The 288,358-nt window shown below is 38.0% G+C and overlaps 5 protein-coding genes and 1 pseudogene across 10 annotated transcripts; 3 read left to right on the top strand and 3 right to left on the bottom strand.

The window, feature by feature from the left end:
• Positions 1-54,132: 54,132 nt before the first annotated feature.
• Positions 54,133-146,254, bottom strand: CDC73 (cell division cycle 73). The gene is made up of 17 exons (XM_059998512.1): positions 145,960-146,254; positions 143,410-143,515; positions 140,398-140,467; positions 138,540-138,602; positions 138,404-138,456; positions 135,181-135,269; positions 131,394-131,610; positions 127,492-127,590; positions 125,646-125,724; positions 123,944-124,008; positions 81,124-81,181; positions 74,813-74,848; positions 74,418-74,505; positions 69,299-69,460; positions 66,680-66,780; positions 60,209-60,350; positions 54,133-59,290 (listed from the first exon to the last, which is right to left on the bottom strand). Exons 1-17 carry the CDS (start codon positions 146,088-146,090, stop codon positions 59,254-59,256), a joined length of 1,596 nt encoding a protein of 531 aa, XP_059854495.1. The 5' UTR covers positions 146,091-146,254; the 3' UTR covers positions 54,133-59,253.
• Positions 96,367-105,214, top strand: B3GALT2 (beta-1,3-galactosyltransferase 2). The gene is made up of 2 exons (XM_059998498.1): positions 96,367-97,168; positions 101,058-105,214. The coding sequence occupies exon 2, from the start codon at positions 101,776-101,778 to the stop codon at positions 103,042-103,044; it is 1,269 nt and encodes a 422-aa protein (XP_059854481.1). The 5' UTR covers positions 96,367-97,168; positions 101,058-101,775; the 3' UTR covers positions 103,045-105,214.
• Positions 146,255-156,685: 10,431 nt separating the features above from the next.
• GLRX2 (glutaredoxin 2) lies at positions 156,686-175,059 on the top strand. Of its 5 annotated transcripts, none has more exons than XR_009517113.1 (6): positions 156,686-156,847; positions 158,316-158,379; positions 161,367-161,543; positions 162,603-162,714; positions 163,086-163,156; positions 174,654-175,059. XR_009517113.1 is itself a non-coding variant. In XM_059998456.1 (6 exons), exons 1-5 carry the CDS (start codon positions 156,747-156,749, stop codon positions 168,879-168,881), a joined length of 513 nt encoding a protein of 170 aa, XP_059854439.1. In that variant the 5' UTR covers positions 156,686-156,746; the 3' UTR covers positions 168,882-168,897; positions 174,654-174,783. The 5 variants fall into 5 exon arrangements, 4 of the variants coding, with proteins under 4 accessions (XP_059854439.1, XP_059854464.1, XP_059854448.1 ...); XM_059998456.1 differs by lacking the exon at positions 163,086-163,156 and adding an exon at positions 168,823-168,897 and having other exon boundaries at positions 174,654-174,783; XM_059998481.1 differs by lacking the exon at positions 163,086-163,156 and having other exon boundaries at positions 162,603-162,738.
• On the bottom strand, positions 166,070-190,646 carry RO60 (Ro60, Y RNA binding protein). Its single transcript, XM_059998444.1, has 9 exons — positions 190,495-190,646; positions 182,122-182,720; positions 177,803-178,023; positions 177,037-177,183; positions 176,646-176,783; positions 175,864-175,980; positions 175,066-175,179; positions 174,636-174,782; positions 166,070-173,125 (listed from the first exon to the last, which is right to left on the bottom strand). The coding sequence occupies exons 2-9, from the start codon at positions 182,699-182,701 to the stop codon at positions 172,973-172,975; spliced, it is 1,617 nt and encodes a 538-aa protein (XP_059854427.1). The 5' UTR covers positions 182,702-182,720; positions 190,495-190,646; the 3' UTR covers positions 166,070-172,972.
• Positions 190,647-190,861: 215 nt separating this feature from the next.
• On the top strand, positions 190,862-237,918 carry UCHL5 (ubiquitin C-terminal hydrolase L5). Of its 2 annotated transcripts, none has more exons than XM_059998432.1 (11): positions 190,862-191,069; positions 197,585-197,648; positions 199,352-199,457; positions 211,854-211,979; positions 212,062-212,123; positions 212,196-212,326; positions 213,707-213,770; positions 221,479-221,581; positions 222,433-222,543; positions 232,360-232,458; positions 236,963-237,918. In XM_059998432.1, exons 1-11 carry the CDS (start codon positions 190,994-190,996, stop codon positions 237,005-237,007), a joined length of 987 nt encoding a protein of 328 aa, XP_059854415.1. In that variant the 5' UTR covers positions 190,862-190,993; the 3' UTR covers positions 237,008-237,918. The 2 variants fall into 2 exon arrangements, with proteins under 2 accessions (XP_059854415.1, XP_059854408.1); XM_059998425.1 differs by having other exon boundaries at positions 222,430-222,543.
• Positions 237,919-238,622: 704 nt separating this feature from the next.
• On the bottom strand, positions 238,623-287,850 carry LOC138414180 (ferritin light chain pseudogene; annotated as a pseudogene).
• Positions 287,851-288,358: the final 508 nt, after the last annotated feature.

Here is a 288,358-nt window from a genome sequence, read left to right as displayed (position 1 = left end):
CCAACATTCGCATTATAGGGTCCCAGAGGAGAAGAGAGAGAGAAAGGACCTGAGAAAATATTTGGAGAGATTATAGTAGAAACTTCCCTAACATGGGAAAGGAAATATTCACCCAAGTCCAGGAAGCACAGAGAGTACCATACAGGATAAACCCAAGGAGAAACATGCCAAGACACATAGTAATCAAACAGACAAAAATTAAAAGCAAAGAAAAATTATTAAAGCAACAAGGGAAAACCAACAAATAACATACAAAGGAACTCCCATAAGGTTAACGGCTGATTTCTCAGCGGAAACTCTACAAGCCAGAAGGGAGTGACACGACATATCTATCATGACAGGGAAGAACCTACAACCAAGATTACTCTACCCAGCAAGGATCTCATTCAGATTCAATGGAGAAATTAAAGCCTTTACAGACAAGGAAAAGCTAAGACAATTCACCACCACCAAACCAGCTCTACAGCAAATGCTAAAGACTTCTCTAAGTGGGAAACACAAGAGAAGAAAAGAACCTACAGAAACAAACGCAAAACTAAGAAAATGGAAATAGCAACATACATATGATAATTACCTTAAATGTGAATGGATTAAGTGCTTCAACCAAAAGACACAGGTTTGCTTAATGGATACAAAAACAAGACTCATATATATGCTGTCTACAAGAAACCCACTTCAGACCTAGGGACACATACAGACTGAAAGTGAGGGGATGGAAAAAGATATTCCATGCAAATGGAAATCAAAAGAAAGCTGGAGTAGCAATACTCCAATCAGATAACATAGACTTTAAAATGAAGAATTTTACAAGATACAAGGAAGGATACTACATAATGATCAAGGGATCAATCCTAGAAGAAGATATAACAATTATAAATATATATACACCCAACATAGGAGCACCACAATACTTAAGGCAAATGCTAACAGCTATAAAAGATGAAATCGACAGTAACACAATAATAGTGGGGGATTTTAACACCTCACTTACACCAATGGACAGACCATCCAAAATGAAAATAAATAAGGAAATACAAGCTTTAAATGACACATTAAACAAGATGGACTTAATTGATACTTATAGGACATTCCATCCAAAAACAACAGAATACACTTTCTTCTCAAGTGCTCATAGAACATTCTCCAGGATAGATCATATCTTGGGTCACAAATCAAACCTTGGTAAATTTAAGAAAATTGAAATTGTATCAATTATCTTTTCCAACCACAATGCTATGAGACTAGATATCAATTACAGGAAAAAACCTGTAAAAAATACAAATACACAGAGGCTAAACAATATGCTACTAAATAACCAAGAAATCACTGAAGAAGTCAGAGAGGAAATCAAAAAATATTTAGAAATAAATGACAATGAAAACATGATGACCCAAAACCTATGGGATGCAGCAAAAGCAGTTCTAAGAGGGAAGTTTAGTGCAATACAATCCTACAACAAGAAACAAGAAACACCTCAAATAAACAACCTAAACTTACACCTAAAGCAATTAGAGAAAGAAGAACAACAACAACAAAAAAAAAAATCCCAAAGTTAGTAGAAGGAAAGAAATCATAAAGACCAGATCAAAAATAAATGAAAAAGAAATGAAGGAAACAATAGCAGAGATCAATAAAATTAAAAGCTGGTTCTTTGAGAAGATAAACAAAATTGATAAACCATAAGTCAGACTCATCAAGAAAAACAAGGAAAAGACTCAAATCAACAGAATCAGAAATAAAAAGGGAGAAGTAACAACTGACACTACAGAAATACAAAGGATCATGAGAGATTACAAGGAACTATATGCCAATAAAATGGACAACTTGGAAGAAATGGACAAATTCTTAGAAAAGCACAACCTTCTGAGACTGAACCAGGAAGAAATAGAAAATATAAACAGACCAATCACAAACACTGAAATTGAAACTGTGATTTAAAAATCTTCCAACAAACAAAAGCCCAGGACCAGATGGCTTCACAGGCAAATTCTATCACACATTTAGAGAAGAGCTAACACCTATCCTTCTCAAACTCTTCTAAAATATAGCAGACGGAGGAACACTCCCAAACTCATTCTACGAGACCACCATCACCCTGATACCTAAACCACAAAAAGACGTCACAAAAAAAGAAAACTACAGGTCAATATCACTGATGAGCATAGATGCAAAAATCCTCAACAAAATACTAGCAAACAGAAAAAACAGCACAATTAAGGATCATAAACCGTGCTCAAGTGGGGTTTATCCCAGGAATTCAAGGATTCTTCAGTATACGCAAATCAATCAATGTGATACACCATATTAACAAATTGAAGGAGAAAAACCACATGATGATCTCAATAGATGCAAAAAAAAGTCTTTGACACATTTCAACAGCCATTTATGATAAAAACTCTGCAGAAAGTAGGCATAGAGGGAACCTACCACAACATAATAAAGGCCATATATGACAAACCCACTGCCAACCTCATTCTCACTGGTGAAAAACTGAAACCATTTCCTCTAAGATCAGGAACAAGACAAAGATGTCCATTCTCACCACTATTATTCAACATAGTCTTGGAAGTTTTAGCAAGCAGAGAAAAATGAATCCAAATTGGAAGAGAAGAAGTAAAACTGTCACTGTTTGCAGATGGCATGGTACTATACATAGAGAATCCTGAAGATGCTACCAGAAAACTATTGGAGCTAATCAATGAATTTGGTAAAGTAGCAGGATACAAAATTAATGCACAGAAATCTCTTACATCCCTATACACTAATGATGAAAAATCTAAAAGAGAAATTAAGGAAACACTCCCATTTACCATTGCAACAAAAAGAATAAAATACCTAGGAATAAACCTACCTAAGGAGACAAAAGACCTGTATGCAGAAAAGTATAAGACACTGATGAAAGAAATTAAAGATGACACAAACAGATGCAGAGACAGACTATATTCTTGGATTCGAAGAATCAACATTGCAAAAATGACTATACTACCCAAATCAATCTACAGATTCAATGCAATCCCTACCAAACTACCAATGGCATTTTTCACCGAAGTAGGACAAAAAGTTTCACAATTTGTATGGAAACACAAAAGACCCCAAATCACCAAAGCAATCTTGAGAAAGAAAAACGGAGCTGGAGGAATCAGACTCCCTGACTTCAGACTATACTACAAAGCTACAGTAATCAAGACAGTATGGTACTGGCACAAAAACAGAAATATAGATCACAGTGGAACAGGATAGAAAGCCCAGAGATAAACCCATGCACATATGGTCACCTTATCTTTGATAAAGGAGGCAAAAATATACAATGGAGAAAAGACAGTCCCTTAAATATGTGGTGCTGGGAAAACTGGACAGCTACATGTAAAAGAATGAAATTAGAACACTCCCTAACACCATACACAAAAATAAACTCAAAATAGATTAAAGGGGCTTCCCTGGTGGCACAGTGGTTGGGAATCCACCTGCCAATGCAGGGGACATGGGTTCTATCCCTGCTCTGGGATGATCCCACATGCCGCAGAGCAACTAAGCCCGGGCACCACAGCTACTGAGCCTGTGCTCTAGAGCCCGTGAGCCACAACTACTGGAACCCGCACGCCTGGAGCCCGTGCTCTGTAGTGGGAGAGGCCGTCACAATGAGAAGCCCATGCACCACAATGAAGACCCAACGCAGCCAAATATAAACAAATAAATTTAAAGTTCAAGACCTTCTACAAGGCGCCAATAATATATTTTTTTAATGGATTAAAGACCTAAATGTAAGACCAGACACTATAAAATTCTTAGAGGAAAACATAGGAAGAACACTCTTTGACATAAATCACACCACGATCTTTTTTGACCCACCTCCCAGAGTAATGGAAAGAAAAATAAACAAATGGGACCTCATGAAACTTAGAAGCTTTGGCACAGCAAAGGAAACTATAAATAAGACAAAAAGGCAACCCTCAAAATGGGAGAAAATATTTGCAAACGAATGAATGGACAAAGGATTAATCTCCAAAATATATAAAGAGCTCATGCAGTTCAATATTAAAAAACAAACAACCCAATTAAAAAATGGGCAGAAGACCTAAATAGAGATTTCTCCAAAGAAGACATACAGATGGCCAAGAGGCACATGAAAAGCTGCTCAACATCACTAATTATTAGAGAAATGCAAATCAGAGTTACAATGAGGTATCAGCTCACACCAGTCAGAATGGCCATCATCAGAAAATCTACAAACAACAAATGTCGGAGAGGGTGTGGAGAAAAGGGAATACTCTTGCACTGTTGGTGGGAATGTAGATTGATACAGCCACTATGGAGAACAGTATGGAGTTTCCTTAAAAAACTAAAAATAGAACTACCATAAGACCCAGCAATCCCACTACTGGGCATATACCCTGAGAAAACCATAATTCAAAAAGAGACTTGTACCCCAGTGTTCATTGTAGCACTATTTACAATAGCCAGGTTATGGAAGCAACCTAAATGCCCATCAACAGACAAATGGATGAAGAAGATGTGGTGCGTATATACAATGGAATATTACTCAGCCATAAAAAGGAACGAAATTGGGTCATTTGTAGAGACATGGATGGACCTAGAGACTGTCATACTAAGTGAAGTAAGTCAGAAAGAGAAAGACAAATATCATATATTAATGCATATATATGTGGGATCTAGAAAAATGGTACAGATGAACCAGTTTGCAAGGCAGAAATAGAGACACAGATGTAGAGAACAAACATATGGACACCAAGGGGGGAAAGCAGCTGGGGGGGCGATGGGATGAATTGGGAGATTGGGATTGACATATATACACTAATATATATAAAACAAAACTAATAAGAACCTGCTGCATAAAAAATTTATATTAAATTAAATTGTTTTAAAAAAAGGTATAACCCCAGACTAACCATGAGAAGGACATCAGACAACTACCAGTTGAGACTCACTCTACAAAAAATTTGACCAGTACTCAGCAAACTGTCAAGATCATCAAGTATAAGGAACATCTGACAAACTTCCACAGCCGCGAGAGGCCAAAGAGACATGACTCCCGAAATGTAGTGTGGGGTGCTGGATGGGATCCTGGAACAGGAAAAGGACACTGGGTAAAAACTGAAAAGATGGGAATCAGGTATGAACTTACAATAATGTATCCATATTGATTCACTAATTGTAATAAACATACCATGGTAATGTAAAGTGTCTGGGTGTGGGTATATGAGAACTCTTTGTACTATCGTCACTTTTTTTCTGTAAGTGTAAAGTTTTTAAAAGATAAAGTTTATTTAAAAAAAAAAAAAAGAAGAAAAAAAAAAGAAACCTCCATACTGCTCTCCATAGTGGTTGCACCAATTTATATTCCCACCAACAGTGTAGGAGGGTTCTTTGGTTCTTTTTTTCTCCACACCCTCTCCAGCATTTATTATTTGTAGAGTTTTTTGATGATGCCTATTCTGACCTGTGCGAGGTGATACCTCATTGTAGTTTCAATTTGCACTTCTCTAATAATTAGCAATGTTGAGCATCTTTTCATGTGGTTTTTGACCGTCTGTGTGTATTCTTTAGAGAAATGTCTATTTAGATCTTCTGCCCAATATAATACACTATGATTATTATTATTATTTTTTTTTGCTGTACGCGGGCCTCTCACTGTTGCAGCCTCTCCCGTTGCGGAGCACAGGCTCCGGACGCGCAGGCTCAGCGGCCACGGCTCACAGGCCCAGCTGCTCCGAGCGGCATGTGGGATCTTCCCGGACCGGGGCACAAACCCGTGTCCCCTGCATCGACAGGCAGACTCTCAACCACTGTGCCACCAGGGAAGCCCTATTATTATTTTTTTAATTAACAGACTTTATTTTTTAAGAGTACTTTTAGATTTACACAGGAATTAAACAGATAATAGAGTTCCCACATCCCCTCTCCCCTCACCCCCAGTTTTCCCTATTAACATCCCACATAGAAAAGGCACATCTGTTACAATCAATGAATGTATCTTGATACACTATCATCAACTATAATCCATATGACTCAAACTTCCCTACTTTTCACCTGATGTCTTTTTCCTTTTTTTTTTTTTTTTGGCCGCTCTGCGTGGCATGGTGGATCTTGGTTCCCAGACCAGGGATTGAACCCACGTCCTCTGCATTGGAAGCGTGGAGTCTTAACCACTGGACCGCCAGGGAAGTCTCCCTAATGTCCTTTAACCACTGGACCGCCAGGGAAGTCTCCCTAATGTCCTTTAACCACTGGACCGCCAGAGAAGTCTCCCTAATGTCCTTTTTCTGTTCCAGGATCTTCTCCAGAAACCCCACACCACATTCAGCAGTCATGTTTCTTCTTGGCTATGACAGTTTCCCAGACCCATCCTGCTTGTTTGGTTTTGTTTTTTTCTTTAAGATTTATTGAGATAGGACTTATCTTGTTTTCAATGACCTTGACAGTTTCGAGGAGTGCTGGTCAGGCACCTTGGAGGATGTCCCTCCATTGAAATTCCTCTCATGACTAGACTGGAATTTTAAGTTTGGGGGAGGATGATCACAGGTGTAAAGTGCCAGTTCCATCACATCACATCAAGGGGACATACTATCAGCAGTGAGTTATCACTTTTTTTTTAATACGTCTTTATTGGAGTATAATTGCTTCACAATACTGTGTTAGTTTCTGCTGCACAACAAAACTAATCAGCCATATGCATATGCATGTCCCCATATCCCCTCCCTCTTGTCACTATGTTGTACATTAGATTTCTAGGACTTATTCAACTTGCATAACTGAAGCTTTGAACCTTTTGAGCAACACCTCCCCATTGCCCTCATCCTCCAACTCCTGGCAATCAGCATTCTTCTCTCTGGTTCTGTGAGTTTGACTTTTTTCTTTTTCTATTCCACATATGAGATCACATAGTAATCGTCTTTCTGTATCTAGCCTAGTTCACTTAGTGTAAATGTCCTCTACATCTATCCATGTTGCTGCAAATGGTGAAATTTCCTTCTTTTTATGGTGGAATATTAATATTCTATTTATGTGTGTATCACATTTTAAAAATCTATTTATCCTTAGATGAACACCTAGAACACTTAGGGTATTTCCATATCTTAGCTATGAACTATGAGCTATGTTGCAGATGAACATGGGGTGCATATATCTCTTTGAGATACTGATTTTATTTCCTTTGGATATATTCCCAGAAATGGGATTGCTGGATCATATGGTTCTATTTTTAATTTTTCGAGGAGTATCCATACTGCTTTCCATAATGCTTATACAAATTAATGTTCCTTTTAACAGTATACAAGGGTTCTGTTTTCTTTACACAGTTGCAATCCTTGTTATCTCGTCTTTTTGATAATACCCATTCTATCAGGTATAAAGGGATATCTCATCATGGTTTTGATTTGCATTTCCCTGATAAGTAGCAATGTTGAGCATCTTTTCATGTACCCATTGGCTGTTTGTATGTAATCTTTGCAAAAATATGTAATGAGGGCATTTGCCCGTTTTAAAATCAGGTTATTCATTGATTGATTGCTGTTGAGTTGTATGAGTTGCTTATATATTTTAGATATTAAATCCTTATCAAATATATAGTTTTCAAATATTTTCTCGCATTATGTAGGTTGCATTTTATTTAGCTGATTGTTTCCTTTGCTATGTGGAAGTTCTTTAGTTTGATGTAGTCCCACTTCTAGATTTTTGCTTTTTTGTGTGTACTTTTGGTGTCATATATATTAATTGATTTTTGAATGTTGAACTGGCTTTGCATGCGTGGCATAAATACCATTTGGTGATGGGGTATTATGACTTTTTTTTCAATTATAATTATCGGTTTCTAGTTGTTGTTAGTATATAGAAATACATTTGATGCTTGTACGTTGATCTTGTATATTGATCCTGTAACCTTGCTAAACTTATCTATTAGTTCTAGTAACTTTTTATAGAACCGATTGTATTTTCTATGTTGATAAATAATGTCAGCATTGGTGAGTATGCGGCTGAAGATTTGAGTGGGACTCTCTGCAATCTTCAGAGCTCTGTTTCTGTGCAGCTCTCTACTTTATGGTACCCTACCCTACAAACCAAAGCCTCTTTGGCCTCACAGGCCCCCAGATCCGTCTTCTTATTTCAGAGGAACTAGTGGGCTCCATCTGGGTTCCCGCACCCTACAGCATGGCCTGGAAATGTTCTGCAGTAAGGTCATAGGACTTGTTACCTGTCCCTCAGGGACCACTGTCCTGTCCTTCACTGCTTGATGTTCATTGTGTTAAAAACCATAGTGTCATATGTTTTGTCTATTTTTTGACTTGTTTTCTTTTGGGGATAGGGGGAAGTGCAACATGAATCTGGTTTCTGCTACTCCATCTTGTCCAGAAGCTAAAACTTTCAGGTACCTTTCCATATAAGTATACATTAATGTATCTCATTTTTTTTAATGAAAGGAAGCACTACATTTTGTATTTATCTGCCAATAATTTATTTAACTATTCTCCTATTGAAGGGTATTCGGGTTGTTTCATTTTTTTTCTTTAGAAGTGAGTAATAATGCATGTATTATCTTTTTTTTTTTTTTTTTTTCTTGCGGTATACGGGCCTCTCACTGTTGTGGCCTCTCCCATTGCAGAGCGCAGGCTCTGGACGCGCAGGCTCAGTGGCCATGGCTCACGGGCCCAGCCGCTCCGCGGCATGTGGGATTTTCCCAGACCGGGGCACGAACCCATGTCCCCTGCATCGGCAGGCGGACTCTCAACCACTGCGCCACCAGGGAAGCCCTGTATTATCTTTTTTTTAAAAGGTATATTTTATTTATTTTTTAAAATTTTTATTTATTCATTTTTGGCTGCGATGGGTCTTCCTTGCTGCACACGGGCTTTCTCTAGTTGCGGCGAGCGGGGGCTACTCTTTGATGCAGTGCATGGGCTTCTCACTGCGGTGGCTTCTCTTGTGGCAAAGCACAGGCTCTAGGCACGCAGGCTTCAGTAGTTGTGGTACACAGGCTCAGCAGTTGTGTCTCGCAGGCTCTAGAGCGCAGACTCCATAGTTGTGGCACACAGGCTTCATTGCTCCACAGCATGTGGAATCTTCCCAGACCAGGGCTCGAACCTGTGTCCCCTGCATTGGCAGGCGGATTCTTCTTCTTCTTCTTTTTTTTTTTTTTAACATCTTTATTGGAGTATAATTGCTTTAGAATGGTATGTTAGTTTCTGCTGTATAACAAAGTGAATCAGCTATACATCTACATACATCCCTATATCTCTTCTGTCTTGCATCTTCCTCACTCCCACACTTCCTATCCCACCCCCTAGGTGTTCACAAAGCACCAAGATGATCTCTCTCTGCTATGCAGCTGCTTCCCGCTAGCTATCAATTTTATATATATGTATATATATATACATATGTATATAGGCCCATGCCACTCTCTCATTTTGTCCCATCTTACCCTTCCCCTCCCCATGTCCTCAACTCCATTCTCTACATCTGCGTCTTTATTCCCATCCTGCCCCTACGTGCTTCATAATGATTTTTTTTTTTAGATTCCATATATACGTGTTAGCATACAGTATTTGTTTTTCTCTTTCTGACTTACTTCACTCTGTATGACAGACTGTAAGTCCATCCACCTCACTACAAATAACTCAATTTCATTTCTTTTTATGGCTGAGTAATATTCCATTGTATATATGTGCCACATCTTCTTTATCCATTCATCTGTCAATGGACACTTAGGTTGCTTCCATGTCCTGGCTGTTGTAAATAGAGCTGCAATGAATATTGTGGTACATGACTCTTTCTTAAAGGATTCTTTTTTTTTTTTTTTTTTGTGGTACACGGGCCTCTCACTGTTGTGGCCTCTCCCATTGCGGAGCACAGGCTCTGGACGCACAGGTTCAGCAGCCATGGCTCACAGGCCCAGCCGCTCCACGGCACGTGGGATCTTCCTGGACCGCGGCACAAATCCGTGTCCCCTGCATTGGCAGGCAGACTCTCAACCACTGCGCCACCAGGGAAGCCCCATGACTCTTTTTGAATTATGGTTTTCTCAGGGTATATGCCCAGTAGTGGGATTGCTGGGTCGTATGGTAGTTCTATTTTTAGTTTTTTAAGGAACCTCCATACTGTCTTCTATAGTGGCTGTATCAATTTACATTCCCACCAGCAGTGCAAGGGGGTTCCCTTTTCTCCACACCCTCTCCAGCTTTTATGGTTTCTAGATTTTTTGATGATGGCCATTCTGACTGGTATCTACAATGAGATGATACCTCATTGTAGTTTTGATTTGCATTTCTGTAATGATTAGTGATGTTGAGCATCCTTTCATGTGTTTGTTGGCAATCTGTATATCTTCTTTGGAGAAATGTCTATTTAGGTCTTCTGCCCATTTTTGGAATGAGTTATTTGTTTTTTTGATATTGAGCTGCATGAGCTGCTTGTAAATTTTGGAGATTAATCCTTTGTCAGCTGCTTCATTTGCAAATATTTTCTCCCATTCTGAGGGTTATCTTTTCATCTTGTTTATGGTTTCTTTTGCTGTGCAAAGGCTTTTAAGTTTCATTAGGTCCCATTTGTTTATTTTTGTTTTTATTTCCATTTCTCTAGGAGGTGGGTCAAAAAGGATCTTGCTGTGATTTATGTCATAGAGTGTTCTGCCTACATTTTCCTCTAAGAGTTTTATAGTGTCTGGCCTTACATTTAGGTCTTTAATCCATTTTGAGTTGTATTTTCTTGTTGATATTATCTGACTGAATTTTGCACAATGAAGACTTTTTTTTTTTTTTTTTTTTTTTTTGCGGTACGTGCGCGGGCCTCTCACTGTTGTGGCCTCTCCCGTTGCGGAGCACAGGCTCCGGATGTGCAGGCTCAGCGGCCATGGCTCACGGTCCCAGCCGCTCCGCAGCATGTGGGATCTTCCCGGACCGGGGCACAAACCCCTGTCCCCTGCATCGGCAGATGGACTCTCAACCACTGCGCCACCAGGGAAGCCCTGAATACTTATTGAGATATGTAAAACTGGATGCATATCAGCAAAATTGAATGCTTCTTATGTGGCTAGAACTGCATTAGGCAATGTATATAATCCTATTGAGAATCCTTACTTAAAGATATAATGTTTAAAAGAATTAAATTATAAAGTGAAAGAATAGGAACACACAGCCACATTCAGCTATTCCAGAGTCCTTGGGAATTAGGTATTCTGGATAAATGACATTTCTGGACATTTGAAAGGTAGAAGTTGAGCTAAAAAATGATTTGCTCTCCAATGAATTATATTGAGATCTTGAAAACTGTATTATATACTTTCCAACTTTAGTCTAAATAATAAAATTAAATAATTTAACCACATATTGTTGATTCAAAATCATCCTTATAAACATTTATGAACATTTATATTCTGATGCAGAAGATGTGGGACATTGAGGTGAATCAGTACTGGCAACTGCCCTCAGATTATAGAAGTAGAATGGCCATGCATTTTAGCTGACTTCCTGGTAGAATGACTCTTTTCTTTGAGGTACTCTCATAGACCTATTTTATCAGTTATCAGTCTGTCTCTTCAGAGTGATTTAGGTTCATATGTCTTAAATCTACTGGATTTTTACTTCCTGGAGGGCAGATACAGCCTGTCATTCATGCTTTCAGACCCCCCCAAAGTACCTGGTCAGTTTTGGATTCAGTTAATTAAATCAGGTAGACAAAGGATTTAGGGGAGTAAGAAATTTCAAACCCTTTTTGGATGAATTGAGTTATAAGTAAATACAGAACTTTAAACAACAATATTGAAAAGGCTAACAGACCAATATAACAGCACAAAAAATAGTCTAATCTTAGTCTAAAATTTATCTCTGTACATACTGAGAGTTTAGTAATGTGTATGTGCACCATCAAGAACACTAAAGATGAGTGAAATGGAAACGGAATCTCACCAGTAACTCTAAGGGTGAAGAAGTTTTACCTTTTGCTGCTCAGAAGGTAAAGGAATAAAGGTTAGGCTGAGTGTTTTGTGTCTCTTTCCCATCCAATGTACTGTCATGAAGACAATGAGAGGATATCCCTTAAGAGTCCAATGTACTATGAAAGGATGCTCAACATCATTCATCATTAGAGAAATGCAAATCAAAACTACAGTGAGATATCATCTCACACTGGTCAGAATGGCCATCATCAAAAAATCTAGAAACAATAAATGCTGGAGAGGGTGTGGAGAAAAGGGAACCCTCTTGCACTGTTGGTGGGAATGTAAATTGATACAGCCACTATGGAGAACAGTATGGAGGTTCCTTAAAAAACTAAAATTAGAACTACCATATGACCCAGGAATCCCACTACTGGGCATATACCCTGAGAAAACTATAATTCAAAAACAGTCATGTACCAAAATGTTCATTGCAGCTCTACTTACAATAGCCAGGACATGGAAGCAACCTAAGTGTCCATCGACAGATGAATGGGTAAAGATGTGGCACATATATACAATGGAATATTACTCAGCCATAAAAAGAAACGAAATTGAGTTATTTGTAGTGAGGTGGGTGGACCTGGAGTCTGTCATACAGAGTGAAGTAAGTCAGAAAGAGAAAAACAAATACCATATGCTAACACATATATATAGAATCTAAAAAAAAAGGTCATGAAGAACCTAGGGGCAGGACAGGAATAAAGACGCAGACCTATTAGAGAATGGACTTGAGGATACGGGGAGGGGGGAAGGGTAAGCTGGGATAAAGTGAAAGAGTGGCATGGACGTATATACACTACCAAATGTAAAACAGATAGCTAGTGGGAAGCAGCCACACAGCACAGGGAGATCAGCTCGGTGCTTTGTGAACCTAGAGGGGTGGGATAGGGAAGGTGGGAGGGAGGGAGATGCAAGACGGAAGAGATATGGGGACATATGTATATGTATAGCTGATTCACTTTGTTATAAAGCAGAAAGTAACACACCACTGTAAAGCAATTATACTCCAATAAAGATGTTAAAAAAAACATGAAAAAAAGAGTCCAATGTACTAATTAGTTAATTGAACAAATGTGTGTATTGAGCACTAATTATTCAAATACAACTTTGCTAGTGCAATTCAGGATCCACTTTTCGGTTTTTACTAACTAGCCATAGTCCATTTCCTCTGAAATGGAATTTTTCTTTGGAGTCAAGAAGATAAAACCCAAAAAAGGATGAATTGAAAATTAAAGTATAAGGCACTTCTCAAAGATTTTCCATCACACTATGAGTAATTCTTGCTTTTCCCATTCAAAAAGTGAATATGGAAAAAGGATAGTTAGCCCCTAGTTTGAGAGACAGAACCTTCAGGAAGATTTGGATAGACCTTGACAGAATTACCATCAGCATTTTAAAGTTTATTCATAATTTACGAGTGGTACCCCTGCCCATTTTCCAAGCAAGGTTTAAAATAAGGGGAAAATATTTTTCTTCCTATTTTCTCTTATTGTATGTGGATTGAAACAGTTGCCTTATAAAATTGAAAAGTACAGAGCATAGCTGGATCTTTATTTTCTATGGGGACTGCTTATACATCGAAGGGAATGTTGTAAAGTAGGCTATAGGAAAGATGTACTGCAGAAGAAAAATCATACTGATATTTTTTCCAAATTTTTGACTGTATAGTTTGGCGAAAAAAAATAATCTAGAAAAATAATGAAGACTATTGAACTCAATACTGCTTTTCTAATCTGCTGATTTCTGAATGCAAGAGATTTTATCTTAGAACAAACCCTTCTCTGACAAATTTTCTTTCCTAATACATTTTGGTGTGTGGTTAATTTTATAAATTCCTTAAAATATAACATCCTTCTGTTTTGGTAACTCATTGAATCAATTTCATAACAACTGAATCAAGGCCTTTAGTAAAAGTATAATAAAGATAGGGTAGATTAAGAATAAGTACCTCACGGGCTTCCCTGGTGGCTCAGTGGTTGAGAGTCCACCTGCCGATGCAGGGGACACGGGTTCGTGCCCCGGTCCATAAGGATCCCACATGCCGCGGAGCGGCTGGGCCCATGAGCCATGGCCACTGAGCCTGCGCGTCCGGAGCCTGTGTTCCGCAACGGGAGAGGCCACAACAGTGAAAGGCCCGTGTACTGCAAAAAAAAAAAAAAAAAAAAAAAAGGATAAGTACCTCAATCAATGGAAATGGGTTATTTCAACATGTTCTTTTCCTGCCCCAACACACTCAAATGGGCATATCCGGATGGTGACCCTCTGAAAGAGTTATAGCGAAATAAAGGAACAAGTACTGTACACAATTATACCACTGTGCCTTTGACCAGCATCTCCCCATTTCCTCCTCCAGCCCCCTGCTGCTGCAACCACCCTCCACTCTCTGCTTTTAGGAGTTTGACGTTTTTAGATTCCTCATGAGATTGTGCAGTATTTGTCTTTCTTTGTCTGGCTTATTTCCCTTAGCATAATGTCTTCTAGGAACATGCATGTTGTTCCATATGGCAGATGTCCTTCTTTTTAAAGGCTTTTCCATTGTGTATATATATATATATATATATATATATATATATCCTTTTTAAAGGCTTTTTCATTGTGTGTATATATATATATCTCACATTGTATATATATCACATTGTGTATATATATATATCACAATGTGAGTATATATATAATTTTCTTTATTCATTCACCTGTTGATGGGCATTAAAGTGCTTTCAGTATTAAGCTACTGTGGATAATGCTGCAATAAATATGGGAGTACAGATATCTCTTTAAGAAGGTGCTATGATTTTGATTTTGATTTTTTGGCCATGCCATGTCGCATGTGGTATCTTAGTTCCCCGACCAGGGATCAAATCCGTGCTCCCTACAATGGAAGCATAGAGTGTTAACCACTGGACAGCCAGTGAAGTCCCAAGAAGGTGCTATTATTATATAATTCTTCTTGCCAATTAAAAATATTTATGGATTTTTAACACATCACATGAAGCATATCATGGCTAATATCACCAGATTATTATTGGTCTTCATTTGATTTGGTAATTTGGACTGTCAATCAATGTCAATGGTATCATTGGGCTCATGTATCAGGTCAATGGCGATCACTGGCTTTCAGAAGATGGTCAGTGGAATCTTGGGGTTCTGTGGATGTGCCTCAGATGTCACCCAAGGCAGGCAGGTAGATGCTAAGTGGGCAGGCTGGTCTCCTTCCCATGTCTGAACCAGAGCAATTCCACATTTATTTGTTTTGTATATTGGGGTTCTACATAAGTCTTCCTTTGAAAAAAGCTTTTCTTTTTCCTTTACAAAGAAGATATTTGAAAACCCATGATATAGATGCACTGCTAAGCCCTATTTATCTCTCCTTTCTTAATAAAAATTCATCTATGGGTAAAACTAAGATGAAAATGGAAGCAAATACAAAATCAGCACCAAAGCACTATAATGACTCATAACTGCTATAGTTATTAATGGCATATCACTAATGACGGCTCACTAAAGGATGTGGCAGAGGAGAAATAAATTGCAGGTTATGTCTAATTCTTTCTGCCTGCAACTTCAACTATTTCTTCTAATTTTAGAAAGCAAATAGGAAAGCAAGTGAGTGAGAGTGGTACCATTCAGGGAATAACCTTGAATCTATTCTAATTTGTAGGAGAAAGTAAATCATTTGTATGATTGACATTCTAGTTATTACTATTAAAATTATTTCAATACACCTCATTACTAATGACATCTCACTGGTTACGGATTTTCTAGGGTATGGAGCTGAGAGCTGGAAGTCACTGCACTGATTTTAAATATGAAATTTGGGGGTTGCAAGGATACAGTCTGTTGAAAACACCTGGATTTTTGAGGTATAATGGCTCTTATTTTGTTTTTTGTTTTTTAACTCATAATCCCAACAGGAGACAACTTACATAGCGAGAGAGAACATATCCTTGGAGGATGCCTAGTGATTCTGCCTCACAGGCTTGGGGTAAGACTCACATGAGGTCCCCTGGGTCTACTGCCCTCAAGGAAGCTACAGCGAACTGGAGGAGGCTTAGCTCAGAGGACTACTCTGGCCAGAAAGGGAGGGAGGGAGCGAGGCCTGTTAATAAATTAATTGAGGTGAAACCAAACAGCTTGTTTGTAGTAACAAACCTCCAAGTAGAGTTCTGTGGGAGATTTAGATCTGCAGAAAATCAGGATGTATGATGGAAATATAATCAAGACAAAGACAAGGGGAAGATGGCGGAAGTGTAATACGTGGAGATCACCTTCCTCTCCACAGATACACCAGCAATACATCTACACGTGAACACCTACTGAACGCTGGCAGAAGACCTCAGACCTCCCTAAAGGCAAAAAACTCCCCACGTACCTGGGTAGGGCAAAAGAACAAAGAAAGAACGGAGACAAAAGAATAGGGACGGGCCCTGCACCTGTGGGAGGGAGCTGTGAAGGAGGAAAGCTTTCCACACACTAGGAGCCCCTTCGCGGGCGGAGACTGCGGGTGGCGGAGGGGGAAAGCTTCGGATCCGCGGAGGAGAGCGCAGCCACAGGGGTGCGGAGGGCAACAAAGCAGAGAGATTCCCGCACAGAGGATCAGGGCCGACCGGCACTCACCAGTCCGAGAGGCTTCTCTGCTCACCGGCGGAGCGGGCGGGGCTGGGAGCTGAGGCTCGGGCTTCAGTCGGAGCGCCGGGAGGACTGGGGTTGGCGGCGTGAACACAGCCTGAAGGGGTAGTGCGCCACGGCTGGCCGGGAGGGAGTCCGGGGAAAAGTCTGGACCTGCCGAAGAGGCAAAAGACTTTTTCTTCCCTCTTTGTTTCCTGGTGCGCGAGGAGAGGGGATTAAGAGCGCTGCTTAAAGGAGCTCCAGAGACAGGCGCGAGCCGCGGCTAACAACGCGGACCACAGAGACGGGCGTGAGATGCTAAGACTGCTGCTGCCGCCACCAAGAAGCCTGTGTGCGAGCACAGGTCACTCTCCACACCCCACTTCCGTGGAGCCTGGGCAGCCCGCCACTGCCAGGGTCCCGGGATCCAGGGACAACTTCCCCGGAAGAACGCACAGCGCGCCTCAGGCTGCTGCAACGTCACGCCGGCCTCTGCCGCCGCAGGCCCGCCCCGCACTCCGTGCCCTGCCCTCTCCCCCGCCTGAATGAGCCAGAGGCCCCGAAGCAGCGGCTCCTTTAACCCCGTCCTGTCTGAATGAAAAACAGACGCTCTCCGATGACCTACACGCAGAGGCGGGGCCAAATCCAAAGCTGAGCCCCAGGAGCTGTGAGAACAAAGAAGAGAAAGGGAAATCTCTCCCAGCAGCCTCAGAAGCAGCAGATTAAATCTCCACAATCAACTTGATGTACCTGCATCTGTGGAATACATGAATACACAACAAATCATCCCAAATTAAGGAGGTGGACTTTGAGAGCAAGATTTATGATTTTTTCCCCTTTTCCTCTTTTTGTGAGTGTGTATGTGTACGCTTCTGTGTGAGATTTTGTCTGTATAGCTCTGCTTCCACCATTTGTCCTAGGGTTCTATCCGTCCGTTTTTTTTGTTTTGTTTTGTTTTTTGTGTTTTTTTTAAAATTTTTCTTCTTAATAATTTTTTATGTTAATAACTTTATTATATTTTATCTTACTTTATTTTACTTTATCTTCTTTCTTTCTTTCTTTTTTCCTTCCTTCCCTCCTTCCTCCCTCCCTCCCTCCGTCCCTTCCTTCTTTCTTTCTTTCTTTCTTTCTTTCTTTCTACTTCTACTAATTATTTCTTTCTACTTTTTCTCCCTTTTATTCTGAGCCGTGTAGATGAAAGGCTCTTGGTGCTGCAGCCAGGAGTCAGTGCTGTGCCTCTGAGGTGGCACAGCCAAATGCAGGACACTGGTCCACAAGAGACCTCCCAGCTCCACATAATATCAAAAGGCGAAAATCTCCCAGAGATCTCCATCTCAACACCAGCACCCAGCTTCACTCAACAACCAGCAAGCTACAGTGCTGGACACCCTATGCCAAACAACTAGCAAGACAGGAACACAGCCCCACCCATTAGCAGAGAGGCTGCCTAAAATCATTATAAGTCCACAGACACCCCAAAACACACCACCAGACGTGGAACTGCACACCAGAAAGACAAGATCCAGCCTCATCCACCAGAACACAGGCACTAGTCCCCTCCACCAGGAAGCCTACACAACCCACTGAACAAACCTTAGCCACTGGGGACAGACACCAAAAACAACGGGAACTACGAACCCGCAGCCTGCAAAAAGGAGACCCCAAACACAGTAAGATAAGCAAAATGAGAAGACAGAAAAACACACAGCAGATGAAGGAGCAAGATAAAAACCCACCAGACCTAACAAATGAAGAGGAAATAGAGAATCTACCTGAAAAAGAATTCAGAGTAATGATAGTAAAGATGATCCAAAATCTTGGAAATAAAATAGACAAAATGCAAGAAAAATTTAACAAGGACCTAGAAGAACTAAAGATGAAACAAACAACAATGAACAACATAATAAATGAAATGAAAAATACTCTAGATGGGATCAATAGAAGAATAACTGAGGCAGAAGAACGGATAAGTGACCGGCAAGATAAAATAGTGGAAATAACTACTGCAGAGCAGAATAAAGAAAAAAGAATGAAAAGAACTGAGGACAGTCTCAGAGACCTCTGGGACAACATTAAACGCACCAACATTCGAATTATAGGGGTTCCAGAAGAAGAAGAGAAAAAGAAAGGGACTGAGAAAATATTTGAAGAGAATATAGTTGAAAACTTCCCTAATATGGGAAAGGAAATAGTTAATCAAGTCCAGGAAGCACAGAGAGTCCCATACAGGATAAATCCAAGGAGAAACACACCAAGACACACATTAATCAAACTGTCAAAAATTAAATACAAAGAAAACATATTAAAAGCAGCAAGGGAAAAACAACAAATAACACACAAGGGAATCCCCATAAGGTTAACAGCTGATCTTTCAGCAGAAACTCTGCAAGCCAGAAGGGACTGGCAGGACATATTTAAAGTGATGAAGGAGAAAAACCTGCAACCAGGAGTACTCTACCCAGCAAGGATCTCATTCAGATTTGATGGAGAAATTAAAACCTTTACAGACAAGCAAAAGCTGAGAGAGTTCAGCACCACCAAACCAGCCTTACAACAAATGCTAAAGGAACTTCTCTAGGCAAGAAACACAAGAGAAGGAAAAGACCTACAATAACAAACCCAAAACAATTAAGAAAATGGGAACAGGAATATACATATCAATAATTACCTTGAATGTAAATGGATTAAATGCTCCCACCAAAAGACACAGACTGGCTGAATGGATACAAAAACAAGACCCATATATATGCTGTCTACAAGAGACCCAGACTGCCAACAAACACATGAAAGGATGCTCAACATCATTAATCATTAGAGAAATGCAAATCAAAACTACAATGAGATATCATCTCACACCAGTCAGAATGGCCATCATCAAAAAATCTAGAAACAATAAATGCTGGAGAGGGTGTGGAGAGAAGGGAACCCTCTTGCACTGTTGGTGGGAATGTAAATTGGTACAGCCACTATGGAGAACAGTATGGAGGTTCCTTAAAAAACTACATATAGAACTACCATATGACCCAGCAATCCCACTACTGGGCATATACCCTGAGAAAACTATAATTCAAAAAGAGTCATGTACCAAAATGTTCATTGCAGCTCTATTTACAACAGCCAGGACACGGAAGCAACCTAAGTGTCCATCGACAGATGAATGGATAAAGAAGATGTGGCACATATATACAATGGAATATTACTCAGCCATAAAAAGAAACGAAATTGAGCTATTTGTAATGTGGTGGATAGACCTAGAGTCTGTCATACAGAGTGAAGTAACTCAGAAAGAGAAAGACAAATACCGTATGCTAACACATATATATGGAATTTAGAAAAAAAAAGTCATGAAGTACCTAGGGGTAAGACAGGAATAAAGACACAGACCTACTAGAGAATGGATTTGAGGATATGGGAAGGGGGAAGGGTAAGCTGTGACAAAGCGAGAGAGAGGCATGGACATATATACACTACCAAACGTAAAATAGATAGCTAGTGGGAAGCAGCCGCATAGCACAGGGAGATCAGCTCGGTGCTTTGTGACCTCCTGGAGGGGTGGGATAGGGAGGGTGGGAGGGAGGGAGACGCAAGAGGGAAGAGATATGGGAACATATGTGTATGTATAACTGAATCACTTTGTTACAAAGCAGAAACTAACACACCATTGTAAAGCAATTATACTCCAATAAAGATGTAAAAATAAATAAATTAATTAATTAATAAATAAAGAAGAAGACAAGAGCCTGTACTATTGCTAGAACTTGGTAGGCCAAGGCTGTTCATCTTCTCTTCAGGCATAATTCCTGGAGTCATGACTGACTTAAACTAAAACTGTCGGGAATTCCCTGGTGGCCCAATGGTTAGGACTCCATGATTCCACTGCAGGGGCACAGGTTCCATCCCTGGTCAGGGAACTATGATCCTTCTGGTATGCAGTGAGGCCAAAAGTAAAATATTTCTGCAATGAAATTCACCCACAGGATCTTGGAAAGCTATTTATTTTCTCTTAATTCTACATTCTCTACAAACATCTTTACCTTCTCTGGAGAATCATTTCTCTTCATTCTCTGAGATGTTCTTTTCTGTTTTTGTCCTTTAAGGTGGAAGCCTCTCTTCAAAGTCATAGAAGCAGTCACATCTGTTACATTGTAGCTCCAAGTATTTCAATGAGAGGAGCAGGAAAACACTAAGATTATTCCCTCACTGAAGAAGAATTTATAATTTCTGTAATTTGGAAACTACTGGAAATGTTGAATACAGTAATATATATTTTTTTATTTTTGCAAAAGAAAGCAGAGGTAGAAATTATGTTCTGTATAAACATAGATGGTGTTCAGAGTAAAATGGTTCCATTTATGAAGAAAAAGACATATGCACAATACAATCAATTATGAATGGCAGGAGAAAAAGTGATGCTATGATTGGGTAACAAATCTCTAGCCAGCTAATCTTTAAGGCAAGTGGTAAGACAATGCCTTTTTAAGCTTCCCTATTAGAAGACTCAGTAATCTACAAGAGGCTAACTTTTGTTTTTCTTATAGTACTGCTATTTTAAAAAATCAACACATGAACTTATCAGTATTAAACTTTTCAACCGTGTACAACTTTTAAAAACAGAAAAATTTGGGCTTCCCTGGTGGCGCAGTGGTTGAGAGTCCGCCTACCGATGCAGGGGACACGGGTTCGTGCCCCGGTCCGGGAAGATCCCACATGCCGCGGAGCGGCTGGGCCCGTGAGCCATGGCCGCTGAGCCTGCGCGTCCGGAGCCTGTTGCTCCGCAACGGGAGAGGCCACAACAGTGAGAGGCCCGCGTACCGCAAAAAAAAAAAAATTAAAATATAAATTAATTAATTTAAAAAATAATAAAAATAGAAAAATTTAAAGCGTATTTTAGCATTAGTAGACCACCTTAAATGTAGTAGGCATCCAATTAACATTTAGAACTAATGATTATAGCATTTATCTTACTTTTTTTAAGTTTTTAAAAAATATTATACTACACATTAGTGTATATGTTATATCATATCAATATACATTTTGTACCAGAAAAAGTAAATGAAAAAACATTCACACATTCTACAAGAATGCATCTATGGGGCTTCCCTGGTGCTCAGGGGTTAAGAATCCACCTGCCAATACAGAGGACATGGGTTCGAGTCTTGGTCCGGGAAGATCCCACACGCCAAGGAGGAACGAAGCCCGTGCGCCACAACTACTGAGCCTGCACTCTAGAGCCTGAGAGCCACAACTACTGAGCCCGCGTGCCACAACTACTGAAGCCCACACGCCTAGAGCCCGTGCTCCACAACAAGAGAAGCCACCGCAATAAGAAGCCTGCGCACTGCAACGAAGAATAGCCCCTGCTTGCCGAAGCTAGAGAGAGCCCGTGCGCAGCAACAAAGACCCAACGCAGCCAAAAAAGAAAATAAATAAATATATTAAGAAAAAAGAATGCATCTATGTATTGATAGGAGGACAGAAACAAATAACCTCAGACTTAAAAAAAACAATTCTGGGAATTTAAAAATAATTTCCTTTAGCAGAAATAAAATAACCAACACTCTAGGCATGCTGTTTTTTTCTCTTCAAAGAAGCAAATTCACAATATGTGTAAACCAGTCTAGTTGAGTACAAGGTAGGCAGAGTCACTTTATACTTAACTATAATTCTTTTTGACATCTTTTATCACTTAGTGGGTCTCAGTGCTGATTGAAGAGGAATGATAGAAATTGTAGGCTTTGAGAAAGCTGAGTAATTTTAATCTAATTGCACTAAAAATACACTATAAATACGTCAATAATGTTAATCAATTAATGTGGTTTCTTGAGTTTACATGTGGATATCCATACATTAGTATGTATGTAGATACATGTGTTAAGTAGTTAAGTGATTTAGAACAGTGTTTGGCTCATAGTAAGGACTCAATATTAATTGGTTATTATTATATGGACATATTGGTGTTTTATCTGTATATTATTTAACTGTACATTTATTAAATAAGTAGAGGAAAACCCAGCTCTATTAGTTATACATGGAAGTAGCTGGTTGTCAATCTGAGCTTTTGACTCTGGTACTGCACATGCATGTGAATGACAACGATCAAATGCTGAAAGGTCACCCATTCTTTCAGCACTGAATGTTAATTTTGACATCATCTTGCCAGGGAAAGGAAGAAAAGTGACATAAATGATTGAGGTAAAAGAAACCGAAAGAATGACCTTTGAGAGTGGTATCTATTTTATGTTACCGGCTGCTAACTTTACTTTCTCCCTTAACATGAGTTCAGACTCTTTGCTGATTACATCAGCTGGACTTATTGTAAAACAAATCATTTTCCTTTTAAATGTGACTGTCTAGCGAGGGGTCATGATTTAATACGTGTTAATTACAGGGATAGAAAATATGCTGGCCTATTCATTTTTATAACCAAGGTGTGAGTGAATGTGTTGGGCAGCTTCTGACATGACCTCAGTGAACCCGACCTTCTGGGAGTCACACAACTGTGTAAGGCCCTCCCCTGGGGTATGAGTCACTTCTATGTTTATGTTGCTAGCTTTCTCTTTCTTGCCCTCTATTCTGCTTACTGCCGCGTGGTGAGATGCTCTGAAGCTTGGGTCTAACAGCCTGCTGAGGTCTGAGTCCTGCCAACAAGCGCATAAGTGAGCCTGGAAGTGAATCCTTTCCAAGTGGGCCTTAAGCTGACCAAAGCCTCAAGTGTACTTGAGCCAGAGCCAGAGTACTCAGCTAAGCGGTGCCTGGATTCCTGATCCAGAGAAACTATGAGATAATAAATGTTCTAAGCCAACATTTTGGAGTAATTTGTTACGCAGAAATAGGTAACTGAAACAATGGATAAATTAAAGAGCTAAATATTAGCTTGATAAATTTGGGTTGTGGGTACATACAATTAGGTTAATTGACTCCAATTATCTGAGATATATAAAATGTCTCTGAAGAGTTAAAAAAACTATACAATATTTTTCTAATAATTCTCCCTCTCCCAACCCCACGCCCAGCCTGAGCTTCATGATCTACTTATTCTGCACACAGTGCTAGAAATATGATGTTAGAATATTTCTTTATACATAATTACTCACTAGCAAAAAGACAAAAGTAAAATAATTTGACAAAAATGATTTGCATGTCATAGCTCTAGGCTATACCATGTCAAGGAACATGAAATATAACATGTATTTCTAGTACTTTCATTACCCATGAAAAAGTTACTTCCCATGGGGTGTTCTCCTTTGAGATGATTTGCCTGGATTACACCAGTCATAGGGCATTACATCACACAAGAGAATGCTGATGGCCACTGTCAAATGCAACGTGCCAGATGGAAATTGTCACAGAAAATTGTCTTTGAACTTACATGATATAAAATTTGCACTGCTTCCCCTCACCCTAAGCAATTTGTAATTCAAAAGGCATATTGTGGGCAGGTAGAATTCTGGAGAAGTGATTAAAGTTGTATTGGTTACATGCGTATGGTTAGGAGTTTGCCATTTTTTCTTTCTACAACTCTGGGCTCATGTATTCAAGTGAGAAATTGTGTAAGGAAAGTAAGGCTGAAGTTTATTGAGTTAACTCACTTTGCCAGAGAAAGGAAATGAAATTTAGCGGTGTTTCTGGCCTCAAGTTTATTCCAGGTCTAATAATGGTTTTGTGCAAGTTGGATAGTTTTGGTTTGAAGTTATCCTGTTAACGTGTTGTGGTTTTCATCTTCTGATGAATATAGCAGGTTCTAAATAATTTAGCTGTTAGCTTAAGGGCAGGTTTTGTATGGTACAGCTTCTCTTCTGCGTCTGTATTTAGGGCACACCAATTAAGCACTTCAACCAGCTGCGGGAGGCAAGTGCAGGTTATTCTGGGTTTGGCTTATTGCCTGTTCTGATAAAGAGGGTCAGTGGAGGAGGGAGTTGGATTTAAGAGAAAACAGCTAATTTCAATGATCCATGTTAGTTTGGCTCCTATTAACAAAGGAATCAAGTGGCAACTGGTTTTAAATTTCAGCTCATGCTGGATCAATACAACTGGTCAAGATACAACAGTGAAAAGAAATTAATTTATGGGGGCCAGAATTGGACCTAATAATAACTGGTTTGTATTTCTACAGCTGAATGTTATAAATACTCTTGACATTATTGCTATAAACAATGGGCTAAACACAGCCTATTAAACCATGAGTCAAATTTACTTACTTTCTTGTCTGTTTAGAGAAACATTGGTCCTGATCATCTGTTACTTGCTCAGATTACTTATAATCGGTCAGTTGCAGCAAGTTTTTCTGCATCCAGACACATGTAATCCTGACAAAGTCTGCTTTTCTCACAGAGGCTTCTGCTGGTTGCTGCTTTCAGGTACCTTCAAGAAACCATTCTTTCCAACATTACATAAAAAATGAAACACATGTTCTAAGTAATTTGACAGTGGTGGAAAAAAAATGGTCAATTATTCTGGTGTATTTAAATTTAGACTTATTACTCTATTATAAAATCACCTAGATAAGAACCTTTATTCTTTCAAGAATAAAAAAATAAATCTCTGACATGCTTTCTTGTTTTGGTAAATTAAGGTGCACTTGAAAAATAAAGCTCTAAGAAAAAAACGTGTGTACGGGATACTGCTTTGTCTTTCAACTTACCAGAGAAAGAAAAAATATGTCAGTGAGTCAGAAAGATTGTCCTGAGATATTTGCATAGTCTGTTATAGACAAAATTGGTTGGATAAGGAAAAAAAAATTTAGTAACTTCTGTGTGAAGTTGGCTATAATCTCATGGATCAATATCTCTTTATGTAAAATTTTATTAAAATGTATTCATTATTACAAAGCATACTTATTTATTATAGAATAAAGTAGAAAATTAATTCAGTTAAGAAATCTATAATTTCACCACCCAAAGGTTAACCTCTAATCCTTTGATTATTTATTACATACCTTCCACGTAATTTTTAAGCCAAGATAGTATCAAGAGTTATACTATTTTACCCTGATTTTAACTTTTTAATTCAACAGTATTTTGCTAACACATTTCTTTTCGATAAATGTGTCGTCATTATTATTCTTGATGGCTGCACTAGTATTTCACTCCATGGATGTGCCGTACTTTGTTTAACCACTAGGGATTGTTGGCCATTATACTCTGTGGTTAAGCAATCCTGAAATAAACATCCCTATTTGTAACATTTTTGAGTCCTTGCCAAATTCTTTCTTTAGGATACATTCCTAAAATTAGAATTTCAGGATTAATGGTATACATTTTAAGTGTTTTGACACACTCTAAATTTATCAAGTGAGAATTTCTTTCACCTTAAAGGACATTTTCAGGATCCTTCTTGTTATTTGATCATTTTGTACTTTGTAATATAGACAGCTCTCATTTCCCATGCCAATGCGTGTCTTGGATGACCACTAGAGGTCATCTAGGAAATTAAATACCCTACCTGCGACTCAAATTTTTCAGTCAGAGGTTGACCTTTATGGAAATCAAAGAGAAAAATAGTCTTAATGCTTGCTAACTAGAGTAATATTATTAAAGTCAAATCTCTTTCCTTCCGCCATACCACCACCTGCTTTAAAAAAAAAAATGACTATGTCTGTGGAAGACTCAGCAGCGTCAGATTGTATTTTCTTTGTGGTTGAGAGGTAGTTTACGGCCTTATGCTTAGCACGTTTATTTTTCACAGATTTCCCTGTTCCTTTCACGTATTTTGCTCTTTTATACTTATTTGAATTAGTTTATGTCAAATAGTGAATCTAAGAAATCTTGGAATCAAAATGCCTGGTATAAGGTATTCTGATCCTGTTTTCTTAAGGTGGCAGATATTTTTGCTACTGTATTCTTCCTACCCCTCTGCCATGATGTAGATTATGCATGGATGTGCCAGAGTTTGCTCAGCAATTGGTATTGTTCTGTTAATATACTTTCATCTTGATGGTTATGTCATCATCATTTTCATTCTTGAAGGCTGTGTTAATTATACTTTTTAAACCATTTAGCATACAAATAAAAAAACTGAAAACAAATTTTGTTCTAATAACCTTCTATGGTTACTTTGAAGATAGACTAGAGATAGCAAACTCCACTTAAATATACATGTTCTATACAGGGTATTAGTCTGTATTCTGAACATTTATGTAGCTACTTATGTATCAAGAACGTTGCTACACTGATCAAGTGAACCTCTTAATTTTTCTTCTCTGTCAGACTTAACTTTATTAGATTTATATACTATCTATATCTATCTCTATCTCATAGTATGTAACACATCCTGATATAATATAAATTACATAAAGATTTCATCATGGTTACATTTTTATTATACACATACACGTACAATTTTTTTTAAGTTAAAGGCTATCACAGTTTGTGGTAAGCTAAGTGCTTCATCCTCTTTCAGGGCACTCTGTGGAAGGGATTTTTTGACAATCTTTTACAATATGGACTCATTAAAACACATGCAATAGAACGTGATAAAAGCATTCAGCTTCTCACATTCTAATTCATACTTCACTCCAACACAATTAAAAAAAAAATCACACGGTATCACCTGAGAATAATCCCTTGGAAGGTCCTTCTTCATGGAAAAGTGGCTTCAGTTTGGGTGGATGCAGGGATGAAAATGACACTGAATTTCAGGGTACCCAGAGAACAGTCAGGCTAAATTAGGTGCTCATTGAAAACCACTGTGGCAACATGGATGGACCTGGTGATTGTCGGCCTGAGTTAAGTGGTTCAGACACAGAAAGACAGGTGGCATGTGATGTTGCTTATATGTGGAATCTTAAAAAAAAAAAAAGGGTACGGATGAACTTATTTGTAAAACAGAGGTAGTCACGGATATAGAGAACAGACTTGTGGTGGCCAGGGGCTGGTGGTGGGAGTATAAACTGGGAGATTGGGATTGACATATGTATACTACTTTATATAAAATAGATAACTAATAAGAACCTGTGTATAGCATAGGGAACTCTAATCAATGGTCTGTGGTGGCCTATATGGGAAAAGAATCTAAAAAAAAAGGGGACATGTCTACGTGTGTAGGTGATTCACTTTGCTGTGCACCTGAGGTTAGTACAGCATTGTAAATCAAGTATACTCCATAAAAATTAAAAACAAAACACACACTTCTTGTGTGATCTTGTTTTCTCCCCTATGCTCTTCTACTGACAGTGGCATAATAGTATGAATGTTCTTCAAAGTTCTCAAAATTTTTTTCTTAGGATCTCCCTAGACTCTTAAAAATTATTGAGGCCCCCCAAAAGCTTTTGTTTATGTGTATATTATATCTAGAGATTTTTAGTGTATTCACTTATATCTGAGAAAATTTTTAAATATAAGGATAATTTATTTAAAATAACAAACCCATTACATGTTAACATAAATGACATTTTAACGAAAAATAATTTTGGGAATATTCTGGCGGTCCAGCGGTTAGGACTCTGAGCTCTCACTGCTGAGGTCCCAGGTTCAATCCCTGCTTGGTCGGGAACTAAAATCCCACAAGCCGCACAGTGCAGAAAAAAAAAAAAAAAAATCTTATTTTCTAAAACTAAAAAGTAACTTTAGTGAGAAGAGTAACTTTTTTTTTTTTGCAAGTTTCTTTAATGTCTGACTTAATAGAAGACAGCTGGATTCTTATATCTGCTTCTGTATTCAGTCTGTTGTGACATCACAGGTCACACAGCCTCTGGAAAACTTTACTGTGGGCTCATGAGGGAATGGGAATAAGACGACAAGGAATGTCTTTTTGTTATTATGAAAATAGTTTTGACCTCGTGGTCTCCCCGAAAAGATCTTGAGCACCCCCAGGAGTTCCCAGATCACACTTTGTGAACCACTGTGCCAAATTATAAAAATACGGGTATCCTTATATGTACATCTTTCTTGTGGAAAAATAACATTTATGGGAACTGTTATTGCAGGGCGGTATTGGAAAGTCACAGACTAGGGTTTGAAGAGCAGCTCTGCCATTCAGTTGCTTTGTTGTCATAGGAGAGTCACACTTCTAAACCTTAGTTTCCTCATGTGAAAAATGAATATCATAATATTTACTTCATGGAGTTGCTTTCAAGGACAGGCATCTAAGCTACCTACTATCGCCTATGTTTTTTGCTATTACTGAGAACCTGGTGGGCTCTGGGTTCATTGATAAAGACCCCTTTCTGGTTCTGCAAAGTAGAAAACCTGGTCTGTATTGTAGTAAATTCAGAGAACAATTGATTGGCTGGATGTGTGACATTGGGACATGCGCAGATAAAGCGAGCGCTGCTGCTACGTTATCCCCGTGCTGGCGGGAAGACGCCCAGGGGTCACGTCCCTGGGGCACGGCCAGAGGCAGCAGAGGTGGGATGAGAATCTGCAGCTCACCCCCAGATTGTGCATCCCTACCCTGTACCATGCATAGCTTCTCTAGCTAGCATTTTGATGTCATACTTCAAATTATGGAATCTGAATCTACAGTTTGATTCTTGTCATTTTCTGAGTACATTTTACATTATGGAAAAATTATTAAAATTTTCATCAATCACTACTTTGTGTACTCATGGATATTGCTGTATTTACTTTCACTGTAATTGCTTTTTTTTTGCATCTGGTTTGATTTTGTCAGAATTTTATGTTACTGATTGTGTAGCTATCTTCTCAAGATGTCCTTTCTATAGAGTGTCTCACCCTCAATTGTGTAAGGAATAATTTTCAGCATGATTATTGTCCAACCAAGATGCGGGTTTCTTAATTTTTAAAAATTTATTTTATTTTTCTTCCATTTTTATTAAGATATAATTGACATACAACACTCTATAAGTTTAAGGTGTACAGCATAATGATTTGATTTATATACATCAGGGAACGATTACCATTTTAAAAAGTTTTTTTAATTAATTTTTATTGGAGTATAGCTGCTTTACAATGTTGTATTAGTTTCTACTGTACAGCAAAATGAATCAGCTATGCATATACATACATCTCCTCTTTTTTGGATTTCCTGCTCATTTAGGTCACCATGAGCATTACGTAGAGTTCCCTGTGCTATACAGTATGTTCTCATCAGTTATCTATTTTATACATAGCATTAATAGTGTTTATGTGTCAATCCCAAATGACTTTATTACTTTAAATAAAGAGAATTTTTTTCATTTGTTGGATTTCACGAATGAAATACCTCAAACATGTTTTCATTCATTTAAATTAATTTTTAACTGTACTGGACCACCCTATGGTATCAGTGACATCATTCTCCAAAGCAATTGACATTAGGGCAATAGATTTAGTTTGGTTACCTCCAACATATATTCGATACAAAATTGTATTTTTACATTTATGTAGCAATTACACGGCTAATTCAGATCTCAGTGTTTAAGAGTCAGATTAATATTTTTTGATGAGTTTTCTTTTATCAGAGAAGAAACTTCTGTGTACAGCTGGACTGTTAATAGTCATTGTTTTTCTTAGATAAAACTATGTGGCACCATTTAGGTGATAGGTGCGATTTAATTTGCGTTAATAAGGGTCAGCATTGCCATCTGGACCATAAGGAAAGGCCACCTCTTGAGGAAAGAAATGATCTAGTTTCTAAGCTCATTTTAAGAGTTTCCTTTTAACCACATTTATTTAATTATGATATTGAAGGGGAATTTCATTCTTCGAGAGGCAGTTTTAAAAATACTTCATAGTTAAAGTTGGCACAGACGCTATGAAATCACATCGCTTCAGCAGTTTTAAGAAAGCACTGCACAAAGTGTGAGAAGTTAGAGATTGATCGTGGTTCCTGTGCTCGCCGGCTCCCATGACTGAGAGAATTTCTGGCTCTCTTTGTCACCCCATCTCCTCTAAGCATTTTGCTTTTAATTTCTTTTTAACCCTGAACTTTCTAAGTCTCACCTCTTCAAGGTTTCTCATTGATCAAAGGCATCAACTTCTTTCTTCCTCTTTTACTAATCCTCTCTAAAACAGACAGACCCCTACCAGGCTGAGTCCAGAAGGTTTCCGGATCATTTGTTGCATGTTTCCGTTTCTCAATGCCACGCCCTCTCCTTCACTGCTCCCAGTCAATCTCCATCCATATCTGCTATAAGGAAGCATTCCCTTTTTGTGTTAAAATTAAAACCCCATTTTATAATGTAGTTTTTTTTAAAAATTGCAGTTTGAAGTATAATTCTTTGTTGTTGTAAACAGGAATCCTGATGGCCCCCCAGTGAGGTGACATAAAATCTTATCTATCAGCCTCCATAACTGGTAGAATAATTACATATCATTTGTATATTTCTGGGGATTAACAAATCAAACGTGATTTTAAACAATTTCAAATATAAGTGATTTTGAATAGGGCAGTTCTAAACATTCAGCTTAAAGAAATATTGAAAAATCTCCCTCTGATGATTTGGTTTACATATTGGTGATTGGTTTTAATTGTAATAAATTATTTCAGCCCCAGACTAGACAGTAAGAAAGACAACACAGATGGCAGGAGACAGGAGACTGTGCAGATGAACAATATTTTTGATGTCCTGAAAGGATTACTCATTTTACACCTGGGAAAATGACTAAGGATTTTAAAGATCTCTTTTCCCAGGAATAGCAAGAAGAATTGCCTTTAGAAGAGCCATGCGGAAGGCAGGGATTTTAGGATTTCTCCACTGAAATCCCAAGGGGAAAAAGGACACTAGGCACAGTCTTCTAAAAGCTATAATGCAGGCACAAAAATCACGTCTTAGATTAACACAGCCTCCCATGAGTGGGAGTCAATGTCTTTAGTGATTACAATTGCAAACAGTTTATTCTGTCAGATAAATGCGTTTTGACAGGGTGAGGTGTACAACGAATTTTTCCTTTGGGTGGCTCCTTAACTTGTCCTGATAGGTCTGAAATAGGAAGGAAATGAGAATTGTCACATAAAGACTGAATGGCTCAAATGGAGTCAGTATGTTTCCTCCTAAAATACTTCCAGATTCATAAACTCTTTTGAAGTATGAGAATATTCCAAAGGGTCCTTTCTTCATGTCCAATCCAGACTGAATTGAGAACATCCTAGAAGGAAACACTGATTCTTTTTTGGGAGGAAAAAGACATCTATTGTTGATTCATCAGTTAATCTATTCTTTCAATCAACAGCTATCTAGTGAGAACTTACTATCTACCAGCCATTTTTCTAGTGCTGGAAGATACAGTAGTGGGTAATAGACAATACCTCTGCCTTCTTTTGGCTTAGTTGAGGTGACTGGATGCTTGATGGGAGAAAGACAACTGGGTTGTTGCCAGTTTCTGACTTCAATAAATTGTGTTGCTATAAAAATTCTTGTATGCAGCTTTTGGTTAACATATATATACATCTCTTTGGGGATTATAATTAGGAGGAAATGTTCAGGATTGTGGAGAAGATGTATGTTTTTAGCTCTAGTCAAAGGAAAGATGTTCAGAAATTTCCTCTTCAGTGATGTCACATTGGTAGCTTGAAATTGGCTATCAGGGGAGTATTTACATCACAGGCAATACTACAAACCAGCAGACCCCCAGCCCCGCCCAACACTCCCCTGAGAATCAGGTGTTCAGTATTTACTGGCATTCCACTAGCTTTAGTAGCTATTTTCTTACAGTTTTCCAAATTTGTATTTACCAGTTTTCCAATTTATACTCCCATAAACAATACAGAATTCATGTTGTTCTACATTCTCACCAACATATATGCTCTCAATTTTAGTTTTAGCCATCCTGGTGGGTATGTAGTAGAATGTCAGTTTGAGTTTAATGACACTTGGAAAAGTTTTGAGTTATTTAAATTAGCCTGCTATCTGGATTTGTGAACCTAGACGTAACTTTTGTGGGCAGACGCTTCTCAATGAAAAAAGGAAAAGTTGAACAAATCATTGAACAAACAAAATTACCTGAAACTCATGCTAGAGGAGAAATGCTTTTCTTCTACAGAAGGTTAGAAATGCTCCTTAAGCTTAGATGTTGTCATTCATTTAGTGAGATTTAAAACTTCATTTTAAACTTTCTCACTACTTCTTTTGCTTAGAAACTTCTGGATTTTGATATCAAATGAAAGCTACAAATGCCCATTTTAAAAAAAGACATGGTGTGATGTCAGTATAAAAGACGAATTTCTTCTTTACTCCTACTTGTGCGGTCCAGCGGGATGACAGATGACCTGAACAACAGTGAGCTACTGGCAACCGCATTACATTGCGGTTGCCAAACCACGGGACATCAACTTTTTCATGGGTTTTTCTGGGGGAGAGGGGACTTTTCAGCCTGTGTTACTGCTGCAAGCAGCCTTCTAACTGGTGATTTGTGGTGATTGCTCCAGCTGCTTTAGCTTTAGCTAAGTTATATGTTCTTCCACACGAAGCAACTGACTGATGGTAGCAGAACTTAAAATAACTCAGTGCATTTCGAGTTGAACAGTTAAAAACTCTTTTAAACTGAAACAGCATTTGCTACTATATTTGAAAATGATCTGTCTATCCAGTCAGACAAACACAGCATATGCTTTGTGTTACATCTCCTATTATTTCTTTCTTAATTTAGTAATGGAAAGTAAGTGAGGGGATATAGGAATATATAAATATACACATTTTCAAAGAAGGGACACATTCGACAAAGCACTGGGGATATTATATCCAAGAAGGAATTTGAATGCCACACTGATATGAAAAGTGGAAGTGGCATGGATGGAAAAATAAGTTCCAAGACCCTGGTAATATAATAAAAAGATACTGAGGAAAAACGTATGGAAAACTATATGTAGCGATTCTGGATCTTGCCACTTTCGGTGGGGGGCACCTTTAATTTATCTTTTGTCCTAAAACGTTTTGCTTATAACATTATGTTGTATAAATAAAATTGCAGGACAACTCTGTTAAAAAAAAACACAAAACCTCTATTGACTTGGCTGTGCCGTCTTTGCAAACACTTGTGTATTTAGGAAAGTAAATTATTTACATGGAATTCTTAGGGATTTTAAAGCAGATGGGATGTGTCAATGGTATGAATCTAGAAACAGATTCAGGAGCTAAAGTGTTAATGAACATGAAGGCATAGCTCAGAGATTCTGAGGTTAAGGGGAGGTGAGGGTGGTAGAGGACAGTGTTTTCGAAGCTTCTACCAGTAACTGCACACCTTGACCTGTGTCCACACAATCTTTTTTCCTATCTTGTCTCTCAATCTTTCACTTGTGCTCTGGGCCCCATCCATGCTTCTCATCAATAACTCCTCTCCCCTGGACCAATCCCTATCAGAATACAAACATGCTCTGATCTTTCCTGTCTTTGGGAAAGAAAACCCAAACCTTCTAGGTTTCCTCCACCAATCTCCCCCTCTTAGCTGAATTTGAGCGAGACAGAGATGTGTCTTTTTCCCTGCTGGCTGTCTCTCCTACTCATCCTAGCGGGAGTCGATATTGACTCTTCTGTACTATTTTCCTGAAATTAGCTATAGCGAGCGACACCCATTACATTGTGGTTGCCAAACCACAGGACATCTTCTGCCCTTATTTTCCTCTGCTTTCTCCACAAGATAGCACAAAAGGCCCTCATGGTCTGACCCCTATGTCTTTCTCCAGCTCATCTTTGTTCTCTCCTCTTTGATCACCAGGCTCCAGCCACACTTGTTTTGTCTTAGATCTTTGAACAAGTCTGGCTCTTTCCCTCCTCAGAGCCTATACGCTGCTTTCGTCTTGGCAGGAGAGAGCTTCTTTCCACTCTGTGCATGATAATTTCTCACTCTTAGGTCTGAGCTTTAATGCCGTCTTCTTAGAGATGCTCCCCTGACCATTTTATTTAAACTCATCCCCCTAACTCTTCTCTCTCTTAGCTACTTGTTTCTAGGTGGCACTTACAATTTACTTTATATACTGTGTATTTATAGTCATGTGCTTACTTCTCATTTTCACTATCTTCCTTACTAGAATATAAACTCCATAAAGACAGGAACCATATCTATGCATTGTTCACCGTGGTATCTTTGTTACCTAGAACTGTGCTAGGGATTATCTATGAATGAGTAAAACTGGAACGAAATTAATTACAGTTTATATTATTACCATGCTATCATTCCAACAAATAGGTCTTGTTTTGAATTCAAATAGTTAAATGAAAGATGGTATTCTCAACCATTTTTTTAAAGTTTCATTTTTCTGGGCTTCCCTGGTGGCGCAGTGGTTGAGAGTCCACCTGCCGATGCAGGGGACACGGGTTCGTGCCCCGGTCCGGGAAGATCCCACATGCCGTGGAGCGCCTGGGCCCGTGAGCCATGGCCGCAGAGCCCGCGCGTCCGAAGCCTGTGCTCCGCAACGGGAGAGGCCGCAACAGTGAGAGGCCCACGTACCGCAAAAAAAAAAAGTTTCATTTTTCTTATATATGATACTTCTATAAATAAATTGTCTTTTCATTGAATTTTCATCCAAAAAATTGGGGTAACATTTAAAAAGCTTTGGATTTCATCGTAACACCCCACTTAACTGAATCTGAGTGCATTCAATTTAAATTAAGTAAAAGTGTGCACATTTATACACTATGAAAGATGCTAAAATCCCCTCACTCTCAAATCCACTCCTCTCCACTTGGTGACTTTGAGTTCTGCCTTCCTTCCGAGCTTTAATGTCACATGATTTGGGTCACTCCCCTAAGTCTTCTTAGCTTGCAATTCCCGGTGTAATTGCAGCCAGAAGTTCAGGGTAATTTGAATGCTTTTGACAGGAATAGCTTTGGATAATCTTTTATTAATGTAATTAGCTTGGCTTAATTAAGGGTCAAATCTGAGGGGCTTTTCCAACCATTGCTATTCTATATTCTGCTTTAAATGCTTTTAGTCTTTCCCAGGGTAGTTCCATTCCAGGACGGATAAATCCCGGCAGGACGTTCTGATCTGGTTCTGCCCCCAGAACACACAAACAGATAAATTCAACTTCAGCTCCACAGTCCTGGTGTTTTTGACTTAACCTTTTCCAAGCCTGCATTGTAGAGACGTTGCTTCTGCCCTGTTTTCATTTTATTCTCTCAGCCCCTTATTTTCTCTCTCTCTCTTTTTAAGCGCTAAAATCAAAACATTATCTTCAAAAGCTATTGATAACTACATAATATGTCCAGGAAGAGAGGAAGACTCTGACTGGGACACAGGGATTTTCCATTACTCCTCTCCTTCGGCACAGAAATTCTTAGAAAAGAGCTTCTTATCAATTAGAACTTTTAGTAAGCGTAGACAGTTACAGGATAGGAAACACATGAAAGAGTCTTCATAGATAGGGGAAGAACCTGGGCTGCTGAGAAAAGGAGGGCAGGTTGAAAGACCATTGAGAACAAGAGTTTGAGAGCGGCAAATTAATAGGAACACTTGGAATAGAAGAGAAGGTGAATTGCTGTGTTGACGTAAATAATGAACATGTAATATACTCATTCTTAGAGTTTCTTTGTCTTCATTTTAGTCCTACCATATACCTATGACACTGCGGACCATGTCCAGATTTGGTGGAGGACTTTCTTATTCACGGGGAGAAAAAAATGTATGATCCTGATGAAATACTCCTTGCCTTCATGTCTTTTCCCCTCCAATTCATATTGTACCACGATTACTAAAACATGCCTTTCATCACGTCACTTTACTATTTGAGAATCTATAATGGTTCCTGTTGTTTCCTGTATAAAGTTTAGCCATATCATCCCATACTTTAATCACATCTAGCATTATTTCCCACTGCTTTCCAAATATACTCTTTGCTATCTCCCTTACTCCGGACTACTTCTTGGCTTTGTATTTCTTTCACACACACGTATGTTTAATAGCAACAATAAGATCACTGGTAACCTACAGTGGATGACACAAATATAAATAAGCTATGTTTAATAATTTAGTGGGGGGTAAAAGTCCTAAAACTACACAAATAACTATTTTCATGTAGTTCTTTGCCTGGAAGATCTTTCTTTTCTATTTATTATCATTATAATGTGAATTCATAGTGTTCACAGTTTTTAATCCTTTATGTTGTATGGTCTGTGATGATGCTTCTCAAGCTTCCATATGGGTAAGAATCATCTGGAGAACCTAAAAAAGAAGAAATTTCTGGACCTTACTTCTGAGGATTCTGGGTCAACATGTGTGGGTTGGGAACCTAGAATCTGGATTTCTAACAGGTTCCCAGGTGATGCTGATGCTAAGGGTGCAGGGGCCATACTTTGAGTCACTCTAGTTTATCCAAGGACACTAAGAGGTAGATGGTGTTATCTCCAATATTCAAGTGGGAGAAAGATGCTCAAAGAAGCACAGTTGACTAATCAATGATCCTATGACTGATAAATGACAACATGGGGACACAGGTACCCTGAGCTGTGATCAAGTGTTACATTCCAACAATTTTGAACTATTTCTACTGCATCCTACTGCCTAGGCACAGTTTACACAGCTTGGAAAACTTAACTCTTATTCAGCTAGGCAAAAAAGTAAAGACTTTTGTTTGTGATCATTTTATCATTTATGATACTTACTGCCTACATCAGTAGTTCTCAGAGGGCAATTCACAGAACCTGTAGGCTATGGAAATCCTTTCTGGGTGTCTTAAAGGGCAAAGCTCTAATAATAATACTAAATAATACATAATAGTACTAAAATATTATTTGACTTTTTCATAAGGCTGACACTTGCAAGCATGGTGGAAAAAAATGGTGAGTAAAACTACTGGCACCTAAGCATGAATACAGGCAGGGGTACCAAACTGTACTAGTAGTCGTTGTCTTTTTAATTGCCTACACTGTGGTTAAAAAATGCCGGGTATGCCTAAGAATATCTTTATAAAGCAGTAAAGATTATTAATTTTATTAAATCTTGACCCTTGAGTGCATGTCATTTTAACATTCTGTGTGTCAAAATGGGAAATGGGCATAAAATAATTTGTGCTCCACTCATAGAAAGAGACAGTAGATTGGTAGATGCCAAGGATGGGGGGGATGGATGGGGGAAATGGGTGAAGGTGGTCAAAAGGTACATGCTTCCAGTTATAAGATGAATAAATTGTGGGGAGGTAATGTACAGCGTGATGATAACGATAGTAGTTAACGACACTGTATTCTATATGAATAATTTGTGGGGGGGTAACGTACAGCCTGGTGACTGTAGTTGACGACACTGTATTCTATATGAATAAGTTGCTAAGAGAGTAGATCTTAAAAGTTCTCATCACACACACACACATTTTGTAAGTATGTGAGGTGATGGATGTGTTAACTAACCTTATTTTGGTAATCATTTTACAATACATACATGTATTAAATTATTACACTGTACACCTTAAACTTATACAATGTTATATGTCAGTTTGTTTCAGTGAAGCTGGAAAAACATAAAATACTTTGGTTGCATACTGAAGTATGATGGTTGTCTCGAAGAAAAGTACTTATGTGTGTTTGAGTTACCAGCAGAACTAGCTGCTTTTTTCATGGAGCATCCTTTTCACTTGCAGGAACAACTGTCAGGCAAACTAGAGCTATTCTGATTTATTAGGCAGGCATATTCTTGAAAATATATGAAATGAGTATCATTTTAAGAAGCAATTGACATTGTTCACAATGAAAAAATTTGAGGTTTCACACAAAAATTAGAAATTTAGAAAATTTGTATTCATGATCATTAGCTATAGTTTGCCAATACCTAAAGATTTTTCTAATGAGACTGGTAGTGATATTAATGAATGTCATCTTTTGAAACTGAGTAATGAAATGAGTCAGCATTTGGAAGATCTGCATAGCTCAGTGAACCAGTACTTTTCAAGTGACTAATGCATTATGTTACCAAATCATGCACAGTTCTTGAAAAGGTCCATTCAAAGTACAAGATAGACCAATGACTTCTAGTGTAACAGAACAGAAAAAGTTCATGGATATGATTTCCAATTTCACATTTTGGTGTTGTGTCAAAGAAGAATAACCACAATTATCTGAAAAGGCTATTAAAATACTTCTTCCTTTTCTAACAATGTATCTGTGTGAGGGCACATTTTTACCCCTACATTTCCAAACAACATATCACAACAAACTGCATATAGAAGAAGATATAAGGAATGAACTGAATTCTATTAAAGCCAGAAGTTAAAGAGAATTGAAAAAGTGTTCAACAATGACACTCTTCTCGCTGATGTATTTTGTTTTGGAAAATGTAGTTGTTTTAAAATACAAATATGTTATTTATCACATACAGTTGGTTTATTATTGTTATTTTAAGTCAGTCAGTAAACAAATATTTTAAGCTCTTAATTGTTTTTTAATTTGACAAATATCATTAACTGAAACCTAACAGTATAATGAGGTTTTTAGACGAAAACATTTGAGAATTGCTAGCCAATTCTATGAATTTTGGTCATTAATTACACCCAATATGTTAGTAACAGGAAAGTAGAAATATCCTAACTTAAAAAAAAATCACTTAGATTTAGTCTTTGTGAAAATTAAAAGGAATTTTTGGTTGTAATGATAATTGCCTAGAATAAATCTATTATGTAAAATACTTTTAATCATTTTTAAATTTGTCTTTTTAAATTAATAATACAAACACATAAATTTAAAAAATAAAATTATAATTTGAGTCCTGTCCTAATCTTTACTACTCCCAACTGCATTTTTAAAGAAATTTAGTTAATTTTATTATGATATATACTTGCAATAAAATCCTATGCAGCCATTAATGTTTTTCCTATAGGAAAAAAAAAAAAAAGGCAATTAGGTAACAAGTATTTTGCCTATGTTTTCCTCTAAGAGTTTTATAGTGTCCAGTCTTACATTTAGGTCTTTAATCCATTTGGAGTTTATTTTCGTGCATGGTGTTAGGGAGTGTTCTAATTTCATTCTTTTACATGTAGCTGTCCAGTTTTCCCAGCACCACTTTTTGAAGAGGCTGTCTTTTCTCAATTGTACATTCTTGCCTCCTTTGTCATAGATTAGCTGACCATAGGTGCGTGGGTTTATCTCTGGACTTTCTATCCTGTTCTATTGATCTTTCTGTTTTTGTGCCAGTACCATACTGTTTTGATCACTGTAGCTTTGCAGTATAGTCTGAAGTCAGGGAGCCTGATTCCTCCAGCTCTGTTTATCTTTCTCAAAAATCTTCAACAGAATACTGGCAAACTGAATCCAAAAACATATTAAAAGGATCATACACCAAGATCAAGTGGGATTTACCCCAGGGATGCAAGTGTTCTTCAAAATATGTAGATCAGTGTGATACACCACATTAACAAACTGAAGAATAAAAACCATATGATCATCTCAATAGATACAGAAAAAGCTTTTCACAAAGTTTCACAACACCCATTTATGATAAAAACTCTACAGAAGTGGGCATAGAGGGAACATATCTCAACATAATAAAGGCCATATATGACAAACCCACAGCAAACATCCGTCTCAACTGTGAAAAACTGAAAACATTTCCAATGAGATCAAGAACAAGACAAGGATGTCCACTCTCTCCCCTTTTATTCAACATAGTTTTGGAAGCCCTAGCCACAACAATCAGAGAAGAAAAAGAAATGAAAGGAATCCAAATTGGAAGAGAAGAAGTAAAACTGTCACTGTTTGCAGATGACATGATACTACACATAGAAAATCATAAAGATGCTACCAGAAAACTGCTAGAGCTCATCAATGAATCTGGTAAAGTTGCAGGTAAAGTTGTAATTTTATACAAAATTAATACACAGATATCTCTTGCATTCCTATACACTAACAACAAAAGATCAGAAAGAAAAATTAAGGAAACAATCCCATTTATCGTCACATCAAAAAGAATAAAATACCTAGGAATAAACCTACCTGAGGAGGCAAAAGACCTGTACTCAGAAAACTATAAGATACTGATGTAAGAAATCAAAGATGACACAAACAGATGGAGAGATATAACACATTCTTGGATTGGAAGAATTAATATTGTCAAAGTGACTCAATTTTGACTCAGATTGACTCAAAATGACTCAGATTCAATGCAATCCCTATCAAATTACCAATGGCATTTTTCACAGAATTAGACCAAATAACCAACCCCTCAGGGAAAAACACATGAAAGGGTCTGCTTTCTGAGGAACCCAGGTTAAGACTCTCTGTATTTCTAAATAACTTGTTCAAACTTATATCTCCTGATTTTTCACTTTAAGACATTATGAATTGACTTTTTCATGAAAGATGAGGACCTAGTGGTTTTACATTTTCATTCACCACCCAATATATTTTCCCCCACTATCCCCTCTATATGTTCCATATGAATATCAGTGTTTATATTATTATAATTACCAAAATATAATTCATAGATGAGTCATATAGTATATTAGAATATATTTCTTTTCTTTTAAGTTACTTAATTTTTATGTACCTATAACTAATTAAACCCCACATTCTCTGATAGAACATTAAAACTAATTTCAATAGAGTCAAACACACCAAGGAATCTATTAGCTCAATTTGTGTGTGTGTGTGTGTGTGTGTGTGTGTGTGTGTGTGTAGGCTCATCCTTTCTGGAAACCTTCATATCCTCTTGCTCAAGTCAGAACTTGCTCTCTAGGTTTGCTGCTGAGCTGTCAGACTGGAGTATATTTTCACCATCATTATTAGAACTCATTTCACCCTTGTTTCTTAGATACTCTGTTTTCTGAATTTTATGTTGTCATCTTTCTTGGATTCTTCTCTTGCTTTTGTAGAACATATATCCAGTAACTTCCTGAGAAAGTATCTGGGAGGTAAATCTTTTGAGATTGCACAAGTCTGCATAAGTCTATCTACATTTACATGTTGATGGTCTGGCTAGGTATAGACTCCTAGGTTGACCATGCAGAATTACGTAGGCTTTCCTCCATCATCTTTCTATATTCCTCTTGAGAAATTTGATGGCATTCTGACTACTGGTTCTTTGTAAGTGACTATTTTTCTCTCTCTGCAAGCTTTTAGAATCTGCTCTTTACCTCAGGTGATTTGAAATATGAGGGTATGCCTTAGTGTGTGACTAGCTGTCTACCAAAATCCGTTCTTCCCTCCCATGTATAGAGTTGAAGCTGCAAAGAGGCTGATAGACGAGAAACCTCACTTTCCAGTTCTTTGTGAAACTAAGTGTGGCCATATGACTAATTCTCACTAATGTGTATGTTAGCAGAAGTGATGTGTGCTGTTTGGGGGCCAAGGCTTTTATGAAATAGGTGTGCTTTCCCTCTGATATTTCTTTCCTTTCCCATAGGCTGGATGCAGATGGCAGTGGTGAACTAGGGGATGGCAGAGCCACCAAATGGAATGACCATGGATGCCTGAATCATCCCATGGAGTAGACCTCCTCCCCCTCCTTGGCCTCCTATGCGACTGCGATATAAACGTCTATGTGTTTGAGCCATTATATACAAGGCTCAGAAACATACACAGATGGTCCTTGACTTACGGTTCAATTTGTGATTTTTTGACTTTACAATGCTGTGAAAGCGATACGCATTCATTAGAAACTGTACTTCGAATTTTGAATTTTGATCTTTCTCCGGGTTAGTGATATGTGGTACAATCCTCTCTCGTGATGCTGGGCAGTGGCAGCCATGGGTCCCAGTCAGACATGCAGTCACGAGGGTGATTAGCCAATACACTTACAGCCATTCTGCTCTTCACTTTCAGTACAGTATTCAATCAACTACATGAGGTACTCAACACTTCATTAAAAATAGGCTTTGTGTTAGATGATTTTGTCCAACTGTAAGCTAACGTAAGTGTTCTGAGCCCTTTAAGGTAGGCAAGGCTAAGTTGTGATGTTTGGTAGGTTAAGTGTATTAAATGCATTTTAGACTTACAATATTTTCACCTTAGGATGGGTTTATCGTGAGCCTAACCTCATCGTTAAGTCAAGGAAGATCTGTATGTATATTCAGTCCAAAGCTCTTCCTGGGCTACTCATTCTTCATGAAAAAACTTTCTGTTAATTTCCCTGGAAAGTAACATTAAACTTTAAGATACTAAATTCTTCACTTAATCTATAGAATGTATTGCTCATATAAGTTGGAAACAAACTATGTGAATCAGATCCATCACTAAATTAATTGCTTAAGCTCTCCTGCCAGTTGGAAAAACCTCACTCCTGGACCTAGTTTTCCTCCTACCTGACCTAGTTTTCCTCCTAATTCAAATTAAAGAAGAAAAATGTTGGCTGTAGTGGATTAGAACCCAAAACACAACTTGTCTTTGTATTGTTCCACACAAATGTCTTTTCATTAATTCACATTAAGTTACTTGAGGCAGAAGCTATGTTACATACTTCTTTTGCGTACCCTATCACCCCTCCAGGAGTAGTTTTTGAAGTTTTTTTCTAACCCATCAGTAACAGAATCTCCTGTCAAATATGCACACTTATTGAATCAGAATATCTGTGGAAGGGCCTTGGAATCAGACTTTTAAGGGTCATCCAAGGTGATTCTCATTGCTATAAAATTTGAAACCCACTGCCTTACGGGGTGCTAGGTAGTTTAGATACTTTTGAATCTTTGTTTAATTAAGTTAACATTAATCCTAAAATATATATCACTGAAATTTATTTATGTAAAAAGAATTATGACAATTAATAATCATTAGGCTTTGATAAGCAGAGTCTCCCATGATGCCTAAGTAATGATTTATATAGCTTCAGAGAAAATTCTTCAAAAATTGGGGCAGGAGGCTTCCGGGAAGATGGCAGAAGAGTAAGACGCGGAGATAACCTCCCTACCCACAGATACACCAGAAATACATCTACACGTGGAACAACTCCTACAGAACACCTACTGAACGCTGGCAGAAGACCTCAGACCTCCCTAAAGGCAAGAAACTCCCCACGTACCTGGGTAGGGCAAAAGAAAAAACAGAGACAAAAGAATAGGGACGGTACCTGCAACAGTGGGAGGAAGCCGTGAAGGAGGAACGGTTTCCACACACTAGGAGCCCCTTCGCCGCCGGAGACTGTGGGTGGCGGAGGGGGAAAGCTTCGGTGCCATGGATGAGAGCACAGCCACAGGGGTGCGGAGGGCACAGCGGAGAGATTCCCACACAGAGGGTCAGGCCCGACCGGCACTCACCAGCCCGAGAGGCTTGTCTGCTCCCCCGCCTGGGCGGGCGGGGCTGGGAGCTGAGGCTCGGGCTTTGCGCCGGGAGAGGACTGGGGTTGGCGGCGTGAACACAGCCTGCAGGGGGTTAGTGCGCCACGGCTGGCCGGGAGGGAGTCCGGGGAAAAGTCTGGACCTGCCGAAGAGGCAAAAGACTTTTTCTTCCCTCTTTGTTTCCTGGTGCGCGAGGAGAGGGGATTCAGAGCGCTGCTTAAAGGAGCTCCAGAGACAGGCGCGAGCCGCGGCTAAAACCGTGGACCCCAGAGACGGGCATGAGACGCTAAGGCTGCTGCTGCCGCCACCAAGAACCCTGTGTGTGAGCACAGATCACTCTCCACACCCCGCTTCCGGGAGCCTGTGCAGCCCGCCACTGCCAGGGTCCCGGGATCCAGGGACAACTTCCCCGGAAGAACGCACGGTGCGCCTCAGGCTGCTGCAACGTCACGCCGGCCTCTGCCGCCACAGGCCCGCCCCGCACGCCGTGCCCCTCCCTCCCCCTGGCGTGAGTGAGCCAGAGCCCCAGAAGCAGCTGCTACTTTAACCCCGTCCTGTCTGAGAGAAGAACAGACGCCCCCCGACGACCTACATGCAGAGGCAGGGCCAAATCCAAAGCTGAGCCCCTGGGAGCTGTGAGAACAAAGAAGAGAAAGGGAAATCTCTCCCAGCAGCCTCAGAAGCAGCAGATTAAAGCTCCACAATCAACTTGATGTACCCTGCATCTGTGGAATACATGAATAGACAAGGAATCATCCCAAATTAAGGAAATGGACTTTGAGAACAAGATATATGATTTTTTCCCCTTTTCCTCTTTTTGTGTGTATGTGTATGCTTCTGTGTGAGATTTTGTATAGCTTTGCTTCCACCATTTGTCCTAGGGATCTATCCGCCCGTTTTTTTTTTTTCTCTTAATAATTCTTTTTATTTTAATAACTTTATTATATTTTATCTTACTTTATTTTATTTTACTTTATCTTCTTTCTTTTTTTCCTTCCTTTCTCCTTCCTTCCTTCCTTCCTACCTCCCTCCCTCCCTCCTTTCTTTCTTTCTTTCTACTTCTACTAATTCTTTCTTTCTACTTTTTCTCCCTTTTATCCTGAGCCGTGTGGATGAAAGGCTCTTGGTGCTACAGCCAGGAGTCAGTGCTGTGCCTCTGAGGTGGGAGAGCCAACTTCAGGACATTGGTCCACAAGAGACCTCCCAGCTCCACATAATAACAAATGGCGAAAATCTCCTAGAGATCTCCATCTCAACACCAGCACCCAGCTTCACTCAACGACCAGCAAGCTACAGTGCTGGACATCCTATGCCAAACAACTAGCAAGACAGAAACACAGCCCCACCCATTAGCAGAGAGGCTGCCTAAAATCATAATAAGTCCACAGACACCCCAAAACACACCACCAGACGTGGACCTGCGATCAGAAAGACAAGATCCAGCCTCATCCACCAGAACACAGGCACTAGTCCCCTCCACCAGGAAGCCTACACAACCCACTGAACAAACCTTAGCCACTGGGGACAGACATCAAAAACAACGGGAACTACGAACCCGCAGCCTGCGAAAAGGAGACCCCAAACACAGTAAGATAAGCAAAATGAGAAGACAGAAAAATACCACAGATGAAGGAGCAAGATAAAAATCCACCAGACCTAACAAATGAAGAGGAAATAGGCAATCTACCTGGAAAAGACTTCAGAATAATGATAGCAAAGATGATCCAAAATCTTGGAAATAGAATAGACAAAATGCAAGAAACATTTAACAAGGACCTACAAGAACTAAAGATGAAACAAAAAACGATGAACAACACAATAAATGAAATGAAAAATACTCTAGATGGGATCAATAGAAGAATAACTGAGGCAGAAGAACAGATAAGTGACCTGGAAGATAAAATAGTGGAAATAACTACTGCAGAGCAGAATAAAGAAAAAAGAACAAAAAGAACTGAGGACAGTCTCAGAGACCTCTGGGACAACATTAAACGCACCAACATTCAAATTATAGGGGTTCCAGAAGAAGAAGAGAAAAAGAAAGGGACTGAGAAAATATTTGAAGAGATTATAGTTGAAAACTTCCCTAATATGGGAAAGGAAATAGTTAATCAAGTCCAGGAAGCACAGAGAGTCCCATACAGGATAAATCCAAGGAGAAACACGCCAAAACACATATTAATCAAACTGTCAAAAATTAAATACAAAGAAAACATATTAAAAGCAGCAAGGGAAAAACAACAAATAACACACAAGGGAATCCCCATAAGGTTAACAGCTGATCTTTCAGCAGAAACTCTGCAAGACAGAAGGGACTGGCAGGACATATTTAAAGTGATGAAGGAGAAAAACCTGCAACCAAGAGTACTCTACCCAGCAAGGATCTCATTCAGATCTGATGGAGAAATTAAAACCTTTGCAGGCAAGCAAAAGCTGAGAGAGTTCAGCACCACAAAACCAGCTCTACAACAACTGCTAAAGGAACTTCTCTAGGCAAGAAACACAAGAGAAGGAAAAGACCTACAATAACGAACCCAAAACAATTAAGAAAATGGGAATAGGAACATACATATCGAAAATTACCTTACATGTAAATGGACTAAATGCTCCCACCAAAAGACACAGATTGGCTGAATGGATACAAAAACAAGATCCATATATTTGCTGTCTACAGGAGACCCACTTCATACCTAGAGACACATACAGACTGAAAGTAAGGGGATGGAAAAAGATATTTCATGCAAATGGATACCAAAAGAAAGCTGGAGTAGCAATTCTCATATCAGACAAAATAGACTTTAAAATAAAGACTATTAGAAGAGACAAAGGACACTACATAATGATCAAGGGATCGATCCAAGAAGAAGATATAACAATTGTAAATACTTATGCACCCAGCATAGGAGCACCTCAATACATAAGGCAAATACTAACAGCCATAAAAGGGGAAATCGATAGTAACACATTCATACTAGGGGACTTTAACACCCCACTTTCACCGATGGACAGATCATCCAAAATGAAAATAAATAAGGAAACACAGCTTTAAATGATACATTAAACAAGATAGATTTAATTGATATTTATAGGACATTCCATCCAAAAACAACAGAATACACATTTTTCTCTAGTGCTCATGGAACATTCTCCAGGATAGATCATATCTTGGGTCACAAATCAAGCCTTGGTAAATTTAAGAAAATTGAAATTGTATCAAGTATCTTTTCCGACCACAACGCTATGAGACTAGATATCAATTACAGGAAAAGATCTGTAAAAAATACAAACACATGGAGGCTAAACAATACACTACTTAATAATGAAGTGATCACTGAAGAAATCAAAGAGGAAATTAAAAAATACCTAGAAACAAATCAGAATGGAGACACGATGACCCAAAACCTATGGGATGCAGCAAAAGCAGTTCTAAGAGGGAAGTTTATAGCAATACAATCCTACCTTAAGAAACAGGAAACATCTCGAATAAACAACCTAACCTTGCACCTAAAGCAATTAGAGAAAGAAGAAAAAAAAAACCCCAAAGTTAGCAGAAGGAAAGAAATCATAAAATCAGATTAGAAATAAATGAAAAAGAAATGAAGGAAACGATAGCAAAGATCAATAAAACTAAAAGCTGGTTCTTTGAGAAGATAAACAAAATTGATAAACCATTAGCCAGACTCATCAAGAAAAAAGGGAGAAGACTCAAATCAATAGAATTAGAAATGAAAAAGGAGAAGTAACAACTGACACTGCAGAAATGCAAAAGATCATGAGAGATTACTACAAGCAACTCTATGCCAATAAAATGGACAACCTGGAAGAAATGCACAAATTCTTAGAAATGCACAACTGGCCAAGACTGAATCAGGAAGAAACAGAAAATATGAACAGACCAATCACAAGCACTGAAATTGAAACTGTGATTAAAAACCTTCCAACAAACAAAAGCCCAGGACCAGATGGCTTCACAGGCGAATTCTATCAAACATTTAGAGAAGAGCTAACACCTATCTTTCTCAAACTCTTCCAAAATTTAGCAGAGGGAGGAACACTCCGAAACTCATTCTACGAGGCCACCATCACCCTGATACCAAAACCAGACAAGGATGTCACAAAGAAAGAAAACTACAGGCCAATATCACTGATGAACATAGATGCAAAAATCCTCAACAAAATACTAGCAAACAGAATCCAACAGCACATTAAATGGATCATACACCATGATCAAGTGGGGTTTGTTCCCGGAATACAAGGCTTCTTCAATATGCACAAATCAATCAACGTGATACACCATATTAACAAATTGAAGGAGAAAAACCATATGATCATCTCAATAGATGCAGAGAAAGCTTTTGACAAAATTCAACACCCATTTATGATAAACAGCCTCCAGAAAGTAGGCATAGAGGGAACTTTCCTCAACATGATAAAGGGCATATATGACAAACCCACAGCCAACATCGTCCTGAATGGTGAAAAACTGAAAGCATTTCCACTAAGATCAGAAACAAGACAAGGTTGCCCACTCTTGCCACTCTTATTCAACATAATTTTGGAAGTTTTAGCCACAGCAATCAGAGAAGAAAAGGAAATAAAAGGAATCCAAATCAGAAAAGAAGAAGTAAAGCTGTCACTGTTTGCAGATGACATGATACTATACCTAGAGAACCCTAAAGATACTACCAGAAAACTACTAGAGCTAATGAGTGATTTTGGTAAAGTAGCAGGATACAAAATTAATGCACAGAAATCTCTGGCATTCCTATACACTAATGATGAAAAATCTGAAAGTGAAATCAAGAAAACACTCCCATTTACCATTGCAACAAAAAGAATAAAATACCTAGGAATAAACCTACCTAAGGAGACAAAAGACCTGTATGCAGAAAATTATAAGACACTGATGAAATAAATTAAAGATGATACAAATAGATGGAGAGATATACCATGTTCTTGGATTGGAAGAATCAACATTGTGAAAATGACTCTACTACCCAAAGCAATCTACAGATTCAATGCAATCCCTATGAAACTACCAATGGCATTTTTCACAGAACTAGAACAAAAAATTTCACAATTTGTATGGAAACACAAAAGACCCCGAATAGCTAAAGCAATTTTGAGAACGAAAAACGGAGCTGGAGGAATCAGGCTCCCTGACTTCAGACTATACTACAAAGCTACAGTAATCAGACAGTATGGTGCTGGCACAAAAACAGAAAGATAGATCAATGGAACAGGATAGAAAGCCCAGAGATAAACCCATGCACATATGGTCACCTTATCTTTGATAAGGGAGGCAGGAATGTACAGTGGAGAAAGGACAGCCTCTTCAATAAGTGGTGCTGGGAAAACTGGACAGGTACATGTAAAAGTATGAGATTAGATCACTCCCTAACACCATACACAAAAATAAGCTCAAAATGGATTAAAGACCTAAATGTAAGGCCAGAAACTATCAAACGCTTAGAGGAAAACATAGGCAGGACAATCTATGACATAAATCACAGCAAGATCCTTTTTGACCCACCTCCTAGAGAAATGGAAATATAAAGAAAAATAAACAAATGGGACCTAATGAAACTTCAAAGCTTTTGCACAGCAAAGGAAACCATAAACAAGACCAAAAGACAACCCTCATAAAGATGTAAAAAAAAAAAAAAAAGAAAAGAAAAGCGAAGACGCGCCAGCTCGCACCTCCTCTTCTCCAAGGCCTGCTTGATAGTTGATGGAGGAGAGGTGGGTGTTCACTCTGCTATGATTTGCCTACAATTCACAGACATGAGAACAGCCAAGTCCTAAGGAGTTTGGAAGTAAGAAAACCAGGCAAAACTCAAACTCATTCTAAAATTTCTTCTTAGATTTCTGTCTTTCTGTGGAGAGAAGATATCCTACTAATTCCATCCTTAAGGATACGGGAGCATCTCTTCTTGACATTAGGATTTTCCCAAACCCAGGAGTTATATGTTTACTTACTTTCCACTTCCCATATGTTGCTTAAATTTGCAGAATCAAATGATAGATAATTATTAGCTAAACTTCACTCTCATTATAAGAAATCTAAATAAGTATTACAAAGCTTCAAGTCAACCCATAATGTTTATTTAGCATTTATTTGACTAACTGCTGTACTGTACTTACTTCACACGTTACAAATTCTCTATCACAGAACACAGGTCTTTGTTTAAAGTTCTTGGTGCATTTTCCTCAACCCAGGTCACTGGGGAGAAACATTCTGCGGATCCTCAAGATAAACAATCTTATTTGGGAAAGGGATTCTTAGCTGTAGTCATTCTCTAAAGCCTGGAGATGTGATTTCCCTTCTCCCTCTCTTTTTTTCCTTTATAAATTCCTCTCTTTACCCTGGAATTCAAGAATTTGAGTACCTTCTCCAGCCTGTCTGACCAGCATCCCAAAGTCAACATCCCAGTTAAGCCCGATTCCCTATGGCTTAACTGCTGCCGCCCCCCAACGGGACCCTCACACAATCTGTCCTGTTAACAGGAAGCAGGAGCTCCGTGCTTTCCAGCTACGCAGGCAGAACCAAACAAGCAAGCGAACTTGTTGCCTCTATAACTATCACACACCATACCCAACCATCTACTTTCAAAATATTCCCAGAATTTGACCGCTTGTCGCTCCTCCACTGATACCACACTGCTCGAAGCCCTTGTCATTTCTTATCTCAATTCCCGCAATATCCAGTGATCTGGTCTCCCCGCCTCTGCTTCTACTGCGTACAGCCTATTCTCCAAGAGCAGAGAGACGCTCTTAACACGTAATTCACCTGGTGTCCCTCCTCTGCCCCAAAACGCTCCAGGTCTCCCGTGTGTGTCAAAGGCCTCACACCTGCCTCCAGCGCCCTCTCAGCCCTGCCTGTTGCTGCGGGCCCCCTCATCTCTGACTGTGCTCGATGCCTCGTCTCCCCTTGAAAGAGCACGCAGGACACTACTGCAGGGTTTTCTTGTTTCCTGTATGGAGTGTTTCTCCCCAGATATTAACAAGGCCAACTCCCTTGTTTCCTTCAGGTTGCTGCTCCCATGTTACCTTGCCTGAGACGTCTCTGACCACTTGCATAAAATAGCAAATCCTGCCTCTACAGGATTATCCCAACACAGCCTAGTCACTCTACTTTGCTTCATTTTTTTTTTTTTTTCCTGTATCACTTTTTCCCGTCCATCTCATCCCATTCACTGAGGGATGGCCCAATGCTTTGCTCACCCTGTATTCCCTGTGACTAAAACCATGCTTGTCACTGGCACGAAGTAGATAATAAATATTTGACCAAAACGTCTGCCAAGTGTCTTTTACCCCCCGATGTTGCCTGGAACCTACATAGTAAGAGCCCTTTCAAACTAGTGAAATTTTTCCCTAGTATTTAGTGAGTGTGCCTTCCTGAGTCTGTTTCCATTTTTTCCCCTATGGTTCTTCACATTAAATATCCTAAACTTGTCTTCGAGGTGCTTTCATTTTTGCTACCATCTCCATATCTTTTGGTTTTGCTTTTCTAAAGATAAATAAGACTATGACACATATTCCAGGCCACTAATCTGGTCCTCGAGAGGGGCCATTTCCCTCTTTCCTACCACACTTCAGTGCGTCAGGTTTTTAATTTCTGGAAAGTTTATCTTACACCAATTTCCTCACGTGCTTTTTCAAAATTAAAGTTGTCCTTGATCTCTACAGCAATTCTTTTTTTACCACTACCCATTTCTGAGGGTTCTTTCTCTCTAGATACCGGCTACTTAAGTTTTATGTAGACTATTTTCCTTTGTCAACTCATTCACCCTTCGGCATAAGTCAAACTGGGATACTCTGAGTGCCGTAAATCTGTGAGCAATAGAAGCCAGTGACCTGGGCTTCCGCGGGCGGATGGGGGGTTAGCCAGCAAACTGTCAGCCCCCAGCAGAGGCAGGAGGTCAGTCTCCTCCAACTCATTTCCTCCGTCTACAAGAACCTCCTCCTCCCAGCCTCGCAGGAAGACACGGAAGTGAGTCCGCCACGCAGCAGCCCAGCAGGGGCTTGGGAGTGGAGTCTGCCTGGTGCCATCCGTGTGGACTACACCACTTTCCAAGTCCAGGGAACTCTGAGAGCGAGGCTCTCACATCTTCAAGCCATACCCCTAGAACCGCATTCACGTTGAAGATGAAAGGTGCAACCAAGTTTAAACGTGGGTGGCAAGGGGTAAGTACAAGGTGACAGGATGAAGATGCAAGCTAGGGAGTAAACAGTAAGAACGCAAAACTCACGACACTGGGGGAGGTTGTAGGAGAACGCGTATGAATGGGCAGTTTCCCTGATGGGGGGCAGGACGTTTAAACCATCGTTGACAGGAGGGAAGAAAAACAAAGAATGCTTATTATTGTGCACACTTGTTTGTTAGATACAGTTCCGGAAGTTCATGGCTTCTGCTTCCTCTATCAAGAAGAGGTAGGGTCACTTCTGGGTAGAGACAATCAAGTAAAGCAGGATCACAGCTGGATCATACTTAACTAAAGATTTGGTGGGAGACTGAGGAAGGAGGAAAAACTTGCAATAATATCAAGAGAAGGCATAAAACCTCATGCTAACAAAGAAACCGAGGAAAGAAACAGATTCAGGCAAGATTTAGATTAGGCTCAAATGAGCATCGAACCCACTTCATTGTAGGAAAAGAAAGCTGACATCATTCGAAGAACCCTCATCCAAAATCCATAACAAAGCAAACTGAGGAAATAAAGAGGCTCCCATAGAATAAAAACAATGAAAACCCCTCAGGAATGAAAAACCCCTTCCAACCACGAGTATCCCCAGGGGTTCCTTCTCCCAGCACCCTGCATACAGTCTGGGAACTGATCCCTGTGCTCTCCCTTAGTAGGGAGCTGCGAGTACCACCGCAGGGGGTGGGGGTGGGGGTGACCTCGGAAGAGGGCAGAGCTCAGGTCTTCCAACAAAGATTTTACCATCCTCAGGATTGCTGGGCTCCAGAAACTGGGAGAACTAGCCTCACAGGGGAGCAAAGAGGGACAAGTCTCAGAGTAGGCAGGAAGCCCACAGGCAGAATTTGCACTTAGGAACATCAAAGCTCTCATAATCTGTGCTAATGGGACAAATACATAACATTTTTAAAGCAACTTGGAGGGGGTGTTGAAATGATCTATACCTTTTTATTTTAAATCTCAAAAAAATACCTAAATGTACATTCACTGATCTCTTGATATAATGCCAAGGTTTTTGTTTGCAGCGTGGATTCTTTAAAGCTTGTGCACGATCTTCTTGCCATCAACGTGAGTCCCTAGCCTGTGGCTGTCCTCCCTGTCACCCCAGTTCTTGTCATTCTAGATTAGTTCAACACTCACATTAATAACCATTGCCTCACAGATCCTTGACTCTTTATCTCAAAGATCTCCTCCTATCCCGGCTTCTTCCAAGGTCTTAACTTTTTCTCATCAATATTCTATCACCTCTGAAATCTTGATTTCACACATCCCATCCTCTGGCCTTCTCATCTTTCAGGCTCACTTTTAGCTTCATTTCACTAAAGGTTTCAGTTCACGGTCGGTGCCACTTTCCCCAATCCACTACCTCCTTTCCATCATTTATTCCTTGAAGGGCTTACTTAGATCCCGTGTTCTGGTCCAATAATCATCACCTTGCGAGCATCTTTAACTCCCTGGCCTGCTTCTACTTCCATCAAAAGTTAAAAATCTAACTATTTGCTTTCTCTACACCTGCAGGTAAATGCTGCTGGAGGGGTGGGGGGAAATATATATCTCTCTCTCTCACCTTACAGGTCTTTGCCTAGTTTCACTTAAATTTATGACTGAAACCCCAAAAGGATACATCACTGCCCAAATTCTGCTATATTTGGAGTTCCCAAATAATTTCTTCTTTCTCCTCAAATTCCTACATCAACTTGCTTTAAACTACATTAATGCTCCTCAATTTATTTTATTTCATCATCAGTAACTCTTATTCTTCCTTTTTGTACTCAGTGGTGCATTATGGAATAAAAATACATAACTAAGAATACAAATTCTTTAAAATCAAGAACACCATAAACATTAGCGATGCCCAACTGTGCTAAAATAACTGAACGAGCACGAACAAGCTCATCTGATCTCCCCCAACCATCAACACTGACTTGACAAACCTTCACATTATTCCATTTTAAAGAGAAACATGTTCATATTATTTAACAAATTTAAAAAGGAAAATCGATGCCATTACCACATTTACATCTTTAACACTGTGAACTGCAGGATGGCAGCTCTTCTGTGAGTATACATTACCATATTTTATCACAGTGAATGTTGTATGACCAAATGTGTTTCCATTTGGATTTTTTGTAGCAAATGAAGCACAGCCCAATAAAACATCCAAATGTGATAAACAGAATCTCTCAGATGCCTTCTGTTTCATATGGCCTCAGCCCTACTGACATCAGTTACGTGATATAATTCAACATTCTATAGATGAGGGTGAATTATAAACTATTAATAATTCTATGCCAAAGGATCTACAAATAATGATGAGACAGACTCAACAACACAGCCTTCTCCAGAGCTATTTTTAATGTTTTTTATGGTCATTTAAGAAAATTGAGAGGAAAAGTCTTCTAACCCACCATAAATGCTGATCATTATACAATCAAATAGGAAAAGTGTTTTAGAAAATGACAGAAAAAAAGCTTATTTGGCAATGTGCTGTTATTTATATACTAGTACCTTTAAGCCCTAAAAAAGTTCAACATTTACAACTCAGGCTATATCTATTTTAGTTATGTGAAAGCTCACCCAAGAGCAGATGATCAAAGGAACAGAGAGCAGAATAAAATACATATTTAGTGGGCACTTATGAATTGGATGGAAATTAAGTTCGAATATGGCCCATTAAACTCTTCATTAAAGAAATTTTGCTGCAGAAGATTCACATATTATTACTGGCACCGCCACTATGCTGCTGCTGCTGCTGATTTGATTATGTGGGAGTACAGTTTGTTTTGAATCTATTAAATGTTAAAATCAGGATGCTCAAACTGTAAAGATAATGTCATTTACCAGGATACACTCTTAATTCTATTACAAGGATATAGGAAATGTGACCATAACCAAGCTATAAGTTCAGCCGAGCACATAGCTTATCTTTATGAAGAACTACGAGTCTCTGTATTATTTAACTCATTAACAGAAAAGGTGACTATAAATGTACTTAACTCAGTAGTTTTCAAAGTGAAAACTTACTGTATTTATTTCCGAAACAGAGGAATACTATGCCTGAAAAATCCGATGAATCATTTTATGTAAAAACTTTCATCATCTACATCCTACCCCGCAGTACAGTTTCTGTCTTCTTGGCTGAATGTGATTCTTCTGGTGGGGCATGGGGGCACGGGGAGGGTAGTATTAAAGTACCACAAAATGTTTTATTCACAATTAAACAAGAGACTTAAAAATCCACTGATGTTAAATCAGAATGAGTACAACACTTTACCAGGTTACACCGCCCAAATTTAAACTCTACTCAAGAACCACTTTGCTTGAGAAATAATAAAATCGGTGGCTAGACAATCACTTCTAGTGCCTACACCATGTACATGAACCACATTACATATTAAAGCACTTTAATCAAACTTGGAGGTTAAGTAGTTTTTAGTAAATGTAAAGTGGATAGAAATGGAATTCAATGGCAAACAAAATTCTCAGAGATAGGTCATTTACTTAAATTTGACATAGTATCACCCCACTTTTTGAATTTTGGCAATAAAACTGGTTTTATTTCATTAGCTTTACTCATTTAAATGGCACGCATTTATAACTCCCAAGATACTCGTATAAACACTACCTAAAATAATACATAAAAAACCAAACAGATCAATAACCTGAAAGTGTTATTACCTATTATGCATTTACTAAATATAATTCTTTATACATCTATTATACATTTTTAATTTTTCCTTAGTTATTATTCCAACATATGAATATAGAAACCATGCTGGGGTCAATATATATCCAAATGTGGCAATGAGTTGGCCAGAACATATAGGACATGGCATTTCAAAATTTCTAATGCAATTCTTATGTCAAATTCAGTCATTTCTCCCCTTTTTATTTCTAAAGTTAATATACCATGGTTAGAGTAATCAGTTGAATATCAAATCCAAGTGAATCATAAAAGTTCAGTCACGTAATATTAAGGCTAATGTGATTAAATTTATTTTTCATGTTTCCTTTAATTTTGACCAGCTTTTGTAATGGCTGCATTTGTAATATTATAAAATAAACTGTTGGTCTCAAAAAATTTTATAAACGAATTAGTTTGACAACTAAGACTCATATAATAGTTATCTGGCAAAGTGGCACTTTATTCCTGGCCACATATGTATATCTTATCATCACTGTTCCTACTGTTGACACCAATAAAATGAAATTGTTATGTAGTAAGAAATATGGCAACTAAATACCCCTCCCCACCCTCCAAAAAAGAACAATGTCATCACTTTAATTTTATTAGGAGTCACAAAATTTTTTATTTAGGAAAAATATTTCCTTCAATGTTTATTAGATAATGAATCTTATTTAAATGAATAATTTACTTTTACTTTTCTGTGTAGACCAATTAAAAAGTATGCCTCTTTCCTTTCATAAGCAAATTCTATTTGTCTAATTCTGCATGGCAGATAAGAAATTAATACTTTATTTCCTTCTACCTTAAAAATTAATTATGAATTTTCCTCATTATGAATTAGTTATTTCTGTATGGACTGTTGTCACGCTGCTGTTAAAAAAAAAAGTTAGTAAAGGATATGAACACATGGGAAACAAACCATAAACTATAATACTAGTTTATAAGGAAATATATTAAACATTGTTTAAATATTAAACAGCAAAATATTCGTATATTAAATAAATAAGACTTGAATTTGTCTTGTGGAACTATAGGCCAATACCACCAATAATGGGGATGGTCTAGTGCAAAAGGTGGCCACAAAAGAAAAAAAACACAAAAAACAAAAATAGGAGGAGACGACACAACATTTAATACTGGCATTGTTTTCGTAACAAATTGAGCCAGTGATTTTCGATCCTTTCTCAACATAAAATACCTGAAGAACAACTTTTTAAAAATACTGATGAACAGGTCTCATCCCATACAAATTAAATCAGAAACAGGATTCAGGCAACGGAATTTTTTAAAGGCCCCCTAATGATTCTAACGTACAGTCAGGGTTGAGAGCTGCTGACTGAAACCCACAAGCTTCTTACTGTTGCCTGACTCAGAAAAGGTGTCCTACGAATGAAGAAAAGGCGCTTTCTTTTACTGGTGAGACAAGACAAGGGTGTCTCCAGTTACTTATGGGTAAGTCAAACTTACTAATGCATACTTCCTTTCCATTAAAATATCTGCATAGGACTCTTCATTCCCTACAGGGAATTACAATTACAATTCTGTATTTTTAAACTCCAAGACCAAGTAGAGTCAAAGTACTTTTTTGTAATAAATCAGTTACACTGAGAATCCATCACTCATTCGTGCACATAAATATGTACTGAATGCCTACTGTGTGCAAGGCACTGTGACAGGTGCCGCTACAGGACCTGGAGCCATGAGAGGATGAAGAGTGATGGGCTGGAAGCTTTTTTCCTTAGAATTAACGGCTATAAAATGAATTACATGGACCTAATTAAGGGAATGAAGGTCAAAAAAAAAAAAAAAAAAGGAAAAGACAAAAAGTACATACTAAGGGTTTGATTTTCAAATACATGAAACAGCATATTTGTACTTTTCCTAATGTTATTTCCAGAGCCTCTGAATACACGTAAGGCAAATTCAAGATAGAAAAATAAACCCTGTTTAAAGTAGATGTTCCCAATTTTAACCACACTCTATAAATTTCATACATAAGTATAAATACTAAAAATCTTTATAGAAAGGTAGTTCATGTCCACTTGTAGTAGTCTTAACAAGTAATCTTACATTAAAATATTACAGATTTTAGTCCTTGACTATTTCATCACGGAGAAAGTTTATACAACACAATTTATTTTGAAAACAGATTTATATGCTGAGAAATTCTAATGTGAACAAATTTGAGTTTTCTTTTCAAGAAGAGAGGATGCAGAGAAGGGAAGAAAGGGGTGGGGGGCAGAGTCTGTTCAAACCTTATAAATATCCTAAAATCTAATAATTTAAAATGCTGACTGCTTTCTTCCTCAGGAACCTAGTGAATTCCATATGAATAAATACTTTTGCTGTTCATTATTGGCATGGACTTTTTTGGTTACTTAAAAAATAAATATTAAGTGCTTCTCATTTTTACGATAGCATTAAATTTCAAAATGAGGCTAGGTAATGTCAGCTTAACATAAGAAAGAGCTAAATGTATACATAAAATATGTTAACCTATGAGAGATTCCTGGGGTGGGAAATGGCATAAGATGAATGATCAGCAACAATTCTAGTGGCAAAAACTCTTTAGGGGAGTAAAGGTTCCAAAAGCTGCTTTTAAGTAATAAAAGGTGGATCAAGACTCAAGAAAAACGCTCATTCGTTTTACCTTGGATGCAACACTCTGTCTAACGTACAGAAGTAGTAAAATATTTTACTAAGTTAAAATATAGGTTTTATATTTTATACGATATTGAATACGCACATAAAAATACCAGTGTTTTTATCTTGTTTCTGTTCAGACACTTAATTAAGCAAATATGTTCTTTGGTGTCTGGGAGAGTTTATCAATATTTAAAGATAATGGAAGATAAGAACATGCCTAGAAACAGAAGACTCAAAATCCTATACCATACAAAGAATCAAAGGTGGACTTATGAGAAAAGACAGAGTTACACTGCAGTAGGACTAATACATTTCTTTCCCCCAAATCATACTCTGGCTCCCAAAATAAAAAGTACTATAGCCTATAAGGTTTTTAATCTGTGTTTTGAGATTTTTTCAAGTGGAAAGATATCACAGATAGAAATATATCATTCTAAGTTTTAAAATTACCAAAGTCAGTGAGAAGAATGTACATTCATTAAATGTATTCATTTTAAGTAAAGAAGTCTTGAAAAGCCGAACAGTTCAACCAAAGGTGATGAATTGTTCTTGATTTTTCATTATTCCTTTTTAAATAGAGAAAGTACAGATATAGTACATATACAGGCTGACATTTTGATTCATTCAAAATAGTCACATCCCTTTGCTTGGTTTTGGAAGTTCCAGAGATTAAAATTAATACCATTCATAACACAGTATTCTCAATAAAAGGAATTATAGAGCAATGAAAAATCAGAAGATGGCTTAGAGAGCCTTATAACCTCTACATATACACACTTTTGTAACCTGTATTTATTTTCTAAAGAAACAAATTTTAAGTAATGCTATTTTAACCAATGGAGAAAAAAATTCTATCAAAATATACAATTTCCATTACAGACTAGAAGGCTAATATTAAAAAAATAGTTGTAAGCCAAAAAGTTTGCTTATATGACAGGCATCATCCCTTTGAAGCATAAATCATCAAATAAGGTTTTATAAAAGATCGATCTGTGACCTTCTTCATTGATAAATTCATAAAGCTTGAGTCCCAGTCTCTAGATCACGGTGTATCCATGCTTCTTAATCCAGATTTCCAGAAAAGCGGGAAAACAAGTAATTCAGAATCTCAAGTGGGATTTGTGCTTTACCATGTACCTGAAAAATAATATTATAATAGGTTATAATGATTATAAGAATTCTAGAAGTTTTAGAATATTACATGTAAAAATAAGTTGACATTTTTTAAAACTTAAAATCAACACTGGAATAGGATGTTTTGCTTTCTAAAAAATGGATACTGTAACCTTTGGGAATATAAGGATTTCTGAAGTAAGCCAGAAAAAACATTCCTCTTAATAATTTCTATAATCTAAGAGCTTCTGGCTAGAATAATAAATGATTCTCTTTAATATATTATCAATTATAACCACTGGGTTAACTCAATCACCTATGACTTCGAGGAAACCCATAATATTCGGTGAGAGACCAAGAAAGTTACAGATTTTACAGAGCACCTGAAATGAGAACCACAGATTCAGTGGTATTGTGATCACATGCTGTTGTTAAATTTCCAATTATAAAACTGATATTATTGCAAAGGTCTTTAAGAACTCAATTTATACTAGTAATTAAGATATATTCAAAAACTGAACTCCTTTCATGAGCAGCCAGCTACCCATAACTCAAGTCCAGAGTCAGAGACCTTTTGGTGCTGGCAAAATACGAAGGGATCACTTACTTAGTCCAAGTTCCCTGGACAGACAGAAAACAAGGTTCAGAAAAGTCACATGGTTCATTCAAGCCGAATCACAAAATCAAGACTAAAATCTAGGTCTTCTGACTCAGATTTAGTGCTCTTTCTACCAAACTATAAGCCCTTTCTCCCTTTGTTCAAGTCAGTATAACCAAGATATTGGTTAATTATCTATTTTAGATCAACAACAAATTAGGCAATGTCTTAAAGGGGCTTTGGGGGATACGGTTCACAACTTTAAGGAACTTAAAATCCAATAAGGAGGCAGGAAAATTACTAAAATAAGGCAGAAGTTAAGTGCATTTTAGGATCAGGATTACCTATCCAGGGTTTCCCAGAATCGTAAGAAAACTGGTCTATCCAGATGACGTTTGTGATAGCTGAGTTCTAATACTGTTACATCCCATTTCTGAACATTTGGATCCAGACGAACTTCATCATATTTGAGATGGAAGGCTTTAACTACAGGGGGGGAGAAATAATACTCTTTATTCAAACTGCAACCAAAATTATAAAAATATTTTATAAAAGAATAAAAATACCCAAACACAGACATTAATCAAAAAAACTTAAAAAAAAAAAAGTCAACCTTTCTTCCACCAACCAAAACTGTATTATAACCAAAGTGATCTTTGAAATAAGAGGCTGAGCACTGTAGTATCTCCCAAAACATTCAATTCAACAAAAATTTACTGAGGCTTATACATGCCAACCACTGGGGACTGAAATAAAAAATGAGGTAAAATAAAATGCATATGATCCAGTGAAGGATAAGAAGAAGAAAAAGACTACTCACATACAGTATGATAAAGGTAGTAGAATATCATAGGAACACAAGAGAATAGTACCTTTCCCACATCCTGGGATTCAGAAAAGGCTTAGATAGGCAGGGTGGAGTAAGAATTACACATAGGCAGGGTGGAGTAAGAATTACACAGAAAAGTGATCCAGTTAACAAAAAGAACATGCTCAAAGAGAAAAAGGTTTAGTCTAGGAACTAAAGAAATTTAACAAAATTGCATCATGCAAAGTAAGGTAGGGAGAAAAAAAAATAACACAGGGAATGAATAAAAGCTAAGACCATAGAAGTTCAGAGCAATGCTGGCCTTGTAGGCCATATTCAGGAGTTTGGACTTTTACCTAAGAGATGTAGGGATTCACTGCAGAGTGTATAGCAGAGACTGATGATACAGCATAGTAATCTAGAGGAGAAAGAGATTTGCTCTACTGGGAAGAAGATACACACATGACAAGAAAGATTCAAGAGATAATTAGCAAGTGAGAACTAATGGAACTTGGTGAGAAATGAAAAAGGAAGAAGAAACAACTGGAAGGTCTCTGGAGAAGGTTATCTGGAAGCAGATATTTGCATGATATAAAAAGAGAGTCTAGCAAAGATCTAGAAGAGGAGGATTTCAGGCAGAAGGAACAGCTGATACAAAGGCCCTTAGAAGCAAGCTTGGAATGCCCTACAAACAAGAACAACTTTTGTAGGCAACGTCCTATATGCAGAACCTATTCAGCTATGATAAGAAATCTGAATTTTATTCCAAATGTGATAGTAAACCACTAGATAGTTTGGAGCAAGGAGGTGAAATTATCTGATTTTCGTTTTCAAACGCTATCTCTGGTTGCTGGGGAGATTAAAGACTCTAGAACTAAACTTCCCAACAAGTGTCTGCTGCCAAACGTTAAAAGGTGACCATAAACACTGACTTTGAATCTTCTTCCTTGATCGTCCCGCTGGACCATCCTCACCAGTTTATTATTGTATTTGCAATCAGTTTATCATCAGTGGAGTGTTAGTTTTACTTGTGTACATGGAAGATGTTTACCTTTTCTTTCCATTTTTTACTTTTTTTCTAACATATAAGATATGATCATTACTATCACCATTATCATCTACTATTAGGAGTTTCTAAAGAGAATATGATTGTTAATTTTTTTAAGTAGTTGATTTACAGATTGCTTGTTCCATACTGCTTGCAGACTTACTGGCTTTTGATGTTAACTACTCAAGGTCTAATTCCTTGATGGAAATACAAAATAAACCATTTGTGCCCCCAAAAAACACATAAATATTACTTCTAAATTATTTGCTTTCATAAATAAAGGTGTCCTCATTGAGCACATTTATTTTGAATTTAATTCAAATTAATCAATTTAAACCAATTCATTTAAAGGGACTATCCGTTATGGATTCAGAAAACTCACTTTCAAAAAAATTATTATTTATATGTGTAAAAAATATTTTTTAAGTTTCTTTAAACTTTTAAATTAAATGAAGTCAATATTTGAATACTCTCTATTGTGCTTACTACATGTTTCTCTTTTCTAATGTTCTCAGTATGATTTGCTTTAAAAATCATTCTTAAAAATACATGAGTTATAAGTTTTAAAATGACTTACCTAAAGCCTTATATAGGGCTTCCCTGGTGGTACAGTGGTTAAGAATCCACCTGACAATGCAGGGGACATGGGTTCAAGCCCTGGTGCGGAAAGATCCCACGTGCTGCGGAGCAACTAAGCCTGTGTGCCACAACTACTGAGCCTGCGCTCTAGAGCCCATGACTCACAACTACTGAGCCCACGTGCCACAACTACTGAACTGAAGTCTGTGCACCTACAGCCTGTGCTCCGCAACAAGAGAAGCCACCTCAATGAGAAGCCCACGCACCGCAATGAAGACCCAATGCAGCCAAAATTAATTAATTAATTTAAAATAAATAATAAAGCCTTATATAAAGGCCTATAATCCCCTTTACTAATTTCAGTAGATTTAGTTTACACAGTATTTATTTTTCCAATAGAATACACAACTTTTTAAATTAAAACAATATCAGAGTCCAAAAAGGTTAAGTCACAAATGAGGAAACATATGGTTTCTCTCATCATACAAAGTATGTTATTAGCATGAAGCAATGGTGGCAAGCAAACTTACACCAAGACACCATAAAACATCTTTTTTTTTTTAATTTTAAGGTTTTATTTAAGCTAGTTTATCTAAAATGTATTTTACCATGTAATCAATATAAAATTATTGATGAGATATTTTATTTTTGTCCTGTATAAGTCTCTGAGATCTGGTGTATATTTTACACTGACAGAACATTTCAATTTGGACCACCCAAATGTGGCTGGTGGCTTCTGTTTTGGGCAGTGCAGGTGTAACCAACCCCAGCAAGAACTCAGCTGCCAGTCTAGGGAATTCCCTGGAGGAATTCCAGTAAGTCCAGTCATAAAAGACATAATTTTTAAGCCTCAGCAAAAATAGAGGAAACAAAGTTCTTCTTATAAGAAGCCAGTTATCTGGGGAAACAATGAACACTAAAGCAAAATACTTCACACAATTCAGAATTGTTCATTTTTTGCAAACTGCATGAATGTTGTCAACGCTTTTTTGCAGGAACAAAGAAAGAAAAGAAATAGAAAGGTGCTCTTAAGTAGTATTTCGGTAGATAAATGATGGCATGTCAAATGACAAAGGGACAACATAATACAGAAGATTAAATGAAAAAGTTTTCACAATGATTAACTCAAAAATTTGAAGAAATCATCATTTAAAAATCTTGATCAACAAATGTATGTAACCATTTCAAGCATAAGAAATAATATTTTGGGGAATTCCCTGGTGGTGCAGTGGTTAAGAATCCGCCTGCCAGTGCAGGGGACACGGGTTCAAGCTCTGGTCCGGAAAGATCCTGCATGCCGCGGAGAGCTAAGCCCGTGCGCCACAACTACTGAGCCTGTGCTCTAGAGCCCGCATGCCGCAACTACTGAGCCCGCATGCCTAGAGCCGGTGCTCCACAACAAAAGAAGCCACCACAATGAGAAGCCTGCGCACCGCAATGAAGAGCAGCCCCCGCTCGTCACAACAAGAGAAAGCCCACGTGCAGCAATGAAGACTCCATGCAACCAAAAATAAATAAGTAAATAAATTTTTAAAAAATAATAATATTTTTTAAAAGCTATATCTGGTTACAAGCTCAAATCTCTCATAATTTTGAAAAGATTTTATTTGGAAATCTTATACAATCCAATATTTAAAATCTTTTCTAAACCTTTGTATTTTTTTACTGTGCAATATGAAGAAAATATAATTTTTTTTTACCAAGTACCCTCAGTTTACTCCTATGCTATATAGAGATTATCATTTTCTATGTGGGTTATGGGGAAAAGGTGAGGAGCTAGAAGAGTCAAGAGTTAAATGCAAGGAGACCAGCTAAAAGCTAAGAGATAACATATTTCTAAATTTCTGGCTTAGGCAAATTACTAAAAAAAAATTGACTCAGGCAAAGAACAGCTTGGGGATTACAGAGGGTATAAGACAATAGATTCCACTTGGAACAGGTTGAGTCCTGATACACCGATGGGACTTCACAAGGAGTCACCTGGTCATCAGCGAGATAGGCAGACCCAGAATATCAAGCCAGAGACATAACTTTTATTAACAGAGGATACAGATGGTAGCTGAAAGCTATCAGATCTCCTTGAGAGAGTATGTGTAATTATAGGAGAAGAGAAGCGGGAACACAAATATGTCACTGAAAGCCAGAGGAAGAGCAGCTAGTGTCTGAGAAAATGTAACAAGCCCTCAGAAAAGAACATTTAGAAAGGAGGAAATGGATCGAGAGTAAAATTCTGATAAGGAGATCAAAAGTATCCAATATTTGGGTCACTGGTGAGTCTGGCGGGAACAGTTTAGTGGGCAAGCAAGAGAGCACAACTACAGTAGCCTGAGAATCAAACAGAAAGTGAGTGAGTAGAGACAATTCTTTCAAAGGCTTGGCTGTAAAAGGAAAGGAGAGCCAGCTAGAAGAAAAGGTGAGGTAAGAGGAAAGGGTTTTGTTTCATTTTATGATGCAAGGGGCAAGAGTACTTTCATTGTAAATGCTGATAAGTAAAGAAGGAAGGCTGAAGAGAAAGAAAACTTCTTGGAAGAAAATTATTAGTGTTAACTTTTTAAAAAATCTCTAAGTTCTTATCTAAATTTCTGAAGACTAACAATCTGAACAAAACAACAATGAATTTAGAGAGCATTTATATCTTGAAGACATTCTAATCATTTTTTATTACAGTATTATTCAACAAGGCAAGCAAGTAGGTAAAACACAACAAAATTAGTGTTCACTGACATTTTGCTTTCATTAAAACTCCCATTCTCTCTACATCTTTGACTTCTATTTATCAAACCTGTGCATTACTCAGGTTTCTGAAATAACATAAAAAGCTACCATCATATTAGAATTCATTTTTAAAACTGAATGAAGGCAGGAGAATAAGTGATTAAAAGTTTTCAAGCCTGGGCAGTTTCCAGCCTGGAAGAATGGTGGTACCACTAACAAAAACTAAAATTGATTTAAAAAAAAAAAAAAAAAAAAGCTGGGTTTCACAGTAGCATAATCTACATTCATAATAAGTAAAGTTGTTATTTCTAACAAACATACCTGTTTCATGAGGATGCTTTTTAAAAAGTAATTTTACTAATGTTACTAACTTAAATGGGTACTCAAATTAAATGATAATCAGACTATCCCTACCAATAAAAAGACAAGCTTAGGGCTTCCCTGGTGGCGCAGTGGTTGAGAGTCCGGCTGCCAATGCAGGGGACACAGGTTCGTGCCCTGGTCCGGGAAGATCCCACATGCCGCGGAGCGGCTGGGCCCTGTGAGCCATGGCTGCTGAGCCTGCGCGTCCGGAGCCTGTGCTCCGCAACGGGAGAGGCTGCAACAGTGAGAGGCCCGCGTACCGGAAAACAAAAAAAAAAAGACAAGCTTAAATTCATCTACTTTTGGTATATCAATACATACCAAAATATGGTCAATAAAAGACATAAGACACATGAAATCTATCCATTTAACAGGTATCTACTGAATGCTTCCCAACGCCATGCTCTCTTCTGTGCTGATGATACAACAGTGAACGAGGCAGATAAGGCTGCTCCCATCCTGGAACTGGCATTCTAGCCAGGGAAGACTACAATACAGATATGAAAATAAGATAATGTCAAGCAACAGTGAGTGTTACCACTGCAGTAACTGGGAGGAAGTAACGGCTACTTCCAGGGTGGTCAGAGAAGGGCTCCCTAAAGGACAGAGTACTTACTTGGCTGAGACCTAAATGAACAGAAAAAGGCCAGTCGTGCAGCAACCACTCCAGATAGTGGGAGTAGCAGGCGAAAGTCAACCCATTTAAAAACTGGCTAACAAAGTGAATAAAAGTGTAGGAACACGCAACAATATTAATGATTTATTAATGTTATGGGATAGGCAATATCACTGTTAGATATAAGTACACAGAAAATATTAATGTTCCAAAAAGGCTTTAAAATATTTCACAGGGGCTTCCCTGGTGGCGCAGTGGTTGAGAGTCTGCCTGCCGATGCAGAGGACACGGGTTCGTGCCCCGGTCCGGGAAGATCCCACATGCCGCGGAGTGGCTGGGCCCGTGAGCCATGGCCGCTGAGCCTGCACGTCCGGAGCCTGTGCTCCACAACGGGAGAGGCCACAACAGTGAAAGATCCGCATACCGCAAAAAAAAAAAAAAAAAAAAAAATTTCACAGGTGCTTAAAAATTAAAATATGTGGTACTTAACAGGAATCTTCTGGTATACACATCACATGTGCATAGCCGGGAGGGAGGGAGGGAGGAAGGGAGGGAAGGAGGGAGGGAGGGAGGGAGGGAGGGAGGGAGGGAGGAAGGAAGGAAGGAAGGAAGGAAGGAAGGAAGGAAGGAAGGAAAGCAAAAGCATTTCTGTATTAGATAAGCAGTAAAAATAAAGAGACTCTTACTTTTAGCAAATATGTCGACTGGTGATCCATCAGGCAAAAGCCACGGCCAACCTTTGAACTGCCATGCAGGACCTTGCACAAAAACTGCTACAACCCGGTCCCTATAAATAGAAAAGAGGGAAGGGAAGAGTGGAGGCTGAGTATCTCAAATATTCTTGGTTACTATAATCCTTATGGAAAGAGTCTCATCATTATTCCTGCAATAGTCTCCTGTCAATACTTCTGTGAGGCAAACACAGTACTGCATTACCATAACTTTTCATTATAATGTTACCATTAGGGTACATAATGATTGCTACATTTCCCATGTGTTGTTTTTTACACCTAAGTCATTTAAACATAATTACATGCACAGTCCTATACGTGACCCTTTTAGCCTTTTATCTCTGCCCCTTCTATTAATTAAAGGGCCCATTTTGCTTATGCAACAGGGAACAGTAGTATATCTGTTAATTGAAAAAGTTAGTTTTAAAAGAAAATCATTTAAAATTCAAATGCATCTTAAATATTTCACTTTAATTAAAAATGTTATAAATTATAATAATTTGCTAACCATTTTATAAAGCTCAAAGGCCTTATTTTGAGTTCTGATTATCTGGAAAATAATCTGAGTACAGAAATTACCTAAACTTTTAAACGTTTTCAATTGTTTTATAGCTGTTTCACTCACCCTAAATTCTCTAAGTTTTTTCTAAAGCAACTTGTTTTTCCCAGCCATTCAACTTCATTTTCCTAAAAAGCACAAATCTCTTTCTAGGCCCTCATATTTCATTAGCTTCCAGAAAATTTAATTAAACTGAGAAATTGTAATAAGTACAAAAGCCATACACAGTATAAGCCTACAACTAAAGAGGTGGGAACAAAATCATAACATCAACAATAATAACTAACACTCATTAGATTTACTACGAGCATTTACTATGTGCCAGTGATGGTCTAAGCAGTTTACTTATGTTAACACATTTAACCTTCAAAACAACCCTGTGAGGTAAACTATTATTACCCCTATTTTACAGAAATGCACAAGCATACTAGAGAACAGTCCACTAGCCAGAAGAGAGAAGGAGGGAGGGGAGGAGTGTGGAGAAGAGAGCAGAGTGGGAGAGAGGGAGGGAAATCAGTGATTGATCTTGTGCACTGGTTATGCTATTGTCCTGTATGGGGGCTAAGAAATCACATGAATAGCCAACTCAGTGTTACAATGGAAAGAGTTCTGACCTTACAACTCCCTGAAAGGGTCCTGGGAATGCTCAGAGGTCCACAGACTACACTTTGGTAATCACTGCATTAGATGGAGACTCTGTACATCCAACAGAATATTAAGGCAAAGTTACCTTCTATTCAAGTTAAAGACTTACAGCAGTGATCAAAGTTACTATGAAAAACCACAGCTTAAAATTCTTAACCTGCTCAAAATCTCTAAGGCTAAAATTCAACCTTAAATTAAAAAGTTCCTCCTTCATGGGATATATGCTCCATACTGCCTAAACCATCTTTGGAAATGGAGCACACTATTAAATGGCCTCTTAATTTTATGATGTAACTTGCACCATACAATAGTTGAAGGTCCAAGGTACCTGCCAAAGTAAAGAGGATTTGCTAGACAGAGGTCCCCTAGATCCTAGTGTGTCTCATAGGGTTAGCAGGTGAGCTGGATAATAAAAATACTATTCCCAGTGAACTCCTGAGAGGACAATTAACAGAGAACAGAAGAAAGGTAAGGAAAATGTTATCCCTGGGTTATGACACCAATGGCTAGGACCTCATATATAACTCAAAGTATTTCTGTTAGGTACTAAAGGAGAATTCTAATACAAGAACCCTTGATTCTTTAGTAAATTTTTAACATACTAATATTCTCAATGGCTTGACTTCCTAACATCTGAAGACTAATAAGTACTTCAAAGGTAAATTTCAGCTAATGCATCAATGTGTTACACTCTCTATATCAGAGAGATGCACACTTAGACTTTGTATTTTTACTCTGGCTTAGATTAATTAAACAATTTAAGGTAATTCATGTATCTGAATTTATACGCACTTTATATTACAAAGATTGGGTTGGCCAAAAAGTTCGTTTGGGTTTTCCGTAACATCTTACAGGAAAACATGAACGAACTTTTTGGCCAAACCAATAGCTTAATATTTTATTAAAGGACATTTTAATGCAATAAAAGAGCTGAACCGGGGTGATGTTATTATTTTTGTTAAATTATTTCCTTACAATAAAAGTAACAATGCTTTCACTTATCACTTCTTACTAAAAAATTTGAATTCTCCAAATCAAAAATCTAAAACATAGGCCCTCTAAAACAACATTAGTCTATTTGAAAATTTTGTTCTAAAAGCTGATCCAGAATAAATGGACAAGTGGAAAGAATTTTTACTCTCCAAGTTTTCCAGAAGTTTGTGTTTCTTATAAGTAAAATAAAGTTTAGACATCCAAAATATATTACTTAGGTATTACTAGAATGTTAACATTACTGATGACCAAATTAGACATTAACACAGGTTTCAAGGATAGGTTCTATCTAGAACTCATGATAAAATCTGATACTTGTTCATTACACAAAAAATTAATGACTTTAATGACTATGTGAAAAATACAGATTAATTTACCAGTCTTGAGGCATTAGTTTAAGGGGCTGGTCTACTACTCTGTAAGGAACTGTGACACTAATTGCAGTGCCCCCTGGTTGCATCTGGTCTTTTCTTCTCTGTATTAGAGTTTCATTTTCTCGTTGGCAGCCTTGTTTCTTCTTTTCATCTGATGGGACAAACCTTTCAAAAAACAGAAATGATTCCACAGGAATTGTTAAAAAGAAAAGATCGTATTTTGAAATGATTTTTTAAATAATGATAGTTTTAAACCAAAAACATTATTTTTTGATATAAACCCACTCCACATGTACAGATCATAATGCTTGAAGAGTATGGGTTTTTACTTCCCATGCCAAGTAGAACTCAAGCTCACTTAGGCCAGAAGTCAGTATGTGTGTGTGTCAGTCTCACACACAGACACCCAATTTATATTCCTTCATCTAGCATTTAGTATTCCTCAAGATTAAACAACCACACTAACCCTTGATTTCTCAAATGCTAGTAAGAGGCAAATTTTACTATAACTCAAAGGTCACTTGAAATGGAGTTGACGTGGCTAGCTAGGTGACTCAGTCTACCCAGGAGCATCAGCAAACACCCCTTTCCACATGGTAGCCACCACTCCCATCAGGATACAGAACATGTGCAACAGACCAGAAAAGTTTCCTCTTGTACCTTTCAGTAAATCCCCATCCTCCTCCCCCAACAGGAAACCATACAATTCTGCTTTCCATCACCACAGATGAGTTTTGCCTGTCCTACGAATTCATATATGCGGAATCGTACAGAATTGTACTCTTCTTTGCCCAGCTTCTTTCATTCAATTTAATGTTTCTGATATTCATCCATGCTGAGGGGTATATTGGTAGTGAACTAGCAATGAATTCTTTTTTACTGCTGAATAAGATTCTATTGTATGAATATGCCACAATTTGTTTATACATTCTCCTGTGGTACATTTGGGTGGTTCCAAAATTGCGGTTATTACAAATAAAACTACTATAAATACTCTGGTATAAGTCTTTTTGTGGACGTATGTTTTCACTTCTCTTATATAAATACCTATGAGTGGAACTGTTGGATCATTGGGTATGTTTAACTTTAAAAGAAACTGTCAGAAAGTTTTCCAAAGTGGGATAAAGTATGAAGAACATTCTAAAGGCATCTCTGAGCTAGCTAGCAAGAAGTAAAGAACTCTTGGGCCAAAGACTGAGTAAAGTAGGGAACTCAAAGAGGTTAGAATAACACTGCAGACTTCTTTCCATCCACGGAAGGCACTGGCAAACTAATTAAACTTAAGCTTTGTCTTTTATTGACACTATATTTCACTAGACTCCTGGAAGAGGAAACAAGGCCCATATTCTGCTGAAGGTAGAGAATCTAACAGAAGTTCCTTCTTACATAAAGCTAGGACTCTGGGGGTTAAGTTCAGTATAATATAAATAATGTAAGCTAGAAATAAACCCACTGCCCACCCGTTTTCCTGCCCCCCATGTCCACCCCAGCCCTAACCAACACCCTGACAAGTGCAAGAATAATCAAATCTCGGAATTGCAAATTGGACCTCACTTGGAGTTAAAGCAAGAGTTAACAACCCTGACCACAGTGACTGGTTCAGAAATAAATGTGTTATACAAGCCAGGCAGATAAGACTTAATCCTGGCATTTTTGGTAACCTGGAGTTTCTGATGGTCATCTTTGCCCCTGAAGCAGGAGAACCTGCTTAAGAGACAGAGAGACTAACTCCTGATCACTTCATTTAGCACTGAGTCCAGCTGTGTCAGAAGCTAGGACTAGTTATATTGAGCTAATAAATTATTTTTTGATAAGGCTACTTTGAGTTGGTTTTTAATACTTACAACAAAAAGTGCTCTAATGAATACAACCAGCAATGATACACAACTGATTGGATGGATATTTGTGATCTGGAGAAATATTTTTATATCCACTGACTCATCCAATATTTGCAATTTATTTATTCCACTTTGCATTCTATGAGGGTGAAGGAGTATGGGTGATATGATTAAAGTCATTACTGTTTAAACAAGAACAGTTCTAGTAAAATAATTTTCTTAGTATAAAATGCAAATGAGTTGATATACTGAGGTTAAGTTCCAGATTTTAAGTTTACGTTATTTTGAAAAACAGAGCAATTTTATGGATATGTCACAGATTAAAAATATAGTTTTCAGGAATTCCCTGGTGGTCCAGTGGTGGTTAAGACTTCACCTTCCAATGCAGGGGTTGCAGGTTTGATCCCTGGTTGGACAGCTAAGATCCCACATGCCTCAGGGCCAAAAAACCAAAACATAAAACAGAAGCAATACTGTAACAAATTCAATAAAGACTTTAAAAATGGTCCACATCAAAAAAAAAAATCTTAAAAAAAAATATATAGTTCCTTTCTCCTAAATAAAAGAAGCTGAAATCGGGGTGGGGGTGGGGGGGAATTAACAATAATTTCTGAATGTTAAACCTCAAACTGAGAATTTAACTTAAAGCAATGTTAGATTGGCTATGCTCCCAGGTGCTTAGCAGACACAAACACAAATCTTCATTCTGGAACTCAAAGAATTTCCACAAGAAAAAAATTCCAAGGAAAATGAACAGAAATTACTAAATGAAAACCATTAAATGAATATTAAAAAAAACCAAAACTAAACACACAAGGAAATGAGGTATAATGAATGAAACAATAATCAAAAGAAAATGATTAGTAAGGACTTCCAGTGATGCAGCTATCAAAGACCAAACCTGTAAAACAAGCCTACAAATACGTACAGGGAAAAAGAAATTATTTTTAAAAAAGAGAGAGAGACCAAAGATTTGAAAAAGAACTAAACAGGACCACTAAAATAGAAAAAATAAGATATCTGAATTTTAAAATGGAATGACTAGACTAGGGGATGGTCAAAGAAACAAACTACAAGTTATACCTACAGAAATGATCAAGAATGCAGGTGACAGAGCAACAGATGGAAAGTAGAACTGTTTAAGAGACATGGATGATGAAATGAGAAAGTCTTAAAGTATGTCTCATTTAAATCCCAGAAAGAAAGAAAAAAGGGGAGATGAAGGGAGAACACACAGGTAATATCTAAAGAGATAAGAGCCAAGACTTCCCAAACTGATGAAAAACACAAATCCATAGATTCAATTCTGAATCCCAAGGTGGGATATATAAGAAATCTACACCTAGGTACACCAGATAAACAAATTTAAAATGATCTTTAAAATAATAAGATAAAGCAGATTTCTTTAAAAGGACTGATTACCACAGCTGACCTCTTCATCATCAACAAAGGAAGCTAGAAGGTAGTGCAATAATACCTTCAATGTAATAAGAAAAAAATTAACTCCTCTATGGTTTTCCAGAGTGGTTGAATCATTCTGCACTGCATGCGGCAGCAGGGAACACGAACTATTTATGGTCCAGTGTAAGCTCCAGTAAGCGTTCTGCCTGCTCTTCCCCAGGCCTTAAGTGGTTCCCTCACATGTGTGTGCTGAACAGTATTTGACTAATGCAAGGGGAACCCTCTGCCTATCTCTGGAGCACTCTCTCCGTGCAATCTTTCCTCTTTGGAACTCTGCCCTGTGAGAGGACCATCGTGGCCAGAGTCACAAGTGCCATCCAATCAGTTTATTTTAAATAAACTTATGGTCCCAGTGAAACTTCTCTCAAGATCATGTTTTAAAATGTAAAATGTGCTTTTTCATATTTCCATGATACAACCTTAATTTTGTTATTTAAAATGTTAAAGGTGAAGGCAGGTTTTATTTTATTTCGTTTCATTTACTTAATTGAAGGGCTAGAAAACTGAAGAATCCTCAATTTTACATGAAACCAAACAGAATCTATGCCAACATGAGCTATGGGTTACAGCCAGTACTATAATTGTGTGGAGGAGGTTTCAATTATGCATTAATTACATAGCAAAGCCTCCAGCTGACTCAAGCTGCAGGGGAGATGTCAGCTGCAATGAGGTGTTAAACAATGAAGGGAGTGTTTTAAACTGAGGAGAAAAATTAGGCATGATCTATCCAAAGAAGGTAGTCTTGTTAAATTGTTTGGCTTCTCTGTAGTAAGGCTAAAGAGAAAGATGCTAAAATTTAGTTTGTGATTTCCATGCACTACTTGCTATCTTTATTATAAAATAATATTTTATATTATCAGATCTATTTAAAGAGATGGGCCAAAATAATTATATTTCATATTCATCCAACTGTAGATTACTTGAGGACCTGCAGACTGTAGATTATCTGAGTAATCCACAACACTGTCGGAATACTAAACTTCACAAAAAAAGCCTAATAAAATATAAAAATATAAAACCTAAAAATTCCTTCTTTCCACATTGTTATTAGGGAAAGGTTCACTGAAAATTTCACTCAAAAGTACTAAAGAAAAAACACTATATGAATACACTTGTATGTGCCAGTTACTTAGGTTTTTATACAGCTATTTAAGTCACAGGCACTCAAAATTCAATTCTGCATTTGGTAAAACCTGGAATCAGCAAGTATTACAACTTATTTTGTTACTCATTTTTAATTAGTCATAAGTTATTTAGAAGCAGCATGATTTTCTTTTTGGAGGTGAGGTTGTTTTGTTTCTTTTTTAAGAATCGTCATCGTTATTTTACTGAGAAAGTTAAGCATCTGGAAATTTTAACACAGGATACAGATTTCCTCTTCACTTCTTCAACTATCTTTTACTGATGTCTAGGTTAAAAAAGTATGGTCCCTCCTCCTCCCTCTAGGAGGTATATACATCTAATTATTTAACGTTCATATTACTTTTTTGGTTCTTTAACCAGAATTTGGAAGTGAGGAGAAGACAACCTGAATTTGTTTTAGAACCTCTTCAAGCTCTTCAGCTGGAGCAAAATAATTCACGTTAAAAATTAATACAATAATACCTTCTTCGTTAAAACTTTAGTCAGAGTTTCTATAATTTTCCCCACAGTATTGATATAAAAGAATATACTGTTTTGAAATTTATATTTGAGACTATCTGTAAAGCCTATAGCACTGAAACTGAATTTTTGCTTTCTCAAAATAAATACTGCATTAGTAACACTAATTCTCAACAATAGTTCCATGTCCTATGAAAAGAACAGTTTAAGAAATTACTTACTTCAGGTCCTGTAGAAGGTCCTTTGCATTAAGCATGGTTATTAAAGAGGTGGTAGCTGCAGGAATTATGATAATGGGTGTTCGAGATCCTATAAGGACAAAATTTTAAAGGAGCAAATATGTTATTCAAAGGAATTATAGTTACTTTCCTAATTATAAGTTAAAAGTTTGTAAATTTGTAATTTTAACTCTTTTGAGCTAAAAAATATTTTAGTCAGCAGTGATACTCAGAATATTTAATGATCAGGATGACTTGAGCACTGACTACTCAGAACAGACACCAAACACAAACATTTGGTATAAATGCACAAGCATGCAATCAGCCCTGATTTTGTAAGCTAGCTTACTCACGTTTACTTTTTTAAAGTAAGTTTAGAGTCACAGGCACAACCTTACCTTTCTTCTGATTTGGGGGAGGTCTGGCTTGAGAAACTGTAAGAAAGAAAAAAATTCAAAATGTTGTTATGAAAATCACATTCTTATTTTCAAACCTACAAAGTAAATAAGGCCTAAAATATCTGTATTTATATATGACTAGTTGTAGAATTTTTAAATGTATTGCAATCTTCTTAAATAATATTAAGTTATTTCTCTGCTTCACAAAACCATTACAGTGCCTTAGCACTTCAACAATCAGTGGTCACAAGGAAAGGGGATACATGGGCATTGGTAGGCACTGAGTATCTACATTCATGGATGCTTGGATCTAGAAAAGGAAGCAAATAAATAACTTCTGAATTAACTGATTATACTGTAATAAATGCAAAAACAGAGTACTACAAGAGCATCTAACTCTGGGGGAAGGGCTGGGAGAGGGAAATGTACTTAACTGCTGTGGAGGAAAAACAAAGACATTACTGGGGACTAAGACCTAAAATATTTACCTTTTTCTCTCTTTTTAAAATTTTTTGGGTTTTTATTAGCAGAAGAAAACATTATAGGCAATGAGTCATGTAAAGGTCTTTATTCTGGAATTGCCCGTATTATCAATAATTTTGAATACATGTTATAAAAACATGAATATTTGTATCTTTTCATTATTTGTATATACAATGGACTTTATAATACACAAAAATATTTGTTGGCATAATAATGGCAATATCAGCCTAGTTCAAGATTAACATATTTTACAATAAAAAGTGAGGTATGTTCAATTTTCAGTATTTATTCATACAATAAATTTTTATTGACTGCCTTCTACATGCCATGTGCTGTGCTACAATTAATTTTTTTAAATCACACACAAAAAAATTCAACAATTTAAAATTCTAATTCAACATTAGTTCTTAGAGATACCACTTTTAAAGGAAAGCACACACATCTTTGGAATATGTTCCATTTTAAAAGCAGTAAAATGCTAAATTTTAACTAATACTTTGTACTCCTTTATATAGCTATTTCATTGTGAGAAAATATTACGTAGTCCACAAGTATGATTCTTCTAGCCACAGAAAGCAGAGAAGGATATATACAAATACAAGTTCACACACATATTTATTATGGTGTTCTCATCTTTCTTCTTCCTGAGAAAAAAATACTAAAACTTTCTTAAATTATTTTTAGAAATAGTACTCATGGATACATCTGACATGTATACATGGATACAGCTAGATAATGTCATCTGGAATGTAATACAATCTCAATAAATACTTTGAGTTTGCTGGCGGGATACAGGAATGATGGGATGGACAGAGAGATGGATAAACTGTAGACGGGAGCTGCTGAATGACTAAGGAGAACAAAGAAATCTTCAACTGAAGTACCACTGATTTGCTAAGGGAACCCACAATGGACCCTGGAATATAGGAAAAGATTCTCTCAGATCAAGGCTGAGAAGACTTAATGTAGCAAAAACACAAAGTATAAAAGCTCACATATTAAAAATAAACTTTAGGTGTTTAGTAAAAAAACAAATACAATTAAGGACCAAGACAGGGACATGAAGATGAACATGCTAAGGATAAGCTTGATTTAAAGGATGGGGGAGCAAAGAGCAGAATAATACGAGTCCACAAGGAGAGTGATGGAGAGCAAGAGCCTGTACTCGGATGATCTCGATTCTATCCCCACTGTGCCGCTTCACAGGCAAATTACCCCAGCACGCTAAGATGAATGCCGCTCAGCTTCAGTTGTCCCCAGCCATAAATCAGAGATAACAATTTCTACATCTTGATTCTGTTTTAAGAGTCTTAAAAACATCAAGGCAAGTTGTCCAGGTCCTGGGCCCTGGGCATATTTACCATTCACTGAACCTCGTGGCCCCCGCTGACGTAAACTGCTACTGCTGCTTGTGCCTCTACCACTACCACTGCCTTCCACAAACGCAATGACCAATTGTTTACAAGCTGAGAAGAGGCAACTACTGTTACTATGTTTGATTTCAAATATAATTAATATTCTTTACTTAAATATTTATTCACAGCCTATGTACAAGGCACTCTGCTAGGTTCTTATTTTTATGATGATAAATAAAACAGAAATAATCCCTGCCCTCAAAGACTTTTCAGTAAAATAGGGGAACCAGACCATAACAAATAGGCAAACAAACACATATAAACAAATTTGAATACATAATATTAAGGAGCAAAGAGAATATACACTGATATTAAAGTGTCCTTTAGACAAAATGCTTAGAAAAAGCCTCTCAAAGGAAATGGCATTTAAGCTGAGGTTTGAAGGACAAAAAAGAGCCAACTTGCAAAGAACAAGTGAAAGAACAGTCTTGGTAAGAGGTAGGAATGTGGGCAAATGCCAAAGGCAGGAAGAAACTGTCATGCTTATGGAACTGCAAATGTGCAGACAGACCATGGGGACAAAAGGAAGAGTGGCAGGAGATGAGGTTAAAAATACACATAGGAGCCACTTTATGTATGGCTTTCTAGGCAACGTTAAGTTTGTTATTTAAGTGCCACTGGAAAACCCTGTAACTTTTAAGCCAGAAAGTGACATAATTTGATTTTCACATCACACCTTCTGTAAGGGAAAAACAATAAATTTAGATAAGGGATCAAAAGGGGGACAACCATGGGGCTTCCCTGGTGGCACAGTGGTTGAGAGTCCGCTTGCTGATGCAGGGGACACGGGTTTGTGCCCCGGTCCGGAAGGATCCCGCGTGCCGCAGAGCAGCTGGGCCTGTGAGCCATGGCCGCTGAGCCTGCGTGTCCCGAGCCTGTGCTCCGCAACGCGAGAGGCCACAACAGTGAGAGGCCCGCGGACCGCAAAAAAAATAAAAATGAGAGGGACAACCGTGAAAGCAGGAAGCTCAGTTAGGACTATCACCGATATTCTATAGTGGTGCTACCCAAATTATGTGCGGTTAAGCATAAGGTTTTTCTGTAAACTTTCCAAGGTCAACTAAATAAAATACAGTAACAATGAACAGGTAGAAAACTGGCCATGCACCTGGATGTTGTGCCAGTACTGTACCCTCAATTCCTATCTGTATCTTGTTAGGGACAAGAACTAAACAGGTAATGGACTAATAACAATACTTTAAGATGCACTAGTCTACAGAAATGCTGGTGGCTTAGACTTAAGTTGTGGCAGTGGAGATACAGAGAATAGATAAATCTGAAATACAGAAAAGGTAAATTTGACAGAACTCACTGACATATTAGATGAGAGGAATAAGCAAATGTGAAAAATAAAGAGTAACTCCTAAGTCTTGGACTTAAGAAACAGAGTTGATAGCAGTGTCATTTATTCATGAAGAAGCAGAAGAATGTGAAGTAAGACATCTTGGGAAAAATATCAAAGAGCAAAGGTTTTAAGGTTTAATCAGTTTTAAGATGCCTACAGCACATCCAAATGTTAAACAGTTAACAGATGATACCAGAGGTAGGAAGAATTAGGGACAGAAGTTTGAAAATCATCAGCACATAGATTTAAAACTATGCAATGGGGTAATCCAACCAACACCTAGGTTACAAAGTGGATCACTGAACAGGGCTAACTCTCTCTCTCAATCTCACATGAGCAGTAAGCAGATAAACTAGAGTTACAGAGTCATGGGTACTCACCTACCCATTTCAGAAGACCTATGAAACAGAAGTAAAGAATGAAAGATGGAGAAGTGAAGTATGTGATGTACACGCATTAGAAAGAGGCAGCAAGAGCAGGGATATGTGCAAGAGATTCATGTGGCTATAAAAGGAAACAACATTAAGTTCCAGGACTGTAGCTTATCAAAGGCTTGTGTTTCTTAATTCACTGGAAGGCATGTGCCTCTTGTTAGTTATATTCCCTAAATGAATGTTTAGAAGTTGGGAATAATTGTAAACACTTTAAAATATTAAATTGACCCAGGGACTTGCCTGGCACAATTAGTGCTAAATAAATATTTGATGAAAGAATAAATAAGAAAAAATGATCAAAAATGGAACACCATGGGACTTCCCTGGTGGTCCAGTGGTTAAGAATCCGCCTTCCAATACAGGGGGTGCGGGTTCAATCCCTGGTCAGGGAACTAAAATCCCACATGCCTTGCAGCACAGCCAAAAAAAAAAAAAAACAAAGGAACACCATCCTTGAGTTCCTTCACTGAAGGAAAAAAGAATAGGTAGTTCAGTCCCCTATTTCCAAATAATTCAAACTCTACCTAACAAATAACAGTATAGATCTATGCTGTCTCATGTATAACGTTACATTGCCAGAAATGTTTTGTGTGGTTTTCTTTTATTTTTCAATTTAAAAAAGATAATCCAGGTGAACATGCCATATATTGCACAATATGCCTTCAAAATTGGGCATCAGCAAATACATTTAACAATCTGCAAAACAAAAATTCACTGATCAAGACAAAGATGACAAACTGCTAACACCCACTCAAGTCAGGTCTTACTGACAAATGAGCATTAAAAACTTATAAAATAATAAATCACTGCTTTTGGAATGGTGGGTAGGGATTGTGGACCTATGGGAATCAATCAGTGAGTAAAAGAAGAGGAGACCTCACATGGATGGGCGTCAGAGTATTTGTTATGAGACATTAGATAAGATTAATTTCAACCATTTTAATCACCATGGCAGAACAATCGAAAAAGAAAGATGGAATATTAGGAGCTGAAAAGACCCACAGCTCCTTACCTCACATGTGACCTTCCCCAGGACCACATAACTAACTAGCTGGTAGAACCCACCTCCCTTTGCTTTATTACATGGCACATTTGAACAAACGGGTTTACTCAGGTATTAGTGCCACCCCTACCCCTTTCCTTTGTCTGCCTAATGATTTTGAGAAAATGTGAAATGGAGACAGTTATTTATCACACTGCACAAAACAGAGTTAGAATCCTCAGGTGGTGATTTCTTCCTTTTTATACCATTTCTGAATTTCTCATGTGATCTTCTTTAGACTGACCAACTACAGCCTGCCATCCCCCCCTTCCAAGGGAAAACAAATAATTCTGTATCTATCATTCAACTGCCTTCACAATATTCCTCTACTTTGCAGGCTATATTCCTTGGGTCCAACTCAGTCTGCCCATTCTTATTTCCTTGAATTTTTTCTTCATTCCTGAAAAGAGCTCCTTTAGCTTCTCCTAGTTTCTGGCACTGAGTACATGGAAGGCACTCAAATAATATTTATTAAATTTAATTGCTCTTCCTTATATTCTCATTAACAGCTTTTGGTATGGTCTTCTCTACTGAAAAATAGTGCCATGGTCCTGTCATCTGAAAGAAATTACATCCAATGTGCTCCAAATTTAACAAAGATTTCAAACAAACCCGTCATTTAAAAAAAAAGTAAATACTAGTCATGTCAAGACCCAGGTTTATGGATCCAAGACACAGTGAAAGAGCCTACAAAACCATCCCAATATAAACCTCTTAACATCATGCTTTTAAAGTGCTTCCAGAAATTTGAATACCTGTAATCTACATAATTTTAGAATTAGCCTATGTGCGAATGTACTATGAATAAAAAGATATACAAATCTGCACTACTGACACTAACAAACTGAAAAGGAAGATCACCCAGTCAAATTCCTGACTGTGCCTTTCAATTCTTTTCATTTTCTTCATAGCCACTTTTAACAGCACTGATACTATGCTAAATGTAAAAATAAAACAAATGAACACTAAAATCAAACCCAAAACACCTAAAATGAATATAGCGTTCATATCTACATGCATTTATAAAGGTCAATCTTTTTAGGTACTAGGAAGAGGAAAAGAAAATACTGCTAACATACTGGGTTGCCAAAAAGTTCGTTCAGTTTCTTCCATAAGATGTTACAAAAACCCGAACAAACTTTTTGGCCAACCCAGTAACTTCAATACTACCCTTGCTTATTAACATACATATTTTAAAAAATGATTATGGAACCTAATATGCTCAATAACACAGATATCTGAAAATCTAAACATCAAAGCTGCTTATCAGTCTATTAAAATTATGGTTCTATGCTTCTGTAGGAAAAAACAAAAATCACATCCACCATACTATCATGGAATTCAAACAAGGAATTTGATGGGGGAATGGGTACATAATAAATAGCTTTTCAAAACATGTTTTTAAAATCTTAAAAACCTTTTCTTGAAAATTTTCTTTAACTCTTCAACTATACCTATTTACTCAAGTAAATGTTCTTATACTAGTTTTGAAGTATTTTACATAAAATTTCAATTCCTTCAAAGCATTATACATTATCAAAATTTTTCACTGTCATGATTATAGAAAAAACCAAAAAGTTTTATATTTTTACCTGGTCTTGGTACCGGCTGTGCTGCAGGAGTCTGCGTCTTACGGGCCGAGGCACCCTCCTTTAAAAGAATAAAAATGGGTATGTTAAAGTTCCTTTGCATGATAAACACTTTCATTTAATTACTGCAAAGAAATTCCATATCTCTCTCAGTCACTCCACTAAAAAAAAAAAAAAAAAAAAAAAGGAAAAACCTCCCCTTATCTTTTATGCTATTGGTTGTGAAGCAGTAAGAGAAATCTTTAGCGGGAATATATTTAAATTGTTACCATTCAGTAGTTATTGTAAGTAGGCAGTATTTTTCAAATACTCAATGATTTGCTTAATTGCTGGCAATTATAATATTCTCAGAAATGTCATTACCAGTTTAAAAATCAAGTCAATCTTTTTTTCCCTTAAAGAGTCTCAAAATGAATAAATGATACATAATCTCACATGTGAAAGATGAAAGTGTTACCTTGAGTTCATTTAAAAAAATGCAAATATTTCAAATTAAATGCGTTTTAAAATATTCAGGGGAAATAATCCATTTATAAAGATGAGATTTGTTACATTTAAGAGTAGTTGAAAATATCTTAAAAACTGAATAACAAATCTCAACTAATTACTAAGCATGTAATATATACAAGGAAATATGCTATGTATTGAAGTACATCAATTATATACTCAAGAATAAATGCCTCTGAAATGCTTAAGATACTTCAAAAGTTATCTATATATTTAGTGCAATAGTTTCAATCATATTCACACTAAATTCTTCATTAAACCATTTTTCTTTATAGAAAGCTACAAGTGTAAATTTCAAAAACAACTAGTAACTCATGGAGATTTTATTCTAGTTGTATTCAAGTGAAGGAAATTTGATAAATATCATGGAAGTTACATAAATCCATAATAATAAAAATCACTACTACAACCACAGAAACATTTCTAAAGAAGTCCTGCTAAACAATGTTAATTTTAATCATATTACATTTTCTTCAAAAATTTGGAATGGTAAAATCATTTGGAATGATAAGCTATCCCAAAGCATCTTTTTTTTTTTTTAATGATTATAAAAATTAGTACCAACACAGAGAATGTATTTCACTTGGAATTCGGTGGGATTCCCGGCATTCAGTTAAAAAGCCAAAGAAACCATTCTTTACTGCAAAAAATAATAGCAGCAGAGGCAACTAGCAAAAACTTTTTGGGGAAAAAAGGTACCCGAAGACAGCAGAACATCCTTTTCCAATATTTTCACTGTTATGTATTTAGTTATACATTGTGTGGTTGAAACTGAGTCACTCTGGATGCTGGTTTCATGGATGTGTTAAGTTTGTGAAAATTTGTCAAGCTTACTAATGATATGGTCATTACACTACAAGTAAATTATATTCAAGTAAAATTTTAAATGTAAAGAAAGTGAGTTATTATTAAGGTGGAGAGCATATTAAACATTTAACTTCATTTAACATGCTGAAATTTCTGATTTATATTTTTCTCTAAGTTCATGTTAGGGGACACAACGGCTTTTACTCCTCTTTGTAAATCTAGTACCTAGAACACTCAACAAATGTGTGTCATATTGAACTGAGTCTAGACTTTTAAAAATCAGAAGCCAAGGGATAATCATTAAATAGAAATTAACTAGACATTATATAATAAAATAACAAGATTAAGCTTTAACCATATTACTTTTAAATCCTTATATGTAAATACAGACTCACTGGGTATGGTTTAAGTACACAGAGAAGGAAGAAAAATAAAGGAAATGAGACAGGAAAAACAATGAGCACACACATATGGAGACCTCTTTCTGTCTGCTTTTGACTATAAGGCTGATTGAATCCAAATCAAAGCCCTCTTCACCTGAATAGAGTAGACTTAGATCAAAATCACTAGAATACAGCACTAGAATGGAAAAGAAAAGTCTTTTCCATTACAAATTATTACCCTTAAGTATTTCTGTCTTCAAAACTAGACCCCTTTAAATATCAATAATGGGCATTTTATGTTTACCAAGTAAGCAATCTTTGCTTGATGACCCCTTCCCGTTCCAAATCATTCCTTTTGGCAATAATCCCCTGGTTCCTGGTCACTGGGCAAGACATATGTCCTGGGCTAGGTCTACTGAGAGTTCTTCTTTGATATGTGTTTTATAAATTGGAGCTCGCCAGTCACAAGGCTATAAGGAGGTTAAGTCTAAAATTACAGATAACCGTGTCTTTTGACCCATGGAGAAAACCCATCTGCAGAAGGACATAATGAAGTTACTGTTAGGGAAAACACTGACTGAAACCACCCACCCTGGCCAGGCAAGGACAGTAACAATCTACATGAGTTATTTTATGACAGAAGATCCTGTAAGGAACACGGAACTAACAAGACACCACCAACCGGAAGAATATGGGAAAGGTCAAAAGGACAGAGATGCCAGTCCACATGTCCTACCAACCTCCCAGAATCCTCCTCACTGGAATCCATCTTGGCTGAGCGGTTCCACGTGCCACGAGAAAGGACCCTGTGTCAGAATGATTGGCCAGAGACAACCTGGAAACTAATCCCATCACCATAAAGCCTGAAACTGCAAGCCACGTGGGAGAGCAGTCCTCCTGGGTCACCTTACCCTCCTGCTCTCCGCCAGGACGCCCTTTCCCAATAAAGTCTCTTGCTTTGTCAGCACGCGTGTCTCCTCAGACAATTCATTTCCAAGTGTTAGACAAGAGCCCACTCTCGGGCCCTGGAAAGGGTCCCCCTTCTTGCAACATTACCAGCATACAAGAAAACACATGGAATACAATATCCCTCATAATATCTGGCCTGTAAGACCTATTCTCCTGCTAACTCTTCTTGATTCTAAGAGACATTAAAATCCCTCATCTCATTCTATGCACCCCACACAAACAATTTTTGTCTTAACTAGTTGAGCAGAATCTGTTAATTGCAACCAGAAGAGTGTTATCTAATTTTGTTTTCTCAGATTCACTGAAAATTCTGAGTTGCCAAAAGTCACTATGGTATAACTTCGCTTAATTCTGAAGTAAACACACACAAATAAGCTCAAACGCACACAATCATACACAGCTATGACACTTCAGTAGGCTGTGGGCTCCTGGAATGAAAACCGGGAGACCTTCACTAATCACGTCGTTAGTTCATGGCCATTTCTAGGACGCCCTAGCCAATACTAAGAGCTAAAAGCTCATTCTACTCTGACCTGCGTTATTTTGAAATAAATTTGTATAAGTCATTGCATAAAGGACCTCAGAAACCATATAGTCCAATCCCAGCACCCTTTACTCTAAAGATGAAGAGACAGAGGTGAAATAGTTTTTCAAAGGCTACATAGTGGTATATCTGGCATATATTAAGAAACAGAAATAATAATTGGCAGTATCATGGAGTAAACCGACAGTTCTATATTTTTAAAGATATCTGGATTGGGGGGAAAATACTACTCAGCTGGGAAAAGAAAAGTAACAGCACAAAAACAACTAAAAGAGCTGACAAGTTGTGCCAACTGGAGAGGAAAACCTGCTTTCTCTTAAAAAGTCAGAATCATTACAATTTCACTAAGATTTGATGCATTCTGGAAAAGAAGTAACTGATAAAAAGGGATGGGGGAAATAGTGATAGAATCATATTTGCAAAATGTAACAAGACAAAAACAAAGTAAACTGTTTACAGTCCTTCCTTGCCTTCTTTTAGCAAATGAGATAACCTAAAATCTTCTGGTATTGGGAGACAGAACAGTGGTATTTGCTGTTTAAACAAGTAGAAAATAAAACCATAATATAAAATATCATAAGAAAGAATATTTGTTACAAGTATCAGTATGCAAAATATACTATATTTAATTTTGAAAATTGCTATTTATATGAAACTTAATGAAATACTGAAATTGCTTAATGAGGAAAACATACAGAATATATATGCAGATTCTAGGAGTTTATAATCTACCTCTTTGATTACTGTACTTATGAGAGGAAAAGTAATATGTTTTAAAAAGTAAACAAATACTAATTTACAGTTGCATGTTTTTTCTTTTTAAAAAGTAACTCATTCCCATGAAATCTGGATTTGATATTCAGAATTCTCAAGTATCAGGATTTTTTTCTTTCAGCAACTGAATTTTTAAGTTCACTGAGTGAGTCTTCAAGTATTTCGGAAAAACTATGTACAAAAAGGAAACTGCAACTCTGAGCAAATCACAATGAGGCTGAAAAGTACTAAAGGTTTCAGGAACAAAACACTTCAACACAAATTTTAAGTAGACTTGTCATAACCTGGGGGTATATGTATACAATGTTTGCCAATACAGAAAATAGCTGACACATTTCTAAAATATAGTATAGTATATCTATACAGGCATATCTCAGAGATACTGCAGGTTTGGTTCCATACTACTGCAGTAAACTAATATCACAATAAAGTGAGTCACAAAATTTTTTGGTTTCCCAGTGCATATAAAAGTTATGTTGACACTATACTGTAGTCTATTAAGTGTGCAATAGCATTATGACTTTAAAAAATGTACATGCCTTAATTAAAAAAAACTTTATTGTTTAAAAATGCTAGCCATCCTCTGACAAGGAGGGTTGCCACACCTTCAATTTATTTAAAAAAAAAAAAGCAAAGCACGTAGTATAATAAAACGAGGTATGCCTGTTAAATATATAGATTTGATACCTCTATCAAATTTCTCATTATGCTATATAACTACTTGTCTACTTCTTACAACCAGACCATCAATTACTTGAGGTCAGGGACTGTCCATCACATGTCCAATGCCTGTTATAGAGAGCCTGATGCATGGTATATATGCTTAATAAATATACATTAAGTAATTAATTAAAACAAATCCATACCTTAGCATTACTGATTCACTAGTGTTATACTGGTTAAACTGCTTTAATCTGTTAAATGAAGATGGTAAAAATATCACAGAAGATTACTGAAACAAAATTTATTTATTCATTCCACATACTTTCACCGAGAGCATCAAGTACCAAACAAGAAACTGGGAATGCAGCAGTATAAACAGAAGCCACGTGGTCCCTGCCCTTATGAGATTGGCAATCTAACGGAGGAAGCCAGTGACTGAATAAATGAAGAGAAGTTGAAAAATTAGAAATATAATTACATATGTATTTAATTATTCATAATGTGCATATATGTGTATTTGTCTGTAAGTGTATATGTGTGTATTTGTCTGTAAGTGTGTATGTATGTCTGTGTGTCCAGCTCACTGCCCAAAATAAAGAGAGACTAATAACTGTTAAACCATCTTCTTTCCATAAAGAGACATTCTCTATACAAAGATAAGAAAAGAACTAGCAAACCAAATTCAGCAGCATACTGAAAAGATTATACGCCATGACCAAATGGGATTTATTCCTGGAATACAAGGATGGCTCAACATATGGAACTTAATCAGTGTAATAAAGCACACCAACAGAACGAAGGGAAAATAAGCTCATGATAAAACTTCATGATCATCTCAATTAATGCAGAAAAAGCATTTGACAAAAGTCAACATTCTTCCATGAATTAAAAATTAAAACACCTCAACAAACCAGGAACAGAAGGAAACTTCCTCAACATCATAAAGGCTATATATATATGTGTGTATATATATGAAAAATCCACGGTTAACACCATACACAATGATGAAAGACTGAAACCTTTTCCCCTAAGATCAGGAACAAGATGTCCACTTTCCCCACTTCTACTCAACATAGTACCTGAAGTTCTAGCCAGAGCCATTAGTCAAAAAAAGAAATAAAAGACATCCAAAATCTGAAAGGAATTGATAAAAGTATCTCTTTGCAGATGACAAGATGTATATGTAGAAACCTAAAGATTCCCGGGGTGGGGAGGTTGTGCAGGCAACAGATGCCCTACCACAATTAATCAACTATTTCAGCAAAACTGCAGGGCGCAAAATCAACACACAAAAACCCACTGCGCTTCTATACGCTACCAACGAGCAATCTAAAAAAGAAATGAAGGAAACAACCCCATTTGTAATGGCTTTTAAAAAATCAAATACTCCAGAATAAATTTAACCAAGAAGCAAAAAAACTTGTACACTGCAAATTACAAAGTGTTGCTGAAAGAAATTAAAGCCATAAATAAATGGAAAGACATCTATGTTCATGGACTGCTAGAATTAACTATATTAAGATTTCAATACTACCCAATGCAATCTACAGATTTAACACAATCCCCGTCAAAATCCCAAAGGTGTTTTTGCAGAAAGAAAAACTCATCCTAGAATTTATACAGAATCTCAAGGAACCCCAAGGAGGCAAACTAATTTTGAAAAAGAAAAAAGTTGGAGGACTAAAACTTCCAGATTTCAAACCTTACTACAGAGGTACAGTAATCAAAACACTGTAGTAGGGCATAAAGACAGACTTATACACCAATGGAATAAGACAGCCCAGAAATAAACTTTCACATACATGAAAAATGCTAAGTCCATGCAATGGGGAAAGGACAGTCTTTTCAACAAATGATGCTGGGAAAACTGGATATGCACATGCAAAAGAATGAAGTTGGACCATTATCTTACATCATATACAAAAATTAACTCAAAATGGATCAGAAGCCTAAATTTAAGAGCTGAAACTTTAAGACTTATAGAAAAAATCAAAGAGTAAAAGCCTCATGACATTAGATTTGACATCAGTTTCACGGATATGATACCAAAAAGTACAGGAAACAAAAGAAAAAGATAAACTGGACTTCATCAAAATTAAAAGCTTTTATGCATCAAAGGACACTATCAACAGAGTGAGAAGTCAACCCAAAGAATGGGAGGAAATACTTGCAAATCATTTATTTGATAAGGAATTAATATCCCAGACATTTGGTTATAATATTATTCTGGATGTGTCTGTGAAGATGTTTCTAGATAAGATTAACATTTCAGTCAGCAGACTGAGTAAAGGAGATTGCCCTCCCCAAAGGAGATGGGACTCATCCAATCCACTGAAGGGCTGAACAGAACAAAAAGGCAAAATAAAAGAGAATTCACTCTGCCTGGCAGTGGTCAAGCTGGGACATGGGTATTCTCCTGCCTCAGCCTCAGACGGGAGCTTACACCAGCGGCCCTCCTGGCTCTCAGTCCTTCAGGCTCAGACTGAAGCTATACCATCCCATCAGCTTCCCTGGGTCACCAGCCTGATGACTGTAAATTCTGGGACTTTTTAGTCTCCCTAAGCACATGTGCCAATTCCTTATGATCGATCTATCTATCCTATTGATTGTTCCTCTGGAGAACCCAAACTAATACAGCAATAAAAATTTGGATCAAAAGAGAGGAAACGAGAGTGAGACAGAACACAAAATCTTTAAAGAGGTATTCTTTCATACTGGGAAAATGTCAGGTTTTTAAAAATTGTTTATCTGTAGATTAAAAAATTACATCCACATGAATGTAGATGAAATGTTAATCACAGCACTGCAATTAGAAACAAACCAAAGCATGTGTACTGATCTCCTTTAACACCAAAGTCTATAATGATCACATACTTTCTGGTACAAATGAACAATTCTTTCTCACTGAGTTTTAATAAAAGCATTATCATTCTCACTTAAAACTGGCAGAATTGTTTTTATAGTGGCAGAGGGATACGGGTAAGGTAGAAGGTCCACAGGCTCATTTGTGTAGCTTATGGATCCATGGACTAAAAACAAATACACTGATGTTAACTAGAGACAGAATAAATCAGTGCAAAAAAAAAAAAAAAAAAAAAAAGCTTGATTTACAAGTCTTGAGCTCTAGGTTCTAGCTTTGGCCCTGCCACATTAAGAGTAGACCTTTGAGAAAAATCACAACCTCTCAGGGTCTTAGTTACCTTGCCTGTAAAATGAGGAAACTAGATTTTTAGATGACCTCAAAGGTCCAATTCTGCTCTGAAATTCCATTATTCTAATGTAAGTAATACCTTTTCAATAGGAACAATGCCATTACAGTACAACCCGAAGGGTCCAATTAACTGATTAAGTTTGAAGACATAATTCAATGTTTCTTCAAACGCATACAGCTCATAATTTTGCTCTATAGCTTATAAATTTGCTCTTCTTTTGTTTTGTGTGAATAAATAATATTCTCCTGACCAGCTCCCTCTATCGAAGGTTACATGTTTGGAATTATATTAATTTCATTGTTTTGGGAACCAAAGATTATAGCTACTGGCAATACAGGTAGAAAGGGAAATAACAATATTGTAAGCTTTAAAAGAAAATATTCAATGTTTTACCATTTAATGATTCAAGAAACTGACTGAGGAAGCTAAAATAAAACAGAGACCTGTACATACTTAACTATCTGAAATCACACATACTGAGACAGGCAACTGAAATGTCGTGAAACATTATAAATTCCAGAGATGTTAATAAATACAAATTCTGTGAAAAGTTACAGAGGAAATACAGATAAAACTCAAAGTCTACTATGAGGATATTTATGAAAAAGAAACATACTCAATATGTTAATTAATAATCAGGGAGACACTAAAAAAATGGAGGGTACAAACAGAAATATATAAATTTTCATTTTTAAAATTTTAGTTCACTAAAACTCAGGAACTGTATTATCTGTGAGCCCTCTTTTTATTTATTAAAAGGGGATAAAATATTAGAAATACATAAAAATTAAACAGATAAAAATGTAACATAAAACCAACTACAGGGCTTCCCTGGTGGCACAGTGGTTAAGAATCCGCCTGCCAATGCAGGGGGACACAGTTCGTGCCCTGGTCCGGGAAGATCCGACATGCCTCGGAGCAACTAAACCCATGTACCACAACTACTGAGCCTGCGCTCTAGAGCCCCGCGAGCCACAACTACTGAGCCCATATGCCACAACTACTGAAGCCCGCGCGCATAGAGCCTGTGCTCCACAAGAGAAGCCACCGCAATAAGAAGCCCGTGCACCGCAACGAAGAATAACCTCTGCTCGCCACAACTAGAGGGAGCCCACGCGCAGCAACAAAGACCCCATGCAGCCAAAAATAAATAAAATAAAATAAATTTATTTTTTTTAAAAAAACCAACTCCAAAAAAAAAAAAAACCAACTCCAATTGGGAATATCAAAAGTATCAAAGCAGTGAAACTGAGTGAGACCACAGTGAATTGTACAAGACAAACTCTACCTGAAGGGAAAAACTGTAAATAACTATATAACATTTACTTCTAGTTATCTGTGCCATCTTTATAATGATTTGTGTACCCATCAAGTCTAGAAATCTCTTGAAAAAAAGGAAGCTAATGATGCAGTATCTCATATGCTCCTGTAATTTGTGTATATGCTTAATGTATTTGCTGAAAGTAAGTGAATCCGTTGGGCATCCTCTAAGAAATTAGGGAGGGGAAGAAATCAAACCCTAAAGTCAACCCTTACCCCTTCCTAATCCTATAACCTTTGCCTGTCTCTTTTGCAAAGTTTTGAAAACTTTGCAAAGTTTCTTTATACTAAAGTCCCTATTGCCAACCAGACCATAAACAATCATTCTGAAGACAGCTACGTTACGTACATGAATTTAGAATCAAGTATACTCAATGTTCCCAGGTCATCTCAAAGAGGCCCTTTGGGGAAAACATTCTATTTAGTTACTTCTGTCTTTTGCATTCGTTCCTTATCTACTAAAGCTATTAAATAAGAAGCATTTTTCAATATTAATAATTTATATTTGAGTAACTATGCTTCTTTGTGAAGTTTTAGTGCACTTGTAAGTTCTAACATATTATATCTACCTGAATTTACAAACGGTCACACTTTGTAATGAATTAATAGTGTTAATATTTTTAAATACTCATGTGCTGGGGAGCAGGGAGTCAGGAGTAAGATGCCTGAAACAATTTAAAGGTGCAGACCTAGTAGGCTTCACAACTCTATGTAAGAAATATTTTACACTGACCCCTCTAACAATTTAAAATTAAATGCACAGGTAACATTAACCTATGTATGTAAAATTTTTAATGGAAACCAATATCCTAGCAATATACTCTGTATTACAATTATGCTTTAGATTCATTTAAAGAACACACACACACTCTCTCTCTCCCTCTCTCTCTCTCTCTCTCTCTCTCTCTCTCTCTCTCCCCCTCTCTCTCTCTCTCTCTCTCTGAGACACTCAGAAGGCCTTGCTGTTTTCAAAGATTGTCTCCCACACTATAGACTACCTTCCCTGGCCACACTCACTAAATGCCCTTCAATTATTTTGTCAGCCAAACACACCTTCCCTCGTAAACTTCTAGAACACCTCCTAGAAAAGTAGTATCAAGCCCAGTACTGCCCTCATTGATAACCCCAGCTCTAACCTCTAAGACTATTCCATGTGTGTCAAACAACAACTGAAAGATTCTAGTTGATTCGTGCTAAAAAGAAACAGCTATGCTACTGAGAAACCAAAGAACAGGGGCTTCCCTGGTGGCACAGTGGTTGAGAGTCTGCCTGCTGATGCAGGGGACACGGGTTCGTGCCCCGGTCTGGGAGGATCCCACATGCCGCAGAGCGGCTGGGCCCGTGGGCCATGGCCCCTGGGCCTCCGCGTCCAGAGCCTGTGCTCCGCAGCGGAAGGGGCCTGCGTACCGTAAAAAAACAAAAAAAACCCAAAGAATATACAAGCAAAAAGGCATACCTCGTTTTATTGCACTTTGCAGATACATTTTTTTACAAATTGAAGGTTTATGGCAACCCCATGTTGTCAGATCATGGTTTTAGCATTTTTAAATTAAGATATGTACATTATTTTTTTTAGACATAATGCTATTATTGCACAAAGTATACTGTAAACATAACTTTTCTATGCACTGGGAAACAAAATGCATGTGACTCACTTTATTGCGATTTCACTTATTACAGTGGTCTGGAATTGAACCCCAAATATCTCTGAAGTGTGCCTTTACTACTTTTTTTAAATTAATTTATTGGCTGCGTTGGGTCTTCATTGCTGCACGCAGGCTTCCTCTAGTTGCGGCGAGCAGGGGCTGCTCTTCGTTGCAGTGCACGGGCTTCTCATCACCGTGGCTTCTCTTGTTGCGGAGCACGGGCCCTAGGCGCACGGGCTTCAGTAGTTGTGGCACGTGGGCTCAGTAGTTGTGGCTCGCGGGCTCTAGAGCGCAGGCTCAGTAGCTGTGGCGCACGGGCTTAGTTGCTCCACAGCATGTGGGATCTTCCCAGACCAGGGCTTGAACCCAAGTCCCCTGCATTGGCAGGCGGATTCTTAACCACTGAACCACAGCGAAGTCCCTGCCTTTACTATTAAAGTACTTGCCAAATTACTGCTGATTTTAGATGCTTACATTTTCCCTTAGGATCATTAACAGTTTGTATGAATTAAACCAGATAAAGGTGTCTACAGTTAGTTTTGAAAGAGACTTTAAATTTAGCTCTGCTTTCAAGTCTAAAGGAATTCTTAAACAATATGAGAAACTGCAGCACAAGCTTGTGAAAACTGAAGGAAAGAGTAAGGCAGGCAAACACTGACACTTGTGGTCATTCTGAGATTGCTAATTTGCAATCAGCTAATTCCTGCTTTGAGTTCAAAGAAAAGCAAAACTGGTTCATAAATCTTATATTAACTTCAAAGGAAAATGCCACATTCTTAATAAACACAATAATTTTTTTTTCAAAAATGGAAAACTACTAATATTAAATAGCCAAAAATATGCTATTTGTCCAAATCCTTTATGCAATGAAAAAGATGTCATCTGATTTTGAGTCAAAACAGTCAAGAGATATAAACTCCAAGCAAACACTGCTACGCAAAATTGCTGATTGATCTCAATAAAATTAAAATTGGTATCTAAATAACTGTGTCAAATGGAATTTTTCAGAGTAGTACGTTGGAAATTACACCTAATCCAAAACATTAAGATTTTTCTCCAGCACTGGAAAAAGATAGCTAGTTCTTCAGGTGAAATAAATGGCTTGCATTTAGGGGCTAAAGAGTCAGACTAAAGCACAAACAGGAATGGAGACTAATGTAGGGAAAACCAGATTCATGTTCCCCTCCTCACATTACTCAAGGCTATTAGCTCATTCTCAGTGAACAGAAATCACCCACCATGGTTGAAGTGTTCTCCCCACAACCCTTTCTCCCTTGTTCTTTTTACCAAGGACATTTAGTTGAATTTATATAGATACATGAATAGTATAATACTTGTCTTTCCTATTACATATTGAACAAATCTGTACCTGATTGATCATGTAATAATCACTCAGATACTATTAACAACATGAATAAAAAAGTAATAATTATTTCTGTACCCAGTAGAAACTAAGAGTTAGGAGGCATAGCAAATCCTGCCTTTAAATTCTGGCTCCTTAGGGGATATTCTAGACATGCCCAGGAAAATCCTAAAATGAGCCTGGACAATGCTGGCCATAATGCATATATAATAGTAATATCCATCTATTTTCCCACCAGGGATGTGTTCTAAAATTAAAAAACAGACCTATGCAAGTAAAAATTACAAGACATCTATAACTATAAAACTTAACAAAATAGCTGCCAGTTTGCTGAGTCTGACAAAGAAATCTGTCACATTTACTGAGAAAGTTTAACCATAGAAATCAGATGTTAAAAGAAATCAGACTAAAGGAAGAACTTCTACAAGCTTGCCTGTCATACGATTTTTACCATTTCTCTTGGCTGGAAACATGCAGGTTGCTAGAAAAAGTCACTAAAGGAACTTTTATCTCACGTCTGCTGTTTTTCTGTAAAGTTCCTAACCAGCTTAACTTAAACATAAGAAACAGGATGCAGTTGTACCTAGAAGTTTAAAGTAAATTCTGATTCAGTACACAGGTACCCTTTCATTAGCTTTCAGGAGTCTCCTTTGCTGTGTAAACACTTTCCCATCACAAGCACAGTTGAGACAATAGTCCACTGGGAATTCAGGGGCCTAATACTGCACCTAATACTGCAGGGAACCACTAACCAGCAGGTTACCTATAGAGTTCTCTTAATAATCAAGATCCATAAGAAATCCAGTGGGCATCAAAAAAGAGTCCAATCAAAAGAACAGCCACAAATAATTGCTTTATCCTTCCTGGAGAAAGGGCAGGGAATGTAACTAAAACATCTTTGTATCTCTAACATTTAATAAGCTGTGCCTAATTGCAAATGTTGGCACACAGTAGTTGATCAGATATGTATTTGCTGATCAAGTGATTAAAGCAAAAATACAAACATCCATTTATACTGCTATGAATGATCTCTGGGTATGCTGTGCTAGTAACAGGAAAGAAGTCCCACAATTTCTCCAGCAGTGCCATGCAGCATAATAGTTAAGAAGAGAGGATAAGGACTTATTAATCTTGCTTTAATTCCCAGCTGGACTCTTTCTCATCACTAATCATCTGATATTTGGGCTTATTAGTTTACAACTCTAAACACTGGTTCTTCATCTTTAAAATGGGTATTACAATAATAAACAATTATGAGAAAAAAAGTCATTTATATAACAGCTCAAGTAGGCTTAGCACACAACATGAATTTAGTCACTGCTGCTAGTTGCATAGTCAAATCCTACGTCAGGAATTATTGATAAATAATGATCTACTACAAGCCACTTATACTTTTATAAAATAAGTTATTTTAAGTAGGCACTTAAGCATTACTCTGCCACCTAAGTCTAATTTTTTTTAAAAAAAAAAAGAGTAGTTTTTTTTTTTTTTTTAAAGAGTAGTGTGGGCTTCCCCGGTGGCGTAGCAGTTAAGGATCTGCCTGCCAGTGCAGGGGACAAGGGTTCGAACCCTGGTCCAGGAAAATCCCACATTCTGTGGAGCAACTAAGCCCGTGCGCCACAACTACTGAGCCTGTGCTCTAGAGTCCGTGAGCCACAACTACTGAGTCCGTGCACCACAACTACTGAGCCCGCACACCACAACTACTGAGCCCACGCACCACAACTACTGAAGTCCACATGCTTAGAGCCCGTGCTCCACAACAAGAGAAGCCACCACAATGAGAAGCCTGCGCACCGCAACGAAGAGTAGCCCCCGCTCACCACAACTAGAGAAAGCCTGTGCGCAGCAACGAAGGACCAATGCAGCCAAAAAACAATAAATTAATTTTTTTAAAAAGAGAGTAGTGAGCATGTAATATGGGTGGACTTAGGGACTACATGCCAAGAAACCTGGGTTTTAGTTCTCTCCTTCACACTTAACCAGAAAGAGTCAAAGCTCTAGGCCTTACATTTCCCATTTATAAAACTCTTACTGTTCCTTCTAACATTTCTAGGAAAATCACATATACTCCTTTAAAAAAGTCTTAGGATTCCTAAAACTACAAAACACATTTCATCAGCTATACTAAAAAACATAATGAGGACAAAAAAATTTTTAATATTAGAGAAAATGTAAATCTATATTTGAAATAACACACATTACTGGGGAAGATAGGTGGGATGAAAAATATACGACTACAAATATACAGTGTAAGTTTCAAAATGGTAAATTTCTATGAGTTAAGGTCCCTAAAGTCTCAGAGGAAAAACTGATAATTCAGGTTATTTAAAAAAAAAAAAAAAGGACAATGCCCCAGTACTTGCAGAAAAAAAAGCAGCAAGGTGCCCAACAGACTAATCATACAAAATATTTAAGAGTGAATATCTAGTGTTTACTGAAAAATTTGCTTGATGGCAAGTTACTAAACCATCCTGAAATATTAGGACAAATAAACATGATTAGTAAAACCTCATTACCCACCAAGAAGATCCTGTACAAGTGTGCTTTATCCATTACATCATTTTGAATTCCGCCATACATGTAATTTTAAAGAAAAAGAAAAAGAAAAAATAAATGCTGACATTAAAAAGTGATTAAAAATAAAGTTTTGCTGCCTTCAAGAACACTAGAAACTGCACAAGAGTGAAAAAGAAGTGGGCTATCACAACACGTGTCAGTAAAGCAATCCACAGCAGCTGATTTACATAAATCCTAGAAAATGGTGGGGGGAGGGAGGGGGGAAGATGTCTACTTTACTGATTAAAAATGGTCTACGAGCCGCAACTAGATATTAGTAAAACGAAAATCTGAACTATTTGAGAAAAAGAACTTCAAGGGAAGGAGTGCACTGAAGGGGTTAAATTACACTAAGTTACATATCAAAGCTTATATTGCTTATGCCCTATAAAATCACGTAACATGAAAACCAACATCTAACACTGAAAACATTTAGAAAGCCCGTGCTTGAGCATAAATTAAAAAAAAAAAAAGGAAATAAGCTGGAAAAAGATAAAATTATAACCATTCATTTCATAATCATCCCATTTTTGTATTATTCACTCATCACTACACTTACACTGAATATATATAATTTAGCACATGGAAGCAAATCTCTAAGCTTCTCCCTACCTTAGGTTTTTAGTCAAAATGAATGCAAACAATCACGTGGGATTCAGCCAAGCAGTGACGTTAAATTCTGCTCTGTCAGAGAGAGCATCTGTCAAGCCCACATTTAAACTGCTGCCTGCCTGTGCAGCAGCTGAGGAACCCTGGATTTCATATTACAGACTAAAACCCTGGTAAAACTGCTCAAAATCCTTCCTGCAGCTGCCAGGCAACAACGAAAGAGAGTTAAATCCTGTTCTTTTCCAATACAATCGAAGCACTCCATTCTAGCTCTGGCTGCTTTTGATTGCAGCTCAGTGTTCTTACTAGAAATATGGATACTGAGAAGAGAATACAGCACTGCATTGTCCGGCCAGGAAAACAGCAGATGTAAAAAGCTTCAATGCATCAACTGTCAGCAAGAGTCGACAGTGCTCCAAACAGAACGAACAACCACAGCTCTTTTGTTTAAAGAAAGAGAAAGAAAATGAAAGAAAGGAAAAACCGCAGAAGACTAGGACCCATATGAACAAGAAGGGGAACTCGAAGACAAGCAGACAGATGGACACTCTGGACACTGTGAAAAGCAATCGCAGGAGGCAGACTGCTGGAGGAGGTGCGCATGTTCGATAGCATCTTGGCTGAAGTGATGGCGTGCCAAAAGTATCTTCAGTGGGCATAATCCTCGCCTCATAAATGCCTGACCAAGGAAGGTATGTTGATATCTTGTTTGTGATACTCATTTAAATGTCTGTTACTTTTTTATAGCCCTGGAGGCACTAATATCTAATAAACAAGTTCATACAGTTCACTGTCCTTGAAACTATGAAAGGGTTTCTAAATATATGATTTTAAAATCTGTCATTGCTTTATTCAAGTAAATATGTAGCTTGCAGTAATTATGTATTACCGAAAAGGCAAACAGTAACAAGATGTGCTTAAAGGCTTCTCTGAGAAATTAAAAATCTGAAGCCCTCTAAAGAAAACATAGCAATCCTCTATCAAATTAAGTCAAGTTGAATCCTTATCCAATAAATTAAAGTGCTCTCTTAAAAATGGCCATCGAAGAGGTCAATGCAGTGAAATTCATTAAATAGTATCAAAGATGATCTTAATATTAAGAGCTTTTTCAGTCCTTTTAAAACAAAATCTTAATATAGAACAGTTTTTAATAACAAAATGTTGCCTCCCATACCCATCTCCCTAAATAAAGATAACTTACCAACTCTGAAACTATCAACAAATTTTAAGTACCACCGAGCTGTAAGATACTATAAGGAAAGCATTTGCACAGGATCACAGAAGGCAGTGTGCATTTATGCACAGCACACCACCTCAGGAGATTTGCATGCTCACGAATACAACTTTAAACAAAGAAATATCAATACTTGCTAAAATTACCCCCTTTTAAAATAGTGAGCTTTTATTTTAAGCAACAGACTGATTCTAAATGATCAAAATATAAGACTGGTTTTGGTGATCATTTTTAAAGTGAAACTCAAAAACATAATATGAAAATACTCTGTCATAAAAATATCCATGTAACAGCAATACAAGGTCAAAAAATTAAATTTAAATGTAGCCACTGTGCTTCCAGGTTATATAAATATGTAATGATGAACTAACTGGCATAGTACGTGTGTGCAGGGCAGAAATAAATCTAATAAACTATTTTAGTAACAATCATAGAATAGCAACTCATGGCTCAGGAACTCGGGTATTTCTAAAATTTTTTACAGATCGTCAAAGATCCTGATTTTTGCTCAATTTTACAGCACAACTCAACCTATTATTTAATAATCACAAAAGGCAAACATTTTTAAGACATATGTAGGGATTCCATTCTAAAGTTAAGATTAAACAAGTCTATCAGGCCCTATTATTATTAGAGCTCAACATCAACTCTCACTCACAGTATGAATTTTTATTCCATTAAGGAATGAAACCAGATGGTATTAAACAAACAAAAAAAATATGGTTGTAAAAAACCTCAAGTCTCTCTTAGTACCTTTATCTCTCAATGTTAAAGTCACCAATTAAACATTTTTATAAGCTGGCTATCTCAAAACAAGAGTGTAGAGTTTTTTATTCAAGCACCCCTTAAATCTAGAACTGTTCCCACAGACTAAGATATTATCACTTTTAGAAGCCAAATAATAAAAACAGCATGTGTGTGTGTGAGTGAGTGTGTGTGTGTGTGTGTGTGTGTGTGTGTGTGTGACACAGAGAGGGAAAGAGAGAGGGAGAAGTAACGGAACATTTTATAGTAACATCCTCTCCGTGAGCGTCAATCCATAAGATGTAAATACATATTAATCACTTGATAATATTACCATAAAAACCCATAAAAGACAAATCAAAGCTATTTCTACGCTGAAAATGTAAAAGTGCAAAACTATTTAGAATGTCAAAATATTTTAACTTTCTGGTCTTGTTCCCACTTCTTAAGAATTAATGTACAACAGGCAGTAACTGGAGAATAATTTTATCTTTTAATAAAAGGAGGAATAGTTACTTTAATTGTACTTTCTTTTTAACAGTAAAATTATGGTAAATATCTGAAAAATGTTTAATAAAGAATTTTTTTTAAGGCTAGACACATGCACTACATTTACCAACAGGAGATTAAGAAATGAGTATATATGGATTTTAAGCCTGAGCAGCTGGATATTTACAAACATACAAATATCATGAATTTACATTAAGATGCATCTCTATCACCTATCGCTACAAAATCACATAGGACCATAAACTACATGTATGCCAGGTTACAATATATAATAATTTGCTGTTTTCTGTAACATTGAAATACTTTAGAAACATCACTTCAGGTATAATGTTTTCATAAAAATACAATTTACTAATATATTTACCTTCATTCATTTTTTCAGTCCTTTATTCAAACATGCATTCAAACATCTGACCTTCTATTTATTGCTTCTTAAACCATCAAGTTTACACTTTTAAAGGATCTAAATGATTAGACTTCAACCAGTTTCCAAGCATTCTATATCAAGAGAAAGCTGACACATTTAATTTAGCTTTGGAATGTTTAAAATAGATTATCAAATAAATTTTAAAAGCAACTTTTGTTTCTTTTAAATTTACATACATTACCCTTATATCTACTGGCTTCTTTACGGGGTGGAGGGAAATTATTACTATTTATCTAATATTTCATTTGAAAATAAAAGCTTAGAAAGAGTCTCCTCATCTAAACAGAATGGCCAACTATTTACAAGTGTAAGGAGGAGAAAAGTGAGTTTCTAAACCAGAACACTCAGCTCTGTTATTTTCAACTGAGCTCACCACAGAACTATGTTTTACTGGTATGGTGAAGTGTCTTAGTCTTCATCAGAGCAATGTGAAATTAAAATCCAGGTAAATAAATTCTAATAAATAAGTAGATTCTATTTTTTTTAAATCTGAAAACTTAAGGAAGAAAAACACTGCTCCTATCTCACAAAATGATTAATGTAATTTCTTACATTTGAGAAACACCATAACTTCTAAAAGCACTACATAATCTCAGATACTAGAAATCATCAAAAGCTAGCGCCTGTACTGTTACGCTTCAGAGATGCTCGAATCCCCACCTGCTTGCTCCTCCTAGTGGCTTCTGCTAGAACAGGAGTCTAACACTTCCCATCAATATTTTCAAAATACTTTACATTATATGAGTGCTATTCTAGTTATTCAATTATATGAGGACTTCCATGTAAATGCCATTATTTTCCCCAAATAATTGAATTTTTTACCGAGGTTAAGCAAATTTGGTATTAACCATAAACCTTTCAATATCACAGGCTACAAAAACACATTCATATGTGTATATATAATTTCAAATAAACAAACGCTCCTACAATAAATGTTTTTAATTGACCAGTTTTCTTTTACATAAAGAAACAATTTTCACAATAAAAAGTTGATAAAATTACACAAAAAGGTTTGTTTTCTCTTTTAACAGAATTCAAGCTACAGCTCCTTACCCATCCTTTACCCCCACGCCTTGATCCAGAAAAATAATAAACTGAAAAAACATGAACCAATTTGTGCTATGCACTAAAAAAACTTGTTCAAAGACCAGTTCTTAATATGTGGCATCGTGAACTTCCCATATTGACATCTCATAAATTTTTTTTTCTAAATGTAGGGCTCTAAGTGTCATGCTAGCAGAAGTCCTAAAAATGTAAAAAATTCTCTACATGCAAATGTAGAACACAGCATAACTCAAAAATCTTTTAAGATGCATTTTGTGAAATTTAAAATTTTAAATAGTTGGGGATACAATAATACCTAGTGTCTGTATTTTGTAAGAAATCTGAAAAGACTGTTCAAAGCAGTTCTTTGTTTTATTCTAACATGGAGATTCAACTGAGATACGTGATAGTACTCTGTGAAGTCCACAGATAATTAAAGATAATCAGTTGCTATATTATAAAAATCAATCATAAATCTAAGTAAGGACAATGATCTCCTGAATACCTCATGTCTGAAGTGGAAGGTTAACATGAGAAAAGAGTACTTGCAAATATCCATCATTTATTACTGTCTTAAAATCCTGCACTGAAGTTACTGAACCCTGAACATTAATTCTGACAGGTGCGTCTTCTCACTGACTTTCTCGACACAGTAGGGGCCAACGGAAACATGCCAAGCAGTGTACTGTGACTAACAAAACTCTGCCATAATCAACCTTGCACCGTCTGTCCCACAACTGATACATGACCATTTTACAAAAAAGGCCGCTGACTGTGCACCATACCACCAACGGTATGTCAAATCAATTTTAATTAATGCCAATAAATTTTCCATCTGCTCTCAGGCCTCCTTACATGGCCTCTCTCAGGGATCTAGCAGCATTTTCCTCTTCTCCATGCATACAACTTTTAATCTTTAACTTAAGTCAACAATTCCAAGTGACCAGAGCTACTGAGATAGATGATGAAATAAGTGGAAGAAAATCAATCCATTCACCTCTCTTTAAAGTGGTCACTGTGCTCCAAAGGTGTATTTTTAAAGAAATTAATCCTGTTCTCACGATGTTACGTTGCCAAGGGAAGACAAATCATAAACGTTGTTCCTGGGTTATCCTATTTTCACAGCTTAAAAATTTCCATGTGCCCTAATTTTATTAGTCTCTTTCAAGCAGTTCTGTGATATTTCCATTCTGTAAACGTTTATGCTTCATCTTTATAGAATGACTGCGAGGGAGACGACGTGACAGCATTAGAAAATGATTACCAAAGAACAGTACTGATTCAGGAGAAGAACACAATCTCAGCCACCGATCTCTCATCCACTACTGGATATTAACAACATGCTTCAGTGGAGAAGAAGACACTGCTGCTTTGCAAAGATGAGCTGGAATGCCAAGAGGTCTCTGTTCCGTACCCATCTTATTGGTGTACTTTCTCTCGTGTTTCTTTTTGCTATGTTTTTGTTTTTCAATCATCATGACTGGCTGCCAGGCAGAACTGGATTCAAAGAAAACCCTGTGACATACACTTTCCGTGGATTTCGTTCTACAAAAAGTGAGACAAACCACAGCTCTCTTCGGAACATTTGGAAAGAAACAGTCCCGCAGACTCTGAGGCCTCAAACAGCAACTAACTCCAATAACACAGATCTGTCACCACAAGGAGTTACAGGGCTGGAGAATACACTCAGTGCCAACGGAAGTATTTACAATGAAAAAGGCACTGGACATCCAAATTCTTACCATTTCAAATACCTTATCAATGAACCTGCAAAATGCCAGGAGAAAAGCCCTTTTTTAATACTACTAATAGCTGCAGAACCTGGACAGATAGAAGCTAGAAGAGCTATTCGGCAAACTTGGGGCAATGAAAGTCTAGCACCTGGTATCCAAATCACACGAATTTTTTTGTTGGGTGTAAGTATTAAGTTAAATGGCTACCTTCAACGTGCAATCCTGGAAGAAAGCAGACAATACCATGACATAATTCAACAGGAATATTTAGATACATACTATAATCTGACCATTAAAACACTAATGGGCATGAACTGGGTTGCCACATACTGTCCACATATTCCATATGTTATGAAAACTGACAGTGACATGTTTGTCAACACCGAATATTTAATACTTAAGTTACTCAAGCCAGACCTGCCTCCTAGACATAACTATTTTACTGGTTACCTAATGAGGGGATACGCACCCAACAGAAACAAAGACAGCAAGTGGTACATGCCACCAGACCTCTACCCAAGTGAGCGCTATCCTGTCTTCTGTTCTGGGACTGGTTATGTTTTTTCTGGAGATCTGGCAGAGAAGATATTTAAAGTTTCTTTAAGCATCCGTCGTTTGCACTTGGAAGATGTATATGTAGGGATCTGTCTTGCCAAGTTGAGAATTGATCCTGTCCCCCCTCCCAATGAGTTTGTGTTCAATCACTGGCGAGTTTCTTATTCAAGCTGTAAATACAGCCACCTAATTACCTCTCATCAGTTCCAGCCTAGTGAACTGATAAAATACTGGAACCATTTACAACAAAATAAGCACAACGCTTGTGCCAACGCAGCAAAAGAAAAGGCAGGCAGGTATCGCCACCGCAAACTCCACTAGAAAAGACAACTTTTTTTTTTTCCCAAACGTGCGATCTGTAAAATATTGCTAAAAGCATGTATAGTTAAAACTGATTACATCCATAGGACAAGTTTTAGTTAAAACTCATCGCATAAAGGAATCCAAAAATATTTTTTTAATTTCTGAAGAAGGTAATTCTTAAAAATACAACACGATATAACAAAAAGGTATCCCAAACAATCTACTAAAAATCCACATAAGGGGATTCTGTGTATTAACATGCAATAACAGGCGTGCATACATCAATGGTTCAACTCTTACGTTAGGGGCCAAGAAGGTGTATTTGCATATGTTTTCCACATAAATTTTAATTTAAGAAATGGATACAGTCAAAAGACTTTGGATTCAGTTTTTCATTTCAATATAATTAAATGTAAATAAAACATTATTGTCAATTTTAAGGAAACTTTATAATTGTGCAAAGGACAAATTTTGACCTATTCTAGGGTTCTAAAAACCATATTCCATGCAATAAGATTTAGTTGAATTATTCCATAAACATATTTATAAAGTTCAGATGTTTCATCAATGCAGTTCTCATCTAAGTATTTACTTTTTAAAAACAATTGAGATATTCATTTTCTTTTATCAATACGCACATATACTGGGGGAATTTATTTTGACATGACGTGATAAAATGTGAAAAAAAAATCAATGTGTCTCAGGCTCACATTTTTATAAAAAAAAAAATTAAATGTTTCAAAATAGAACATCTGTTCCCTCGTTGGTGTTCAGGGCCAAGCTAGAACTTCAATGATTTACTCAATCAACCAGTTACTGCACTCTCAAGGAGCATCACCAGTTAACTTCAAGCATATCTGAAAAAATCTATCATTTTCCTCTAACTGAAGCAAAAGTGATTACTTACAGGCACAAAGAGGATGCACTGTTGAAAAAAGATAAAGGATAAAGAGTGCAGCGGCAGTTTCATTCAATACATTTTAAGATGCATGTCTGCCAAACTGCAACATATGGGAAGTTTATTTCCTGACAGCAGGTGTACACATGCCAGTACTTAATCATTTTACGGCACCTACTTCTTTCTCTGAGTGCCAAGTTTACAAACCTGCAGTTTTTAATTTGGTGGATGACAAATATTCTGCACCACTGATTAAAAACTTTCTTGGGAGGGATGGGGGAAAACTACAAATGTTTGATGAACACTTGATTCTAGGATGAACAATGTATACAATGCACTTTTATCAAGTTTTTAATAAAAAAGGTAAACAAAAAACCTTTACTGAGTATTATGGTCCAAATGCTTCACAATTTGTATGGCTCCATTATAAATTTTAAAATCAGGAAATACTAACCCATTAATTTTAAAAAGGTGTTTTTACTTTAAACAAGTGTATAAATTTATCAATCTTGCTCAGTGAGGATGTCACTTATCCTAATTCTAATAACAATCATTTTCATCCTTGATTCTATTCTGAAGAGTTATCCACCAAAACAGAATTCTAACATGTTACAGTTCAGAACCACAGAGACTGCTTCAGTACTTATCATTTAATGCGTTGAATTCTATTTATACTCAACTTATCTCCCACTTTCAGTTCAGTTGTCTAAGTGTTCTATTCTACATAGAATAATTCTGAATGTTGAGCTAAATAACCCCCCAGCTCTTGGTAAGGTCTGTTTTTCACTTAATTTATTCTGTATGGTTATAAAAAGACTAAAATTACTAAATACCAAAATTACTAAAGAAAGGTCACACATAAAAGGATAATACCAAATTACGTAAGTGTGATGAAAGACAAAAGGAATCCTTCCCTCAGTATAATCCTCTCCTTAATACTTCAGAAGTTTTATTTCTTAAAAGTATATGTATATGCATGTATGCATCCACAGGTATGTACTCAGATACAATCCAAACACTATTGTGTACAAATTATTATTACAGTGCAGTATCTTTAAGAGATAGTATTTTCCTTCCAGAAAAATTCAAGTCTAAAAAAGATGACTTGGAATCTCATGACACTCCAAGTTCTCAAAGAGCACTGAATCAAATAACAAGTGTTTTAGTACTGCTGAAAATCTTTATTTTAAAATAAGTATTCTGCTATTAATTTATTTTTGACCTTCCATTCTGAATATGCAAGCTGACTTCAGCAAAATATGATTTTCAAATTCATATTATGATATTTAAAAATACAGTATTTAAACATCTCACCAAATATTAATTGTGCCTTATTCATGCCCAGTACTATGTAATTTTTACTATGCATGAAAATATAATTTTAAATGACAGCACTTGCATTTGGTCAAAGAAAAAAATTACAGGAAGGAACAACCATGTAATCTTTATGCTCGAAGTGTTACGAGATATTGTGGAAGATAAAAATACCAAAACTTTCAATACTTACTAGTTTATTTTGATCAAGATTATATAGGTGATGAAATTCTAATTCAAGCAAAAAAATTTTCTTTCTCCTCTGATTATACAGTACAATCACAAAAAATCAACTGGAGTCTTATTAATATCTATTACCAAAACCCCTATAAAAATAATACCAACACAGCAGCAGGAACTATTTACTGACTGAGAGTACGCTGTGTGCCTGGTACCGTGTTAAAGCACTTTACACACATATCTCGTATAATCCTTATAAGTAACACTAAGAGGTAAGAAAGACTGGTACAAGAGGTTAAATACCTAAGATCACACAGCTAGTAAAACAGCAGGGTTCCACTGCAAAGACTCTTAACCATTATGCTATTCTGCTACATACTTCACATATGACTCCTGCTAGAGGGTCTAAAAAGCTAAGCAAAAACGGCCTGTCCTCTCTTCTATTCCATGCTTATTCTTCACCTGTTGCTAGGATCTCCAGGCATCACAACTGTTTTCTCACACTGGAGGGACGCCTGATGTCAGGTGCAAATAAAGAGAAGGAGAAGGAGAGGAAATCTGATCCCTCAGTTATTTTTTCTTCTCCTTTTCAGATGCTGATGTCTGGGGGCCAGAAACTCAGAAAAGCTAAGAATTACTGCTTATCTCTTGCTCCTTTGGGCACTGAGACACATCTGTAAACAACAGGCAGGTGGCACTTAGAAATTATGTAAAAGGTGCTTCTTTTGAAGTACAATTTGATCATTGTTAGTAGTCAAAAGTAGCACCGCATTTACTCACTCTACTGGTTAGTCGCCTACTGTTTGGTGATGAGGTGGTAAAACTGATTTATCCAGCTGGTTCAGGTTTGTTTTCAGTTTTTACTGCTTAACTACAAAATTTGACTATTAAATTAACACAGATTTAAGAAGCCAAAAAAAAAAATCTCTACCACACCTATATTCTAACACACCTCACAGAGTATCAGTGTATCGCTTAACATGACTCTCGGAAGACGGGTAATGTGCATCAAATACTAACAGGGGCCATTCTAAGTTTCGGCCAGGAACCTGTTGCTGCGCACTCCATCAGCACACACACACACGCCCTCCCCCAAGCACGATATAACTCTACACCTTACTACTTTCAAGATCCGATTTGCCAGAGAAGGAAGAAAAACGTTTCTGTATTTGCAGGAAGTGTTTCCCCTTCCTCCACCAGCAAATGTTTGAGCTAAAGGACAACTAGAGTGAAAGCAACTGCCTCCATCTGTTTATTAATCTAATTATTTCAACTTCTCACTGAAGCCTATAGATTCTCAGTCTGAATTTCACTTGAGAAAGTATCCTAAACGTTGAAAAATGAAAATAAATCAACGGCATCACAAAAAATAAATGTTAAGTAACAGAAAGCTATAACATTATATGCAAAATCTTAAATTCATGCTTGTATATGTTTTTAATTAAATGTTTAAAAGATACTAATTTATACAATAAAACTAATAAGGGTTGTTTGCTTCACTGTCATACCTAAAATGCTAGTAAAAACATATATTTGAATATAGATAATAGAATTAGCATGAGATTCTGATGGCAATGAGAATTTTCTAACATACTGGCAGATTTCCTTTGGGGAGCTACCCCACCCTCAAATAAGAAAGTTCTAGGAAAACTTTCAATCAAGACACCCTGCCTTGCACTAGCCAAGATAACCAAAGACCCTCTCTTATTGCAATCTGAATCCTGAAGGAAACAAACACACGCACACAAAGAAAATGACTGGAGCTGATTCACTTGAACTTCAGCACCCTGCAGAAACTACCCACTGATTCTTGTTCTCTAGATCCCAGAGGTGCTACGGTTCCTGTCCCTTCTACCACTTGATTCTTTAATTTTTTGAACTCACCTATAATATTCTGATACTTTTTTTTTTTGGTTTCAGTTAGTCAGAGTCAATTTTTAACCAAAGAATGCTAAGTGACAGAAAACCTACCACTAGCAAATGCTGCAGTGATAAAGTCGTTCCTAGGTTCTATGATGACTTCAGAATGCTCTATAACACCATGCCCTCTGTGTGCTTTGCCACCTGAACAAGTCAGGAGAGTAAAGGGATCCAAGAACAACTTTCTGTTAAAGAAAACAGGCTGAAAATTTTAGAGCTGTTCATAATCCATATTCATGGCCAGGCCTCACAAGAAAACAAAGTAGTTTTTGTGCATATAACATAATATAGCGGAGAGCATGTTGCTATAGATACCTTATTACTGAAGAGGGATCAGGGAAACAGGCTTGGGAGCTGTGTTTCTACAGTCACACCACCGTGGGGGAGAGGCAACGTGTCTCCCAAGTAACCACCAACACGGAAGTAACCATCAGCACAGCTGCCTGAGCCCCCTGCACTGTAAAATGCTGTCTAAGCTTAGAAATGAATGAACAGAGAAGCCTGACCATACCTTCACATCTGCTGTTTAAAACTATTCCTTTATCAGAGATCTTTTCGTCTCCTGATAAGGCTAAAGAAAAAAAAAAAAAAAAGCTACAACCTTCTTCCTGGTAGATTTATGTAAAGGAGGGAAGAGAATGAATGACTCCTCTACACTGAAAAGAGAAAGCTAATAACTGGGCCAAAAAGACAAGTAAAGTTAATTTTTACAAAAATAAAATGAATTTCTTAATCAAAGTTCATAAGCATAACCCCAAATTTAAAGTATTTGTATGTCTGAGTGTCTTTAAGTACACACATTTAACAGTACATTTAAATCCAGTTATCTTCTCTCATCTCCAAATTTTAAAACTTTTAAAATAACATTTCCTGTCTGAGTGAATGGCTATATCCAGTCAGTGGCCACACGAAAATATCCAGAGTCATCCTCACCACTTCCTTCTCTTACTATCACCCGTATCACTCTATCCCCAAAACCTGGATTCACAGTGGAATCCACCCACTTTTCTTCATCTTACCGCTCTAGTAGTTCAAGTGAGCAAAACTTTTACAACTGGTTTCTTCACAGTCACCCAATCTGCTTCCCATATACTACTGCCAGAATGATACTTTCAAAACCACAAAACTATTCACATCATCCCAACGCTTCAATGGATTCCCAATGTTCTTAGGATAAATATCAAAATCCCTGAAATCCTTGGATAGCAGCAGGGCCCATGAATGACTCTTTTCCTTGCTAAAGTTAATTTCTCTACCCAATCTTTTGATCTTACTGCTGCCTTTTACTTCACTCCATAATGTATCCTCTCTTCCTCAAAGCAATCAACAAACAAAAAGTCCTAGATTAGAAACAGTGAACTAAAATTTGACTCAATAAAAGAGCCTCACCTTTTTTGTTGGCAGCATTTTCATCTTATTTGAAATGAAACTTATTTTTAAGGTGTCAAAATCAATTTTTCTCTATAGTGAAAAACTGATTTTGAAGCCTTAAAAATAAGTAAGACTCAACCACTGGCTTATATATGGGCTCACCCACACTGCAAATAAAGCAACATATAAGTAAATATATGTTGACAAAAAGAAAGTACAAGTATTCTGGAAATAATTACTATAATCAGTTCCACAAATGTGAAGGTCCCTCACATGACAGTGCATTTCTAAGCAGGGACCATGATGCTGAAGAAGATCAAGAAGTGTTAACTTTCCTCAATAGAAATTCAATGCAGATGAAATCCCTAGGATCACTTCCCAAACAGACCAGTTTACCATGCTATGTTCCAGAACTCTAACACTAGGTTAATAGAAATTCTTGAGTCCAGTCCTCCTTAGCGTTGAAGAAACATCCAAAAGGCCACTCACTTGATAAATATTTACTGAGAGCCTAGGCATTAATACATGAGCTGTAGAGACAATGATAAACAAAAACAATCATTAAGTTGCTGCCATAATACTCCTTTGACAGAGAAAGCCATGTAACAGATCTTCATACAAATAAGTGGAAAGGACAACTATGATATCTGTCATGAAGGAAAGATACACAGTGCTTTGCAAGCATATAACGGGAACTGACCTGACCTATGGTCAGAAAAGCCTTCTCAGAAGAATCGTTTGTTAACATCTAAGAAATAACTAGATGTTAATCAGGCAAAAGGGGAACAATTCCAAGAAGGAACAGCAGGTACAATGGCCCTGAGGTTAGAGTAAACCATTGCACAAAAATAAAGAGGAAGATTGGTATGAGCTGATGCCAGAAAGGTAAAAAGAGAGAGAGACAGGTAAACCCTCATGAAGACTTATAGTACCTATTAAAATATGGCTTTTAATCCTGAAGCCAATGAAGATACAACAATACTTGGAAAATAGAAAAAAAAAATTGAGGCTAGTGAATGCCTAACAGCTCCTCTCTTCTTTAGTGTTTGAGGCATCCTGGCTGCAACATGAGAACAGAATGAGGAGACGCATGAATGATACAAAAACACAAACTAGGAGACCACTGCATAATCCAGGGAAGATACAGAAATAGTTGGACCAGGAAGGACGGTAGTGATCCGGAGATAAGAATTCCAGAGATGTGGGGGCTTCCCTGGTGGCGCAGTGGTTGAGAGTCTGTCTGTCGATGCAGGGGACATGGGTTCGTGCCCCAGTCCGGGAAAATCCCACATGCCACGGAGCGGCTGGGCCCGTGAGCCATGGCCGCTGAGCCTGTGCGTCTGGAGCCTGTGCTCCGCAATGGAAGAGGCCACAACAGTGAGAGGCCTGCGTACCGCAAAAAAAAAAAAAAAAAAATTCCAGAGATGTTAGCAAGTGCAGTCCACAGGCCTTCACGACGCGTGGACACTTGCGGTGAGGGAGAAGGCATGAGTGCCAAGGCCTAAAATCCTGGCCTGGGCACTGAGGGCATGAGGAGAGAGAAGACGCTGTACGAGAACCTGATTCGCCAAGGATAACATAATAAAGAGCCACTGAAAAATGTACAGAAGGATTGTCAAATGGCACTGAGGGCCTATATATTACAAAGCATCAATAACAATAATAAATCTTAACTACTACTCTACATGCATATGAAAGGATGCAAAGTAACTAAAAATATACGGATAACATGGGCTTAAGAATCACTCATTCAGGGGCTTCCCTGGTGGTGCAGTGGTTAAGAATCCACCTGCCAATGTAGGGGACATGGGTTCGAGCCCTGGTCCTGGAAGATCCCACATGCCACAGAGCAACTAAGCCCATGCACCACAACTACTGAGCCAACGCCCCACAACTACTGAGCCCGCGTGCCTAGAGCCCATGCTCTCCAACAAGAGAAGCCACCGCAATGAGAAGCCCGTGCACCACAACCAAGAGTAGCCCCCGTTCGCCACAACTAGAGAAAGCCCACGTGCAGCAACGAAGACGCAACGCAGCCACAAATAAATTAACTAATTAATTTTTTAAAAAGTCATTCATTCAATACTTTTCAAGCAACCCCTATGTGCCCACTACCCTGTTCTCAGCACTGGGGAGATGGTGGAGGGCAACAAGATGTGCTTCCTACCTTCCGATCTTCATATTCGAAGAAAATTGTTAATGTAAACAAATAAATAAGATTACTAGCAGAAAAAAAAGTGGGAGGTCTTCCTGGAAAAGTAACCTTTAAACTGAGATCTGAATTTTGAGGAGCCAGTCTTATTAAGAGCAAGAGGAAGAATGATCCAGGCAAACAGAAATACAAAGACAACGGCCAGGAGGTTGAGAAGAACTTGACATGTCTGTAGAAAAACAGAAAAAAGCCAGTGAAGCAGAACTCTAGAGTAGAAAGCTGTGGATAGAAATCAGAGGGGCCCCTAATATGGATGGGAAAAAAATTCACAATTTTATTTTCACCAACCTCTAACAGAAACTGACATTTCCTTCTTTCATGAATGAAGGCAACAAACCACAGTACTATTAATAACAGTTCTGACTTTGTCACCAACAGAAATCAAGTATTTTCATATCACATTACTCTTACAGATATCTTGAAATACTGTGTATGGTCATACTTTAAAATTCTGGAATTTATTAGATTTGTCCCTAGATCTTGTTATATAATGCATCAGTAAAAGCAACACGAAGTTCAATACCATGTCATAAAGTTATGTTTCTCAAAATTTTGATAATTTTATTTCAATAAATTGGTTTTCTTTGTTATCTTATGTATTTTATTTTATGCATTAAAAACATTATTCAGAGAGAAGAATCATAGGATTCGCCAGTCTACTAAATAGGTTCATGGCACCAAAAAAAAAAATATATTACGAACTTCTAATCTAGAATAAAAGACATATAGGACTCCTATCAACTAAATGCAACTATTGGTGCTTGTTTGGATCCTATTTCCAACAAATGAACTGCAAAAAAAGATTTTTCAGAAAAATCAAAGAAACTGGAAAATGAACTGTGTATTAGATGATACCAACAATTAATTTTTTTTTGTTATATGCAATAATGCCTACATTAAAAAAAAAAGTCCATGTTTTTTAGAAGTGCAGAGTAAGTAGGAACAAAGTGTCAGTGTCTGGGTTTTGCTTCACAGTACTTCAGGAAAAAAGGGAGCTGTGGAACAGCTGAAGTAAAAGTGGTTAAAAAATAATTATAGAATCTGTGTGATGGGCAGATTTTAAAAATCATACACTATTTTCTCTAATTATACTTATGTTTGAAATTTTTCATAATTAAGAAAAATGGGGGGGGCTTCCCTGGTGGCGCAGTGGTTGAGGGTCCGCCTGCCGATGCGGGGGGCGTGGGTCGTGCCCCGGTCCGGAGGGATCCCACGTGCCGTGGAGCGGCTGGGCCCACGAGCCATGGCCGCTGGGCCTGCGCTCCGCAGCGGGAGGGGCCACAACAGTGAGAGGACCGCATACCGCAAAAAAAAAAAAAAAAAGAAAGAAAAGAAAAATGGGGGGTGGAATTCAGTAACTGCTTTGCAAAACAGAGCCCCTTAGAGGGGAAAAAATTGCAAAGGGGCATTGTCTGTTGGAAGAAAATTAGAGAAAGATGCTCCTTTCTCTGGGCTGATGATGTCCTAGGCCAGGCCACCTAACTTGAGGAGGGTGCAAGCTACCTAAGGTGTTTTCCTCTTTCTTCCCCCATTACGTTCAGGGAAGACAGTAGGCATCATTAAAACTTGCTTTGACATTATTCATTATTCATCTCGTGAGTATGCACCACCTGTCTACTGGCATTTATTTCAAAGAAAAAATAACCTATTTCCCATTATATCAACTGTCCAGGCCTAGAAAATTAGCCTTTGATCAAACTAGCACATCCTGACGTTAGAAACAGTGATGGTTTAGGAAAAATAATAAGTTATAGTCTTAAGCTAATGAGCACTGATTGCGTTTAGTTTTCATACTCAGAAGAACCTGACGATTCAGAAGAACATGGTGGGGGAAAGGAGAGGGAAGCTAGGTAGTTGCAAATGCACGTAAACGATGCGTGCCAGGCCGCCGTCGTTTTCACGACTGGTAGAACGTTTAAAAATCTGGACGGGGTTGGGGGTGAGGGAATGCTGTACATATTTAAGCAATTGAACCATGCAAGATGGTTCCCAGGTTGTCAAAAAAATGACGGTAACCAAAAAGAAGCCCTCTCCATTTGTGTAATATTAAGAAGTGAACTGTACACCTCTCCAGCTTAGTGTATTTAAGGCAGGCTCTGCATCGGCAGGAAGGTGGGCTTGCTAATCTCTTCTCGGCAAGCCCGTTCCACCTTCCTGCTATCCTCACCTGTCATCTAACTCAGCACTCCCTCATCAACTGCTCCTCTGTCTTAGTAGAAGTGTTTTCTCAGCCTGACAGACAAAAAGCCTTATAACTCTGTTTCCCAAATATCATATGCTGTCACAAACCAGGAGGATGTCTTAGCAAAAACTGATACGTTCATTCATTAAGAGAAATTTTCTTTAAAAAAAATACCAAATGTCCATTCTATTTGGCTTTAAGCAATCAAAAGTTCCTGATTACAGGGGCTTCTCTGGTGGCACAGTGGTTGAGAATCCACGTGCCAAGGCAGGGGACACGGGTTCGAGCCCTGGTCCGGGAAGATCCCACATGCCGTGGAGCAATGAAGCCCGCGCACCACAACTACTGAGCCTGCGCTCTAGAGCCTGAGAGCCACAACTACTGAAGCCCGTGTGCCTAGAGCCCATGCTCCGCAACAAGAGAAGCCACCACGATGAGAAGCCCGCGCATCGCAACGAAGTGTAGCCCCTGCTCACCGCAACTAGAGAGAGCCTGTGTGCAGCAAGAAAGACCCAACACAGCCAACAATAAATAAATTTTAAAAAAGTTCCTGATTACTGAAGTTTTATTAATAAAAATTTAATTCCTTCAGTACCAGGAGATAAATCTTACAGCTTCTCACTGCTGTCAGTCTAAAATCCAAATCCATCAGTAATAATTTTCATTTAATATTCCTGCATTTCCTAAGATAAATAGAAATAACAGTTTTAACTACAGTACACAGGCAATGGCCACTAGGCAAATGTCTCCAACATTTTTTAAATAAGTCAAATGCAACAGAATGAGATGTTAGTCCTAAAGCTGAATCAGTCATCTGTCCATCTAAAGAACTACATCGTATCCACTAGGAGATGGATTAGTCAGACACACCAATAGGATGAGAAGTCAAAGCCTATCTAAGCAGTGACCAAGACTAAAGGTTCCCTGGCCTTTGCAGTACATCTTCCTTTACTGAAGAGATGCAAATATCATTATCTCTGATCTCCAAGTAGCTTCTCTACTGGGAGAACGTGTATGTGCTGGATAGAGGAACTGAATGCCCACTGCCCTTGGCAATTACATTTCTCACTCGAAATTAATTAATCAGCATTTAGCATTTCAAATGTTACTGTTTCATAAGCTTGAACAATCAATCAATCTCTCCCGGTATATTAATATTACCCAGTTTCTCAGCCGTTCTCTGGGCCATGGCAAACTACTAAGGAAATGCCACCCTATTAGGCAACTTGGGATCCACACAACTGATCTTTGCAGGGGAGAATAATGTTCTGCACAGGTGCTCAACACCAGCTTTGATCTGTTACATCACAAAGACGGTGGTGAAAATTCTTCAGGTACTTAGAACCAGACTGTATGTCTAGGGATTGGTCTTCAGTGATCTACAAGAGGGTTCCAATGTAAAATATAAATGTAATGCTACCAGTGTGCCATACTGAAGCACGTTTTTGTAAAATCTACTAACCTGTGACCTTTACACTGATGTTTAAAGCTTTAAAAAAAAAACTATAAAAACTTTTCAAAAATACTAATAATGACTCAGGAAGTTTAGAAATAAATCAAATGTGTATCACAGGTCTCCCCAAAATTGGCATTTATTACCTTATTAGATGGTATTAAATCAATTGTATCTATTACATTTAATCCAGATAAAGAAAGAATGTTTCCCCAAACAATTTAAATAGTTAAGCTTTTAACATTTATTTTTCCTGTTAAAGTAACTTTGGGATGGGGGAGGGGAGGATATCATAATATGTACTAAAGTTATTGATGAATTATAATGTATCCACAAATTTACTATCAGAATGGTTGGTTATTATAACGTAGCTCTCCATGTTAAAAGCAAACAATTCCTAAGGACACTATGAAGTATTTTGTACAGCCTTTTAAAATAAATTATAATACTCCAATCATATCAGAAGCTGAATTTTTTTTGGGGGGGTGGCGTTTATAAAGAAAACTAAAAGCCTTCTACATAATAGAAGTTAAAATTCTTCTGAAAGGTCAAAGAGCTGCTTAATTTTAATTCTCAAACTTCGTATATTAAAATATATAAGGAACTGAATTTCAGGATGTTTATGGCAACACACATATAAGATAGAAATGACAAAAAGACACTGCAAGAAGACTGAAGCACCTATCTAAAATATCAAAATTAGGGGAGATAAATGATTAGTTTGATAGTGTCCAGAATTCACTGTTTGTAGATGACAATAAAATACTGAATTAACTCTTTCTGTCTTAAATGGTAATTTGTAAAAATGTTAAATTGACTTGATTTCAAAATAATTTTGTGTTTGATCTTATATACTTCTGCACAAACCTAAATGTTGAGGAACAAATGCTTTTTCAATAACATAAAATATGATGTCAACAACGAGACAATTACCTGAGTTCTATGGTATGACTTTTGTCTCCAATTAAAACAAAAATAAAAATCTTAAAAGCTTTAATTCCTTAGCATTTCAAATGAGTGTGTCTTCAACTTATTCACAGTAAAGCACCATTCTGAAATTTCAAAAAAAAACTTAGTTCTAAACAGTAAGATTTATCCGGACAAGAAGCAACTAAGAGTCTTTAAAAAACAGATATTTAGGGCTTCCCTGGTGGCGCAGTGGTTGAGAGTCCGCCTGCCGATGCAGGGGACACGGGTTCATGCCCTGGTCCAGGAAGATCCCACATGCCGCGGAGCAGCTGGGCCAGTGAGCCATGGCCGCTGGGCCTGCGCGTCCGGAGCCTGTGCTCCGCAACGGGTGAGGCCACAACAGTGAGAGGCTCGCGTACCAACCAAAAAACAGATATTTAAAATAAACGTGGGAACAGTCACTCACAGAGGAACACGAGAAGCAGGAAAGACAAGAAGAACAACACTAAAAGAAACATCCATCAAGAAAAAGACCTGGAAAAGAAACCAAAACTTAGAATTAAAGATCAAATGAGGTTGGCAGGGTGTGGGACAGAGGGGAGGGGAAGGGATGAACTAAATACACAATCCAATGAGTATTAAGAGAAAAGCACTAAGACACTAAGAAAATAAAATGTGAATGTGGGATTTATACAAAAGATTAGAAATTCATTGAAGATTTAAATCAATTTATGAAGACCTAGAAATTGAAAGAGCAAACTAAAACTCAGCCAACAACAGCCAACAGAAAAGTACCCAACAAGAAAATATCTAAATACCCAATTACAGTATGTAATTAATATACTGTTTTTTAATTATGAACAAACGGATTCAAATCATGTCATGATATTAAATATTAATCTTTTTTCCTCAAATTAATGAAGAAAAATATATAAAATAAAATCATGTCTAAGTTAAAGAACAGCAGTGGTTAGTCTAAAAATACACTGAGAAGTTAGAATTTAAAAGTGATGAAATATGTTCAATAATGATATTAATTTTGTTAAAACTGAATAAAGCTGTAGTGATGAAGGTAAATAGAAATTAGAATAAAAGACTATATTGTAGTATGTCCAAGAGAGAATATTAAATTGAATGAAAATTAAAGTTTGGTTTTGTGCACATCTGAGTCATGTATATAACTGCAGCATTTCATATGGAACTACAGTGAAAAGAATTTATATAATCAAGCTGAAATTTCATAGTATAAATTTTTATCGTATTAACAAAATACCATTATATTTCCAAACTGGCTTCTGTTTTCTCCTGTTCTCACAATAACCAATAATAAAACACTTTGAAACAAAGTGACGTTAACATTATTATTAAAAATTATACAATGGTTTTCTAAATTACTTCTAACATACGTGTTAAGAATAACCTTGTCTATGCTTCTTTCAAAATAAGTCTCAGAAATTGTGTGATCATGGCATTAAATATATGGTCACTGGTAGAATAATTTTAAAAGGTATGTTACAGGCATTATTAAAATTTTAAGGCATTTTGGATAAACCGATAATTATTCTTTAATGAAATGCAAAGCTAAATTAATGGAGTTTAACTGTATATGCTTACTCCAAAAGCACCATCCATTGTGCAATGGATTGTCAATAAATCTCAACAAGATACATAAACTGAAAGCAACAGTATAAAAAAGCAGTATTATAAAAATAACTTTTACTTTATAGGCATTAAAATTCTCTGACAATTATTAATATGATCTGTGCTATTATTCATTTTTTCTAAGTATATCAGCATCAAAATGCTGATCATATGCTGACAAAATATTAATGTAAACTGAGATTTTAATACCTTTAAGAAGGTATCAATGTAAGGAGATTAATACCCACCCAAATAAGTGTTCACTCTACATACCACCCAATTGTTTTTTATTTTCTAATTAATTTTTTAAAATTTTTATTGGAGTCTAATTGATTTACCATGTTGTGTTAGTTTCAGGTGTACAGCAAAGTGAATCAGTTATACCTATACATATATCCACTCTTTTCTTTTTTTTTTTAAAGATTCTTTTCCCATAAAGCCCATTACAGAGTATTGAGTACAGTTCCCTGTGCTATACAGCAGGTTCTTATTAGTTATCTATTTTATATATAGTAGTGTGTACACGTCAATTCCAATCTCCCAATTTATCCCTCCCCCCACTTATCCACCCAACTAATTTTAAAAAGTGTGGATGAACAGAGGCTCTGTATTATTCAGTGTAAAAAGTTCATAACTACAATTAATTCAGTGCTACAAACAGCACTGAAAGAACAATGCTGAACTAGGTACACCTGTGCACATTTGAAACCCTGAAGACCTCAGAGGAGGTTATTATAATACCACTTTTCAGATGAGAAAACCGATGCCTAATTTGCTGCAACAAACAGGCAAAGAAATCATAATATTGTATGATTACAATATTCTTCTCTCTTCTTCTGTCTCCGTTATATGGAGGTATGCGCCAAATCTACAACGAGCACAACATTATAAAAAAAATTTTTTTAACCCAAAAATCTGGAAAAATCACTTGGGGAAAACTACTATAAAAGGGATAGAAGGGAAGTTTTGAGTACAGAGAAACAACATTGTCCAGTTTAGTGATGAAATCTTAGAAAAGTCTATGAAAATGCAGATATAATAAAAAATAAACTATGCACAAAATACTAATATGTTAACAGTTAAGTATTACTTCATGTAACAGACAGTAAAAGTATAAAGTTGACTTTCAAAAGCTTAAGACATATAACGAGTTACTGACAGAAAACACACAATGTTTGGTTTGTTTAGAGGGTACACCTTTATGTTGGTCAGGCTGACATAGGACAGAACCACCCCAGTTCCCTGAAACAGCAAGAGAGGCAACAAGTTCTGAAAATTATTTCAAGTGTAATATAATATTCTCGAGCAAAATAATATGCCAATCTAAATGTAGAATGCAACAAATTATAAATTGTAGAAGTAATATTCCTACTTATAATTCTGTGACCATATATTAAAATCTCAACAGTTACATACTTTTTGGATCAAATAATTTAAATCTAAGTAAATGACATTTCTTCCTATATATGAGCCCTAACAAGTAAATGGAAAAGCCTAACTAGCTAAGCTGTCACACACTTAAAACGATAATGTCTTTGTAGCAATTTTCTCTCCAAGGATAAAGAACTTTACCTTAAGATAAACACACACAGCTAGAGTAAAAATATCCCAGTTACTGGAGAAGAAAAGGGTTCTCATAATGTTTAAGTAAACTAGTCTTCATAGCTTTGAATGAAAATTGTATCATTAAACATGTAATATCAAGTTCATCACTGAAGCTACAGTTGCCTACATTTACACATATGACAAGCTGAGATTATACATAAAATTATAAATTCATAATAAAAGTAGCCATTATTTATCTGTTGAGTCCTTTTTGTGTTGAGCACTTTACACAGTGCCTGTTTCACTCATCAATAATACTGTAATATAAATTCTAATATCTTTATTATAAAATAAAAACAAGACCACTGATAGAAAGGTTACATAACCTTCTCAACTTCATTAGTGGTGGAATGAGTGGAAGAGCTGAGATTCAAAGCCAGGACTGACTTCAAAGCCTTAAATCTGTGTTTCCAAGTGACTGACTTCTCTTTAACAAGCTAGCACTGCCTCTATTTAGAGCAGGGATTTCATACTGAAAGGCCAATAGGGCCTAAGAAGGTGGTGTAAATAAGTGAAGAAGGCGACAGAAAAGACCAGAGTGGTGAGGCCTGAGGCTACCGGGGGAACACGTCCCAGGTGTGGAAGGTGTCCTGCTCAGGGGACGTGGGTCTGCCACGCTGGACTGTGGGCCCAGCGCCCAGTCATGCCAGAGGCCTCTCAAAAGAAGCTGGAAATCCAGCCTGCTTACGTGACATACTCTGATTCTTTAAGTGTTAGTGAGTAAAATAAACCCTGGAATTACTACTGCAGTAAGCGTGGGGCCACATTTAGACTGGCACAACGAATGGCCCCAGAAGCGTGCAGAGAGGCCCTGGCACGCACAGACAGGCAGGCTGTACCTACCTCTGGAAAGAAACTTTCCCAGAGGCATCCTTCGAGTCCACACAATCACCAGTCTCCTTCCAAATCTTTCTAAGTGCCATGCTCTTCCCACCAGGGCATCTACTCCTGCCTTCTGTTCACTCTCCCTAAAATGCACTTTCCTGCAATCTTCAAGTCAGCCTCTACTCAAACTCTGGATCTCACTTCAAGTACTACCTCCTCAAATGAAGTGTTCCAACTCCCACAGAAAATCCTCCAACTTTAGGTTCTCACGGCACAATGCATCTGCACACACGTGGCACAGTCATAATTTCACATCTGAGTGACTGACTGATGTGTCTCTCCTCCAACAGACCATTAAAAAAGCCCATACGCATATGTCTGGTTTTCTTCATCTTCGATGTCCCTGCACCTAGCATAGTACATGGCATACAAAAGCACTCAAGAAATATCTGCTGAAGGAAGAGTAGAGGGAGGGAAGGGAAGGAGAGTCTTGAGTAACAACGTCTTAATCAGCTACCTCCATCTCCTCCTGGCCCCGGCTCTAGGCCCACCTCCAGAGAGCACTGGTACTAGCACACTCCCGTAACATTTCAAGCAGGGATGAACACGTTAACTGACCACCAAATGAGAACGAAGCAAGCTTTATAGAACAGGGAATGGGGCGGTTACTGATGTATGTATTCCTGCTTAAGAATGTAACTTGGAGGAGACTGAGATTCTGGATCCTTCTCAAAAGTGAAAGTTGACAGTGATAATATTAGACCTCTAACACAGATACTGAAAATCCACCCAAGTTTACTTACTATCAAAAAAATGGTTTCCCAAAAGAGATCATAAGAACTACGATGTCTGTTGGAGTCTCTTCAAATAACGACCTTAAAGGGAAGCTTTTGATCTGTATGATTTCAGAGTGCAAAAGGTTTCCTCAAAAATGAAGACAGCAAGGTTATCGAGAGTCAATGATATTCAGTAAGAACAGAGGAAAGAATAAACAGAGGCTAGAGCACGTGGCCTTTCCACGTGAACATCAACAAGCTAGATTGGGAGATTAAAATAAAGTAGTTCTTGATAAAGGATTTCCAAATCTTTATAAATAATAACAATGAACTGTGATCATATCTTTCTTATTCCCTCTCCGGTGGAACCACAGATAAGTTCCTTGCTACTACCTAACAAAAAAAGGTCTTCATCATCTCCCTTATTTACTATACAATGAAAAGCATTACCAAGTGGCATTTTCTTAGTCTAAAACGGCCCCTTTCACTGAAGGAATACATGAAAATATATTCTGATGGCCCCCATACTGAACGGTTTCTACTCCCAAACCACGACTCCTAAGATAGCTTCAATTAAACTGATTCTATGCAACTCTGGTTCTTTGCAGTATTCTCAACAGAAGGGAGGAGAGGGGCAAACTTGGGGGTTAAACAAGCTTGGGAAAGAGTCCATACTCCTGTGTTCCAATTAAGAGATTTATAGGGGCTTCCCTGGTGGGGCAGTGGTTGAGAGTCCGCCTGCCGATGCAGGGGACACGGGTTCGTGCCCTGGTCTGGGAAGATTCCACATGCCGCGAAGCGGCTGGGCCCGTGAGCCATGGCTGCTGACCCTGCGCGTCCGGAGCCTGTGCTCCGCAACAGGAGAGGCCACAACAGTGAGAGGCCCGCGTACAGCAAAAAAAAAAAAAAAAAAAGAGAGATTTATACATTAAAAACGATGAGATTCCTATACCACAAAATCTGCTTAATCCAGTATTTCTTAAACATTATAGAACCCAAGTGACATATTTTGGGGGAAGTGTCCCAACCCAGGAAAGCCCTCTAACTACTCTTAGAGGTGGTGTATCTCTGTATTTCTTGGCACAATTCAAAAGCTATACTTTACAAACTTGTAACTTTAAGGTACCTGAGCTTCTGTTCCTATAATAAACTTCAACAAATTATTATCTTTACAAAGTGTTACAAAATATACTGCCTGGGCCCTAATTTCTATAGATTTCAATAACTTATGGTTCTTATGAAATATTATCAAAACACATACCCCTTCCTTCTCTGTAACAGATACAGAAAAAAACTCATTTGTATGAAAATTTTCTAGTCTGCATAATGTGACTTATTAATTTAGTCTAACATCTAAGAGAACTCTGGTGTCTTGAACTTAAAAGACATGCAGATCAATCCTAATGCAGATTGAAACTAATCTTGGTAACTCTGTACATCAACCAGGCATATCAAAACCCTGAAGAACAATGGTAGCAGAGCTGCACATAAATTAGAAAGGAAGTCACATCTGTGCAACAAAGCCTTTAACATACTCTTAACTGCTTGGTATGTCTGGGTGGATTTCATAACAGAAACTTTCTTAACTGGAGAATGAGGTAGAAAGTTGGTGAAACTTGCAAGCTCACAAACAGGTAACAGTTTCAAAAGAAAAAAAGAGGAGGAAAAAACATTACACTGAAAGGATAAGTTTGAGATTCAACTAAAAAGAAACAATTATCAGAGTAATTTCAAAGCTTTCAGGTTCAAAGTTCTCAATAACAACTGCTAAATGAATCAGGCCACAAGCAGCACAGAGATGCAAACTGGGCATTAAAATATTGGAAGTACTAACAATTTGACCATTTCTAGTCTTTCTGCTGCGTTCCTACACAGTGTCTTTTTGTGATTAGTTCTGTAAAATCACACACCATAGAACTGTTCGCCTCTTATATTTAGGAACAAAGACTTTGATAAGGAAGTAGAGCCTTATCATTCACACATTGTTTAATTAAGAAGCTGTCCTTGGATTTCAGAAAAACTGTTCTGTAAAAAGCATCTATTAAAAACTATCACTGATTTTACCAATTGCTCGGAAGCTCAGTAATGAAATCAATTTCATGGCATTTTAGATGAGACAAAAGTAAAACCAACAGCAGCAACAGTTAACCACAAAAAAACTTATTTTGATGGCTACACCAGGTTAACAACATCAGTTCCATAATTCACTTGGGGAATGGCGAGGAGGCAAGTTCTGACCCCAAGAAAAGGTCAATAAATAAATCTTTAAGAATTTAAGTTCAATCTTACAGCTATGAGTTACCTTTTGAAGTCAGGAAGACCTAGGCAGATCTCATAAAATGGGTGTACCTATTTTACCACCTTCCCCTCACCCACTCGACTCTGGAGACACTGGCCTGCATGCTGCTGTATGGGCCTCAATCCCGACCCTGCGTGTCTTTCATGGAATGCTTGTCACCAGGCTCTGGCTCAACTGTCACCTCCTCAGAGAGGCCTCTCTCACTCCTTTCTGTAAAGAGTCCTATCTGGCTTATTCACAGCAACAACCCTAGCAACCAGAACACGGTCTGACACAAATACTCATAAGCACTTGTTGAATGAATAATGCGTCCACGTACAGTTTCAATAATACAAAAACAAATCTGATGACAATTTAAAAGTAAGTGTTTTAGCAAAATACATATAAAGACAAATATCAGTGCAGAAACTAAAAAAAGAACAAAGACTCACAGATAACAAAGATTATTGCATAGATTAGTGGTTACCAAAGGGATAGGTAGTTGCGAGGTGAGTGAAATGGGTGAAGGGGTCAGCTGTATGGTGTATGGTAACTAGACTTGTGGTGGTGATCACTCTGTAGCATACACAGATGTTACTACAATGTTGTACAACTGAAACTTATTTAAAAAAAAACGGGCCTTGGTCAGATCACCTAGAAATAACCATCTTTAGGACATTAAAAAAAAAAAAGAAAGTTTGCCAAAAGTGAGCCAAAGGCTTATAATCATGGACGTCATGTATTTGGCTGTGTCAAGTATGCAACTTGCAGCATGACATCAATCACTGCAATCTGTCTTTTTAGAGCGTAAAGCGTTACTTTTTTTTTTTTTTTTTTGTGGTATGCGGGCCTCTCACTGTTGTGGCCTCTCCCATTGTGGAGCACAGGCTCCGGACGCGCAGGCTCAGCGGCCATGGCTCATGGGCCCAGCCGCTCCGCGGCATGTGGGATCTTCCCAGACCGGGGCATGAACCCGCGTCCCCTGCATCGTCAGGCGGACTCTCAACCACTGTGCCACCAGGGAAGCCCAGCGTTACATTTTAATAACATGAGATATTATGGCAAAGAACTCTCCCAAATTGAATCTCGTAACTCCTCACTGACTTTAAATTCTCTAACCAGGTAGCATACAATCTACTTGCAAGTTAATCAAAGCAGCTTTTCTTTACACTCAGTTTAAAAAAAAAAGACACCCATGAATCAAATAATCACCCCACAGCTCTGTCAGCACAACTGGTCATTAAAGATAAATGTATGAAATTGAAAATGTTGGAGAACAAAGATTTCCTTCAACATCTGCTACTCACATAAAATGAATGGAACAAAAGAACCTCTGCATTCAGAGTGACTTACCGTTACAGACTTCAGCGTCATACCATGATAGGTGCCCATAGTGTCAATTTTGAAGCCTTCCGTTTCTATAAAGAAAGGGAGGTTACCATTAGACTTTACATATTTCATGATAAAGAACAAACCTAAAGTAATAATCTACATTATATCTGACAGTTCAACAGAATGACAAAGCCTTGAATCTACTATAGATATAAAGTTAAATTATATACTTGTGAAGTTAGAAACTTTAAAAGGAGTACTGGTCTCCAAAATACATTCAATACACACCAATGAGCCCAAAATGCAGAAGCTGGTTAGGACTCTAAAACCATGTTCAACGGTCATATAGTTGGTTGGAAATATCAAAAATTAGATTGAATAAAATACTTTATAACCCCCAAATTATTTAGTCCTAATATTCAACTACAGCACCACTAAAAGCATCTAACACCATGAGACCTCCTTAACTTATAAAAAGCTGTGTTCCAAAATTACAATCATCAGCATATGTTATGTAACTCACAGAAAAGCAACGTTGTAAATAGCGACAGGGACTCCAGGACAGAGGCCCAATATACCTTTCTGTGATGGGTCAGATATTAAATATTTTACACACTGCAAGCCATATAGTCTCTGTCACGACTCCTGAATTTTGCAGTTGTGGTGCAAAAGCAGGATGAACAACATATGTAAACAAATGAGCACAGCCTGATTTGGCCCAAAGAGGTTCAGATTTGGTCTGTGGGCTCTAATTTGTCAACCCCTACTTTATATAATTCGTCCCAAAAGAAAAACATTGCAGTGGATAAAAGAACGCATTACTGTCTTTCTACACCATGGATTCAGTACATGCCTTTATCCAGCAAATGAAACCAGCACACAAAATTCACTGTATAAAGACAACAAACCCTTTAATAAACTTAAATGGAGATTTCAGATTATGCAGGAAAAAAATCGTAAATGATAAACTTCTAGTTGCCTCTAACCCATTTTTTCACGAATGAAGTCAAGATACATGAAGATCCCAAGAGAAGTTGCGCTGACATCAGGCACCCCTCACTAGCCATCTTACTGATGCGGAAATGGTTCACTATTGAATTAGCCGTGTTAGCTATCACAAAACAAGTCCTCACATGCCTACTCTAAAATCTATGCTTCCCAAGTTCTCAATGTATACCTTTATAAATGGGGAAATATGATTTTATATATAGAATTTCCATTCTAAAATAAACTTCTGAGAAACAGAATTAAGGCTACTAGCAGTAAATATTTATAGATAGCTTATTACATATACCAGTTACTATTCTGGGGACTTCATTAACTAGTTTAATCCCCACAATAACACTAAAAGATAGGGACTACTACTAACGCTACTATTAGTATTGTAATGACACACAGGAGGAAACTGAAAGAGACTGCACTTAAAGTAACTTATCAAAATTATTCTGTAAAATGCTGGACAGTATTTTTAGGCTTTGAAGGCCACACGATCTCTGTCGCAATTCAAACTGCTGTCACAGCACTAAAGGAGCCACAGGCAACACAAAAATGAATGAGTGTGGCTGTGTTCCAACAATACTTGATTCACGAAAACATGTACATGGTGGCACAGACTTGGCCTGCAGACGTTAGTTTGCCAACCCCTGCTCCGAACACCAGGCCACAGTGCCTCTCAAGTTCAGCACGGCCACGGTAAGGGGAAGACCAAAATTAAGTAACTTGCCTTCTTTTCCTTTGAATCTTTCCTGGTCGTACCTGTTGTAGGCAGCTGGAATAGGCTGCTTGGTACGCAATGTGGGATCCTGTAGAAAAATATAATAACTATGAGTTACATGTCAATATTGTTTAAATTGTTACTTAATACTCATAATAAAAAAACACAATAAGGGTATTGTTTTCTAAGCCTTTTTCTTCTCAATATTTGAGCCAATAAGACAAAAACAAGGAGTAGACAAAAGTGGGGAATCATCTGAAGCTGATTTTCAAGATACTATTTACTGCTAGAAAATTACCATCCCTGCCAGGGACAAGGCAAAGGACCCCAAGTAAACGTGCACAAAGGCACAAAGCAAAATTCTTAGACATTGCAGAAATAAAATCGGTGTACTTAGTAATTTCATTCTAATTACTTAAATTTCTTCACAAATTAATAAACTGTCTCCAGTCATGAATTATTTTTCTTTAACAAAAAAAAATTTTTAATGCAAAGCTTATTGGGTTGACACTTTGGAGCCTTTTAACTGAATTATTCCAATTATTAATCCTTATATTAAATAAATAACAATGACAATAAACCCATGTATCAATGTACAGTGTAAAACTGAAGCTAACAAAGGTGTTTTTTAAAAATACTGAGAAAAACTTGCTAATCTAATGATGTATAATTTAATTCAAAAATACTTTATATAAAACTCAGTCTGTAATAATCTAAAGAAGCAGATTTAAAGAATATTCCCAAAATTGCTTGGGAAATTCATGGTATTCATAAATACTGAAATATGCTTCATTTCGTTACAACAGGATGCTACCGCTATTATTATTCCAAATAAAAGATACTCATTCAAGACTGTCACTAGGTATACACTTCTATTGTGAAATGCCAAACATTAAAATTTTCAAGTATTTTAATGATTATGGAAACACAGAGAATATTCAGTCAAGAAGATAATGGCCGAACTGTTTTAAGATTTGACATAAGTTTCATGCCAGCTGCTATTCAAGATGTCAACCAATTCATGACCATAGGCGCCCTGTGTTTCACCATAACGTCACCTGCCCCACTACCTGTCTGACTCATCTGTATGTCCCGTTAGACTACAAGCTCAAAGGGGCTTTCGTTCTTGTCCCTCCTGTATCCTTGTCAGCAAACTGCCTGACAAATAAGAGGCACTTAAAAACTTGCCAGAAAGTCACCTCAAGTGTTCGTCTAAATACCGGCAAAAATTCACTACCTCTAAAAGGGTAAACACCAAGGATTTCATGAACAAATAAAACTACTAGTTCTTGCAAAGACTGCATTAGTACTCTACCAAATTTTGACATACTTTCAAAAATTCTATATAAAAAGATTTTATTTGCATATTATTTTTCCTTTGCTGAACCTTATGAAACTGGCTTCATAGATTTCACTTATATGTGGAATCTAAAAAAGAAAACAAATCAACAAACCAAACAAAACAGAAACAGACTCACAGATGTAGAGAACAAACTGATGGTCACCGAAGGGGTTGGGGGGAGTTGGGGCAAAATACGTAAAAGGGATTAAGAGGTACAAAATTCCAATTACAAAAAAATTAAGTCACAGGGATGCAATGTACAGCACAGTGAATACAGTCATTAATACTGCATAACTGTGTATGGTTAACAGACGGTTACTAGACTTACGGTTCTGATCAATTTGTAATATATATAAATGCAGAATCACTATGTTGTGTACCTGAAACTAATATAACATTGTATGTCAACTATACAATAAAGAAGCAAATAAATACTCTAAGATGTTTTCAAAATTACAACACGGAATAATCGCTTTCATTAAAATTACTACATAAGCAGCAAAACATTCTTACCACAGGTGCCGCATTTGGGGCCGGTCGCTGTTCAGGTGCACGCCCTTCTTCTCTGGCTTTTACTGATTGAAGAATTGCAAAAATATTCTTGGAAAAATTCTGAAACAAATGGATTTTAATTATTAAGTCTGCTTAAAATTAAATATCCAAAAGCAGTAAGTTTACTTAATAAACAATTTCAGACTCAGTTTTCTTCCTATCAATTCTTCCCTACTACATCATAATGAGGTATGATTACTACACAAGTAAGAATCAACTGCTACTAGGAAAGTCACCCAAAGATCAATTATTATAAACCCCGTGTCACTCACTTATTTTCATTTTACTTAAAGTGCATAACTGGCTATAAATTCATTCATATTCTCCATTTATTCAAATATGTAACCAGGAAACAAGTTAATATTAAAAAAATAAAAATATGGCAGATTTGTTGCCAAGGGGGCTTCTTAATTCTAAAAGAAATTAATCCTTCTGAAAGAAATCAACTACTATATTCTCTTCTAGGTATAATAAACTCCAGTGCTAATTTCAGACTGCTATAATTTTTATGAGATGTTGAAAGTTTTAAGATACTGTTTGTTAGGACTCAACATGCACTTTTCAAAGTTTTTAAGTTGGAATGCAATTTAAAAATTTAACTTAACTTTTGCACGAACAACCTTAGCAACACTGAACAAAGCTGACGAATCTGACTCCTCCTTCTTTCATGAAATATTCTTCTTTTACCTGAGTCTCTCCCTCAGTTCCCTTGGGGCTCATCTAATTCTGCCTGTCAATCACTTATCATTTTAAGCAACATGTTATGACTATAAGCCAAACACCTCGCTTGGCACTCAGACACAATGACAACTAAGAGAGACGTCGTCCCTGTCCTCGTGAACCTCAAGTGGTTTCTCTTCTCTATACAATTAAGAATACTGTTTCTTTGGCTTGGACAGCTTGTCCCTCCTAATTACTTTTTACTATTTAGGTATCATTCTCTCGTCGTGGTTCTAGACCAAGTTAGCTGCCCTTCTTGGGTAGCATCCCTATAATGTCATATGTCACAATTACTGCTTATTTAATTATCTCTCTCCTATTAAAGAATATAACCTCTGTGAAAGCCAGGACCAATGCATCTCTAGTGAGTGCCCACCACGTGCCTGGCTGGTAGATGCTGAATAAATATTACACAAATAAACATGTATACAAAAGGAGAGATAGCCTGAAACATAACTTTAACCATTGCCCCACTAATAGTACTTACAAGTTCCTATAATTCTTTAGGACAGCAAACAAATGTCTCACAACCCCTTCCCACTCTCGAGAATTATGGCACACCCCAAAGAGTTTTATTATATAGGTTACAATATTTATCACATTAGAAATTTAAACTAAAATATTTTAAAAATATTAATTCCTACAAAAATGAGGGAAAAAATATTCCACATAAAAATAACTTGTTTTTATGAAAAAGTATTTTCCAAAATGCACAAAAAGTAAGGACAAGGAAGAGTGGCACTATGTTAAATTTAGGAAACTGTTAAGGTCTCAGTAGCAAAAAGAAACCTCTCAAATTCTAATTTTCTCATGAAAGTTCACATTTTATTACTGGCAACAAATACTGTCAGTTCCATTTCTTGAATGAACAGGCTTTCTTCCCTCATTTTCGAAAAAATGTCAAATGCACAAGTGCTCTTTATGGAGACAATCATCAGATTTTGGGATGCAGGAGTGCTTTGTATGCTCTGATTTCATCACAGAAAATACTAGAAAGACATATACTCAAAGGTTAAGATTTAATAAAATTAGTAAATTTTCCAATTTCACCAAGGACATCATTAGTAGGTGAAGAACAAAATGGCTACTAGCAAAGTTTGGTGCCAATGCTTTGATTCATGCCAAGATGCCAGCAGTTAACCAACCACTGCTTTTGCACCAGCAGTGAGAAGGTCAGCACAGTGACATATGCAAATAAAATCTTAATCCTATTATGAAAATAGTTGAAAATATGAAAGTCAAATTTCATTACTTTAAAAATAATAAAGCATTTCATGAGAGACACAAACTCTATAAGAATCAATCAAAATGTTACTAGCTATCTTTGTGTGGTAGAATTACAGGGGATTATTATCTTCCTTTTAGTGATCTCTTTTTATCAATCTTTCAAAGATGAACATATACTTGTGTATGTAAGTTTAAAAGCATGTTTTAAACAGTATTATAAAATCAGGTTGCCTTTTTGTAGGGTGTTTGCAGTGGTAATATAACTACAAAAGTATGTAGTTACATTTTTCATGGAATTTTAAACCTGTCTTTTATTTCGGAAACTCAGAAAAAAAGAAAGCCCTGATACCGGGTAATAATGAAGATCTGTCAAAAATCACAGGGGCTTTCAGGGCTATAAGTACCTAAAAAGGTTTTTTTAGAGGGTTTATTTTAGAGTTTTGCAGATGAGAACAGTATACAGAGAGGGGTTTCAGTTAAAATTGTTGCTTTTGACTTTTAAAAATGTTCATACTCATAGAAACAAACCTAGCTACCAAACAGTTCTTCTAGTATTAACTTATTTTTAAAATTACACATTGGTGCCAGCAACAGTAAATTATATTAGAACACTAAGTTTTGAAATGATGGTACAATCCTGCCACCTAGAGCTCAAAGAAAATTGTTCATTTCAAACATTACAATGAACGTTGGTAGAACAATATAAGTAACAGTATTTAACTATTAGCCATACTAGGCAGTAAAAATGAGTATCAACAGATCACTTTATTTTAAATACAAAAATGAAAGTTTACTCACGTTCTCAAATTTCTCTATAATTCTAAGCTCTGGAGAATGATTCTTAACCTTGACCTCAGTACTTTGTAAAACAAGTCAAAGTACAAAAGAAAAAGAATTCTTTCCTTCATATATTCTTTTCTAGTAGCTTTATTCCTACTAAAATGGCACAGTAAACTTAAGGCCAGAATCCAAAAAGAACTGCAAAGAAAACCAGTCTGCCTGGACCAATGTTAAAGTTCACTTTCATCAGTAATCTCATAACTTCTATAAACCTTCTCACCAAATCACCACTGTGAACTGGGCATCAGTGAAGAATTAACATTTAAGGGAAAATTCGGATGTGTGGGAGGAAAAGACAGGTGAAAAGAGGTAAGTGAAACAGAATCAACGCAACCTTTTTGGAGATGTATTAAGATACTAAACATCCAGTATCTTTCAACTTATCTTTCAAAATTTAAAGTACATATCTCCTTTAATCAGCAATTCACTTCTAGGAATTAATCCTTTTGCTATATAGACATAAATGCACAAAGGTGTATGAACGAGGATGTTTTTTAATGCAGTTTTTGTAATCATGAATAGGAAGGGAAGGAGACAGGGAGAAGGGGAGGAGGAGGGAGGAAAGGGAAGGAAGAAAACCCACAATCCTGTAGCAAAAAACAAAACAACTCCATTAATAAGGAATAAACATTCACCTAACAGACTATAACGTATCAAACACACTCAATACATGTTTGCTGACTGATTTTCGTTAAGTTCTCTACTTTGTGAGGAAAAAAATTAATAACGGCATTAATGATCAGAGAGCTTGCCATCAATATTCCTTGTTCATTAGGTTTAAGCAAAAATCTCATCAACAAGAAAACTGTAGATCTCTTTGGATTTACAAATGAGGTGAAAATAAAGGGACTCACGCTTTGTATCAGACTTTTTCATCAGCTTCTCTGGTGACCAACAACCAACCACATGCTAGAATGGAATGGTAAATATGGCCCCTTAGAAGTCTACATTATTACCGATCTGTCAGATATGAACTTGAAACTTCCTCCTCATGGGAAACTTTAACCAGTTTTATAACCAACTGTAGATGAAACACACACACTGACTCTAACGAACAAATAAAATATTTCAATTACCTTTCCTGTGCTCTGTAAGATAGTTGTTCGCGTCCTCCACACCCTTTCTCTGCTGACAATATCTCGGGTCACGTCTACTTCAGCATCCACAAAACTCCTCTGTTTTAGGGCAGTTATATCATCATCTAAGTCAGTCTTGATGGTAGATCGTTTCTTAGCCATAATTTTGGCTTTGATTGCAGCAATTTTTTCCACCGACATAGCTTCGGACAAAGACCTGAAAGCAATTTCTTTCTTAATATTCACAGCAAGGATCTCTTGAGCATATCATAAAATATTCTGTGACATTTTTAAGTTCCTGGTAATAACACTATAAGTGGCAATAATTAAGCTTTCCTTCTTATATATAAAACTGACATATTTGATAACTTATAACCATGTAAGAAAGAGACCCTATAGAAATATTGCACTATAAGCAAACTAGTAATTTCTTAGAAGGAACAATGCAAAAAATTTTTCACATTTTTTTTAACCTTTTGCCCTCCCAATCAGAGAATTTTGCACAAGCTGATCACATACCCTGGGACATCACTCCCTCACCCTGCCTTTAAAACTACTTTGCTGAAACCCTTCAGATTGTTTGGGTTTTTTGAGCACAAGCCACCCGTTCTCCTTGCTTGGCCCTGCAATAAACCTTTCTCTGCACTTCCCCCCACCCCCCAAAAAAGCCCTTTTCTATGAGACTTTTACTTGCTAACCCTCCTTCCCACCCATGCAACTTATACAAACACACACACATATGTGAGCATGTGCATGCACCACCCTAGAATGGGGGTAAAAATTTTTCATTCCGTGAAGAATTCACAGTTTAGGTTTTCCTCGAAACTTATTTCAAGGTTTCAAATCTATATGCTACAATGTACAACATATCAATCTTATAGATGACAGAGGCTTTTATATGCCACATAAACATATACTCCTTTTAAAGCCTAGAAGATAAAACCATATTTTGAAATTTTCTTTTTCTTTCCTTTATTTTCAAATAACATGTGAAATAGCAAACAGAGCCTATGCTTTCAGAACTATTTAGAAAACAAAAAAGACAACAATGAAAGTATAGATTTCATTAAGATCACAATCTTAAGCTTAGTGTCATTTTTCAAAATGTAAAACAAGAAAAAGAGTTTGGATACCTTAACAACAGTTGATAAAATTATTAGTCTAATCACAAGATGACAATCTTGAAATACGTTTAAACAACATGTGGGAAAAGGACAGGAATTCCTGCAGGTTTAAACATGGTAGTATTACATAGTATGTATTTTATTTACATTAGGTATGAAAGTACTTGCTCAAAGTATATGCTCAATATGCATTAGTATTTGACTCATTTTACATAATAATACACAACTTTCCCTTAAAATCTAAAGCATACCAGCATACCTTGAGCCAAATTCAAATACTTTTCTAAACTATAATCAAACGTGCATTGGACAATCATTGGACTTGTACTTCCAGCCAAGATGAAGTAACAGGGACTGGATTAACTCTCCTGTCTTGAAACAACCAGTCAAAATACATGAAACAATAGTTTACACAATACATGATATCAAGCAATGAAAGACAGTGATCTCTGACAAATGCAAACTAAATAATTAAGTCCTATGAAAGCTGCAGTTTATGGCCTTGAAAGTTTCCAACATGGCAGAGGGAGGAGAACCCAGGCAAAACTGTATTTCCTGATCTGAGAAAATGGTCCTGGGATTCTTCCATACGCAAGAACAAGGCGTATGGAAACTCATAGGCCAGAGTACCTGAGAAGAGAGAGCTGCACAGAAGGTCCCCCTCGAGTATTCCAGCAGAATACTGATTAGCACATAAACAAGTGGAAACTAAAGCTAGGAACAGAACCACCAAGAGTATTAGAGGGAACAGTGTCCAGCACTCACTCAGGATGAATAATAATACCTGTTGCCACCAGCCAGACTGAAGACCTCATATTCCTGGGGCATTAGGTAGAGTACTCAGAATGGTCTCGACTTTGCAGTGGTGGGGAATAACTACTCTAAATTAACATTGTTCAAATAACAAACCTTAAAGTCAAGACTCAAAAGGAAAAAACTGTTTCTAAGTGATTTAACTGTGTCCCAAAACAAAGCTAAAAAAAATTTAGAAGAATACAAAAACATCTAGCACTCAACAACATAAAATGCAAAATGTCTGGTATCCGAAGATTATAAGGCATATAAAGGAACAGGAAAATACAAGCCAAAATGAGGAGAAATCTAAACCAAAAACACTATAAACTGACACAGACGTAGGACTAGCAAACAAAGACATTAAAAGAATTAATGCAACTATTCCATATGCTCAACAAGTAAAGACATGGACTGCATATTTAGCCACCTTGTAGAGATAAAAAAAATACAATGTTGGAGACTACAAATGTAATGTGAATATAATTACAAAAGAAAACATTAGTGAACTATAGAAATTATCCAAAATGAACAGAAAAAAGAATCCAAAAAAAGAAAAGAACCCAAGTGAGCTGTTGGACAGCTTCCAGCAGAATACGAGTAATTAGGCCAGAAAGAGGGAAAAAGAAAAAAATTTTTAAGAAGCAATACCCAAAATTTTCTAAATTCAATGAAAATTATGAACCCAAAAATCCCCTCAAAAAGCTCAATGGACCTCAAGCACAAGAAAGATGAAGAACACTCCTCCAAGTCATGTGATAATTACATAGCTCAAAACTTGCAATACAGAAAATTTTTAAAGTAGTCAGAGAAAAAAGGGCACATTTAAAGAAACAAAAATAAGGATGACAGATTTCTAATCAGAAACAATGCAATCAAGAAGGCAGCAGTACAACATCTGTAAAGTACTTTAAAAAGACGTAGCTTGGAATTCCATATCCAGTGAAAATTAAAAAAAAAAAATAGGGGAAATAAACTTTTTCAAAAATAAAAATTAAGTTGAAAGAATCACTAGCAAACCTGCACAAAAAAGAAATGTTAAAAGAAGTCTTTTGGGGGGTAGGGTGAGAAGTCTTTCAGGCAGAAGGAAAAAATATGGGTACACAGGTCTACAACAGTAAAGAAGAGGCATGGAAATTTTTTTCTTATTTAAATCTCTTTAAAAGATAGTTTAAACAAGAATAAGAATGATGCATATTGGTGTTTATAACACATGTATGAGTAAAATATATGACAGCAGTATCACAGAGGCCAAGAGGAGGGAACTGCGAGTGCCTTCTAGCTGAGGCTCCGTGCTTACTCACACGGTGATGGAGCACGGAAGGTGGACTGTGACCCTAGCAACCACTCAAACAGGACAAGAGCATAAACTAATCAGCCAACAAAAAAGACAGAAGGGAATTACAGCATGTATTCATTCAATCCAAAATTAAATGAATTTCCTTTTTGGGGGACAAAATTTTAGTCCCCCAAAAAGGAAAAAAAACAAAGAGACAAACAGAAAACAACAGCAAATTAAAACTAGAATTAAGCATATCAATAATCATGTTAAATGTAAATATTTAACACATGGTACTTTACATAAAAAGTTTATTAATCACTGCTATAAACCAACAAAAGATTTCATGATGAACGAGTGGCTTGGATTATAATTTTTAAAAAGGAAAGATCAATATGGTAACAGAATCAAGAAGCTTCCAAAAAGCATAAGTAGCACAATGGCTTCCAATCCTCCCATCATAAAACATGCTCAAGCATCTTCTGAACTGAAGGCAATGAAGAACACATGTAGACAGCATACTAATATCCCTTTTTTCCATGTATACTTACATATACCTAGACTGTTCAGTTTCTACTAAAGAAATTCTTACCTGATCTGTTCAGTCTGTACAATCCCTTCTTTGTGACCCTCCAAACGAGCAGCCAATCTCTCTTTATCAAGGCGTACACACTCTTCATCCTGAAAATAATCACTCAGTGAATATTTTAAATTTTTATTTAACTTGTAGAACAACAACAAAAAAAAACACTGCACATAACTTTTCCTTACCCAAGTTCCCACCTATAAAGTCCCAGGCATCACTGGCCTTTGGTCAATTTTAAAATATTTTTAGTTACATAAAGAGAACAATAATAAATATATGTTGGATCATGTAAGATTAAAACTGACTAAAAGCTTACAAATAAACTTTAGTAAGTTTTTTCTATGATTAAGTGTTCTTCCCATAACATATCATAGCTACTTTTATTCAGAAAGATAACATACAACAAATAAATTCCTTCTCTTCAGGGAAGTTTATAACTAAATTTTATGAGAAGGCTTTGCCACAGTCAAAAATTTCATTTTGGGTCTAGATTTTTTTCATCTGTTGCCCCAGGTCCTGAATCTATCAGCACAGAACAAAACACCAGAAGTGAAACTTTAATGGTTTTCAAAGTATGTTCCTCAAAACATCAGGAGCTTCCTACAAAGTGCCCAGGAGCCACTTCTTATCTGAATTCAACTTTGGTAGCTCGACTTTTACCTCATTTAGATATTAGAATCTCAGGTAAAAGTCAGTCTGAAAAGTGTTCGGTTACTTAAAAACAAAACTTACTAATTCTGATCTAGTTCAATGCCCACATTCAACAGACAAGAAAACTGAGAACCAGAGTCAGCGTCTATGGCTAACAAATATGAAACTGTATAAAAACCATCAGTACGTTCAAGAGGTCCAGAGAGATGTGCTCCAATTGTGTTCTAACCATGTAAAACTCGAAACAGGCATATTGCTGAGATGAATGCAAAGATTAATATTTTAACAAGCACATTAAATTCTTTCCATTTGTAAGAATGATGTAACACGTATTACTCAAGTTCCTTCGGAAACTGATTTTTTTTTTTTTGGCCGCACCGTGCGCCTTGTGGGGATCTTAGTTCCCCAACCAGGGATCGAACATGGGCCCTCAGCAGTGAAAGCAGGGAGTCCTAACCACTGGACTGCCAAGAAGTCTCAGGAGACTGATTTTAGAGACAACTGCAGCCTAGGTTTTAACCAGATCCTAAGGCTTCTCTCTGCTAGCATAGTGCCCAGCAGGTCCTCAATATAGATCTGCTGAACTGAAAACTGTTTATGTAATATATCAATAGCTATTTATGTAATTTATTTTAACCCTACAAATGCTCTGGAAAGCATTTTATGATGCTATTTCTTGCTGGTTTCTAAAGTTACCAGATCCTAGCAATTTTGCATTTCTGATATGTTCAATTTTTTTCCAAATAATTAAACCATGAAGTTCACGTTTTTCCAACTAAATGGTATCTCTAAATTCACTTTTTTTAAAAATTTATTTATTTTTGGCTGCGTTGGGTCTTCGTTGCTGTGTGGGCTTTCTCTAGTTGCGGCGAGTGGGGGCTACTCTTCGTTGGGGTGCGTGGGCTTCTCATTGTGGTGGCTTCTCTTGTTGCAGAGCATGGGCTCTAGGTGCGCGGGTTTCAGTAGCTGTGGGTCGCAGGCTCTAGAACGCAGACTCAGTAGTTGTGGCGCACGGGCTTAGTTGCTCCGCAGCATGTGGGATCTTCCCGGACCAGGTCTTGAAGCCATGTCCCCTGCACTGGCAGGCGGATTCTTAACCACTGCGCCACCAGGGAAGTCCTAAATTCACTCACTTTGTACAAAGTGGGTTATAACTTCCTTACACATAAAGAGAGTTGGGGAAAATTTCAGTTTTACTGCCACAAAATTTGTACCCAGGATAGTGGACTAGGTAGGAGCCACACTGCCTGGGCTCTAATCCCAGTTTTGTGCACCTCAGCAAGTCACTTGTCTCTGAGCCTGTTTGCTCACAGATGACATGCACAGTACTGCAGACTTCAGGAGGTGGTGGTTAGGATTACATGAGTTAATGACATACATAAAGTACATACAGTATCACCTAGCACAGAATAACAACGAGCTAATTATCACCATCATCTGAAAAACATCGTGTCTATGTCTCAGAGTATCCTTAAATAAAATTATGTATCTTAGCATCAAATTTTGTCAGTGATTCTACTGTATGTACTTACCAACCAACCCTGTCTCTGCAAGTTACCTTTCTGATCCTTAATTGTGGATGCTTTGCTGTTCATGAAGCAGGCAAAAGGTACAACTATTTGATTTTTATATAAGTGTGAAATGACAAAACTTAAGTTTCTAGTAATGTTAACACTACTGGTGACCCCAAGTGTTATTCCTATACTGGTCATTGATATATAGCCAGTTCAGTCATTTCTCAGATTTTAAGTGTGCCTCTAATACATGATCCTCCATTTTCAGAGGGTTTATATGCAACTGATCTAGGGCTTGTTACAAATTTAAATAAACAGTATTGTACTCATACAATTTAAACTCCAAAAGTTTAATTGTCTTATGCAGTATACGAGCTGGTCAACAAATTTTCTTTTCAATGTTAACTGCATTGCTTACAGGGTTCTATTTAACATGAACTACCCTTGTTTACCAATACTAATATTCCACTTGCTGGCTATAAAATGCTACCAAAAAAACATATAACCTGATATGTCAATATTGGAAGAAGTAACTGGAATAAGGACTTCATGTTCACGCCTCTTCAGAGTGGAGTAAACTCCTACACCACCTTATTCCAGAGGTAGGCACACCACAACACAAAGGCCAAATCTGGCTGGCCATGTTTCATAAAGTTTTATTGGAATACAGCCTCGCCTGTTCATTTATGCATCGCCTGTGCCTGCTCTCACACTACAGCGGCAGAGTGAAAGAGCTGGACAAAGACTACAAGGCCCAAAAGGCCTGAAGTGGCTGCTATCTGGCCCTTTATAGAACAAGCCTTCTGACCACTCATCTAGGCCAACACTTTCATCGTAAGGGTATAAAGACAAAGAAAATAAAGTGATTTGTCCATCACACAGCTTGTATGTGAGAGATCTTACACGATAGCTCAAGCTACTTACTAATCAACTGTTCATTCTAATATTACCACTTTTCCAGGAAAACAAAAGTTCTGAGCACTACTATGAGCAAAGAATTCTTACTACTACATGAGTCCAATCTCCATAAAAAACCTGAATCACTTAAAATAAAGTTCCATTACCTCAATTCGCGGTTTTTTTGCTTCTGCCAAAACTTCATCTGCAGCTCGTTTGACTGTAAGGAAAAAAGAAGTAAATAAACATATAGTTTGGGGACTGGTGTTTGAAAGTTCAATATAAACACGCAACAAGACATACCTTGAGTAGATCTCTGCAGACCTATTTCTAGAGGGGCACTTCTGTCTATACTGGCCGATGTTGCTGAAGATTTAAAAAGATTTCTGTGAGAAAATAAATATTTGAAGACAGGTATTGGATATATTTACAAGTGAATGCTCAAGATTTGTTATATTTCTTACTTTATATATGGTTATTTCCCTTAAAAAATGTTTTAAAGCAGGCTTGTAAAAGCATTTTATTATAAATGATTAATCTGTATTAGAAAGTCTGTAAGAGGACAAACTATTTTTGACCATTTAACTTACAAACTGAGATATCTGACTGAAATCAACTTCAAAGAATATACTCCAATATCACAACACATGTATGTAAAAGTGTATGTAAACATAAATAAAAACATAAATGTATACATATATAAGGGAACAACATTAGAGCACAGCTCTGAATGGGGTGGTGAGAAGTGAGTCACGTGACAACGCAGAGAAACAAAATGTAACACAGAGGGAACAGCAAGTGCAAAGACTCTAAGGTTAGAAAAGCTAAAAGAACCAGGAAGACTGGACTTCTGAGGGCAGAGGAAGACTGGGAGAGGATGAGGGCACAGAGACAGGCAGAAGCACAGTCGCGAAGCTCAGGAAAGGAGGATGGGCTGTATTCTAAGTGTGACGGGAAGCCACAGGATGGCCTTGAGCAGGTGGGTGACACAATCAAGTTCAGAGGCTTTTTCAAAAATAGGTCCCTCTGAGTGGTGAGCAGAGGCTACACTGTAGGAAACAGTGGAGCGAGGACCTTCAGGAGGGCTACGCAATGGTCTAAAGAGGAAGGTGGAGCGGGGTGGGCGTATGATGGTAAGAAGCTGTCATACTTTCAAAGGTAAAGAAAGGACTTGCTGATGGAATGGACGTGAGCTGTGAGAGAAGAGAATCAAAGATTTCTCCAGGGTTGGTGGCCTAAGCAACTGTGTGAATGGGGTACCATTTACTGAGACGGGAACACTGGGAGAACAGACTTGCTGCTTCCGTTCTGTCGGTGGGGAGAAGGGAAGGCAGGACTCGGCACTTTATTGTGGATATGCTACATTTCACATGCCTGTTAAATACCCAAGGGAAGATGCTGACAGTGAATTTCTAAATGTGAAGCTCAGGAACACATCAGTTTTGGAGATAAGGAAGAAAAAAAAGTGAGGCAGACAATGAGTGGAAAGAGAACCTCCAGAGTCTGGTGCCCCAAACGCCAAGTCAAGAAGGGCTTTCCAAAAGGGACTAAGCGGTCAACAGTATCGAAGGCTGAGAGGTCAAGTTAGCTGCGAAGCGGAGAGACCAAAGGATCTGCTAGTCCTTAGGTCAGTGCTGAGCTCATAAGGGTGATTTGAGTGAGATGGTGAGGAAGAAAGTCAGACTGGAGTAGATTCAAGAGAGAATCAGAGGCAAAGAGGAGGCAGTAACACCACACAACCCTTGCAAAGAATTTTGTAATGAAAAAGAGAAGACAAATGGACCAGTAGAGAGTAGGAAGGTGGGGGACAGGGGGGCTCAGAGAACTTTTTTAATGAGAGAGACCACGGTGTATGTTCTAAAGGGAATGGTGCAGAAGAAAGAGAACTGACGATGCAAGACAGAAGCAGCAATGTGCAAAGGCAGAGTCTCTGAGAGTGCGAAAGGAGATGAAACCCACACGCAGGGAAGGGGTGACTGGCCCCAAGAGTCAGGTGCATCCACTATAACAGGAAGGAGAAGACAGCACGTGGACACAGCTGCAGGTAGGGGAAGTTTTTAGTGGGAATCCACGATCTCTTCCCACTAATTCTTATTTCACAGGGAAAAAAAAAAAGCAACAATGTCTATTTAAGAGTGAGAGCAATTAAAAAATTACTCACATGCTTCACCATTGAGATATCCAAGTAGATCTTTTCGGTCAGGTCTTCTAACCACCGGAATATTTTCAGTCTAAAGTCAAAATTTTAAAATAGATATCAAATCAATAACAATTATAAGAAACTTGGTAAAGATCAACATCCTGTAAAGTCTGAATTTTATTCCAACATATCTTGATAACATATATTTAGAATCCTGTTTTTTAGAAAATAATTAGGCTGAAAGAACCTAATAAAATCTTGACAATTTTTAAGCATATTAATTTTTGGTAACTTTATCCTCAAAATTCCAGTAAGATATACAAAAGATAAGCATTAGAAATGAAACAATAACCCTATCCTCTTTGAAATACCAATTACAGTCTTTTTTGTCCCTTGGCTTATTCTAAGCATTTAATTTTACTCATGATGTTTTGCTTTTCGGGACAAATACCATTTTAGTCCCATTGCTTGCTCATTTTATTCAAGGTTTCCAAAGTGCTTTCTTTTCTCACACCCAAACTAGACCTCCTCCAAATATGGCAACTGAACTGTTTCAAGTAAACTAAATGAACCACTAAAACTATATTTTCATAATTAACAATAAGTACATGTTCCAACAACATATACTGAGGAAAAGACAGGCTTTTCAATAAATGGTCCTGGGAAAACTGGACAACTACATGCAAAAGAATCAAACTGGACCACTTCCTTATACCATATACAAAAATAAACTCAAATGGATTAAAGACTTAAATGTAAGAATTAAGAAACAATAAAACTCTTAGGAAAAAACATAGGCAGTGTGTTCTTTGACATGAGTCTTACCAATATTTTTTTGGATTTGTCTCCTCAGGCAAGGGCAACAAAATAAAAAAATGGACTACATCAAACTAAAAAGCTTTTGCACCATGAAGGAAACCATCAACAAAATGAAAAGGCAACCTTCTGAATGGGAGAAGATACTTGCAAACAATAAATCCAATAAGGGATTAACATCCAAACTATATAAAGAACTCACACGACTCAACGTCAAAAAAACAAACAACCCAATTATGAAATAACTAAGTCATGGGAATGTAATGTACAGCACAAGGAATATACTCGATAATACTGCAAAAATTCTGTATGATGACAGATGGTTACTAGACTTATTGTGGTGATTAATTCACAATGTACATAAATGTTGAATCACTATGTTGTACACCTGAAAATATTCTATTACTGTATATTGACTACATTTAAACTAAAAAACAGAAAAAAGAAAATGATTAAAAAAAATAGGTATGTGTTGCTTAGGCCCAGGGGAAAAATCAGGAGATTATACAGAAAAATGTTAACGACAGTTGTTTACTTTCTACATTACGTATCTCTTTTCTTATCCTTGAGTGTGTATAAATTTTGTAATCAGGGGAAAAAAATTGAAAAATTAAATCTGGAAAATGTATCTGTTGTGCTACATGAGTAGTTTTCCTTTAATCTCCTATATTAGCAATTTGTAAAGAGGTAAGCAAAACAAATAAAACTGTATACTTTAGGCACCAAGTTATCCTTGGGCCATGAATTCAATGAATTCTATCATTACCACAATTTTCACTACCATTTTTATAATGTAAATTAAGGACAGCAGAGTACGGGAAAAACATGTGGTTACGGGATTATACAGTTATAAACCCTTTGTTACTTTATATAAGCAACAATGAACAAGAACCCTTAATATCCCTGGCTAACTATCTTATATTGAGTACTGACTATACTTCACTGCAGCAAACATTCTGCACATGCTCCTCAATGACAGAGATAAACTACATTTAATCACTTAAAATTAATCTGTTTTTAAGAAGTTAGGTTAAAATTTAATTTCTGCTGATGAGTATAAACAAGAGCCCACCGATTTTTTTTGTGCTTGTTTTTAAAAACTAGTCTACATGGAATATCATAAATAGTTAAAATATCTGAATTGATTTTCTTTAAATTACTGTGTCTAAGTATTATAACATACTTCATCATTTGGTCACTAATGAATTATATATACGTTATCACCAACAAAAAAAAGTATGAGTCTATTCACACTAAAATAGGGGCTATGAGTAGGAAAAACTCATTTCAGAAATGGTCTGCTCACAAGAAAGAGCAAATAATACAAAGGAGTTAGGAGAAAACAAAATTTGTAGAACCCTAGACTTTTAGAATTCTGCCCTTTCGATCTGTCAAATATTTAAGAAATATAATAGTTAAATCTTACGTGACCAAAGGTCCTAGGGCTCACAGTTAACAATTACAGAATCAGTTACGTACTACAGCCATTCCCCAGAGACGTAATCTAAACCTATACCAAGTGTCTGGATTATCTTTATTACCCCAAAATGAATGGACTTATCCAACAAAACATTCTAATTAGTGCCTGATTCAGTTTTTAAAGATCTAATATGAGCTCACATAGCTTTATAAAGCGAGATGCTGATATTTTATCTATTTCCAAAGTCTTAAATAGTTTCACCCTACATATTACTTTTTTCAACACATACTTGACACTAAATATATATTTCTTGTTCAGAAAAGCAGTGTTCATACACTCAGATGCAGAAAGCAGGCATCTTTCAAGCATCTGAAAACGAATTTATCAATTAAGTATGAAAAAAGTGTATAAAATTGATTAAAAATTCATTTTAAAAAGCTGTCTACTAAACTTGGTTCTTTTTGATGCCAAAAAAATTTTTTTTCCTTGCAATTAAACTAGATTTCTGAATATCAAGGTCCTTCCACAGGCTCATAAATTTTTTAAAACATCCCTACAAACAGCTTTGAAACTTCTGTTGTTATAAACATTACTCACATCTTACATGTAAAAAACTCACAGATTTAAAAAATATGCATAAATCACAGTGATCTATCTAATTTTGACCCTCCAGGAGACTTTCATATAGATACAAACAAACTTTTCATTCTTCTGATCTAAAACCCATGACGGAAGTTATCCACACCAAATGATACCAACTATCAAATCAAAAGAGTTTTTAAATGAATTCTACTTACAGCTGCACGTCGGACATAAACAGGATGAGATAGGTGCACATTATTAAGTAGAAATAAGATAGAATCCAATGTGTAGTATTCTCTGGGTTGGCCTTCCTTCCCAGTCCTGAAATGATTAAGACAAGATTTTTACTCACAATTCTAATATAACTCCTTCAGCTTAATCATATGTATTAATTTATCTACACTCACTTTGCTATCCAACGATGGATTTAACATAGCTAACAAAGATACACATAGAGTATGAAATTTAGTAAGTGCAACTGTCATTTGGGCAAAAGGAACACAAAAGTAGATAGTGACAAAAAGCAAGAAGTAAGGAAAGCATACCATATTCATACTTTATTACTACAGACTTTTTAGAATTTGGCCCAGTTAGGTTCTGGGCTTTGTCAATAGAGAGAGAAACCTAATCAGTTAGCCAGGATCCATAAGAAAAAACAATCAACCTGATTAAAGGAAGCACAACTACGACTTGTGCTAAACTTCCAAGATATGTATCCTGTCTCCTAAGTAAGATACTGCTGAACAACGCTCTTCAACACAACAATTAATTTCAGACATTTGAGTCTTATGACATCCCTCAAATTAAGCCAATGATGTAAAACCAAAACTAATTCTACCTGTAATAAAACAATGTCGTCTAGGAGTGCAAGCTCTATCATTGCAAGCACATACTATTACTTGCTCAACAAATGTTAGTGTCCAATCCCACCCTCCCTATTACATTCTCTCCATCTAGAAATATCAACGTGTTATTTAAATTCATCTGAATACCGCCCAATACAAACAGCCCCAAACCTACTTTTCTAGCCTCTGTTTCCACTTTTCCTCTAAATCAATATATTTCAAACCACACACCACTTATCAATCGTTGTACTGTGAAATATAATATATGAGTCACAACCTGGTATTTCTTTATGATATATAAGAACAAAAAATAGAATGCACTGCATTCAATAAGAATAAATTTTTTAATGTTATGTACATGTGTGTATTTACATATGCACACAGAATAACAGTAAATGAAAATGATGGTATTGGTGTGATACACTGCTGTGAAAGTTTGAAATCTACTATTCTAAGCACTCCTTTCTCACTACTTGCTTCACTGAATGGCTGTCAAAACATTTCCTTTCCAGCTCTCATGCCTTTAACCACACAGTTCCCTCATCCTGGAACACCAAACCCACCATTTCACCCTCAGAATTCCTAACCATTCCTTAAAGCTTATTCATTTGTTCATTCACTTATTCAAGAAAAATCTGTAGCATGTCTATATGCCAAACACACGTCCATGAAACCTTTCCTAACACCCCCAGGTAGAAGTGACTGCTCTTTTAAGAGCGGGAATGAGATTCTTATCAAGTTATGTCTTATCTCCTCTACTCTCATCGAGGTAACCTCCTCTGAGGCACCGACCCAGCTCCTCACAATTTTTCCTAGTTCTCAGATTGAACAGCCTCGAGTACTCAGCCATTTTTTAAAGAAAAACCAATCAGTTAAAAACCCAATCAGCCCCTAGCTCTTATGGGCGGGGCAGAGGGCTCCTAACCTCTTCTAGTTTGGCACTGCCCAAATCAAGTTCTTTTCCCCAAACTCTTAAAAGTTGTTTTTAAAACCCAATCAAATGCAATTCTGTCTGGGCAAATTCCTTCTGGAAGAGAAAAAACACAGAAAACTCAGAATGATTTCTCCATCAACATTTCACAAAGCTAATTAAATCGTAAGCCCTCGAGGACAAAAGATAAAAAATTAAAACCAACCAACTAAACTTCCCCTAGCTTTTCATCAACTCTTCCTAAAGCACACTGCTCCCACTCAATCAAACAAAATGAGTATGGAAGTTCTGGCCCAGGTTTCCAGCTATCCAAATGAAACACCACTGAGAGAGACATCACTCAAAAGGCCCCCAACGATGATCAGACATCTCTCTCTCTCTCTCTCTTTCCGTAATACATATGTATATATCTATATTCTTTTTCAGAGTCTTTTCCCATTACTCCACTTCAGCAGTAACCTTCTCCCTGAGGAAACTCCTGCCTTCACCTCCAACAGATTCTGACTACTCTTCCAAAGTCACCGAATCTCTTTCCCGTCCTAACTTCAGAGTTGGTTCCCTTCTCTCTGCTTGAGGGAATCGGGAAAGGAGAAAGAACAGATCAGGAGCTGCAAGGGGCCAGCAGAGACAGTTACAGAGCAGCCGCGTAGAGAAAGGAACAACTAAAGAACAAAAAAGAGACTTCTGGGCACCCGGCGGTGCGATTCTTTCTACACCTATGCACGCAGCCAGCACTCGGCACACACGGGCAGAAACAAACCGCCACAGCACCCTCCCCCGACGCTCAGAGGATGGACCGCTGCAGACAGCTCTCCTCCAGCTCCCTCCTCACCTACAAGTGCAACTTCTACTCCTGGGAAAACTTTTTCTCCAGAGCACCGGTTTTCCTCCATCCCCAAAGGGAACGGGGGGAGGGGTTCGGAAAGAGGGGGCCCGGGGGCGCCCAACTCTGCCCCGCCGCCCCCCGCTCCCGGCCGCGCCGGACTCACCCCCAAACCACGTAGTTGGTCTTCACATTCTTGGGCCAGGAGAACTCGCCGAAGATCACTTCGTCCCCTTTCACCACAATCTCCTTCTTCTGAATGTTGTACTGTCGCAGGACGCTGAGCACGTCCGCCATCTTCGCCCCCCTCGCTGCCGCCCGCCCCGGGCTCCGCCGCCGCCGCCGCGCCCGCCGCCCTCTTCGCCTGTCGCCTCAACCCCCGCCTCGGCCGCCGCCGCCGCCGCCGCCGCGAGCCAACTGCAGCCGCACTGGCAGCGGTCCGCGCCTACGACAGCAGCTGAGGAACGAGCCACCCAGGCCGCCGAGGACCCCGCGCTAGCAGGCAAGGCCCCGCCGCGGACTGCCCGCGGAGAACGCCTGATCTCGCGACGCCAGGGCCCCCAGTGCCGCCGCCCGCCGCCAGGAGGCGCCGCGCCCGCCCGGGAAACGCCCCTCCCAGACTCCCACTCGGCGCGGGGCCGAATCCCGTCCCGAAACTCGGAGCGCGGGGACGCCGTGCCCACGTACGGCGCACGTACAGGGCGCATTGCCCGGCGCACGCGCGCGGAGCACGTAACTCATCCTCGCCCTCCCGCCCCGCGCGGCGCGTACGCGGCAGGCGACAGGTGCGCGCGCACCTGCGTGGAGGGTCTGAAACCTCCATCTCTAGAGGGCGCACTGGGTGCTCCACGACCCACCTGGAGTGTGGCCAGTGGCTCTCGGGTCTCTCCTTTAGTCAGGATGCAGTTTGGCGAGAGATTTGCAGAACTGGGATTACCTTCCGAGCTAGATCGGACCCGCCTAGTAAATGGCCTCTAGGTCTTAGTGATTAAGCCCCCTTTGAAGGGACGGGTTTGGCGGGGGGTTGTTTTGGGGGTTGTTTTTTATTACGTGTTTTTGGTGGACTCGCATAGTGGAAAAGACCGCGTCCAGTGGAGATCAATCCCGGGCACTGGTGTTTGTTAGCTGCCTTTTGACCTTGGGCAAGTTACACACCTTCTCACAGCATCAATTGGTTAATGGAGAAAATGGAATTAGTATAAGAAGGTGAAAGCACCTAGCAAATCATCTAAATATCATAAATGTTGGATCTTCCCCCTCAATTCCTTGGGTGGTGACTTTTTCCATCCTGTCCCCTTCTCCCCGCCAACCCCAAAGGGCTACATTTAAATGGCTCCTTTCCAAGATGCTGATAGGAAAGTTAGAGAACACGAACTCAATTTATTGATAGAAATTCAATATACTGTGGCCTGTTTACCTTAATTGAAACATATCCCATAGGCCATTTTTTTAAATTTCTCTTACTATAAGCAGAAAGGAAAAGAAGGCAACTTTGTGATTGACATAACCAAATTCTGTTACCTGCTTTGAAAAGACTCGATTCTCGTTAACTGCCTTACAGAGACATACATAGAAGAATGTGGTTCATTTTTTTCTTCTTTTTTATTGCGGTACGCGGGCCTCTCACTGCTGTGGCCTCTCCCGTTGCGGAGCACAGGTTCCGGACGCGCAGGCTCAGCGGCCATGGCTCACGGGCCCAGCCGCTCCGCGGTATGTGGGATCTTCCCGGACCGGGGCACGAACCCGTGTCCCCTGCATCGGCAGGCGGACTCTCAACCACTGCGCCACCAGGGAAGCCTGTGGTTCATTTTGCTATACACTCTCTAGCCATTTTGCAACTGAATTTGAGAAATTTTGGATATTCTGCAAATGTTCCCATTACTATCGTATTTTCCTAAACTTCACCCCAAACACTCAGGTTAAAAAGAACGTTTTTTATTTATCCCCAGCTCTATCTACTCTATTTATACTTGTATCAGAGCACCCAGTACTACTTGACTGCCTCCCCTACAAAACTAAATGACAATAGACCTGTGTCATCCTATCAGAGTGTCTTGTACATTATTTGCCACGTTGTTGGCCCCTTAAAAAAATGTTAAATCAATAAATGTATAGATGAGTTCAAGGAAGTCAAAGGGCCGCCAGGGAAGCCCTAGCCACTGTTTTCAATAATAAAATCCTTCATTTCTGATCCAGGAATCTCATGTCTTTTGTCATCATCTATGAAACTGATACAAATTAACTTGTCAGCTTTCAAGTACAATAAAATCTCAGACCCTTCCCAGTCCTTGACCAGGAGTTGGCAAAATTTTCTGTTAAGGGTTGAATAATAAATATTTTAGCGCTTGTGGGACATATATGGTCTCTGTTACATATTCTTCTTCGTTTGTTTTTTTGATTTGAAACAATCCTTCAATTTACAAAAATCACTTGTAGGGCTTCCCTGGTGGCACAGTGGTTGAGGGCCCGCCTGCCGATGCAGGGGACACGGGTTCGTGCCCCGGTCCGGGAAGATCCCACATGCCGCAGAGCGGCTGGGCCCGTGAGCCATGGCCACTGAGCCTGCGCGTCCGGAGCCTGTGCTCCGCAACGGGAGAGGCCGCAACAGTGAGAGGCCCGTGTACCACAAAAAAAAAAAAAAAAAAATCACTTGTAGCTTTCAGGCCACAGATGGGATTTGGTCTGAGTTTGCTGGCTGTTGTTCTTGATACATTTATTGGTCAAACAAAGTTGGGCTTTTTGACTGTTTGCTATAAGGAAGACCATACATTATGTGTATCTGTGCAGTATCTCTGTAAGAGGGTGTTAGGATTATTATAGGCTTTGGGACTGGTGTTAGGTAATTTGGGGAAACACTTAAGGATGTGGAGCTTTGCTCTTCTTTGGATCCTGTCAGGAAGCAAAGGTAAACTTATGACTGTGTATCTTAATTTTCTCCAAAGCAGGGATTGCCAAACTTTTTCTGTAAATAGCTAGATGGAAAATATTTTAGGCTTTGCAGGTGAACTATGGTCTCTCTCACATACTGTTCTTTATTTTTATTTTCTTTTATTTTTTTACTTTTTAAAAATGTTAAAAACCGTTCTTTGCTCAAAGGCTGTATGAGAACAGTCAAGGTCCAGATGCAACCTTATCTCGAAGGTGAGAGGAATGAAGTGAGGCTGAAACTGTAACTAGCAAACTGTGATGACCCCAGTAGTGGTCATTTTAGGATGTGTGTTCAGATATGATTCCTGGGCTTCCCTGGTGGCACAGTGGTTGAGAGTCTGCCTGCCGATGCAGGGGACACGGGTTCGTGCCCCGGTCCGGGAAGATCCCACATGCCGCAGAGCGGCTGGGCCCGTGAGCCATGGCCACTGAGCCTGCATGTCCGGAGCCTGTGCTCGCAACGGGAGAGGCCACAACAGTGAGAGGCCCGTGTACCACAAAAAAAATAAAAAAAAAAAGATATGATTCCTGAGTGGTCTTGTTTTGTCTTGATCCATCATGGTCACAGAGTGATCTGAAGTCGGTGCCCTGTGAAATTATTAATATTTAACAGGAGAATATCATGGCCTTGCTTTTGGTATGGATGCAGATCCTGGATGTCAAAGACAGCCTTTCTCTTTGTCTGTGAGTGGACAGAGGGCTAGACTGACTTCTTTCACTACCATTGCCTTGACAGTGCCCACCTCAGGTGCCCTCTTAGATTTACACAAATCTAACAAACAGGTGAACAGGTCTTTGTTCTGTGCTTGGCCCTCATATCATAGTGGAAAGTTGGTGATATTGGAATTGGAGAGACTTGGGATCAAACTGCAAGTCTGTCACCAATAAGTGTAGCCTTGGTCATGTTACTTGCCCTTCCTTTTTTCATTACTAGTTAGAGATAAAAATATTCCATTGTGGGCTCTGGTTTCAGACTACTTGGATTAAAAGCCCAATCTATCAACTGTATAACTCTAGACAAGTTACTTAAACTTTTGGTGCTTTGGGTTCTTTATATGTAAAATGAAAGGTAAGAACATACCTGCTTCATAAGGTGACTAAGAACAGTAAATGAAAAAATATGTAAAGTACAGATGATCCTTGAACAACACAGGTTTGAACTGCATGCGTCCACTTATGTATGGATTTATTTTTTCAATAGTAAATACTACAGGGCTTCCCTGGTGGCGCAGTGGTTAAGAATCCGCCTGCCAATGCACGGGACACGGGTTTGAGCCCAGGTCTGGGAAGATCCCACATGCCGCGGAGCAACTAAGTTCCCCATGCCACAACTACTGAAGCCCGTGTGCCTACAGCCCGTGCTCCACAAGAGAAGCCACCACAATGAGAAGCCTGCGTACCGCAACGAAGAGTAGCCCCCTCTCACCGCAACTGGAGAAAGCCCACGTGCAGCAATGAAGACCCAACGCAGACAAAATTAATAAATAAATAATAAAAAATAAATAAATTTATTCTTTTTTAAATAGTAAATACTACAGTACTACACGATCTGAAGTTGGTTGGGTTCCCGGAGGCAGAACCTTGGATACAGAGGAACCAAGTTTACGGAGAGCCAACTATGACTTACTTGCAGGGATGTCTGATTGTGAAGCGCCCCTAACCCCAGCATTGTTCAAGGGTCAGCTGGAGTTCCCAAGTAAGCTGTTGTTTGCCGAATGAGTTTCTATATGTGAATCACTCACATGCAGTATCTGACACATCAGTAAATGTGAGTTATTTTCCGCTCTTCAAAGTGCTGTTTGCTAACCTCCTTAGCACCCTGGAGAGTGTCAGGCACCTTGATCTCTGTTACTCAGTGGAGGGTTGAAGGGAAGACAACGGTAGCCTTCTATAGGCCTCAGGTCCCTTCCTTCTAGCTCAGACCTGCAGCACTGCTGGGGAATTCTCTGTTCTCCTTCACCTTCCCCTTTACCTTCTTTCTTCTTCCTTTCACCTCAGTTGTCCAGATCACCTGGTCCTGCTCCATCCACAACTTCATAGTCAGTCTCTTTGTCAGTCACTTCTAATCTGATTTCTGCTACTACCACGACCATTCATGAGAGTTTGTTCCTTGAAAGGTAACAATATCTTTCGTCTTGCAAATCAAAGTATCTGTAAGTTCTCACTCCTTCACTAATGTCCTTTTTTGCTACTATTGACTCTGCCCTCTCTTCAGAAAACTTTTTCCGTCCATAATTCTGCCTACATTGTCTTGCGTGGATTCCAAGAAAGGATAAAAATACAATTCAAGGAAAAAGAAAAGGGTTACAAAAGCCTCTCTATGTTCTTTGCCTCTTGTTTGCAGAAAAGCTGAAGTCTCCCAGGCTTCCCAAGGTCACAAAGGAGCAGACTCGAGCAGTTAATGTCCTAATGATTAGGACAATAGAGTCATAGATTCGGTGTCTGATGCACATTCTGAGTTGTTTTACAAGTACTATAACTACCACCAGAGGACATGACATAAGCTGCTCCAACTTGAGCAGTACTGAATCTATGGCCAGCACAATTCCAAGAACTGGCCTCAAGAGCATGGGATTAAAATTATTGCTCATAATAATCTGTATCTTTGTGGGCATCAAAATAATTGTAGCTTTCTCTGCCCATATATGTAAGCTGGCAACTTAAATTGTCAGCAAAGAGATGCTACAGACCAATGTTGACATCTTCCACTTGAAAAAATGGTGCCCTATGTCAGCATGAAGGAGTTACAGAAGATGGACCTTTGCCCCAACCCTATAGAAATGGAATGATGTTTGACAGTGGGGAATTGAAAGCGGCTCTTCTGCCCCTTTCCTGTTTGCCCACTTCTGTTCCTCTCTAACCTTCAAAGAACCTAATTATAAGAATGAGATCACTAGGCAATTTAACCTAACTCCTGACTTATGCTCTCCTGAAGCACGCCATGCCTTGCCTAACCTGTCAATTCTCTTCCTGGATAAAAAGAAGTAAGAATGAAGAATTAAATAATTAAAGAATGATTAGCTCTCTCCCCACAAAGGCCTCCTAAGGAATCCTGCAGGCAGATCATGTGGGCAAGATAACGTCTGAAAAGAGAGTCAGCCAGTCTGCATACAGAGGAGAATGATACAGAACCCAACCTCCTGCCTTGATGATTCACTGAGATTCTTTCCCCCATTTTTCCCTTTAAAACCTATCATGACTGAGCAGAATCTTCGGAGTTGGTTTCTGGACACGAGTCCACCTTCTCCCCGGATTGCTGGCTTTTCTAATTAAAGCACCTTGCCTTTCTAGTGACACTTGCCTCTCGGATTATTGACTTTTGAGCAGCGAGCAGCTGAACCGGAGTTCAGTAGCAATACAAGTTCAGCCTCCTCTTAAGGAAAGAAATAGGACAGGGCAAAGCAATAGTGATCTCTATGGAGATAGAGAGAAAAGACAACATTTCAGAATGCAAAGGTTAGGAAACATCTATCACAAAATGCTGTTTGTTCGACACCAGATGGCAATCAGAGGTATTAATTTGTCTAGTGCAAGGCTTATAGACTACCCGAGATCTTTTTTTTTTTTCATTTGAGGTATGGCTGATTTACAATATTATGAAAGTTTCAGGTGTACAATGTAGTGATTCACAATTGTTAATGTTATACTCCATTTATAGTTACTATAAAATATTGGTTATATTCCCTGTGCTGTACAACATATCCTTATAGCTTATCTATTTATACATAGTAGTTTGTACCTCTTATCCTCAACCCCTACCTTGCCCCTCCCCGCTTCCCCCTCCCCATCGGTAACCAAAACTTTGGTCCTCTATATCTGTAAAGCCACCCAAGATTTTAAAAACAATTTGCTCACACTTCAAAAGAAAATATTTTTGTTATTGTCATTCCCAGTCTATTGACCCAGAGACTTAAGAACACACATATAGGGATTTAGAAATGATATAGAAGTTAATAAGTGCTTGACAAAAAATAAAAGCTAAATAAATATTTTCATTAGAGTCCACTGGATGCTAATTCTTCAGCAAATTGAAGTGGTAGAGGTACCACATTCTTTAACAAAAGTTTCCCTAATCCATGATATAATTTTCATTTCCTTCATAAGTATGTCCAGGGCATACTTGGTTAAGGAATTCCAAGTCTTCCATATAGCTATAAAATCCTCCCTATCTGGTTTTCTTTCCCCTGTTCTCTGGGCTCAGAGCATTTAAATATCTTTCAGTTTGACACTTAAAAATTCTGAATAAATCTTGACATAATTCTTTCCCATCTTACTATGCTGGTGGATATTCTAATCTACCTCTCCAAGGTATTTTCTTATTCATTTCATTCGTGAATTAGGAACCTGAACTAGTTTAAGAACTTAAATAACATTTGACATCCCCATTCATTATGGCTTATCCCTGGGTTCTTCCAAAAAGATCACATAGGTCCTTGTGGTATCAAAAAATATATATATATATTTGGCTTTTGTCCCCGGTTTGGTTCCTGGCACAGAGCTCCTAAAACTCTTGGAATTTCCTGAGTGCTTGAAGTGTTTCCCCCCAAACACACATCTCAATGGAAGGGACAAGTTTGAGTCCCACCAAGTCAGTGATCCAATCAGCCACGCCCATGCAATGGAACTTTGATACCAACTCTGGAATGACAAGATTTCGGGGAGCTTCCGGGCTGGTAAACAGGTTGATTTGCTGGGAGGTTGGTGCTCCTGGCGAGAGTGCTGGACTTCTGCACCCAACCTTCCCTCAGCCACTCCCCAGGCATCGCTTCTATTGACCTGTTCCTGGTTTGTATCCTTCAGAATAAAACTGTTTTTTGTAAGTACAGTGCTTTCCTGCATTTCGTTTGTTTGTTTAGTCAATTATTGAACTTGAGGTGAGGTCGTAGTAACACCCAAATTTGTAGCTGGCCAGGCAGAAGTGTGGGCAGCCTGGACACCCCCTTTGTGGCTGGTGTCTGAAGTGGAAGCAGTCTTGTAGGACTGAGCCCTTGACGTTTGAGGTCTGTGCCACCTCCGCGTAATTAGTGCCAGAATTAAATTGAAATGTAGAACATCCAGTTGATGTCAGAGCATTGGAAAACTGGGTGTTGTTTGAAAAAGCAGAGTCCTTATCAAGCTTTCCTGTGAAATAATAATGTGTTGTACTTTTTGTACTTGTTGAATGAGAAACTCTATAATGCCCAAAAGCTTACAACGAATCTCAGTCATGGTTTTAAACTAATGTGGTTTTAGAGTTGCAGTCTATTTGGGAGAAAAACACAAGGGGGAGACATTGTTCAGGCTAAGACAATGCATGGGCACACATAAGTTTGTTTTTACCTTTTCAAATGGGAGTACTTAACAGTGATGTCAAAGTAAAAATATGACACATCTTTGTGAACCATGAACTATACACCGTTTACAACTTTACAGCGTTCAAAAATTTGTTGAAAAGATAGTGTTATCTCCTATGGGGCAGGAAACTTGTCTGTATCGTGCATCCAGAACAGAGGCTGACCGAATAAAGGATGAAGTAATATAGGAAAACAAATCCAGAAAATGACCATAATGCAAAATTCACAGGATTTTAACAAAATACACAAGACTTCAGTGAAATATCAGGTTTTCTCTAGTCTGTGTTAGGTGTGGTAGGTTGAAAAATGGTCCTTCCCCCCAAAATGTGGAGGTCAAATCCCTGCAACCTGTGAATGTCACCTTATTTGGAAAACTGAGTCTGCAGATGTAATTTAGTGAAGGACCTAGAGATGAAATCATCCTGGATCTTTCAGCTGGGCTCTAAATCTAATCACAAGTGTCCTTATCAGAGAAGGAGACATGAAGAAGGAGGCAGAGATGTGGCCACAGCCAAGGAACACCTGGAGCACCAGGTGGAAGAGGAGGGACATGAATTCCCCCTTATAGTTGCCTCTAGAAGGAACACAGCGCTGCCAGATTTCGGACTTTTAGCCTCCAGAACTGTGAGAGAATAGATTTCTGTCCTTTAAGTCTGTGGGAATTTGCTACAACAGCCCTGAGACAACTAATACAATAGCTGATCCCTGAGGGCTCACAATCACGCTCTTTTTAAAGTTTCTTTGGAGGAAGCATTTTCCAAGGTTCCTAGATGTCTAAGGTCCACAGGTTGGACCCACTCTAGAGAACCTCTCAGAAGGCCCTTTCAAGTAGAAGATCTCATCATTTACTGATCTGAGCGACTTTCAACGCTAGGAAGCGGAAAACCCTGCTCTTGATGTCAAACACAATGTGTGAGCTTTAACTGACAATTTAAAGAATAAAAAACGAGTTTGAAAGAACATTCAAAGATATGTCGATTCTTTTAATTGATACTATGTTGAATCTTGAAAAAAAATTGTAGAACTCCTAAGGCTGTATTTACCAATATATTCTTGATCTACCTATACTGGCCATCCCCCATTATGTTCACACATAAATGAACAGCCCACATCTTCATGTATCATTGCAGACATCACAATTATGACCAAAAATTGACACTTCTGTAGCTACCCAAAGAAGTACAAAGCAGTTGAAGATGATGAATATATCATGCTTAATTCAGGCATAACACTTTTGTCTGAAGTACTCTCATTTGGGAACCCCTTTTTAAAAATCTGTCCAGTGAATTCTGTGCTTAACATAGGCCATCTATACTATATTAAAATTAAATTGTGACATGATTGTTTCACCTCACAATACACAATTGGAGACAATAAGGGAAAATTCTACAACAAAACAAAAATACAGTAAATTTCCTAAATAGCTGTCTTTTGATGAAAAAAATCCAAAAACACAAAACCACACAACATTGTAGATAACAACATATCTTCATTTTTAAATTTAATTTTGGATTTATGAAGAATGACTTTACACCTTTTGGGGTATTTGTTTTTGCAATCAATTTTCATCCTTTTATGAAGTAATGAAACATGGCCCACTTGAAAGTAGGGAAAGAACTCTCAGAACTAAATCTTAAATTTAGCTAATTGAGCATGAAGGATCAAAAAAGGTCTGAATTTTTCTAATAATTGTTTAGAATTTTAGACATACCATTTGACCTTTGACCTAAACAGATTTCAACGTCCTCAGTAAATAAAGGCCCACCCGCCTCTTCTTATACAGTCACGCACAAAGGGCTACTATTACCGTGACTGACACAATCCTGTCATTAGCAGCACTCAAAGCCATAGGGAACACTCCTAGGCTATTTTAAGTTTTATTTTCTAATTTTATTTTGAAAACACAATCTTTGTTTTCTTTGGAATGAACGTTCTAAATTGGATGGCTTTTTTTCTAAAATCCAATATTCGCATGATTTATATGAGTTCTCGATCAACGGCCGAATTTTGAGATGACACCTTTAGGCTCTGATTTCACCAACACAAAAACCTGTCCGATAGGAAGTTGCGCTGACGCTGCCTTCCTATGTAAACATCCCAGGCACTTTGATTCCGTGTCGAACACTCATTATTTTTCTTCTCCGTTTTGTCAGAATGTTGGCCACAATCCCCAAGAACTATCTCCACGTGTCTGTGAGCCTTCATGAGCGTCCCTAACCCTAAAAGGAACACGTGCGGGGCTTGGATGAACCTTGAGACGGGCAGGAGAGGCCTCAGCAAGGACTCCGACAACTGTTCCCAAGTGGGCGGGGACTCGCGGAACCCCGCTCTTTGAGCGCCCAGACAGGGAGGAGCCGCCGGCCGCTTAGAGAGACCGGCGCCCGCGCGGGCAGCCCGGAGGGGCGTGGCCGGCCGGCGGGGGCGGGGCGGGCTAGCAGGGGCCGGGCCGGTGGGCGGAGGCGGGTTCTGCGGGGTGGGGAGGGGCGGGGCCGTCGAACGGGGGTGGAACCGCGGGAGGAGGCGGGGCCGGTTAGAGGGGCAGGGACGATTAGAGGGGCAGGGCCGCCGGATGGCGGCGCCGGCAGCCCGGCGGGGCGGGGCCGGTGGGCGTGGGCGGGGGCGGGGGCGGGGGCGGGCTCGCCCGAGTCGCGGTCGCCGGCGTGTCTGCTCGCTGCGGCCCAGAGCCAGGGCCATGTACAGGCGCCGTGCAGCACTGGTGGGGACGCGGCTTGTCCGGAGCGGGAGCAGGTCGGCGGGCCGGCTCCAGGGGGCAGCGGGAGTTTCGGCCTCTGGGTAAGGGCGCCGCGACCACCATCGGCAGGACGTGGCGCAGAGGCCTCGCGGGGGTCTGGACCTAGCGGTGGGCGGGGCGGCTCTTCCCGGGGGCCGGGTGGGCCCTGAGTCGATGCAGGTGTCGAGGCCCCTCGGAGGGCTGGGGGCCCAGGAAGGGCGGGGAGGGAATGTTCCCTAAGCGCTCAGGTTGACTTAAGGATCACGTTACTCTCAGGTTGCAAATACCTGTCTTGTTCGCTTGTACCTCCCCTCCCCCTCGGTTGCTAGGTAAAATACAAGATGCTCTAATAAATTGGTATTTCAAATAAACAGCGAATAATGGTTTGGTTTAAGTATATACCAAATATTGCACGGGACATATGTAAGCTAAACAGTTATTCGCTGTTTATCTGAAATTCTAATTTAACCGAGCGATCTTCATTCTCATTTGCTAAATCTGGCAACCCTGCGGCAGGAAGTGAAAGTGGCGCTTTCTACCAAATCGCCAAGTCTTTGAGGATAGGACGGTTGCCTATTCATGCTGAAGTCGTCCTTGGCTCGAGCGAGGACGGTGAATACCCGCGGCTCCCAGGCCTGTGGTGCGAGACCCACTGCCCAGACGGATGCTCTGCCCGCCTCACTCCCGCGCGGCTGGTCGGGGCTGTCCTGTCCGCTCGCCTATCTGTGCATCCATCCCTCTGTCTGGGAGTTTCTTCCTAATTCCTTGATCTGGTAACTCCTACCAGTTTTACAAGACTCCAGGAACTCTTGATTAACCTTCTATGCTAAACTAGAGACCCCTCCGGAAGGTGCCGATCATATAGTGTAACTATTTGACAGGTCCTTGAGGCTCTTTGAGTTCTTCCAGTGATACGTATCCCTGGGGCATTTCGCCCGTTTAGCACATAGTAGGTGCTCCATAAATGTGGCATGGCTAGTGGCTGCTTCATCAATGAAACGTTTATTGAACACCTGCTGCTTTCTCGACTAGAATTGGAGAAAAGTGCCTTCCAGAAGCTTTCTCTTTTCTTTGGTAGAGAAGAGGTTGATGTTTCAGAATGCACCTCCCACCTCCTCTCTTAGTACCCAAGAAAGCATTGTCTTATGAAAGTTCTACTGGAATTCCTGCTTCCAGAGTAGATGCAAATAGTAGATGGTTTAGGGATGATAATTAAATGCTGGAATTGAGATGAAAAGGACGTGTTTTCTTAGTTGATAAGACAAATAGATTTCTATGTTATTCCATCCCTGCACCCCTTAATCTCCTTTTTCTGTTCTGGAGGCTAGTTAGAGAAGCACACAGGCCCTTTTGATATTAGTAAACAAATACTTTGTAAACTGATATTTTGTACTGATAATAAGTAAAACTTTTTTCTCTTTCATAAGTTTGGATATATATTAGCATATCGGGTTTTCTTCAAATGGATCTCATCTGATATATTGTCTTTAATTTTTAATAAACTGCACTGCCTTTTAAAATTCCTTTTAGGATGGGGAACAGCACATCGTCATCTTTGGGGAACACAGCAACTACTCCCATGAATCAGATCCAAGTGAGTGATGTGGGACATGTAGGAAAAAACTTTCCTTGGTGGAAAAACAATTGTCTTACACATTTAATATGCTTATTCTGTATCGAAACCTGTTATAGTGCAGCAAATGAATTACTAAGTTCTTATATATTTTTAAATCTGCTATCAAAATCATGCATGTGACAAAGAAGCTCTAGATCATTTTGTTAGTCAGAATTTATGAGATTTATTCTTTTGGTTTTTTTGACTGTGCTGCATTGCTTGTGGGATCTTAGTTCCCCAACCAGGGATCGAACCTGTGCCCCCTGCAGTGGAAGTGCGGAGTCCTAACCACTGGACCGCCAGGGAAGTCCCTATGAGATTTATTCTTAATGGAGCCTTCACTTCCCTAAGCTGGGTCTATGTTGTTGGCTGCTCTTACCATCTCACCCAGCGCAGGTCTACTGTTGGTACCAGTCAGGTTGCCCTTACCCAGGGATAGTGTTTGGTTCTGGTCTGGGAAGCTGTTTCCCTAATACAGAACCTAGTTTGCCGTAGTTACTCTATGACCGATCCTCTCAAGGATACTGTGCACTGCTGTGTTCTCTTGTCTTTCTCTTGCTTGCACTGCGAAGCCCAGTTAAGTCTGCCTCAGAAAATGCCTCTTGTGTGTATGTTTCTGTTCCCTTGTAGCCCACAGGACATACTCATTTGTCTGCTCCTCACCACCAAACACCACTTCACACAAACATTTTTGCCTTTATTTGGCTACAGAAGTATCCACCCACAGCCATTGAATATAACAGTAATGTTGGAGACCTATAGTGAGGGATTGCCTCTTTTAAAATAAGAATAGAGGGGCTTCCCTGGTGGCACAGTGGTTGAGAGTCTGCCTGCCGATGCAGGGGATGCGGGTTCGGGCCCTGGTCCTGGAAGATCCCACATGCCACGGAGCGGCTGGGCCCGTGAGCCATGGCCGCTGAGCCTGCGCGTCCGGAGCCTGTGCTCCTCAACGGGAGAGGCCACAACAGTGAGAGGCCTGCGTACCGCCAAAAAAAAAAAACAAAACCATGGTGAGGTGGGAGACTTCCCTGGTGGTCGGTCCAGTGGTTAAGACTCTGCACTTCCACTGCAGGGGGCATGGGTTCGATCCCGGCGTGGAACTAAGGTCCTGCATACCGCGTGACTCAGTCCATAAAAATAAAGAATACAAAACCATGAACTATTTAGCAAGGACGAGGTTGAGAAAAGGTGAGAAGGAAGGTTCAAGAAACTTGGACACTGTCACCTTGAGTTTCGGCTCACTTTGGAATCTCTCCATCAGTGTTTGTACTACGTCTCAGCTGCCAGGGTGCTCCTCTCTCTCTGAATTATGGTCCATGTGTCTCTAACCCGAGGCAGCACAGTGAGGAAGGCGCACTGGCTTTGGTGTTGGGACAGGTTGGGTGGAATCCCACCCAGTATTGTGAACTTCCCAACCTCAGTTTTCTCATCTATAAAATGGATTCAGTAGTACATCTCTGGTGTGTCTGGCTCTCCCTGAGATAGACTTCTGTAGTAAATATTATGAGTGAGCAGGAGAGAAAGCATAAAAATAGACCAATCTGCAGACACCTAGACACTGCCCTAGAACCCTTCTGACACCCAAGGGCAGATATAACTTCTGAAACACTTTGCCTGGGTGCTCTACTTTCTGATTTTTGGTCTTCTTGAAGGTGCTGCTTATAACCCACATTAGGACAGCCTAGGCAGATGCCTAGGTGCCAGACATGGCCATTCAGAAACTCTTGAAGTACCTGGGCATTGATATGTCTAGGAACACAAAGCTCAACAAATTTCACAGGTGACGCAGATGCATAGCAGAGTCTCAGGGTCTTTGTGATAAAAGCCTGGAGAGTAGCCTCCAAACCAGGCTGATATCATTAGAATCATCTGGAAAGGTTTTTCAAAAATAGCTTCTGACCTCTGCCTCAAACCCATTGAATCAGTCTTTCTGGAAGCAGCATTTCCAGGAACAACGCTGTGGGAAGACCTTATCAAAACAGTAATGACTTCTTTTGTTTTGTTTTTTTTACTATAAAGATACACAAGAAGGAGTGGAAGTTGAGGGGTAGGGTAAGCTGTTGTTTACATCTGGATCAGTGAAAGCCTTACATTTTAAAGAGAAATCATATATCATTTCTCACCACTGAACATTTAGGAAATGGTGATCATTTTGTAAAGTATAAAAATATCGAATCACTATGCTCTACACCTGAGACTAATATAATAGTGTAAATCAGTTATATTCCAGTTTTAAAAATAGCAAAGAAGGGAATTCCCTGGCGGTCCAGGGGTTAGGTTAGGACTCCACGCTTCCACTGCAGAGGACACGGGTTCGATCCCTGGTGGGGGATATAAGATCCTGCAAGCTGCACGGTGCAGCCAAAAAAAAAAGGTGAAGAATGGTTAAGATGGTAAAAAAATATAATAATAATAAAAAATTAAGAAAAAAAGTTAAGGAAGGTAAGGAGTTAACTCCTGAACACCTGAATATTTGAGAAGCAGTATAGCAGAGATTAACTACCTGGGCTGTGGCCTCAGAGTTGCCTGGGTTCAAATCCCAGCTTGCCCACTTCTCAGCTGAGGACCAGGGGTAAGTTATTTCCCCTCCTCTGTACCTCAGTTTCCTCATCTGTAAAGTGGAGGTGATGATAGCACCTATCTCAAGACTGTAGTGAGGTTTAAGTGAGCTAGTAAAGTGTTGAGAATTGTGTCGGCACACAGAAGTGTCTGCTGTATATGAACTGGCTGTGATTATTGGTGTTATTACCCTTTGCCAACACTTTCCACCTGTCACATCCTTTTTTTCCTAATAATGTTTCTTTGTCCTCAATCTACGATGCGAAAACAGATTGATGGCGACTGAGTTTGAGCCCTGAATTGTGAGACTCCAAAATCCATACCCTTTCTACTGTATCATGATTCCTTTCTGAAAGATAATGTCTAGAATTCAAATGATTTTTTTGTTCTGGTTTGTTTTCCTTCAGGAAATCATTTCTAATAATTGTGTGGTGATTTTCTCCAAAACTTCTTGTTCTTACTGTACGATGGCAAAAACACTTTTTCACGACATGAGTGTAAACTATAAAGTGGTGGAATTGGACATGCTTGAACACGGAAGCCAGTTACAAGACGCTCTTCACGAAATGACCGGTGAAAGAACTGTGAGTACATCCACTGTGGTGCTTTGCCCCGAAGTGGGGACTGAGTTGGGTCACCTTGGGCCTGTGCCCTCATGATGGGAAAAGTGAGCCAGACATACTCTGAGAATCTTAATTGATACAGAAATGGCAGATCTGGAAACCAGACTCATAGACTAGGAAACAGCAGAGTTCATTTGTTTTATTTTTATTTTTGCCATGTGTGCGTGTGTGTGTGTGTGTGTGTGTGTGTGTGTGTGTGTGTGAGGTGGGAGGGGTAATGGTGTTGTGAGTGCTGGTCTACGAATCTTTGAGGTCCTCCTGGGGCTTTTTCAAGATGAAAGCATCCTTCCTTCCTCCCTTGAACAGTGAAGACCAAGGGTTGGTCTTCATGTTCTGTGCTAATAGGAGTATTTTCGGGCTCCATGTTTTTAGATTCTTGCAATCTGTGGATTTTCCCATAATATGCATTATCAGAAAAACACCCTGGCGGTCCAGTGGTTAGGACTCCATGCTTCCACCGCAGGGGGCACAGGTTTGATCCCTGGTCAGGGAACTAAGATCCTGCATGCTGCGTGGCACGGCCAAAAAATCCCCCCAAACGCCCTGGCAACCCAAAACAAACAAACAAAGAAAAGAAAAATAGATAATATTGCCATTTTCCTTCTTGTTTATATGTACCTGGAAGGAGTTGATAGTGTACTCTTCCTCTTTAGTAAACAATGGTAAGAAAGAACCACTGAAACATTATTAATAATTAGAGATTGCTTTATTTTGCCTTTTATACGCCATAGCGATGAGAGGGAGTGGGTGGAGAGTTAGATTGTCCAGGATTTAAATCCCAGCTGTGTCATTTACTATCACTGTGATCTTGGGCAAGTTCCTGTGCCTCCTCTTCCTCCAAAATAAGGCTAAAAATAATACCTACCTGAAGGGTTGTAAAGTTAAATAGGTAATTAGTCAAAGAGCTTCGTGTATGTCTGGCCCATAAAAGTACTCACAGTGGAATATGTATTAGCCACATGTGAATGGCCTTATACTTCTGACACCAAGGTGCCATCTAATCTTTTGTTTATCCAACAGGTGCCAAGAATATTTGTCAATGGAACTTTTATTGGCGGTGCAACTGACACTCACAGGCTTCACAAAGAAGGGAAATTGCTTCCACTAGTTCACCAGTGTTATCCAAAAAAAAGTAAGAGGAAGGAATTTTAGTGATGTAGGTGCTCATAACTTTGCTAATAAAATGTCACTATATATTTAAAGTGATAATGCCTGATAATGCCTTTTAAATATTCGAGGGTATTTTAAATATATGAATTATCTTCATGAAAAAGTTGTAAAAAATAGTGAACAATAAATCACGCTGGAAACCTCTTATTTGCCAGTTCTTGAGTAAAATGGATGATATTTAAAACTGAAGGAGTAGAGTTGTATCAAAAGATAAGGAAAGAATGTGTTTTATTCGGAATTTATAGATGAATTTTATAACCAAGAGCTAGAAAGTAAGCATTTGGGACTCTTCTGTATTGTATTCAGAAGGAGTTAATGCCTTTTCTTTTCTAGCTTTCAGTGGTGAGCGCTGATGGGTGCCTTCTCTGCAAAATAAGGCTCTCACTGATGCAGTTGTGAACTCGGTAGGGATATCCTTGTACTGTATTGTGACAAACCTTCACACTTTGTGCTTCTAGAGTGAAAGAAGTATATTAAATTTGTAGGATGGAATGAAATTCATTTTAGAAAAACCACATTATTCATCTGATGATTTGGTAGTTCTAGAGAATAAAACGGCACCTCTGGGCAGAAATTAAGAGGAGGAAGATTTCAGCGTTATATGAGGATGAACTGCGGAAACAGTTCAGAAATACACTTGAGTTATAGTGTGAGGTGGAGAGTTCTGCTTTCCAGAAGGTGTTGGAAGCTGTTGGAAATGTTCCATAGGGCATCCAGGTATTGGATGGGAGATTAAACTGAATGTCCCTAAAGTAATTTCTGATGTAGATATTCTTCGCTTCTGTGACTGGGAATTCTAGCTGATCCCACAGAGTCACACGGGGCAGATTACCAGATGGGAAGAGAAAACTCTTCCTCAGAGGTGGGAGGAAGATGGACTTTAAGAGAAGCGGTGAGCATCTGCTTTCTGCTCAAGATGGATCAGAGAATCAGGGATAGTCCTGCAGAAGACAGCTGGTGGCTTTTTTTGCCATTTGCCCTCAATGATGCTTCCTACATGGTCTATTAAGCTGTCGTTAGACCTTGATAAAGCAAGAATTTGGACTATTTCATTCTCACGTGATAAGTTATAACTGGAATGGAACAGTGGAGGCATTCCTTTAGCCCTTTATTTTTCATTATGTCATGATGCGAAATTCCTGCATGCTTGCTATGTTGTAAACTCTTTGTTAGAGAGTAGAGGAAATGTTACCTCGTGTGATACTGTGATTTATATTAAATATATATTTGGTCTTCATGCCATTCCTAGCACACAGCTGAAACCCCTGGAATTTCCTGTGAGAAGAGCTATTAAATTGTCTTTGGTTATGTTAATGAGGTGTTTTTTGGAAAGCCCCTGAGGATGGAGGCTGGTTGCCTGGGGAAGCTTGTGATTAGGAGGTTGGAAATACCAGCCCCACCTCCGACCTCAGGGGAGGGGAGAAGGGCTGGAGATTGCGTTCAATCATCAATGGCTAATCAATCCTGCCTGTGTAATGAAGCCTCTGTAGAAACCCAAAAGGACAGGATTTGTGAAGCTCCCTGGTTGGTGAAAACGTGGAGATCAGGGGAGAACAAAGTGCCCAGAGAGGACACGGAAGCTCTCCCCTTTCCCCATACGTTGCTCTATACTTCTCTTACAACTGGCTGTTCTGAGTTAGAGGCTTTTATCGTAAACTGGAAATCCAGAAAGTAAAATGTTATCTCTGAGTTCTGTAAGCTGTTCTAGCAAACTAATCAAACCTAAGAAGGGAGGGAGAGGGTTGGTGGAATCCTGTCTATATCTGGTTGGGAGAAGCACAGGTGACAACCTGGACTTGAGATTGGCATCTGAAGTGAGGGCTGGAGGGGACAGTCTTGTGGGTCTGAGCAGCTGCCCCGATGACATGCCAATCCTGGCTGACCAAGGATTTAACTAGTTGTGCAGGGGCTAGTTACAAAGCTGAGGATTAACAGGAAGAGATTTCAATAGGGGACTGTAACAGATTCTCAGTGGAAAAACTCATATAATTGGTGCTGGGGATGAGGGTTTCAGCATAAATTTTGGGGAGACACATTCAGTCCATGACACCATAAATTACAGCTAGATAAAAGTATATATATATATATATATATATATATATATATATAAAGTATAATGTAAATCTAAGGCAAAACTAGGTATGAGGGGTTTCAGCAGCTCTGTTTTTTCTTTCCAAAACCACAGGTTAGAAAGAAAATCATGACCAGTTTAAGAAAAAGTAATGATATCGTTGTTTTTTTTTTTGGTCCTCTATTTTAAATGTTAAGATCTGAAAGACATACTGTTTAATATTTTAAAAATGGGCCATTTGTTTTCTCACTTTATCACTAATCAACTTACATATAAATTGCCAAAATATTTAATTGGGAAGCTGAAAAGCTGCTGAGAAAAAAAGGGGTCATTTGTTTAAATATATCTGCATTTTATTATTTACTAATATTTAAAAAAATACCATTTGAACATATTTTTTAAAGGCAAGTTTTCTTGATAAGGTTTAAAAGAAAGTTTTTTTAAGTTTAGTTTTCTTCATCTATGAGATGTATACAGTTGACCCCTGGAACAACGCAGGGCTTAGGCGCTCCAACCCCCACCTTGAAAATCCAAGGATAATTTATAGTCAGCCCTCTGCATCCAAGGTTCTGCATGCCCAGATTCAACCAACCGCCGTTCAAGGGTCCAACCAGCCATTCAGGGGTCCACTGTATTTGTGATCTTCCTTTCTCCATAACTGTTCACTGTCATCTTTAAATGGAGAATTATAGAATCGATCAAATGTTCAAAATTTTGGTGGGTATATTCATATGTAACTTGTTCTCACTCTTCTTCATAACCTACAGCTCAGATCTTAGAACTTTTAATATGAAAGTTTTACGGGAATTCAGAGGAAAGAAATTTCTGCAAATTGGCACTTAAATATTTTTATTTGCATAGTTGACTTTTGGTGTTAACTTTTCCCAAAGGCAACTTTTATTTTCTTATTTTTAAAAATGTTTGTTGAAGTCTAGTTGATTTACAATGTTGGATTCGTTTCAGGTATACAGCAAAGTGATTCAGTTACAGATATATATATCTCCATTCTTTTTCAGATCCTTTTTACTTATAGGTTATTACAAAGTATTAAGTATAGTTTCCTATGCTATACAGTAGGTCCTTGTTGGTTATCTATTTTATATATAGTAGTGTGTATATGTTAATCCCAAACTCCTAATTTATCCCTCTCCCACTCCCAAAGGCAACTTTGAATTTTTTTTTCACAAAAGAATTCTGTTTTAAACTCTTTAAGAATATGCACTTTTATTAAATCCAGTTGTTTTGATCCTATAATTAATATCCATTGGAAAAGAATCCCCAACCACATATTTTAAATAATTAAATAATAGTTATATACAAGTAGCGGCATTTTAAGACCAATATTAACGGTCAAACCTTAATTTCATCTTATTCAAATATTATAAGATTGCTAAGAGCCTTACATTTTATAAGGCATATAATAACCTTAAAATTCTTCTTTAAAGAAATGGAAAGACAATTACTTGATGTGCATAGAGTTTATTTGGTACATCTATCAATTTTTACAATAATACAAGTGACCAGAAACAGTTCACATTGTGCCCACCTGCACTCCATGTCTAAAATGATTTATCCAGTATGGGGTTTTGCAGGGCTAGAAAGGAGAGTCCAGATTTCACAGTATTGGTGAAAACTGTTTTGTCATGAAATAAATTTCATACATTAGTATTTCATCCATTTTCTATCAGAAAACAGCAGAATTACATTGCTAGGTATGTTATTTACAGTGAAAACTTGGAAGACTCAACAAAGTTATCAGTGAGTTGATCAACAACAGACCTAGGAAACCCCCTGCCCCTCCTTTCAGTGTCCTTTTTCTTTGAAATGGAACTTGTTATAAATTGAACTTTATATACTTTTAAGCACCAGCTTGACAATTTAAAGTTTTCTCTCATTTTTATAAAATATTCCTGCTTTGAAAGGCAAAGTGAATGTAAAAATGTGAATGCAATTAAACATCACTGGCCTGGATACTTTTTATTGCAATAGTCACAATGTCTTACAACTATATTCACTTCTTTGAATGAATTTGCTGGTAGGCTTGAAACAAAATATTTGCCTTTTGTCTTGAAAAATTCCCTTAAAAAATTAATCATTTTTGGAACTGTACAACTATATTTTTCATTCAGAGTGTTTAAATATGCAACTTGGTCCTTGGAGATCAGTTACAGAGTCCAGCTTCCTGGATAATTTGTTATACAAAACAATAAAAAACCTTAAACTACCACAAAATATTACTGATGTTAACAGTCATGTATGTATAACACATCAGTGTCCCTAGATTATCCTGTTAATGGGTGCTTAAACAGCTAATGTACAATCCGGTTTTAAAACTTAATAATTAAATTTCCATTCTTTATGTAAAAGAGAAAGCTGTAAAAGACCTTTCGAGTTCTATACTTCAGAAACACTGACACTATTAAGGCATTACTTAATGAACAGACCCTATGCAAAGTACGTATGCCTGTGTTGGAGAGCTAGTCATATTTTAAGGCAGTCAGAAGGCTCATTTTTTTTCACTTTAAGGCTCTTGCATACTTAAATTCTATTCTATGCAGCCATTAGTCTGTATAATTTAAATATTTATTGAGTGGTCAAATATGGAAATCAAAGCCTTTATATAAAGCAAATGGACAGTTTAGAACTAGATTATAATACCTCTTCCCCATTCAGTTTTTTTTAAAAAAGATGATTTTATATATCTCATCTCTTGGAGAATTTCTTCATTATCAGAAGCTGGCAATAAAAGGAAGAAAATATAACTCAAATGCATTACAAGTTGTCTAGTCACACCATACCGAACTGCAAGCAGTCCATCTTTAGAATAATAGTGAACAAAAACACTTTTTCTTGGTTACTATTCATTAATTGTATAATACGTTTAATTTGGCTATCTATGGATTCTAAACAGTTTACATTGCAAATAAAGCCTAATAAGTAATTTAAACAGAAGTTTCAATACAATGATTGTATTGATATAATTTCCATCAATTATGTGGTAATGATATATAGCAAGACTTTAACCTCATTTACTACACTTAACAATCCAAGTATTCATTAAGTGAAGCCAGCGAAGTGTAGCTAACTTACTATTTCTTTTGTTCAAGAACAGATTCTGGTAACTTCTAAAAGCAAAGAAATTTAAATATATTTTAAAATGAAGTATATTATCACTTGTGTTCATAAAATTAATATGACACATGGTGGTGCTAAATTAAATAGAAGCAAAGGGAAAAATCTCCTTAGGCTCAGAAACATCTTTTATATCTTTTCATTGTATTTACAAAATTAATTCTCATTGAAAATAATCACCTTAATTTTAGTAACTGAATTTTGCAACATAACTCCTAAGTTTATGTTTCTTTCTACCAATTTCCTATATAACTTGGTATTTTCAGGGTTTAGGAAAATGTGTCATTTATTATAGTTCTATTCAGACAGTAAGTTTAACAACATTATTAGTTTTCTACATGAAAAATATTACCACAGAATTTTTAAATTAACTTCATAATAATTTTTCAAAAGCAAATAAAACACTCACCAATTAAAAAAATGTTGAATGTGGATACATGTCATTTACAAGACCTTTTATGCTACAAGCCATGTATATATAAGCTCTGTGAAGTATTTGGTAGACAAAGATTTTGTGGGTAGTCTTTATAATTATGGAAATATGAGCACTGAGACATGCTATTTTCTGAAAGAGTATTCACTTAATTATTTTTCAAAGAGTGCTTTTTCTAAGAGCTAGGTACATCTATAATTGCAAACAAAGGCTGAATAACTGCAAACATTTCTGCAAACATCTAATATAAAAGGTATACAATATAACTTGATTTGGGGAGATAATTATCAATTCAATTATTGTTCCAGGAGACCTGCCCATTATTAATTTGAGAACAATATGACCTTAAATCTATATGGAACAAAAAGCAATCTGCAAGATGTATCCCAAACCTAAATATGGGTGACTTTCCTGTCATTTATTTTATTACTCAGGTACAGCAGGACTAGAAAAGCAAACAGAAGACCAAAATGTCAGAAGAAAGGAATTTTAAAAGAAAAAAAAAAAAGGTATAGAAGGAATCTTCCAACAAATAATGGACTAGGCAGCAAGTAACTGGGATATATATTAAATTGAATGCATACAGTAAATACAACTAATGAAATAGTTTAACTTATCTTTTTTCTAATTCTCCCTTGTGCATGTTTACATTGATGCTATCTGACATTTCTCTAGAGGGGATATAGCTTTAATGAATCACCCAAGTCTGTGGTATACAAGACTAGAATTTTTCATTTGTGATTACTAACTGTAAGGGACTTATGGAGAGATCTGTGGGTATATCATCTTTAGGTCAAATTGAAGTAAGTCCAATAAGTGATCACAACTATTTCCCTTTAATTATTGTTTAGATGTAGCTTTACTGTGCTTCCACAGATGTTTCTTAATTGTCAGATCCTCAAATTTATTCAGAAATTCTATCTTAAATTTCCAAAATAATTTTAAATTGTTTTGCATAAAAAAATCCTGATTAACTGATATTCTATCGTTTGTAGATTTACCTGTTATTTTAAAACATTAAGCAAATTTTTGTAAGACCATCTTCTCATTTAGAGTATGAGTTAGTTTTTCTTGATCTAGCTAATGGAATATATTCCTTTCTCTTTTCAGAGAAGAGTGATTTCTTTAGTCATTACCTTTACTGTTAAAATTTTTCTTCCACATTTTCCCATTCAGAACAGGAGTGTTTAAAAAAATTATTAAGCCTACTGAGCTGTTTTCCTAAAACATTTTATCTTTCAAAACATATATCCTATTAAAAGTGTTTTTAATTTTTTTAAAAAGTTCTAATTTCTTTGCAAGCCTTCTTCCCAATTTAAAGTTTTATACAGATATAAAATCATTGATTTTTCTATGAGCCAAGCATCAGATATGTTACTTTTTAAAGATAGCAAAATTGAATCACATAGGTTAAACTGGTTGTCTACAGTCACACAGTAAGTTAGATAAAGCAAAAGAGGTTCCAGAAGGGTATAACGCTAAACCCCATTCACTAGTGTCTTCCTCACCAATATTTCCTAAAATGATGACTAAACTAAATAATACATAAGTGTTAATAAGTGGAATTTCCAAGAAATTTCAACTAACAAGGATAGGGTAGGATCATAAGATTAGTTTTTGTTTTACTAATTACAACTCTATCCTGAAAATATTTACATATTTTCTAGGAAATAAAGTTTACTTTTCTTAGGATTGTTTTTTAGAAGCAACATTTTCCTAATCAGCAATAATGCTAGAAGTAATTCAGAAAATAAAACTTCTTTATCACTTGAGTACATTTTATTCATAATGAGGTAAAGTATTTTTATTCTTTCTATATGACTATGTTATATAGCAATACAGGTTATTAAGACATTAATTGTGCTTGAGGGTTACTATGAACTACAGAAGTATACATGTTCACAAGTTCTGTTTTTCTACACCAAAGCAATCATGTATATACATTATTTCCTAATACCTAAAAAGATAAAAGTCTTGAATAATTCTATTTTATCACCTACTCTTGTAAGTCAATGTCTTCCCATTTTGTCGGGAAATGAACACTGGAATGGGAATGAAGAGACCAAGGTTTCTAGATCTAGATCTAGGGCTCCAAAGTCACACTCTCTCAGACCATGGATCCCTAAACTAACTCAAACAATTACCTTTTAAATTTCTAAGGTTTCTTCCAGCTTCTAAAGCTCCATGATTTGAAAATAAAGCTACCTTCAGTGGTGGCTTTTAGTTTTTTCTTTCTAAAATCTTACCATTTAATAGACTTATTTATGTGACTTCAAAAAAGTCACATCTAATCTTACTTCTGATGGATTTAATATTAGTTCCTGAACATATCTATCTAAAAACAATATAGAAACAGTGTTTAACTGAAGGAAATAAACGTTTATACTATATTCCACTTAACATTTCTATTAGGAATAAAAAGTTAGATCATGTTATAATTTTTAATTTAAGAAGATTTTGGGGCTCCCCTGGTGGCGCAATGGTTGAGAGTCCGCCTGCCGATGCAGGGGATGCGGGTTCGTGCCCCGGTCCGGGAGGATCCCACATGCTGCGGAGAGGCTGGGCCCGTGAGCCACGGCTGCTGAGCCTGTGCATCTGGAGCCTGTGCTCCGCAATGGGAGAGCCCACAACAGTGAGAGGCCCGCGTACCGCAAAAAAAAGGAAAAAAAAAAGATTTTGGGTTTACTTAAAGAATTCAAGTACTATTACAAAATTCTGTTAGGTTCTTTAAACTCAATCTGAACATAATATTTTAATGTATCAAAAGTAGCTAACATGTCAAATCCAATGCCTGACAGAGGATAAAAAACAGATATCACAAGCCATGTATTTTTTTTTTTGGGGGGGGTAATGGTGCTACTAGCTTTGCTGACAAAAAAATCAGGTAAATCATAATATTTACAAATTGCTACCAGTGGCCTTGAAGGAAGAGCTACATATCAGACAAGGCCAGCATTAATTTATCAAATAAGTTTGAAAGGAACATTGTCTTATTACTCCCAGAGCCCAAATTTCTCATGAAACAGAAGAAAATATACAAATTCTAACATTACATAAGTCCCTCTGCCCCCCAAAACATAAAACCTCTAACCCCCAAGCACGTGAAAGTATAATTTACATTTACTAGTTTGACTTTTCATATAATATTGAGAAGGGCTTTATAAATCCCCAGTAAATCTTTAAATACATTTAAAGAACAATACATAAAAACTGAAGTTTTATGTGCACATTATCTTAGACAGCCATGATATAATTATGAGCAAATATACTGGCAGTTCAACAGGTTAAACCTCCCCACAAAGAAGGGATACTTGCTCAAGAAAATAGTGCACTTTATAATGAATAGGAAGTTTAATATACACAAATAAAATAGAAAAAATTAATTTCTTACAGACTGGTTAGTGATAATATGCCACACAAAAATTGCCTTTCAAACCTGAAAGACCTACCTTGCTTTATTATTTTTTTATACTATCAAAAAAGAATGTTTTGTCACAAATGAATAATGGACAAAGCCACAGATGAATAATGGACAAAGAGAGAGGAGGCCACTAACATGTTTACCATTAGAAATATCTAAAACCCATTTACAATTGGCTAAAAAAATAGATAAAAGTAATTAAAACAATATTTTTAAAGTAAGGAAAAAGCTAATCTGGCTATGTTTGAGATTTTAATTGTCATACTTTCAGATTATGAATGGGGGGAGTTAAATGCTTGAAACATCTGTTTTCATTTAAGAGAATGAAAAAAAAAGTGTGCCTACATGTGGCTATGTTGTTATAAGCCAGAGGAAACTGTCAAGTCATGCCCCCTCACTCACAGCAATAAACAAACAAAAGCAAACCAAAATAGACTTCCTTAGCTGACACAAACTTCAGATCTCAGGGGTTTCCCTTATGTTTCTGGTTAATGGTAACAATTCTACAAGTGTAAATTAAACCACAGAAACAAAATATCTTTTTCACTGACTGAGAAAGCTGCTATTTATGTGACTGTAGAAAACTGTTAAAGGAATTTGTAAAACTCATTCATAATCAAATGTCTTTTTTTTTTTTGTTTTTTTTGTTTGTTTTTTTAACCCCCTTGGTATAAAAGTTTACAAATGAGTTTCATATTCCATCACAGTTACATGGTCCAGTGCATTTCAGAATATTTGGACATTATCAAAGTTGTCCTTTACCAATGAAAACATTTAAGAAAACTTTAGGCATTTCTCAAATAAGTGACATGATATGGAACTACTTACACTTCTGGCTCTCTCTTCTAAGTACAAATGTGATTATTTGCCAAAGCAAAACTGTTTGACTATCTTACAGCCTCTCAACAAGAGTTCTCTATTAGATAGAGGGGGCTACAGTGTATTCTGAAGCTATTTCCCAAGAGCTAGTTTAGTAGACAGAAAGAACTTTGGGCTCATCTTATTGTTCCTTCCTTTTTTTTGGTAAGGTAAACTTTCCATTATGCACATACTATACCATCATCCTACTGTCTTTCATTGGATTAAGATTAGCTGGGAAGTAGCGGTGTATTAGCGAGATCACTGATGGCAATGGACCTCTTAGACTGTGCTGGTGCGTATGATTAAATCATATCTAATGTGAAACTTCGAATCACGTCCAGAGCTCCAGTATCAAAGCCACACATATCCAACATGCCTCTATCATCTGGGTCTGCAATGGTAAAACCATTTGATGTCATTCCACAGACAATCAACTTGGCTGGAATATCCATATTCTGTAGGAAAAGATCAAAAATATTTTAAAAACAGTATGTAAGCAAAAGCAAATTTTAACCTAAAATTAAAACATTTTAAATTCTATCACAGCTTTTCATTACAAAGCCAATTTGTTTTTCCTCCATAAAAATCTGTCAGTCTTCTGGGGCCAGACTATGTGATCTTCAGAAGAATAGAAGGTTATTAATAAACATGTCAACAACCTGTCTGAAATTCCTGCTTCTTTGTTCAATAGTTATTACTCATTTTATGGGCATAGAACACATTCCTGAGCAGCATAGGGACTGTGTACTTATGAAACTAGTCAGGATATTCAGGGGCATGACATTTTTACCAACATGTCAAACCCTGGGGCAGTATGTAAGGATATATGTAAGGAAACAGTTCCCTGGGGTTATCAATTTTTGGTTTATGACTTTGCTATGTATAACATATACGTCACATGTAATAACCTGTTCTCTACAGCTATGATTTCAGGCTAAAATAATTGAGTTTTTGAGAAAAACCAACAATCACTGAGTGTGCACTATGTCAGACACGATGTGCTCTTTGGGCAATTTATCTAATGTAATTGTTATAACAACCCTAAAAGCTACGCAGTACTTTTAACTACTATGGCACATATCACAGTAGTGATATACTACTATGACATGTATCAGTTAAATATTGATAATTCACTTGGATCCACAGTTAGTATAACGAGAAAGGCCCAGGACTCAGAACCCAGGCTGTCTTGACTCCGAATTCCGTTCTCTCACTTGTTCTCAAACTTAAGCATACATTAGAATCCCCGGAAGGGCTTGTTAAAACACAGTCCCACCCCAGAGTTCCTGATTTAGCAGGTCTCCCCATGGGGCCCAGGAATATTCATTTCTAACAAGGTGCCAGGTGATGCTAAGGCTGCTAGTAGGGAAATCACACTTTGAGAACCACTGCTCTTCATCAAGCTCTATTTCCACTTCCGGTCACACTCGCCACAATTCAAGTGCTCCACAGGCCACGTGACTGGTAGATTTCATACTGGATAGTGCAAATATAGAACAATTCCGTCATTTCAGAAAGCTCAACTAGAGAGCACTGATTAGAACACAGAAATACCCATAAAGCTTAAAACACAGATTACAGCTTTGCTTTAGGTTTATGTAATCCTTAGCAAAACTCAGAAATGATGCTTTAATTTTTCAAGGAACACACTGAATCATTAAAAATTTACAGTTAAGGTAACAAAAATTTTGATTATTATCGAAAATACTGTTTGCAAAAGATATTAAAATGTATGGAACTGGAACTTGTTGAAATAAATTATGTATGTGTAGGTAGTACTTCCTTATTTCCAGAACTGGTGTTATATTCCTATACAAAGGTACAGAACTACTGAGTCCAGAACGGGTGTAACATTCCTATACAAAGGTACAGAACTACCTTCAGTATCATTTTTTGAAAAATATAGTCAATGTTTGAGAATCGAATCTTATTTGGGGTGAGAAAGAATATTAGAATTTATCTTACCTTTCGATATTCCCTCAGAGCAACGGCAGGATGGACATGTCCAGCAAAGGTCTCGTTATCAGTGAATACTATGAAGACATCGGCAGCTGTATTTGTGTTTTGAGCCCAGATCATTGGAAGAGAGCAATCAGTTCCACCTGCTGGGATCTAACTCGGAAAAAAAACATGGATAAGAATACAAGAAAATGCCCTCATTTCTGTACTGACATGTCTGAAATAATTAAATACTTAAAAATACTATTTTATAGGTTATTTTGTTTAGACCCAATATATAGGCTTTCCCAAGGCTTGTAAATATATTTCTGATTCTGTGTTCATGAGAAAGTTGAGATGAAACAATTTGTTCTCACAAATTTATTAATATCAGGAATGACATCAATAAATTTTTATATAATACATGTTAAATAAACTTAATAAAACAGTTTCTTACCTGGCTCATAGCCATTAAAACCTGTTGTAAGGTCATATCTGTAGTCACTGGACATGGTACCATTTCATCTGAAAAAGCAACTATATGAGAATCTTTTTCTGTTCGTGTGACAACCTGAAAAATTCAATGGTAGTAATTTTCAGTAGATTTGGGGGAAACAAATACAGTATCTTGAAGTTCATCTTTAAAAGAAAATACCCTATGATGCTTACTTTTATTTCTAAACTTATATTACTGTGTTTGGAAACTATATAGTAACAGTGGTATAACTTTCAAAGTACTTTCACAAACTCTTATAAGGAAACTGGTTTTCACAACAATCCTTTGAAGCAAATAGAGTATATATTATTCTTCTCGTTTTATTAAAGAAGGAATAAACCCACAGAAGAGAAGCCAAGAAGCTCGCCTATGGTTCATATACTTGTTATTCAGTGACAGAGTCAGGCTAGAACAAGTCTCCTGTTATTATTAGTTCCTGATCTTTTAACGTCTATATTCATTAATAATTTCTCTAAGCATTATCTATTTCCTTAAAAATACTGGCAATATTTAATCTGTTGTAAAATTAAAATTTCTACTCTGACTTTTCTTTAGACACGCTTTTTCAATATACCTACAATATTGTATATACCTAAGTATAAAAGTATATACAAGTATACCCAAGTATATATATAATACTTAAAGCTTTGCTTAAAACAAGCAAAAACATAATTCTTGATCATATTCAACTTTATAGTTTTGTCCCAGGGTAAACATTTTTAGGGTGGCAAAATCCTAAATTGTCTTAGGTGTTCTCACCATGCACATTGCTGCGGCTACTGTGCTAGCGTTGAGTACACTACCCAAAACTCTTTGGTTCATAGAAGCACTGACATCAATTGCCAGTAAGAAACGCTTTCCAGCTGGCTCAACTGTCTAAAGAGAAAACAAAACCAAACAATCATTAAAAGCAATCAAAGAAATGATAAGTATATTAAATTTCTAACGAATCATATTTACTTAATTTTCATTCAAAAGACTAAGATAAAAGGCCTGATATTTGATTTACCAATTGACAATTACAAATGCTTAGCTTTTACTAGAGGTAAAACAAAGGAAATAAGACGGCCTATTTAGTAATTTAAAGAAGTTATGATCTTCATTTTTTTAAAATCTTTCCACATGAAGTAAACTGGGAATTTCTAGCAAGAAAGTTTTTTGTGGTAAAATACAAATAACATAAAATTTACCATTCCTAAAAAAATCACTTCCTATCAAGACAGAAGAGATCTACTACTGATTAACGGAAAAACAGAGGACAGAGGACCAAGTCACAGGGCTCCAGAGGAATGCAAAGTTTTTAATTTGGTACCTTAAAACTTATCAAAATGATCTTAGGATAACTGGTTGTTGTCCAAAGGTAGAGAGAAGTACTTTATTCATAAGCTTACAAGGTTAATTATATATTCATTTTCACATGAACTAAGAAAAAAACAAATGAATATCTAATCAAAAATGGTTAAACTACTAATATCATCTTTAAAATGTGATATTAAATCCTAACTGGGTCTTTTGTTTTAAAATGAAAATCAAACCATTACCTTAAATGTTTTGTAAAAAGCGGCATCCAAAGCTTGCAAAATTTCTTCATCAGGGCGCCACTTCAGTTTTCCTCTGAGCCCATGACCTGTTTTGTAAGTTTCTAATGCAATTAAAACATGAAATGGATGTATACGAGCCTAGAAACACAACCAAGACAGAAAGCAAATGTCAAATTCAAGTGAAAAACAGTAACTATTTCTTTTAGATTTTTGTTATTATGGCTAATAAATCTATTTCATAAAGAAAAGAGAAAAATGAGGACATATTAATCTTAGATTTAAGAGTCAGTGCAACTTGGTCTCTGAATACCTAAAAAATGTGCCAACCGCATTTCCAAAATTTAGGAGCCAACTTTTTCAATTAGTAATATTTAACAAAGGTAATGCTTACCTTTTTTAACAGTTTTTCATTACACAGCTTTTCACATACTAAAGACACTTCTGAGTTTCCTGGTTCAAGCACTGAATTAGCAGTCATCTTTCCAAGATTCCTTAGTAATGCTGTAAGAGGCATTTCTTGTAACAAAGCCTTCCATACCTATTGCAATAACACAGGTAGAAATATAAGGAATTAAGGGTAAATGTATAACATTGTTGTATCAATTAATAACATAGACTAAGTATTTCTTTTGGGGTTCAGAGCACGTTCTAAATAAAAATTGGTGTGAACTGGTCAAAGGCTCATCAAATAAAATAACTTGCTCTTTACTAGGGTAAGAAAGTGACGTATATTTTGTAAAGGAATTGCATATAAGAATTTTATTTATTTATTTTAATTAGTGAGGCAAATTAACCAGCTCATTTTCTGGAGTGAAACTAATATTTATAAAATGCCAACTACATCTGGGCATTGTGTTACGTGTTTTAAATAAACGTTAATTTTAAGATATATTTAAATTACTTTTTTTAGGAAATCCCCTGGCAGTCCAGTGGTTAGGACTCAGTACTTTCACTGCTGGGGCTCAGGTTCAATCCCTGGTTGGGGAGCTAAGACCCTGCAAACTGTGTGGTGGGGCAAAAAAAAAAAAATTTTTTTTTAAGTATTAATTTTTTTAAGTATTATTTTTTAAAAGCATTACTCACAATTTATCCTTTTAATACACAGCGTAAGTTCCTCGTGTTTAATCACATGCTTTAACATATTATAATTTGCTTACCTCTTTAGACTTCAAGTGATTTGTTAGGAGATGCTCCCTAACCAGTCTGTGCTCTTCTATCAGATGAATGACTTCCAGTTCATCTTTTGTGTGCTTCACTTTCTCTACAGCCTCCAGATACTTTAATAATTTCTCAGTCTCCACAGAAAGTGCTTTTTCTTTATACATTTCATGGACCTCTTTCCAGCCCTTTGTAATATATTTGGTAACAATAGCAAGTCCTTTAACAAAGAATTAAAAAGGCATGTAGGATTATAAGGTAAAGAACAGGACATGTTATGGAGAACGCATTATGTGAAAGGCACATCTAGATACACGGGAGTTTAAACCGACATGCTACTTTCTATGATATTACAAACACATTTAAGCCAATGGAGTCTGCTAATTTTGCCTATTCCCTCATAACTGCTTCAACATGAGACTTTGGAGGAAAAGCTCCAATATCCTAAGTCATTTCATTATGGAGCTTTTATTTATTTTTTGAAGCACTAGCATTAGAACCTTTGGTACACAGTGCCTATCTCAGGTCCACAATCTCAGAACTCACAAAAGTACAGATCTACCTCAATTAATCTCATATTCACTTGCCCCTTTAGCTGCTAAATAAATATGCATTTATAAATTGTAGAGATAAGTGGAAGTAGACAGGTAGGTAGGTAATTTGTGATTTTTTTTTTAATATCTGAGAAAGTATTACAGGCCAAATTTTTTAAAAAGGGAAAATAATGTGTTCATTTCTTCTACAATTCCTTTCAATAGCTGAAAGAGCTTTCAGTTGGGGGGCGGTGAGGAAACCTGGGTTCTAGCTTACATGTTGTCAATAAATGGCTGTGTGATCTTTCTAGGCCTTAGTTTCCACTTCTGTAAAAGGGGGGGAGGGGACAGACTGAATTATTTAAATTCCAGGGTCTATGGGGGAATGGTAGGTAAAGTAAATAAATGAACGAGGCCACTGACAGAAGAGAGAGTGGTTAGCACTGTGGTGAACTAAAGAGAGAATGCCCTGACAAATGTTTTAGTGAAATATTGGCTCACTGCTGCCAAAAAAACGTGTTTTCAAAAGAAGGTACAATATGGATTTTTATGTGATGTTGCGAAAGAGTTCATTTTTTTCTAAAATATGGTGCAGGCCAAATAAAATACATCTCTAAGGCAGATTGAGCCTATGTGCTATTTCTGAACTCTAATTTAAATAACTTGATCAAAAGTTAGTACTAACATGCAGGAACTTCTAAATTATCGTGACTCTTGCTATCTTACAGATCTTAGTACAAAGTATTACATTGCCTTAAATGAGTTAATGTTTCATGTGAGCATGTTTTCTATTCTTTCCAAAGAAAATAAAACTTTCGGGGCTTCCCTGGTGGCGCAGTGGTTACAAATCTGCCTGCCAACACAGGGGACACGGGTTTGAGCCCTGGTCCGGGAAGATCCCACATGCCGCGGAGCAACTAAGCCCATGTGCCACAACTACTGAGGCTGTGCTTTCTAAAACCTGAGTGCCTAGGACCCGTGCTCCTCAACAGGAGAAGCCACCACAATGAGAAGCCCGTACACTGCAATGGAGAAGCCCCCGCTCACCACAACTAAAGAAAGCCCGTGCGCAGCAACGAAGACCCAACGCAGCCAAAAATAAATTAATTTATTTAAAAAAAAAAAACTTTCAGAAAGTCTGTCTTATTATTATCTTTATCTTCCTCAAGTCCTAGAATTGTGTTGGCCACACAGTAGGTACACAATAAACACGTGATTAGTTGAATCACACTTTGAATTGTTTTATCTGTTTAAATACACATATCAGTTACTTACTTGGTAACTTAAGAGTTTGTTTCCAAACACTAGGCTCTGAGAAGCCTAAAGATCTTCTACACCTAAACATATTGCTATTATTACAAGGTTTCAAGTATGAGTTCTGCCCTCAAAAATCTAGAATTGAAGAATCCTATGTGTGGGACTAAGTTTAGGGAATATCTACTAATTTCTCAATTTATAGACCAAGAATTCAAAACTAGAATAACTATTTGCACAAATTCAGAAACTAATTTTTCCAATTTGAACTAGCACTTAGGCCCACACCACCACATAGTGTCTCAACAGACAAATAAAGCTGGATGCCTACAGCCTCCTCAAACTGGAGCAAAAATTTAAAGAAATTTTTAAAGTTAAAAAAATTAAGCCATGAATATGTTAGGGAAAAAAAACACAGGTATTTTTATGACTTTAGGTTGGAAATAGCCTTTCTAAACCTAACATAAAATAAAAACGTACTAACAAAGGCAGATAAGTTTGATTACATGAAAATTCCAAACTTCACTGTGCCAGAAACCCCCTCCATCAAAAAACGAAAAGACAAAGAAAAAAAAAAAATGGGGGAAAAGTGCATACAATGCATATAATAATAAATTATTAATTCCTATACTTGGTATTCCAACTTCTGAGAACAGTGCCCCATCTACAGTAGGTGCTCAATAAATATTTGTTGAATGAATGGTGACTATAATTATTGCTATTTTTATAATATTAAAAACAGCAACTTGATAGATTAAAAAAAAGATACAATATAATCCATGAAAAATATAATCAATAAGCACATGAAAAGTTGAGCTTTCGCCCAAATACATAAATTCAAATAACAAGATAAAATTTTTTACCTATCATTGGCAAAGATTAAAAAACACTGGTAAAGAGTCAGTGTTCAAATGTGTGGAAAGGGGCCACTTTCACATACTCTTTGTGGATTTAAGCATTACAGAAATTATAGAAACATTTATATTAACCACGTTTTTTCACTGTAGTATTTTTTTAATAGTATAAAAAACCCAGAAGCTACTTAGCTGTTATCAGTAAGAGACTAGCTACATAAATTATATTCATATAATGGCACACATGCAATTATTTCTACTGACCTGAAAAAAATCAATATACTTTTAACTGAAATAAAGAAGGTATATAAAATTTAAAAAAATAAAACATATTTAGGAAAAATCGGGAGTAATATACAACCTATGTATAGTGATTTCTTTTGAAGGGCAGGACTACTTTCTGCATTTTATTTTTTTGTATTATCCAGCTACTTTAAAACAAGCATGTAGGGAATTCCCTGGCAGTCCCGTGGTAGGATTCGTGCTTTCACTGCCTAGGGTGCAGGTTCAATCCCAGGTCAGGGAATTAAGATGCCACAAGCTGCGTGTGGAATGAATGAATGAATGAATGAATGAATAAGTAAATAAAACAAGCATGCAATTTCTAATAAAAAATCAAAATATAAACGTGTTTATATACATAAATGTTTGCAGTAATTTACTGCTCAAACTTCATTTGAAAAAGTCCATTTGTAATTTAAAAAAACAAGGGATAAATTAAGAATTACTGAGGAGATACTATGTATGAAGGTATCATTACACAAGCTATGTGGGAGGGAGGGGAGAGAACCGACACTGCCCTTTACTCCGTGCCAGGAACTGTGGAAGTATTGTAATACACACTATCACATTTAGTCACCATAATTTTAAGAGTTATTCCTTCTCTAACTTTTTTAATAGATGAAGATACAGAAACTCGGAAAGGTTAAGTTACTTGGTGTAAGGACACAAAGTAATAAGTAGAACTGAAATTTGAACCCATCTGAGGGGCTGTCTTTTCAAGTTTCACTTCTGCTGTAAAAAAAAAAATGTCAAATTTGGACATGTTCATTTTGTGAAAGTTCACACTTAAAATTATTCCCGTGCAAAAGTTTTTCTTATTTCCCTTCTAAGAAGGACTAGAGTCATTGTAGACCCAACTAACTTTTCAAAAGTCTCTTCCCACAGATACAGAAAAACTGCCCCAAGTCACCATGACCCCTGGCTGACCGCGTGGAGACAACTACCATCCTGACTCGTTAAGTTCAGCACTACTTTGGGTGGCCTTTAGGTTCCACGGAACACATGTCCTAGGAAGACAGGGAGGGAGAAAAGGGGCTAAAGCAGTACAGCCTGGCTATCTGCCATCTATTGGCTAGGAGCCGTTTTGATTCCTACAACTTTAATCATATCCATGCTGCTTTCATAGTCCATAATCAAGGGGGTGAGCATTCTAGTTAGCATGGTGACATTTTAAGATTTAGAATATCAAGCTGCAAATCTGTCATTTGATTCTTGATCATTAATGTCTAGGTGTTTAATTCCAGGTTGGCATTAAACATACATGAATTAATCAATGTGTTCTGAGAATTAAAGGCTATTTCTAGAAAATATTACACAACTTTCTTATGTTAAATATAAATTTGCTATTTGTTGGATATCGGCACCTCACCCCCCGCATGAAGATCTTACGCTTACCTTCACTGGAAGGTTTAAGATGCGACAATCTTAACAGATCTTTGTGAGACCAGCCATTTCTTTGTTTATATTTTGTGACGGCCAGGGCAAGGGCCATGCCACCTTTTTCATTGTACCAGTCTGCTATGGCCTTCCGGAGGGCGCGACCCCACATGCCACATTTCATGCTTTCCTTTAGATCTTTCTTAAATTGTATAAAAGTAAAGAGATGTGTAGGAATGCGACAAACTTCAGAAACAGCTTTGAAAGCGGCTTGTTTTGTGCTTATGTCAGAACACTGGGAACAAATGGCGAGGGCAAAGAGCATAGGCTCCTGCTTTGCAGTTCTGCCTTCTTGACTAAATGTCTTTATTTCCTGTATCACTTCACATCCTCTGCCATCTTCAATCAATCTAATTAAAGCTTCAGCATTCTCAAGGCCCAACTTCTGTTCTTTGATAGAGTAAGTCCCACCTTCAGAACCAAAACACAAGAACCGCTGCAGCCGATTCATATCAGTGACTTGCCACACATATCCGTCTTCAGAATTGGCTATCTGCTTCTCATTCAGTGGCTGCATTTGGTTTACCAATTCCTCCATTTTTTTGTCTTCTAGGAAACTGTCAAAAAGCAAAATGTTATTTTAGCTAGAAACAAGAAAATTCTAAAAAGGAAAATTATTTATTAATCTATGCTCATTGAAATCTGCCATGAAATCTTTTAATTTAAAAATATTTCTTAAGCTCAGTAACTGGTGGTATAACGATCAGAAGCAAAAGCTAAGAAGTCGCATTTTTGAGGTATAGCTTGTTGCTTCAGAGACTGAGCAGGCAGTTCAGCATGGAGTCTACAGGACCAGATGGAGGAGAATACAAGGGGCCGCAATAGTCACTGACATAGACAGGGGGCTGACGCTCCCTTTACTTCCTGAATAACAGTGTAGACATTTTTGATTGTGTATCCAACATCTGTTCCTCCCTTCCCCCTTGTCTTATCCTCTTTATGGTAGGAATGCCCTTCAGGGGACATTTCCCAGCCCCAAGGGATGAATCTTGATTGCTCTAAGCCAGTGTTCTCAAACTCTGCATGCATCAAAATTACTTGAAGTGCTAGTTAAAACACAAGATGATGGGTTCCACCCTCCCCCACACCCGCCCCCAGCCCGCCCAGAAGTTTCTTTCATAGTTCAGTATGTCTGGTTGAGGCCTAAGCATTCATACTTATCACAAGTCCCCAGGTGATGCTCTCATTCCTCTTGCCATGTGACTGGTACAGGTATTGGGCAAGTATCACAACTCCCACCAGTGAGACATAATAAGTCTGCTGGTTATACTTATGAGGTTTTCCTCCTTCTTAAAAAGGGGCTTGGGCTCTTAAAAAGGAACGGTCCCCTTTCTGCCTTGACATACTCATCTGCACATGATGCCTGAAGTGGTGTCAACTATCTTGAGCCATGGGGGGTGCCACTTTAAGAAGACAAACTAATTTATAAGGATGGAAGCACCAGAAAGAAAAAAAAAAAAGACGGAATCTGGGTCATTGATATCATCAAGTTACCTGTAACTGCCCTACTTAGAAATGTCCTAATATATCATAAGTATATCCTTATTGTTTAAGCCATTGGTAAGTTTTCTGTTACCTGTAGCTGAGAGCATGTTAACTGATTAACATCCTGTATCAACCGTGCTCATTTATAGTTTACTTCATCTGTGACTACCCACATTTTCCTCCTTGCATTATCTCTGAAGCTACTAGAACTAGCTGTCTGGCAGCAATATCCCTTTTTCTCCTCCAAAGGGAGTAACCACAATCATCCACTACTTTATCGGTCCACCGCTTCTCTCACTATAGGACAGCTGTTGATCTTCAGGTTTCCTGCCTGGGCCACTACAGTGCACTGGGCTTCTCCCCATGGCAAACAACCAACAAAAAATCCTCAACCAGCATTTACTGCATACTGTGTGTAAGGCGTGAAGGAGGTTTCTGTTCCATTAAAAAGATTTCTAAAACTTTTTTTCCTGCCCTCAGGGAAATCACAGTCTATTTGATGAGGTTGAAATTTATACATAATACAAAGCAAACTGTAATCAAGTGCTTTAACAGAAAAGTGAATGAGCAGAGAAGATAAAATAATGCTGTCTCAATAATCCAGGAAGACTGAAAAACTGGCATATAAAGTTTGGGGAGCACATTCCAGGAAGGGGTATATGAAATCTTGCTCTGTGTCTTTAAATTTTAGAAAAGGAACTAAATATACTGCGAAGAAATGTTGACAGGTAAGGTAGTAGCTTAAAGAGGAACACAGGTAAAAGATATTTTGTTTTCAAGATGATACAAGCTTCAGCATGTTTATATACTGTGGGGAAGGCTAAAGACAGAATCCTGGTGAGTATTAACAATTAAAAAATAGCTAAGGAGAAAAGGGCCCTTTAAAGAAGAAAGGGAAGGAGAGGCACATAGACTTAAAATCAGGAGAGAGTGGTATCGTAGACCACAAGGAAGAGAATTTCACGGAGTGAATGGCTGGTAATGTCAAATGCTCAGCAATCAAGTAAGGCTGAAGTTGGCAACAGGAATGCCGAGGAAAGGCAATCGCAGTTGGGCGCTGCGAGAAATAGCTTGATTCTAGTGAGGTCAGGAGGGCATGCAGCGATGAAGAGACTTCACAGGTAGACTACTCTCGCACAGAAGCAACGTTCTAAAGGGAAGGTAAGAGAGAAGGCAGGAGCTAGAGGAAAAATCTTTTTACCTTTTCAGATGAGAGGACACTGAGGTTGAGGTTCAAACTTCAATTTGGAGAGGTGAAGTCAGCAGAGAAAGGGCGTAAGTGAGGGAATGAGATCCCTGAAAGAAGCTTCAGAGCATCCAGGCTGAGACTAGCCCTTGACAGCAGAAGAGGTGTCTCCTCCACTAAGGGTGAAGGTTATGGGTAATAATCCGTTTGAGGGAGTCAATGCGGGGAAATTGGGTGAGTTAGGGAGCAATGACAGACTGGGTCTCAGAGGGGGGAACACACAATGGTGCAGAGATAAGTGCTGGGAAGAAAGCCTCACATTGTGAATGTGACTAAGGGGGACAGTGATTTGAATTGTGCTGGAAACAGCAGTGTCAATATTCCAAATAAAGCGCTGACATAAAGTAGTTTATGTCAGCACAGGCCCAGGCTTCAGGTGGTGTCAGAGACGAAATGATCATATTACATTAGTCATTATGGACTGATTTATAGTGACTGAGTACAGCACAGGCTGAAACTCCTGGTGCAGTGGATGTTGCTTTTTCTATGTATTTGTACCCCCTTTTCAATATGGCATTTACCTCTGCCTTTCAATCCAAAAAGGCTAAGAGCCTTCTCAAAGATTGATAACATTAATTGCTAATTCCAGTAGAAATTTTTTGACATTGCTGGCCTCTCCTTTAGATTTTAACAAAACACACTCTTTCTGGTGTTACTTCAACCTGGCTATTTCTGCTTATCAGTCATATTTGTTAAATGAATAATTTGTAAACTTTAAAAATTGTATAAAAAAAAAAGAAGAATATCTGATTTTTGTCCATGGTTCTCACAGGGCTTCACATACCACTTTGGGTTTATATCCGAAAAAAACAAAAAAACTAACTCGAAAAGATACATGCACCCAATGTTCATAGCAGCGTTACTTACAATTGCCAAGGTATGGAAGCAACCTTAGTGTCCATCAACAGATGAATGAATAAATAAGATGTGGTATATGCATACACAATGGAATACTACTCAGCTATAAAAAAGAACGAAATTTTGCCATTTGCAGCAACATGGATGGACTTGGAGGGCATTATGCTAAGTGAAATAAGTCAGACAGAGAAAGACAAATACTGTATGGTATCACATGCAGAATCTAAAAAATACAACAAACTGGTGAATAAAACAAAAAAGAAGCGGACTCACAGATACAGAGAACAAACTAGTGGTTACAGTGGGGAGAAGGAAGAGGGAAGGGGAAATATAGGGGTAGAGGCTTAAAAAAAAGGGTTATTATGGGACTATATGAAATCATGTGTGTGAAACTTCTGAAAACTGTAAAGCACTATAGAATTTAAAGAATCTTTTATTCAATTTAAAAAGAGTTAATAAAAAAAACTTGAAATATCCTGATTGATGGGAGTATCTTTGTTATGCTAATGAGGTGACTCATCCTGGGTCTTTGGATCGCTTCCAGTTGGGGGTCACCATAAAGACCAATCATCTGATTAGAAGGTTGGAACTTTAGGCCAGATCAACCTCCCAGGAGGGAAGGAAGGCAGGTGACTTACCTCAACCACAGGGTCAATGAATTAATCAATCATGCCTAGTCATGAAACCCCACATACAAACTCTGGACAACAAAGTACAGTGGAGGGACTTCCCTGGTGGTCCAGTGGTAAAGAATCCACCTTGCAATGTAAGGGACATGGGTTTGATCCCTGGTCAGGGAACTAAGCTCCCTTATGCCGCGGGGCAACTAAGCCTGTGCGGCACAACTACTGAGCCCGAGTGCCGCAAACTACAGAGCCCACTCGCTCTGGAACCTGCACACCACAAGTAGAGAGAGAAAACCCGCATGCCACAACTAGAGAGGTCTGAGCGCCACAATGAAGAGCCCACGCGCCCCAACGAAAGATCCCGCGTGCCTCAATGAGGATCCCACACACCGCAACTAAGACCCGATGCAGCCAAAAATAAATAAAATAAAATAAATAAATAATAAATAAATCTTGAAAAAAAGAAGTTCAGGAGAGACTCCGAGTTGGTGAACACTGATGTGCTGGGACTGTGATGTACCAGGATTCTACAAACAGAAGGAATCCCTCTACTGCCTCCATATTTTGGCCTGAGCGGGTCTTCCATTTGGCTGTGCCTGAGTTGCATCCTTTATAAAAACTGTAATCATAAGGATGGTGCTTTTAGGGAGTTGAGTCATTCTAGTGAATTACTGACCCTGAGCGCATTGTGGGAAGCCTAGTTGGGTGGACTGGGACCTTATTTGAAGCTGTTGTCTGAAGTAAGGGCAATCTGTTTGGGATCCTGCCCTTTCACTTGGGGGATCTGATGCTAACTCTGGAACTGAACTGAGTTGATCTCAAAATACAGACACCAAAGCTGTAAGTGACAAAAGAAAAAAACCGATAGATTGGACTTCATCAGAATTTAAAACTGTGTTCCAAAAGACACCACAAAGCAAGCAAAAAAGACATCCCATGGAATGGGAGAAAATAGTTGCAAATCATACATATGATAAGGAATTTGTGTCTATAATATATAAAGAACTCATAACTAAATAATAAAATGATAAATAACCCAATTAAAAAATAGGCAAAGAACCTATATAGGTATGCCTTCAAAGAAGGTATACAAATGGCCAACAAACACAAAAATGGATGCTGAATATCATTGGTCATCAGGGAAATGCAAATCAAAACTGCAATGAGATACCACTTCACACCTACTAGAATGGCAATAATCAAAATGACAATAATAAGTGTTGGCGAGGATTTGGAGAAATTAGAACCTTCATATACTGCTAGTGGAATGTAAAATGTTGCATCATATGATATCTCTATATTTAACCTTTTGAGGACCTGCTAGATTGTTCTCCAAAGTGGTAGAGGGTTTCTTTAGGGGTGATGAAAATGTTCTGAAATTAGATAGTGGTGACTGTTACACAACTCTGTGAATATACTAAAACCCACTGAATGTGATGTGTGAATTCTATCTCAAAAATCTGTTATTAAAAAAAATTAAAAATTGGCTAGGTGAAATATATTTGGAAAGTTATTTAAATAGATAAGCATTTAAGTGATATTTAACCCTACATTTTTTATATTTGTCTTTAGAAAGAAATTTGAGATACACACAGACATACATATACAGGACCTTAATTTCTTCCTTCCCCAAATGTTATCATCACCCTTCTCAAAGCTTAAGCTCCAGTGTCAGTGGTTTAGAAGGCAGTTGGGCAGTGAGTGAGGTCAAAGCCTGGTCATCAATTAATCCACTCCTGAATAATCAAGTGTTGTAAATCCAGATTAACAAACAAACAAACAAAAGATAGTTAATTCTTCTTTCGGTTGGCCTGACCTGTTCGGTGCTCTTAAAGCAACAACCCTCCAAGGAAATGTAATACAGCTAAAGATGTATTAAATGTCTATAAATCAAAATTTTGAGAGGAAATCAAACAGATCACAATATCATTAAAAACACGGCCACACTCTGAAATTGGATGTGGATATTTTATACATTGCCCACTTCTCTTTTCCCTAATTTTGAATGCAAAACCAGTGAATGGCAGTAATACACAGTATGCAATAGCACTAGTTCTTCTTCTTATTCGCTGGAACTAGAACATCTATAGTAACGTTTAACAGTGCTAATAATATATTACTTCTAAGGATTCCTACATTCTTCTTGAATGTACACATCTAAATATCTTTCCCAAGTCTCTTGATCATTTGTCACTTGAAAAGGCTCCCTTTCATCCCAAGAGGTCAAACAAGTTTGCAGCTTATTCCTTTTTAAATGGAGTCAAAGCTGACTTACATCTATGAGAGCAAGACAGTTTGAAAGAAACAATACTGCAAACACGGGGGTCACAAATTCAGATAGCTGTATCACTCAGACTGGTAAATGGACATGAGCGAATCAAGTCAAGGGTGATGCAATAAAAAGTGGTGAAGGGGCTTCCCTGGTGGCGCAGTGGTTGAGAGTCCGCCTGCCGATGCAGGGCACACGGGTTCGTGCCCCGGCCCGGGAGGATCCCACACGCCTCGGAGCGGCTGGGCCCGTGAGCCATGGCCGCTGAGCCTGCGCGTCCGGAGCCTGTGCTCTGCAACGGGAGAGGCCGCAACAGTGAGAGGCCCGCGTACCGCAAAAAAAAAAAAAAAGTGGTTAGGAACTGGAGCAGACATGACAGCATGACATCCTGAAGGAATACACCTTTTAGCCAACTGGCTGTCATGTAGTTTGGGCCTCATATTGCCAGATCTTCTCAAAAACTCAGAAATCTGGATTTTTAGGTGACCTCTTAGGATTAAATGTTAACAACATAATTAAAGAAATTTGACACCCCCCCATTCTGATTACTTATAGGTTGTTTTAAGGGCTAAACTTTCAGTTTGGTCTTTCTACAATAGGCACCATGTTCAGTTGGGTATCAAATGTTAGTTTTGATGTATTCAATAGTTACTTAGCACCAAAAACATTTTCAAGTTCACAGCAATACTGCAGATTAAGAAAATATGGCAAATTCCTGCAAACAGCTTTGGGCTCTGATGACACTCATTCTAGGCATGGTTCATAAGGAAATAAGGCTAGACTCCTGTGCCACACAGACTTTCCCATTTAAATATATTTAACAGAACAGATACCTCTCCCGCCCCCCACCAGCTTGAAGACACAGTCTCCCAGGGGCAAACTTCAAGAAAGTTTCCCCCCCCCAAAATTTTTTTTTAATCTAACCCCTGACATACATTTTGGCTTCTACTCCATAATATAACCACGGTTGTTTTCATATAAAAGTTGTGCCGCTGTTTCTCTCAGTAAATTGTATCATGTTTATTTCGTAGCTTCACATAGTCCTGCAGGACAAGGTTCCCTTATTCCAGGGCACAGGTCCTCCTGCTTGAGAACCAAAGAATCCGAGTTTTACCAAGTAAAGCTTTTTTTTTTTTTCCTGGAAGCCAAGGGCCCTTCTTGGAAGTCAGAGCTTTAAGGAGTGATGCATAAACACTACTACTCTGAAAGATTTTAGTTTTAACATTACTATTGTGCAAGGGCGTGGTGAATGAGGTTTCGTGATTTAGTGAAGACAGCCATTTTTGGTTTAACGCATCTTTTAGTCTTAGGACCATTACAAATATTTTCAGATTAACACACTGCATTTTTCAACCTCATGTGCCTTGGAGGCATCGCGCGCCTTTACACTTGTCTATCAGCCCCACCGACGACAAGACGGATCGTCTCCTGTCCCTCGTCAATCCCTCCAGGACAAATTTCGTCCCCGGTCTTCTCACAAAGATCCTTCTTCCCGAAGCCCAGAGGCCGGGCAACGCCTCTCGGCGCAGCAGCGGCGGGAGGAGGAAAAGGAGGAGGAGGAGGGGGAGGAGGAAAGCGGGCCCCTGGGACGCCGGCCTGCGGGAAGCTCCGCAAGTACAAGCGGGAGCGATCCCCGCTTCGGGAAGGGCCCGGCCCAGCAGAGGTGTCGGTCCAGCCACCCAGGACGGCAGGGCACGGAGGCGGGGAGGGAGACTGGTCGGCGCAGCGTCTGCTCCGGCCTCGGCCGCGGGGATGCGGGGTGAGGGCCACGGAGGACCGGCCGGACCCAGGCGCCGCTCAGACCGCACAAAGGGCCCCGGCCAGCCGGCCACCCGCGGTGTCCTCACCTGTGCCCGGCGGCCGATCCTCCGAAGCCGCCGCGCCACCGGGAGAAGCGCTGCGCCACGCCGCCGAAAGACGACGCGCGTCAGCCTGAGGGGTGGCGCCTGCTCCAACTCCGCCGCCCGGGTCTCCCGGTTCGGCTCCCGGGAACGAGCCCCGCCCCCCTGGGCGTGCCCCGCCCCCGCCCCAGACTGGCGAGAGTCCCGGATGTTCCCTCCACCGGCGCCCCAAATCCCGCCCTTTCTCGGCGGCCCTGGCCCCTCGGAATCGGCTCCGGGTCCTGCGCAGCCCAGAAAGAGTTTCGCCGTCTCTTGGGTGGCTAGAGCGTCCTCCCGCGCTCTGTCGCGCTGCAGGTGACGGCGCCCGGAGGCTGTCGGGAAGTAGGCGGGGTGACGTGAGGTTGACGAGACAACGGCGGGTTTGCCGAGCTCAGTGGCCGGAGGCGGCTGGATTTGGGGGGGTGCCGGAGCCGGAGGTGGAGCGGGGCGGCGTGTGGCCGGGGCCATGACGGGCAATGCTGGGGAGTGGTGCCTCATGGAAAGCGACCCCGGGGTCTTCACCGAGCTCATTAAAGGATTCGGTGAGAGCCAAGGGGACCGTCCTGGGCCGGGGGTCACGGGAGGAGGCCTGATCTGGGCACGCAGTGCTTCCCTGCGGCCGCCGTCGTCCAGCGTCTGAAGGGAGGCGACTCTCTAACCGTGGAGTCGGGGAGGGGGAAAGGCAGGGCTCCGGTCCCTCCTTGGTCCCGGCCAGTCGGGTTTCCGTGGTGATCTGAGAGCCACACCGCGAGGGCAGGAGCGTGTCCCCGGAACTCGGCGCTCCAGTACTAGCTTCACTGACCTGAGCCCCCGCCCCGGTTCCCACCACCCCCCTTTACGTACCGATTCTTCCCTTTGCACCACGGGGCGCCCCCATTCCGGGCAGGGGTGCCCAGGTACGTGTCTCAGGCCATCGGTGCTACAGGAAAAGTCGGATGCGCCTTGTCGAGGGTGGGGTGTCCAAGGCCCAAGCCGCCCCGGAACCTGACATTCGAGTTATTCGGAGCAGAACCCCTCGAGTGTGTGCCCAGCCCTGCGAACGTTCGCACAGGCTGGCCGCGTGGGACGCACGGACCAGCTCGCTAGTTCTGCTCATTTTGTGGCCTCCGGGGAAGTGTGCTTTCTCCACCTAGTGCTCCAGAGGCTACATGCTTGCCTCGTAATTTCTTTCTGACTCTGTTCCTTATCTCTGGTCCTAAGTAACCAACATATTTGACTTTGTAGCCTTTCCTGTCCCTGCAGCTCTGCTTTGGCTGTAAGTTTATTTTTATCTGTTATTTCTCAAGTATTAATTTTAGCTCTTATGTTAAAACTTGTACTTGAGGTGGAAATTCAACATTGAAATAGATAACTGTTTGTTGTACGTAGCTGACTGTTTGGATATCATGTATTGGGCATATATTGTTTACCTGCTATGTCTGACACATTGGTAGGGTTTGGATATTTTTAATGTGAATAAAGCATGACTGCTGTTCTAAAGAACTGACAAGCAAATTATAATATGGCGTATTAATTGCTACATTAGAGTAGGTACACACAGGTCGTGGAAGAGCACAGGCAGAAGGAAAGGCATAAACAGTAGTGGTGGTAAAGTATATGACTTAGGGAACAGCTGGGAAAGTGACTAAAACATAATGTAACAGACTTCAGGAGTATTTCAATCCGAAGCTGAAAAGATAAACTGAGGCCAGATTGTGTGGCATGTTGTGTAGTGTGGATTGCCCTGTAGCCCCTGGGGACTTAACTGTCAAAGATATTTCAAGGCTGAAATGATATTTTTATAATTTAAAAAGATTTACTACTTGTAGTGTGCAGGGTAGATTGGCGTGAAGTAAGAGAAGCTAGAAGCCTCTTAAAATGGTCAGAATTTGAGATGATTGGCTCCACACATAAAGTAGTGATTTGGAGAGGAGGAGGTCGATTCAATAATTTTTGCTATATTTAAATCCACAGGACTGTTAACTGCTGGGATGTAGGGAAAAAGAGGTGACAATGACTCTAGTTTCTAGCTTGGGAGACTGGTGAAGTACAAGTACAAGAGAAGAGTAGGCTTGATGGACAAGAAAGTGGGTTCAGCTTTGGACATACACTGAGTTTGAGATGTCTGCAGGTTTTAAGCCATAAACTTTACCTTCAAAACCTTAACTATTATGACATGTTAGAGTTAACCTTAAGAAACGTTGTATCAGGCAAATTTGTTTATTTTAAAATTAGTCCATTCTGTTAAAGCTTTTGCTCCAATTTCGTACATGCAGAAAACTTGGAATTGAAAATGATTTAAATAAAAGCATGCGTAAGAGACTGCCATGGAACTGCACCTTCTGTACCTGCACAAATGAAAACTGAAGCTATAGTTATTAGACTGGTTTAATTAGCAGAAGAACTTTGCAAAAAGTTAAATGATGGTAGTTGTATATCACCATCAGATGCTTCAAAGAGACTGAGTTTATTCCAGTCATTTTCTTTGTTCCTCATTCAATTCATGGATTTGAAAAACCTTTGGGGGCTTCCCTGGTGGCGCAGTGGTTGAGAGTCCGCCTGCCGATGCAGGGGACACGGGTTCGTGCCCCGGTCCAGGAAGATCCCACATGCTGCGGAGTGGCTGGGCCCGTGAGCCATGGCCGCTGAGTCTGCACGTCCGGAGCCTGTGCTCTGCAACGGGAGAGGCCACAACAGTGAGAGGCCCGCATACTGCAAAAAAAAAATAAAAAAACCTTTGGAAGTTTATTCTTTCAAAAGTGAAACATCTTATTGTGTTATGAATGCTATTGTAGATTTAAGTTTCTTCATTGAAGTGGAAATTATTTGAGTTCAGTGAATATATTAAATAAAATTTTTGGTGGAATATAACGTCATGGTAAAACAAAGTTCTTATTAAATTAAGAAACTGATGGAGCAGAACTATACTTTCAATTGATACAATGCATACATAATTCATAAATGCAGCAAAACAAACTAGGATAGTCTACTAATTGAAAATAGAGGCTGTATATTTCTGCTTCCAGCCAAGATAGAGTAACAGGGACTAGATTTACTACAACAAATCAGTGACCTCAGCTTTCCCTTCAAGAAACTAGAAGAAGATGAGTAAATTAAACCTAAAGTAAGCAGATAAAAGGAAGTAATAGAGATCAGAGTTGAAATTAGTAAAACAGAAAAGAGAAAAATAGTGGAGAAAGTCAATGAAACCAAAAGCTGGTTTCTCAAAGATCAATAAAATGCATAAACCTGTAGTCAGACTGATCAGAAGAAAGAGAGGAGACAAATGACCAATATCAGGAATAAGAGAGATGACATCACTACAGATTCTACAGATTTTTTAAAAAAATTAAATAGTTATTTTTTGGCTGGATTGGGTCTTCGTTGCTGCGTGTGGGCTTTCTCTAGTTGCGGCGAGCGGGGGCTACTCTTTGTTGCAGTGCACAGGCTTCTCATTGCAGTGGCTTCTCTTGTTGCAGAGCACAGGCTCTGGACGTGAGGGCTTCAGTAGTTGTGGCACGTGGGCTCAGTAGTTGTGGCTCATGGGCTCTAGATCATAGGCTCAGTAGTTGTGGCTCACGGACTTAGTTGCTCCGTGGCACGTGGGATCTTCCCGGACCAGGGATCGAACCCGTGTCCCCTGCGTTGGCAGGCGGATTCTTAACCACTGCGCTACCAGGGAAGTCCCGGATTCTAGATATTAAAAGGATAAGTGAATATTTTAATATTTATGCAAATAAATTTGACAACTTGGATGACATGTCCAAATTCCTTTAAAGACGCAAATTACCAAAGTTCACTCAAGAGGTAATAAATAAACAGTATAGCCTTATGTGTAGGCTATAAAAATACTCCCCAAGAGTATTTTTCTTGGGGAGAAAGACTCCAGGTATATTGTTAAGAAAATTATTTTTAGAATTGGTTTTTGAATAGACTGTTTTATGGAGCCACCAGTACTATAATACAAATGTGTTAGTCAAGATATAAATATTTTAAAACATTTTAATTTAAAAATTTATTTAATGTCCTATTAAGTAAAATCAATTTAATAAAAGAGGTGTTCTGGTTTGAATGACAGATTATTTGGTCATCCTATTTAAGACCCAGTTCAACTATTTTTAAATTATTTATTTATTTAATTTTTTTGGCCGCGTGGCATGTGGGTTCTTAATTCCCTGACTAGGGTTCAAACCCGAGCCCCTTGCATTGGAAGCAGGGAGTCTTAACCACTGGACCGCCAGGGAAGTCCCCCAGTTTAACTATACATTAAAGTTTTTTCTGATCAGCAAGGATAGTTGGCTACCTCTTAACTTCCAGAACGCATCCCGTGTACCTTTTATATGCAAAACATGCAGACTGCACAGTCTTTGAGTTATATGAGCTTGTTTCCTACTAGGTTGAAGTTCTTAAGCATTGTTAAAATAGTTTATTATTTCCTGTCCTTGTTAGGGCCTAATACCATGCTTGGCAGATACTTTCAACCTGCGGTTGGTTGAATCCGCGGACCCAGAACCCGTTGGATACAGAGGGCTGAATGTATTTGTTAAATACCAGTGAATCATTAACTTTTTAAAGCCTACCCCCCACCCCACTCAACTTTTTACTAGAATATATTAGAGGAATCAGCATGGTGATTCTTTGTGTTTGGTATTTGAGAACGTATACCTCACAAGAATTGTGTGGATTGGATGAAGCAGGTAGTATTCTTGTTTTAAACATGAGGAAAGTGAGGCTCAAAGACATGTTCTCACTCAAGGTAAAGAACTTAAAGGCAGTGCTAGAATTACAACCTAGTTCTCTTGAATCATTGCTTATTTCTCTTTCCATTATACCATGCATTATTTGAAATTGAATGTACATAGGGGATTATTAGAATTGAATGTATATAAGGAGATAGATGCTAACAGTTAAGTACTATGTTTTCCTTACACAGAGATGTGTATGTGTCTAACATAAGGTTATTTAAACAGTGTCACCACTTGAAATTATACCTTTGCAAAATATTTTGGGGCTCTTTTAATTCAGTGGCTTTTGTTGTGTTTTTGTATGATATGTGCAATGTTTTAACGTTTGGCCTTTTTACAGTTGATTTCCAATAGCATAACCAGTGTTAAGTGCATTAGTGTTCTTTTGTGCCCTTTCTTGATAACACGTATAAATATAGGTTCACACTTAAACAAGCTTTTTTTCCCAACTTAATGTATGTGGACGTCTAGCAACCTGTTCTAGACATTCAGGTTGTTTCTAGTTCTTCTCTACTACAAATAATGAAGTAACTCTCCTTGTACCTGTATCTTTAATGCTTGGGTGGGAGCTAATAGATATTTGCTGAGCAGAGCAAATTGAGGTACTGAATGGTATGAATGCCCAAAGTCACATAGTTGGTTGGTCCAGTTTTTTTTTTTTTTAAACCACAGATTTTTGCATGTGATCTAAAGGCTTCTCCAGCACTCACTTGAAAATAATCTGGAACAATAGAAAGTGCCCAGACTTTGGAACCAGACATGGGTTTTAATTAACTTTTTGGCATATATTAGTTGTAGTGAATTTAGATAAGACACCTAACATCCCTAAGCCTCTTCCATATAATACTTTCCTTGCAGGGATTAGAGAAAATGCATTCAGAGCACTTTACACATTGCAGTTACTGGTAAATAAGGCTGTTTTTTTCTGTTGTGATCATAATGCTACCTGACATTTTGCCGAGGCATTGTATTAAATGTATCTCATGCATAATAAATTACCTTATGAGATAGTAAGTCATCTCATTTATTTCTCACAACAGCTCTATGAGTATGGGGAACAGAGAGGTTCAGTGGTCATGTAGCCGGTAAATGGAGGAGCCATGATTCAAACCTTGGCAGTTTGGAGGCCAGGCTCTTAACCGGTACACCATTACCACCATATGAACTACTAGAGCACAGTTCTCGACCTTGGTACTCTTGCCTTGCCTTGCAGGGATTAGACATTTTGGGCCCGATAATTCATTTTGTCTTGACACTTTGGGGCAGATAATTCTCTGTTGTCAGGGGCTATTCTGTGCAATGTAGGATGTTCAGTATCTCTGGCCTCTACCTACTAGATGCTACCTCCCCGCCCCCCAAGTGACAGTAGGGACAGTAAAAATGTCTTCAGACATTTTGAGATGTTCCCTGGCGGGGGTCGGGGGTGCAGAGGCATAAAAAACATCATCCTGGTTGAGAACCACTGTTGTAGAAGAAGAACATATTTGGGGGACTCTGATGTGGTTGATATTAAATTAAATTTTTAAAGTATAGAATTGGAATTTAGGAAAAGGGTCAGAACTAAATAGTGTTCTGAAATTCACTCTTAAGTGGTAGCTATTTATTACCACTTTATTTATTTATTTATTTTATTTTATTATTTATTTTTGGCTGTGTTGGGTCTTTGTTGCTGTTCGTGGGCTTTCTCTAGTTGCAGCGAGCGGGGGCTACTCTTTGTTGTGGTGCGCAGGCTTCTCATTGTGGTGGCTTCTCTTGTTGCGGAGCACGGGCTCTAGGCATGCAGGCTTCAGTAGTTGTGGCTCGTGGGCTCTAGAGCACAGGCTCAGTAGTTGTGGCACACGAGCTTAGTTGTTCTGCAGCATGTGGGATCTTCCCGGACCAGGGCTCGAACCCGTGTCCCCTGCATTGGCAGGCGGATTCTCAGCCACTGTGCCACCAGGGATGCCCCTATTACCACTTTAAAAATAAAGTGTACAGTAAGGAAAAAAGGGGGCTGCGGGCAGAGCTGTGGAAACATAGCAGCTGAGTGAAGGGAGTGGATGAAGAGGAGCCAGAGATTGAGAGAGACTGAGAAGGAGCCATGGGGTGGTGTCCAGTGAAAATAAATCTTGAAACTTTTTAAAGTTGTCAAAGGAATATACTCCCACTATAATAATTAGGAAATAGTAAAGGTAGGACTAGGATTTGACTGTGAGCTTTATCAGTTTTACCATTTTAATTTGTCATGTCTTATCGCCCCCAAATGTGCTTTTCTTTCAGTTAATATTTTATTTAGTGGCGAAGGAAAAAAAATGAGTTATTTTGTCTTCTGAAGAAATAATTTCTTATTTCAGGTTGCCGAGGAGCCCAAGTAGAAGAAATATGGAGTTTAGAGCCTGAGAATTTTGAAAAATTAAAGTAAGTTTGTTTTTACTTACGTTAAAAGTAATATGTCTATACTTAAGCAAACTTTCATGAGTTTATTTTACTTGGGTTACCTTAGTCTGAACACATTATCTCCTTTAAGATTTTTTTCAGCTGTGTGAGGTAGGTATTATTCCCATTTTATAACCAAGAACCTGAGACTCATAGATAAGTAATTTGCAAGGGATTCAAAACTAAGTCTCTGTAATTCCATATCAACAAAGTACTGATAGGTTGATTTTTTTACAACTTTCACTTATAGATCAATACTGTTAGAACATGGAACACATTTTAACATAAAACACATGAATAATAGGCCAGTCTACAAAACTATACTTGACAGATAATGTATAGTAATAGTAATTCAGAACTTTAAAAAAATTAATTTATTTTTGGCTGTGTTGGGTCTTCATGCTGCACGCAGGCTTTCTCTAGTTGCGGCGAGCGGGGGCCACCCTTCGTTGCGGTGCATGGGCTTCTTATTGCGGTGGCTTCTCTTGTTGCAGAGCACGGGCTCTAGGTGCGTGGGTTCAGTAGTTGTGGCTCATGGGCTCTAGAGCGCAGGCTCAGTAGTTGTGGCGCACGGACTTAGTTGCTCCGCGGCATGTGGGATCTTCCCGGACCAGGGCTCCAACCCGTGTCCCCTGCATTGGCAGGTGGACTCTCAACCACTGCGCCACCAGGGAAGTCCCAGAACTTTTTTTAATACATTATTACATTGCTTCTTGTGGAGGTTACAGTTCAGATTCCAAATATTGATGCCAGGAAGTACCTTCCTCTTACTCTGTCCTGATTTCTCTGGGCCTCTCCTTAACCCCCAACCTCCAAGCATTGACTCTGGATTGCAAATGGAGGGCTAGGGAGTTTTCACTGCGGGGAGCATTCTTCGGTCCTGGAATGGGGACTGTAGCGATATGTTTTTTATAGTAAGGAGACAGTTCCCTCCCCCCTATTTTCTTCTTCCCCACAAAGAGAGCAGTCATTTTAGATGGAATAAGAGAGAAATTCTGGCTGGATGATCAGGGAAGGTTAATTAAAGATGCATCATTTGACCTGTCTTTAAGGGATAGGAAAGATTTTTATTGCTTGGAAGGCAGTGGTGAGAGATAGACTGGAGAGAATCCTAAAGTGGTGATTTTGTGGGCAACAACCGTTCCTTTGGGGAGGTGATGATTTCATTATGTGTGAGATGCAACATCCAGTCATACTGTAGTGTGACGGTTGCTCATGCATCCAATAATTATATGAAGGTGACGTCCTATATTTCTTAGTATTTATGCTAGCAGCCATTTATCTGTAAACATCCTATGTGAACTTTATTCATGTATATCAGAATTCAGTCTAGGGTTAACAGCTTCTTCTAGTTTTGCTATGTTCTTTCTGTTTTTTTTTGTTGTTGTTGTTCTTTCTGTTTTTAAGTGAGGTAATATAAGGTAGAATTGAATAATGCACAGATCTGAGATTATTCCTTTCATAACAATTCCATTTTAATTGATGTATTTTTTAAAAATTTTGTTAGCCGTGTCTTGGGCAACATTCTAGTAACTATGAACAGCAATAGAAATCTTTAAAAAATTTCTCAAATTTACTTCATTTGCATTGTATTTGTTAAGTAAATGACCAAAACTTAACATATTGACAGTGTGTTAAAAGAAGCAAGGTTTGGTGTCACTAATTTGTATTTTTTTGTTTTGTAGGCCAGTTCATGGGTTGATTTTTCTTTTCAAGTGGCAGCCAGGAGAAGAACCAGCAGGCTCTGTGGTTCAGGACTCCAGACTTGACACGATATTTTTTGCCAAGCAGGTATGGTCCTTGGATACTGTGGAGTCTCAAGAGCAACCCTCTTTACAAACAGGACTCTTCCACCTGGGTCTCTAGTGTCGCAGTTCTCAAACTTCTCGGTCCTAGGACTCCTTCACATTCTTAAAAATTATTGAGATCCCCAAAGACCTTCTGTTTATATGGGTTATATTTATTAGTATTTATCATTTAGACATTAAAACTGAGACATTTAAAATATTTATTAATTGCTTTAAAAGTAAAAATAAGTTCATTACATGTTAATGAATTTTTTAAATGAAGCATAAATATCTTTACCAAAGCAAAAAAATAGTGAGATGAGCACATTATTTTACATTTTTGTAAATATCTTTAATGTCTGGCTTAATATTAAGCACACAGCTGGATTCTCCTATCAGCTTCTTTATTCACTCTGTTGCAATGTTTTCGTTTTGTTTTGTTTTTGGTTGAAGTATATGATTTAGTCTCACACATATGTGTAGTTGGAGAGGGAGAAGTATGTTAATTTCTTTTCCAGGAAATTATGGATATTCTTTGATATTATATCAAAACTCCAGAAATGTTCCTCTCCTAAAGATTGGTTGCAGTGTGAAATCTGAGATCATACTAATGAACTTTGTACTTTGATATATAAAAATCCTTTGGTTTATCTTGCTCTTCAAAAGGATCTTTTACTCTTGGAGGATCTTATAACATTGTGCATTGGTCATTTTGAAAATTTACCGACTTAGGCAGATTTTCTAAATGTTGACACATGATTATATATGTTATCAACAAGTCACATTTGTTAATATCAGCATCTGTATCATTAGAAGAATTGATAAGTATCCTGAAACTTTTAAACTCACAGTGGTGGATCTATGGATCTGAATCTTACAAAATCCTAATTTTCACTTGAGAATTCAAATTTTATGAAGGACAACAAATACTATCAGATGTTTTCCTTGAAGTGATAGACTCATTTCACTCATTTTCAAGAAAATATCTGCCAGGTACCGTCTGAACAGCCGTATTTGTCTGCTGTATGTCCTTGCAAGTAAAAGATGATGTTCCAAGAAAAAAGCAGCCAACTTAGCTGACAGTTCAAACAATTTCACTAATGCCTTTCATGGAATCAACTGGCATGTTTTGGTTTGCTGAAGTGCTTTATTTGTACCACCTGTTTCACTCAACCACTTGTACTCTGAGGTCAAAATATAATAAAAAATTTACTGCTTTATCAAAGACATTCTTCACTAAAACTGGTTTTTGTTTTGTTAATTTTTAAAATTACGCACGTGTGTCAGTGAAACAGTTTAATGCCACTGCCTAGGTATATGCTAAAATACCAGCAGTTTTACCCTCGATTGCTGTTGTGCTACAGTGTAAATAAGAAAGCAGGGGAAAAAAGCAAAAACTGTTTTGGAATTATTATGGAAACAATTTTGAGCTCACAAACCCCTTGAAAAGGGTCTTAGGAATTTCCAGGGGTACATGGACCACACTTTGAGAACTGCTGTTCTGGAGTACACAGTGAAACGTTTAACCAACGTTATTAGATGCCTCCTTATTTTGGAGTCCATTGTTTGGAAAAGCTGAAAAAGAGAATGATGAAAGAGGTTTGATTAATGTATAAAATCTAAGCTAAATATGATCTCATTTGTTTGAAAATTGCACTTATTTCTGAGACTCAAAAAATTGCTTAAGATAATCTCATTAACCTTTAGGAAGGTGGAAACAATAAAACTGCTAATTCTCATTACTGCCCTTTAAATCAAATGTTTACTATTCCACTTAGTAACTTGTTTTTCCTTTTTCTCTTATTTTATTACTTCTTTCCATTTTCCCCCCCAACTTTTAAAAATTGAGTGTTTTTAGAGAAATTAGCATTTTTTTGCTTTACTTCAAGGGTTTGGAGAACATTATTTTATCATTGTGTACTTAAAATATCTTAAGTTACAGAAATATATAGTGATGAGTGAATATCCCTGTGCTCCCACACCCATATCTACTAACCCCTTCTAACAGTTTGACTCATTCATTTAATCAACGAGTAGTTGTTGAGCACCTCCTTTGTGCTGGGCATTGTTTTAGGTCCTAGGGATGTAATGGTGGATAAGGCAGGCATGTGTCTTCTTACTGGTAACAACTATCACCATAGCAGTACCAACAACAGCCCACATTTACGATGTTTGTTGTGTGCCAGATATTGTGCTTTAGACATGTTATTTATTTGACCCTTGCAACGGCCCTATGAGGTATTACCCTCATTTCACAGATGAAGAAATTGAGGCCTAGAAAAATTAACTTACTTGCCTGAGGTCACACAGCTAGTACATGGTGGATCCAGAATTTAAACCTAGGTCTAAAGCCCAGGTTGGTTGTTCCACCTGCCATACTGCCTCCCACATTTTCTATTCACTTGTTAACACATTCTTATTATCTTTTTTTTTTCTGAAGTTGGACTGTTGTGCAAAATATTTTGCATCTTTCTTCACTTAATGATAAAAGTTTGACTTTCAGTGCACGTAACAGTATTAGCTAACATATTGAAGGCTTATTAGGTACTTTTATATGTATTATTTTTTAGTATTAATTTATTTGTAGTAACTGATCCTCACAGTGACCCTATGTGGTTTTACAGGTTCTTCATCATTTCACAGATGTGGAAACTGAGTCCCAGAGAGGTTAAGAAACTTGCCCAAGTTATGTAGCTAGTCAATGGGAGAGCTGGGTGCAAACCCAGGCACTGTTGCCTTGAAGTCCACACTCTTAACCATATCACAACACCACCTCTTTTAAAAGTATTCTTAGTATAAGCGTCCTATAATTTATTTAACTAAATTTCTTAATGGTAAACATTTTGAGATTCTAATTATTACTCTAACACAAATAATCCATTTATAAATTGTAATATTTATCATTGTACTATAATAATTATAATCACTGTGATTTTCAAGATCTAGGTAGTAGAGAAAAAGTAGGGGACAGATAGTTTGGTCCTTCAGGTGATTTTTCTCCTTTTAAAGACATTTTTTTTTTATGGTATATAAGAATCTATACCCATGATATAAAATGTAAGCATTATAAATGTACAATGTAGAAAATAAAAGTCCATTATAATCCCTGCTCCAGAGATAACCACTTAAAACAGTTTATATTTTTCAAGATTTTTTCCATATATATTTGTGTGTGTATTTAATTATATTTCTTCCTTACTAAATTGTAAACCCAGGAGTTTTCATGTATAATCCCTGACACATAGTAGGTATCTGATAAATGTAGAAAGAATATTACAGTTAAAGAACCCTAGGATTCACTAAGACACTAACAATGACTGACTTATAGAGGCCTAGGTATTTTTAAGGTATAAGAAAGTACTCTACAAAGAAAAAAAAATGATACTGGAGTATGAATTTATAATTTCTAGAGTCCCTTGATACTTTTCTAGTTCTGTATTACATTTCTACCTTACTATAATTTAATGTTTTATTTGTATTACATTATTCCTGCCATGTTTATTAATATGCCAGATTAGTAATTTCTCAATTACATTGTATTTTTTTATACTATATTATGCCAACAGTTTCTATTAAACTGGTCAGTAATTCAACAATAATATCTATCAGTCTTTTTAGTGTATGCCTCCTATGAACCTGTGCTAGAAATTTTATAGTATATATTACATAAATATATAATCCTTGGTTCTAGGCTTCAAGAGCTTATAGTAAAGATTTCCAATCCAGGGTCTCTGGGCTCTGAGGAATATTTTCAGATATTTAAAACATTTAATTAAAATTATATTTATTTGTGATAATGTCATACAGATTAACTAAATACATAGTTTTGGTATTTATGGATGGAATTGCATCATTTTAGAGAGGTAATACTGCCTGTCTTATGCTAATCATATGCTCTAATTGGAAGTGTGCATATGTGTGGATCATTGAGTAACAAAATATCTGGAAAAGGTGTCTTCTAGTAGTTACAATTTGTGTATAGGATCCAGGAATGACCCTTTTGGTAATGCTTCTCTGCAGAACATTGTTGTCTTGTTACTGTTTCACTGATGAGAAAGCTAAGGTCTGTCTGACTTATTGCTTTAGGTCATTGGTACTAGGTTTGTGTGACTCCACCTGTTCAGTCTTTCAGGAAAGAATGATTGAGTGTCTGCAATGTGTCAGACACTGTGCCAGGTGCTTGGGGAATGATAAACAGTCAGGAGCCCTCTCCTCAAGGGTATTTAGAGCTTAGTGGAGGAGATTGGTATTAATCCGTGAAATACAAAATTACAGTGGCAATAAGTGCTGTATGGATTGAAATGAGAACCGTATTGTGAAGTTCAAAAATAATCTATTAAGACTACCCTCCCTTCGGACACCAACTACAGAGTCTTGGGTACCACAAACCACCCTGACTTCTGATACTTGCAAGTTTGGGGAGTCCCCAGGACCACCCTCAGGTTCTATAATTTGTTAGAAAAACTCATAGACCTCACCAAAATCTGCTAGAGTCACATAGTTCGTTACAGTGAAAGGACACAGATTAAATTCAGCCAAGGGAAGAGACACACAGAGCGGAGTGCAGGAAAGCTGCGCGTGGTCTTCGCCCAGGGGAGTCAAAGCCAGCGCTGTAACTTGAGTGGCAGTGATGTGTGAGTGTGCAGAGTGCTGCCACTCAGGCCATCTCAGCCGATTCTTGGTATCGAGTTTTTATTGGCCCTCAGTCTCCTGCCACCCTGGAGGCTGAGATGATACTGTCGATCCAGAACCCACCCTAAGTCACACCGTGAGACTATCTGCGTGGCCCACAGCCCCCAGGTAAACGAAGACACTTTTGTGAGGAGGCATGGCTTCTCAAGAGCTTAGAGATCACCTCCCAGGAGCCAAGGGCAAAGGTCAGGCCTCTCTTAGGGCAAGACTAGATTCTTCACTGCACACATAAAAATGAGACTGAACTCTTCAGGGAGATCTGAGAAAGCTTCTCTGAGTAAGTGACATTTCAGCTGAAATCTAAAGGTTAAGTAGGTATTAACTAGGGGAAAGAGGTTGAGGATCATCCCAGATTACTAACAGCTTTATAGTAAAAGGGAGTAAGGCTAGTAAAATGTACTGTTACAGGAAGGCCAGTGTAGCTGGACTAGAGACAGCACAGGCAGGGCGGTGTGAGATGATGAAGCTGAGCAAGCAGTGTGGTAGTCAGGGTTCAGTACGATTAGGTATAGAGAAACAATGGTTTATAAGAAACACACGTTTTTCTCTTTCTCATTCACCGTGGAGCACGTCGAGATGGCAGGCTTTTTTGTTTTGTTCCTTTGTGTGTGCTTTCTATTCCAAAGGTTACTTCATAGTCTGAGATGATTGTTGGACTTTCAGCCATTCTATCTGAATTCCACATTCAAGACAGTAGAAGCGGACAACACACTCCTCTCTTTTTACGGACGTTTTCTAGAACTTGCTCATGTTACATGCTTTCTTCTCTTTGTCCAGAACTCAGTCACATGGCTGTACTTAGCAGCAGAGGGGGATGCTGTCCTCATTCCAGGTGGACATGGACCCAGATAAAATTTGGGTCCTCTGTTCATCTGGAAGAGGGAGAAGGTGGATAATAGAGAATAACTCTCCACTTCCTGCCAAGGTGTGGACAGAGGCAGAGCATGCTTGAGCCTTTTGTCTGTATCCTAAGAGCAGTAGAAGGTTTATTGAGGTGTTTTAAGAAGGGTGATGTGATCAGATTTTCATTTAGAAGAGATCACTTTGGCTACAGTGTGGGGAATGTGTTTGAGGAGGAGGGAGTGGTGTAGGATATGAGACTACATATCAGTTAGAATGCTTTTGTAGAAGTCCATGCAAAAGCAGGTAAAAGACTGTTAGTAGTGATAGTTGTGAACAGATTTGATTAATACTCAGGAGGTAGAGTAACTAGCACCTTTAATGTGTGATGATTAGACGTGATGAAGGAAGAGGACAGATCAGTCAGTGATGATGAGTGTGTTTTTCTTTTTTCCTTTTTAAAAAATTGATCTTCAGGTACACAGCATGGAATTATGATAATTCTTGACTGATGGCACACGCTCATGTCCTTTTATTTATTTGTTTACTTATTTGGTGACTAAGTAATGTAGTAAGCACCTAAGAACTCACCGCCTGGATAACCGTCATCTAACTATCATTTCCTTCTGTCCCACCCATTGTCCCACATAGCCCTCATCCTCCCTCCTTTCATCCAAGTAACCTGCATGTGGAGTTCTGTATATCGTTTCCTTGCTTTCCACTTTCTGTACTTTTTCTAATCCTAAAAGGGCTGTGTGTATATAAAATTTTAACTTGATAAAAAGTATCATGCTCTTTGTAGTTTTGGGAGACTTACTTTTTTGACTTAATATTTTAAGATTTATCCACTAGTTGTTTATCATAATAGTTATTTTGCATGCTGCACAATGGTAATTGCACGAATGTGCATGAAGAGTAAGTAATTGTTTACTCTTTGTAGATTGGCATTTGAGTTTTCACTTGCATTACTGTAAACTGTGTGGCTATATACATTTTTGTACGTCTCCTGTTGTATTTGTGCAAATTTCTCCTGGTACATATGTAGAAGTAAACAGTGCTTCTTCTGATAGGTAAATGTAACATTAGGAGGAAATATCCAAGTGCTTTCGGAAGTAGATACTCCAGTTTACACCCCTACTAGCAATATCTGAGTTACTGTGTAGCCACATACTCCAATATGTGATATTGTCAGACCGTTTTTTTTTTGAATAAATTTATTTATTTATGGCTGCATTGGGTCTTCGTTGTTGGGTCTTCGTTGCTGCGTGTGGGCTTTCTCTAGTTGTGGCGAGCGGGGGCTGCTCTTCATTGCGGTGGCCTCTCTTGTTCTGGAGCACGGGCTCTAGGTGCGTGGGCTTCAGTAGTTGTGGCTCGCAGGCTCAGTAGTTGTGGTTTGTGGGCTCTAGAGCGCAGGCTCAATAGTTGTGGCGCACGGACTTAGTTGCTCTGCAGCATGTGGGATCTTCCCAGACCAGGGCTCAAACCCATGTCCCCTGCATTGGCAGGCAGATTCTCAACCATTGCACCAGAGGCCTTTTTGATTTTTGCTAGCCAGCTCATTCTAAAATGGTGCTTCATTATGGTCTTGGTTTACATCTCCCTGGGCACTAATCATGTTGAAAGGATGTTGATGTACTTACTTGGTAGCCATATGTGTTTCTTCTGTGAAATTCTTAAATTATTTTTCTGTAGGACTAATTGTACTTTTTGATTTGTAGATGTTGTTTATATCTTCATGATACTGCTTCTCCAAGTTGGCACCTTATTGTTTTACCTTTTCTGGGTGTCTTTTGATGAATAGAATTTTATGTTTTGTTTATTTATTTATTTTTATAAATTTATTTTATTTATTATTATTTTTGGCTGTGTTGGGTCTTCATTGCTGCGTGCTGGCTTTCTCTAGTTGCTGTGAGCGGGGGCTACTCTTTGTTGCAGTGTGCAGGCTTCTCATTGCAGTGGCTTCTCTTGTTGCGGAGCATGGGCTCTATGTGCGTGGGCCTTAGTAGTCGTGGCTCGTGGGCTCTAGAGCACAGGCTCAGTTGCTCCATAGCATGTGGGATCTTCCCAGACCAGGGCTCAAACCTGTGTTCCCTGCATTGGCAGGTGGATTCTTAACCACTGCGCCACTAGGGAAGCCCGACTTTTGTATTTTAGAGCCAGTGCTTTTTTGCGTCTCTTGTTATCTATCTGAATTTGTAAAAGATATTTACCTATGCATTTAAATTTTAATTTTTGATATCTATGTCCATAATTCATTGGGAGTTGGATTTTGGTATATTATATGAGGCAGGGGTTGAATTTTATCTTTTTCCATGTGGATCACCCTTTTTTTCTAACCTCATTTATTAAACGTCCATTATTTTCCCTATTTATCGGACATGCCAGCTCTGTTGTGTACCATAGTTCCGTGTGTGTGTGTGTGTGTGTGTGTGTGTGTGTGTGTGTGTTTTCTGGACTCTACTGATCAATTTGTCTGTCTCTCTGCCAATACCACACTGTCTTAATTCCTTTCACTTCTTCATAAGTGCTTATATCTAATAGGTCGTGTCTCTTCTCCCTCCTCTTTTTCAAAAATATCCTTGCTATTCTTGACCCTATGTTCTTCATATAAATTTCAGCGTCATCTTATCAAATTGTATGAAAAATTCTTTTGGACTTTTGACTGGAATAGCATTGAATATATGTATCAATTTGGGGAGAATTTATATCTTCATGATACTAAGTCATAAACGTATTATGTATCTCTATTTAGATCTGCTTTTATTTATCTATTTATTTTTAGATATGCTTTTATTATCTTTTGTATGTTGCATAATTTTCTTTATAGAGGTTTTACATCTTTTATTAGATTTATCTTAATTCCTTGATGTCTTTGTTATAATTATAAATCATCTTTTCTTCAGTTACATTTTCTAGATGTTTGTTGCTGGTATAAAAAAATGTAATTCATTCTTATGTCTTAATATTATATTTAGCCATCTTGCTAACCTCTATTATCTCTGTTATTTGTTGGTTTGGGGGGGGTTCTATCTAAATTACTATGTCAAACAAAGCAGTTTTGTCTCCTCATTTTGAATCCTTATGTCTCTAATTTATTTTTCTTATCTTATTGACTGGTTAAGACCTCCAGTAAAATCATTGTGATTTTAAAGGGAATGCTTTTTACCATTTCCCATTTCAGATTGTTTTTTCTTAATGTTCAGGTAAGGACATTCTTTTAATAATTTAGCAAGTGTCCTTATTATGGAAGGATTAAGTTTTTTCAAATGCTTTTCTGCATCTATTGAGATGATCATGTTTATTTTTCCTCTTAATAGGTTAATATGGTTAGTTATGTTTATGAATTTTTCTAATATTAAATCATTCTTCCATATCTGGGATAAGCCCAGTTGGTCATTCTTCCATATCTGAGGTAAGCCCATATTCTCTTTTTATGCACTGTTGAACTTAATTCAGTACAAACGTGTTTAGAATTTCTACATCTATATTTATGAATGAAATGGCCTTAATTTTCCTTTCCTGTAATGGCTTTGAATAGTTTTAGTATTAGGGTTGTGCTTGCTTCATGAATTGAGTTGGAATTTCTGCTTTTTCTTATTGTCCTGAAGAATTTGGACAATTTAGACCACGTCTCTTTCTTCACATTTTGATAGAATTGGCCTATAAAGCCATCTGTGCCTGGTATTTTCTTTGTGAGTATATTTTTAACTACCACTTCAATTTAATAGTTAAAAGACTTATTTGGGCTACTTATTTTTTCTTGACTTAGTTCTGGTAAGATTTTTTTTTTAATTTCTGTATTTTAGCTTAAATTTACAAAATTGTTTTATATGGTTGTTATTACTATCCCCTTATTCTTTTTAATCTGATTTTATTTTTAGTTATATTCCTGACTCCTAGAATTCTGACTCGCATATTTGGGTGATCTTGCTTTTAATGGGTCCTGCTCCATTAATCTATTGCCCTTTATTATTTCATACTAGCATTAGAGTAGTAACCCAGTGGATCTTGTTTGTTTTTAGCCGCCTTCAGTCTCGCCTGTAAATTGTCTTAAACTGAACCTTTCTGAATCACTGTATTTACTGTTATTTCCTATTAAAAATCTCTTACTCCTAGTGTGAACTCCTAATTGCTTAAAGGCACTGATTTACGAGGTAACCAATGACCCCATGATCTGATTACAAGCATACTGATACATACCAGTGTGTCCATTGTCTCTTGAGCATCTCGTCTTAATTTGTTCTTTGTTCATCCCCTTCTCGTTGGGGACTATATATATAATTTATTCTGCAATAATTTTTTGTGAAGAAAGATGAAGTTAAAATTCTCCCAAATGAATGTATATAAGGTGGTTTTTAAGTGTTTCACGAGGACAAGGACCACATGTCTCTTGTTCACTGTGTATTCAGTATTTATCACAATGTCTAGCACACAGTGAGTTCTCAGTAATAAATATTTGAACGAATGAATGGCTGTGCACTTTTTAATGTCTTGAATTTTTTTTTTTTTTTTGGTAATTCTGTGCGGTATTCCCCCCTTACCTGCTGTTTTACTTTCCATGGTTTCAGTCAACTCTGGCTGAAATATTAAATGGAAAATTCCAGAAATAAACTGTAAGTTTTAAATTGTGTGCCGTTCTGAATAGTGTGATGAAATCTCATTCTGTCCTTCACTGTCCCATGTGGGATGCATCCCTTTGTCCCTCATGTGTGCTACCAGCCTGTTAGTATAGGGAAAAACATGATATATATAGGGGTTGGTACTATCCATGTTTGAGGCATCCATTGGGAGTCTTGGAAGATATCCCCCAAGGATAAGGGGACCATTTATAACATAACCACTTGGTGGCACTTAACTCATTTAAAAACCTGAAGAGGCATGTTTACACTGATGCACACTGTAATGACTGTTCTTCACACATATGCAAAATGACAGTGTAAATCCTTATTAACACCGGAAGAGAAGTATCAGTAACCACGAGATTTTTTTCTTTTTTTCCTTTAAAAAAAAAAAAAAACAGGTTTATTGAAATACAATTGGTATACAAAAAAACTGCATATGTTTAGTGTGTACAATTTGATGAGTTCGGAAAAAAAATCTAAAGTGATAGGTTACAGACTTGAAGTCCTTAGATCATAGGAATATTTGATAGTATTCTCTGCCATAGCCTCAGCATCTAGCCTAGAATTGGGTACATATTATATCTTTAATGTGTCATCATTTTGAAAGGATGTGTGAATGAGTATAAATTTTAACTTCTGCTAACTTCGCTTCTACCAACCCATCTCCAGATAATTTTGGCCCAAGATAAGGGAGCACTAAGTCTTGTTTTAGTTAACGACCTTTATGATGTCTCCTTTAATCATTAAAAATTTTCATCCAAGTTTATTTACTAAAGAACTGTGACTCAGAATACATATTAAAATAAATCAGCAGCAATGTTAATTGGATTCTAGATCTCCTGTTACTTTTCCTTAATCTGTCAATCATAAGATAGTTTTGAGTACAAAATACTGTAAGAATAATTACAAGAATGTGGTGGTATCACTGTTTGAGAATTGGGAGTAAGACAGTGTTCTCTAATGGAGAAAGCAGCCTTATCAAGGAATTCCTCAAACATACTGCAGTCAAAAATGTAAGAACTGGTGGGTACTCACAAGACTTCAAAAGTCTGGCAAAAAAAAGTACAGGAGTATAAGAGTTAATGAGGGAAGATAATAGAAAAATTTTCTTTTGAAATCAGGCAAGATAGAAATAATTTACCAAATTGTAAGATCATAAGTGAATTAGTATTTTTGGAAAATGGTATTTAATTATAATATTGTAATGAAATATAGCGATAGGACTAAACTGTATTATAAAAAATCATTTATCAAGTTTAATTTAACTCTACAGTTAACCTTGCTGGTGTTCGAAGTGATCATCTGAGGCTCTTTCCACCTCTGTGATCTCAGCCCTGTGTAGGTGCTGTAGGGAGTGTGGCAGAAGCCCTTGTCCATAAGTAGGTTATAATCTTGTTGGAGAGACCACATACGTGTACAGAGCCAGCCTCATGTTGTGGCTAAGTACACAAAATTCTAGAACCAGATCACCTGCCTCTTGCTTAGCTCTGTGCCCTTTGGGCAAGCTACTTAACCTCTTTGTGCCTCAGCTTCCACAAATGTAAAATGAGGATAATAATATTACTCCTTCTTCATAGACTGTTGATTGATAGGATTAAAAGAATTAATACATGTGAAGTGCCTAGAAAATTACCCACACATAGTAGGTGCTATCTAAATGTTCTCTCCTCTCACTAGAATGTAAGGTCCACATAACTTGTTAAATAAACAGTTAATAGCTAGATGACAGCGCTGTAAAGATTGAATTGAAAAATATGTAGACAGTATGTACACGTTTTTAGGAATTCAAATGAGGGAAGAAAGTAATATGAGTTGTTGGATAAGTTCTCTAACAGCCACATCGGTGAGTTGGAGCTTGCGTTGGATACTGAAATATGGGTTGAATATTTATAGGTAGAAATGAGCATAGGAGGAAGTGAATAAGAGGGAAGGACAAGTTCTTTTGGTTTAATTAGATATATGTTTTAGACCAGGAAAGATTGGTTTTGTTACCCTAACTGGATTGGTTTTCACTGATATTATGAGTTCATTTAATTTATTCGATTTCCTAGAATCTTCAGCTCCAGAATTGCAGCAAATTCCTGAAAATAGATTAGATTGGGAATTGATCATGATAATTATGTTTATGCTAAGACTATATGAAATAAAATTTGGAAACTTTTTTTCATATTTTGGGGGTCATCATCACCAGTTAAAAGCTGTTTTTTTTAACAAATTGATAATATTTTTGCTTTCATATTTTACAGGTAATTAATAATGCTTGTGCTACTCAAGCTATAGTAAGTGTGTTATTGAACTGTACCCATCAAGATGTCCATTTAGGAGACACATTATCAGAGTTTAAAGAATTTTCACAAAGCTTTGATGCAGCTGTGAGTACAGTCGTATTATTCCTAAAATGCCCTGTCTGTGGTGGTTCTTATTTTAATAGGCTATTCTTAAAATTTATTTCAGATGAAAGGTTTGGCACTGAGTAATTCGGATGTGATTCGACAAGTACACAACAGTTTCGCCAGGTAAAGATACTTTATGTGAAATAAATACTGTCTCTGTTTTTTTGTCTCTCACTGTTTTTTTCTTCACTGTAGACAGCAAATGTTTGAATTTGACGCAAAGACATCAGCAAAAGAAGAAGATGCTTTTCACTTTGTCAGTTATGTTCCTGTTAATGGAAGACTGTATGAATTAGATGGATTAAGAGAAGGACCGATTGATTTAGGTAATGTGTTTACTATTCCTGGTATTTCACTTTTGATAAGGAAAAAAAGATTGAGTGTTCACCTTTGGTTTAGCCCTAGTCCTGCTTAAGTTTAGAAAGAGGAGGTGACTGTGAGGTGTGATGCCATGCAGGCTTTAAGCTCTTCATTACTTTATGAAATTAAGTAACAGGTAGTTAGGACATGTTGACTACTGTAGTTGCATTGGGACCTTTAGTTTTTTTCCTACAGGAAAAGTTTTTTTAACCCATAGATTACATAATTTATTTTTAATTTTTCAGTTAACTTTTAAAAACTACTTTTTTCTATGTAACTAGTGCATTAATGTGTTGTCCTTTGTGCCAAAGGGTGGATTTGTCCTGATCCCACCCCATCTCCTACCTTGAGCTAATGATAAATGGTTATTGAGGATGAGGTGGTTCTGATCTAGTAATGAACTAATAGATCCACAAAAGAATTTTAACTCCTTATTTTTACCTCATTAAGTTTTCTTTTTTTTAAATTAGGTTTAAGTGCAGTGTAACCTGTTTTAATGGAATCTAATGTTATCTGCTGTCCATAAAACTTTATACTTTCAGATTAAAAAATAAATTAACACATTCATTTTGCTTGTTCTTATTGACCATGCCCATGTCTAGAACTAATACTTCATCTAATGCAGATTTACATGTTTAAAAATATTTATTTTTCTATGTTTCTTAAAGAAAATTAGTGGCATGTTCTTTTAATTCTGTAGAAGCTGATTTTCTCTGGTTTGGGGGTTGATCTGATCACTGCATTTTTTTCTCTTGGCTTCTGTCTGGTCAACCATTCCCTATTCATTAGATCCATGAGATATAAAGGAAGTAAAATATAAAACAGAACAGCCAGTTTTGCTATACAGCTGGTGGCTATACTAAAATTTAGGTAAAAAAGAGGATTAAAAAACTGGGTAAAATTTGTTTTGCATTGTGTGTGGATTTCATTTTCTTTTTCTGTAGTTATGATGGTGGGGAGTCAGAAAAGGATTGAATCCTTATTTTGTTACTAATATGTGAGCTGGTTTTTCTTAGCCCTCTGTCTCATCATCTGTAAAATGAAGGTAGTTATCCTTATCTCACAGAGTCGTGAGTTTTAATGAAATAATTCCCTAGTTCATTATTTTCTCAAACATTTGTTTAGCACCACTAAGTGACGCAACAATGTGGAAATGCAAATTATGATAATACTGTTTCCCCTTACCATTACTAAGAAAGAGTTGGAGCTTAACATAGTTATGCTAAAAGGTTTTTTACTATCCTGAATTTGTCAAAATATTAATAAAAAGATATTTTGGACCAAACTTTTGAAATAATATTAATGTTGATTTTATTTGACATAAATGCTTTTACATTTCTTCCTAGGTGCATGCAATCAAGATGATTGGATCAGCGCAGTGAGGCCAGTCATAGAAAAAAGGATACAAAAGTAAATGCTCAGCTAATCTTACTGGCATAACTAATGTTCTCATTTTTAAACCTTTATTTTATCATTGTTTAAATGAAAGGTGGATAGTGATATTTCGTTGTGGTTTTATTCTGCATTTCCCTAGCGACTAATGTTGAAAATCATGCCTTTTGTTTATTTTGTAATTGGATTGTTTTTTTGACTCTTGAGCCTTGAAATTCAGGCCTCTCACTGTTGTGGCCTCTCCTGTTGCGGAGCACAGGCTCCGGACATGCAGGCTCAGTGGCCATGGCTCACGGGCCCAGCCGCTCTGCGGCATGTGGGATCTTCCCGGACCGGGGCACGAACCCGTGTCTCTTGCATCGGCAGGCGGACTCCCAACCACTGCGCCACCAGGGAAGCCCTGAGCCTTGAAGTTCTTTACATACTCTAGCTATCACTAGTCCTTTGTCAGACACGTTGCCTGAAAATATTCTCTCCCAGTCTATAGCCCATCCTCTCCTCCTCCCAACATGGTTTTTCACAGAGCAAAAGCTCTTAATTCCAGTGAAGTCCAATTTGTTGGACTGTGAGTTGTACTGTGAGTTGTATTTTTGTTGTCCAATCTAAGAATTCTTTGCCTAGCCCTAGATCCCAAAGATTTTCTCCTTTTTTTCTAAAAGGTTTATATAACTTTTTACATTTAAGTTTATGATCTATTTTGAGTTAATTTTTGTGTGGTGTGAAGTTAAGTCAAGGTTCATTTTTTTTTTCCTCTGTCCAATTGGTCTATCACCATTTGTTAAAAAGGCTATCCTTCCTCCTCTGAACTGCTGCTGCACCCTTGTAAAAAAAAAAATCCAGTGGGGCATATTTGTGTGGGTCTATTTCTGGTTCACTGTTCTGTTCCATTGATCTATTTGTCTGCTGTCTGCAAATACTACAGAGTCTTGATGACTGCGGCTATATTGTAAGTCTTGAAATCAGGTAGACTGATGCCCCCGACTTTATTCTTTTTCTTCAGAGTTGTTTTAGCTGTTATAGATACTCTGCCCTCTATGTAAATTTTCGTATAATCTTGTATCTACAAAAATTCTTTCTGGGATTTTGATAGGAATTGTGTCAAACATCAATTTTAGGAGAATTGGCATTTTTACTATATTGATTTTTCCAATCCATGAACATGGTATGTCTATCCATTTACTTGGATCTTCTTTAATTTCTTTCATCAGCATTTTGTAGTTTTCCGCATGCTAGTTCCATATGTATTTTGTCAGATTTATACCCTAGCACTTCATATTCTTTTGAGTGATTACAAATGATACTATATTTTCTTTTTTGTTTCATGTGATCATTGTTAGTGTGTAGAAATAAAGTTGATTTTTTTTCTTTCTCTGTCTTGTATCCTTCAACCTTGCTAAACTCACCCACCAGCTTTAGAAGTTTTGTGAATTCCTTGACATTTCCTACATATTGATAGATGGTCATGTCATTTGTAAATAGGCACAGTTTTGAATTTGGCTATTTCTAATTTAAGTTTTATCAGTTTTTCCCTTACATATTCTGCAGGTCTCTTGTTCGTTGCATAAACATTTATGATCACTATTTCTTCTTAGTGGATTGACCTTTTTATCATTATGCAATATTTCTCTCTAGTAATTTTCTTTGCTCTGCAGTTTACTTTATTTCACAGTAATATAGCCACTTCTGCTTTGTCTTGATTCATACATGCATGATATATTTTTTCCATCCTTTTACTTTCAGCCTACCTATGTCATTGTATTTGAAGTGAATTTCATATAGACAGCATATATTGAATCATATTTTTTAGTCCACTCTGCCATTTTCTGTCTTACTGGGTGGATTGAGACCATTTACATTGAATGTAATGGATTTATAAAATTATGTATAAAATGAAATGTATATTTAATATGTAATTATTAATGTCTTATGGTTTAAATCTGCCATTTAAATTTTTTCTCTTTGTTCTGTTTTTTTGTTTGTTTCTCTGTTTTTCTTTTCCTGTTTTTCTGTGAGTTACTCAGACATCTATAGTGGTTTTGAGTTTATTTCCTTGTATAGCTTTTCTAATGGTTTCTCTAATTTAACCCAATCTACTGGTGTTAACATTTTACCAGTTTGAGTGAAGTGTAGAAATCTTACCTTCTTTTATGTACTTTTACTGTCCATTGTTATAATTGTCTTAAATAATTCTTCTACATACATTTAGGACTCCATCAGAAAGTATTATAATTTTTATTTTAACCATGAAGCATAATTTTAAAAACTTAAGAGAAGGAAAATGTATTTACCCATATTTTTACTTTTTCCATTGTTCTTTCTTCTTCATGTTCCAGAACTCAATTCTTTTATCGTTTCCTGTCTGTTTAGAAAACTTCATTTAGCCATTCCTTTAGGGTAGTTCTGCTGTCAACAGAATCCTAGTTTTTCTTCATCTAAGAATGTCTTGATTTCCCTTTTATTTCTGAAGGTTATTTTCACTGTGTATAGAATTCCGTGTTGATAGTCTTTTCTTTTAGCACCTGAAAATTGTTATGTCGCTCCCTTCTGGCCTCCATGGTTTCTACTGATAAATCCACTGTTGTTCAAACAGTTTTTGCCCTATAGATATGGTGGTGTTTCTCCTGTTGTTGGTTTCAAATTCTTTTTTTTTTTTGGTTTGGTTTTAGTTTTCATATATTTGAGGATGATGTGTCTTGGTGTGGATTTCTGTCCATTTATTCTATTTGGATTTTGCTCAGCTTCTTGAATCTGTGCGTTTATATCTTGTCAAATATGGGAAGTTTTTAGCCATTATAACTTGGAGAACTTTTTCAATCTCACCCTCTTTCTCACCTCTTCCAGGACTCCAATGACACAAATGTCTCCTGCTTTAGTCCCACAGGTCCCTGGGGCTCTCTTTATTTTTCTTAGTCTGTTTTCTTTGTTCAGTTGGGTAATTTCTGTTGTTCTACTTTTCAGTTCACTGATTCTTTCCTCTGTCTCCTCCATTCTGCTGTTGAACTCACCCATTCAGCTTTTTTATCATTTTATATTTCAGTTGTAAAATTTCCATTTGTTTCTTCTTTATATCTTCTATTTCTTTGCTGAGACTTTTTTTTTTTTTGCGGTACACGGGCCTCTCACTGTTGTGGCCTCTCCTGTTGCGGAGCACAGGCTCCGGACGCGCAGGCTCAGCGGCCATGGCTCACGGGCCCAGCTGCTCTGTGGTATGTGGGATCTTCCTGGACCGGGGCACGAACCCGTGTCCCCTGCATCGGCAGGCGGACTCTCAACCACTGCGCCACCAGGGAAGCCCGAGGCTTTCTATTTTTTGTTTCCAGTGTGTTCACAATTGTTCACTGGATCATTTTTATGATGGCTGTTTTAAAGTCTCTGTCAGTGAATTTGGACATCTGTCATCACTCTGTCTGTTGAATGTCTCTCATTCAAATTGAGGTTTTCATGATTTTTAATAGGATAAGTGATTATTGATTGAAACCTGGGCATTTTCAGTACTATATTATAAGACTCTGGATCTTATTTAAAACTTCTCTTTTAGCTGGTTTTTATGGGCACTGTTCTGGCAGGGTAAATCAGGGATGCTACCCCATTACTGCCAGGTGGAAGTAGAAGTCCAGGTTCCCCACTCTGTCTTCATTGACACCTGAGGTGGGAAGGGGTTCCTTGTTACTGCTGGGCAGGGGTTGGGAGTTCTGGTCCCCAGTAGGGCTCCCCCTGATACTACCCTGGCCGGGAGGAGTAGCACTGCCTTGTGACTGCTCTCTTCATGGCTCCACTGATACCAAAGTTGGGAGGGGGGCTTCTTTACTCCTGGATGGTAGTGACTTCGCATTTGGCTTCCCACTTGGTTTCCTCTGACACTGCAAATAGATGTCATTACTGTTTGCAGGGATGAAAGTCCTAGCTCCCTACACAGCCTTTTCTGACACCACCCCAGGTGCCTGTTACAGCCTGGTGGGGGTGGAAGTCCAGGCTCCCTACCCAGCCTTTGCTGGCTGGTAGGGTTTGGGCCAGTTTTTTCAGTTGTGTTTGGGTATGGTAGAGTGGTTATTGTCTCAAAGTTCTCTCATGAGGTTGCCCCTTTCCTGTTTGGATAGAAAGAGCAGACTATTGGTGCTTTTTTGTCTGTGCCTGTTGGCATTTCTCAATTGGTGGCTTCTTTAACTCCAAGGCCAGGACATACGCAGCAGAATGATAATCCAGAGACTTCACCACTGTCATTCTTGGGTCCTGGTTCCCTAGCATGTCTGCCTTCTCTTCACTTCAGAATTTTAATTTTTTTCATTTTTAAAAAAATATATGTCTAGATTTTTTAAGTTTGATATTTTTTACTGGGAGGAATAGGGAAATCGAAGTCCCATAAGCAGAGTTTTAAAAACAGCATTTTTACATAGTTCAAAGTGCTACAGTTATACTGGGCCATATTCTTTCCAGTGAATAGAACTATTTATGAGACGCTCTTGCAGGTGAACTAATACAAAAACAGGCTTACATTTTCTACATGTTTTCATCTGGTTAAGTGCCATTTACATAATGTTATGGATAATCTTTCCAATGTCAATCCTTACCATAAACAAGCTTATACTATAAGATGTTTCATTGGTATCAGAGTAGTGAAAATAAAACAGTATTCAGAAATTTTACAAAAGATTATTTGTAACATATTACATAAATATTTATATGTTTGTATATGATAAAAGTACAAGTGAAATGTAAAACATATATATTAGTTAAGAATAGAAACAAAATCATGATTTGGAAAAAATTATATAGTAAGGAATATAGTTAATACCATCAAGATGCCAGTAAAATTAATTCAACAAATGTGAGGTCTTAGTTTAATTATTTTTTCTAATTGAGATAAAAGGTAATTGATAGTTACCATATTTTTTGTGAAAGTATGAGAACTGATGAAAACACTTATTTCAAATGTCTAGGAGGTACTAAAACATTTAATAATATATTTGTGATTGATGGAAATTTAGCTGATTTTTTCCTTTCATATATGAAAGCTTATTTATTTGTCTATAGACAAAAGTATTAATAAATAAATTTATATTGGAGTATAGTTGACTTACAATACTGTATTAGTTTCAGGTGTACAACATATTTTTATAGATTATGCATCATACAAAGTTATAACAATATTATTGACTATATTCCTTGCGCTAAATGTTACATCCCTGTTTATTTATTTTATAAATGGTAGTTTATACCTCTTACTCCCCTTCACGTATTTCACCTACCCTGCCAATTCCCCACTCAACTACTAGTTTGTTCTCTATATCTGAATTTGTTTGAGTTTGTTTCTGTTTGGTTGTATTTGTTTTGTTTTTTATAGTGAAATCATATAATATTTGTTTTTCTCTGTCTTACTTATTTCACTTAACATAATACCCTCTAGGTTCATCCATGTTGTTGCAGATGGCAAGATTTCCTTCTTTTATATGGCTAAGTAATATTCCATTGTGTGTGTATAAAACGTCTTTTTTATCCATTCGTCAGTCAATGGACACTTAGGTTGCTTTCATATCTTGGCTATTGTAAATAATACTGCTATGAACATTGGGGCACATACATCTTTTCAAATTAGTGTTTTTGTTTTCTTTGGAAAAATACCTGGAAGTGAAATTGCTGGATTGTGAGCTCTTTATATATTTTGGATATTAACCCGTTATCAGATGTATCATTTGCAAATATCTTCTCCCATTCAGTAGGCAGCCTTTTCATTTTGTTGGTGCTTTCTTTTGCTGTGCAAAAGCTTTTTAGTTGGATGTAGTCCATTTGTTTATTTTTTATTTTGTTTCCCTTGCTCGAGGGGACAGATCCAAAAATTATTGCTAAGACCAATGTGAAAGAGCTACTGCCTATGTTTCTTCTAGGAGTTTTATGGTTTCAGGTCTAACATTTAAGTCTGTAATCCATTTTGAGTTTATTTTTATATATGGTGTGAGAAAATGGTTTAGTTTCATTCTTTTACATGTAGCTGTCCAGTTTTGCCAACAACACTTATTGAGAGACTTTTTCCCCATTGTATATTCTTGCCTCCTTTGTTGTAGATTAATTGACTGTGTGTTTTGTGGGTTTATTTCTGGACTCTATTCTGTTCCACTGATCTATATGTGTGTTTTTGTGCCAGTACCATACTGTTTTGATTATTTTGGCTTTATAGTATAGCTTGAAGTCAGGGAGCATGATACCTTCAGCTCTTTCTTTCCCAAGATTGCTTTAGCTATTTGGGGTCTTTTGTGGTTTCATACAAATTTTAGGAGTATTTGTTCTAGTTCTGTGAAAATAGGGATTATTGAATCTGTAGGTTGCTTTGGGTGGTATGGACATTTTAACAGTATTAATTCTTCCAATCCATGAGCATGGTATATCTTTCTATTTGTGTTGTCTTCAGTTTTTTCATCAATATCTTACAGTTTTCAGAGTACAGGTCTTTCATCTCCTTGTTTACTTTATTCCTAGGTATTTTATTCTTTTTGATGCAGTTGTAAATGGAATTGTTTTCTTGATTTCTCTTTCTGATAGTTCATTATTAGTGTACAGAAATGCAACAGATTTCTGTATTTTGATTTTGTATGCTATAACTTCAGTGAATTCACTTATTAGTTCTAATAGTTTTTTGGTAGAATTTTTTTGTATTTAATATCATGTCATCTGCAAATAGTGAGTTTTACTTTTTCCCTTCCAATTTGGGTGCCTTTTATTTCTTTTATTTTTTTTGTATGATTACTGTGGCTAGGACTTCTAATACTATGTTGAATAAAAGTGGTGAGAGTGGGCATCCTTGTCTTGTTACTGATCTTAAAGGAAAAGCTTTTAGCTTTTCACTGTTGAGTATGATGTTAGCTGTGGGTTTGGCTTAAATGACCCTTATTATGTTGAGATTGTTCTGTCTATACCAAGTTTGTTAAGAGTTTTTATCATGAATGGATGTTGAATTTTGTCAAATACTTTTTCTGCCTCTATTAAGATGGTCATGTGATCTCTGTCCATTGTTTTGCTGATATAGTTATAACGTTGATTGATTTGTGTATATTGAACCATCTTTGCATCCCTGGAATAAATCCCACTTGATCATTATGTGCAGTCCTTTTAATGTATTGTTGAATTCTGTTTGCTAATATTTTATTGGGGATTTTTATCTGTGTTCATCAGGGATATTGGTCTGTAATTTTCTTTTTCTGTAGTGTCTTTGTTTTTTGTATCAGTGTAATGCTGGACTCATAGAATGAGTTTGGAAGTATTCCCTCCTCTTCAGTTTTTTGGAATAGTTTGAGAAATAAAGGAATTAACTCCTCTTTAAATGTTTGGTAGAATTACCCTGTGCAGTCCTCTGATCCTGGAGTTTTGGTTGTTGGGATTTTTTTGTTTACTGATTCAATTACATTACTAATAATCAGCCTGTTCAGATTTTCTGTTTCTTCCTGATTCAGTCTTGGAAGACTGTTTCTAGGAAATTATCCATTTCTTCTAGGTTGCTGAATTTATTGGTGTATCATTTTTCATAGTATTCTCTTATGATTGTTTGTATTTTTGTGATACTGGTTGTAACTTCTCCTCTTTAGGAAAGATTTTTTTTTAATGTCAGTTTTTATGGTTAGCCAATTGGTAGATCTGTGTTTACCCCAGAGAATAAGGGGGTAATCACAGTAGATTATCTTAATTGTAATAGTGTTACATTTCTTTACTACATTATAAACTTTATTATTTTTTTTAGGTACAGTGAAGGTGAAATTCGATTTAACTTAATGGCCATTGTGTCTGACAGAAAAATGATATATGAACAGAAGATAGCAGAGTTACAAAGACAACTTGCTGAGGTTTGTGGCCATGTTTTTATGTACAAAGTTCTAGCTTCGTTATTCTCTCAGGGAAACTATTTATTTTCTTTTTTCCTTTTTTCCTTCTTTCTTTCTTTGTCTGAAATATAGATTTAATCAAGTATCCTGAGTGGTGATTACAAGAATATACTCTGGAGTCAGGCTTCTTAGATTCAGCTCCTGCCTTTGCCACTTAGTGGAAGTATGATTTGAGTGTATTTCTTTGTGCCTCAGTTTCTTCATGTAAAGTAGGGATAATAGTATTTACCTTAAAAGGTGGTTGTGAAGAATAACTGAGATAACATATATATAAACCACTTAAAAAAAAGTGACTGACAAATAGTATGTGCTAAATAAGTGTGAACAATTTACTGTAATTTCATTATATAATTAAGCAAGTTAGAATATATTTCTTACAGAATTAATTGGGCACGTTTAGATTCACATGTAATCTTTACTATTCCTTATGATGATTATCTTTCTAGTAAATATGATTGGAGAAGACAATTAGTAATAGACAAAGACTTTTTTACATTCCTTTGATCACATTTTCATGAGTATATTTAAGCAGATTTACTTTATAGCTCAACAGCAGATTATAGCAATTCAGTTTGCTACAGTATAGATTATTTTTAGATTAAAATTCATATGTATTGTTGTAGAAAATAGAAAATTGGAAGATACTATCTAGCTTTTATCCTTTAATATTGCAGTTAGTAAGCTGGTATTCCATCACCAATATTAAGAATAAAATTTGAAAATGATTGTACTATGTTTATCATTTAAAAAATAGTTTAGACTTAAGCCTCAGTCATTAGGGTGTGTTATTTCTTTTTCTTTCTCCTAAGGAGGAACCCATGGATACAGATCAGGGTAATAACATGTTAAGTGCTATTCAGTCAGAGGTTGCCAAAAATCAGATGCTTATTGAAGAAGAAGTACAGAAATTAAAAAGATATAAGGTACGTACTTTTTATTTGTTCCTTTAATGTTTTAGTATAGAGTGGTATATTTTGACATGAAGGTATGTTGAATGCTTGATTGTTTTTTCCCCATCATTTACACTTTTTCAGAATAATGTGTTGTTTCCCTGGCATCCTATAAAGGTAACTAGTGAGGTTTCTTTCCTTTTTTTTTTTTCTTTTTTTCAAGTATTATTACAAACAGATAATGATGCTAAAGTTCACTGCAGTTATTATTGATGCTCAGATTATCCCATCTTTAGCCATTGGAAGCCACTTCAGGCTGTCTCCTAAGTCCTTTTGATGTGACTCTCTTCATCTTTCATAGCTTCCTTGCTTTCTAGTATGACAAGATGTTTCAGACTCATCTTGTACATTTCCTGCTTCAGACTTGGAATCAGCCATTTTTTCAAGAAGTCCTGAGTGCTTTTGGTGAGAAATCGTATTTAGAAACCATTATCTGATTGCTCAGAGTGCTCAGTCATACTGATTCTTCTTTACTTCTAGGACTTTGCAGAGCTAAGAAATACGTTTTTATTTCTTTTATTTTTGAAGAGAAAATGCAACATGAATTCATATTAATACTCAAATTTAGGATAAAAGGGCTTTTATATTTGAAGTTAAGCATTTGTATCTTTTCAGCTGAAAGTCTTGGTTTCTATCAACATTAACATAATTACCTATTTGCTTTATGCTATCTGTATTTGTATGTATATCTAAAAAGGTTCAGAATAACAGTGCCAGTAGTATTAATAACAACTGAGAAGTTTTTTCTTCAGTTAATTTTTTCATTAGGTTATATTTCATTTTGGATGTGCAATCAAATTAGCATATTCTAAAATTCATCTGAAAAAATTGTCTCTTGGTGTCATCCTATCACCAATTTAATACAAAGTTGGGTTCGTTTTTCAAATTTTGCTTTCCAGTTTTTTTAGGGCTTAACATTTTTTTAATTTATTTTAATTATGTCAAACATTATATAACTCAGAGTAAAATATTAAGCAAGGCTGTCTTTAATAATGTCATTCTCCTTCACTTGCAGTCTGTCTGATAAGCTTTTTTTTTTTTAAGCATCTTTATTGGAGTATAATTGCTTTACAATGCTGTGTTAGTTTCTGCTTTATAACAGAGTGAATCAGTTATACATATACATATGTTCCCATATCTCTTCCCTCTTGCATCTCCCTCCTTCCCACCCTCCCTACCCCACCCCTCTAGGTGGTCAAAAAGCACCAAGCTGATCTCTCTGTGCTATGTGGTTGCTTCCCACTAGCTATGTGTTTTACGTTTGGTAGTGTATATATATCCATGTCACTCTCTCACTTTGTCTCAGCTTACCCTTCCCCCTCCCCATATCCTCAAGTCCATTCTCTAGTAGGTCTGTGTCTTTATTCCCGTCTTGCCCATAGGTTCTTCATGACCTTTTCTTTTTTTCTTAGATTCCATATATATGTGTTAGCATACGGTATTTGTCTTTCTCTTTCTGACTTACTTCACTCTGTATGACAGACTCTAGGTCCATCCATCTCACTACAAATAACTCAATTTCGTTTCTTCTTAGGGCTGAGTAATATACCATTGTACATATGTGCCACATCTTCTTTATCCATTCATCTGCTGATGGACACTTAGGTTGCTTCCATGTCCTGGCTATTGTAAATAGAGCGGCAGTGAACATTGTGGTACATGACTCTTTTTGAATTATGGTTTTCTCAGGGTATATGCCCAGTAGTGGGATTGCTGGGTCGTATGGTACTTCTATTTTTCGTTTTTTAAGGAACCTCCATACTGTTCTCCATAGTGGATGTATCAATTTACATTCCCACCAACAGTGCAAGAGGGTTCCCTTTTCTCCACACCCTTTCCAGCATTTATTGTTTGTAGATTTTTTGATGATGGCCATTCTGACTGGTGTGAGATGATATCTCATTGTAGTTTTGATTTGCATTTCTCTAATGATGTTGAGCATTCTTTCATATGTTTGTTGGTGATCTGTATATCTTCTTTGGAGAAATGTCTATTTAGGTCTTCTGCCCATTTTTGGATTGGGTTGTTTGTTTTTTTAATATTGAGCTGCATGAGCTGCTTGTACATTTTGGAGATTAATCCTTTGTCAGTTGCCTCATTTGAAAATATTTTCTCCCATTCTGAGAGTTGTCTTTTCATCTGAGGGTTGTCTTTTCATCTTGTTTATGGTTTTCTATGCTGTGCAAAAGCTTTTAAGTTTCATTAGCTCCCATTTGTTTATTTTTGTTTTTATTTCCATTTTCCTAGGAGGTGGGTCAAAAAGGATCTTGCTGTGATTTATGTCATAGAGTGTTCTGCCTATGTTTTCCTCTAAGAGTTTGATACTGTCTGGCCTTACATTTAGGTCTTTAATCCATTTTGAGTTTAGTTTTGTGTATGGTGTTAGGGAGTGTTCTAATTTCATTCTTTTACATATAGCTGTCCAGTTTTCCCAGCACCACTTATTGAAGAGGCTGTCTTTTCTCCACTGTATATTCTTGCCTCTTTTATCAAAGATAAGGTGACCATATGTGCGTGGGTTTATCTCTGGGCTTTCTATCCTGTTCCATTGATCTATATTTCTGTTTTTGTGCCAGTACCATACTGTCTTGATTACTGTAGCTTTGTAGTATTGTCTGAAGTTAGGGAGCCTGATTCCTCCAGCTCCGTTTTTCTTTCTCAAGATTGCTTTGGCTATTCGGGATCTTTTGTGTTTCCATACAAATTGTGAAATTTTTTGTTCTAGTTCTGTGAAAAATGCCAGTGGTAGTTTGATAGGGATTGCATTGAATCTGTAGATTGCTTTGGGGAGTATAGTCATTTTCACAATGTTGATTCTACCAATCCAAGAACATGGTATATCTCTCCATCTATTTGTATCATCTTTAATTTCTTTCATCAGTGTCTTGTAATTTTCTGCATACAGGTCTTTTGTCTCCTTAGGTAGGTTTATTCCTAGGTATTTTATTCTTTTTGCTGTAATGGTAAATGCAAGTGCTTCTTTAATTTCTCTTTCAGATTTTTCATCATTAGTGTATAGGAATGCCAGAGAGTTCTGTGCATTAATTTTGTATCCTGCTGCTTTACCAAATTCATTGATTAGCTCTGGTAGTTTTCTGGTAGCACCTTTAGGATTCTCTATGTATAGTATCATGTCATCTGCAAACAGTGACAGCTTTACTTCTTCTTTTCGATTTGGATTCCTTTTATTTCTTTTTCTTCTCTCATTGCTGTGGCTAAAACTTACAAAACTATGTTTAAGAATGGTGAGAGTGGGAAACCTTGTCTTCTTCCTGATCTTAGTGGAAATGGTTTCAGTTTTTCACCATTGAGGGCAATGTTTGCTGTGGGTTTGTCATATATGGCCTTTATTATGTTGAGGAAAGTTCCCTCTGTGCCTACTTTCTGGAGGGTTTTTATCATAAATGGGTGTTGAATTTTGTCGAAAGCTTTCTCTGCATCTATTGAGATGATCATATGGTTTTTCTCCTTCAATTTATTAATATGGTGTATCACATTGATTGATTTGCATATATTGAAGAATCCTTGCATTTCTGGGATAAACCCCACTTGATCATGGTGTATGATCCTTTTAATGTGCTGTTGGATTCTGTTTGATAGTATTTTGTTGAGGATTTTCACATCTATGTTCATCAGTGATATTGGCCTGTAGTTTTCTTTCTTTGTGACATATTTGTCTGGTTTTGGTGTCAGGGTGATGGTGGCCTCGTAGAATGAGTTTGGGAGTGTTCCTCCCTCTGCTATATTTTGGAAGAATTTGAGAACGATGGGTGTTAGCTCTTCTCTAAATGTTTGATGGACTTGGCCTGTGAAACCATCTGTTCCTGGGCTTTTGTTCGTTGGAAGATTTTTAATCACAGTTTAAATTTTACTGCTTGTGATTGGTCTGTTCATATATTCTATTTCTTCCCAGTTCAGTTTTGGCAGGTTGTGCATTTCTAAGAATTTGTCCATTTTTTCCAGGTTGTCCATTTTATTGGCATATAGTTGCTTGTAGTAATCTGTCACAACCCTTTGTATTTCTGCAGTGTCAGTTGTTACTTCTCCTTTTTCATTTCTAATTTTGTTGATTTGAGTCTTCTCCCTTTTTTTCTTGATGAGTCTGGCTAATGGTTTATCAATTTTGTTTATTTTCTCAAAGAACCAGCTTCTAGTTTCATTGTTCTCTGCTATCGTTTCCCTCATTTCCTTTTCATTTATTTCTGATCTGATGTTTATGATTTCTTTCCTTCTGCTAATTTTGGGTTTTTTTTGTTCTTCTTTCTCTAATTGCTTTAGGTGTAAGGTTAGGTTGCTTATTTGAGATGTTTCTTGGTTCTTAAGGTAGGATTGTATTGCTATAAACTTCCTTCTTAGGACTGCTTTTGCTGCATCCCATAGATTTTAGGTCATTGTGTTTTCATTGTCCTTTGTTTCTAGGTATTTTTTGATTTCCTCTTTGAATTCTTCAGTGATGTCTTGGTTATTAATTAGTGTATTGTTTAGCCTCCATGTGTTTGTACTTTTTACAGACTTTTTCCTGCAATTGATATTGAGTCTCACAGCATTGTGGTCGGGAAAGATACTTGATAGGATTTCAATTTTCTTTAATTTACCAAGGCTTGATTTGACCCAAGATATGATCTGTCCTGGAGAATGTTCCATGAGCACTTAAGAATAAAGTGTATTCTGTTGTTTTTGGATGGAATGTCCTATAAATATCAATTAAGTCCTTCTTGTTTAATATATCTTTTAAAGCTTGTGTTTCCTTATTTGTTTTCATTTATGATGATCTGTCCATTGGTGAAAGTGGGGTGTTAAAGTCCGCTACTATGATTGTGTTGCTGTCATTTCCCCTTTTATGGCTGTTAGTATTTGCCTTATGTATTGAGGTGCTCCTATGTTGGGTGCATAAATATTTACAATTGTTATATCTTCTTGCATTGATCCCTTGATCATTATGTAGTGTCCTTCTTTGCCTCTTGTAATAGTCTTTGTTTTAAAGTCTGTTTTGTCTGATATGAGAATTGCTACTCCAGCTTTCTTTTGGCTTCCATTTGCATGGAATATCTTTTTCCATCCCCTCACTTCCAGTCTGTATGTGTCCCTAGGTCTGAGGTGGGTCTCATGTAGACAACATATATATGGGTGTTGTTTTTGTATCCATTCAGCCAGTCTATGTCTTTTGGTTGGAGCATTTAATTCATTTACATTTAAGGTAATTATCGATATGTATGTTTCTATTACCATTTTCTTAATTGTTTTGGGTTTGTTACTGTAGGTCTTTTCCTTCTCTTGTGTTTCCGGCCTAGAGAAGTTCCTGTAGCATTTGTTGTAAAGCTGGTTTGGTGGTGCTGAATTCTCTTCGCTTTTGCTTGTCTGTAAAGGTTTTAATTTCTCTGTCAAATCTGAATGAGATCCTTGCTGGGTAGAGTAATTTTGGTTGTAAGTTCTTCTTCATCACTTTAAATATGTCCTGCCACTCCCTTCTGGCTTGCAGAGTTTCTGCTGAAATATCGATATTAATATTTCTGCTGAAATATTAACCTTATGGGATTCCCCTGTATGTTATTTGTTGTTTTTCCCTTGCTGCTTTTAATATTTTTTCTTTGTATTTAAATTTTGATAGTTTGATTACCATGCGTCTTTGCATAATCTCCTTAGATTTAACCTAAGGAGATTAAGCACAGTATGAGACTCTGTGCTTCCCGGACTTGATTAACTATTTCCTTTCCCATATTAGGGAAGTTTTCAACTATAATCTCTTCAAATATTTTCTCAGTCCTTTTCCTTTTCTCCTGGAGCCCCTATAATTCAAATGTTGGCGCATTTAATATTGTCCCAGAGGTCTCTGAGACTGTCCTCAATTCTTTTCATTCTTTTTTCTTTATTCTGCTCTGCAGTAGTTATTTCCACTATTTTATCTTCCAGGTCACTTATCCGTTCTTCTGCCTCAGTTATTCTGCTATTGATCCCTTCTAGAGAATTTTTAATTTCATTTATTGTGTTGTTCGTCACTGTTTGTTTGCTCTTTAGTTCTTCTAGGTCCTTGCTAAGTGTTTCTGTGTTTTCTCCATTCGATTTCTAAGAGTTTGGATCATCTTTACTATCATTGTTCTGAATTCTTTTTCAGGTAGACTGCCTACTTCCTCTTCATTTGTTGGGTCTGGTGGGTTTTTATCTTGCTCCTTCATCTGCTGTGTGTTTTTCTGTCTTCTCATTTTGTTTATCTTACTGTGTTTGGGGTCTCCTTTTTGCAGGCTGCAGGTTCGTAGTTCCCATTGTTTTTGGTGTCTGTTCCCAGTGGCTAAGGTTTGTTCAGTGGGTTGTGTAGGCTTCCTGGTGGAGGAGACTGGTGCCTGTGTTCTGGTGGATGAGGCTGCATCTTGTCTTTCTGGTGGGCAGGTCCACGTCTGGTGGTGTGTTTTGGGGGTGTCTGTGGTCTTATGATTTTAGGCAGCCTCTCTGCTAACGGGTAGTGTTGTGTTCCTGTGTTGCTAGTTGCTTGGCATAGCGTGTCCAGCACTGTAGCTTGCTGGTCGTTGAGTGAAGCTGGGTCTTGGCGTTGAGACAGAGATCTCTGGGAGATTTTCACTGTTTGATATTACGTGGAGCTGGGAGGTCTCTTGTGGACCAGTGTCCTGAACTTGGCTCTCCCACCTCAGGGGCACAGCACTGACTCCTGGATGGAGCACCGAGACCCTGTCATCCACACAGCTCAGAATAAAAGGGAGAAGAAAGAGAAAGAAAGAAAGAAGAAGATAAAATAAAGTTATTAAAATAAAAAATAATTATTAAAAAAGAATTTTTTTAGTAATAAAGAAAGAAAAGAGCAACCAAACCAAAAAACAAATCCACCAATGATAACAAGTGCTAAAAAGTATACTAAGAAAAAACGGACAGAGAGAACCCTAGGACAAATGGTAAAAGCAAAGCTATACAGACAAAATAACACACACAAGCATACACATACACCCTCACAAAAGAGAAAAAGGGAAAAAATATATATATTGTTGCTCCCAAAGTCCACCTTCTCTATTTGGGATGTTTCGTTGTCTATTCAGGTATTCCCACAGATGCAGGTACATCAAGTTGATTGTGGAGATTTAATCCGCTGCTCCTGAGGCTACTGGGAGAGATTTTCCTTTCTCTTCTTCGTTCGCACAGCTCTTGGGGTTCACCTTTGGATTTGGACCCGCCTCTGTGTGTAGGTCACCTGAGGGCATCTGTTCTTCGCTCAGACAGGACGGGGTTAAAGGAGCAGCTGATTCGGGGGTTCTGGCTCACTCAGGCCGGGGGGTGGGAGGGGTACTGATGCGGAGCGAGCCTGCGGTGGCAGAGGCCAGCGTGATGTTGCACCAGCCTGAGGCGCGCTGTGTGTTCTCCCGGGGAAGTCGTCCTTGGATCCTGGGACCCTGGCAGTGGCGGGCTGCACAGGCCCCCCGGAAGGGAGGTGTGGAGAGTGACCTGTGCTGGCACACAGGCTTCTTGGTGGCGGCAGCAGCAGCCTTAGTGTCTCATGCCCATCTCTGGGGTCCGCCCTGTTAGCCACGGCTCGCGCCCATCTCTGGAGCTCCTTTAAGCAGCGCTCTGAATCCCCTCTCCTCGTGCACCAGGAAACAAAAGAGGGAAGAAAAAGTCTCTTGCCTCTTTGGCAGCTCCAGATTTTTCCCGGACTCCATCCCGGCTAGCCGTGGCACACTAACCCCCTGCAGGCTGTGTTCACACCGCCAACCCCAGTCCTCTCCCGGTGTTCCGACCGAAGCCCAAGCCTCAGCTCCCAGACCCCGCCCGCCCCGGCGGGTGAGCAGACAAGCCTCTCGGGCTGGTGAGTGCCGGTCGGCACCGATCCTCTGTGCGGGAATCTCCCCGCTTTGCCCTCCGCACCCCTGTTGCTGCACTCTCTCCCGCGGCTCCAAAGTTTCCCCCCTCCGCCACCCACAATCTCCGCCTGCGAAGGGGCTTCCTAGTGTGTGGAAACGTTTCCTCCTTCATAGCTCCCTCCCACTGGTGCAGGTCCCATCCCTATTCTTTTGTCTGTGTTTTTTCTTTCTTCTTTTGCCCTACCCAGGTACGTGGGGGGGTTTCTTGCCTTTTGGGAGGTCTGAGGTCTTCTGCCAGCGTTCAGTAGATGTTCTGTAGGAGTTATGCCACATGTAGATGTATTTCTGATGTATTTGTGGGGAGGAAGGTGATCTCCGCGTTTTACTCCTCTGCCATCTTAAAGCTCCGCCTGATAAGCTTTTTTCAGAGAGTGAAAAGAGTGAAGGAAAGTTCGAATTTTGTAGGACTTTGGAAATGGCTCTTATTCAATTTGTCATGTTTGTCACAGTAGAAAAAGCAGTTTTTCATTTTAATCTCAGTTGAAGGCAGGGATTGTTCTTTTTCTTTCTGTTGCTTACCACAGTGTCAGGATACTGATTTGCAACACACTTAACAGCCAGCAATGTGATTTTTAGAATACATGGACCTTGGACTAGTAGGACTTCTTCAGGTGGAAGTGGTAGGGACTGGCTCCAGAGTATTTCAGGCAGGAAAAAGGAGGGCTGAATATATGGTGACAGGAAAGTAAGGGATGAAAATTTGAATGTTATCTTCTATTTTATGTGATATAAAAAAGACCCCTACCTATTATTCATATATTCTTATGCAGTGTTGTTACATAATTAACTAATTTTTAATAGTTATCTAAAATAAAACTAAGTTTTTAGAATCTTTGCTACATTGTTGGAGAATGCTTTGTTCAAAAAAATAAAATGATTCTCATACTGATATAAAATGAACACGTTAAAATTTTAGTTAGTTCATTAATGGAGCAAACCTGTAAGATGTCACAACTATTTCAAAGAAGTCAAAGAAGCTCAAATTTATATGAAGTATAGGAATGTTGAAACGAATTCACAAAAGATGGAAACTTTTTTCTTCCCCTATGGGAAGGGAAGTAAATTGAACCTCTACCAGACAGTGAAAGGTTGCAATCACATAACTTGGGAGAGCATACTTTAGACAATGCAGTTTTCCCTTGAAGCACAGACAGTCCCTACAGTCTATTTGCTTTTGGTCAAAAATAATGTCAAAGAAAGATTGTTCTTAATCACACAATAAAGCTGGTCTCATTAGGCATGGCCTTATTTACATAGTAGCAAGAGTGTTGATTTATCACGTGGGCCTTCTAAGTTTGCTTTCCTTTTTTCTTTTTTTTTAAGATTTAATTTTATTTATTTTTGGCTGTGTTAGGTCTTCGTTTGCTGCGAGTGGGCTTTCTCTAGTTGTGAATGGGGGCTACTCTTCATTGCGGTGCGCCGTCTTCTCATTGCAGTGGTTTCTCTTGTTGCAAAGCACAGGCTCCAGGCACGCAGGCTTCAGTAGTTGTGGCACGCAGGCTCAGTAGTTGTGGCGCACAGGCTTAGTTGCTCTGTGGTATGCAGGATCTTCCCGGACCAGGGTTCGAACCCATGTTCCCTGCATTGGCAGGTGGATTCTTATCCACTGCGCCACCAGGGAAGTCCCTCTAAGTTTGCTTTCATAAGTTAAGTTTTCATAAATTATCTCAGATTAGACTTTTAAAACCCTCTGTTATTTGCTAAGCCAAGAGTAGGAAGCAGCACCCAGGGAACTCTCTCCATATGTTTTATTGTAATTAGTCTTTATTCTCAATCGCAATGGAAGTCTCATTATTTCTTATATTTTTTTTTATGGGAATGGAGGATTTTCTTCCATTACTATTTTGAGTTGGAGGCAAAAATTAAAATATCAGAAACTTAGTGAAAATACAAAGTTAGTGTGGTTTGATATATGTTTTATTTTCAGATTGAAAATATCAGAAGGAAGCATAATTATCTGCCGTTCATTATGGAATTGTTAAAGACTTTAGCAGAACACCAGCAGTTAATACCACTAGTAGAAAAGGTAAGTATTTTACTGGCCAATACTTAAATTAGATTTAGATTCTCCAAAAAATGTTTTTTGGCTTGAGAAGAGATAAAATTTGTTGAAGCTTTTTATTTTCCTTTTTTTGCTCTTACTTACTGTTTTTCATCTAGAGGAACATTAGTTCAATCTAATATTGCAAAATAAAAACAAGGAATTGCATTACTGCTTTAGCTTTCCAGAATCCTTAGTGTCAGGAATTCAGGTTGTGCTATATTAGAATGAAATGTAAAACATTTTTCTTTCCTTAGCTGAAAACAAATTATTAATTTTAGTTATTGAAATAATAGATTTTTCTTATTTAACTTAGCAAAAATTTGAATTATCATCAAATTTACTACTAGAATGAAGGGGGAAAAAACATAACCTAGCCTAAGAAATAGGTTTTCTTATTCCTAAGTTATTACTCTTTCCACTGAGGGAAAACTAGCATATGTTAGTGAAAAATTTGGACCGTTAACTTAAAGACCAGAATACATGGTAGGTTTTTTTTTTCTTATTTTTAAGTTCATGAAGCAAAGATACATTTCAACCCAGCTGTTTGATATCATCATAAATTCTAAATAATACAAGATGTGAGTTAAGGTTTTTCATATATACATTATTATCTAGATTCTGAACATGTGCTTCAACTTTTAGCATTAAATGTAAAAATTTACATTTAAGAAAATTTAGAAGAGGACGGCTAAGTCTTCTCTTTTCCATATAGGTTTCTCTATTCATGTATCTCAGGGTGTTAAATCATAAAAGTCCAAGATGGGAAACTGATTTTTAAAGTTTTAGATTAACAGTTAGGGTCCTGTGATCCTCAGAATTGCCTGGTTAACAGAGTACCTCAATATTATATTCTTTGTATGAAACACTATGAAATATTTCTCTGTTGAAAATATTAAACAAAATGAAATATAGGCTGTTATGCTCAATTGTATGATGTATCAGGTATTAAGTATAGATAAATATTATTAGGGACCAGACAAATGTTATTAGAGAAATTTTAAATATATATGTTGTGCTTTAAAATTGGCCTGTGAGTAAACTTTTTTGGGCAAATTAAGAAAAGGACCATTCTTATTTGATTTTAATGACAGTATATTTCCATAATTTTTTAAAAAGCATAGAGTACAATAGCTTTTACATTATAACCATAATTCCTTAGTTCACATTATTTTGGACACAGGGTGGCAGTATATGAATGCCTAGTGTTAGTGGAATACCAACTCAGTCTCTTCTTGTGTTTGCATTTGTTTTATTGAATATAATACAAAGACATTATATGTCTGTTTTATTGAAAGGGTAGTTACTGACTTGCTTGTTCTTTGACTAATAATATTGTACAAGCAACACTGAGATATATTTCTTTCTGTATAGACACTATACAGAAAGATACTGTATATGCAGTATCTTTTATGTGCCTAGATTCTGAAGGGAATTCAGATTCATTATTTGATTAAAATTTTTGAAATATTTTGATTATTTATCCAACATTTATCTAGCTGAAACTATATTTGAGGCAGTCTCTTAAAGTCAGTGGATATACACATAATTAAGACACATTTTTCTGTCTTAAGCAACTTAGTTGGGGAAAGGAATACATGATTATAGTACTGTGCTGCATAGTATTATTCTGATAAGTGCTAGAATAAAGTCATGCTAAAGATTCTGGGGGATCACAGGGTAGCTCCTAAATAGCTTTATGCCACTTAAAATTTCACGTCCACAAATTTTGAATCTGTGGTTAGAATTAAATGCTTAATTTCTGCCAATAATCACCTTCCTTAGCACAAATATATTTTTGTTCATCTTATTTTGAAAAAAGAAATCATATATCATATTGAAATATCACTTTCTGCTGGTAAATGGAAATGTTAAAAATTAAAAAAACAATAGATTAAGATTACAGTTATATCCAATATGAAGACTTTAGTAGTGAACATTACTTAATAAGTAATACTTCTAAGCAAAGAATTACATGTAGAATTCAGAAATGGATTATTATGTCAAAAATCCCCCCCTTCCCCCCAATGCCAAGTGAAAGTAGAAAAGATGTGGCTAGTCTAGGCAGTGTTGCTACTTGCTAAAGCCATCCAGGATCAGATTTCTGAGTAATTGGAGGCAGGTCCTGACTGCCTGTGATGGTGTGGAAGTATTTGACCTGTGGAAATCTTTTCATTTTACAAAATAACAAAGAGTGAGGACTTTGATTCTCCCAAGAGGATGCGGCTTTAATGAATTAGGTTAAGATATTGCCGTGTAAGTGTTCTTGTTCTATGAAGCTTCTGGTCTTATCTGATCAGTTCATTGAGTATACATTACATAAAGATTGCTCAGGAGGTAACCTAAAAATATAAAGTTATAAAACTTCTTGTGCCATATACCAAATCTGTTCCTTAAAATATAAAATAAAATCAGCTATATTAAGATTTCATTTGTAAAACTTTTATTCAGATACATTTACAATTCTTTTAAAATTTTATCTCAACATTTATTATGTATTTCTGAATCATTGTCTATCCCAGGTTTTTAATAACCACCAATAACCTACCATAATTTAGAATCACAGATTTTGTTGCTATGGGGGATTCAAAGCACAGTACTGAATTTTGTACAGATTTTACCAAGACATTATAATTCAGTTGGTAATAAATAACTAATCTGCAGAACTTACTTTTTCTATCTCTTAATAGAAATAACGTAGAAGAATAAAGTTATCTGTAATAATATGTACATTAATACCTATGATTACAGAATTATCTGACTTCAGTCAGCAATTTTTAGTATCTCACTAGCACACTAAATAGAAGGAAAGTATTTCTTAACAGTGAACATTTTTTCCATGCTATTTTGAAATACAGTATTTTTTATTTTTCAACAAAGGCAAAACAGAATACAGGCTTTCAGTTTAAATCTCAGATATGTTACTTAGCTGTTATGTTATTAGCTGTTGCTTTTAGGCAAGTTATTTACTTTATTATAGAATCTATTTGCTCATCTATAAATTGGTAATCACACTTCACATTCTTAAGGATTAAATGAGATAATATTGGTCAAGTTCATAATATGTGCTCAATAAATGGTGGTAATTATTTCTAACTTATTTAGCTTACCCTTAGTTTTATCTGAATTATATAGTTTAATACATGTATGGATACTCTGCATTATATGTCTTTGCTTTTTAAATTATGTTGTAAAATTTATGTCATTAAGCAGTAGATTGATTCCTGTTAATCCTAGTAAACTTCCTGTATATTCAGAGATCACTAAGAAAAGAGGTACATATTTTTATTTCCAAATTATATCTAAAATTGAATAGTATTTTTATTATTTGGAAACAGAAGACTTCTTTGAGAAATTGTACATATCAAATTACAAATTATGCTTGTTATTAAAAATGTTTATGCAAGTAATTTTAAAATTTTTATATGGTACGTATAACATATTTCCTCTTAATATATTCTAATGCATTGCACTTAATTTTATCATATGGTTGTACGATAATTCTATTATCATTATAATGCATTATAAAAAAAAGATTATAGTTCTCATTAAAGAAGTTTTTTTCTTAATAGCATAATAGCAGAAGTCTAATTTATTTGTTTCTTTCTGATTCAAGTGCCATAGTGGAAAGAACATTATATTCTAGTCTTCTAAAATCTTGCTTCTCAAAGTGTCACCTGAGGACCAGCAGAATTGGCATCACCTGAGAGTTTGCTAGAAATTTAGATCCTCAGGCATTTCACCAATTCAGTCTGCATTTTAACAGTCATTGGTCTCTACATTAGAAGCACTGCTATAGAATATGTGTCTGACCTCTATTGAGGTTTTGTTATATATTAGCTGTGTGACTTGGTCAAGTTTGATAACACCTGTAAACTCTGGCTTCCTCATCTGCTAAAAAGTGAAATAGAATTACTGTGTTCAAGCTCTATACTTGTTACGAGGTTCAAGTGAAACTTGTGAAAACATTTTTTTGGTCTTACATAAGCGAAAAAAACCTCACTTATATGTGAGGTTTATCAACACTATGGGTATATAATCCTTAGTTATGTTAAACTCATGTAAACTATTATGTTAAACTCATTCAAATATGCAGAGATTAATATAGGATTTTTCATATACTCAGTTTGTATGAGAAATGGGCACACATGTAAATATATTGTTTTGAAATAGTTATGAATGAGTATGACTTTATAGGATGAGTAATTTTGTATTTTTAAATTGTTACCATTATAATAATACATTTCAACTTCAGGTAAGAAAGAACTGCAAACCAAGTATAATCCTTTTTTATTGAGCGCAAAGCAAAACTATATCGTTGTCCAGGAGTAGTCTGTTGTGAGTCTTATAAAAGATAATTCTCTAGAAATCTTGCAAACAACGCATCTCAAGCTTTTTAGCTTAAGAATGCCCTCTTAGACACATTTCATTTTAACATGAACTGGAACAGGCTTTTAAGATTTTATAGTATACTATCTTTAATTTCTAGGCAAAAGAAAAACAGAATGCAAAGAAAGCACAGGAAACCAAATGAAGAAGATGCTTTGGGATGTGTACCCATTTCTGCTTCTGCACTTATTTTCAAGGAAACCATTAAGTATAAAGAACTTTGAGCAACATCCTAATCGACTCAGCGCACGTTTGGCAATAGCCCCAGTCTGTCTCGTCTTCAGTGCATGGATTCATAACCTCTCCCTGCCTGCATCATGTGCATGTGGTGCATATTAAATAAAAGTGGTGTTCAGAGCGCTTGCCGAAATCCCATTATATGACATTGGATCTGAGAACTCCTGTTGGTTCTCTGGATAGGTAACTACCGTAATGAACCGTAATGAACTACCGTAATGAAAATGGACAAATGATATTCTCTACCTGTAATTGTTATAATTTTCCAATTTTCCAGCTTGGTTAAATGCTTAAAATTTATAAATGTCAGATCTATTAAATGGAGTCTCTTGTTTCTTCTCATCATTAATGAAAAAATTAGTAATTCTGTCTTTGATATCTAAATAATTTGAAGATTTAAAAACTGAATTTTATCTTCTATACCAATTATTTGTAAAAGCTTGATTTTAAAGGAGATCATTTGAAAAGAACAGAAGTATAGTTTCTGGGCTTCCCTGGTGGTCCAGTGGTTAAGAATCTGCCTGCCAATGCAGGGGACATGGGTTTGAGGCTTGGTCTGGGAAGATCCCACATGCTGCGGAGCAACTAAGCCCATGTGTGCCACAACTACTGAGCCTGCACTCTACAGCCTCCGAGCCACAACTGCTGAAGCCCACGTGCCTAGAGCCTGTGCTCCGCAACAAGAGAAGCCACCGCAATGAGAAGCCCACACACCACAACGAAGAGTAGCCTGCACTCAGTGCAAGTAGAGAATGCCCACGCACAGCAACAAAGACCCAACACAGCCAAAAATAAATAAATAAATAAATGTTAAAAAAAAAAAAAGCATAGTTTCTAGTGATTTTCATTGCTACCAGTAGAAAAAGTAAAAAAATCCCAATTTTATTTTAGCAAACTTTTTTCAGTGTTTGGGATTATTTTTGTATTGTAGAATTATTTCAGGAAGGTGTATTATGCATCAAAGCAAAATTTTAGGTTAAGAACAGATTGTAAATCTTAAAGATTTTTGGTGCCACTCTCAGTTTGGCAACATTTTTTCAAGCTGTTAAACTATCTTTATAAAGAATTGGGGGTTTAGCAATTCAGGCTATCTGCTTTTTTTAAAAAAGGATGATGGTGGTGGTGGAGGATCCTTCTTTGCCAATTTGAACAAAATTAGTACAGCCCAGTAGTTTCGAAGAGCCATTTATCGTTTGCCCGCAATGGAATTGGGAGTTGCTTTGTTTTTTATTTTATAAAATAATATTGTATTCTTGCTCTTAATCTTCTTTTCCAAGTTAAACTTTAAAGGAAATTTTATAAAACTTATGTTTGTAAAGGAAATAATCTTTTTTCTTTACTAGGTACCTTTCTGAAATTGATACATGACTTTAATATTTTATTATAGAAAAGTTTAAACATGTAGAGAGACTGTGTATGCATCCTCTAGTTTCAAACACGTGAATTTTTTTTTTTCCTGTAAAAAGCTTTATTGTTTCCATTTGGTCCAAGGGTTGGGAGAGGGCTCCACCGTGGTTAAAAAGGTGCCTACTGGGCTTCCCTGGTGGCGCAGTGGTTGAGAGTCCGTCTGCCGATGCAGGGGACACGGGTTCGTGCCCCGGTCCGGGAAGATCCCACATGCCGCGGAGCGGCTCGGCCCGTGAGCCATGGCCGCTGAACCTGCGCGTCCGGAGCCTGTGCTCCGCAACGGGAGAGACCACAGCAGTGAGAGGCCCGTCTACCGCAAAAAAAAAAAAAAAAAGTGCCTACTTGCTGCCGAGAGCTGCTTCAGGCAGAAGCCCTGACACCAGAGGGGCTCCTCAAAGGCCACTGGACTTTGGAGGCTTCTCGTCGTGCTTGAGGATGAGCCTTTCGAAGAGATACTGGCCCAGCCCAGCCTGGGGACCAGACAGCCTGCGGAGCTTAGTCAGGTGGTCGCCCATCTTCTTGATGAGTTTCACCTGCTCATCTAGGGCGTGGCCCTCCAAGAAGTCACAGAGGCGGGGCTGTGCGCGGGCAGAACCCAGGGCATGCAGGTCCACGAGGGCCTGATTCAGGTTCTTCTCCATGAACACAGCGGCTTCTGGAGCGTCCTGGGTTTTATGCCACTCCTCTTGGGACGGCTTCTGCAGGTCCTGGAAGACGGCCAGGTGGCTGCACTGGTTTTGCATTTTCAAGGGTCGCTCGGCGCCCTCGCGCTGCTCCTCCGCGGATTCGCAGAAGCAGTGGCCCACGCCCCCCAGAGGCACAACGCTTCGTTGGAAATGGAAGCCCAGAGAGAGGTAGGTGTAGGAGGCCTACAGACGCATGTTGGACAGGCCGTGGAGGACAGCCTCCACCTGGGTGGAATCATTCTGAGGAATCCTGGAGCTCCCAGTTGATGGCTTAATAAGGAGTTAAGCTGAAAAAATGGAGTTGTCCGGGCCTGGTGGCCGAGGATAGCTGTGTGGCTGATTCCAAAAGTTAAGACGGGAAAAAAGGTTGGAGGGTGGTCAGAGGCTGGAACAAGGGGCGTCCCTGGGTCTGTTCCGTCCAAACACGGTTGAAGCAAGAGACAGAGATCCTCGGGACCACCGAGCACACTGCCTAAGGATTGTTTTTAGGCTTACTACACTGTGGTATTTTTAACTAATGTGGGGAAGACCTGGTGGGAAGTTGAATAGTAAAATTAATGAAATATTTTTCATACGTAATTTCAGTTGAAGGTCATGAAGAATTTGTAGTTTTTCATTTGTGGGTAAATATATTTCACTTTGGAAACGATAGTGATTATGGAGTGTTTTCAAAGCCATGATACAGTATAACAGTGATTTCATAAGGATTATTTGAAGCTCATCTTGAGCCCATACATTTATTTCAACTTAATTTATATACCCTCTTTTGTAGAGTCTTAAATTTTGTAAAGCAATACAAGGAGTATTGTAGTAGGTAGTATCCAGTAATCAAGGACGGTGTGATACTGGCATTAAGGATCAACAAATACCTCAGTGGGATAGAAGAGAGAGCTGAAAAACAAATCTACATTTATATGGTCACTTGATTTTTGACACAGGTAGCAAAGCAATCCAACAGAGAAGGGAAATCTTTTCAACAAATGGAGCCGGAACAGCTAAATATCCCCATGGAAAAAAATGGACCATGATTCCCTACCTCACAAAAATGAATTTGAGATGGATGACAGACCTAAATGTGATAGCTAAAATACAAAGCTTTTTAGAGGAAACAGAGGTGAATATCTTAGGTGACAGAGAACAACGATAAAAGATCTAAAATTAGTGTTCATGAAAATTAAAAACTTGTCATTGAAAGATGCTTTTAATACAAGTAGCTAGTATCAAATGACATTTAAAAATTAGCTTTATTCTGGAAAAGGCAAGGCAAGGGGTTTTCCCCTAGAGCCTCTGGAAAGGAACATAGCCCTGCTGACATCTTAGTTTTGGCTCAGTGAGACTCATTTTGGACTGACCTCCAAAACTGTAAGAGAATAAATTTATGTTGTTTTAGGCCAAAAAGTAAATAAATAACTAAATAAAAATTAGCTTTATAAAATCACTGAGTTAATAGATATAAGGATATTTTCTTATTAATCTAATTCTAATACAATTCCTTGATAGGCATTTGCATAGTAAGAATGGTTTATTTTATCTGCTTCCTTGATGATTGCAGATGCATTGTGACCCTTCATGATAATTTCTGCCAGTGAATAAAGAAGTATGACATCCTTTTCTGCGTCCTGTGTCATGAAGCTAGTGGGTAGAGAAAATGGAGGAATAAAGAGCAATTCAGAAATACGTGTTAGTTACGTGGGAAAAAAATTTTTTTAAAGAAATGTTTAAAAGAAAGTCATTTGCTCATTTCACTTTTGCCCTTTCTTTTCTGAAATCTCATTTAATGATTGGGTAGGTGAAGGCACTTCCGTTCTGTTTTATGCCTTTTAAAATAGCCAATTCTAAGGGATATACTTCTGCTGTTTTAAACAAAGAAAGCTCACCAACAGCTGCGGTACTGGCTAGTCTCAATTTCATATGTTTAGTTCCCAAGATAGCTGCCCTTTTTCTAGCAGAGAGCAGTCAGCTTGACTGTGTCACTAGAATAGACAAATATTTGTTCTGAGATCATGAACCATGGGGACTTGCTCCCCTACTTAGACCATGATACATACTCCTGTGTGTGCTACAGTGTTACATGCAGATTAATACCTTTAGTTACTAATCCTAGTTGCCTAAAACATTTCAGGATACATTCAGAAGTTGCTCTTTTCCCGTAAGAGGATTCTGTTTTTGTTTCAAAAAAAAAAAACCATGGCTTTTAAGGTTTTCCCTTAAAAAAAAAAAAAAGAAAAGAAAACTTAAAGATAAGCAAAATGAAATTTAAATTACCCATAGTTCTACCACCAGAGATGACTACATTAACATGTTAGTGTACTTAGTGATCCTTTTTCCCCACGTTTTTGTATGTTAGTCTCACATGCCCTCTCCACATTCTGAAATAGATTTGTGTAGTATACGTTATTTTTAAAGTTGATGATACACAATTTACCTTTTTTGTATCATTGATGACTTACTTGCAGGAAACAAACCACTCTAGCTATTTTAAGAGGAATGGGAATTAATATTGGGAATTTTGAAACTACTTAGTTCCTTACAAAATCATTGGAAGGTATGGAGAAATGGGCTCAAGTTTGGGTCCCCAGAAAAGACTCCAGCAAAACACACGTTAACTGGCCCACCAGGGCAACTGCTACTACTGCAGCGGCCAAGGGGTTCGCCAGTGGGGTTTCTGACGTTAGAACAGGCTGCAGAGGTTGTGTTCTGGGAGTGGGGACCTGCCACACTGTCTGCAGGCGCCCAGTGACCATACACGGGAAAGCAGAAAACTGCCACCTCTCCCTGGCTGCACATGCCATGGAGATGGCTTCTGCCTTATTTGTCACTTCCAAGTCTTACGTTAGGTTTTCTGCATAGGGAGTCTGGGAAGTTGTTTTTTTTCTTTTTTGGCATCTTTATTGGAGTATAATTGCTTTACGATGGTGTGTCAGTTTCTGCTTTATAACAAAGTGAATCAGTTATACATACACATGTCCCCATATCTCTTCCCACTTGCATCTCCTTCCCTCCCACCCTCCCTATCCCACCCCTCTAGGTGGTCACAAACCACTGAGCTGATCTCCCTGTGCTATGCGGCTGCTTCCCACTAGCTATCTATTTTACATTTGGTAGTGTATGGAAATTGGTTTTTAACTCTTCAGTCTGCAGAGTAGGAAGGCACTCCAAGGATGGAGGACGAGGTCGATGTGGGTGCTGTGTGCAAACCCACTTCACACACTACTACGGTCTTCCACCCCAAAACAATTTCTCCTTTTCACGTAAGTAATACGTGTTTATTTTAGAGAAATGAGAAAATACAGAGAATAAAAAATATATAAAATTCAAATCTAATCCCATTACCTAGAGATAATCAGTGTTGGTATTCTGATGTAGATCTCTCCAGAGAATGTGTTTACACTCACACATGTAATAGATATTTTCTTTTTCTGAAAATGGGATTATGTTGCATGCTATTTCACCCTAAACTTTCATATTAATAATTATGCTTATATCACATCTTTTTTAATGGCTGCTTAGAATTCCATTATATAAATATCCTTTAATGTATTTAACAAGCCCCCGATCGGGGCTTGTAAGGAATAAAGTGTAGAAACAGGCAAACTGGATGGTTCAATTTTTAGGGAGGAATTTTATTTTTTAAGGTAAAGTGAATTCCTAGATCAGGCAAGCATACATGTTCTTTAATTTGTTATTTTCCTTAGCACATAGTTACTGGCACTAAATCCAGTGACTGACCCAACTAAAGAGTCACCACTTGAAGCATACCTAGTCCTTTTGTTTTTGACTTGATATGTTAACATCTTGACATACCTTTCAAGATCTGGTAATATCTTTGGTTAATTTATTCTTTGGTAATTTATTCAACATACCTGAGTTGTTCTAGATGCTAGAGGTATAGTGGTGAATGAGATAAAGCCCCACCCTCCTGGTGAGACAAGTAATAGACAAGCCTGTCTAATGTAATTTTTTCAAGTAGCAGTGAGAACTGTAAAAAGAAACCAGAACAAAAGGATGGAGGGAGCTGAGGTTTGATAGGATGGCCATGGAAAGTCCCTTTAAGGAGATGATATTTAAGCAGAGACCTGAATGAAGAGAGTTTTATTTCTGAAGCACTGACTCAGCAATATGAAAGTGAATCACATACGGGCAGAACCAACGTGTAATAATTCAGAATATTAATTTGCAGTAATGTTTGATGACAGTTGACTTGGGGTGTCGATATGAAAATAGGTTGAATAAAAGTTACATTTAGAAAATGTAGGTCCTAGAAAAGGCTAGGACCACTGGCCTATCCTTTTTAGGCTATCCAGATATTTTACATTGATAAGCTTCTCTAACCCTTTCTTGTAGCAATAATAATATAGTATTGACTAAACCATAATTCCAGTGGTAAAAGCCTCATGCAAGTGTATTTTTAAAAACAATTTGATATACATCATGATTAAAGATGTAAACATTAAAACTAAAACAAATGAAATTACTAGAAAAAAGTGGGAGAATATTTTATTATTTGGGGGAAGGGAAAAGCCTCTAAGCAAGAAATAAAACATTAAAAAAACATAGAAAAAAAGAATCCAGAGTGAAATGCTTGATTCTGTAAAAATTTCTGTACAATAACATACCCCATTAAAGACAGCAAGCCAACAAAATCTTAACCATAAAAAATGTAATATGTATATCAGAAGTATAATATCCAATATACAGAGAGCTCTTATAAAAAAAAAAGAAGGAAAAAGGAAAAGGTTACCCAGGAGAAAAATTGGCAAGTGATAAGAACAAGCAATTCATAGAAGAAATTGAAATGGCTAGTGACATTATAAAAGATAGTAAATCTCACTAGTGATTAAGAAAATGAAAGTTAAAATAATAAAGGGATGACCTTTTCCTGTCAGATTATGAAGAAGTTAAAGTGATTGCAAATGACCGTTTTACAGTGTGCACGGAAGCAGGGCAGGCTCCTGGAACAGTGGTAGAAGACTTTTTGAAAAGCAATTTGGCAATTCTCAAAATTCAGTGGTCTGTATCCTTCACAACAATTTCACTCCAAAAACCACATTACAGATGTGTTCAGACACCTATACAAAGACGGGTATAAGAAAATTCTTCATAGCATTATTTGTCATAGCAAGTAATTGGAGACATCCCAGAAGCACAGCAATAGGGAATGGGTAAATGAGTCATAGTATGTTGGAATACTGTGCAATCACTGAAAAGGAGGTGAATTTCTACATATTAACATGGAAAGATGTTTGATATATCTTTGAGGAAAAAGTAAGTTGCATTATAGTGGTGTAGATTTTCTGAAAAACAATCTTATATGGATATATAAGAATAAAAAATATTTTAAAGTGTCACACCAAACTCTTAATAGTTACTAGCCTAGGAGCTTAGAACTTTTAAGGGCGAAGTGGGGAATTTTCCATTTTAAATGAATAGGCTTCTGAGATAATTGAATTTTTCCAATGAGAATATATTAATTTTGTATTCTAAATAATATGTAAATAAACTATCAGTAAATTAGCTAATGATTCTCATAACAAAAGTATTGGCAGGATTTTTTTTCAATAAGATGCTCCCTAAGTGCAGTTAAGCATGAACAAAACGTAAACAAATGCAGTTTATATACATATATACACACATATACACATGTATAACACATATTTGAAATAAATGTATTGTGCAATCTAAGGCATGCCTAGAATGCCTTCTGAGCAACAATAATACAGCTGATTATGGAGTACTCCCCACTGGTGGCCATTCCCCTAGCATTTTAAATATATTATTCTATTTTACTTCCTTCCTCCTATTATTTTTTTCCCTTTGAATCAAACTGTCTACAGTCTGGCTACTCAAAGTGTGGCCCACAGACCAGCAGCACCGACATCACCTGGGAACTTGTAAGAAATGCAGACTCTCCTTGCCTCAGGCCAATGGAATCAGAATCTGCATTTTAACAAGATGCCCAGTTGATTCCTATGCACATTAAAATTTAACAAGCACAGCCTCACCTGTTATTTTTTATTTATTTATTTTTTTGCGGTACGCGGGCCTCTTACTGTTGTGATCTCTCCCGTTGCGGAGCACAGGCTCCGGAGGCGTAGGCTCAGCGGCCGTGGCTCACGGGCCCAGCCGCTCCGTGGCATATGGGATTTTCCCGGACCGGGGCACGAACTCGTGTCCCCTGCATCGGCAGGCGGACTCTCAGCCACTGCGCCACCAGGGAAGCCCTGTTATTTTTATATTTACAGAAATAAGTATTGTTTTCCTAATCAGTGGGCATTGGGCTTTATTTGCTGCACTTGAGAAATTGGTTTTAGGATTTTTACAGTTTCTCAGTTTCTATAGCAAAATGCAGAAGTGCAGTCGATTAGAAAATTTATTAGGAATAAAATGTGAAACCGTTCACAATGTGTCAGGCACCGTCCTAAGTATTTTTACGTAGTAACTCTAATCCCCACATGATAGGAAGTAAATCCTATTATCTCCATTATTCAGATGAGGACACTAAATGACTAAGATAGTTCCTTGGTCAAGTTCACACAGCTAGTAAGGAGTAGACCTAGGATTCAAACTTGAGCTGAGGCTCCTGAACTCATACTCCTTTCCTTTCCTTCTTTCCTTCCCTCTCCCACTCCCTCTCCCCTTCCTGCCTCTCTCTCTTCCTTTTTACCTCTCTTCATTTCTCCCTTCCCTCTCTTTCCCCTTCTTCCTCCCAACCACCCTTCCCTTCTCCTCTCCCTCCTTCCCTCTTCCTTCCTCCCCGTCCCCCATTCTTAGAGGTGAAAGTGGGATGATCACAAAATCATACAGTGGAAGCACTCACATGAGAAAACTCTCTCTGGATTGATGAGAAGACTTGCAGGAGACACTGTTGACCTTGGCTGAGTTATTAAGAAATGCATACAGCAAGTGGTAAACATGAGCTCTGGGCCTGGTGATTATAACGATTCTGATTAGACACTAACAACCTATCCAGGCTGGGCCCCCTGGGCTGTGTCTCCTAGTGAGGTTACCACAGTTCAAGATCTGCCCTTTAAGCTTATGATTTGAGGCGTTGCGAGTATACTCACTGAAGGTGATAAGGACATTGGATATTTGAGACAATTTAATAAAACTTGCAGGACACTAAGGTGCGCCTAAAAGACAATTTATTAATTTACTTTATAGTTATAACTGCCAAATGGGCCAAATATTCCTAATGGCCTATCAATACATTTTCTCCCTGGTAGATGAACTTACCAGGGAGACTGAATTAAGGCCAGAAGGTTGGTTGTAGAAGTGATCGGAAAGGAAATTATTTGTTTTTTTAGAGATACTGGCTGTCATAACCTGGGAAATGTTTTGTCATACTTGACCTCAACCAAATCTACCTGGTTTACTACACACCTCCTTGGTCAAAATGTTACTATATCTTTTTCCTATACATCGCTAGGGACACAATGACAAAATTGTAAGCTCCATAATTATCACTGGTTGATTAATTCCTACTTCCCTTCTCATATCACACGTTTTCAAATATGTTGTAATTTAAGTTTATTTCATTTCAATTTTATTCTAATCTGGCTTCTTAATGACATCTGGAGGGGCTCCTTAATTTACTTTTTAAACTGTCTCCAAATAAAGGGACTATTTCCTAAAACATATGTAACACCTATGTACAAGGAATCAGTGTTTCTATTCTAATATTGCCAACATGACCTTTCATTTTGTGTGTCTGTTCACCCCTTTTTTATTGAATTAGAACATACATATAATGAAGTAATTAAAGTATCCAAATCTTAAGTGTACAGCTCAATGAGTTTTTTTTTAATATTTATTTTTTGGCTGTGTCGGGTCTTAGTTGTGGCATACGAGATCTTTCGTTGCAGCATGCAGGCTTCTCTCTATTTGTAACGTGTGGGCTCAGTAGTTGCGGCACGCGGGCTTAGTTGCCCCGCGGTACGTGGGATCTTAGTTCCCCTGGCCTGCATTACAAGACGGATTCTTAACCCTTGGAGCACCAGGGAAGTCCTCAACATGACCTTTCTTAATATCACATTCGTGAAATAGTCTATATCTAATTTGCACATTTGGAATGTTCTGCACACTTATTATGAGGTGGAAAGTTTTTCTCTCAGAGCACACAGGACTGTTATTGGAGAAGTTGTTTTGTTAATACCGTGAACATCTTGGGTGATGCAGCTACTTTTTCAGATTTTAGGGGAAAATTTACTTGAATTAGTATTTGCAGTTAAAAACACTGGTGTGTCCACTTAGTAACCTCTTTATATCTTCTTTTTTTTTTTTTTACATCTTTATTGGAGTATAATTGCTTTACAATGGTGTGTTAGTTTCTGCTTTATAACAAAGTGAATCAGTTATACATATGTTCCCATATCTCTTCCCTCTTGCATCTCCCTCCCTCCCACCCTCCCTATCCCACCCCTCCAGGCAGTCACAAAGCACCGAGCTGATCTCCCTGTGCTATGCGGCTGCTTCCCACTAGCTATCTACTTTACATTTGGTGGTGTATATATGTCCATGCCTCTCTCTCGCTTTCTCACAGCTTACGTTTCCCCCTCCCCATATCCTCAAGTCCATTCTCTAGTAGGTCTGTGTCTTTATTCCTGTCTTACCCCTAGGTTCTTCATGACATTTTATTTTCTTAAATTCCATATATATGTGTTATCATACGGTATTTGTCTTTCTCTTTCTGAGTTACTTCACTCTGTATGACAGACTCTAGGTCTATCCACCTCATTACAAATACCTCAATTTCGTTTCTTTTTATGGCTGAATAATATTACATCGTATATATATGTGCCACATCTTCTTTATCCATTCATCCAATGATGGACACTTAGGTTGTTTCCATCTCCGGGCTATTGTAAATAGAGCTGCAATGAACATTTGGGTACATGACCCTTTTTGAATTATGGTTTTCTGAGGGTATGTGCCCAGTAGTGGGATTGCTGGGTCATATGGTAGTTCTATTTGTAGTTTTTTAAGGAACGTCCATACTGTTCTCCACAGTGGCTGTATCAATTTACATTCCCACCAGCAGTGCAGGAGGGTTCCCTTTTCTCCACACCCTCTCCAGCATTTATTTTTTCTAGATTTTTTGATGATGGCCTTTCTGACTGGTGTGAGATGATATCTCATTGTAGTTTTGATTTGCATTTCTCTAATGATTAATGATGTTGAGCTTTCTTTCATGTGTTTGTTGGCAGTCTGTATATCTTCTTTGGAGAAATGTCTATTTAGGTCTTCTGCCCATTTTTGGATTGGGTTGTTTGTTTTTATGTTATTGAGCTGCATGAGCTGCTTATAAATTTTGGAGATTAGTCCTTTGTCAGTTCCTTCATCTGCAAGTATTTTCTCCCATTCTGAGGGCTGTCTTTTGATTTGTTTATGGTTTCCTTTGCTGTGCAAAAGCTTTGAAGTTTCATTAGCTCCCATTTGTTTATTTTTGTTTTTATTTCCATTTCTCTAGGAGGTGGGTCAGAAAGGATCTTGCTGTGATTTACGTCATAGAGTGTTCTGCCTATGTTTTTCTCTAAGAGATTGATACTGTCTGGCCTTACATTTAGGTCTTTAATCCATTTTGAGCTTATTTTTGTGTATGGTGTTAGGGTGTTATCTAATCTCATACTTTTACATGTACCTGTCCGGTTTTCCGAGCACCACTTATTGAAGAGGCTGTCCTTTCTCCACTGTACATTCCTGCCTCCTTTATCAAAGATAAGGTGACCATATGTGTGTGGGTTTATCTCTGGGCTTTCTATCCTGTTCCATTGATCTTTCTGTTTTTGTGCCAGTACCATACTGTCTTGATTACTGTAGCTTTGTAGTATAGTCTGAAGTCAGGGAGCCTGATTCCTCCAGCTCCGTTTTTCATTCTCAGGATTGCTTTGGCTATTCAGGGTCTTTTGTGTTTCCATACAAATTGTGAAATTTTTTGTTCTAGTTCTGTGAAAAATACCAGTGGTAGTTTGATAGGGATTGCATTGAATCTGTAGATTGCTTTGGGTAGTAGAGTCATTTTCACAATGTTGATTCTTCCAATCCAAGAACATGGTATATCTCTCCATCTATTTGTATCATCTTTAATTTCTTTCATCAGCGTCTTATAATTTTCTGCATACAGGTCTTTTGTCTCCTTAGGTAGGTTTATTCCTAGATATCTTATTCTTTTTGTTGCAATGGTAAATGGGAGTGTTCTCTTGATTTCACTTTCAGATTTTTCATCATTAGTGTATAGGAATGCCAGAGATTTCTGTGCATTAATTTTGTATCCTGCTACTTTACCAAAATCACTGATTAGCTCTAGTAGTTTTCTGGTAGCATCTTTAGGATTCTCTATAGTATCATGTCATCTGCAAACAGTGACAGCTTTACTTCTTCTTTTCCGATTTGGATTCCTTTTATTTCCTTTTCTTCTCTGATTGCTGTGGCTAAAACTTCCAAAATTATGTTGAATAAGAGTGGTGAGAGTGGGCAACCTTGTCTTGTTCCTGATCTTAGTGGAAATGCTTTCAGTTTTTCACCATTGAGGACGATGTTGGCTGTGGGCTTGTCATATATGGCCTTTATTATGTTTAGGAAAGTTCCCTCTATGTCTACTTTCTTCAGGGTTTTTATCATAAATGGGTGTTGGATTTTGTCAAAGCTTTCTCTGCATCTATTGAGATAATCATATGGTTTTTCTCCTTCAATTTGTTAATATGGTGTATCATGTTGATTGGTTTGTGTATATTGAAGAATCCTTGCATTCCTGAAATAAACCCCACTTGATCATGGTGTATGATCCGTTTAATGTGCTGTTGGATTCTGTTTGTTAGTATTTTGTTGTGGATTTTTGTATCTATGTTCATCAGTGATATTGGCCTGTAGTTTTCTTTCTTTGTGACATCCTTGTCTGGTTTTGGTAGCAAGGTGATGGTGGCCTTGTAGAATGAGTTTTGGAGTGTTCCTCCCTCTGCTATATGTTGGAAGAGTTTGAGAAGGATAGGTGTTAGCTCTTCTCTAAATGTTTGATAGAATTCTCCTGTGAAGCCATCTGGTCCTGGGCTTTTGTTTGTTGGAAGATTTTTAATCACAGTTTCAATTTCAGTGCTTGTGATTGGTCTGTTCATATTTTCTGTTTCTTCCTGATTCAGTCTTGGCCAGTTGTGCATTTCTAAGAATTTGTGCATTTCTTCCAGGTTGTCCATTTTATTGGCATACAGTTGCTTGTAGTAATCTCTCATGATCTTTTGTATTTCTGCAGTGTCAGTTGTTACTTCTCCTTTTTCATTTCTAATTCTATTGATTGAAGTCTTCTCCCTTTCTTTCTTGATGAGTCTGGCTAATGGTTTATCAATTTTGTTTATCTTCTCAAAGAACCAGCTTTTAGTTTTACTGATCTTTGCTATCGTGTCCTTCATTTCTTTTTCATTTATTTCTGATCTGATTTTTATGATTTCTTTCCTTCTGCTAACTTTGGGGATTTTTTGTTCTTCTTTCTCTAATTGCTTTAGGTGCAAAGTTAGGTTGTTTATTCGAGATGTTTCCTGTTTCTTAAGGTAGGATTGTATTGCTATAAACTTCCCTCTTAGAACTGCTTTTGCTGCATCCCATAGGTTTTGGGTCGTCGTGTCTCCATTGTCCTTTGTTTCTAGGTATTTTTTGATTTCCTCTTTGATTTCTTCAGTGATCAGTTCATTATTAAGTAGTGTATTGTTTAGCCTCCTTGTGTTTGCATTTTTTAAAGACCTTTTCCTGTAAATGATATCTAGTCTTATAGCGTTGTGGTCGGAAAAGATACTTGATACAATTTCAATTTTCTTAAATTTACCAAGACTTGATCTGTGACCCAAGATATGATCTATCCTGGAGAATGTTCCATGCGCACTTGAGAAAAATGTGTATTCTGTTGTTTTTGGATGGAATGTCCTATAAATATCAATTAAATCCATCTTGTTTAATATATTATTTAAAGCTTGTGTCTCCTTATTTATTTTCATTTTGGATGATCTGTCCATTTTTGAAAGTGGGGTGTTAAAGTCCCCTACTATGAATGTGTTACTGTCGATTTCCCCTTTTATGGCTGTTAGTATTTGCCTTATGTATTGAGGTGCTCCTATGTTGGGTGCATAAATATTTACCATTGTTATATCTTCTTCTTGGGTTGATCCCTTGATCATTATGTAGTGTCCTTCTTTGTCTCTTCTAATAGTCTTTATTTTAAAGTCTATTTTGTCTGATATGAAAAATGCTACTCCAGCTTTCCTTTGGTTTCCATTTGCATGGAATATATTTTCCATCTCCTCACTTTCAGTCTGTATGTGTCTCTAGGTCTGAAGTGGGTCTCTTGTAGACAGCAAATATATGGGTCTTGTTTTTGTATCCATTCAGCCAATCTGTGTCTTTTGGTGGGAGCATTTAGTCCATTTACATTTAAGGTATTTATCGATATGTATGTTCCTATTCCCATTTTCTTAATTGTTTTGGGTTCGTTATTGTAGGTCTTTGCCTTCTCTTTTGTTTCTTGCCTAGAGAAGTTCCTTTAGCAGTTGTTGTAAAGCTGGTTTGGTGGTGCTGAACTCTCTCAGCTTTTGCTTGTCTGTAAAGGTTTTAATTTCTCCATCAAATCTGAATGAGATCCTTGCTGGGTAGAGTACTCTTGGTTGCAGGTTTTTCTCCTTCATCACTTTAAATATGTCCTGCCAGTACCTTTTGGCTTGCAGAGTTTCTGCTGAAAGATCAGCTGTTAACCTTATGTGCATTCCCTTGTGTGTTATTTGTTGTTTTTCCCTTGCTGCTTTTAATATGTTTTCTTTGTATTTAATTTTTGACAGTTAGATTAATGTGTGTCTTGGTGTGTTTCTCCTTGGATTTATCCTGTATGGGACTCTCTGTGCCTCCTGGACTTGATTACTATTTCCTTTCCCATATTTGGGAAGTTTTCAACTATAATCTCTTCAAATATTTTCTCAGTCCCTTTCTTTTTCTCTTCTTCTTCTGGAACGCCTGTAATTCGAATGTTGGCACGTTTGATGTTGTCCCAGAGGTCTCTGAGACTGTCCTCAGTTCTTTTCATTCTTTTTTCTTTATTCTGCTCTGCAGTAGCTATTTCCACTATTTTATCTTCCAGGTCACTTATCCGTTCGTCTGCCTCAGTTATTCTGCTATTGATCCCATCTAGAGTATTTTTCATATCATTTATTGTGTTGTTCATCATTCTTTGTTTCATCTTTAGTTCTTCTAGGTCGTTGTTAAATGTTTCTTGCATTTTGTCTATTCTATTTCCATGATTTTGGATCATCATTACTCTGAATTCTTTTTCAGGTAGACTGCCTATTTCCTCTTCATTTGTTAGGTCTGGTTGGTTTTTATCTTTCTTCTTCATCTGCTGTGTGTTTTTCTGTCTTCTCATTTTGCTTATCTTACTGTGTTTGGGGTCTCCTTTTTGCAGACTGCAGGTTCGTAGTTCCCGTTGTTTTTGGTGTCTGTCCCCAGTGGCTAAGGTTTGTTCAGTGGGTTGTGTAGGCTTCCTGGTGGAGGGGACTAGTGCCTGTGTTCTGGTGGATGAGGCTGGATCTTGTCTTTCTGGTGGGCAGGTCCACGTCTGGTGGTGTGTTTGGGTGTGTCTGTGGACTTATTATGATTTTAGGCAGCCTCTCTGCTAATGGGTAATGTTGTGTTCATGTCTTGCTAGTTGTTTGGTATAGGATGTCCAGCACTGTAGCTTGCTGGTCGTTGAGTGAAGCTGGGTGCTGGTGTTGAGATGGAGATCTCTGGGAGATTTTCACCGTTTGATATTATGTGGAGCTGGGAGGTCTCTTGTGGACCAGTGTCCTGAAGTTGACTCTCCCTCCTCAGAGGCACAGCACTGACTCCTGGCTGCAGCACCAAGAGCCTTTCATCCACACAGCTCAGAATAAAAGGGAGAAAAAGTAGAAAGAAAGAATTAGTAGAAGTAGAAAGAGAGAAAGACAGAAAGAAAGAAAGGAGGGAGGGAGGGATGGAGGGAGGAAGGAAGGAAGGAGGGAAGGAAGAAAAAAAGGAGTTAAAGCAAAATAAAATAAGATAAAATATAATAAAGTCATTGAAATAAAAAATAATTATTAAGAGAAAAAAAGAAAAAAGTTAGAAACACAAAGAAAACGGACGGATAGACGCCTAGGACAAATGGTGGAAGCAAAGCTATACAGACAAAATCTCACACAGAAGCATACACATACACACTCACAAAAAGAGGAAAAGCAGAAAAAAATCATAAATCTTGCTCTCAAAGTCCACCTCCTTAATTTGGGATGATTCGTTGTCTATTCAGGTATTCCACAGATGCAGGTACATCAGGTTGATTGTGGAGCTTTAATCCGCCGCTTCTGAGGCTGCTGGGAGAGATTTCCTTTTCTCTTCTTTGTTCTCGCAGCTCCCGGGGCTCAGCTTTGGATGTGGCCCCGCCTCTGCGTGTAGGTCGCTGGAGGGCGTTTGTTCTTCGCTCAGACAGGACGGGGTTAAACGAGCCGCTGATTCGGGGGCTCTGGCTCACTCAGGCCGCGGAGAGGGAGGGGCACGGAGTGCGGGGCGGGCCTGCGGCAGCAGAGGCCGTCATGACGTTGCACCAGCCTGAGGCACGCCGTCCTTTCTCCCGGAGGAGTTGTTCCCGGATCCCGGGACCCTGGCAGTGGCGGGCTGCACAGGCTCCCCGGAAAGGGGGTGTGGATAGTGACCTGTGCTCGCACACAGGCTTCCTGGTGGCAGCAGCAGCAGCCTTAGTGTCTCATGCCCGTCTCTGGGGTGCGCGCTTTTAGCCGCGGCTCGCGCCCGTCTCTGGAGCTCCTTCAAACAGCGCTCTGAATCCCCTCTCCTCGCGCACCAGGAAACAAAGAGGTAAGAAAAAGTCTCCTGCCTCTTCGGCAGGTCCAGACTTTTCCCCGGACTCCCTGCCGGCTAGCCATGGCGCACTAACCCCCTGCAGGCTGTGTTCAGGCCGCCAACCCCAGTCCTCTCCCAGCGCTCCGACCGAAGCCCGAGCCTCAGCTCGCAGCCCCGCCCGCCCCAGCGGGTGAGCAGACAAGCCTCTCAGGCTGGTGAGTGCGGGTCGGCACCGATTCCCTGTGCGGGAATCTCTCCGCTTTGCCCTCCGCACCCCTGTTGCTGTGCTCTCCTCCGGGGCTCCAAAGCTTTCCCCCTCCGCCAGCCGCAGTCTCCGCCCGTGAAGGGGCTTCTGGTGTGTGGAAACATTTCCCCCTTCACAGCTCTCTCCCACTGGTGCAGGTCCCATTCGTATCCTTTTGTCTCTGTTTTTTCTTTTTTCTTTTGCCCTACCCAGGTACGTGGGGAGTTTCTTGCCTTTTGGGAGGTCTGAGGTCTTGTGCCAGGGTTCAGTAGGTGTTCTGTAGGAGTTGTTCCACGTAGATGTATTTCTAGTGTATCTGTGGGGAGGAAGGTGATCTCCGCGTCTTACTGTTCCGCTATCTTGCCGGAAGCCTCTGAAACAGAGTGTCTTTATATCTTCTGTGAGTCACTTGTTCACTCTAGCGTCTACTGCCATTCTAAGAACTATGCATACTTGCTACCTTTCTTAAAAGTGGTAAACACAACTTAACAGTTAAAACACTGACCTTTCTGCATACAATTTTTTTTTTTTTTGAGGTACGCGGGCCTCTCACTGTTGCGGCGTCTCCCGTTGTGGAGCACAGGCTCCAGACGCGCAGGCTCAGCGGCCATGGCTCACAGGCCCAGCCGCTCCACGGCATGTGGGATTTTCCTGGACCGGAGCACGAACCCGTGTCCCCTACATCGGCAGGTGGACTCTCAACCACTGCGCCACCAGGGAAGCCCTCTGCATACAATTTTATTCTCAGATTCTAACTCCCTGTTGCAAAATGTTACAGGCTACTGGATTTGGACTTTGACTTGGGACACCTAGGATTCTAGTGCTGCTGTACTAACTATTGTGTGATCTTGACCTATATTCTGTTGTCTGCTGAAATGTACTTTGTCCTTTGTTATAAATTTTAAGTAGCACTTATGGGGCAAACAGATGGCTTTCATGTCTGTTTATACAACTAACCCTTAAAACAAATATTGCTCTATTCAAGCTTCACTGTATAAGACACACACACTTCTGGCCCTCTCTTGCTCTCTCTCGTGGTTGAGTCTAAACAGAAGAAATCAAGCCTGTGAGTACAAGCTATATAAACCATGTATTCTGGCACAGCGTCTCCAATTTGACATCTAGTCGTTTGTATATACCATCTTTATAGCTTCTTTCCAAATGTATTCACCGAAAGGAAAGTCAACTGCATTCTGGATATGTCTTTAAATGAAAGCAGACAATTCTGGGGCCTTGGATTGAAATACCATTAAAAAATTTTTGAAGTCTGTATTTCAGCATCAGTAAATGTCAGGACAGAAGCCCTATTATAAATACCACATGATGGTATTATAATAGAAGAAGCAAGACTGGAAACAGGCTTTACCATCTGCTTGTCCATTCATTGGCTCATTCAATCTGAGGTTCACTGCTTTATTGGGAAAACATGGATGAAGAGACATGGTCTTGCTTTGTAGGCTTGGGCTGGCTTTTCATATTGTGAGATTATAATTGTCACTGGTGATAACTTCCCCAAAGAGCAGGGACAACATTTTGAAAAGTAACTATTACCCGTCCATTAGACAAAACAGTCTAAAATAAGTCTAGTTACCGCCTCACATGTCGTAATAATACTTATGTATTTTGAACAAATGTTTATGAGAATCAACTCCCACTTGAGATACCAGCTTACTATTATATATTGTGGTCACAGTGTAAACATTCCTGTCAACATTTTTCTTTTCTCAGATTCGGTAACAGCTTATTTTGGGGTGAGGGGGGAGGAAACAAGGGGAGAAAAGAGAACAGAGGTGTTAGCTGCTTTTCAGTCTAAGTTCAAGATAAATGATAAGTAACAATGGTGACTTGTAAGTACTATCAGCATTTGGGGGCTAGAGAGGTGCATCTCAGGAGCTAGGGAATTAGGGAAATAAGACTGCGTTCTGAAAGTTAAATTGTAAAGTCAACACATAACAGAATATAAAAGTAGACAGTCCCTAGAATGAGGCAGACTGTCTCCATGCCATTTGGACGTGACTATAACCCAAAGGTCGCAAACGTATGCCTGCAGATCCAGGCAGGTCTGACCAGGTTTAACATACTGAACACGAAGTGATAGGCTTCACTTTCACAAAAACATGTGCTTTCCTTTACTTTTCTTTGACACATAGGCCTCTCTTTGTCTAGTTTCCTTTTTTCTCTCATCGGCAAGACAGAACAACACATGTTTTATTTTTCTCTCAAGTTTACTCTAAGAGGGAGAAAAAAAGAACACATACAGATTAATGGCAAGTGACACGTGGCCAGACCGGCAGAGTTCTCAGTGAACAGGAGAATACATACCTTATCTAACAGGAGCAGCTATTCCTCAGCTGTAGCTGATAGTTTCCAGGTAAACCTAGGGGCCATTATTGCCAGATATTCCTGTTTTTTGAAAGAAGTCCCCAAACCAGGATTTATTGAAATTTCTCAATTTGTAAATGTTGGCTTCACTTTCTTTAAAACACCACAGGCCAAACAAAAACCAACTGTGGGCTGAATTTGACCCAAAGTCTCCACTTTACAACCTCTGCTATAACATAATTGAATATATTAATATTTTATGAACATAGCTAAAGCCAGAAGGAGTTAGTAGAAAAGGGATGGCCAACTGTAGACCTGCAAATGTAATAGAGTCATAGTATCTATTGAAGTGTGTCCAGAGGAAGAGTCTTACCCATTAAATGCCTGGGTATTTCTGATCTCAGTGCTCAGATATTTCCAATGTTAAACCCACCTTGCATTTCTTGGATAAACCTAATTCGATGCTGCTATAGTATGTGGTTTTATGTATTACTAGATTCGGTTTGCAACTATTTTGTTTGGGATTTTTGCCTCTATGTCTGAGTAATGTTGGCCTTCATTTTACCTTTCTCATACTACTTTGCTTGGATTTGGACGATAAGGTTTTGCTGCCGTATAATGAGTCTGATTATTGCAATTTCTGAAGTCTTAGTGGATCTGTTTTTCATTTTGTGGTTTCTGTTCTTGCTCATGTTGTGTGTGTGCATATGTGTGTGTGTGTGTGCATGCACACACGTGTGTGTTCCTTAGCTCATTGTTTTTGAAAAGTTAGTTCTGGACTATGAGACTGTGCAAGGGCTGACTTGAAGTATGTGTAATCCTTTGGAGTCCAAATGTTTTTTTGTGGGAAGCATTTCCAAATGAATTCTTATTTTCTGGAAGACAGGGCTTTGATTTCTATTCCTGTTGACCTGGGAGGCCGTAAAAATGAAAGTTAAAATTTTCAGAGCCTGACAGATGTCTAAAGAGCAAAAGCATCTTTCAGGGACTCTTTTCTCTCTTGAGTTGTTCTTTTCTCTTTTCTTCGGTGTAGTAATTCTTTCCTACCTTGTTGGTACTTCGATCATTTCATCCGTTGTTTTTTGTTTAAAGTTGTTGTAAGCAGGAGATTTAGTCACTACCAGGACGGCATTACTAGACAATGGAGTTCCTTCTCTGTTCATTTCTACATGTAAAAACTGTCAAGGATTACTTGTACAGTTCTTTTTTTAAAATTTAAATATAATTGACATACAACATTATATTAGTTTCGAGTGTACAACATAGTGATTCGACATTTACCTACATTACGAGATGATCAGCGTGCTAAGACTAGCTATCTGTCACCCTTTAATATTATTGACGATATTACCTGTTTTGTATATTATTGCATCTCTGTGACTTAATTATAATTGGAAGTTTGTGCCTCTTAATCCCCTTCACCTGTTTTGTCCACCCCCAACACCCTCCTCTGTTGTGAACAACAGTTTGTTCTCTGTCTCCATGAGTCTTTTTCTGTTTGGTTTTGTTTGTTTGTTTTGTTTTTTAGATTCTGACTAGTAGTTCTTAATTACTAAAAGAAATTGAATGAATATATAAGAATATATGTAGTTCTTATCTTTCCTATGTTCTTTGATTACTAGTGGAGTTTATGCTTGTGTGTGTTTAATGACCGTTTGTATTTCTTAGCCAGTGAAGTATGCACCTGTCATGTATTTAGTCCATTTTTTCTATTGATGTGTTAATATTTTTAAAGTTAATGTTATTAATTTGTGGAACTTCCCTGGTGGTCCAGTGGTTGGGACTTAGTGCTTCCATTGCAGGGGGCACGGGTTCGACACCTGGTCAGGGAACTAAGATCCCGCATGCCGTGGGGCATGGCTCCCCCCCCAAAAAAAGTTAATGTTATGAATTTGTAATAGCTTTTTAGATATTAAGAAATGTTAGTTTCTAAAGAAAGCTGAAATCTTATTTCTAGAGCTTCGCCACCATCAGGCTATTCCATCAGTAAAAAGGAGGAATATTGGTATGGATGGCGTAAGGCTAATGATATTTGTCTCATTATAGTGCTGGAGACGGTGTCTTTTGGATCAAGTCGTTTAATAAATGTTTACTGACCATACTAAGTGTGAGGTACTTAATGAGGCTCTAGCTATGTAATGGTAAAAACAACAGACATGACCTTTGTCTTCATGAAGTTTACTCTCTAGTGAGGTTGAGAAACATGAAACAGATAGCCACAAATATATGATTATGAACCAGTATAAGTGCTATGAAAGTGAAGATTCCTGTGAGATCATAATAGATCATAGGAGACCTGACCTGTGGTGGGGGGGAGGGGGAGTTTGAGTTGAAATCTGAAGAAGAGGGAGTTAAGTAGACAAACCTGGGGGTTGTGTGGAGAGGGAAGTATCCCAGGCAGAAGGAAGTATGAAGGCTGTGAGACAGGACAGAGTTGAGAAAGGTTTAGAAATGTTGAAGTATGCCTGGAGCCACAGAGCAAATGCACGTGTTGAGTTTGGTGAGCTAGCAGTAGTAATTGTGCAGATTTTTGTGAGTTACACCAAGGAGTTTGGTCTTCAAACTAAGATGAAAAGAAGCCACGAAAGGGATTTAAGCAGGAGAATGATGTGGTCATTATGTTGGGTTCTTCACCAACTGGAGGTGACTCTGGTCCACTTATGTCTCCATCTGTTTCTCTTTGGTGACACCTCCCTGCCACGGTTGAGTTACGACTAAGATGTCTTCCGACTCATGGCTTTCAGCTTCCCTGTTCTTCCCACAGTTATCACATTCTGCCCCCACAGAAGGGTGGGCACTCTTTGGAAACAGGTTACCCTATTTCCTGTGGAGTCTGGGAGCACACTTCCTATCAGCCATAGGAGCCCGTAATGGTATCCAGGAAAAATCCAGGTTCCTGCATGAGCCATTGGGCAAACGATGGACGCAGTGTTCTGGTACCCTTCCTCTGCCTCTCCACCTCCTACTCACACATCCTCACTGCGTCAGCATCTACATCCAGTTCCCTCCCAGACACATAATAAGCAGGTAGCAAGGCTTTCACTCTGTTAGGATGAGATGGGAAAAGAAGATTCTATGACTCTTAAGGAAAATAACATTGCTTCTCCTCTCACACTCTTCTATTTTCTTTCTTGGACTCCTCCATTCTCACAGGGTCAGCGCAGAGATCTGTGTATAGATGACTCCCAAGGTCTAGGTTCTCTCCCAGGTGCCTGTTCAACCCCCTGCTGAACTTCTCCATCTAGACATTCTTCTGTAATCCTGAAGCCATCATGGCTGAAAATACACTTGCATCTTCCTTCCCGACTTACCTGTTCCCTTACTGGTAACTAGACACCCCAAATGAAATGTAGTAGTCATCTTTGAGTTCCCTTTACCTTCTCCTCCTACACGCTGTGGTGGTCTCGTGGAGCTAGCTCACCTTTGTAATGACTCATCAGCACCGCTTTGCATTTCCATGCCACCACCCTGACACTGGCAGGGCCATCTTTAAAGCTTTAAGATTCCCTCCTTCCCTGGACCTTACTCAAATTTAAAGCTATGACAGACCCTAACACATGAGGCTTAACTTGCATGTCGAAATTTTTAAAATAATTTACTGGAGTGGATGAATGCAAAATTTGGTAAGTATTCACCGAGGGTGAACTTTTTCTTTTCTTGCTACCTCGCCTTTACTGTTGCCCTAAGTTTATTGTTGGTGAAAAGAGTTCAGCATACCCAGACTAACACAAATACTTTGTTAGTGAAAAGAGGTCCGCCTTACCCAGACAGGTACCAATATTTTGCTTTTTGATTCTATTACTGCATATATTTCCCTTTGATTTGCTTCTTCTCTTCTTTAAATTAATCTTCCCCAGTCATAACTCTTTTCTCCTCGGGAAAATTGAAATGCTCTCTCTCACGTACCAAAGAAATAAACTATCCAGACTGTTCATGTGGTGTGTGGCATCTCAACAGTTTGGGCAGAGTTTACCTTTTAAACCATTTCCCCCTTTACTTCTTGTGCCTCATATTCCAGTCAAGTTGGACCTACTAGTTCCCAAATGCACCTCTTTTTATTCTTCCTTTAAGCTTTGCTTACGCTGATTCCCTCTGACTAGAATCCCTTCTCCTGCCGTATTTCTTATAGAAATTCTACTTATTTTTCAGAGTGCATGTCAAATATTTTCTTCTTCATCAATTCCTTCCCTTCAAAAATGAGCAAACAGACAGAATCAGAGAAGCTAACGCTCTCCTCAGATCCCATATAATACTTGAGGTCTCTCTTTTGGCAGTGGGTACATTTTACATTGTATCAGAGTTTATATATGACTTTTTTTCAAAAACGTAGGCCAGATTCTCAACACCTGCTATTGCTCTACTGATAGGCACACATAGTATTTTCTTAGATGCATCGCTGTTTATATAAAGACAGTCCCTAGCATTCCTCTGTATAGGCAGTCTTCCTAGTTATTTCTGGTCAGTCATTTGGAACTCCGAATGCAGCTTCTTTTTGAAGGAATCTTCTAAATAGAAGTTATGCTCTCAAAAGCCTATTTGATCCTTAAAATGATAAAGACATACAAAGCTAAACCAAGGTGCATGATAATGTTTCGATAGGGAAATGAATTCAGATTTCCAATATGAGACTTTTCTCATCCCCCAGCCTTGATACAGGAGAAGTGGAGACACCCCCTCTTCCAATAAACTAGTGTTGATACCTCTGCCCTGGGGCAAAACTCCAGAGTGAAGGGGCACAAAGGGTCCTAGGGTGGGAGGAACCCTGAGGTTATGGTAAGAATGGTATTTGAAGGGAAGGAGGAGGTGAAGCCACATGTAGGGCCCCTTCTTTTTCCTCCCCTCTCCCTCTTGTTCTCATTCCATGAACCCTGTAGATTCATGACTATTTATAACAAACTGGAAGAGATCCCAGCGATCACCCACCAGTGATCACTCCACCCCCAACTTGAAAAGGGAACCCAAAATGAATGAGTTCAGTAGCCTTGGGAGTGACTGGTACAGACGTGGTAGCCCATATCTTTAATTCATCTTTGATGTCTACTCAGACTTTCCACTTTTGCTGGGGCTAGATAGTATTCTTTTTCCTTGGGCTCAAAAGGACCTGCTCCCTGACTGTGGGCAAATGACCAAGTCTTACCAATACTAGAGAACCCATTAGGCAACCTAAGTCTTTCCAAAAACGGCATCATAAAATGAGAAAAACATTAAGAAATAACGTTGTGTGGAAAATCAGAGCATTGTGGGATTTCTTTACATGTGTCTTATGATAGGGTATTGCTGGGGTGTGGGGAAGGCACCGTAAACTTGCCATTGTTCCAGGATCTAAAGATCTGGCCTGGTCCCTGTCAAGCCAGTGATCCACTGTGGGCTCCTGTGTACACTGGTGCAAATGAGTCTACGCCTGCTTTCTTATCCTGCAGTTCAATCAGAGAGGTTCATGTTCCTCATTTTCTCTAAAGCCGGCCGTTTCCTTTGTATGTCTGTTTGTAATCTATATTTGATTAGATGTCTGCCTCTCTATCTTTTAAAATTATAAACAAGACATGTCTTCTTTCCACCCTTTATTTTTTATGGTGATTATTAACAAAGTGAGTTCCCAGTTTACAGGATGCCAACTCCAATGTTGAATTACTGGGCTGGTCTCTGTCTGCATACAGGTGCTAATGAATGACAACCACAGATGTGGATAAGACCTTTTCCCGTCCAAGGTCTGCTCTCCCATCCAAGATTCTGTACGATGCAGGCCCCTCATACTACTTACAAACTGAGGTGGATGAGAACTGTAGTCTTTGGATCAAACAAGCAAAAGAAACTCTTAAAAAATTCCATGCCCTGCTAGGAACAAGTGGTAAATTGTTGGACGGTGATCAAAAGAACAAAGGAAGTTTATAAGTTTACCAAGACTCAAAACCAAAGGTGTCCCAGATATTTGTTGGAATGCAAATGAAGCTGGGTTCTAACTTTTTCTAAACTTGAACTCTGATTTAGGCTTTCCATTTCTTCCCACCTATTTTAAATTCTGCTAACCAGACTCTTCTCTTCCCACATGCTGTCCAATTTCAGATTAAGGGGCCGCTGCTTCTACATTTATAAAAATATTGAATTCTTTTCCTTAGGAGAGGCTTGCCAGTACCCAGCAGATTAGGGGCTGTGAGTGAGATTAATTTCCATTTTATCAAGCAGCCCAGAATCGATCCTTGGGTTCCCCTTATCACTTTCCTTCTATTCCTTTTTTTTTTTTAAACCAGAAATGGTAAGTGGAGAGTATTTTTTCATCTGTCCTATAATATATTTTTTTCTTCTTTTTCTCTCTGTTTCTGTTTAACACTCGAATCTCTTTGCCAACAGTTACAGAGCTGCCCCAACTCTCAAACTACCCCTCCTCCCACCACCCAGGGCTGGGTGAGAACCTGTGAACCTGGGACCTGTCCGGGGTGGAACAACTTCCAGAGCCCATCTATTTTAGGGAGAATGAGAGTCCCTCTCCATGCTGGAGAGAAGAAAGTGGATTTGGGGGAGAGTGGGAGTGTTTCTGTAGCAAACCAGCTGCTAAGTGTTAACTAAAGTCTCCTGGTAATCAGCAACATGGTTTATAGCATGTATATGTATAGATGTACTGTGCTCATCTCTGAGGAATTCAGTAGGTTTTCCAAAATCATCCCATTTTTATCATTTTAACTATTTTTGAAGTCTCTCTTTGACTTGTGAGATGGGAGAATAATCGTTTTTTCAACACACTTCATGAATGGAGAAAACAGAGAAAGGCACATTTACACCACTTTCTCAAGGTTATGCAAAGACGTGTAAAGCAGAGTCCATTCTATCTGTTTCTTAAACATTTTTGGATTTTAGGTTATTTCTGTGGAGTCAATAACTTCCACTTACTACTGCAGAAAATAAAAGTTAACACTTCCCCTCTCAACTCATCAGAATCAAAGAGGACTTTAATACTTTTTGTGTAACACCATTGTGGTCATTTTAAAAACTTAAGTTGCGTAAACAGATTATAACATCATAGCAAAAATAAAAGTATATTTTAGCTACTCCCATATTACAAATGTTAATACCACAATTGTCTGACCCTGAGAACGACTAAGGAAACTAGGAAGTAGTACTTTTGTCAGCCAGTCAACAAGTATTTACTGAACACAAACTACGTTACTGCCACAAGGCAGTGACCCAGCGTGGCAAACCTGTGGCATGTAGCACGCATACCTGCTGTTCCACACAGTCCAGGAAGATGGGGAAGTCTTGGCTGCAAATTCCTTGTTCGGCTTAAGCATCCTTTTCGACGGTGTTCCAGCAACCACTGCTGGAGAAGTAGTTGGGGAAGGTAACTGGGTTTTCCATCTCTCTGAATTAATCACTATTAATCAGTGTTGAAAATAAAACTGAATGGTGTAGTACTAAGATCATAGGCTTTGGAGAGAGATAAATCTGGATTTGAATCATGACTTTTTAATTGTTGTGTGTCCTTGAGCAAGTCACTTAATCTCTCTGAGCCTCAGTTTCCCCATCTATAGAACAGATAAAAGTAACCTTCCAGTACAGGCATTGTGAGGACCAGAGATAATGGCACGTAGAAAGTGCTCAGTGAACGTAGGCAATTGAAACTTGTTCTTTGGAAATATTTGAATGATCGAATGAGTTGATTAGTTTTTGTCTACGTTTGGCCTCATATATAGGTATAACCCAAGCTAGCTTTTCTCGCTGTTTTCTGATAGGAAGTTAACTTTTCCTTATAAGAGTTATATAGGAGAGTTATGTAGGAGGAACTTATGTTTACTGAGTACTGATTTCATTCCTTCCAACAGTATATGAGGTCAGTATTATAATTTTCATTTTACACCTGAGGACATGAAGTGAATCTGGTTAAGTGGATAATTGTAACTCATATACCTAGAAAGTGGTAAAATTAGAATTTTACCTAGAATTTTACCAATCTAGCTCCAAAACTTCTATCATTTTTATTACTTGTGTAAGATCAATGAATTGTTTACATGTAAGACAATGAGTTTGTGAAACTCTACAATCATATGCATGAGTATTAGGGCAGTGAGGTGTTAACGGTCTATGTCCACTGAAGGCTTTTGTCCGTACAAAGAGGCTTTCAAATTTGACAAAGGATCCTAATGGTCAAATAAACCTCTGGTATATAAACTAAAAAATAAAATATCCAGACCAGCACCAAGTATTTTGGTTTTCTTACAGTTTTTCAAAAAGTGTAAATAAACTTGGAATCTTTGATACTTTGGAAAAATAATCAATAATGTTAAGGTGCATCCTTGGAGTGGGGGAGAATTTCTGACTTTAGAATCACTACTATGGGATGTAAATAAAGGCAGATTGCCCCTGTTATAACAGTAATATTTGCCTAGTAGAAGAAGTTTAGAAATGTAGAAAATATAAGAAAGTGTTTTGCCATTGTCTCAGCTCCTAAAGACTACTGTTAATATTTTGCTTATTCTGTTTATTTAAAAATTAAAGAGTTTTTTGAAATTAACTAGATAATTTCCAAGATTAGAAAGCTAAGGGTTGAGAAGGCTTATACACCTTACCTAGGGATACTAATTACTAAAACAGGTATTCATTTTGATCAAAAGTAAATAATCATGTGCTAATTTACATGACTTCACTGCAAAGACTGGGATGCACTGCATTACCATTAATAAATGTCTTGCCCTGTTTTAATACTCAGATGAGGTATGGAACTTACAGAGACCACTCCCAAGTCTTTTCCTTTCTTTAAGTAACAAAAGCAGATAACATTTAGGGCCTTCCAGGAACACTCAAAAATGATAAATTCCAAGTGAAATATGAAATCACAAAAACAATGACATTAGGGGCTAATTTAATGGCCCATGTGGTGGTTCTTCACTCCTACCCTCAACGTTTGAAAAGGCACTTTTGTTCCAGAATGAAAATAAGAAGCAATATGTTCGATGTAATAGGATCTTTCTGCACGTTGATTCAGGGAAACAAACTACTCTAAGAATCTCTTCTGGGAACTACAAAATTCTGTTCTAATAAATTTGTAAAATAATTTATTTCCTAAAAGTATGGTAACCTGAGGTTAAAAAAAGGCCCCATTGAATCTAGGGTGAGTCAGAACATTTTTTATTTTATTTTTTTGAATTTTATTTTTTAATACAGTAGATTCTTATTAGTTATCTATTTTATACATATTAGTGTATACATGTCAATTGCAATCTCCCAATTCATCCCACCCCCCTACCCCCCGCTTTCCCCCCTTGGTGTCCATATGTTTGTTCTCTACAGCTTTGTCTCTATTTCTGCCTTGCAAAGCGGTTCATCTGTACCATTTTTCTAGATTCCACATATATGCGTTAATATATGATAATTGTTTTTCTCTTTCTCACTTACTTCACTCTGTATGACAGTCTCTAGGTCCATCCACGTCTCTACAAATGACCCAGTTTCATTCCTTTTTATGGCTGAGTACCATTCCATTGTATATACGTACCACATCTTATTTATCCATTCATCTGTCGATGGGCATTTAGGTTGCGTCCATGTCCTGGCTATTGTAAATAGTGCTGCAGTGAACAGTGGGGTGCATGTGTCTTTGTGAATTATGGTTTTCTCTGGGTATATGACCAGCAGTGGGATTGCTGGGTCAAATGGTAATTCTATTTTTAGTTTTTTAAGGAACCTCCATACTGTTCTCCATAGTGGCTGTATCAATTTACATTCCCACCAACAGTGCAAGAGGGTTCCCTTTTCTCCACACCCTCTCCAGCATTTGTTGTTTGTAGATTTTTTGATGATGGCCATTCTGACCTGTGTGAGGTGATACCTCATTATAGTTTTGATTTGCATTTCTCTAATAATTAGTGATCAGCAACTTTTCATGTGCCTCTTGTCCATCTGTATGTCTTCTTTGGAGAAATGTCTATTTAGGTCTTCTGCGCATTTTTTCACTGGGTTCTTTGTTTTTTTAATATTGAGCTGCATGGGCTGTTTATATATTTTGGAGATTAATCCTTTGACCGTTGATTCATTTGCAAATATTTTCTCCCATTCTGAGGGTTGTCTTTTCATCCTGTTTATAGTTTCCTTTGCTGTGCAGAAGCTTTTAAGTTTCATTAGGTCCCATTTGTTTATTTTTGTTTTTGTTTCCATTACTCTAGGAGGTGGGTCAAAAAAGATTTTGCTGTGATTTATGTCAAAGAGTGTTCTTCCTGTGTTTTCCTCTAAGAGTTTTATAGTGTCCAGTCTTACATTTAGGTCTTTAATCCATTTTGTGTTTATTTTTGTATACAGTGTTAGGGAGTGTTCTCATTTCATTCTTTTACATGTAGCTGTTCAGTTTTCCCAGCACCACTTATAGAAGAGGCTGTCTTTTCTCCATTGTATATCTTTGCCTCCTTTGTCATTGATTAGTTGACCATAGGTGCATGGGTTTCTCTCTGGGCTTTCTATCCTGTTCCATTGATCTGTATTTCTGTTTTTGTGCCAGTACCATATTGTCTTGATTACTGTAGCTTTGTAGTATAGTCTGAAGTCAGGGAGTCCGATTCCTCCAACTCCTTTTTTTTCCCTCAAGATTCCTTTGTCTATTCGGGGTCTTTTTTATCTCCATAGAAATTTTAAGATTTTTTGTTCTAGTTCTGTAAAAATGCCATTGGTAATTTGACAGGAATTACATTGAATCTGTAGATTGCTTTGGGTAGTAGAGTCATTTTCACAATATTGATTCTTCTAATCCAAGAACATGGTATAATATCTCTCCATCTGTTTGTGTCATCTTTGATTTCTTTCATCAGTGTCTTATAGTTTTCTGAGTACAGGTCTTTTACCTCCTTAGGTAGGTTTAATCCTAGGTATTTTATTATTTTTGTTGCAATGGTGAATGGGATTGTTTCCTTAATTTCTCTTTCTGATCTTTCATTGTTAGTGTATAGCAGTGCAAGAAATTTCTGTGCATTGATTTTGTATCCTGCAACTTTACCAAATGCATTGATTAGCTCTAGTAGTTTTCTGGTGGCAACTCTAGGATTCTCTATGTATAGAGAATCATCTGCAAACAGTGACTGTTTTACTTCTTCTTTTCCAATATGTATTCCTTTTATTTCTTTTTCTTCTCTGACTGCCGTGGCTAGGACTTCCAAAACTATGTTGAATAATAGTGGTGAGAGTGGACATCCTTGTCTTTTTCCTGGTCTTAGAGGAAGTGCTTTCAGTTTTTCACCATTGAGAATGATGTTTGCTGTGGGTTTGTTGTATATGGCCTTTATTATGTTGAGGTAGGTTCCCTCTATGCCTACTTTCTGGAGAGTTTTTATCATAAATGGGTGTTGAATTTTGTCAAAAGCTTTTTCTGCATCTATTGAGATTATCATATGGTTTTTAATCCTTTAGTTTGTTAATATGGTATATCACATTGATTTATTTGCATATCTTGAAGAATACTTGAATTCCTGGGATAAACCCCACTTGTTCATGGTTTATAAAAAAATAAGTAAAATAAAATTCATAAATTCAAAAAAAAAAAGAAAAAGGAGAATGGATACTGGGGTACAGTTGGCAGTCTCTACTCCACAGGTCAGTGGCCAGAACTTAGTCATCAGCCCCTCCTACCTGTAGTAAAGGCTGGGAAATGTAGTCTTTGGGTTGGGTGGCAAAATATGTAAAGAATGGAGTGCTTTCATTATAAAGGGAAGGGAGAAAGAATAGGGAGAAGATATTGGCAATCTCTATCACATTATGTGGTTAAACTGCTGGATTACTAACACTTGCATTACTAGTATCTCAAAAAATTAAGGGCTGGGTTTTTCAAACAGTGAATCAGTATTCTCAGCTATTTAGATTCAAGATAACACATGACTCATGATAAAACCCATGAGTCTTTAAGACATGTAAAGTTTATCTATGATTCCTGAAAATAAATTGATTTCCATGTTACGGTTTTGATAGAAACTAAAACTATTCTTAATAAGTTAATTGACTTTTGAATTGCCTTGTCCATGATTACTTGTCATTTCTTATCTTACTGCTGGTGAATTTGTTGGTGCTATTTCCTCATCAGGAAACATCCTACTCCTTTTGTTTCTGAATCATTAATTTCTCTTTGCTCTTCTGCAACCCCTGAGATTGCTCCTTTGTAGCAATTGCTCCTTTTAAAAGCTACCTACCTATTCTTTATATTTTAAATTTTTATTTATTTATTTTTGAGCTTTAACTTTTTATTTTATGTTGGAGTATAGCCGATTAACAATGTTGTGTTAGTTTCAGGTGCATGGCAAAACGACTCAGCCATACATATACATATATCCATTCTCCCCCAAACTCCTCTCCCATCCAGGCTTTTTGAGCAGAGTTCCCTGTGCTCTACAGTAGGTCCTTGTTGGTTATCCATTTTAAATATAGCAGTGTGTACACACCGATCCCAAACTTCCTAACTATCCCTTCCCCCCACCCTTCCCCGCTGGTAACCATAAATTTGTTCTCTAAATCTGTGAGTCTGTTTCTGTTTTGTAAATGTTTGTTTTCCCTAAGCCTCTGTCTGGAGAGCTCACTTCCACTCCATATGTTCTCTGTGAAATGTCACACTCACGGCTCTGCTGCTGCCTTCAGAAGACAACCCCTGTATTGGCTTCTCCAACCCAAGCTTCCCCTCTGAAGCTCTCATCTGTATATTAAATACCTATGGGACAATTCCAGGTCTTTAAAAAAATTTTTTTTAATTAAAGTATGTTAAATATAATATGCCAGGGAAGTGCACAAATCATAAATGTACAGCATAGTGAACAATTTAAAAGCAGACACCTCTGGAAACACACCCCGTCAAAAGATAGAACTTTCCCAGCCCTGCTGAAGACTCCTGGATATTCCTTACTAACTATACTACCCTTCCTCTCTCCTGGAAGCAACCATTATCGTGGTGTTTGTGATAATGTCTTTCTTGCTTTGTTCAACATGGTTTTACAAACTATGTATGCATCTTTAAAGAATATAGTACAATGTTGCCCGTTTTAACTCTACATAAATAGAATAATACTGTATATATTCTCTTGAAGCATGTTATTAAGCACATATAAATTTAGAATTGTTAATCTCCAGAGTATTAAATCTTTTTATCATAATGAGGAAACCCTCTTTATCTTCAGTAATGTATTTATCTTGCTTTTGGTATAATTATTACAACATTATTTTAGTTATTATTTGAATTTTTCCCACTTTTAAATTTTCAGTCCTCTGTACACTTATGTTTTGGAAGTCTCTTATTAGCAACACATAGCAAAAGTTAAATCTAGGGTCTCAGTATTTGACTTCTACTTGGAGCATTTAATACATTTACATTTAATATAATTCCTGATGTGATGGATCTTAAATCTACCATTTTACTTTGTGTTTTCTACCTGTCCCATCTGTTTGATATATTTCTTTGTCTTTTTTTTCTTGCCTTCTTTTCATTTGTTGTTTTTTTAGTCATTTATTTTTTCAGTCATTTTTCTCTTTCTGTTGGTTTTTGAAGTTATAAACTCCCACCTTTATTTGCTTGGTATTGATAAATGCCTTCTCATCATTCAAAGCACAGCTCAAGTCTGTCTTCCGAGGACATCTTTCTTGAATCCTGTCCCTTCCCCACCATGAACTAAGAAGAGCTGATTCTAGTTCCATTGTTCCACACTGTGCATGCATCACATGTATAGCACTTATCACCCTGCGAGCCAACCATTGCTTACGTGTCTTTCTCTCTTAATAGATCATGACATATTTAATAAGAGAAAATACCTAATTTATCACTGCCAGTCTTTTAACACAGTCCTTTTAGGATCAGATATTCTATAAATAAATTTCAGTTGGGACCAGCAACTGAAGTACTTATATCAAAACTTCAGTCCTAACTAAAATGTCCTCTCTCTAGGTGTATGTATATATATGCAAAAAAAAAAATATATATATATATATTGCAAACCTCTGAAATTTTTAATATTTGGCCTTAGGGCAAAAATGAGCTCTTTCGTTTTAATGATCTTTTCCCATCGAATTAGATGTTGTAATTTATTACAGTGATATATTTGCCAAATATCTAAATGAATAGTTCTCAGATTTTAGTGTACACTAGATTTACTGGGGAACGTTTGTTAAAAAAGGTATGTTCCTGGGATCCATCTCCAATTCCCTTTCTTCCCTTCTTTACTTAACCAAAATTATCCTAATCCTCAGGGTCTCATCCACAGGCAGGTTCTCTGTAAATCCCATTTCACATGGAATCCTTTCTTCCTACCTGCACCCCGCACTGCACTGTTAAAGTCACACCCTGGATTCTCCAGGTTGGCAGGAATTCTATCCCACACTCTCCTCCCCTTCCCACCAGGATACCTGGCCTGAGATGGCAAGTGCTTCACCTTTTGCTTGTTTCCCACAGGAGCTCTGCCAGGTGGGATTTCCAGTTAACACTTTATTCTCTGGGCCTAATTTATATTATTCTTTCTCTCAGTCTACAAAGCTGACTCTCTCTGTGTCTCTCTCATTCTTCCTTGAAGGTAAATGTGGTGTTGTAAAGAGTAACTGAACCTGGAAAAAGGAAAAACAGGTTTCAAATCTCAGCCCTACTATTCCTTTATTTTTATTATTCTTTTTTTTGAAACTGAGAAACCCTGCAGGACTCAGGGACTTCTCCATGGTGGAGTTTGTATGCCCTCATCCCTGTAGATGTCCTTGACTAACTTTCCTCTGAAGTTAGCTGAACTTCACCTGATCCTCTCTTGGTAAACCTTATAAAGCCTTCCATCCCCCTTCTCAGTTAGATTTTTCCTTGAAAGCCTTCTCATGCCCAGCATTTTAAAAATTTGCCTGTACTAATGAATGGTATTCTGGTTACTTTTCTTCCGCTAAATATACTATGTGTGTCTGTATATTGGTATATGCATGTGTGTGTGTATTTATAATAAAAGATTTGTCACCAAAAAAAAAATAATCTCAGCCCTACTGCTGCTACCTCTGTGCCTCTGCACAGCCATGTTCATCTCTCTGGGCTTCATTTTCCTTCCTCTGTCAAATATGTTGAAAGAATATTACGAAATTATATGGTAGTGCCTGAAAGGCATTCAGAAGGTTCTCAGTCAGTGTTATTTCATTTAAATAATATTTGACTTCCTGATTAAAACATGAGGGTGAAGCCCCTGTCTTATTCATATTTGTGACCCATCAGGTTTCACACAATGTTTGTAAAAATGAATTAAATGCAACGAAGCCAATTGACTATAAGTAATTAGAAAGCATTTGGAAACCTGTATACAAATCTGAGAGGTTTTTAAGCCACAAACTTAATTTACTGTTGCTTCTCCAGTAACATGAGATAACTTAAAACATTTTGAAATGGAGGATTAATTATGGCACTTGCATTTAGAGAAGTCTTGAAAATAATGTTTTATCTCAAGTTGACATTTTCTTTATGATATTTAGAAAAAAGAACTTCATTTTTCTGTTAATTTGATAAGTAGCCTTTTTTTATTTTGGGGCTAAGGCCAAATAATCTATCTTGGTTTTTTTCTCCCATTTATTTGATTAATGTAATATAAACAAGACTTAAGATGTTTAAGTTACTGGGATTGAGCAGAGCAAATATAATATCACAGGCCAGGTTCAGATTTCTACCGACTCAAGAGTGTGTCTTTAACCTTTGGTTCAACTTTGCTACCCCTAGGGAGATGCAGTTTCATGATTACATAATTTAGAAACAAATTAGGGATAATTTGTAGTATAATCTGTAACAATAAGACTCACCATTGTTTTATTCAATTATTCAATTAGATTCAGAAGAATCAGTAACTGTTATCATCAGAATTTGATAATTCAACTAGCTACTCAAGTACCAATTAACTAGTCTGAGGGTGATCCATGCCCTTGATTTAATTATATATATCCTTAGAATTGTTCTCTGATTATTTAAGGACTGTGAATTTATCTGGTCTGCCTACCAGACATGCTCCTTCAGGACAGGGATTATATTGTCCAATGCAGTTTGATGGAAAGAGCCATAAAGTGAAACTTACATACCTGAGTGTCTACTCTTGACTCTGCCACCAACAGCAGTGTGGAATTGGACAACTGCCTTAATTCTCTGGGACTTGAGTTCCTCACCTGTACAAAAAAATTGTTAACTAATGATCTTAAATTCACTTATTTTTACTTTTTTCCTAGTTTAAAAAAACTGAGATATCATTGATATATAACATTGTATTGGTTTTAAGCATACTATTTAATTATTTGATATGTGTATGTATTGTGAAATGATTACCACAGTAAATGTAGTTAACATCCATCGCCACACATAATTACAAGTTTTATTTTCTTGTGATGAGAACTTTTAAGATCTACTCTTGTAACAACTTTCAAATATAAAATAGAGTATTTGGGGTTTTTTGTTTGTTTAAAAAATTTATTTATTTATTTATTTTTGGCTGCGTTGGGTCTTCATTGCTGCACGCGGGCTTTCTCTAGTTGTGGTGAGCGGGGGCTACTCTTTGTTGTGGTGTGTGGACTTCTCATTGCGGTGGCTTCTCTTGCTGCAGAGCACGGGTTCTAGGTGCGTGGGCTTCAATAGTTGTGGCATGCAGGCTCAGTAGCTGTGGCTCGCGGGCTCTAGAGCACAGGCTCAGTAGTTGTGGTGCATGGGCTTAGTTGCTCTACGGCATGTGGGATCTTCCTGGACCAGGGCTCGAACCCGTGTCCTCTGCATTGGCAGGTGGATTCTTAACCACTGTGCCACCAGGGAAGTCCCTAAAATTAAGCATTGTTAACTCTGGTCACCGTGCTGTGCATTACAGCCTCATGATTAATTTATCTTATAATTGGAAGTTTGTACCTTTTGAACACCACCACCCATTTTGCTCATCCCCCACTCCCTGCCTCTGATAACCACCAATTTATTCTCTGTGTCTGTAAATTCAGTTTTTTTAAGATCCCACATCTAAGTGAAATCATATGGTACTCATCTTTCTCTGTTTGACTTTATTTCACTTAGCATAGTATTCTCTAGGCCCATGAATATGGCAATTGGCCACATTTCTTTCTTTTTTATAACTGAATAATATTCCATTGCACATATCCCACATTTTCTTTATCCATTCATTCATCTATGGACGCTTAGGTTGCTTCCATGTCTTCACTATGGTAAATAATGCTGCAATAAGCATGGAGGTGCAAGAGTCTTTTCAAGATAGTGACTTCATTTCCTTTGGGTAAATAGCCAGAAGTGGAATTGCTGGATCAAACGGTAGTTCTATTTTTAGTTTTTTGAGGGATCTCCATACTGTTTGCCATAGTGGTCGCACCAATTTACAGTCCCACCAACAGTGGCAAGGGTTCTCTTTTCTCTACATTATCACCACGACTTGTTATTTCTTGTCTTTTTGATAATAGCCATTCTGACAGGTGTGAGATAAATTGTCACTGTGGTTTTGATTTGCATTCCCTTGATAATTAGTGGTGTTGAGTATCTTTTCACGTACCTGTTTGTCATCTGTATGTCTTTGGAAAAATGTCTCTTTAGTTCCTTGGCCCATTTTTAAATCAGATTTATTTATTTTTTTTTTTTACTGTTGAGTTGTATGAGTTCTTGAATATTTTGGATATTAACCCTTATCAGACATATCATATGAAAATATTTTCTCCCATTGGGTAGGTGGCCTTTTCATTGTGTTGATGGTTTCCTTTTCTGTGGAGAAGATTTTTAGTTTAAGGTAGTCCCACTTGTTTATTTTTGTGTTTGTTGCCTTTGCTTTTGGGGTCAAATCCAAAAAATCATCACCAAGACTGTGGTCAAAGAGCTTACTGCTTATTTTTTCTTCTAGGAGTTTTATGGTTTCAGATCTTACATTCAAGTCTTTAATCCGTTTTGTGTTCATTTTTGTGTATGAACCCAAAAGTAGTGCTCTAGTTTTATGGTTTCAGATCTTACATTCAAGTCTTTAATCCGTTTTGTGTTCATTTTTGTGTATGAACCCAAAAGTAGTTTCCTTCTTTTGTATGTGGGTATCCAGTTTTTCCCAACGACATTTATTGAAGAGACTGCCCTTGCACCATTGTATATTCTTGGTTCCTTTGTCATAAATTAATTGACTATATATATGTGGGTGTATTTCTGGGCTCTGTAATCTGTTCCGCTAATCTATGTGTCTGTTTTTATGCTAATAACATACTGTTTTGATTACTGTAGCTTTGTAAATATAGTTTGAAATCAGAGAGTTTGATGCCTCCAGCTTTGTTCTTCTTTCTCAAAATTGCTTTGGCTATTTGGGATCTTTTGTGTTTCCAAACAAATTTTAGGATTGTTTGTGGGAAATGCCATTGGAATTTTGATAGGGATTGTATTGAATCTGTAGATGGCTTTGGGTAATATGGACACTTTAACAATATTAATTCTTCTGATCCATAAGCATGGAATATCTTTCCATTTATTTGTGTCTTCTTCAGTTTCTTTCATGAATGTCTCATAGTATTCAGTGTACAGGTCTTTCATCTCCTTGGTTAACTTTACTCCTAGGTATTTTATTATTTTAGATGCAATTGTAAATGGGATTATTTTCTTAATTTCTCTCTATGGTAGTTCATTGTTAGTGTATATAAATGCAAGAGATTTCTGTATACTGATTTTGAACCCTGCAACTTTACTAAATTTTTTCATTAGTTCTAACAGTTTTGTCTTTTTTTTGCTTTTGGTGGAGTTGTTAGGGTTTTCTACATATAATATCATGTCATCTGCAAATAATGACAGTTTCACTTCTTCCTTTCCAATTTGGATGCCTTTTTTTTTCTTTTTCTTGCTTTAATGTGCTGCTAGGACTCCCAGTACTATGCTGAATAAAAATGATGAGAGTGGGCGTCTTTCTCTGGTTCCTGTTCTTAGAAGAAAAGCTCTTAGAGGAAAAGCTTTTCACTGTTAGTATGATGTTAGCTCTGGGCTTGTCATATATGGCCTATTATGTTGAGGTACATTCCCTCTCTACCCACTTTGTTGAGTTTTTTCAAAATCGTAAATGGTTGCTGATTTTATCGAATGCTTCTTCTCTATCTATTGAGATGATCATATGATTTTTATTCTTCACTTTTTTATAGTGGTGTATCACATTGATTGATTTGTGGATGTTGAACCATCCTTACATCCCTGGAATAAATTCCACTTAATCATGGTGTATGATCCTTTTAATGTATTGTTGAATTCAGTTTGCTAATATATGATTGAGGATTTTTGCATCTATGTTCATCAGGAATATTGGCCTGTAATTTTCTTTTCTTGTAGCGTCCTTGTCTTGTTTTGGTAATGTTTGCCTCATAAAATGAGTTCGGAAGTGTTCCCTCCTCTTCTGTGTTTTGGAAGAGTTTGACAAGGATTGATATTAATTCCTCTTTGAATGTTTGATAGAATTCACCAGTGAAGTCATCTGGTTCTGGACTTTGGTTTGTTGGGAGGTTTTTGATTACTGATTCAATCTCCGTACTAATAATCTGTCTGTTCAGATTTTTTATTTCTTCATGGTTCAGTCTTCATGGAAAGTTTCTAGGAATTTATCCATTTCTTCCAGTTGCTCAATTTGTTGGCATATAATTGTTCATAGTATCCTATCACGATCCTTTGTATTTCTGGGGTAGCACACATTATGAGACTTATAATGATCTGCCCTATCTCCTTTGACAGCACTGTAGTCCCATAAGACCCTCTGTTATTTACATTCCAGCAATACTGAACCACTTATATTTCCCCATATAATGCCATGCTGATTGATGCCTATTTATTTTCCTTGGTATCAACTTTCCTGTTTTCTCTTACCTTTATTTTCTCTTCCTCAGTTTCTTTCACAGTGTCTTCTTTTTCTTGCGTGCGTGTATGTTCCTTTCTCCACAGTTCTGTCCTGGTCTTCACTATACCCACTTCTCATGAGTGATCTATCTCATTCACTGCTAAGGGTTTGATTGCCATCTATATATTCATCTCTTCAGACTCTTGATCTCCAAATGGATGTTGCACAGACATTCCAATCTCAGTGTGTCAGAGACTGCAGTTTGTCCATTTAACTCATTCCTGTTTCTTCTATATTGATTGTAAGAGATTTAAAACTCAGTTTTCAAGCCTTCTTTACAGTTAAGGGTGTGGCCATGTTAAAAGTTCCATAAATGTCGCATATTTGGGAGTGTCCTGGTTCCGCTTCTCCTCCTTACTTCTTTCCCCTGCCTAGAACTCTGAAGGCACAGAAGTCATTTGGGATCACAGGGAATGAAAACCATGCAGGAAGGGTGGAGAACAGGAAGACAGAAGGAAGTGGGTCCCTGATGGCATTGTTTAGACACAGAATCCAGCCTGTACTCTCTGCCCCCAGGTTTTTATTGTGTGAGTAAATAAGAATTAGCCACCACAGTAGAGCTTCTTGTACTTGGTTGAATGCAGTCCTAATTGTGACACTCAGTGTATCTTGAACTTAGGTCATCTCATCTCTCTCATCCTTCACCTTACTGCTCACCTTTTCTCATATCAGAGTGGTACTACCATTTACCCAGGATCCCAAATCAGAATTAGGGAGTGAAATTCAATTCTTCCATTTCCCTTATGACCCTGTCTTTCTGAAAAATATGTCTTTTTTAACATCACGTCAGTCCATCTACTTCTCTTTATTGCCACTACCATAGGTTCTGGGGGGACGTGAGTTTTGCAGGGACGTTATTCAACCCACCACAGAAGGAGTTTCTAGTCAAAGCCCTATAGAATACAGCGTATATTTTTGCAGTGTATGCATTCAGCAAATGTCTCCCACAAATTTACTGTGTCAGGAACTGCTGGGTCTAGAACTCGGAAGTTCTTTTCTTTCTTGCTACCCTTACGGTAATGAATACATCTAACTTTAATGATCACTCCTTACATTTCTTAGGTGCAGCCTAATTTATTTAACATATCTAGTGTGCCATTTAAATATTTTCAACTGACCAAAGTGAATGATTACCTAGCAAAATACCATCCAAACAAAAGATTGGAGCAGGCTTATTGGCATCTCATTAAATATCGGTGCTGATAAGTATTGCATCAAGAGAATCAGCCAGATAAGGAAAGAGGAGGCCTAGTGCTTTATTCTGAAAGCTCAAAACTCACATTTCTCCTCTTTGGCATGTAAATACTTCATTACCCCAACCCAAACTCTTTTTTTCTTTAGACCATCATCAAAGAAATATCAGACACCTGGAGGGTTTTCAAGTAGTGATTTAAAAGCTCAGGAAATCAGAATTTCTGGTTTTGTGATAGGGTTTCTTGAAGGGAGCTGGATAAGTACAGTGTTGTAACCAGAGTTCTCGCAGGAGGCATAACTGTAAGCTGCGTCACAGGTGTCGTCTGCAGTGATTTGAAACCATTGAAACAAATCAGAGCTATTGCTGGTGTTTGCATTGAGCTGAGATTGCATGCACATGACTGTTCAGTCCGCCAAAAATGGTGAGTGTTCACCAGCCAAAAATAGATTCAGGTACATTTGCCCTGTCTCCATGCATTTATGGACGCTGAATTATTATTTTTTTTTTTTGCGGTACGCGGGCCTCTCACTGTTGTGGCCTCTCCCGTTGCGGAGCACAGGCTCCGGACGCGCAGGCTCAGCGGCTATGGCTCACGGGCCCAGCCGCTCCGCGGCATGTGGGATCCTCCCGGACTGGGGCACGAACCCGTGTCCCCTGCATCAGCAGGCAGACTGTCAACCACTGTGCCACCAGGGAAGCCCCTAGGAAACTTTTTATGTTTGATATTATATGTGGAATGATCCATACAAATGAAATAGAACCAAATAGAATTCATTTTAAATATATGGAAAATTTTATTATATTTTCTTTTTTAAAGTAAAAAATATTTAGAAAAAAATGATTAAACTTTATATTTAAAAAATTTTTTATTGAAGTATAGTTGCTTTGCAGTGTTGTGTTAGTTTCAGGTGTACAGCAAAGTGAATCAGCTATACGTATACATATATTCCCTCTTTTTTGGATTTCCTTCCCATTTAGGTCACCACAGAGCAGTGAGTAGAGTTCCATGTGCTTTACAGTAGGTTCTCATTAGTTATCTATTTTATACTTAGTATCAATAGTGTATATCTGTCAATCCCCATCTCCCAATTCATCCTACCCCCCTTTCCCCCTTGGTATCCATACGTTTGTTCTCTATGCTGTGTCTCTATTTCTGTTTTGCAGATAAGATCATCTATACCATTTTTCTAGATTCCACATATATGTGTTAATATATGATAATTGTTTTTATCTTTCTCACTTACTTCACTCCGTATGACAGTCTCTAGGTCCATCCACGTCTCTACAAATGACCCAATGTTGTTCCTTTTTATGGCTAAGTAATATTCCATTGTATATATGTGCCACATCTTCTTTATCCATTCATCTGTCGATGGACATTTAGGTTGTTTCCATGTCCTGGCTACAGTAAATAGTGCTGCAGTGAAGGTTAAACTTCTTCAAATGTCTCTCCATTTGACTCCATTTGACTAGACATTAGATAGCCTCCAGTGACTCCCCTCAGCTACTCTGTTAATAGTCACAGATTGCAGCCCAAGGGCCAAATCTGGCTCTCAAGTGTGTTTCTTTAAACTTGTTTTGAACGTGAATGTATTTCATTCTCTAGTTGGACTGTCCTGCCAAACTTGCCCATTTTTTGCTTGACCTTCCTCCTGTGTTCAGCCCTGTTTCCTATGTCCTTTGGGGTCCATCTGATAACCAGTTTCTCTCTCTCTCAGGTAATTATTCTCCTCAGTCTTCCAAACTGATGCTTCTTTTCTTTCTAGATTCCTGAAATCGGTTTTCTCCATTCAGTTTGTCCTAACTATGTATAACTTACCCTTCTGTTTCCCAGCTTGGCTTCTCATTGGAATAGCACAACAGAAGGTAACAAAGAAACAGAATGCTGACAGAACTCCAGCAGCTTTAATTTGTAGGTACTCCCCACTGCTCTAGAACTGACAAGCTGGAGACTGAACTGGTATCGATAAATAGCTTCCTCTCTACTTCCCCCAGGGCCATTACCTCTATTGATTGCTGCTCCTGGGAGGCAAGACTAGTGACAAAGACACAGAACAGTGAGAAAGCTATGGCATCAGAATCCTCTGAGTCTCTCCTTAATTTTCCTCAAGCTTTCAGCCCTCCACGATAAAACCTAAGCATTAGAAAAGTCTGGCTCCATCCCCAACTCAGGCAAATGTATCCTGATTATCTTAAACCATTCTCAGTAGTTCCGTGGTATCCATTTCAGGCCAGAGAGGTATGAGGAGAGGGCTGCTGGGATCTTCTGGCAAGATTTCTTCAGTTTTAAGTAGGAGACGCTGAAGATGCAGAGGTTCTTAACCTCTGAACTTTACGCTGTGGGGCTGTGATGCCAGGAAAGGCTGCAGCTCTACTGGCTAAAGAAGCCAATGTATGGAGAAGGGTGAAACCAAGGGAACTGCAGAGAAGCTTAGCTGGGACTCATACAAACCACAGCTGGGGCTGCCCGACTTCCATTGTTTCTCTGAGTCAGGCCTTCCTGGTCCTCAAGGTTCAACGCATCTTAAATGACACACTCTCCCAAATTTACCACATCTTTGTTTAATAGGCAAAATACTCTGACTTAACGACGTAACCTCCAGAAATCATCTGTTTGTTCTTTTGTTGTCCTTTGGAATGTCAACCACTTCGAGATATGTATTCTCTCTCTAGGAGGAAACCCTGGAGAAAAATGAGCTCAGTGCTCTGCTGAGAAAGGTACTGAATAGTTACCGATGATCTCTATTATCTGTGTTTTTCTTTTAACCACTATTACCATGTGATTATAATCATTATACTTTGCATCTGCAAACTGATTTATAATTTTCCAAGTGCTTTACGTGTCACTTATTTAGTTCTAATAACAGCCCCATGAGATAGACGAAAAGATGAAGATGCAAAAGATGGAGCCCAGCAAAGTTAACGTGATTTGACCAAGGTCACAAATGTTGAAAGTGTCAAGGCCAGGACCTAAATCTGGGTCCTGTAACCCTAAATCTAGTGCTTTTGCCACCAAGCCACAGCTAGAGGTTGGAGCAAACCTATGGGTTATGGGGAGGGAACAGTTTACAGGAGGGAAGTAAGAAGGTGGCTCCAGACTGATTGCAAGGAAACTGGATTCAGTTCCCGGCTGTGTCAACCACTAGCTGTGAAATCTTAGGTGAATCGTTTTATCTCCTGGGAGCCTCAATTTCAAGGAATTACACTATATGATCTATTATGTGCTTCCTGATTCTAACATCCTGTGTTTCTGAGACCGAGAATTGCTTATGCAAATAGGGTACAAATCATGCTTTATATAAGCTGTAAAGCTTCCCTAGTGACCAAGGAGGCACCGACTGTGTGTGTTCAGCTTGGGGTTCTATTTTAGCCTCTATGTTCACGCCTCTTGAGCACCTGTGTAAATGTCAGCAATTAAATGGGTTGAACATCAAATTAAACTCGTAACCCAAGTCATGGGCTTTTCGTGTACAGAACAGTTTTACTCTAGAGCTGCAGAAATCATTTGTTGAGGAGCTAATCTTGTCCCTGTGATTCTTGGAACGTATTTAAGGTGGCATAAAAAGCCAGCCCTGTGGAGTCTTTGGGATGCTTCTTTATTAGGCATTTGAGTGGCAGGTTTCCACAGTTAATTGTCCCATGACTGGCTTCACTGTTTTAACGAAGCATGTGATATCTGCTGCCTCAACAGATTTAGGTTTGCAAATTTAGCACTACAGGGGCTATTTTCTCCTAAGCAATATGTCAGCAGTTTGAGAAAATTGCCATCAGGGAAACCGTGGTGCTTTGGTTGCAGCTTCAGGATCCTCAGACTCATCTTCACACAGACAAATTAGTGTCAAAGAAAACGTAGCACACCAGGACTTCGGTCCCTTAAATAGAAACTGTTCTATTTCAGAAAGTGGGAAATATTTGCTGCAGAATTAGAAGGTAGCGCTTTATGAATAACTTTAAGCACTGGCTGACTAAAAATATCAGATGCTATGGCCACATAAGGAAAACAGCTAGAGGAGGGTGGGAAAATGATTGCATAAAGTCTAATTGCGTATGGAATACAGTAGCCTTTGAAAAAAGATGTTGGAAATTGAGTCTCTAGAGGGAAGATTTAATTTTTAATTAGAAAAAAATCTTCTCTTCCAGCTTTATTGAGATGCAGTTGACATAGAGCACTGGATAAATTTAAGGTGCGCAGCATAATGATTTGATTTGCACACATCATGAAATGATTATCGTAAGTTCAGTGAACATCCATTATCATCTCGTACGTATACATGCAAAATTAAAGAAATAGAAAAAAAATTTTTCCGCGTAATGAGAATTCTTAGACTTTACTTTCCTAGCAACTTTAATGTATAACAAACATACAGCTGTGTTCATTACATTTATATGCTGTACATTACATCCCTAGTACTTAACTTATCTTGTAACTGGAAGTTTGTACCTTTTGACCACCTTCATCCAATTCCCCTCTCCTCCCCTCCCTCCTCTGGTGACCACAGATCTGATCTCTTTTTTTGTTGTTTTTTTTTCCCGCGGTACGCGGGCCTCTCACTGTTGTGGCCTCTCCCGTTGCAGAGCACAGGCTCCGGATGCGCAGGGTCAGCGGCCATGGCTCACGGGCACAGCCGCTCCGTGGCACGTGGGATCTTCCCGGACTGGGGCACGAACCCGTGTCCCCTGCATCGGCAGGCGGACTCTCAACCACTGCACCACCAGGGAAGCCCTGATCTCTTTTTTTAATGAGTTTGTTTTGTTTGGTTTTGAAGTAAAATTGACCCACAGCTAACTGTTAGTTCCTGGTACACAACATAGTGATTCGATATTTTTATACATTTCAAACTGATCACCACGATAAGTCTAGTTATCATCTGTCACAAAGATATTACATAATTATTGACTATATTCCCCACACCGTACATTTCATACCAGTGACTCCTTTATTTTGCATCTGGAAGTTTTGTACCTCAGTCTCCTCAGAGGGATGATTTTGGGTGTAAGATGGTGACATAAAACTTTGTGTTAGGTGTCTTTTTGAGTGACAGAAACCCGACTCACGCTAGTCATGTAAATTAGAATGTATTGGTTTATATATGTGGGAAGTCCAGAAGGCAGGCTGGACCCCCTGACTGCAACCAGAGACTCAGCTTAAATCATTTTTCAGCTTTGCTTCCTTCTTAGTGTTGGCTTCATTCTGTTCATAAGATCTTAGCACACAGAAGAAAAATGGCTAGAGGAAGCTCCAAGAAGCTCCAAGGCTATATCCTTTTTTTCCCCCAGCACATGTATATAAATCCCAGGGAAGAATCTTGTTATCCTTATTTGGGCCATAACCTTACCTCTGGCCCAGTCACTGTGCCAAGGAGATGGAGTACTCTTTTTTTAAAATTTATTTTATTCAAGTATAATTGATTTACAATGTTGTGTTAGTTTCTGGTGTACAGCACAGTGATATATATATATATAAATATATATATATATTCTTTTCCATTATGATTTACCACAGGATATGGAATATAGTTCCCTGTGCTATACAGTAGGACCTTGTTGTTTGTCCATCCTATATATAATAGTTTGCATCTGCTAACCCCAACCTCCAAATCCATCCCTCTCCCACCCACCCTCCCCCTTGACAACCACAAGTCTATTCTTTTTTTAAAAAATTTATTTACTTTATTTATTTATTTTTGGCTGCATTGGGTCTTTGTTGCGGTGCACAGGCTTCTCATCGCGGTGGCTTCTCTTGTTACAGAACATGATGGGCTCTAGGCGCATGGGCTTCAGTAGTTGTGGCATGTAGGCTCAGTAGTTGTGGCTCATGGGCTCTAGAGTGCAGGCTCAGTAGTTGTGGCACATGGGCTTAGTTGCTCCACAGCATGTGGGGTCTTCCCGGACCAGGGCTCGAACCCGTGTCCCCTGCATTGGCAGGCAGATTCTTAACCACTGCGCCACAAGGGAAGCCCCAACAAGTCTGTTCTTTCTGTCTGTGAGTCTGTTTCATAGATAAGTTCATTTGTGTCATATTTTAGATTCCACATATAAGTGATGTTATATGGCATTTGTCTTTCTCTTTCTGACTTAATTTCACTTAGTATGATAATCTCTAGGTTCATCCATGTTGCTGCAAATGGCATTATTTCATTCTTTTTTATGGCTGAGTGGTATTCCATTGTGTATGTGTACCACATCTGCTTTATCCATTCATCTCTCAGTGGAGATTTAGGTGTTTCCATGTCTTGGCTATTGTGAATAGTGCTGCTATGAACATAGGAGTGCATGTATCTTTTTGATTATAGTTTTGTCTGGGGCTGTGGAGTATGCTTATTACCCAGTCTGGATCACTGCTCATGTCTGGGGATAGGACAGCATCATGACTGACAGCCCACTGAGACCACAAGCTATAGGAATGGGGAGTATCCCCAAAGGAAGGAATGCTGGATAGACAAAACCATAGGTGCACTTGAAGCTTTTCTTGAGATTTTTTAAAAAGCCTTCATATTTAACACTGGACCTAAAGTTTTGAAACTAAAAACAAACATGAGTTACAGACAGTGTTTTTCAAATTATCTAGGAATGCTTTGTCCTAAAATTAGAACAAATGAAATAATCAGAACTGAATAAAACTTGAATCAGGTAGTGTACTTTTTTTCATCTAACTCCTAGTTTCCCTATAAACTCATTATTAAAAGAGCTATGCGTCAGTAAATACAAATTACTAAATGTAAAATGGCCAGTACTTTGGAGGAAGATTTAAATAATTGTGAATTAGACAATTGTCTCTTCATGGCAGAATCAATGATTAATTTCTATTTCCACATTTGAATAGATCTAATATAACCCATAAGTTACTGGAAATTAAGTGATTATTAAACCTTAATGATGTTAGTCATTAGTTTGGGTTCCCTGGAACAGACTCAGATGGATGGCTACTTGCAGAAGGTTTGTAAGAAAGGGAGGAAGGAAGGCAGCTTTAGGCAGAGGGAGAAGCTGATCCGTCACGTGACTGCCACTGACATCTCAGCCCGTCCTACAGGGGTTCTGGAGCTGGGGTGGCCTTCAAAGTCTCCCAAATGAAGGCAAGGGGGTCACACCTGTGCATGCCTATGTTGACAGTCATTGGATGCAGGCTGATTGGGTGGGGACGGGGGCAAGAACTTCGTCAAGACAGCTTCCTCAGCCGAGGGTGGGTCCTGGGAAGGCTCTCAGCTGTGAAGCATGAGCAGACCTCACTGCCTGGAGCCATGGAAAACAGTGCCTTGGTTCTGCGGGACCCCAGCACCTAAGTGATGCTCTACAGCACCCATGACTGGAGGACATTTAATAGCACCACACAAGGGTCAGATATATTTGCATTTTGGACGCCAGGCAGAAACAGTCTTTTCTGGCCAGAGAAGCTTTAAGACATTTCCCGTAGTCATAACAAACAGGAGAACACAGTGGTCAGACCGAAGAATGCTAATTGTGCCTCGAGAAGGCAGTTACTCAAGAGAGCACAGGTCATGAACACAAGATCATTCCAGTTACACTAGGCATGACACGGTCATGTTGAGAAGCAAGGACCCACCTGGGTAGGGCCTGGAAGAAAGATTACAATAAGTCACACAAAATCTTGACAGAACAGCTTAATGCAAACAAAGGAAGATCTCAGAGCCCAGAATCAGTTCCCTCATCCAGACTTCTTCATGGTAATCACTGGTACCTTGGTAAGTAACAGCAGGGACAACGTTACTTTGTACATATTTCAGTGCAACTGCATCTTTTTAAAAGTCCTCCTAGGGGGCTTCCCTTGTGGCGCAGTGGTTGAGAGTCCTCCTGCCGATGCAGGGGACACGGGTTCGTGCCCCGGTCCGGGAAGATCCCACATGCCGCGGAGCGGCTGGGCCCGTGAGCCATGGCCGCTGAGCCTGCGCATCCGGAGCCTGTGCTCCACAACGGGAGGGGCCGCAGCAGTGAGAGGCCCGCGTACCGCAAAAAAAAAAAAAAAAAGTCCTCCTATGCTGGTACATTAGGGTCAGAAAGGAGGGTGTTTTATATCCATTCTTAGGTTTCCATCCAGCAACCATTCTTCAAATCCCCTTCCCCTTCCATCTCCAGCTCCATTTATATTCAAATATATTCAAATATAAGCCGTAAGGGATCGCTGCATATCCGAGGTAACACTCCAACACCAGTGGAACATTAAATGTCCCCGAAGGAATGAATATAGTGCAAGGAACAAAAGAGAAACAAAAATACCTTCTAATAGGTATCCTCACAGGAGGGATTAAGGATGCTATGGGAAGGGGAATTCATAGAACAAAAGAGAGCTTTTGAAAATTAAAAATGTTTATTAAGATTTTAGAAAATGCTATAAAAGAAATGGAAGATACAGTTGAGGAATCTCCCAGAGAGTAGAACAAATGGCCAAGCATAGGGTAGAGATTTCACGCAGAGTAATAACGATTTAAAATTGCTGACGTACAGAGGGGCAGAAAGAGCTGCCTAGAGAGAGCCAGGATTGGTGGGCAGTGTGGAGGTTCTGGAAGAGGTAGAGGAACGGGCAATATTAGAGACAACCTGTGGTTACATAGCTGTGTGAATTTGCACAAGTAATCAAAACTCTGTAATTTCTCATCAGCCATATGAAGACAGTAAGATCATTAAAAAGGCTAAAATTATGTCAAACCAGAAGCAGCACCTGCCTTACAGTAAGTGTTCTCCCAGTGTTAACAATTAATGTGACCTGAGTCCTTTTCTCTTTGGAAAACCAAGCTCTTGGAATGAAAAATACTAAAAAACATAGAATTGTATGTCAAAAAGCCCACACTTGTAGATGAGCCCGCACTTAGCCTTCAAACCATTGCTTATGCGATGAGTTAAAAAAAAAAATCTATTTAGAAGCTCATTTAAGTTCTTTGTTCTCTGTATTATTTTGCCCTCTTCTCCTAAGGCACTGAGGAACTCTGTGGAAAAAATAAAATACAGACCTTGGTGTCTAACTCCCAAGCTAATTCCATCATACAAACAGATGTGAAATTTCAACTGTTACAAGGTGATTTTAGGCTTATCTGTTCTCAAAGTTTAAAACAGTGATAACCCAGACTCAGGTTGAAACAAAGAGCAGCCCCTGTAGTCACACTTCTCGCGAGGAAGCCAGGCCTGATCGGATGGAATTCTCTTTATCACAGGTGGTGTTTCCCCAGGAGCCTCACCTGTAACACCAGGGCAGGGGGACAGAAGCTGCTTTGGACAGGGTAAGTTTCCTCCTTTCTGCTTCCTTCCTCAGGGATGGTTCGCTTTCCCCGCCTTTGGTTGGCCTGGTATGATTTTATGATTAGGGTAAGATTTTCTGTTTTTATATACTGTGTGTAAGCTCACTGTAAGCCTGAGACAAACCAATCCCCTTTGATTTATCTGTAGGTCTTGAAACGGGTCTCTTCAAGGACTTGTGCTTTCACGTACTAGACATGTTAGCTGGTTGGGAAGATGGGTGAATCAGGGGACATGGCTGCAAGTAACAGAAAGCTCTTCTCAAGTCAACTTTATCAAAAAGAAGTATTTGCTCACGTACCTGGGAACTCTGAGATACAGCTGACTTTGGGTAGAGTTGGGTACAAGGGCTTACATGATACTAGAGGTTTCTCTCGGTTTCTTGTCTCTGTTTGTTTCTGTTCATGTTAGCACATTGGCCTCTTTCTGTTGTCCTGTAGAGAGGTTTCCTCCATGTGACTTGGAGAGATGGCCGGTAATCAGCCTTAAATTTAAATTTTCCCAAAACTGTGACTCCAAAGGCAAAGAAGAATTGCACCTTATTTGAACTAACATAGCAGTCACGTGGAGGACTCTGGCCCACTGGGGTCTTGGGCTCATCTATCTCTGAATAAATCACGGCTGCTAGAAGTGTTGAGACCCTGACTGGCCTGACATGGTCCTTTGCTCACACCGTGCCAGCGCCCTGTGATGGGGGGAGACCTTTCTCAAAGACGAGAGGGTAAGCTTTTACCACAAGTTTGGCTGATGAAGCTGTAATGACCATATTTCACATAGTGAGGAAGAAAAGAGGAGGTAGATCTGTCTTTGTTTTCATTAGATCCTTGACTCGACTGTATTTTTTACTGAGTCCGAGCTCATACTGCTCGCTGCACCACAGTCCAGTAAATCAAGAGACGAGTTGTTAGGGCCAGGAATAGCGACTTTATTCGGAAAGCCGGCAGATCGAGAAGATGGTGGACTAGTGTCCCAAAGAACCATCTTGCCTGGGTTTGCATGCTAGTTTCTTTTTTAGAGCAAAAGGGAGAGGGGATGAGGAGGTAAAGTTGCTGCAAATATTTCCTGGTTCTGGCCAGATTCCTGAGGGGATGTGTTAAGTTCTTCTTTCCTGCAGCCATTCACAGGTGGGCCTGGTCAGGCTGTTTCCCGTGAGCTAAACAAAGGCATGGGGTTGGCCAACATCTTGGGTTGTAACATCTTATGGAAAAACCCGAATGAACTTTCTGGCCAACCAATATTTTATCTTAATGCTCAGGCATGGAGGCAGGGTCCCAGGGAATGGGCCATTATGTACACTTTCAGCCATAGGCAACACCCCTTTAGTGATTAACTGGTAACAAAAGCAATGGACTACAAAGTTTAAAGTAAAAGAAACAGCCAGTACGGAGTCAGGTTTGTTCTTCCCTATTACATATTCCATCTTAGCTCCTCAAAACTATGGTGAATGTTCTTTCAATGTGTATTGGCTTTTAAGTTAGTGCTTGGATGA

The sequence above is a fragment of the Delphinus delphis genome, chromosome 1 (assembly GCF_949987515.2).
Source record: "Delphinus delphis chromosome 1, mDelDel1.2, whole genome shotgun sequence".
Taxonomy (NCBI): domain Eukaryota; kingdom Metazoa; phylum Chordata; class Mammalia; order Artiodactyla; family Delphinidae; genus Delphinus; species Delphinus delphis.
Note: the sequence above shows the minus strand (reverse complement) of the source record. Positions and strands in the feature narration are given on the sequence as shown.

Coding starts and splice junctions, on each gene's coding strand:
- B3GALT2 (XM_059998498.1), top strand. CDS start 101,776: ATGCTTCAGTGGAGAAGAAGACACTGCTGCTTTGCAAAGATGAGCTGG.
- CDC73 (XM_059998512.1), bottom strand. CDS start 146,090: ATGGCGGACGTGCTCAGCGTCCTGCGACAGTACAACATTCAGAAGAAG. Junction 74,849..81,123: donor ACAGCCGGTACCAAGACCAG/GTAAAAATATAA, acceptor TCTTTCTTACAG/TTTCTCAAGCCAGACCTCCC. Junction 74,506..74,812: donor TCCCCCAAATCAGAAGAAAG/GTAAGGTTGTGC, acceptor TTGTCCTTATAG/GATCTCGAACACCCATTATC.
- GLRX2 (XM_059998456.1), top strand. CDS start 156,747: ATGTACAGGCGCCGTGCAGCACTGGTGGGGACGCGGCTTGTCCGGAGC. Junction 156,848..158,315: donor GCGGGAGTTTCGGCCTCTGG/GTAAGGGCGCCG, acceptor AATTCCTTTTAG/GATGGGGAACAGCACATCGT. Junction 162,715..168,822: donor CCAGTGTTATCCAAAAAAAA/GTAAGAGGAAGG, acceptor TTTATTACTCAG/GTACAGCAGGACTAGAAAAG.
- RO60 (XM_059998444.1), bottom strand. CDS start 182,701: ATGGAGGAATTGGTAAACCAAATGCAGCCACTGAATGAGAAGCAGATA. Junction 178,024..182,121: donor TCTTAAACCTTCCAGTGAAG/GTAAGCGTAAGA, acceptor TCTTTGTTAAAG/GACTTGCTATTGTTACCAAA. Junction 176,784..177,036: donor ATGAAAAACTGTTAAAAAAG/GTAAGCATTACC, acceptor TTGTGTTTCTAG/GCTCGTATACATCCATTTCA.
- UCHL5 (XM_059998425.1), top strand. CDS start 190,994: ATGACGGGCAATGCTGGGGAGTGGTGCCTCATGGAAAGCGACCCCGGG. Junction 191,070..197,584: donor CGAGCTCATTAAAGGATTCG/GTGAGAGCCAAG, acceptor TTCTTATTTCAG/GTTGCCGAGGAGCCCAAGTA. Junction 197,649..199,351: donor GAGAATTTTGAAAAATTAAA/GTAAGTTTGTTT, acceptor TTTGTTTTGTAG/GCCAGTTCATGGGTTGATTT.